Consider the following 273,100-nt stretch of genomic DNA (forward strand, 5'->3'; position numbering starts at 1 on the left):
CTGAAAAATTTATCTCTGATGTAACAACTTTTCGCTTTAAAACAAACTTTTCCTTTAAATACAATATGAGGAGTTGACCAAGGACCGTCCTTTAGTTGCAGCAAAATTAACACATTTATTAGGATCTGATTTTGTAACAAAAATTTAAAATGACCAGGGGCGGACTGACCCGGGGGGGGCGGGTGGCGGTTGCCACCTGGCCTGTAGATCATAATGGCCCGTTGGAAATTTATAAGTATGTGCTGTATTTAGTTTCTTGCACTATTAATAAATTATTAACACGTTTCTCTAATTGGAGTTGATGTTAGGTTGTTAAAAAATTCTGTTTTAATTGAAGTGTTTTACAATGAATTTATCATTTTTTGTCGTAGTATTTTGAAAGTGCTGAAATACAATGATAGGCGACGCACCTCGTGTGGATTGTATATTTTGTTACTTTTAAGTATCAGCTGCAATTTAAAAAAAAACTGTATGGTAATTGATTTTCGAGAAAGGAGTACTTTAAAATGTTTTTGTGGTGCACCTCAGAGCTACCCCCCCGGCACCTTCATTACTACACTAATACTTTAATGGCTTAATGGCCCTTAAGTACCCAGTCCGCCCCTGTGTATAACCTTCCTTTTTTACCAAAATTCGACTACACCAAAATTTCTCGGGAAAACACTTTTTCTTATTAATTTGGGTGCGTAAAATCCAAATCAATTCGTACTTTTTCGATCAGACTTCTCAATCAAAAGTTATAGACTAGAAACCAATTTCGAAAAAAAATTCAAAGGGCTGTAATTTTTGAACTAGTAGCCCAATCTTGGAACTGTTTGAAATTATGGATTCTACAGGCCACATTCTATAAGAAAATTGTTTTTCCGGGTCGATCTGAGACAATTTTTTTTTCGGGGCTCAAAAAAGGCAGTGTATAACCTTCCTTTTTTTACCAAAAATGGACTACACCAAAATTTCTCGGGAAAACACTTTTTCTTATTAATTTGGGTGCGTAGAATCCAAATCAATTCGTAGTTTTTCGATCAGACTTCTCAATCAAAAGTTATAGACTAGAAACCAATTTCGAAAGAAAATTCAAAGGGCTGTAACTTTTGAACTAGTAGCCCAATCTTGGAACTGTTTGAAATTATGGATTCTACAGGCCACATTCTATAAGAAAATTTTTTTTCCGGGTCGATCTGAGGCAATTTTTTTTCGGGACTCAAAAAAAGGCAGTATATAACCTTTCTTTTTTAGCAAAAATCGACTGCACCAAAATTTCTCGGGAAAACACTTTTTCTTTTCACACACTCGCAAAGGCAGCCTGATGTTACTCGTTCTAAATTATCGTGATAGCAAAACACCTGGATGCCTGAGATCGCGTTAGGTTTCTTGCTCCAACATTTACTTTACGTTTGATTAACTGAACATAGGCAATGGTTCCGAGTTTTCTGCCACCTACTTAGGTGGGTGCCTACTAAACAAAACCACTGCCTACAACCTACAATTGACAGCCGAACGCATAGTTTCGCGCGGCTTAATTTTCGTTAATAATAAAGGACATACTCAAATCTGTAACTCCCAACTTTAATTTATTAAGTCCGTTCCTGGCCATCGCCCCAATCGGTTGCGTTTATTCATACCAGACCACACACAGATTTATACAGGATTATAGCTACTTGCAAATCGTATATCTATCTCTAATTCAATTAATTAATTTTAATTGAAAATAATTTACCTTGTCCCATTGAATATTATTAACAAATTGCTTCTAAACTACACATTTCTACATCTTTCACCTATCAACGGGAATGCTTAACTACCTCCCGAACGCTTGATTTTCAAGTTAAATGTCCATTCCCATATTAAATTATGTGTTTAAGATCGTAAGCTAGCGACTCTGTTTTCTTAAAAAAATTACGATCACTACTACGATCACTAACTCTAAGAAATAGAAAGGGTCGATCTGAGACAATTTTTTTTTCGGGGCTCAAAAAAAAGCAGTGTATAACCTTCCTTTTTTACCAAAAATCGACTACACCAAAATTTCTCGGGAAAACACTTTTTCTTATTAATTTTGGTGCGTAGAATCCAAAACAATTCGTACTTTTTCGATCAGACTTCTCAATCAAAAGTTATAGACTAGAAACCAATTTCGAAAGAAAATTCAAAGGGCTGTAACTTTTGAACTAGTAGCCCAATCTTGGAACTGTTTGAAAATATGGATTCTACAGGCCACATTCTATAAGAAAATTTTTTTTCCGGGTCGATCTGCGGCAATTTTTTTTTCGGGACTCAAAATTATTAACACGTTTCTCTAATTGGGGTTGATGTTAGGTTGTTAAAAAATTCTGTTTTAATTGATGTGTTTTACAATGAATTTATCATTTTTTTTCGTAGCATGAAAGTGCTGAAATACAATGATAGGCGATGCACCTTGTGTGGATTGTATATTTTGTTACTTTTAATTATCAGCTGCAATTAAAAAAAAACAGTATGGTAATTGATTTTCGAGGAAGGAGTACTGTTTTTGTGGTGCACCTCAGAGCTAACCCCCCCCCCTCCCCCCGCCACCTTCATTACTACACTAATACTTTAGTGGCCCGTAACCTATGCAATTCCACCTGGCCCTTAAGTACCCAGTCCGCCCCTGAAAATGACCACCGGCTAACATGAATTTTTGACTAGAAAATTTCTCGTTTCCGAAGTTTCTGAAAACTGTCTTCAAAACCTGCCATTCTTGCTTGCTCGCAAAATTAAACACAAAGTGGCCGTAAAGTTAAGATATATTGATTAACTAGCTTAATTTGCGTTCGATTTTCTGAACTAACCTGAACCTAATAATCACACACATACAGGAACGTAGGAAAATCCAACCGGCCAGCGTAACAGATACGTAAGCGTTCAAAATTAAAACTTCTTTAATTAATTTCTCGGATGCTGGTCATCATAACAGTCGGGGAGAACTTACAAACATAGGGAAAACTTCGAGCGCATTCGCGGACACCTCTGACGCCTGATTCTGATAACAGATTTATTTAGCTACTGTTAATTGTTCTTGCTTAATTGACCGGAGTGAAATTTCTAAAGTCGGTAGTCCAGTAAGTCTCATTGTTAATTGGAATTCCTCAGGACTGAAATTCTAAACTCTTGATTTGCCCTCATCACCTAACTTACCAACGAAGTGCCCAACTTCAAACACTGCTCCTTTTATTTTTTCTATTTGATAAAATAAGGAGAGGAGGGAGGGTTCGATGTGGTTTGGTGTTTTATGAATTTTAAAGAACTTATTTTTTATAAAGTGGTGTTTTAGGTACTTGTTTGGGTTACCAAATTGGCAAATGGTGGATGGCGATTCGTTTTATAAATTTTGGCGACCCATGCACTCTCTCGGCCATCAGGCGATCTCGTGTAGACTGTAGGGGTATAAAAATACCAGATCGGTTCAAACAGAAGTTCCATAGCACAAAACATTCCTAAAAAAACTTGATAAGTGCATGCTGCGGAGTAATCTTATAATCTTTTTTGTTTATAAAACACAAAAACGAATTGAAAAAATCCGTAATGGGGGGATAAGGCGAACTGAGCTTTTTAAGAGCACAAACTTTCCTACCTGAAAAAATTGAAAGTCACTGCTTAACCTATCACCACAAAGTGTTTTTTTACCGGACCTTCATTTTGGAACAATCAGCAAAAAAACCTATTTTTTTTTCAACGACATGAAAATAAAGATTTTTCCTATCCCGTTGTTCCCCTTCAACTTTCTAATTGCAAATTGTCCCAATCGAAACTGAACAATAAAAAATGGTACCTAGCAAAACAGACTCTGTTTAATCATTCAAGTTTATTAATAATTATTACTTGTGATGCGCCAAAGGTTATCAGAAAAAGTTCACAGACCACAAGATCACCCTACGGCGTACAAAATAACTGGAAGACAAAAACTCAGTGATTAAATTCCCATTTGAAATCCATCCTCTCGAATAATTAGGACCGGGACAATTTGGTGGACGTAATAATACACTAAAATTACAAGAAAAAAATCGAATTTATTTATTTCATTATTAGTACAGTGATTAATTACATGAATTCGTCGTCAACTGGTGTAGACGGGAAGAACGTACCATCCAATTAGCACCTTGCATACGGTCGTAAATGCACACACAGTTAAAATTACAGTGCACAATGTGATGGTCTCCATCTTCATTTGTTCGTGCGCCTCGCTCATAATTATTATTGTCTCTAATTTTGTTTACCCGAATTAGGTACTGATGGGTTTTATATAGGCGACTTATCGTTACTGTTGGTCAAAATACGAAAGGTTACTTTGGGTTATTCTTTTGTGTTCTTTGTAGTGCTAATCTACATTGTGGCCATTAAAAGGAAGGTTGTTTATTTATAGCGATTGTTAACGGTCACTTCGCAGCGTATCTTTGGGTAGATAAAGTGGGATTCTGGTGTGGACACTTAATCCTGCACATTTTTAGAAAGAGACAAGGATTTCAGTTTGGGGCCTAAACGGTAGGCTTGTCGAACGAGATGCTGCTAGACTCTGCGGTTGGGTTTCTTTTTGCGCTAGGTTTCCCGAAAATTGTTGGCCACAACACGACAAACCTTCAGGTCTCAGCTTTATCTTTAAATAGGTATAAAATATAGATTTATATTCAAAGGCTTTATGGAGGACGTAGACGCTTTGGAAGCTTTTAGAAAGGATCCAAACAGGGCAAGCAGTACCTCACACGATTGTGAAAGGTGTTAGAATGCTCTTAAAGGGCTTCTCAACCATTTCCAAGTCTTCAATATGCTTTCTAAAAACACCGAAACTCTTTGCAAGGATTCTAAACTGTTTCAAAACGATCAAACGCTCTTTAGACTCTCCTCCATGCTCCTAGTGCATTTCTTCAAAATAAAGGGGGATAAATATTCTTTGGTACTCAGACTAATAGCAGTTTTGTTGGAATATTACGTGACGTAACTTCGGTTATCAATTTCAACGTTTGTGTCATGCAGATAGCGACGCGTCACATCAGGTGAGTTCATGCCGGTTTTATTGAGGTATCTATAGTCCATAAATGCTGCAATTCAAATCAGTTACAATTTAAATGTGTGTGCGCGTAGGTTTCTGTGCAAAGAATGAGGCCTTCGGGTAACTTGAAGAAAGCGGTAAGTTTCCTAATTATTCTTATTAACCCTTAGTACCTACCCACGAATCTGTTATAAATACCAATGTTAAAATGTTACGAAACTATTTCGTCTAACAACAGAAGGAAAATGTCGGGCTAAAGTAGTTACAAAGAAAGAAAAGTGCAGGTAGTTATTTCTCCTCGCTCTCCCAGAATTGTACTTCACGGCCCATTTCGAAACGTTAACAAGAAAAATCCATAAAAAAAACAAATTCCGGGAAAGAGTGTCATGAGATTTTTCAAATTAGCTCATTTTCCAACTCATGTTGGATGGCACTATTATGGCCACTTTCTTCGTCTGTCCCCCTGTCCGTCCGGCGGAGGCCTTACCTACTCATACATTATTAAAGGTATTTAGATCGTCCTTTTTGCATTCGGTAGCTTATAGCTCTGGCACCACAACAAGAGAAAATCTTGACCATTAATGTATGCCTGCGCAGACGCGCAATGAAAACTTTCTTATTTATGAAGATATTTTTTTGAAACTTTAACTCCAGATGCTTCTAGTAAGGACAAGCGTATCAAACACTATTTTTTATTACATATTCTTAAAATATGGACACCATAAAAACTTCTTTGAAAAATTGTACCTAGTGTTCCAGCCAAAATTACTGAAACAGCTGCTCCGAGTGAATGTTTAGTCAAAATCTGGGTAATGGAGAAAAGTTATTGACGTAGATTGAGTCGAGTACGAGTATACGTATATTATAACGTAGATTGGTTGAAATTAAATTCTTATTTGATCGATTACCATAACTTACTTTTTTTAAATTATTAATAAGTCTAGTTATTTTTACAAATTTACATTAAACAAATTTAAAAAAATTGTAACGCGGTCCGGGACACAAAAATAAAGGCTAGTAGCCCTAACCACGCCTGCGGATGCTCATGGAGAGATTAGGATACGTTTGTGTATAAGATAAAATTTAAGGCGCACTAACTTTTCTTTCCCTGTTAGGGGGGTACCCCAAAAATTAGAAAATAGCCCTCTGGTGGTTGAGGAAGCTAAAACTAAAAGGGAAAAAATAAGTTGGAAGTGGTAGTTTTATTCTCGCCTGGAATTGATTATTTAAAAGTTGTTAAATGAAATGAAAAGGGATGCGAGCTAGGGAGGAAATGAAGCAATATTAAAAAAATCGAAAATTAAAAGTTCAATGTGTAAATGAAACTGTTTGCGAGATCACACAATGACATTAAGGCGGTAATAGTGGTAATTGGGTTTTATTTCTCTTTTTTATAACACATGCAGGGTAGACCAACGAAAACGAAACAGACTGAATAATTCGTAAGGAAATAATTTTTGAAAAATACGCAAAAACACGTCGATTTTGGTTGGAAGGGCATTTTACATTAAAATGTGCACCTCTGCTGTTAACTCCCTTCGCCCCTAACCCTTCAATAATTTTAAATTGAACGTTGGGTCGAATGACACACCATTGGAAATGGCTCTTAATTTCCTACACGACTATGGTTTATTTTTCATATTTGAGCAAGTCGTCTGTAGAGTACACGGTGTCAAATCACAAATAATTAAAATGCAATGCAAGCTTTTACTTGAATGAATATGTATAAACATTATATAAACAATATTCGCTACACAAAACAATCCTGAAGTACATAAACCATGAAAGATCAACATAATGAAACCTCCTAATAACGCTGAAAATTTTAGACTCATAAAACTGGCTAAAGCTGTCCCTATTATGAACTGATGGATTATCTGATGTCAGATGCCAATGTTTTGGATTGGATTTGAGCTCGGTTTTTAGGTAATGAATACTGAAACGATTTTATTTCAATGAACCAGACGTACTTACGTTACATAGATTTACCTAAGCCCTACAGTCAGGTGTATCTTCCAAAATAGTCTCGAATTTGAAAAATAAATCATAGGCGCGTAGAAAATTAAGAGTCCTTTCCACTGATGTGTCACCCAACGTTCAATTTAAAATTATTGAAGAGGTAGCAACCCTGCTTAGAGTGCTTAACAGCAGGGGTGTAAATTTTGAACTAAAAGATGTCCCTCTTCCAACCAAAATCGGCGTGTTTTTGCGTTTGTTTCAAAAACTATTTCCTTACGACGTATTCAGTCTGTTTCGTTTTCGTTGGGGCACCCTGTATATGTACACGGTGGCCACTATGGGGATATTGCAGTTTAAGCCTTCAATGTATAGCAAACACAAAATACAACTTCAAATTTACAAGACTTCAAAAGGCTAAACAAAACAGAAAGTCAAATCTTGTTTCACAATCTTCCAGTGGCGCACCGATAACAAGTTCAGGGGTAGAAAATGGAACATGACTTCTGAAAAAACAACACTCTACGATCAACATATATCCAATAAACCCCTAAATCAGATCTAAAAAAGCGGCAGAACACCTCGGTGTGACCCTACGGGGTCATTGGATTTGACCCATTTTCAATAGGCTTATTACTTGTGGTATATAGGTCAACTGTGCAAAGTTCGAACCAAATCGGCCCAAGTGTTTGACAGTTATCGTGTTCACGGACAGACGGGCAGACACCATCGATTCCCCTATAAAGCTTGCATCGCTTTGCTCTGCCACTTAATAATATAAGCCATTCAGCGTAACTTATATTTCAAAGGGGATATAAAGAAAAAACTTAAAAGATCTTAAAATGTTAACACCCTGTAGATGGGTAACGAAGCGTTTAATGTAAGCCAAAGAATTAACCCCTTTCGTATTTACATCATCTTTACGAATACAGGAATAATGTTAGGCAAAAACGGCAGAACACACCGAAATGCTATTTTTACACTTATGGCAGTGGATTAAATCAAAATCAAACGGCGTGTATAATTTGGTATAACACAGATCCCAAAATATCGGTGGGTCACAAAATAATGAATTGTCGGAGATTTATTAATACTGAAAGCGAGGCTGAATCACAAATAATTTGGATGGAAAATTAGTAACACTTTTCCGCACCTCATGCCCGCACGAAATATGATAATCGAATTGCTTCCGGAAAATAAAAAGAAGAACCACATTATTGGAAAAATCAAAAAGTAACGGACACCAGGCGGGAAAATTGGTACGATAGAAACGATAGAGGGCGCTACACAAAACCCAAAATCTGACATAGAACGTAGAAAGCAGGGTGAAATTGTGTATGAAATTAGATACGGGGGATTGTAAGAGATTAAAAGAGTGAAATATAGAATGACAACGGAAAAATCCATATAAAGGAAATAAAAGAGAATTTCTACATTATTTATAAAAAAATAAAAAGAATGGTACGCCATTGGTATAAATGCAACCAAGAAAAATCCCTAATTATAAGACCAACCTAACCAAGAACAAAAGAAAGATTCATGCGGGGTTTTGAAGGACCCAAAATCAATTAACGATTTAAGAGGGAATTGGGATGTAACAAAATGTTATCGACATAAAATAAAACAGCGTAGCTTGGGTCCGGATGCAATAAACCATCCTAAAAAAATTATAATTGGTATTTTAATCATAACCATTTTTTATGATAGAAAGTACATTAGAAAAAGTTTCCAAACCCACTCGTGGATATTGCTGCGTAACACAACCATAGCAGCTCTCAATTGGCGAAAACCCGAAGTTTTTAGGTGGCCTAGGGGCCGAGACCGCAACTTCCTCGTGTTACGCTAAAAACCATTTCGTAGGTTTTTATAAGAAATATAAGGCTATTCACATTAAACCCCTTTAAAATCTTAGTTTTAAAAGGGGCTGAGCTTCAAAGCTCAACCAAGGTAGTGATCCCAAAATACACGCTTTAGACGTTTGTATCTCCCTTAATTTTTGTCGTACAGAAAATTTTCCAAAGGGTTTGCAACTGGAAAAGCTACATTTACGTACATCCCGTTATTTTGGAGTTATGTTGAAGAGAAGTACATTTTTCCAGCAATTGCAGAAATTCGTTTTTCACTTTTACCTCCAATTATTTCAAAATTAATTATTCTAAACTGGCCAAACTTCTAGAACGTATTAATAATACATACATAGAGGAAACTGAAAAAAGGGTGACGACTAATTTTAATTAGGGTGGTAACTAGGGAGTTGTTTTCGCTGATTCTCTAGGTGAAACAGTAAGAATCAATCGTATTTTCACAACTCGCTCAATTATTATGCTAAATACTTTTTTTTTGATACTTTAAATGATTCTAGGTTTTTCTCGAAAAATGCATAACTTTCCCATTATTTGACTTTGAAGCTTTTTAATTTAGCGTTTGACGAAAAAGAGCTAACCTTTAACAATCCATAGAGTCGGTCGTATTGGTCGTACAGCAATCATTAAAAAAGATACAGTTTTGTTCTCTGTAGTTTTTTTTATAAAATGCATTCTTTTCGAATTTGTCGCAAAGAACCAATTAAAACCATTGACTTTTTTTTACGAAAAACTGATAGATACCTTCGGTCGCAAATAACTAGAAAATTATTGACTTTACAAAAAAAAGGATAAAATACATTCTTTTTTTAAGAAAACGCCACAGTAGGTACAAGAGTTTAAATAAAAGTTAAAGAATTTCTGTTATTGAGGATTTTTGATGATGAAAAAGAATATTTATCTGAAAGTAGCACCTCGCTAACATATATCTAAAGTTTGTATATTTGTTGTTTGATGTGTAAATTTTTTTGTGTATACAATTGCTATTTACATATAACAATAAATATATAAATGAACATTTTATAAAAAATATCTAAATACTTTTATTGAAGGGTATGAAGGACAAAATTATAAAAGAATTTAGATTTTAAGATAATTTCTTGGCACATATAAACCGGCAGCTAAGCAACATTTTAAGCGTTTGTGAGGGCATTACCTTCCTGCTACGAACGTAGTTGAATCACTAATAAAATACTAAGAGGGGTACGTTTGTACCCCAATATTAATTGGCATTTAATATTCATCTGGGTTCAATTTGTTATCTGCAGGCTGTTACTCTACCCTTTTTAAGTGACTACCTTTTTTTCTTAATGATAACAAAGGTTTGTAACCAACCGCAGGTATTCGCTTACATGCACATGCAAAGAAATAGGTATAACACTTTTTTTTATTAGAAACGTAAATATGCGTTACAAAATGTATATGTTAACGTAATAATGTAATACACACAGTATTGACAATGGATAGTTTGTACAGCGTTCTTTTGCTTCTTGCAGATAAATTTTCTAACTTTTTACAGAAAAATAATAAAAGCAGTTGGTAAAATAATCAGAAACAACTAAAAAAATGCATAATGGAGGATAAAAGAAAATACGAAAGCGCAGAAGTCACTTAGTACAAAATTATCATCAAAAAACAAAAATTGGGGTACACTTGTACAGTTGTACCCCTCCTCGTAGCAGGAAGATTAAACAATATTTGCCGAGACAAGTTTGAAATAGGTGGTGGTCTCGGGAATACGAGTACACTGAATAAAAAGGATAAAGTGTAAATTTAGTTTGGCAAGCCGCAAACTTGACGCTATTTGCTTATTTGTTAAACAAAGGAAAAAATAATTGTGTGAATTAAAGTGACTTATTACCCTTATCTGTATTATCCGCCCTACCTGACTATAAGGGATAGAAATGTCCCTAAAGGATCGTTTGCAAAAATACGTCGTCATTCTCTAAGGGCCTTTGTCATGTATAATAAAACACTACTGTGTCAACCTACATCATCTGCAATACGGAAAAGTCACGTTAAATAATTAAGCAAAATGGTCACGAGCCCGCTGAAGATGATGTGTCTTTCAAAATATAAACCACAACGTCATGCTCTTAAGAGATTTGTAGATTCGCAATAATTTCGAAGGATTAAGTGGTTGCTGCTTGTTGTCGCGATTGTTTGTTTCAAAGGGGCATTTACTTTCAATCTTAGTGTCGATGATCGCATGAAATTGATTGTCGGGAATACAAGGTGTCCCAAGGAAAATTTTCGATACGGCAAACAAATTATCGCCGAATGCCGGAGAATAAACCCCCGAAGTCTTGAGAAATGTAAGGCCTTTGAATGAAGAAACATTGAACAGGTATACTTATTCAATGATGGAAGTTAGTGGAGGTATTCCGAGCAATACGGTCGGTAGTTTAAACCTCTTTGAGCTTTTAGTATTTTTTTAAGCTTCAAATATTCGATAACTAATCCCTCGATGTTAAAAAATTTAAATGTTTGTGTAAGTAATTAAACTCCTTATAAATAAGGGGGCATTTGACTCCTCGTCCCATTTATCATTTTGTGGAGGTTGAAACCCTTAGCACGGGGTTAAAGTTGAATATATTCGTTTGCATTTAAATAGCCCCCTTCCCTCGATATAAAAATCGACCTGTAAGGTGAATTTTTTGTTTTTTTCTCCCGAAAGGGGGTGGGGAGTACAAATCGTTGTTGGGACACCTTGTCGAATACTTGCATGTATACAAAATGTAATAGATAAAATTATTTTGCACCTAAAATCATTACTATTATTAGTTTTTCGCGAGGTTTTTCGTTATAAGGGAAGCTAATATAATCGGCAAAGAAACAAACATTTCATACTGTTAGGGTAAATCCTGAACGCTGGATTTAATTACTGGGACTCTCAAGGCCGCTATACTAAAACGGCGTACTGACCAAAACGCTCATCTCTCTTATTGACTCTTCGGATGCCAAAACGCGACTCTTAATTTCGCGCAAAAACTCATCCTCTCTTTCTATACTAAGCTGACTTAAAACGCCTATTTCATGGTGGAAAGCAATGGCGGCGTTAATTTGCATTGTTTCGCAAAATCTAAGGTGGTCTGCAAAAAACGTTGATACAGCAGACATTTAGTTATCTCTTTCTCGAAGGAACTTAACTCGCATCGTAAGATTTGAAACCTTATATGACTTTTTTTATCACGTAAAACGAGAATGGAATAAAAATGCCCTCTCGTTACAGTGTATAAAAACAGAATCATCACTGAACGAGCGGACCGTGGCGTTGCAATATATCTCAAAAATAATATACACTTCACTGATCTGCACTTACAAACACAATTACAAGCAGTCGCTGTTCGCACCAAATTTATTTATTTTTATTTTATTCATTTATTTATTTATTTACTTGGAGCAAATAGATCTACTTCCCCCGCGATTTATCCTTCTTGAACATTTCAGTTCATTGACACTGATCCTAGAGGCAGAATCGTTGAAAACTCCTCGACTTCAGTGACAACCTAATAATATTAAACAATGATGCAAATACACACTTCAATACCAACTCCTGAAGAGGCAGTGCCATCATCACTATCGCGTCGGAAGATATTGCCACCTTCCTGGACAGGGTGCCCCTGAAAGACCCACCCCACATAATAGTGACCACTATCCTATCTTCTAACTAAGAAGACTTCCAGCAACAAATGTCAACCAACCTAAATACGTTACCCAAACCGAGCACATTCAACACGCTACCGATCAACCAAATACTAACAACTTCACCAGATGAATAACGGCCGCTGCACAGTTCCAATGAGTGACAAATTACACAGCTTTTACCATCCTCCCTCCTGCCAAATACAAACGGTACCGGAATTCCCTCTTCAAGAGGCCGTTGGCACTTGATGGAGGGGTAAGTCTTATACCGAAAGTCCCTCGGCCACCCGCCAATTCCTCGTTAGATAAAACACTTATAACAGTATCACCTAACTGCTACTTTTTAGAGAAATTTTTCGAGAGAAAAAAATTCCCCTACTTATGTGATGGTTTTGTCAGTCTGTCTGTCTGTCGTCTAACTCGAAAACGAAAAGAGAGAGCGATGTTCAACTTTACGAGTTCAAGGATCAGTGCTGTTGAATATGAGCCGGATTAAAAGTCTGGTTTCCGAATAAGAGCCGAGTGGCAAAAAAATCCCCTACTGAAAATCGTATGCGATTCTTCGTATTTTGTTATAAGTAGGTATAGAAGATAACAATACACATCACGGTAGGTATCTCCATTAACGCGCAAAGCAAAAATTTGACCACGATTTTCTAATCAAGAATGCAAAGGTATAAATTGACGCTGAGGGACCCGGAACAGTTGATTGGACCGCCTCAAATTTTTTATAACACACAAATATGCCGACAAACGTTGCTTGGACCGATACATTTTCAGTCGAGTTAAATTGTTACATCAATAAAATCCTTCCAAAGGCAATGGGTGGTTACTTCATTCATATTTGCATATTGATTTCTGGCCTTTGAATGCTATTTTAGTTTGCAAGACGTGCCCACTGCTTGGTGCCACAGCTGGATGAACGATTCCGCTAAGTTAATCCATTAATAAACACCACCAAATACACACCAAAAAAAGACTGTAATTACGCAACCGTCACCGAAATTCTCAACTAACTTTCTCTTATAATCCACACATAAAACGAAATGAGACACAATACTATGAAATCTCAAATATTAAGTAAGAAAAATGCTGACTCTGGTCACAACATCTTCGTGATTTACCTATAATTTATTTAAATTTGGACTTCAAGCATTTAAATGTATGATTAATAGTCCTTCTGGCCTCAAGTTTCCCGCTGTTTTCATAATTTCATACGTGTTTGTTTATTATGATAAAGCCGACAAAGTTAGGCGAAGTTAATTGAACATCTTTGAATCCACCTGAAGCATGTTGGAGAAGTTCAGAGGGGGAGCAAAGGAAAAAATTGATTAATTTAATACTTTTCTGGGTATACCTTTTCAATTTTTTTTAATTCTTATGTAAATGGTTTGTTTGTTTCTTTTAACGATAATAAAAATCTTGCCTAATTTGTATTTTAAATTTTATATCAGTCATTGCCGGTTGGATTTGTGTGGGATTTTATGTGTAACTGTCAGATGGTAGTTAGTAGGTATGGCGTCGGTTTGAAACGGCGTGTAATTGACCCGTTGTGATCCCTTCAGATCGCATTTCACCGTGAGATTAAAATTAAAATTATAATTCGATACTTTCCATACACTTATTATTAGTATGTGTAGTGTCACCGTAGTCTTGCGGTTGATAATTGATTTGGTTAACTTTATTGTGTAATTTCAACGAGACGACAAACTTAATTTTTACATAAGCGCATTGTTTTGCATACATTTTCAATTAGCATTAATCATAAGATGAAGAAAATAAAGTACCTATACGTTCAAAATGTACCGTCAATAATCACGCACATTTTTCAAATACATACTCAATTCAGAATTGTACGGTTTCAGTGCCTAAGTACCGTTAGGTAAAAATACCAAGAGATTTCAGAAAGTTGACGATATTCCTTGATGAAATTTCTATAGTTATTTAAAACTGTACAGTATGTATCATCAAATCAAAATGTATCGAGCATATTCCGCCGTGTCAAGTGGAGTATTTGCACTGTTACCTGCAACGCACAATTCGAGATTTCAAAACGAGAAGGAATATCACATATTCAAGTCAAGTACAAAGATTCAACCATCTTGACCTGTGATTAATTAATCTAAGTTGGTTACAGTCAAAAGTTAAAAACAAGTTTATTATACCTAAGCAGGTATCAAAAGAAAGGGTGAAATATATAGGATGTAACTTATGTAACTTATTTGGTTACAATTTGGTACCACCCCTATGACCGTCTTTTCAAGGCGAAAATGTTACTTTACAAAAAACAAGTCACCTACACATATCAAACAATTCGATAATTTCCACATGTCTAAACAATGATCAAAAATATAAGTTGGAGCCAAGGCCGTGTAATCGAAACGTAAACAAAAATTTAGCACACATCACACTAAAAATGAACGCGATTTGAACAAAAGGTTAACGGTATCAAACATATAAATCAACATTGAGGTAAGATCAAGTCAACTTCAAAATCAAAGATTGAAACGCACAAAAAGTATAAAATTCTGCATACAAAACACAAATACATTGTAAAGAAATGCACAAAGATTACTACCTGCATTAAATAACCCAAAATAACAACAAACATTTACCGAGCGATGATTCGTGATTTCCATTAAGAACAAGAACCTCTCAATTTCCTTAGGTATAAATGCGCTACAAACCCTTACACTTCAATGTATACATTTGGTAGAATTGTATTTCGTCCTTAAGGCTCATCTATAGTCAATCCGCCATATTTGCACAAAACAACCAAACGTTCTTATGAAGTGCTGCTTTTGTAATTGAACTTTAACAAATTCTCAATAGTGCAATGACGAAAAGAAAGTATGTACTTAAATCAAAGTTGGATTATCTCGCTTAATTTGTAGCGCATTTTTGCAAATTTATTTGTAAAAAGTAGCTTTTAATCTCACTTTGGCTGGCTGGCTGGCAGCAAATGTGGGCGCGTAGAAGAACTCTTGTAGCAAGGCAACGGGTGTACAAGGCCGTGTAATTAGGGCGACTCTGGGCGTGATTCGTCGGTGTAACGTGTGGTTGAGTCAAAAGTGCTGCCCCAAAAATTAAGTACTATCTTGTGGAAGGTTTTTAGCGAAATCCACCAAAATGTGGGTGTAATATAAGTATGCACCGAAAAAGGAAATGTGGTAGCCTCCGACAAGATCTAACTGATGGTGGGGTAAAATCTTCAAATGCGAATTGCGGGTGAACGGGACGTCGGAAGTGGGTACCGTCAAAGGGAATGTGGTAGCCTTCGACAAGATCTTTTATTCATGGTTGAGTCAAAAGTGGCTAATAGAATACTGATCTGCCACACAAAAATGCGCTGAAGTCCCTTCGATCTCACACGAGGACTTTGATAATTTTTTTTAGTATATACATGAATAGAAAAATTCTTGTACATAAATGACAGTCGTTTTAATGAGAGTGAAAAGCGATCAGGATCAATATGGTTACTCATTAAATGTGCTGTTTAGTGCGCGAAATACTTTTTAGCGCATTCTTTTAAGAAAATGTGGTATTGTTTGCGTTTTGTCCGTCCGTCTGTCCCTCCGTCCGAACTCCGAACCCACTTCGGCGGTTTTGATCTACTTTTAGGGGAATGGTCCTAGAGTCCTGGGATTTTGAATTTTGAATGTAGCCTATACGTGTTTGATGTATTGCTCCATTATATAAGTTTGATGCGATGAAGTAACATTGTAAACGGATTTTACATCGTTCGTTCGTCTCAAAAAATGTATTCCAGCAAAGGCCTGATGATGACTTAATATTTGAGTCGAAATCGATTGCCCTAAGAAAATTGTTTAACCAAATATAAGTTTTACAATTTCGTGAAATTATTTAGGTACTTCATGTAGCCTATACCTTGAAGATGTGCCAGACGGCCATGAAATTTCGCTGTTGCAAATGGAGCCCCTCCCACCCCCACCCCATAAATTATTCCCTGAGATGCTGTTTTTGAATGTAAAACCATTGAATAAAGAATCTGAACCTTTATTCAATGGCAAAACGTAAAATTTTTACATGCAACAATCAAGGGGGGCGGGGGACGGGGGGGCACGTTTTCCCCTTCAAGGTATTTTAATCAAATGTATTACCGAACTGACTTTCCTGCGCAACTCTTTTCCGAGATCAGTGGATAGCCGAGGGGATGAGGGAGGGGGTAGAAATAAATGTTATCTTTTATTCAATTAAAGGGCTCAATAAAAGGAACTGTTTTCTACCAACTACCGCCCTACTTTTTTACTTCTTATCGAAAGAGGGGTTGGGGGGGGGGGGGGGGGGGGTATCCTTCATAGTACTGTAAAGAAAGGGCTCAACGAAAGGAATTAATTTCTACCAACCGTAACCCCCTCCTCGACTCCTTATCGTGACCGGATATAAATATATAAATATAAAAATGCCAAAACTTTACGAACGAATATTTCGAAAACGCTTTGTCGGAGGAAAGTGCCCATGAGTTGAAAAATGCGCTATAAATGGAAAAAGGTTTTTACCCTAAAGGCGAGTAACTTTAGCGCATTATCCATGCCTTGATCAGTACTTCCCAAAGAGCTATTGCTATGTGCGCTATGTTTTTCTTTACTAATAGAATTTAATAATAGAATTTCGATTAAAAATACCTTTCTAAATAAGAATTTACTATAAGTTACACAAACTAGCATACAGGGTGGCACAATGAAATTGGTGAGGTTCCAGCTGCTCCACTGGCTGCCATTTTTTAGACCGAAATAGCTTAGTCGGCTGGTATACATTAAAAATCTACGCTATATAATGCAAAAAGATTCAAGAGCTAAGAAAAATTCTTCAAAATATTGCATTTTCCTGTTGTAGGTTCTTTCCTCCAATATTTTCGAGATTTTTTCACAAGTTTTTAGATCGCCAGTAGATGTGTCTCGTCTAGAAGAATTTTCCTCCTTTTGAGAGTACCCTCCTCTAACACTCCGTTCTGCAGATCTTGGCACTGAAAGGTTTGACATCAATAGTAAGAGGGTCGGGTCCAGACGTTCCTCTTGCCCTTTACGAGTTCCCTCTTCTGACACACCGTTTTCAAGACATTCGCTTCGACTTCATCAACAGATATGTTTCATCCAGACGAGTCATTTTGCTTTTGTGAGTACCCTCCGACAAACCGTTTTCGAGATATTTGCTCTTAAAGTTTTCCCATCAGCAACGAATATATTTCTTCCCAGTGTCCCAATCGCACTTTGTGAGAACCCTCCTCCGACTCCGCTCTTGAAATATAAGGAATTATAACCGATCCCGATAAGGGGTCGAGGAGGAAGATGGTAGAATGGTCAATTTCTACTCACCGCGTCCCCCTGTCACACTGATCACGAAAATGGGTTGCGCAGGAAAATTATAGTTTATAGAAACAAATTCATGTTGTTGATACCGTTCATACCAATACCATCAATTATTTCTTTTTTTTTTTATTAGGTAACTAAATAATTACTCGTTATCAGTTAATTATGTATTATCTGTAATTAGAATATTCTGTTCTGTTGGGCAATCTCTATTATTATTAATTGCACATTTTTTTAATTTTAAAAAAATTGGTTAAAAAATTGTCGTGCGATTGTATTCAAGAGTATGCAATTCGCTGCACCTTCTCCGTTTGAGAAGAGTTTTATCTGATAAAACCAGAGTCTTATCAAGCCATGGAGGAGGTGTCATTGGCAAATTGTTAAGGAACAAAATAGTGTTTTTAGTGGTAGTGTTTTTCAAAATTTTAACGAGGTGTACATTTTTAAGTAAAAGATGTTCCCCTTCAATTAAAATTGACCTGTTTTTGCGTGTTTTTTCTATAAACTATTTCGATCTTACTCTTTGCACCAAATTTTCATTCTAAAGCTGCTCAAATATGGGCATAAAATATTAAAAAATTTGAGAGTGTAGGACAAACACATGACCACGGTACAAGAGGAAAGCACGCATATTATAATAACTCACCATTTCATACAGCTTCCGACTTATGTAATATTATTCCAAAACAAGAGTCATCAATTCAAAAGTAGCAGTAAAAAACAAACCCAAAAGAAATTTTCCACCACTAAGTAGCGACAGAGAGGCAGAGGCAATTAATTTTTGCGCTACTTATTTTTTCAATATGACCAGATATCAGATATATATATGCTTTTCAAAAAGATAAAATCAGCAAACTTTGGCGCGAAAAAAACGAAAAACTGCTAACGCATACTAATACAACTACCTCGCTGAAGTGGTGGACGTTGCCAAACGATGTGGCTTAAAAGATACCAGTATCAATACTAAAACAAAACAAATTTGATCATAGTTTATCTCTGGACCTATCTTTGAAAATGAATGAACGCCAGCGCACCCTAGAAAATGACATTTATCGGTTTTTTTTCAAAAGGAAAATTAATCACCCTCAAATTCTGCATAACTTTTCCCATTGAAGCGGCTTTGTATCTCTCATAGTTTACGAGATATACCCATAGTATAAAGTGAAAAAAAACCTCACCCTGTATATTATATAACTTAGAACCCCATATTTCCTTTAATTTGCCCCTTTCGAATGTTAAAACACTTCCGATTCGATATTATTTTCTACGGTCCACATGACCAATTAATAAATTCTCATAATGCGGCTTCCTTAAGACGTTCTTAATCACACACTCGGCCAGCCTGGTGCTTCAGAAATATTTTCGGGCAAATAAAAAACACGAAGCACTTAATGTCTCGAATGTGTCCACAATATTTAATCTTTATGATCTGTTAATTAATGCTCGCCTTGTCAAATTTGTGAAAATGTAATTTGGACGATTCTATTTCCGTCACCACGCGTTTTTCTCCTCCCGAGTAATTATAAATATTCACAGTTAAGACAGAACGCCGGATATCGTTCCTCATGCTAATGACTTTCGCTTAATCATTTACTCACTACTTCAAAAGTTGATAATTTATTTCATTCAATGTGTCCACGTAAATAAATTAACAAATTTCTCCATTTTTCACTCCTACATGATATCATTAACATTTTTACCGTATGTTATTTGATTGGTACAAGCTTGTTGGGAGGATTAATAAATTATTTTAAATTAGTCGACTTTACGATTTGGTTTTGATGAGATTTTATTGAAACTGACTGTTTTTTTTTAATTTCAGGTACCAACCCGTGCTACTTCATAGGGACGACCACTACAATAAGGTGAGTAATCCCCTAAAATACTTGCATTCGTGCTCAAAGACTGGAAGAAGTGAGCGAAATTATTTTTCAAAAACATTCACTCGTGCAAAATTTTCGAACACAAACGAATATGCAAAACCCGCTACTTTGTATTCAAAGCGGAAATGGGTGAGAATTTCGGCATTAGCAAACAACAGGCGCTTGCTTTCTCCACATCTTTTTCTTTAAGTACAAAAAAGTAAAGCCTCAACAGATACCGAAATCAGTAAAACAATAAAAGTTTCATCATAAACGGGCGTAATACTCAAAATGGTTTTATATCGGTTATAAAATTTAACTTTGTACAGATTTTTTCTGGTGTTTTAGTTTAGGGGCACTAAATTTTACGCTCCATCCTCTAATTTGTAGTGGTTCGGAAATATTACTGTGATATATAGACATATAGCGGTATAATCGGGAAGGGTAGGCAATGAACTGAATTGTGAGACAAGGCGCCCTCAGTCTGTTGATCCATTGGAATTTCCTCTTACTTTTCTTTCGTTTTAAATAAAAAGAATCGAGATCAATTTGCATGATCGTTGAGGATGTGCAGACAGACAAATCGGTGGCATTCTAGGAAACGACTTGCATAGTAAATATCTCAGAGTGAATTACGCTTTTTCGTTCTCTATTCCACCAAATTCTTTATAATAAAATCTAAACTGGTGGAAAATTTGAATGTTATCCACGCGCGTCAAGTTTCAATTTTTCTCGTCTTAACAGTCCTGGGTAGACATATATAGACAGAAAAAAAGTATTTCATGAAGTTTCCGGTCTTTAATAAGATATAAATGAATTCGTTTTACGACGAGACACCGAAAAATCCTTTTCGGTTCGTCCAATCAGATTTCTTTCCGCCATTTTCCAATATGGCGGAATTGGTTGATTCACTTGACCGAGATATTTATGAGTGGCACCAACTCTTAAAGGATGATAGACATCGGTTCATAATTGCGAAAGTTAGAGTGTTTGTTGTAAGTGATATACAGGGTGTTAATTAATTTAGTTTAGGTAATTCAGTTTCGATAATACAGGGTGTGAATCCTCGGATGATTTTAAGGAAAAAAGTTTATATCAACATATGTCCTAAACCTCTTAGTTTTTAAGCTACAGGGTGTTAAAGTTTTAAGAAAAAGGTGAGTTTTTTATTATAATTTTTTATCACTCTTAGATATTGCTATGAAACTTTGTACACACCTTTTCATCACTTTCATTCATTTTCACCAGTGACGTCCGTCCGGGGTTTGAACTGACAATTATATTTATTAAGTTTAGGACATTGTTGATTTCTCCTTAAAATCACCCTGTATTATTGGCAATCAATTAATTAACACCCTGTATATAAACCTATAAGCCTATAAATATACTGGTACCATTACAATAGGTAGATGGAAATCTACCTAAAATTTTGTGCTGGTTTTTAAAATCATTTTCTAAAAAATGATAATAATAAAATAAAATTAAACAGGAGAATATCGCAGATTTGATACATTACACTTTTCAGCAAAAAATTAACAAAATTGCAAATCTTTCTAGCCCAAAATCCTTTATTCGCAAAAAGTTTTCCAATTAAATGAGTGTATTTACACTACTGTGTAATTTTGAATCGGATTTCTCATATTTTATCAATCCATTAAAGCATGACCAAAAATTTAACAAAACCTACGTGAGTATGAGCGGAATATTGTGTAAGAGACGTAGCTCATAGCCTCACATTCTTCCTATGTCGCTATTAAGCTGATCTCATTTAACGTTGTTCTCGTGTTTCTGTCCGTCTGTCTCTAATTTCCAAAACAAAATCGCCCCAATTGGATGGCACCTAACATGCCTAAATGTTAAATGTATTTGTGTTTTGGTTTTTGCCACAATAAAAATTATACTTCTTGGCAGTTGCCTTGAATATAAGTTCGCTCAAAGTTAACTACCCTTATGCCCCAGTGTAGAATCTATTATCGGAGGGAAAAAGGGGGTTTCCATTATATTAAATACACATCGTATATACCTCACCGTTCACCGTACCTCCAAAACTGGAATCCATTGTTTTGCATAAAAGGCTTTCACTTACGTCAATTAACGTTAAGCAGCCCTGTGATGACCAGAAACGTCAAATTGAACGTGCAAGTTATCTGTCAAAAAACGATTTTTTTACGTTATTTAGTATGGGTAAAATAATGCACGTTAAGTTTAAGTTAGTGATACATTACAGGGCTGATTATTTCGAAATGCAAAAATAGTTTATTTATCTGCAAATATATTAAATAGTCAAGTTTAATAACCGCACATAACGACGATCGTAAAACTGTTAACTACGAAGAAATGGAGATTAAATAAATATTAATTGTTATTAATATTAAAAGATACAAGTTGCTAATAGAAATTGATTCAACAGATGAAAGTATAGATATTCCATAATCTAATAAAATAAACAAAATAAGACAAAAAATAACTGGGGTCATTTTTTTTCAACATTTTGAATACGTTTTGAAGATAAGACCACTAGTTTCACTAACTAGAGCGACCCCTGGAAGGTTGCAGTTTCTGGTAATTTTACAATACGCGTTTGTCACACTTGCATATTTAAATCCTTTGTAAGTGACTTAATGATGTTGATAATGTGCAGTTTATTCAGATGTCATGTCAGAAAATAATGGTTTATTGCCATTGACATATGTGGAGGTACTATCTAATTATTATAGTGTTAAATCATCTGTTTTATGACGGCCATAAATTACGTTATGCTAAAAATTATATTATACACGTAAATTGTTTTATCGATGAGAAAACTTCCTGGTCTTTGAACCGATTCAGCTTTTCCTAAGATAAACTTAGTTGCACTTCTAGCAAATCAATGAAGTTTTTCTAACAAAATTTTGAACAAACGCCTCAATATACCAAGCATGAAATTCGCCGAAACCCAAGATTTAGGAATTTCCTTTTCATGTAATTTCATGGTAGTTGAAGCAGTGATTGGCTATGATTCTCTACACACAAAATGAGTATCAAAGGATGACTGACATTGAGAAAATTGATTTGCATCTAATTACTAATAGATGCTCCTTAGCATTATCCAAAACAATTTAATTACTATTTTTCTATTTGGTCGTTAAAAAATTGACTATCATCAGCGTCAAAGGCAGGCCCGTAACCAGGAAGTTCATTTGGGAGGTTAGATTTAAATTTGTTCGTTCGGCAAGTTTACCTACAGCATTGCTTAAATACTTTATAAACAATGCCTACAGCTATCACTTCCTTTCTTACGTATGAACAAAATTTTTTGATTTATAGAGTGTAAAACGTAGACGAAGACTGCTTATAGGATTAATTAAGCTTTTCTTCTATAGCAATCTATTAACCAACAAGGCTCCATTGAATTGACATGACCCAGAAAACTTCATTTACACCACGGTTTAAAAATCCCATTACGGAAAAAATCAACCCTTCAATTTTTTACGCCCTACAGACTGCTTATGATGTGTAATGCCCAAACTACTCTCCCCTTAAAATCCCAAAAGTTCTAACTTCACAACGAAATTTTCTTAAAAATTGAAATGCAAACTTAGAGCTACCGTTACTACTTTTGATGCAATTGCGTGAGGTTGGGCCTCCATAATTTCAAAACTGATTTTTTATAACTTGCCAGAACTCTCTAAAATTTGTAAAGAGCTGTAGAACCTTAAGAGGAGCCTCCAGAGCTCTAATTACAATTGCAAAATTGTATAAATGATGTGTTAACTTCAAATGCGCAGCTTGTCTACATAAGCTATTTGAAGTAGGTGTCAACCGAACAGAACCACAAAGAAACGTATAATGTTTCCAACTTTATTGACAAGCAGACCTCCATCACCGATCGTTCTGTTGATGTGGGCGATTTCCACAAATATCAACTGATTCAAATATTCAGTTTTTTTAGGAATTGTTTTCAAAGTTTTATCATATGTTTCGGGTGAACGGCCGTAATTAACATTTTCATATCATTTTATAATTCAACAACCACGAAACTTAATATTTGAAATTGGAGTGTTAGGTAAATTTATTGTTGGTTCGTGTTACTCGCCTATCTCGAGGCTGTTATAAACCACTACTAAGTACAGTTATAAAGGATACATAATTTACGATTACAGCCGTTCAACAAACACGAAATAAATAATTAATTATTCCTGGTCGAAATGAAAGCACTGCTCCAGTTACTCGAGCCATATCCAAAAAACACGCTTAGAACAGAATGAGATGTACCATACAGCATCATAAATATGTGGGGCAACATTTTAAACGTGTCGGTCTTCAGACCACAGTTGTAAATCGTTGGGTATAAATTTAATGGGATCTGGACTGGGCTGACATTTGATCGTCGGCGAAGTTTTATGTAACGCCACAAAGTTTCGTGGAATTTTAAATATTCAGTTCAATAGATAGTTGTTGTCAAATTAATGTGCTAATGTCACACCAAGAAAAGATTTGTGTATGAGAAAGACCGGTTGTTACATTATTGCTGTATGAGTAATGTACCAATGGAAATTTATGGTGGACATCAAAAAGTTGCCCCCCTCAGCTTAACAAGGCTTGTACGTCTGAAACCAAGCAATGCTGCCGCAACCAGTTTTATGACCCTTACGAGGGCTTCTTTTTCAGTTTACAGCCACTCATTTGCGTATTTTCAGTTTAAATATCAGTACGAAACACGCAACTACATGAATGATTGTGGCGGTTAAATATTAAACTTTTGCTTTTATTACAGAAGCTAATTTAATAGGAAGAAACAAATTAGTGTTGAGATTTATGAAACCGGCTCCTTTCGATCCTCGTTCGCCCATTTAATATTCTGTAGGAACGTCAAGTATTGTTTGTAGATATTTCCATAAAGGCGAAAAAACACAGATAAGTTGGATTTATTGTGGTTGTTAGTGTGGATGAACGTGACATGTCTGCAAGTCGAAGTACCACAAATTTTATTTCAATTTCCGAATGATATGAGACGTGGTCCTATCTGGATGCAATGGCGGTTGGAAACGTGCAGGTTTTAAGTTATCGTGCCTTCGCGAGTCGACCGAATGCTCTAATTTAGAGAGAGCTAAATTGCCCATTTTGTCTTGCAGTATCTCGACATGCAGAGAACGACCGACACTTAAATGCGTGTAGTTCGCTATAAACTTTATTTTCCCCCGAACATTCTGCTAAATTATTCGAATTTTGATGCAACTGGAAGCATGCAATTATTATTTTTAAAAATCACAATCGTAACATCATTGCAACCCAAGTTGCAACCATAACTCCGTACACAGTGGACTAAATTGGTTCCGAATGTGATAAAATTTTGAAACTTTGACAGAGCTTATCTAAATTGAGAAAGACTAACGGAAAGACTAAAAGGAGGTCTAAGTAAGGGTCATTTTTATAGAGACTTACTTTTAAGGTCGTTGCACTAACCTTATGAAAGGGGTATATGTTATTGTTCTAATTCAAAAGATACCAAAAAGGAGTACGTTATCGTAATTCTTGGAGTATGTATAGGATGTTGCGCTATTTTGTTGAAAGGTCTCTCTGACAAATTTCAGAATTTATTTTAACACAAAAGTTTCTGTTTTTTCCATCATGATTACTGCTAGTAAAACTATCATTAAGGCGGAAAAATTACTCCGTTGAACCCAAACCACTACCCTATTATTTTTAGGGTTTTTTAATTGACACTATGAAAAAACGTTTCCTCTGAAAACCAGGTTTTTAGGGGAACGTTTCCCTTATGTGATGGTCTGTCTGTCCGTCCGTCGATTTCTACGAGTTCAGGGATCAGTATATAATATTGAATATGGGCCGGATTAGAAGTCGTCCCCTACTGAAAATTGTATGCGATTCTTCGTACTTATCTTGTTTTCATGTTGTTTAAGCATTCTCCCGGCTACTTCGAATTAGGTTTTCCTGCAGTTTTCCTAAACCGTAAGGTAAATACCGGAGTAGTATAGAATAACTTAAGACCTTCTGCAACGGCACCTCTAAAAGCTTTATGCGGGCCACTTTGTAATTGTGTGCAAGCCTGTTGAGGGGTCGGAAGAAGAGAGCCATAATGAATAAAAAAACAAATAAAACTAGAGACACGCATTTGTCAATATAGTTTTCATAGTCTACCCCTAAATAAAAGCTAAAAGGTAATAATGCATCCACTGAACTTTAATTACATCTTCGAATATATTACTTAAGGATTACATGATCAAGTACAAAAAAAATCCGCTGAATCTCTAGTCCCCCTGACCGGAAACTCCCGGAACATATTGTTATAAACAAAAAACGAGGAAAAAATGGGAAAATGCCGTTTTTTTCGCAACTGACATCAATTATCTCGTTAACTATTGCTCTGAGGGAAAAAATGAAGAGAAGTGAATTTGTTTAAAATTGAATTTTCTATAAGATACTACAGTTGGTATGGAACGTTCATTTTCAAATGTTATTGTTTTGTATGGAAAAATATAAGAACAGTAATCCCTAATATTGACAATTGGTTATTACTAAGTAAAATTCATCCGATCTCTTTGAAAATCCGTATTTGGCCACTTCTTTTGATAAAAAACGATATGACAAACCCGATCACCGTAGGTTGCATAGTCGTCGATTAATTAAATAAACAAATTAAAAAAACGCTGCTTTGTATATCAGAGCGTTCTCAATTTTTTTATAGATGGTGGAACTCTAATGTTGAGTTTCACCATCAAAATTAAGACTTGCTTAAAATTAAGTTGAACTTAAAATCTATGGCAACGATTATTAAGACAATCCTTGCTATGGCATTTAAGTTATAAATAACTTTAAGCGATACTTAATTTTGACGGTGCAATTGGCCATAAAACAACCTTTTCCAAAAATTGTCTCGATCATTCTTGCAAATCGAGGACTGTGAAATTTTTTTAGGTAACTAACAAATGGAATAACTCCCAAAATATAACTAGGAGGGTAACTCTATAATAGGCCCTTGGCATTCGAATTAATAAAAATCATTAATTTTGATCAAATAGAAGCATAAAAAGAGTGTAAATAATCATTCGGTGCAACTCAATTTGCATTTTTGGTTGTCTCTCAAAAGGTGATTTTTCGTAAACTATTCATCTGATTTGGACGTATTTTTTTTAAATGAACGTCTTTCCTAGAGCTTCACCCATTCGCCTATTATAGAGTTATATTTAGGAAACTATTCCATTTGTTCGGATTTTGAAAAACAATTCCACAGTCAGTCATTTGCAGAATTATCGGGACAATTTTTTCTTACTGATTTGTTATCAAAAGAAGTGACTAAATACGGATATTCAAAAGGATCGGTAGAATTTTACTTAGTAATAACAAATTGTTAATTTTCTGGATGACTTTTTTTATATTTTTCCATAAAAAACAATAACATTGGAAAATGAATGTTCCATACCAACTGTATCGTATAGAAAATTCGATTCTAAACCAATTTTTTCCCTCAGAGCATAATAGTTAAAGAGATAATTGGAGTCAAATGCGAACAAAACGACTTTTTTAGCGGATTTCCATAAAAATAAAGAAAACTGCACTATTGTGGTCACTTTGTCCGTCCGTCCGTCTGTCCATCCGTCCGTCCGCTCGCTACTACATCTTGATCTTAAGAGCAATCGTTCTACCATTTTCGCTATTTGGTTCGTTATGGTGTCGAGCCTTGCACCAAGGAAGGCATTTTTTTTTTCGTTTCTTACTAAAAAAAGTTATAGTAAAAAATCAATTTTTTCATGTACCATAATTTTACACTTTTGTATCTCGTTTTGTATAGTCCGTCTATCTGCCTGCCCGTCTGTCTGGCTGTCTGTCTGTGTGTCCGTGTGCACGATAACTTTGGGCAGAAACGTCGGATCGTTTTTCAGCTACGTTGACTAACGGGCCAAATACTTACTGCCCAAAAACTAACCAAACCTCCAAAAAATTGGGTTCTTGCATCATTTTTGTTACAAAGAACATATGAATATCAGGGTTTTCTTAAACCTCAAGCAACTATGCAGACGAATTAAAAAATTCGCGCATGCGCAACCCAGCAATTGCGCAATCCAATTTTTTTATTTGTTAATCAACAAATGAAATTTTGTATAAACGCACCTCGAATAAAAGTAAAACTAATACCAAATTAATAAAAATTTGTGTTACAAGCTACGCAGGTCTGAGGGGACAGAATCTACTCCTTAAGGAGGTGTGTTGTAAAATTAATTGATGCATGAAGATCTCGATGATCGTTGAGTATTCAGTTGTATCAGATTATTGTACTTATAACGCTAAGATCATTACAAAATCAAGTTGAAATATGTCAAAGAATATAGGTTGTGCATGCGCAGTGCTACCTTTCTTGTGGATGAATTTTTTTGTTAAATTGTTGGTAAGACCAACCAAAACCAAAGAATCTAGTGGCGTGAAATCTGTCGAACGTGGAGCTCTAGGTACTGATTAAACGATCATCGTAAAATTGATGTAGGTACTGAAGAGTATTCTGCGCCATGTTGCTGTAAATATCCTCGTATCAATTCGTCATCATAAAGTTGATTCAATAACGTATCCAGTATTTAAGTACGGTACCCTTCTGCAGTATCGGTATCGTTGAAAAACATTGGACCAATGATACGTTTCCTAGACGTACCAACCCAAATACCAATCTTCAAGGGATGCAAGCTGGGTTCTAGGAAATCATATGGGGGTTTTCGGTTGCCTACGTGCGGTAGTTTTGACTATTAACATATCCTGATAAATGGGCCTATGCTTTCTCATACTCATAAAACTTCGTAGTCCTTGAAATGATTATTAAACCACAGACAATAGTTGCGTCTACTTTCGTAATATTGTGCATGTAGTTGTTGGACAATCGAAACTTTATGGTGAAACATTTCGAGATCTTTATGCAAAATTCTGTGGCACGTACCATAATATAAACCTGTAATAAATAAAGATTCTTGATTCGATAGTTTGCGAATTGATTTCATAGGGCTCTGCTCCATACATTGTCGTACATCTTTAATCGCTTCCACACTTCGAATTGGAATATGCAATATACCTTAATTTACACATGTTGCGCTACGATAGTGCGCCATTAATATGAACGCATCCTGTTCAGGGCTAAAAGCCATGTTCGCTTCTAACTAAAAACTGGGGTTATAATCCTTATAAAGTGTATTCTTTTACTACGTAGGTACCTTTGCAAAATGTTGCACTTGCAGGAGCTCTAAAAAGAACTGGTGTAGAGACATGGAAATAAAAACACACGTAAAATATTTGCTGTGGCTAGCACAAATACCAATCGCACACCTGCGTATGCGCGATTCTGCTCTTTTATGTCTAAGAATATGTGTACCAAATTTGGTTCCAATCGGTTCAGCTGTTTAACCGGGAATGAGAGTACAGACGGACCCACAGACCGACATCATCAAAATGTTGTTTCATTCGGATTCCTGGTGCTTCAAATCGTGTATTTCCGTAAAAAAAGTGGGAGGTCATTTTTTAGTTCAGTGCAATAGGTCCCTTACTAACGTGCGGATGGGCATAAACCGACACCAATTTGAATTGTTGTTACTGTGATGTGTGTATGGGGGAAAAACCAAGACCGCCAACGCCTTAAGTAAAAAATCACTAACATTTTAGGCGCCAAATTCAAACTGTCTGCAGTCATCACTCGGTACACTTGATCATTGTCCAGATACACCTCAGTTTTTTACAAACATTAATCAGGGGTAACATAAAGTTGTTTACTTTAATTTCGATCATAGCGCCGATTCAACTTCGTTCTTTGATATTCCCAAAATGCCAAAAAATATTACAGAAGATGAATTAATTTGTAAACTATAATCACTGCTGTTTAATAAAATAAAAAGCCGTTGTAGGAAAATTGAAAAGCTCATTTTTATCAATATATTCCCGCATTGATATTCACATTCGCCCCACGGTATTACATGTAGGGACATGTCAAAGTAATAAAATACGGGACGAAACAAAGAGTTTTGTGTCAGTTTCTATCTCCTGGAAGTTAATTAAAAATATAATACTATTCATTACAACAAATAAAGCGTCATTGTCTACATTGGGAAATGTCACTTTGTTCGGAAACTGGGTATGGATCGTCCGATTTGGATCACCTACATTTATGTAAAGAAAAAATTAATTGCTTACGATGAAAACAATCTTTTAAATTAAAACACCAAACGGAATAAACATCGATAGTTAAAATGGAACTTAGTTACGAACTCCTGGTGCTTGACAGGTAGATTTAATTAAAATGTCACATACAAACCATTACTTTATTGCAATTACTTTTCAATTATCTTTCCTGAATTTTAATTATATACCGCATCCCCAGTTTCACTATTCCACCGTTGTTGTAGTTTCCCAGGCGGTGCGCGTTTCGTGACTTGTTTTTCACTGTCGAAGTGTTAAGAGGCAAGAATATAAATATACGAAAAATAATCCCAAATTCGAAAGGAAACATTTAAAAATGTGTATAAAGTGACACTTTGACAAGATTTAATGCCGTGGGTGTGAGCAAACAGAGCGGGATTAGCATTTTTTATAACCTGTCGCGGCACTCCATTTTAATGTGATAATAAAAATTTATATCGCGTTGGGCATATAACGCCAACTTGTTACGTGACAATTTACCTAGTGCGAAGCGTCGTTAAAATTTAAGCACGAATTATTGCCGATTAAATTGATCAAAATATTTTCAATCTGTGCGAATGCAAAAAAGTAATAAACGCAAGAATGCGAACGGCTATGCAGCTTCGATTAAATCAGGCTGTTGTCTAGGAGCCCAAAGGGTGATATTAATTTACAACTTCAGTTTGAGCCATTTCCACCAGTGTAAAGAAGTGAAGCGCATTGCAAAATTTGTGAGAAGAAGAACATTAACTTGGGGACCTTGAGAGCGGCTTATGAAAAAAGTGAGAAAACTGGAACATCAAGGGAATTTTAGGAGAACGTTAGAAATTTATTTACTCTTCAATTCATATTATGGAAAAACTATCACTTCTTTGTTGATGATGGTGTGGCATCCCATCCACGCAGATTCGTCTTCACGGATCGATCTAAAACAGTGGAAGGAAGAGGCACTGATATTCTCTCCAAAGAAATGAACTTCCATATCATCCAACCACTTCCTACTGTATTCCAATCAGAGTTAGTAGGACTAACGCTTAGTGCAAGGACAAAACTATCAGAATCTCTTGTGACAGCAGGCGACACTATGCTTACGTATTTAAATACGAGCATAAACCAATCCGAAAATTATTATTTTGAAATATAAAGTGTCAAATGCTGGAAAATTTTGCGTTTAGAAATGACAAAAATGATGACAGTCAAAATTTATCCTCAGGGGAATCTGTTCAGAAGAATAGCCCCTGGACGTGGCAATTTATTTGTTTATTTATTTTGTTTGACCTTTATTTTTGAGTGGGCGGGGTTTCAGCCAAGGCTGCTATACTAACCCAACCCACCATAGATTTACAAATATCCAAGCTCGAACCCGGATTTCCGTCTACAAAATATTCTGCAGCCCTGTGACGTATCAGAAACGTAAAACTTAGCGTGCAGTGAGGTTATCAAGAATCGTTATTTTGCGTTATTTATAGTATGGGCAAAATAACGTTATCTACAGATAACCTGCACGTTAAGTTTAACGTTAGTGAACACGTATTCCCACTTAACCCAACCTTATTTAATCTTAATACGCGGACGGCACAGGGATAATGGCAACAGAGGTAGAACAAAAAATGATGGGATGAATGGAGAGGTATTGGGAAAGGAAAGGAATGGAGTTAAATATAGAAAAGTCGGAGATTTGGGAAGGGGGTGGAAGGAAAATGGAAATAGAGAATGGAAATGGAGAAAGGAAAGAATAGAAGATGTTAGAGAAATTTAGATGCAACGTGGAAAGGGGTGCTCATATACGGAGCAAAGATATGGGGTTGGAAGGAATGGGATGAACTGGAAGGAATACACAGAAGGATATTAGGGCTGAACGGAAGGACACCAAATTGTAAGTAAATAAGAGGAAGATACAAAAATGGAGAAGAGAAGAATGGCATCGGGACACTGAGCGGTAAGATTCGAGAACGCAAAAGGAATGTGGTAAGAACAAAGAGGAACATATTATAAAAGAAATGGATACGAACGGGGCGAGGTCGAAAAGAACAAACCAGTAGGAGACTTGATGTAAAATGAGCTGAAACAAAGGATCTGGGTGCACAAATACAACAACATAGGGGGATAGCACACGAGGAAGTAGTAGCTGAGGCGAGTGGGTACCAAAGTATTTATGGGAGGGATTAAAAAATATTAAAATAATGGCGAGATTCAGTTGTGAAAATGAGGAGAAAGGAAAAAAGAAATGGACGCAGAAAATAAAGAATACGTGGAGAGGAAGAAGAGAATACAGAACACATGAAATTGCAAAGAAGTGTAAAGGACAGGGAAAAGCAGGAATGAGGTGCTGGAAGAGAGGGGTAGAGGGAATGAAGTGGATACTAAAGAAAGCCTGTCAGATTGCGAATTCGATTATCAGACGCATAGAAAAAAACACCAAATATCGTTGCGTAGACTTTCCTTCTCTTTGATTTTTACTGACTCACTTTCAATTAAACAATAACCAAACGAATTATTTAAACAAATTCAAAGTTATAACATGTAATAAAGTTTAATACAAAACAAACGTCCACATTAAAATCAGCTTTACAAAAAATGATCGATTTTTTACTTAATTCAAACCATGGCCACACTTTATCTAAAACAATTGAAATTGATGCTAAAACACATTCATACACATTGAACAACCCTTAATTTTTACATAAATAAAATAACAGTACCTTACATTAAAAATGTCCTTCTGCAGATAACGATGTTCATATTAAAATATGTTGAAGCACTAGGAATCCGAATCAAACAAAATCTCGATTATGTCGGTCTGTCGGTCCGCCTGTACTCTCATTTTCAGCTAAACGGCTGAACCGATTGGAACCAAATTTTGTACACATATTCTGTGCGGGTGGTATTTGTGTTAGCCACAGCAAATTTTTCAATTTTGCCCTTGAAAGAACAACAAAAGGTAAGATTCAGTATGTTTCTTTAAACGTTATCGCATCACTAAATAGGTACCTTTGCTCATACCTATTTTATAGATACTATGTGCTATGTAAACTACGTAACGCAGACGTTTTTATTTGTTTCAGTACCTCTAGTAATGATTGGTTACCCTGTATGATGTTAAGTTGCTGCAATTTTTAGGTTAAATGCGGTCCCTAATTGAGATTGAACACAATTTAGACCTTTTCATTTGAATTCGAATGTTGTTTTGTTGCAGAATTATTAGATGTTAGTTTTGTTTAAATAATCTTTATTTGCTCAGTAGATTACGCTAAGAAAAGCTTAATCCTCTGGTAATAATTGCGTTGTGTTATTTTAAAAGTTTATCTCTGAGATCTCTAAGAAGTCCATCGCTGCGTGAAAGCTAATTAAGTTGAAGTTAAACAGGGGGTTGTGTTCGCCATGAGTAAACACAGGTGTGAGTTAATCGAAGAAGCGCAGCAATTTGATAAAAAGGATAAGCGGGGGAGATAGACAGGAAGAGTTGTTAAAAAGGCGAAGCGGGAGTTTAATGGGCCTTTTTTGATGGGCGCTTTTTTGTAGATGAATTTTGGTGTTTGGTAGTTAGCCTTAATGAATGCCTTTTTTTGTAAAATACAGTCAGTGTTGGTGGTTGTAAAGTTATTATAGAAGAAGTACCTGCTAAAGTTCAGTTATCCACCACCAAAAAGGTACTATTTCAATCGTGTCGTGTGAATCAATAATCATGGACGTGAAGGTCACTTGGTATTTGTGTTTGTGCGTCAGTTAAAGAAAATCGCAGTTATAACTGGATTTTAGGGATTATTATCTTTAAGGTAATTAAAACTTTATTTAACTAATTTGTTTCAATCGATCGTATGTGCATGGTATTTGTCCTCAGGTCCTGAGTGCTTTTCTTTCTTACAGATTTATGAATTGATTCTGCAGATTAATCGTTCTTGGTCCTTAACTATAGCTATAAGCTACCGAATGCAAAAAGAACGAACTAAATATCTTGAAAACTGTAAGAGTAGCTAAGGCCTCGGACGGACGGACGGAAAAAGTGACCATAATAGCGCCTTCCAACATGAGACCCGGCCGAGGCATATAATAAATATAAATATTCCTAGTGATTTAAACGAGCACTAAAATTTTATGCTTGCGATATGAAAATCTCCTAAATAACTTCTAACTTAGGGCCCAATATTCGGAATTTGTCTACGACTCTGTGTAATTTAGAATGTACGTCCATTTTTAACTGAAAAATGGAATCTATGCCATCCTACAATTAATTGAAAATCTTTTTTATGTCTTACTAACCTATCAGAGCACATTTTATATCTGTGATACGCGGGCATAAAGTACCACTTTATGCCCTAGGGCATTAAGTATCACCATAGTAACTCATTTATACTTAATGACAAAACAAACAAATATTTGCAGGTCATTGAAAATTAGAAACGTCAATTATTAATTGTCAATACCTTACTAAATCACAAGATTGGCCTTATTTCGTATAGTTTCTGGAACTTCTTGCTCATTCACGATGAATTGAATTATTTAAAATTACATTTGACATTTGGATGGTTTCAATCACATTAACAAATTCGAACCACCATTTGATCAAACATAATGAATTATTTTGTAAACGAATATTTAGTTTGACTAAGAAAACTATTTGTAAAACATAAAATTTTGTATGTACCACGGGCATAAGCTGATGTTTATACTCTCGGGCGACTAAAAAGCTCTCGGGCCATAGGCCCTCGAGCTTTTTAACTTGTCGCCCTCGAGAATATAAACATCACTATTATGCCCTTAATACATAAATAACTATTACAGCAACAGCAAATACATTGAACTGTCCAATTTCCCTATTCATTGGAAGCACAACTTCCTTCACTTGCACGTATTTTGCATGTAAGCTACGCCAAGGAATGTAACGAAATTTGTAAGTATTGAAATTCTATTTGCGCGATAGTGCCTACCTGTGTGACAATTACAACTTGTGTAAATTCGACAGTAATACGTGAACGTATTTTAAAGTTTGAAGCGAGTTCTCGTAACATTCATAAAGTGGGCATTGGAAACTAAATAAAATTCTGCAGAGGTAGCCTGTATCATGAAGACATAACAAATCAGCATCCCTCCTTTACATACTTATACGTACAAATTGAGTGGGATAAAATATGTTCCATTTCAGTGTGGCAGTCACGAGAAGTTATAGCGTCTCGAGAAAGAATGTCGCAGAATCATGGGCTGTACTTGTAATGTGGGTTTAGCATAGCCTGATATGTTGATCTGCTACCACTTTTAATGCACTCCATAAAGCAAGGATAAATTTCCAATCCATATTAGCCGTAGACGCCAGATATCTCTAATTAATCGCAACTTGCATGCACGAAACACGCAACATTGAGCGTTTAATTAAAGTAATGGGAGTTGAAGAGTTTCCTTGACTTTGACTGAAAACCCGGTTACAATTTAATCTCAAAACGCAAAGCACGCCATCAATTTAGGCCGATTGTATTATTTTTGTTATACGCAGGTATAATATTGTAAAAGCGGTAAACTTAACACTTGTTGGGAAATTTCCCAGCTGCAACACGAAGCAGCCCACGGGAAATCTGTTTTACAAGGAAACACTGCAATTCGTTCACCTTTCCTTTTATTGTTTTCTTTTACTAGTATTTTGAGAATCTTTACTGATGAATTATAAAAAGTCGGCAAGAATTATATTTAACAAAAATTAATGATAGAGATTAGATGCGGGATTAACTTGCCCGGACCAGTTGGTTTAGTGTGTCAAACTCGTTGTTTCGGGCTAAACTTAATTTGCGTATAAAAGATTCACCACAGACTTTCTCGCGAGTAAAACAAAGAAAATTAAATTTGCGCTCGGTTGAAATTGAAATCCTTCTTGCTTAGAATACCTTTGATAACAAAGGATAATGTATTCACATTAGGTTACGGGAAAAATACGGAGTGAGGAATAAAACGTAGGTGGATCGCACTTATATTGTCGAGAGGAGTAATATTTCACCAATTTTATTGCTTTTATTCACGAAGGATGGTAGTTGAGTTGAACAATGCAAAAAAAAATGAAAGGAAAATTGTTATTTCTCCGATTTCGTAATGGGATCCTTTCTTCGTAAAATATTGTACTGGCGTGTTTGCCCGTCAATTCCATATGTCCGTTGGTCTATTAGTATGAGGACTAGCAACATTTGGCACTGTTAAATGCTTGTAGCCACAATAATTACATGCAAAAGAATGTAAGATTTCTAGAAATGCGCATGTTTAACAATATTTTAATTTTTAAAGGTGATTTTTCAAAACTTGAGTCCTCTTTTATAACCGTAGGCAGTCAATTCGCTACCCGAAGAATTCAGCCCACCCACGACACATTTGTGCCCAAGTAAATTCAAGAAAACTCGCTCCGTGAAAAATTCGCCTCTTAAAGAGGATGCAATCAATGCACAAGATTTCATTTAAATTCGCATTATGTTCTTTTTCTATAAACGTGATTTTTGTGATTTTCCAGAAGGGGAGGGAACGAGTCTTCATGGGGCCTAAAATTTCTGGGCGGAATTTTGTAGGCGAATCTTACAAACGAATGAAAATGTTGCTATGATTCTATAGGGGCGAATTCTTCGACATAGACTCTAATTTTCCAACAACAATCTTTGGTATTATAAGTAGATACGACTAAAAATCGGGTGCATTAAGCAGGTTTGCTTGCATCCGTTCACTAAAGTATTAATACGAGGAACACGGGGCATTTTCTCTAGAACACTGAATATATCTTCAAAACGACATTTTTTTAAAGAAACTTTTCATGGTATAAAGGTTCAATCTTCATACTTTAAAATTGTGGTCGGTGGCGTACGTCTGCAGAGTCATGGGTAGGCATGGGAATTTTTTTCGATATATCGATAGGTATCGATAGTTATCGATATATCGAATAACAATAGGTAGAGCTAAAAAAATCGATATATCGATAGATCGATAACTATCGATATATCGATACTTATCGATAAGTATCGATACCTATCGATATGTCGATAACTATCGATGTATCGATATGTCGATAACTATCGATATATCGATATATCGATATATCGATAACTATCGATATATCGATATATTGATATATCGATAACTATCGATATATCGATAACTATCGATATATCGATAGGTCGATAACTATCGATATATCGATAACTATTGATATATCGATATGTCGATAACTGTACGATAAAATTATGTTATTGTTGAGATTTCAACGAGCGCTACTATTTTTATTAATAAAATCCATTTTCGGGTTTACTCTCGTGTAAATTTACTATTTTTAGTTGCTCGACGTTTCGGAAACTTAACTTTGCTCCCTTTCTCAAGAGAAGCGCTACGTCACATCATCATCCATGCCAAATAAACGCAGTAATAAAATCTTTAGAAAATAGATCTTTTCGTCTTACTGACGATTGCTCAAAAAAAGGAGCACTTCAAACACTTGAACAAAATGTTGCATCAAAATGGCTACTCTTTAGATAAAATAAAGAAGACAATCAAAGGCTGTAATCATGGCCTATGTATCGATATCTGATTGATGGTTACAGAGGACCAGTCACAAAAAAACAGAAAAAGCTAAGAACACTTCAAATTTAGATATACAGTTTCATGACATTTATACGAAATCTAACAAAAAACTCTTGATAAAGGTAGCAAAGAAACGTCGAGTAACTATTAATAGTCACTTTACACGAGAATAAATCGGAAAATGGATTTTATTAATAAAACTCGATAAGATAACTATCCCTGTCGATAACTATCGATACGTCGAATATTTCTCTCAAATGAGGCGTGCAATTACCGCTTAATTACAGCGGTAATTGCATTGTAGAAAGCTAAAGAGCCCTGCGATAATTGCACAGTTAATATGGTAACTCCATTAAAGTTGCAAGAACTGCATTCGGTTATTTTCATATTTTGTTAAAAGAGCCCTCTTGTCTTGTCGGGCTCTTTCGCCAAAATATAAAAGTAAACTCATGCAGTTTTTAGACACGCTTTCAAAAAAATTATCGGTAATATTATATCGATACCTATATATTAAAAACTATCGCCATAACGAGAACTATCGATATACCGATACTTATCGATATAGCGACAGTTATCGATCTTTCGATAGTTATCGGTGTATCGATAACCATCGATATTTCGATAATTATCGGCATATCGATAAGTAAAATATATCGATAGGTAAGTACCCGATACTTATATCGATAGGTGAAAACAGTTATCGCCCATCCCTAGCGATAACTATCGACATATCGATATATCGATAGTATTCATATATCGATAACTATCGATATATCGATAACCATCGATATTTCGATAATTATCGGCATATCGATAAGTAAAATATATCGATAGGTAAGTACCCGATACTTATCGATAGGTGAAAACAGTGATCGCCCATCCCTAGTCATGGGGGCATATATATTTTTAATTGCAAACGCTGTTTTTAATTACATATTCTTAAATTATACATCTTTTTGGATATGGAAACGTAAAAATGTTATTATATTACATAAGAACATTTAATAGACTCAAATTAAGGGATATAGTTGTTTTATATAATTTTATAATTTCAAGTTTACGTTGAAAAAAATTTTATTCTTTTGTTAGTTTATAATCACCACCACTACTTTCATCCCTGGTCGGTTTAGTAATATTGGTGGAATAGTGATGGTCGTAGCGGGTCTCTTGTATCTTCACGGGTAGCAGCTAAAAAAGATTGCTTGGAGAAAGTACAGTATAGTCGGATGACAGTAGTTTATTTACAATTAAAATGGAATATATTTATAACATAAAGTTATATAATAATAATATTTATTTCATAGTTATTTACATAATTGAAAAGAAACAAAAATATAATTCAAATGTATGCAAAAGGGTTAAAAGTCATTAAAAAAACTGATCAAAGTTTCCAATCCAATATTCTTAATTAAACTAACATTGACGCAGGATAGTGCATATTTTGTGCTGTGTATTCTTTCTTCTTAGTCGTGTTGATAGGCTCACTATGTGATTCACATACATCATGGGAGGGAACACTTGCGAAATGGCCATATTGTTTTACATAATTGGAAAATTGGAAAATCTCACTAAGATTCCTTTAGTACAGTTCTAAAATAAAATAAAATATGCGTATCGAAATCATTGCTGTGTGCAACGGCAAACGGTCACTAAGCCACCCACAAAACACCTATCCAGCTAGCTCAAAACAACCTTTAAATTTAGAATTGTAATTATTTTCCTCGTATACGTCCGGCTCCTGACACAATGACAAATTAAATTAATAATTTGGGACTCAGTAGCCTTGATCAACTTCCGAAAATTCCAAGGATTTAACTACACAAACCTTATTCCGCAAACCATAAAAAAAATTAAAACAAAATTTCTGGAAGGAATAATAGCATTCAGAGCTTATTTTTACACATACCGCGCACGCAAGCGTGCGACAGACAAATACATAAACAGTTTTAGTTAGTTACGTACAGTTATTAAATAATCAAATCAATCTGGTTGTAACAAAATTGGCGATATTCAGATTCACTAAAACTGATATAAAAACACTCGCTGACAGTTTCAAGAACCTTCACTTCACTTCACTTCCCGATAACACTGAACTTGATGACAAATAACCAAATATCCAACTCCGCTGAATTGCGTACGCATTTTTGAATCGAACCGGAGTCGCCAGGGCGCAAGCCGAGTATACTAGCCACTAGACTATTGATCGTCACTGAATTTAAGTTAACATTTGGGTTTATACAATGATTATCATTAGCTCACTATCAAAAATCATTAAGACACGTCAATAGAAACAAAGGTTTATTGCGCGTTGCTAACCCACAGAACCTTCCTGAACCTAGTGAACTAATGGTAATGATTGTATAAACCCGCCATAAGAGTTTGTTTGAAAGATGCTTCCTATTCATGCACGCCATCAACCTTTCATATTCTTTAGAATAGGCTTTTGCAGGTAAGAACTTTTTCGGCTTATGTAACAAACCAGTGAACGGACGGTGTATTATCTTCTTCAACTGAAGTTATTTTATTTACAAAGACGGTGATTTTTAAGCAAACATCAAGTGACACTTCCATGGAATTACGAATCATCACTAATAATCACTACGCGTCGTGTCTTTAAACTTAGCGCAAACTGGTAAAATTACAAAATTAATAAATTAACACAACTATTTGAGTTTTTCTCTTAAATTTGAATTTTTTATGCTGCTATATCCAAAAATGTGTACACTTTAATAATATGTAATGAAAACTAGACACTAAAAAAGTGTGCCCCCTTGACCATGCAGAAGTACGCTACCAATCACAAATTTAAAGTAGGTAGATTGGGAGCAAACTTTTTATAATTGTGGATACCACAAAAAAACTTCTATGCCAAAATTGTATATTCAGTTTTCGAGGCCCCATATAAACTAGGTTTCCCGAAAATGACTTGGAAAAATTCAATTACGAATTCCGTAGATTTTCTTACAAAATGTCTCAAACAATTCCAACCCAGACCACTCCGTTTTTCAACAGTGCTTTCGTCGCATGAGATCGCCCTCTTCTTGATCGAACTGTAATAGAAATTCAACTTTTTAGCGGAATTTTTCGAAAGATAAAAAATTCTCCGTATTTGATTATTTTGTCTGCTCGTCTGTTCCTAGCCTAACTCGAGAACAAAATGAAAGAGAGATGTCAAACCTTCTCCAATCGATTTCTACGAGTTCAAGTATCAGTGCTATTGAATATGAACCGCGTTAGAAGTCGTGTTTGTGAATGCGAGCTGAATTCAAAAATTCCCCTACTGAAAATCGTATGCGATTCTTCGTATCTTTCCGACTCAGGTGTGGATATGGAGGATGATTTCCGCAGGATGTTGAAACTGTGTGACGTTAATGGAAAGAAGGATTTGTTACTTACCAATTAGTTGACTTTCTTTTTCTTCTGGAGCACACACCTTTTGCTTGTTTTTGTATTCGTAACGTCAGATGCTAGGGTCGCACTATTTCCCCGAATCACCGATTCATAGTGACAACCATGGAAAAGGTGGCAAGGAGGGGAAACAAGGAACTTCTCCCACTTGAATTAATCCTGTATATAAGTTTGAACTGAATTCAACTGAATTTGAATACAGGAAAAGATCCAGCTTTAGGAGGACTGTTTAACACAAGAAGGCTGCTAAAGTTTTTCCGACTACATGAACTACAGAAAATGCAAAAACTCCACAACGGAAGGAACAAATTCAAAAATCACATGAAGTCCAGAAGCTGCAAGAAATGTAAACTAAAACAAGTATAGGAACTGAAAAGGCTACAGAGGATACAGAAAATGCATAAATTTACAAAGCTACAGAAACTGAAAACGGTATCCTTTAAATTCACATAAACTTATATATCTTCCCCATTTCAACAACTCCAATTTTTTTTATAGAAAACTCGATTTTGCCTATGAAATTGTCTACTTTGAGGGCTGTAATTTTTGTAGTACTTTAAATATTTTTGTTTCCTTGTTTGACTATAGGGCCCGCAACCCCCTTTACATACAAGTACATCTTTTCCCCGTTTCAAGAACTAAAAATTTTTTCAGAAAACCTCGCTTTTGCATATAACAATCCGTCCCTTGTGGGGGTTGTAATTTTTGTGGTACTTCATATATTTTTGCTTTCTTGTTTAATTTTATTTAAAAAGTTTGCAGATCATCCTTTAAAGTTCAAAGACAAATAAAAGTATATCCCTCTCCCTTTTCAATACTACAATTCGTTCTTTTTAAAAGGCACCTTTCTATAACAATCTGTCTATTTTGAGAGCTGTAATTTTTGTGATATTGCTATTGCGCTATTGTGGTCACTCGATCCACCCTTCCATCCTTCCGTCCCTACATCTGTATTCTGTATCACTGTTCGTTTATTCTGCTTATAAATCCGATATAATAATAATAATAGTTTATTTCCAACAGCGTATAGCTTTTTACAGGAAATATTATACTGAACTAAAACTAAAACGTAAGTAATCTAAATTACAACAAAATTACAATAATTTAGTGCTAGAGAGAGTATTAACGAAAAAATAAAAATAAAACCTACAAATAAAAAAAAATACATTATATTTAACTATAGGTGTATTAATTGTTAATATTCAAACGTGGCATGGAAATTTAGAGCTCACAAAACACTCTCACTTGCACGACGTTTTGAAGAATGTTTTTGCATTTTGATCCTTGACCAGCAAAAAAACCCAAATATGAACTTGGTTAGTTTTAGCGATCATTTTGTACGAGAGAAACCCAAAATCTCTCATTTTGTTGAGGAAACCGTTCAATGCTTTGATAGAGAAAAAGGAAATTGACTTTGTGGATTACGCATGCGCAGACCCAATTTTTCCGAAGCTTTACAAGGAGGTGATTCCTAAAAAATGAATTAAACGCACATAAAAAACTAGACTGCATCCGCAAGAAACTTATTACGCATGCACATACGTACATTTCTTATTTGCGATCCAATTCTTCTTAAATTTCAGAAGAAGGTGCTTCCTATTCAGGATAATTAAAATCACCTTTCTAAAAAATTGCTTTAGCATGTGCAGACTTAACTTTCTTAGTTGTCTGAAATTGATATTGAAGCTGCTGTTTACAAAAATTTAAATTAAAATCACACGTCAAAAAAACCGATTGTGTATGTGTGAAGTAAATTTTCCTAGTTGCGGACGGATTTTTTCGAATTTTTAAAGGATGCTTTTCCAACAGGGGTTTGTCGTAATTTTGTTAAATGGCCAAAACTGTTTTTTTTTCTGTCGTAACTAAAAGAAAGTGAGCTTTTTGTAATTCGTTTACGATTAGCTTTGTTACTTGTTTCTTTGTTTGACTCTTTGCCTGCTCTATAAACACTTCTCATTATGATATATTTATAATACTTGTAATATTGCTTCACGTTTTATACGAAGAAAGTGATAATAATTATTTTTAAAACGACTTCGAAAGGCTGCGAAAATTCCCTGATGAACAATGTAAGAAGTTCAGCTGTAGGTACCACTATTTTTTAAGAAAATTACTATTCGTCCTCCCAATTGCAAAGATGTGCTGTAAAAAACTGTTATGCTCATCAAATAAAGTCGTTTTAAAATTTTGGAAATTGTGTGCTTTTAAATTTTAAATAAAAAAAGTTAAACATTTTGATTGCGTGAATTGAGATATATGGGTAACTGTCTTTATATCCATATGAGTTTTGATCTGGTGAAAGACGAAAGAACCCACTAAGACCATCAGCATTATATTCTAAATGTGACGACCTTTTTTAATAACTCATTACTTTTGAGTCAGATTGCGGGGTTGCCACACATGATCTCTGCTACTTCTACTGCTACTTATGCAGCTGTGTCTCATTCTATTCTATTCTATCAGGGGAGCCTTTACAGGCAGCACTTAGGCTCATCAAAGGCCCATTGTGCTAACCCCCTCTCTAAACAACCAAAGCTTAGAGCCCGTTCCCTTCAATGAAGGATAAGACCCTGTTTAGCCTTAGTTTCCTCACCTCCCTCGGTTCCAAGTAACTGTCACCGAGGAGTTTATGTCTGTCCCTGATCAGAGCGTCACAGTAACAGACTACATGCTCGGTAGTTTCCTCTACCTCACCACAAAACCTGCACGCAGGGGCTTCCACAAGCCCAATATTGTGCAGGTGATAGTTGACCATCCAGTGTCCCGTGAAGACACCGACGATCTTCCTAATCTGACTTCTGTTTAGGTTTAGAAGCTTAGAAGACTCAGATTTGCCAAGAGGCCCTGTTAAAAAGGTCTTGGACTGTCTGAGTCCAGCTGCCTGTTGCCATTGAGCCTGGAATTGACTGGTCGCCCAGTTCTTAATCCTGACCCTGACAACTGAGGGAGCAATTCCAAGGGTGGGCTCAGGCCCGACAAGGACCCCACTACTGCCTTCGCGAGCCAACTCGTCCGCCCTTTCGTTGCCCCCTATTCCAGAGTGCCCCGGCACCCATATCAAGCTTACCCTATTAGACTCACCTAATCTATCTAGGGTTCGCCTACAGTCAAGCATCGTATTCGAGCGGACCCTGTCAGCTGACAGAGCCTTTAACGCCGCCTGACTATCACTACATATGTATATATGCTGGTTACGATAACCTCTACGGAGGTTTTCTTGCGCACAGGTCGTGATGGCTAGCACCTCTGCCTGAAACACAGTACTGTGCTGGCCAAGGGAGAGGCTGATGCCTACTCTCGGCCGGTCACCGTGTATACCCATGCCCGTTCCCTTTTCCGTTAGGGACCCATCGGTAAACCACACGAGCCCCTCAGGTTTGAGGAACGGACGATCTGGGTTCAGCCACTGCTCCCTGTTCGGGAGAATGACTTTATACCTCTTCGGTTCAAGTAGGGTAGCTCGAATCACGTCCCTTCTTGCGAGGAAGGGGTCGGACCTAAGAGTTTCCTCCCAGATCCGCCCGTGTCCGAGACTGCCTCTATCCTTCCACTCACCCCAATCATTTAGTCTTATGGAAGCCCTCCGGGCCTCGGCCTCTACCGATAAGTGTAGAGGTTCAAGTCCCAGAAGAGCCTCCACAGCCAACGTTGGCGTGGTTTTCATGGCTCCAGTGATTCCCAAACAAGCGAGTCGCTGTACCTTACTCAGCTGCTTCTTGTATGTTACCCTGCGCGTTGCAGGCCACCATACAAGTGCGCCGTACAATATTATCGGCCTTATCACCGAAGTGTAAAGCCAATATACTAGTCGAGGATTTAATCCCCATGTGCAGCCGAAAGCTCTCCTGCATGCCCATAGACATGCAGTGGCCTTCTTGCTAATTCGCTCAATGTGCCCTTTCCAGGACAGACGGGAGTCTATAGTGACCCCCAAATATTTAACTGACCTGGTCAGACACAATTGGCGTCCTCGAAGGATGAGACCGTCAAGGTCCACATTCCGTCTCCTCGTAAATGGAACAATTTCGGTCTTTTCCGGGTTGACAGAGAGACCGTGGCTACTGCACCATCTATCCACCTGTCCAAGAGCCCTCTGCATGAGCTCTTTTACGGTGCTCGGAAACTTCCCCACAATGACAATTGCGAGGTCGTCTGCGTATCCCTGTGTATACGCTCCATCCTCGTTTAGTGTACGAAGGAGCCCGTCTATCACCAGGCACCACAGTAGTGGAGACAGTACTCCACCCTGCGGACATCCTCTAGTGACCGATGAGCTCATCTCCGTAGTTCCGATCGAGGTTATGATGACCCTGCCTCCAAGCATGGCCCGGATCCATCTTACGATTGACCCGTCAATGCCAAAGCTTTCAGCAGCCTCACTAATGGAATCGAACGTGGTGTTGTTAAACGCACCCTCGATGTCCAAAAAGGCTCCCAGAGCTACCCCTCCAGCAGACATTCCCCTCTCCAGTCTACACACGAGACTGTGAAGAGCCGTCTCCGTGGACATGCCAGCTCTGTAAGCGTGTTGAAACGGGTGTAGTGGTCTAAGGACCAGCGCCCCGTTTCTTATGTATGCATCCACCAGTTTTTCTACCGCTTTTAAAAGAAACGATGATAGACTGATGGGCCTATAATCCTTTGCTGTGTCGTACTTAGTACGACCCGGCTTAGGTAAATACACAACTCTGACCCTTCTCCAGCTTATGGGGATGTACCCCAAAGCCACAGAGGCCCTAAAGAGGTGCAACAAGTGCAGAAGTAATGGTTCCAGGCCCTTTTGCAAAAGAGCCGGAAATATCCCATCAGGTCCTGCGCTCTTAAATGGGCTAAACGTATTGATAGCCCATCTCAGGGATCCCTCGGTAACAACCCCGGCAGCTACTCTCCAGTCGATCGGCCTTGCACCGACCCGGGTAGCACCTTCTGGCGGTTCCGAAGTTACATAGTCTCCAGAGCCTGGAAAGTGTGTTTCCAGGAGACATGTGAGGGCCTCACCCGCGTTAGATGTAAATCTGCCGCATGGAAGCCTCAGCGTCCCCACTTTTTGCCCTGGATCTTTCAAAAGGATCTTACGAAGTTTTTGAACTTCGGGAAGCCCTTCCATGTTGCCACAGAAAGTCCTCCACGATCCCCGTTTAGACCGTCGAATGTGGTCTTTATACCTGCGCTGTGCGAGTTTGTGATCCTCCCAGTCCGCAGGTAACTTAGTACGCATGGCCCTGTTAAAGAGCCTTCGAACCTCTTTACGAACTTTTTCAAGGTCCGAGTTCCACCAAGGTGTTCTCTTCATTCCCCGAACAGTTCGCAGCTTGCAGCTGTCTTCAAACGACGCCGTTATAGCGTCGCTTATCATTGCCGCCGCCTCTTCCACCTGCCCTGCTTTCCGGCAGAGCAAAGGTGGTTTATCCAACCGTTCTGTCAGTTTTTCAACATAGCAGTCCCAGTTGGTGGTTCGGGGATTCCGAAACCTACAGGGCCCACCATTGAATGACAGGTTTAGTTGGAAAAGAATGTGCCTGTGATCCGAAAGAGACGGTTCATCAGACACTCTCCAGTTTGAGATCATGTGAGCTATAGAGAAAGAGCCCAACGTTAGATCAATGACCTCCTGCCTCCGCGACGTAACGAAGGTGGGGGTTTCTCCCTGATTTAAAACATTCAAATCAGTTGTCTGCAAGTACTCCAGAATGTGTTCGCCCCTCGAGTTCGTGTCCGTGCTGCCCCACACAACGTGATGTGCATTTGCATCACAGCCAACCACAAGAGGGAGCCTTTCACTCCGACAGTGCTCTATCAACTCAGCTAGCTCCCTGGGAGGTGGAGCTTCTTCCGAGTCATATGGTAGATACGCTGAGCAGACTACTAATTGCCTGCTCCGTCCCTTTCCATCTTTCAGCTGAAGTCTTAGAGCCACAAGATCCCTAAAACAGAAATCAGCCATTAAATAAGACTCGATGCGTCTGTCGACATATATGCAAGTCCTGGTACTCAGTTGACTGTCCCTCTTATAATAAAGTGAGCCCTCAACCTGACTTAAGCCTCTTACTCGTCCCTTGTAAACCCAAGGTTCTTGTATGAGGCAAACGCCTGTCTGCCTTACAGAAAGTTGGCGGCCTATTAAGCAGGTCGCCCCCTTACTGTGTTGCAAATTGCTCTGTAAGAAGGTTACCTTGTCCATCACCGATGTACTTAGGCTCCCCCCTCCTCTAAAGATGCCGACGGCTCTGACCCCATCTCGGAGCCAAGGACCGCCACACGAGCCAACAGCTCGTCGACATCTTGTTCGACCTGCGAGGGCGCCAGTTCTAATTCCAACGCCTCGAGGTCTCCACCTAAGGGTTGGACCCCCTCCATTGCAGCGGAACTGGGTCCCGCTGCTCCGGCGGAGCCCTCTCCCTTTGCTTGCGCAGCCGGAGCACTCGCCTTCGTCACGAAAGTGACGTGGGAGACCCCCGCGTGCGCCTTAAGGTTCTGCCTCATCCACACCAAATGCGAGCACCCTACCAGGCTCCTCCCTGCGAAAGAACGTCCTCCATAAGTTCGTCCTGAGCCCAGGATTTTGCCTATGGAGGCGCTTTAAAATGATGGCCGTGTCATCCGGGAGCCCGTGCAACACTGCCATCACCTTTACCACCTTTGGGACGTGCCTCTGTACTTTCAGAGACGCACCTTCCCAAGGCTTGATTAGAGAGACGGTCCTCTCCAGCCAGTCCAGAGTCCACTGGTCCTCGCACTCAGCCACAACGACCCCATGCGAGTTCCAGCGGAACCCGGCCAGCCTCGGAAAAGGCCCGACCTCCAAGTCGTCTACAGCCACATTTAGTGCAGCCATAATGCACCTCGACTGAGCCTCAGTGAGGTCCACCTCCGGGTACGACACCGGTAGGATAGCCACCTTGAGGCCCGCCGCAGCGACTTGCCCATAGGTCCGCGGTGCACCCGTGGGTGCCCCAGGACCTTTGGACTTCTTTTGAGGTTGCACCGAGCCAGACCCTGGAGTGCTACCCTCCGATCTGAGACGCTTGGTCCCAGACGTCGGTTCGCCTTCCTGAGCCACCGACCCAGTCGCAACCTTCGATTTTAGCACCTGACCCGGGGTTTTACCCTCGAGCCGCCGCTTCCTGGCCAACGCCTTTTGCGCCCCCGTCCTGTTCTTCTTACGGGACGGAGCTGGTCCAGGTCCTTGGGTGGAGCCCTGCTTTGGGGCTGTCCCCTCTTTCGAGGAGCCTGCCCCTACACAGGACCCCTGTTGTGGCCCTGGTTCATTGGTCCCCCCTGACGAGGAGCCCTGTAAAGGAAAATTATGTTTTGTATCCATATTGTTCCCACGAGTAATGCGGAAGAGCGGTATCACCTGCGCAGAGCCGCTTGCGCACGGCTTGGCTACAATACCACTCGGAGGTCGCCCGGTATCCGAGGGGCACCGTTATCGACACTGCACCCCAGTGTCACGCAGTCCTCAGCACGGTAGCTAACACCTTGACTTGGGAGGTTGGTCCGCGGTAGCGACCTTCGTTGCTGCCAGTCTGGGTTTCAGCCCCGACGAGCAACTTATAATCGCTACTACCCACACAGAGACACTTGTCACCTTACGATCATTCAGGGCTTGCGTGGGCGTTCCCCTATCCGCCACCTGGGGACGCGCCCGATGGGTGCCTAACCGCACGGGAGCTGTGTCTCATAATCATTGTAACTCTGCGTGATCCGATCATCCAACTGACACACGACATACTTTAGTAGTAGTCTGATCTGTGAAAAAAATGGGTCGGTGAATCAAATCGTAGTCCCTGACCCACGACCAAATTCTACCTCTAATTTGCTTAGCAATTTTGAATAGGTAGTTAGTGTGGACGAAGTTTCAGTTTTTACTTCACCTCTTCGACTCATGAACCACCCTTTCAGTTTCCCTTCCCGTATGAATACCTTCTGCAAGAATTCACATCTAACAGAATTATTTATGATAATCTAAATTGCCATAAATTCTCTACATGATCACAACAATATTACAACACCAAACATGAAATTCGAGTAAAGTTAAGTAATCACACATTAATAAATGACAATTTTAGTATAAGAGTAGCTACCAATCCTCACTAAATACAATAACTTTCCTAAGCTTGCCTACTCTTATTCTTATAAATAGTGCTTGAGCATCTGGTGAGTGGATGTAGCACGATTTAACTCAGTAGACGAAACAGAAAATCAAATTGGACCTCGTGGTCGTATTCAGATTTTCTTCATTTGAATGTAACGGACCGATCCCCAACAGCGTACAAAGAAGTGGAATCAATTTGTATAAATTACAATTAATGTTAGAGGTGAGCCACCAAATACTAAGTGACTTTCAAGTACCACTTTTTAAATCGCGCATTGTATCCGCCTGTATTCACTGGAAGCGACTAAATCACATTTAAATTTTAAGAAGGCATAATTTTACATGTGAAATTGTACAAAATAAATAACGCGAAGGTTTCTCGAGTGTGGGGTTGGGTTACCTTATGCACACACGTACGGTATAACACCTCCCATGTAGAAGGAAAACGTCTGCAGCACAACGGCCTAAGTGTATGGTAATGTTACTGCTTGAAATGCCACCTAACAAGTTATTGTTCTAACGAGTTCTACTCTTTGCTTGACAGTTATAACAAGGTAGAGAAGATAATATAAACAATATTCAATTATACGGCGCCGCCGCGCCGCCGTTACTACCACTTCATATACTAATGTCATTTTGCCGTTTCAGTAATCTTAATTTATTATTCGTTTTTTAACACATTAAAGTTTCACTTTTGACGCGACATACCTGGGCTTTATTCCCTCGTGAGATGTATTACACAATTAGACGTTTATTCGGTAAGGTAATCGATTTCATTAGAAACTTTCGGGGCACTAATCTTATTAGGCGTTTTTTTACTGCAGTTTAATGTTCTAGAGATTTCCACGCCAGGCACTTCCAAACTGTAATCCGATAAAAGCTTCTTCTCTCCTCGAATTTCCGATAATGAGATATGAAAATCAATGAGCGCCATACTTCACTGTTGGACGTGTGAATGTCGCCACCGGATCCAGTTGCCATTCTGCTTTTAACGACGCTTCTCCAATTTCTCGATAATGAGATTCCTAATACTTGCAAATTAGGCAATTTACTGTATCTACGCGAAGAACGCTGCAGGTATTACAAACTAAAATGCAATTACTATTTTAGTTACGTTTCGTTAATACACCATAATGTTCATGGCTAAGTCAAGACGGGACTGTGATATGCCATTCCACATTTCCAATCCCAAGATGTTCACAGCATTTCCATAATTTCACACACATACATTATCTGCGAAATTTTCAAAACCACTCCACACATTTTCCAGATTTTGTGCACATTGCCAAAGATAAGAAAATATCGCGTAGAGACTACCAAATATCTCTGTAATTCTTCTAATAAAATTTATTCCTCAATAACATTCCTAACATGCACAATATCTCAAATTGATTTCTATTTTTTTATCTTTCTTTACAAATATGTATTCCCTAAAACATTATACGCAAATTTATCAAAGATCCTGCTGATGTAATAAGATATTGTTTAGGGAAATATTGATACAATATTTTGAACTTGCTGTAATAAACTTTATTTATTTATAAATGGAGATTAGTAATTTTCAATGTTAAAAATGTTGAATACTAACTTGGCAAATTGCATTATACTAATATTAATAACATAATAATATATTATACTAACAATAAATAATAAAATAATATATGAGACCTTGAGAAATGAAAAAAATGCAATCTCAAATGGTGAAACTTAGGAATTATAATTTTCAGTTTATAAATTTGGCAGTAAATTTCACATCGGAGATCGATACTTTGGGTCCAAACTTGATTCCAAATACATTAAGGACTTCGTCTTCCAGATTTGGGGCCTTGTCATGTTTGTTTGATCCAAATTCTTTAAAACTTTCATCCTCGAAAAGTGTCGCGAGTGCCGAACTATAGAAACGGTTGGAATGTCTTAGGCAGCTCTCACACTGAGGCGATAAGCAATGGCAAGCGACGTCGCTTTTTGATCCTTCGATGTCGCGGCTCTTCTAATCTTTGTTAGGGAAACGAGATAATGAATAATTAAGCAAATGACGTCCACTTACGCACTACTAAATCTAATTAAAGCCTCCAAACAGAGAAAATGTAGAAATCGATCAAACATATATAAGTTAAAATCGACAATTAAACCGACATCAATAAATAACACTCCGCTTAAGTTGCTTACCAAAATGCTCGTAGAGAAGAAAGTATCAAACGGAATAAGTAAGGTAACGCGCACCCCATCTCGTCTTAAGAACAAATCATAGTTCGCCCAGACCTACATCATACGCTAAAATTTAGAAAATACAGTGAACCTCAAACATATTACATTACAAAGATACTCAACCAAAAATAATGTATATGTAAATTGAATCAACTGTTCCATGTTGGTGACTAATGAGTCTGTAGAATTTTTTTGAGGTAAGTATGGAGTTATATTTGTAATTTACATCTTATAGTTAACAGTTATAAAATTAAATTCATTGTAGCTACGTTATAAAATTAAATTCATTGTAGCTACGGCCTGATGATGGATTTATGTCCGAAATCGATCACCCAATATAGAAGATAATAAAAAAAAATTCAGTCTGTTGTTACAGAGCACAAATATAACTCCATACTTACCTCAAAAAAATGTAATTGAAAAAATAAATCTGTTACACCGTAAGAGAATGAAATAGACAGCTTTAGTTAAGTTTTTGGGCATTTCCTTTCTGATTATTTAAAAATGTTTCCAAAATTCCTGTCTCTGGATGGTGCATCCCTAAACGGGACTTTCAAATTTTCAAATCATTTCGGTTCGGTTTTGCCATCTTCAAATTGAATTGTAAAAAAACTCTAAACTTCCCCCATATTCGTTTATTATTCACAAAGGGCGTGTATGAAAATAGATTAAAAAAGCTTTTTAAAAAACACTTTTCGTGTCATCATAACACAGATTCTGAACTAAAAAGCGAAAAATAAAATTTTCTTTTTTAACGGAAATGCTATTTTTCTGAAACTACTTTAGAAAAAAAAGGGCGAAGAAACTGTGATTTTCCTCTCTAGTGTGGAAAGTAAAAAAACAATTGCTGCGTTAATCTTAATAATGACATTTAAAATTGAAACATACCTACATAGCATCGAGATTGCTATGTGTCAAACTTCATTATTGCATTATGCATACGATAAATTTTTCAATTTGGATTGTAGTTTGAGAAAAAATTATGTGTAAAACTTGAGAAGAAACTGTTTTTCAATTCTCGTTGGATTTTGAACTCGAGTTGAAAAACTTCACTTTCTTCTCTAGTTGTACAAATACCTATTTTCGAACAATAAGGCTTGGGCGTGTTTTATTTATTTTATTTATTGTTAATACGAGCGCAGATCGATAATCTTCAAAAATAGGTGAATCAGATTTTTTTATTTTTGGTTTTCTTAAATTAAAAATAATTTTTTGTGTGTAAAAAATAATGCGTAGATTTATCCATTTTTGCATGAGTAAACCAATCCGATACAAGTTGTTAAATTTGACTAAAACGATTTTCACGTTCTTAATTTTTAGCTTCCTGGCATGAGCTAGGTGTTTTGTTTTCAGGTCATTCGGTCACTGATAATTTTAAAAATTGAGGACCAGTCCACTAATCTGTTTTTTGAACAAATTTTTAGGCTTATTTATTTACTGCTTACAGTCAGAAACCTCTCTTGTGTTTTCCATTTATTGTAGAGATGAATTTAGACAGTAGACCGTAGCAGAATCCGTAAACAAATAAATATTGTGAAATTTTATTCTATTTTCGTAGGCAATTTGTACAAAATTAATTAACTTTTCGAATAAACAAGCGGAAGATAATTCGATGCGTGGGATAGTTAATCCTTTTACGATGACAAGCTTTGATTTTGCGGTTAATAAATAACTTTCAATTTTATCGTTAAAAATTACGCTTCAATATGCTCATGCGACTATGGGTTTTAAGGTACCATTCCAGAACACCCATTTGGTGTTTTTTTGTATTTAAATATCACGGACTGCGCGTGGTAATTGAACTTTACATTGTTGCCATACTCATTTTACGGAACTGGATCTTTATTCCACTCAATTTTTAATTTACAAATAGTAATTTGACACTGACGGGTGTGAGAGGTATCAGAGGAAACATAATTTTAATTGTTTTTTCGTAATAACAACGCCCAGCGACAGAAGTCGAGAAGCGACAGCAATCTAGACTTACCCCATATTCACGAGCAGAGTCACAGTTACTTTCATGTCAAAGTTACTACTTATAATATGTACCCAAATATTAATTTAGTGTAATATAGTAATATAATAATCTTTGCACTGTTGACATAAACGCATATCTACATTCAACCATTCAACGTGATTTTACTTACTGTGGTGGATCACTGTAGACGGATTTTACTTACTGTTTCGAATCGCTGCTTGTGTGAAACTATCAACATTGCTAACGGGACTCTTCATTACCTTGATCTTTAACACTTTCTAGAGGTTTGTCCGATTTACAAATTTATGAAATAGTCACTGTTTGCAGGCTAATTATTTAATGGATCCGCAACTCTTTATGAAATGAAACTTGTTACGTATATGAATCCTTATATTACTAAAGTAACCACTCGCCTCTCTTACTGCTGCTACTGGTAAAAGTAGAACACCGTTATATCTTACTCGTTTAAAACAACGAATGAGATTAGAAATAGGTTACTTACTTTTTCTCGGTAAACCCGATGGCATTTTTGGGTTATACAACTTTTGGCGCAGAATATCGCAGTGAGACCTACGGAAGTCATACTTCCATAATTGTTCGTTATGAAACTAACGGATTTTTTATCGGCTAATGTAGCAAAACGCGATAAGATAGTGGTAAACCAACAGTCGTCAAATTTGGCGAGTCGCGATGTAAACGCAAACTACCGGACAGGTGCCCCGTTGGCCGGCAGTCTAATCTCCACTGCTAATAGTAACCTAACCTGAGGTTTTACCATCAAGCTTCTGCCAAAAGTCATGATCCATGGATCTGTTAGATGCTATTATTTATGCGAGTACAGAATATTTAAATCATGTTGTACTGAGTGATGAAGTAATCAAAATCGAGACAATCTTTACAGCAAAAATTAAAGCTTCGTTATTTAGCAAAGTTACTTTCTATGCGTCAAATCAACTTCTATAGATCAATTCGGTGGTTGTAATAATAATTCTGGCTTCATCCCTCAAAGTCCCCTTCATTTTCTCATCTACCCGAATACCCAATAGTTATTATTTTCCATCAATCATCGCTAAGTAGCAAACTCAATTTACTAAAATAATTAACATCGTACGTAAAACTTTAATTAATCTTGGAAACAATCGCCCTAGCTCACAACGACGTTTATAAACATATAGATATAATGAACAAAATGAAGTTGCGAAATCTTTTGATCCATTCAATCCTTGAAAGATTTCTGTTTTGCGTTTTAATTTAAATTTAAATCGGCAAATAGCTTGTTCTAATAACCGAGATTTACATTTTGACGAAGCACTAGCTTCCGCTTATTTATTCTAGTAATTCGGTGTGCTGGGAAAGAACTTCTCTAGGGAGTAATCGCTTGATATGGAGTTATACCCCGTGGACCAAGTTCTCCGTGGAATAACCTCGCGATAGACATGGCAGACAGGGTAAAATGTACAACTTTAAAAAGTGCCTTTGTTGCTCTCTTTTAATTTTTTATTATAGCGAGCGGTCTGCAAATTCTTTGCTTTTGCATAAATACGAACAGGGATTGTAAATTTGGTTTTAATTACAGGCCTCGAGCAGACATAATTAAGTTCATTGTTTCATAATTTACACTTCTTCCAAAGATATAAATGCAAGTTTAATTGTGCAAACAGCGGTATTTTATGGTGTAAACCTGCTAAATGAGGGAAATAAGGCCGCTGCTTTATGCCAACGAGATACAATTTTAATTCGGTTTTCATGTGCAAATCAATCGAGAAAGTCAAGTATGATTTTTTCTTCTGTTTCGTTTGACGTTTTGCTCTCCAGCATAGGAAACATAAAATTGCAACCCAAGACCAACAGGCTGCGTTCTTTAACGCCCTTTCGTTTAAGACATCTTCTGGGTTTGATCTTGGTCCCGCTGTCCGAAAGTGCGAAATTCCTTAGCGTCAAATTGTCTGGTGTCGCCCACAAAATTATGCATGACTCAATTATGCAAAGTTTTCGCGTGATGCAGATGGTCAAAACAAACACACATATTAATGGACCATTTCGAAAAAGTCATTCCCCACCCGTGGCGTTTGTAAAAATTTATGTATACACATTCGAGATGTCAAAAGGATAAAGGCGAAAAATTTGCAGATGTAAAGTATACTTTTCGTGTATCGTAAATTGCATGAATAATAAGCATTTGTATTCAAATTGTAGGTTGTTTAATTTTAAATGCCTTATTTATTAACGGCCGTTCGAACAAACAAAAAATTACAAACAGGCGTTACAATGAAGTCATTTAGATGCTTATTTCAGTAAAGTTGTCATATAAAGATAGCCAAATTGTTACCAATACGAAACAAATTGTTATCGTATAAAATTTGTTTAACATCGTTGCCTGTTGGGCAGAAAGTGAAGTAAATTAAAGGCGCGTTGGTGGTTTAAAGTGTTTGTTTACTAACTTTTAGATTATCAGGAAAGGTACGTAATAATTTGTGCGTTTTATCTGGAAATGCTAGAATATTAAATTGACGTTTTCCAAGTGGGATTAACGCGAATGATATAGCAACGTTTTACGATACTACATAACGAACCCATGGAGAGTATTTTATAAAAGTACCTACTTTATGGCCATCCAACACTTTATAATTTAATAATAGAGCTAGCGTGGGTGTTGGTGTTTAGGATATTTCCAAGTCTTTATGCGTAGCAAATCTGGTAGCAATAACAATATTCGACCGTTAAATTTATTTTAAATGAAGAAAGTAAAGCGTACGGAAATCATTGCAGGGAAGTGGCAGATTTTGAAAAATGAGTATTTCTAATTCTCAATGCATTTAACTGAATTGAACAGTTGCTTTATTTGTTCCAATTTCAACATTATTGTTAAGTTAAGTGATTTTCGCATGGGAAGCACTTTAAGAATTCATAGCTTCAAAATGGGGAACCTACAGACACATTTTCTAAAGTTACTATCTACAATGGATACTATAACATGACTTCTCAAAATAATGTTAAAAGTATGACCTAAATGGAAAAATGTTACCTGTTCTTCAATCCTAGGATTGGTTCTTTCCTATCCTGCGCTAATCTTTTCATTTGTACATAACTGCCCTTGTCTACGTTCCTAACTATTTGGTCTATGTACCTAAGCGTTTGGTGTCCTACACCTCTCTTTCCCTCTGACCTACCTTCTAATTTCTATAACTAAGTATACTAATGGGTTAGATGGAAGAGCAGGGGTAGCCTTTCTACTCCTGAATCTCGCCCTAGGCAATGTATTTTTCGTGGCTATCAAAAACAAAATTAATAAAGACCGTTATTATTATTATTAATCCTTCGCCTCTGCGCACGTGCACTATCATTCTATCGCGGTACGGTTTTGAGTTTTCGACATTACCCTACCTTCCTGTACTAGCTCTAAGACTGCTTGGTTTGTTACCTTATCCATCGAATGCTCCTATCCTACTTTTAACTTCCCTGCCTATCGTCCAGGTTTCGCATCCGTATAGGGCTACACTACATATGTAGGTTTTGAGCAGCCGTTTCCTAATTCCTATATTTATCCCCCTTTTCCTCAAATGCTTTTTTAGCCTGCGCTATCCTAGATTTTATATCTTCCTTACTACGATTACCTTGTGTAACATTACTACCTTAATAACATGCTTTATAATTCTCGTTCCCTATTCGGATTTTTATCTTCTTACTATTATCTCTTTTAGCGCATTTCATTACTTGTGTTTTTCCCTTGTTGATTTTCATACTGTAAATAAACTGAAATAGTGTTTGTTTTGACATCACCAATTGATATACTTCTTGCAGACGTCTCAATCGCCCTTTGTGAGTACCCTCTTCCGACAATCTGTTCTTGAGGTATAAGGGAATATCGATCACGATATGTGGTCGAGGAGGAGAGCTATGGTTGGTAGAAATTAATTCCTTTTGTTGAGACCTTTGATTAGAGTACCATGAAGGATAAATTGGGTGATAGAGGGGATCAAGACAAGCACTTTTTCCATATAAACCGAGGGTCCAACGTGTTTCGTTTGGGAGCCACCCCCAAATAAGTGATCAAATTATGGATTCTACAGGCCTCATTCTATAAGAAATTTTTTTTTCCGAGGCGATGTGAGACAATTTTTTTCTCGGGGCTCAAAAAAAAGGCAGTGTATTACCTTCCTTTTTTACCAAAAATCGACTGTACCAAAATTTCTCGGGAAACACTTTTTCTTATTAATTTTGGTGCGTAGAATCCAAAACAATTCGTACTTTTTCGATCAGACTTCTCAATCAAAAGTTATAGACTAGAAACCAATTTCGAAAATAAATTCAAAGGGCTGTAACTTTTGAACTAGTAGCCCAATCTTGGAACTGTTTGAAATTATGGATTCTACAGGCCTCATTCTATAAGAAAATTTTTTTCCGGGCGATCTGAGACAATTTTTTTTTCGGGGCTCAAAAAAAGGCAGTTATTACCTTCCTTTTTTACCAAAAATCGACTGCACCAAAATTTCTCGGGAAAACACTTTTTCTTATTAATTTTGGTGCGTAGAATCCAAAACAATTCGTACTTTTTCGATCAGACTTCTCAATCAAAAGTTATAGACTAGAAACCAATTTCGAAAGAAAATTCAAAGGGCTGTAACTTTTGAACTAGTAGCCCAATCTTGGAACTGTTTGAAATTATGGATTCTACAGGCCACATTCTATAAGAAAATTTTTTTCCGGGTCGATCTGAGACAATTTTTTTTTCGGGGCTCAAAAAAAGGCAGTGTATAACCTTCCTTTTTTACCAAAAATCGACTACACCAAAATGTCTCGGGAAAACACTTTTTCTTATTAATTTTGGTGCGTAGAATCCAAAACAATTCGTACTTTTTCGATCAGACTTCTCAATCAAAAGTTATAGACTAGAAACCAATTTCGAAAAAAAATTCAAAGGGCCGTAACTTTTGAACTAGTAGCCCAATCTTGGAACTGTTTGAAATTATGGATTCTACAGGCCTCATTCTATAAGAAAATTTTTTTCCGGGGCGATCTGAGACAATTTTTTTCTCGGGGCTCAAAAAAAGGCAGTTATTACCTTCCTTTTTTTACCAAAAATCGACTGATTAGAGTACCATGAAGGATAAATTGGGGGATAGAGGGGATCAAGACAAGCACTTTTTCCATATAAACCGAGGGTCCAACGTGTTTCGTTTGGGAGCCACCCCCAAATAAGTGATCAAATTGGCCACCTACTGAAGATCGAAAATCCGTAAAAAGTGTCTCATAGATTTCTAGGGTTATTTGGAAAAAGTTTTATAAGGGTTCTATTTTTTTTAAAGGTTTGCAAGCAAGGAGGTCTCTATTAAAAATAAAATATTGCGCCTTTATTTTGTAGTGAGTGGAGTTCCACCCGATCTAGTAGATACTTACTCACTCACTGACAAAAATCCAAACATTTCTGAGTGGAGTGGGGAAATTCTGTGCAAGACATTTTTTAGAAAGATTTTTGCGTAACGTGATTTTGGAGGCAAGTACTTCAGAGGTAAATTTACCGTATGCAGTGGCATGTGAGTTAGTCTAACATCTCCTTCCTCAACAAAACAATACCAATATTTCATTAAGAATTCCGAGTACAAAAATTTGAGGAACGCGAAAATCCCTAGGAAGGTTAACACTTGAAAGATTTGTGTAAAGACCATCATCAACGTAAAGTCAGGAAGAGAATTCGTATAGTACCGGTAACTAAGAAGCGTAAGAGATTTATTTTCTGTGAAGCCAAAGCAACAATATTGAAATTAATAATTCATATGACAGCCAGACCTTTATTTATTTTACGAAGTTATTTTGGTTACATAAAATTAGGTGCCCTTCAGAAGAGATTTTGTCATTTAAAAGTAGAAATAGGGGAAAACAATACACGTAAATCCCTATGTCTACTTCTTAATAAATAGCATTGTATGCCGTTTTGTAGTGGATTTAGAAATACTAGCAGGTAGCAATTTGGATGTTAACGCATCTGATTGGCTAACGCTAACCCATTGTATTCCTAATGTTTTTGACCTCATTTTTTTACTAAGGGAACTACTGGGTTGTTGCCTTTTTTTGTTTGAGAGTTTATTAACAATATATGGGACATTTGAAATCCACTTACCACTATAAAAGTGTCTAGATTTAAGTATCTATGAAATTTCTTTACCCGCTCAAGAGCACTAATATCGTTCGAATCCGTGAGCATCCACGTAAAAGTCTTTAAGAATGGTATTAGAAGCTGAGCGATATTGAAGATATGTAAAGTAGGTAACAGTATTTAGTTGTAATATGGAAATGTCTTTATTCGCTGTGTGTGCTGTTTGAAAGGAATTCCCTAAAAGTTCTGTTGTATATGGGTAACTTTACAATGAATTGCTGATTTGGGCTCTCATGGTGTATTTTAAGAACAATTCCTCGCATTTAAGATCATGATAAGAATTTTGTTGCTGGAATTTCATCATCTTCAGAAGCCTTATTTTCCACATGAAGTACAGAAGAATTATAATTGGGGTTCGCAAAATGGAGCAGTACAGATACTGTCCACCCTAATTGTGTATTTTGAATGAGGGGTACGTTTTTTTTTCCATTTTCATTTTATCTGGCAACAGCAATGACCAAAATTCACTAGCACCAATAAGAACTTTATATGTTATAACTTTAAAGTGTTGACAGCTGCAATTGCGGGGGAAATGCTAAGACTGCGGTAAACCTTTCGTTAAACTTCCCTCTAGTTAGTTATCTAAAGCAATTTTTGATCTTTTAAAAAAATTGCAAATCACAATCAGCGGTTCGTATTCAAACGGTAGCTGTTTAAAGTATAAGTATATTGTAGCGAATATGCCACAAAATCCATCGAGACACATCCATCGGCGATAAAGAACAAAGTCCTATGTCCTATGACGTGTTTTGTTAAAGAGCATTCTAGAACACTCGGGAGCATTCGGAACGTTCGAGAACTTTCGAGAAAGAGGGGAGTTTGCTATATAAGCAAATCGAATCGCGTTTCAGAAAGTTCCAATATGAACGCCGAAGTGACTAACAGTTCGCGCTGTTATAAAGTGTATAAGTGTATATGTGAGTGATAAATAATAACTGTTATAGACTGTTATAGTCTAGAACTCTAGACTATTATAAATTTATTGTTAATTAATCGTAAATAAATAATTAAATTTAGGTTACAATATCTTAATTTTTTACCATTTCTTATATAATAGTGAAGTAGTGAGGTGAGGTGGTTTTTTATGTTGGGGGTGAGGTTGATCATACGGGTATAGCAGTCTCCAACTTGGCCTCCATCTAAGAGACTTCCTGTTGAATATAATTAATACACAATTAATCCACCACCCGTCATCTCAATGTACAGCTAACAACCCTTCAAAGTGAGAATCAATTTCATTATCTTCTCCGAAACTATTACTATATACCACTCTTTAAAAAAAGAATCAGCAATAAGACTGTTATTATTTACAAGCATCGTCACATAAGGCAATAATCTCCAAAGAACCACGCGTATACACTCTAAACTAAATGAACTCGTGTATGGTACAGCGACAAAGAACAAACGAACTAGTCAACCCTTTATCAAAGAAGACGCCGCTTTAAATAGAATTACGGTACGTTTCAGGAAACAAGTGATCATAACCTTCGTACCCTCTTTTCTTAAGCAAAGCACGTCACACGAAGACAAAAACTACATTAGGAAGTTCTTATAATTTTGGAAACTTACACCTTATGAATTCAAAATCACACGGTTTGTACTTGGAGCCCGATAAATAAAAAGTGATTGTTTGACGTATATCAATTAGCGGTAAAAAATAGTGGTGCTTGCAGGTGTCCACCTTGCCGTGCGGTTAAACCTCCCAATTAAATAAGTGATTTATTCTGTATGATTTATAACCTAATGCCTTCACGTAGTCTTAACGCCTCACGTTGCCAGAAAATATTTGACGGAGATGGAAGAATATAAATTTTGTCCGAGACATGCAAAACGCCACGCAGAAGCAGAAATTCTTGCCAATTTTACAACTGCAATTAAATTTTATTGAAATATCGGTGCATGTCGCGAAATTTAAATGCAATTCAACTTTAAACATGATTAATATAAACGAGTTTTACTGCATTCCACCAGTTTTTAATATCAACAGTTGTAACAACGCTCGAACACGAAGATGTATCGTTTGATCGAAAGTAAGGGGTTGACATAAATCTGTACGGTGACAGATATATAAAAATCTGATAACATTAAAAAAATGAAATATTTCACAAAGGGGAAATTAATGAAATGTCATCTATAAAGCCATTGCGTTGGAGATAAGAAAAAATCATGATTTTATCTATACCACCCCGGGGATCCAACTAAAAGGAAAATATATCAAATTTAAGAAATTTAAATTTGTTTCATATTATCACACGTAACAATCATACGAACGTTTCTGATCCTTGTTAGGGGAAAATTAAGTTTATGAAAATGAGTATGATAACATTCGCATTCCGTCAAAATTTCGGCGACTATTTTTCGCGTTTTATAGGTCATATTAGCGCCTCTTGCAAAACGGATTGCATTTTTAGGAGTAAGTAAAATTTAGTTCAATTTTATGCTAGATTTAATTTTGGAGAGAAGCCGTCGCAGTTTTATTGAATTTTTTTTCAAAGTTGTTAATCAACATTGCTATTAAGTGCCTTCGTACTAAAACTGAAATTTCTAAATTGGATTTTTTCAATGGGAGATTGGGTGTTCCTGTTCCTGTAGGTCTTCCTTAATTTTCTTCCAAATCATTATCTTAGTTGGGAAGGACAATTTTCCATTTGCTGAAAGGAAAGGAAAAAGAATCTACCACTTCTCCAATATATCGTTAACCAGTGCTTGTGATGCCTACCAAAATGGTGCTAATTCATTAAGCAGTGCCGTAACACTTGCATCAGTTCCGTAGAAAAGGCTTTCAACAAAGAATTGAGAATTCGATATTTTCACTTTCTTTCCAGATACGACATTCCACCATTTGTAGTCATCAGGTTCATGCGTGACGCCTTTTCCACCCCAATGATACGTTGACAGTCTCATGGTACCCTATGAGATCTCCTGAAGCCGCTGGTGCTGAGGCTATGAACACTGGTTTAGTTTTACGTTTCGATAGTACTCACTACTGCATGATAAGATTCTTACTAAAGCATTGCACGACTCCGAAGAAATGAATTACAAGAGTCTGTAGCATTTAAAGGGATGAAAAAAACTTAAATAAACTGAAAAAGTATTCAAAATGTCCGAAGAAATTTAATAATCTGGAGAATCTCACGTGCCTAAAGAAATTTGAAGAATTTAGGGAATCGAAAGGATCGGACTAATTCGAATAATTCCAAGAAATAGCAAATCCAAAGAATCCGAAAAATTGAATAGATCTGCAGAATTTAAAGAACGTGATAAAGAATTTGAAGAATCCGAAGCATTCGAAGAGGATTAAACAAAAAAATTGGGAAGATTCTAAAGAAACCGAACAATCACGAGCATATGGAGGTTCGAAGATACAGAAGACCTTCTACTTTGTTATAGAGGTTGACCTGCTTGCGATTCTGGGAGAATGTTGTTAGTTCACTTTTTAAGCAAGCCTTTAGATAAGCGCCCGGTACGCTCAGGTAAAGTAAAGATGAATAATGGGGTTCTCTTACACCAGCCAAAACGAATCAAAAGGAAATATACTCGTTGTAAACCGGGTAGGCGCCACTTAGCCTTTAGTAAATTTCAAAAGAGAATATTTACCAAAAGGGATAACAGGGTCTTGCAAAGAGTCTTGTTGTCTTGCACAAGACAAGACAAGAAGCAAGAATTATTGCTTTGTAACGGTAGAGGAAAGTTTGGATTTAAAATGTTGTAAATGTGATAGATTTCGAGTTTAAGGGTAGATCCGTTTAAGTTTTGAATATTATGGGAAGTTGTAGGGTGTCTAGGGTGTATAGCGCAAGGGTATCACAAATTCAGTCGTTTTTAATAGCTATATAAAGTTACAGTTTTTAGCTCATCATAGGCATGAAACTTGAAGCGCTGGTTATATGTGTTTTAAATTGCGGGGGTTTTGAAAAACAACAGAGATTGGTTGAAAAAAGATCCGTTACCAATGAGAAATAATTAATGACCGTCTTAATGTGGCGCCTTCAAAGTTTTGCGAATTAACTAAGAATGAATTATCTTTCAAGAGCTTCCAGGGATTCGCGGATTGAGATTCGAGGCAACTTGAGGAAGCTTGACGATGTTGGTGGCGTTTCCAAAGTAATTATTGGGAAAATGACTGGAACTAACCCCCTACCATCTGTTCCACCACTTACCTCTCTTACACTGTCTGATAGATCAGTCAATGGCAAAAAATAAAATTTCAAAGCGAAAATAAAGAGTAAAATATTAAATGTAGCGTCATTAGTGATGATTAGTAACCACTATCATGGTTGACCATGCAATAAGAATTTCTGGAAATGTTTTCAAGTGGAAGATTTGAAATAATAATCGTCTGCATGCTAAAAAACCTTGCTGAATTCAAATTTACCCATTACCAATCTGGATTTTGCCTCTTTATGGTAAGAAATCAAGATGGGGACTCAAATTGGGTATACAATTTTATTGCCATAAGGTAGGTGAACTTTGGAGTGTTATTCATGGTTTTTGAGACGGGCGAGCTCGGATGTACGCATCAGAAACAGCCGTAACCCTGGAAACCGCCAAATCAAGCGTTTAAATCATGCTATAAGTGGCAAAAAGGATGGAGGGTAGATAAACACAACAAATACTCACAAAGTTTTCGTCATCGCAAATATGAGAGCGGCACCCTCAAGATTCCAAAACCAATTAAGCCCCCATCTTTCATTTTTATGCGAAGGAGGCAAAATCTGGATTATCGAGATCGTTTATACTTTTGAATTTCTGTTTGTCTGTCCGTGTGCACGACGTCTGATCGTTTTCAAAATTGGTACACAGAATGGTCGTTATTTCAACTACCTATACTGTCGGGTCAAAAAGTTACAGCCGAAAGAAATTTAGTTGTATCGAATTTTTTAATGTACGCTCAATATTAAAACACTTTTATCCATAAGCAAAATTTTAATATGAAATCAATCTTCGACTCGAAATAATCCTGAAATTTAAATTTTCTTATTTATTTGTTAGATAGACTGTAACTTTCAAACATCTTTTGCAATAACCATAATCATTTTTATTTTAAAGCGTTAATGCAACAGTCACCATAAAATTATTTATTTATGCGCATTCTAACGTTTGTAAATAAATTTCGGAGAATTACAGACTTGATCAAAATTGCAATTTAAGCATTCCTTGGCGAGTAGAGTTCCCGATGGACACGCCCCATATTTATTTCAAATTCAGCATCAATGATTGATGGAACGGAATTATTTAAATCTATGCTAAAGAATGCAATTTCTGTAGCTATTATTGTCAATGAAGAAAAACAAAATGCTAATCAGCTTTTTGTGTTCGCTTATTTATGAATACACCACGAAAATAAGTCATAACTCCAAAAAAGGCTGGAAGTGCCATTCATTACCGTAAAATGACTGCGCGTATCCGGGAAAACGTATTTCTGTCATTGCATTTGGCCGTGGGAGTCCTCCATCTTGTACATATTAAATGCACCAGGACGAGCTTTTTGTTCGCACCTAATTATAGAATATTCTTCCTTCCTTCTTGTAATTCTTGCATTTTTGTTTCAGGTTTCCCATCAAGCAGTCCAGGATCACAAACAATGTAAGTTTACCATATGTGAATACATTGAGCGTGGGTTGATGCATGCATATATCTAAGTTATTGGGGCATTTACGTTATCCCTTTTTATTCCAACTGAATCCGATCGACCTAAAAAATACATCAGGATACATTATGAAAAATCGCTTCCGCCATTTTTAATTTAATTCTCCATCAATCATAGATCATCTATCACTCGGCTCGTACGATAAAAGAGGGTCCAATAAAACAATTTTGTATAAGAATTCTACAATGTATTATAGAGATGTCAAGTGGGACAATTGATGTACATAAATCAAGCCCGATCTCATCGTAAATAACTTATTTCCAAGTGGAAAGCTATATTATATCGCAGTATTTAACCAAAAAAAATGGGAAGGTTATTTACCTTACTAAATGGAGATCTATTTCAGTCAAAACAGTGCAGAATTTCTAAACGATCTCTAGCTTTTGTTGGTGACATTTTTTGAGAGAAATGGGCTTCGAGCGTGAATAATATCCGTGCAAAAGATTGTCAGTATCCCACTGTGAGGTATATGGAAATATTCGTCCTTAAGAAAGCGGAGGTGGGCCTTTTCGAATCGACTTTGTCGACATAGAATTTGTGTAGATACAAACCGCTAGCGTATATAATATAATTATTATCACCGCAAGTTAAGTACGGTAGAGGTCTATTTACCTAAAGTAAATTAGATCAGGGTGCGGTAAAGGCTGTCCCTTAAGAGATTTTAGATGACCTATCAGCTATCAAAGGGGTCTTTGAAGTCGGGTAATATGACGAAATCTCTTGAGAATCCATCTCAATTATTTCGTATTTTGCTAATTGAGTATAAAAGCTTTGTGTAGGTATCAACAATCACTTTATTTATAGATTAGTACTATTATGATTATTACGTTTGGCATTGGCATGCTCAGTCTGAGTATGTGAGTATTTTTGTATCGCACTTGCATGGGACAATGTTATAATGTGCTTTATGATTTCAAAATGCCAAGAGTCTTGAATGTGCGAAGCAAGAATGCAGTTCGTCGTTTTATAAATTGGTACACTACAATTTATTGAAGAGCATTATGCGAATAGGGGTATGGTTGATTTACAATTCATCTATGCATTTGACTATCATTTCTAATTTAAGTTCACAACCCTCTTGCATATTTTGACCTACCCGCACAAGATTTCTCCTAACAGATCACAATTTCACGTTGATAGTTATTATAAAAGTGAAGTTAGCAAAAACTAAAAGGGAGTTTGTAAAGCAATATAAGAATGGTGGTGAGAAATTCTTGACAATTACCTAAATAGGTACTCTTTTAATAAAATATTTAGATTTTCTATATTCTTAAGTGACTTTTAGGGATTCTCACAAGATTATACCAACACCCTTCAGATATTCTTCAAGAAATTTGCAAATGATTTCTGCAGAGCTCGCAAAATACTCTCCCGAGGTTCTTCAGACACCCTATTCCCCAGAAAAAAGGGCAATTTAAAATTCCTTCACAGGATCAGGAATCGTATAAAACTTCACGGAAGTTCTTCAAAAATCCATTACTGCTTTTTCCGATATTGTTCACTAATATAATAATACTAATATAGAGGGCTCTAAGAAATCTCTAGGGACCTCAAGAATTTATGAGATTGAGATGTGTTACAATCCTTCTTTAGTGCTAGAATTTTTCTTTTATTTTAGATTTAGGAGTTTTAGTTGCCATCAGCCCATTGGCGTGCTATTCTTCCGAATTCTTTTTATTTTGTAAATTGTTTCAAAATTATAAATCTTTTGGTTTTCTTTTACCTATTTAGCTTAACTAATTCTGCAAAACATAACAATATCGCGTATTATTTTCGAGAATTTGGAGCCGGTTTGTTGGAGTACGTACATTTTTGCTTGGTGTTCAATCCGAAATTAACGTAACCAGGGTGGAACAAGAACACTGTTTTGCATTTTTTTCATTTTAAAAATTAGTGGCCGGTTATTTTTAGGAATCTGCATATTGATTTTGTTGAGAGTCACTTGGGTATTCCTGAAGAAATTGACCTATAAGAATTAAATAGTTCTGTATGGTATTTCATTCTTGATAAGAATTAGATCCAAGCAAATAATTTTAGTTATTTGGTTGGGGAATTTTAGTTGCATTTAATTTCAGTGTTACCGTTTTTTTGTTGAATTGAAATTCTCTTTGGCATTGAGAAGGAGTTGTATATTTCCACAGGAGGATGTTCGAAAGAAGTTCCTCCAATTAATCAAGGGAGTTGATATGTTTGTCGGAACTATTCAAGTACAAAATCAAACAAGAACCACAAAAAAAGGAAAAAATCAAGAGAAGACAGAGAGAAGACATAGCCCTAAAAAATATACAAGTTAAAATAATACTGCGTTATAATCTTGTACATACATACCTCTCGGTGTAAATTACTTGTAAATATAAATCCGCTAAAGCGTATTCGATGGAGTAAAGCCAACCACTACACCAGAAAGAGAGAAAATCTCCAAAAGAACATATTATAATACTCAATACAAATCCTTTTTTCAGTTAGACATGTCAAGCAAAGTAAAAGCTTATTAAAATTTTACAAGCAAACACTACGAACGCAAAATCTTCTAAAGGAAAAAGAAACGCGCTCGTGGAAAATTAAGAAAAGATCAAGAGAGAGGGGAAAATACCGAAAGGTACATCGGGTGACTTCTAGGGGGAGAACAAGAAAAACCTTACCCAACACAGCTAACTACAACAAAATGGAATATTTAGAACTGAAAGAAACGCTACAATCTGCCTTATTATTTATTATAAACAGTGTAAACATTCTGGTCACGTTTCTAAAAACTTTTTCTAGTGATTTCCTATAGTCAAGTCACTGAAGAATTACTCATGAGTCATGACTCAATAACAATTTTATGACAAATGTTTTTGCAGAGAATTTAAAAAGCACTTGAAAACCTCGTCATGAAAAACCATGACGGAAGCAAATAAATAACACAAAATAATTACAAAATTAGGGTAGGAAAACAACATCCAGTAGAGGCGTGAAGCTTAAAAAGTAGGTAGGCGAAAATTTTCAATTTTATGGAAGGGGCTTTTACGCATACAATTAAGAGTCCCGTTTTGAAAAGTCAAGTAACAAAACCCACACTTTTTGAAAATTGGAGTAACTCGAAAACCAGATTCCAAGGGATTCGTGTATTTAGCTAAGAAGTTTTTTTTACAGGGTTTCTGACCCACTGTCACCAACCCTAATCCTTGAAGGATCCGGTGCTCCTCTACTCTAGTCGAAAAACTCCAATTTTAAGGCCTTTTTAAAATGTTGATTTGAAAACTTAATTTTGTGAACCTTCTCTCTAATAGTATACTAAAATTACTTTGAATGGCACATTCAGTGATAGCAACAATGAAAAGTTGCCCTTATATTTTGTGTTATATGTATAGCATATAGCAAAGGTACCTACCATTTTATTAATACTGGGCGAAACCATGACTTCGAAATTTGTTAATTCATCGGCGAAATTGCCATTATATTGAATCATTACTGGAAAGATAATTGGTTGAACCAGCCACTTTCATTAACAATCAATTCGACTTAATAAAATTAAGGTCTATTAAGCCCCAGTTGCACCAACAAAATTAAACCTTGCTTAAAGTTAAGTCGAACTTAAAATCTATGGCAACGATTATTAAGACAATCGTTGCTATGGTATTTAAGCTATGTTTAACTTTAAGGGATACTTAATTTTGACGGTACAATTGGCCATAACTGGTTTATTTAAATTTAAATTTCTTTTCCAGCTACTATGGGCGTCTAAAGTGTACTGGAACTTAATAAAACGAGTAATAAAATAACAATTAGGTTGATTTTAATGGGTTTGGTATGAAATTAAAGCCTTTTAAATTAGGCGTCTATTGGATTTTTGAGTAAACTTTTAGGGCCAATTGCACCTTCAAAATTAAGTATCCCTTAAAGTAAAGCATAACTTAAATACCATAGCAACGATTGTCTTAATAATCGTTGTCATAGATTTTAAGTTCGACTTAACTTTACGCAAAGCTTAATTTCGTTGGTGCAACTGGGGCTTTTAATCATCTCACTGCATGAGAGGCAGCCACGTCAAACCTTCGGCAAATCGATTTCTACGGGATCAGTGCTATTGAATATGCGCCGGATCAAAAGTCTGGTTTCCGAATGTGGGCGGAGTCGCAAAAAATTCCCCTACTGAAAATCGTATGCGATTCTTCGTATCTTGTTTGTGGTTTTCAGAGTCTAATTCAAACAAAACCACTCCATAAAATCTTCTGAAATTAGTATTTTATGAATTGAATCATTTACCACAAGTATTCAAAAATGTATAAACGCTAAAGTCTTATTTGTAAAAATTGGTTTTTTTCCGAAACGAAAGAGGTGACTCGTACTATTTATCATCGTTCTCGGTGTAGTGGTAGGGAAATACTGGCACCTCGACTGGGGGCAACAAAAACGACTCTAGAGTTTGCAAAAAATTAAATTAAAATAAAATAATTATAAAATAATTGAGGCAATTAGTCTCTAATGTTGACCGTAGAGCGGAAAACCACCAAAAGGCCACTTGAACAACAAAAGTTATGTATATTCTCTGTCGTAATGTTATAAAAAAGAATCAAATACAGTGAACGGGTGCAAATATTTACTGCTGTACGCTTCCTATTTGAAGCAAACAAATCATCATTATCGCTTCATTTTAAAAGGTGCCGACTTCTTAATTGCCCAAGATAAGAAAATTTGCCCAAGATCAAAGGGTGTTCATGCAATAGCCGCAGACTTAACTTTACTGGCGTAGTTGTTTTCGAAATTAAAAAATTGCACCTCCGTCACAATCGATCACCTTCATATGGCTTCCATCCACCCTCCTGAGGATTAAGTCATTTAAACGGGATGAAGGGTATGATACAAGGCTGTTAAAATCTCTAATGCATTCGCATAATTATTCAAAACATAACCCGACTCCAGTTTCAGAGACGCCATAACCATAACCACCCGAAAATAGATGAAGGAACCCTAAATATAATATCCTCCCTCTTTATCTATATGCTGTAGAAACGCATACTAATTTACGTTTTATAAATTAGGTATTCAAGTTACATAAACTACTTCCTAGTTTTACCGGGAGAGGATTGACAGATGGACGTCGCGATAGTTCGTATAACAAAAATTCTTATGCACCTTCCATTTTCTACGTGAGATATCATATCCGTCAAAAGTTTTTCGCTTCCCCGTCTTATTCAACTTTGAGGGAACTTTTCATAATAAACATTCCTCCCGCTTCTAATAACAATTATGGTACAACGTACATTTACAACGAATTAAAATAATTCACACAGGTGGGCCTGTGACTTGTAAAAATATTTTTTTAAAACGAGTTCTTGCCTTTAAAGCAAGTTTTGACCAATTAATTGAAGGGGAAACAAAGAGAATAAAGGAACGCTTCAGATTTCTTTCGATCAGATAAGAGGGAAGTGTTAACTTATGAAATATGTGACTGAGGGTTTAGACGTGGGCCCATTTTGATTGTCACTATGAGAGATTGACGTGTTAACCACCTAATGCTATCTTTAATTCCCATCTCACGCCGCTATGAAAATATCTTTGGATGGATACCTACGACATTTCCTATTCCTTGCAGGACAACACCGGCGGTTTTTACTCACAAATCTGGTTCGTGCCCTCGCAAAATCAATCTGAATGTGGTATTGGGACGCAAATCGAAATAGAACGAACGCGTACGTGCCTGGGTATTTGTTAAAAAATACAAGCGGTCGGAACTTTGTTCTAGCATTCTCTTCGGGAGTTAGTTCACTCCTGGCCCAAGAAAAACAACTCACGAATTCTAACACGAACCAAGCGAGTCTGTTTAACATTCAAGGCATGCCTGCCACCATGCTTAGGTAATTTTATATTGTAATTAATTTTACACCGTGTTTGTATATGTTATGGTGTAAATCACCGCTTTAGTATCAAGTTACTTGCACGTTTTCGGAAAAGATCTACTCCGTATTTCGTTTATGATCCGGAATGCGACTATAAATTTTTGCTCTCTTACAAATATTTGTCGGACGTAACGAAAATAACCATTCGGCTTTCTATTTAATTTTATTTTTTTTATACGAAATGGGAATCGGATCTTTTTATGTTTGCAATAACAATAATAGTAAATTTTGTTGCAGACAACCGCACACCCAAAGGTGCGACCATCATATTGTTAACCTATAAAATGTTGTCTCAGTTAACCGTCATATTTATAATGACTAACAATATAATGAGCCTTGATCTGAGTGAAAATTCATTAGCGCGCTACCAGTGCTCCAAAACAAGGGCCGGCAGGGCTAAACATCTTAGGATCCCCTGGTTTTATTCACTAATTTCACTTCTTTAAAAAGTAAAGGGTAACTTTTGAGCACCGGGTATTAAATTTCGAAGTACAGGTACAGATTCTGGATTTAACTTCAAATTTCATTTTGTACGAGTACGTTTCAAGCTGCAAACTTAAACATTCAAATTCAATACCGAAATTTGAAATGCCGCCAATTATTATAAAATTCTAAGTAACAATAATTACTGCAATCGGAATTCTTTTTTTACAAACTTTAGCAAAAACCTGCATTTGCACAGGGCCTATTTTTATTGAGGGTGCAAAAAATTTCAATGTTTAAAATATAGACTAATTGAAGTTACAACTTCTAACTATAGTCGGAAAAACATTATCTGCAACGACATATTTTACCGGGAGGACCTGGATTGAGGTGAATTTTTCATCTGTTGCAGAGATGGGAATTACCTTAGACCAGTTTCGAGCATTTTACCGGCTACTCCGAATTAGGTTTTCCTGCAGTTTTCCTAAATTCGTGCGGAATTTACTGTTTTAGGGTACCTATGTATATCACAGATAAAAACACACACTTTCAATGCGGAAATTTTCTGTTGAGATGTACAGGGTGTAAATGGAAAAGTGGAATATAGGCGTTTAACATGGGAAATTACTTTTTCTTTGCGCAAACGTTTCCTAGTTATTTTACGCAAAAATACTTCAAATAAAAGCTATAGAGATATAAATTCTGCATCTAAATCCTGTGAAACGATTATTCTACCTCTTCTTGTACGGAAAAAAATTTATATAAAGATTCTGTTTTCACGAGTTTTTAGTCTAAGTAGCCATGGACTATGTTTTTCTTTTATCATAGGCCATGGCTACTTAGACTAAAAACTCGTGAAAACAGAATCTTTATAATTAATTTTTTCGCGTACAAGAAGAGGTAGAATAATCGTTTCACATGATTTAGATGCAGAATTTATATCTCTATAACTTTTATTTGAAGTATTTTTGCGTAAAATAATTAGGAAACGTTTGCGCAAAGAAAAAGTAATTTCCCATGTTAAACGCCTATGTTCCACTTTTCGATTTACACCCTGTACTTAGTGGTCATGTCTAGTTACTCTGTAAATTTATTAATTAACCGAAAACTGGAATTCCATCTTTTTGAAATGTAAATGGGTAAATTTGGTTGCTGATAACCTTTTAATATCGTCCAGCTTGAATGTAGTGTTATGTGAAACAACCCACTGTTTAATATAAGTCCAAAAATTCTTTCAATTCGGAACTCAGAATCCACAGTATACTTTTTTGCATCAGACTGAGATCTTGTGTCTTTTTATTACTTCATACAATACCAGTTTGGTCATCTTTTTCGTATAGGGAACATTTTTGTCATCCATGCATTTCTTCGGTAGATTTTGGAAGAAGATTTGGAATCAATTTTCTTCCAACCATTTCATAAAATTATTTCCATTTAAGTCATCGTGGCAGTCCCCAGTTTTGGTTCCGGATTTAAAAATTAGTAACGCATTTGGTACAAATCCACCCTCATGTAGTGCGTGTAAAATCATTAAACGCGGTCTTTTCCCTATTGGATTGGATGTAATCTTGTAGAAGTTTCGTCTGTCCAAGAAAAAGTTTGATGTAGGTTTCATCTAAATATACGATAGGCCGTTTTCCAAAATAAATCTGTTAAATGCAATTAATTTCCACAAAACGGTTCCTTTAAAAGGATATTATGATCACGTTAAATCAAGATCCGCTGCAAATTCTTAAAGATAACCAACCTTATACAATTCAAAAGAAAAGTAAAGTGACTTGCAGATATCCCTAGAATCGGTGTTATTCTTTAGGTTACCCTCCCTTGAAAAGGCTCCCTCCAAGAAAACTTGAAACTTGATTTCTTCAGGGGTTATACATTTAACCCTTTGAGTCTCTCGTAGTCGTAGTATGGAAATTTCTGGATAAAAACTTTTACTTATCTCGATCGCATTCAAACCAGGGTTCACCTGAATGTACCCAACCCGAAAAAACCCACTGAGTTTTTTCGGGTTGGACCCACTTGAAAAAAGCCCACTGGGTTTTTCATTAGTGGGTTTTTTCATTTTGAAATAATTAACAAGTAGTTTTTGGACTTGGGCTGGTTTGAAATAAATTTATATGGCAAAAGTATATTTCAAATTATACACGCATCACTTTTAATTTTTAAAATAAAAAATTTAATATTAGTTAACAATTGAAAACAGTTTAAAACTTGTATTCTTATTCTTACTCATAGTAAAATGTAAAAGTGAACCACCACAACACAACCACAATATTGCGGCGCCTTTTTTTTCTTATTGTCGAACTGTTTAATTCCGATCGACAAAGTACTATTACCCATTTTTACCTGAAAAAGCCCGAAAAAACTCACAACGGTGGGTTGGGGTTTTTGGAAAAACCGGTTTTTTCAAACCCTGATTCAAACCCAGCTTTGCTGACACAATTGTATTAATATCCTTAAAAAATAGGCCAAACTCACGCAATATTACGGTGGGCTCATTAATTATTTCGCTACGTCTGTGATTATCTCTGATCGGGTAATCGGAATTTCAATACAAGAACTGCGTTACGTATTTTACATCCCACTGTTCGCACAATTTCATACACTAGTTTAACCAGACCCACAGACGCTTTATAAGCCGCCCAGGAAAGAACCGAAACGGAACGCTTTATAGAGTTTCTTATATGTACTTTTCCCTATTTTCTCCGTGAAAATTAACCGAAATATTCACATTTCAATTAGAAAAAAATATCTTCAGCCATGGAAATGAGTTGTAAGAATATTCTGCTGATGATTTAAGATGCAAGTTTTATTCTACATATCTTATTAAGTCAGTCCATTCAGTTTCAGTAAGATTTCGTAAGGGAGTCGTGCTCCAGTTGCTGCTGTATTTAATACCTATAATCCTTTAATATTTGAGGAGCGTAAGGAATCTAATCCTCCTGCTGATCCTATTGGAAAGCTTTGGACTAGGTACTCATGGTGTACGAAGACGAACGATCTCTCTTAATGCGTTTCTTTATAACTTGTTATGTGGATTCCTTTTAACGGAACATATACATTATAAATCAATTTACAAGCTGTCATTATCCTAGCGACACGTCTGGTTTCATCAAAATTAACATCGTTAGCTTTACAACTCGTACGAACGCTAAGTAGGAGACATCAGAGTGCCTTACATTGACCTTTGCAAATCTCTTCGAATGACATTGTAACTTAGACGATATTGATCCTCTCGATGTTTTCTAAGGGAAGGGAAATTATTTTAAGAACATACTCTCATCTTCAATTACGAATGTATTTATGTCTCTACAAATACGATATACGATTTCAAAGTCAGTTTAGATCTTTTGATGGGCTTCACGTGATTAAGTAGGGCCACCCATGACACTAGACAGGCGAAAGAATGACATTGTTAAAGCCTCTGGGAAATGAAAAGACCACAAAGAGTTTTAAATACATCAGTATTATCCTTTGTTTATTTTAGAGGCTTTTTGGAATTGTCAAAGAATTGACTTGACACCCCGCCGGGTGCACACAAAATTCCCATTTTCACCGTTATACCACTCAGTCATAAATTTTTACGCATACACGTTCCAGGTACGTATACGTTCCATTGCGAGAAGATCAATCAATCAATCTTATATGGGTTAAGGGAGGATGGACGCGTTTACTGATTGATTACCGATCCCGAACATTCTCGCTCGAACAAATAAAACAATTAAAGCCCGATGTGGTAGCGTTGGTCAATCGTTAATAATAAAACAAACATTAAATTAGACCCACTTTAATTTTCAAACGAATTAATGAGGGTATACGTTTGGGATTGAATTTTCTACGGTCGTTGAGTTTTGTAGGCACGCGATGAACTGGATTTTATTATTCCATATAGATCTCGCATCCTTATTCCACTTGCGCCATGAATTAGTAGCGGGTTTTTTGTGTACTGGGAAATTACATAAAATTAGCGCGGGCCTTCGGGATATGGGAGGTACGATTCGGTAGCTCTTCAAAAAGGTAACCTCTGATGACCACCTTGTTGTTAACTCAATCGCTGTGAATTGTGATACAATTTCATGCGCCTTTCGATATTTACATTTCGCAACGTGAGTCGAATTCGTGAGGCGCTAGGCCTCTCATTAAAGAAATTGACCGCCTCTCTAAATGCTATTTTACATGCGAAAGTGTACTTAAATAATTATAAGGATTAGTCGTTTTAAACGTAATTGAAATCGTCTTCATAAATAGACGTCAATCGAAACGATATCCACTTTGGGTTTAATTAAACGGCACAATTTTATGCACAATTTAGAAATAAAGGTGCCACTTAACTAAGTCAGTGGTTGGGCACTACGAAATGGTACGTAACGTTGACAATATTTTTTGATCTACTGCGCATTGATTTATAACCAATAGTAACTTAAGGGTTGATTTTATGTAACAAATTTGAGAATATTCGTAGTACTAACGGTAGAGATTTATACAAAACGGAAAATAGAATTGTTTCTTTTTTTATGGGTGTAATGTGTCAGGTGCAACACATTCAATTAGCGTTAGCCTTAAGGCTATACGTTTACGTTTTATTTCATTGTAGACACGGTTTTTTTGGAAACGCTTAACGCCGAAATATATTCTACATCTACATTTTTCTTCGTGGTTACCGTTACCTAATTTGATATCTGCCACTTCACCCCTTTGTAGCATATAATTGACATACGTTAACACTGTGCCGTGTGTCCTATTTTCGTTGAGACTGCTGTTTTTAAAGATAGAGACTTCCGGTTTTTATCACCCTGTGTCATTTTTTTGGGAAATTTTTAATACCACAAACAAAATCAATCCAGCTACGTTTGTTTCTGAGATACGGGGTGACAACGAAAAGTTGAACTTTTTGGGATGTTATCAGATCTTACTACCCATTACAGCAGGAATTATTGCAAATAGGGTTAGGAATTTCTATATTTTTAATATGAATTAGAAATTTCAACGAAAAACTGTATCACAAAAAAGGTAGTCAGATGGTGACGGCTGCCTTTGTTCCTTTTTACATACAAAAGAAATTGAAAAAGATATTTTTTGGCAGTTTTGTGTTTACAATTTGAAAACTATTAACTTTTCGAAAATAACCCTCCTATTCAAAAGATTTTATAACTGTTCCGTCTGGTATAAAACTCTCCCACTCCTTCACAGACCTTCTAAACGACATCGGCTCACAATCTTGGATAGTGTATTTAAAAGACCTAAACATTGATAGAACAAACATTCTATAAAACTCAAAGCGTACGTGATTTTTCAGAACACCGGGGCAAGAGGGATAATGCCGTTGAATAGGAAATTAATATACCCCTTTTACCATTTTTATTGAATCATGCTACGGTAGGGTCTTGTAATTTATTTATCTGGTTCGGAAGAGAGTGGGAATAGTTTTAGATAGCACAGTATAAGTATTATATACTTATTATAAATAATATAATAATATGATATACCGTTTTTCGTTAGAAATTAACTTAACGGTTCATCAAGGAAAAAACTAAATAATATGAAATCTGTACGAAATTTTATGTACTTTCATTTTGAATAAGAAGGTTATTTGCGAACAGTTGATAGTTTTCAAGTTGTAAGCACAAAACTGCCAAAAAATATCTTTTTCAACTTCTTTGGTATTTTTTTCAATGTTGCGTCATGAAATTTTGTTGGCAAAACTCAGATTCGGATTCAGCACCCCAAAAAACATATAGAATCAAAAAAATCAAAACTACCCCACAACTTTCCTGGTAAAAATATAATTTAACTGGATTACCTGTACGATTACCAATTTAGTTAATTCGTACGGTTTGACACACAATTATTCCTAAAACAATGACTACTTTGGTGAACCAAACCGTCATCGTCAGCCCTGTGTTTTATCACTAACGTTAAACTTAATTTGCAGGTTATGTTATTTTGCTCATAGTAAATTACGCAAAATAACGTTTTTTGGAAGATAACCTGCACGTTAAGTTTGACGTTTTTGATTAGCGCTCACTAATTAAAATTCTTTTTTATTACAAAACTTCTACGCCCGAGCAAAAGAATAACAGAAGGACAAATCTTCCGCATTTTACAACTCGATGGCGAAAACTTTTAGACTCTCACCGCGTTCACAGAAAGCGAATTTTCTATGGACCGTTCTTTTACCAGCTTCACTGCCAGATATCGAATGAATTAATTTAGTGCAAAATAATCCCTTCTATGAATTACTCAGTAATTATTAATCGCTCGCCAAATGGCGGAATGGTTTTTTAACATGGCCAATGCTTTAGTTTGTATTGGTTATTCATTTTCTTTCCACCATTACTAAACGGCTTTTGAGGATGTGGCTGAATCTTAATTTTGCAGAACTAGCTCAATTCTCAATATACTGAGTTGCAAAAGTAACCAATGAAGGCTAATTTACAGAGTATAATTTACGGCGTGACTACCCCTCAAAGACTCGCGCATTGCAGAAAGTGGTTAATTTCACCCGTAGGAAAAGAAAACAAAATTCCGCCACGTGCATTTACAAGATCTTTCGGACAATACCAGTTTGAAAAAAATAAAAACTGTGGAAGAAGATAGGAAAAAACTGAAAAATCACCGCTCGGGGATGGCGCCCAGATGTCACCGCCCCTGCATCATGTAGTCCCACGTATACTTCTCGTCTTTCGACAAGCGTTCTTCTACGGGCCTTTATCTGCTTCCAGCCAGCTACCTTTTTACCAATAACTTTGCAGAAATGCGCTTAAAAAGGAAAAACTGCCTATTTTAGATATTTTACGTAGAATTTAGTGGATTAGTAAAAAAAAATATTGGACCACCGTTTTTTGACACACAGTCGGTATTTTTTAAATGCAACACACTGTATATCTTAACGTCAATTTTTTGCATTCTTTCTCCTGATTACACTGATGTATTAGAACTTATGTATTTATATATCATATTACATTATATTTTTCAAATTTTTGAAATGGCACGTTTCGTCCGCATTTTTATTGATTGGCATCGGTTACCTTAGTTACCATAGATACAATAAACAAAACAAAATCTCCATGAATCCATGGCCTACTATTTAAAAACAGTAGAAAATAAGGTTTTTTCATTCTGGTTCATGGCTAAAATTTAAAAAAATATAGGTTGTGATACATCAGTGTAATCAGAAAAACGGATGCAAAAAAATTGACGTTAAGATATACAGGGTGCTGCATTTAAAAAATAACAAAATTGTGTAAAATTTCAAAAGGGCTGGTCCAAAAAAATTTTTGAAAACTCCACTAGATTCTACGCAAAAATATCTAAAATAGGCAGTTATTACTTTTTTGCTATCTTACATGGGTTTGGGTTTTAAGATATAGGTTTATACCTTCTCTTAATTAAATGTTTGAGTAATCTAGCCATTTTCTCGTCGTTAAATGTTTCCAATAATAATTATATATTTTATCTGGGCCTCGGGCTCTCTAATTTGGAAATTTCACAGGGCATACCCACTAAAACCCCTCCATAGGCGTCAATTACTGACCTTTTGGTAAAATATCATATCGGAAATTAAAGAACCTACTCCGCCCCGTACTTCAATATTTCCTCACCGTAATGTGTCATTTTCCTGACTTTTGTGTAAATAACTGTTCCAGAGGTTTTTTGACAAGTTAGTACTTCATCGTCCCCTTTTCTAGAAAGTTATAGGCACCCTAGAGAATTCTCTACCCTTACAGAATCTCTATCTTCTGGAAATATCTTCTGGAAAGCTGAAAACTTTAAACTACTTTCCCTGGAGTAGGTACATTTAAAGTGACCCTGAAATGCACGTTATATCCTTTCTCAGACCTCATTTTGCAATCAAGTGCAAAATATACCTGCTGGTTGCATTTTCTGAAAAGGTCTTTTCGTTGTTTTTCCTTTTTCCTTTTTGTTAGATTTCAATGTTTCAAAACAGAAAGACGTGAGGTTCTTTTCGGAAACGTTTTTTGGTATAACTATATGCATGGTTACCTCTTCTTGGGCAAGTTTAACAGGCACTAAAGCTATCAGTTAATTTATCATTGAATAAAAAACTACAACCATCATCTAAACGCGAGTATACAGAAGGAAAATGTACATTATCATTGCACATTTAATTTGCATATACGTTATTTAAATTTATACCATCAGATTTAAAGAGATTGATATAATAGTTATTCAGTAGCGTATAAATGTAACCACAAATGTGCAAAGTGATTACATTTCCGTCTGATAAGTGGATATAAATCAAGAAGCAGTCGCGAATGCTAATGTTTTTAGTTAAGTAATAAACACAGTCTTCACTCCAATGATCCTAGCACTGAGTGTTTTTGCACTTTAAAATTATTCACAAGAATAATTAATTGCGAACAAAAGATACCATCAACCAGACACCAGACGAGGTTCTCTTGTTCGCATTGAGAGGTTACAAAAGTATTGATAAATTTCGTCCTTTTAACAGGCGCTCTTTCTAATTTGAGTTTTTCAATGTTGAAGCTACTAAATGGTGAAGTGTTGTTGCTTTAAGTGACGGGTGGGAAGAAGTAATTATGTTTACAATACTGGAATTAAGGACGTGATTAGTGTCTTGTTAATTTAATGACAGTTTCGTACATACCAGAACGTATTATTAACTTGCCGTAAAACGCCTCCGGCGCGGTATAAGTGTATTTTTCCTGGCCGATTTCATCTAATGCTCATAAATCAATAACCCCTAGTGCATATTTTAATAAATAATAAGCACTCCGCATTGCCGTATTGAAATTTGAAAAGATTGCGCGATTTAATTCATCCATAACTTATATAGCGATGGCAGTCGAGTTACTTGGTCCATTTACGTAATCAGGAAGTGTTATCGGTATTGCTCAAGTTAAGTGCTTTGATTCAATTTGGTTTATTTTTGCCATTGCTAAAAGTTAGTATTTGCTGTTTAGCTCTGGACGAAAGTCGATTGAACTCTTTAACTGTTCGTTCGCATAAGCTGTCTCTCTCGTCAACATTTAACCAATCCGCTTGTTCTTCTTCGACTTTTTAGAATCTTTCACATTTCCGGAGTTGTCTCATTCTTGAGTTTACGTATATTCAGATTAGTCATCAGTCATTTATTAAAATTATCTATCCTAAAAATTGTGCAATTTTCAGAAAATTTCTTTGGTTGTAGGAATATCTTTAGAAATCCTCGAAAAAAGTGTTCTTGAAAAACTTTAAAATTGATTTTGATTGAATTTTTTACAAGATTTTTTGAAATCCTAGGAGGTTCTCATGTGAACCTTCTTTGAAGTTTTTCTTGAAACCTTGCTACTTTGCATATCACTGCCTTCTTGATTTCTTAGAAAGATACTTCTTCAAACTCGGGCACCATTGCAGGGCATAGCCACTTGGACGGCATCGCATAAGGGGTGGTTGCAGATTGCATTTAGCGACTATCCAAGGATACTACTTCAAATAGACTATAATCCGCTAGTAGTTTCCATAAAGTTTGGAAACGAGCCAATAAGAAACTTATGAACAATTAACTATTCATTTAATGCTGCCTTGATTTTCGGATAACAAAATTAAGTGGTAATTTCAATTTTAGATTGAGTTAGTATTCCCCTTAAAAGAATAAATTAATTCCTCTAGACAGGCCAGGGCCAAATCCTTCGAAATGGTACACGTGCAGCGATTATGTTTCGCATTTTCCCGAAATTGCTACACTAAATACCGGCATAAATAATCTAAATTAAGGAGAATTTTACCGAAAATGTTAAGTTTTCTCTCCCTTAAGTGTATTTTATGATCAATTAATGATCGTACGGGGGGGAGTGTTTTTTGTTATTAATTAAATTAATGTAAACGCGAACGAAAATTACGTTACTCGACGATTCGAGTTTGATAATCCTTTGATCTATGGTCTTTCACGGCGGTGGTGGTGGGTCGTTACGTCCCGGCGCGGTTATTAGCTTACGTCTCCTTCGGCGGAGTTTTATCGACGAAAAGGACACTTACTCTAATTAAAGAAGGAAGAACAGGAGATTACTTCCGACTTTTGACCTTTTACATTATTCATTCGTACAGAAAAAGGCATTATTTAAAAGGTCTCATTTAATGCCTTGTTGTTTTCTGAGTTATTGCGTTTTTCTCATTTCTCACAAAAAAATCTAAGAGAACTGTGTTAAATTGGCTATTTTGCAGAACGAGGAAGTTTTTTCCATTAATTTACATGCGGAATTGCCTTATTTGCAATGTTTATTAGGTCTGTGCCTTATTTCCCCCTTTACACACAATAATGCCTTCCAAACAGCATTAGTTTGAATGTGTTGTAGATGGAGACGAGCACACGTTCTAATCCATTTTGAGGTAGTTTCACAATGGCATCTTGAATGGTTATTCAAATCACAAATACTGTTTATACAACAGCAAGATGCAACAAGCACACTGTGGCTTTTAAATATTTATGAACACAGCAAATTCTGACCATTTTTGTTGTCCGGGCAATTGCAATTGGAGTTTTTTTTTAAGTTACAACCCCAAATTTTGTATTCACCATTTTCGCATTGAAATGCCCCAAATATTAATTTTTATTGAGATCAGGGATGCGCATCTTAGTAAGAATTTTGGGGAAAAATTTTCCACAATCGGAAAAGAGAGGAATTAGTTCCATTTTTCCGAATGCATTTTGTAACAAGTTCATGAGATATGTAGGTAAAAAACAGTATATGATCTCATTACGAAAATCCTGAGTTGTCTACGCTAATTCTGGCCACTCCCGAATTCTACGTTATGAGGTTATCCGCAGGCCAACGAACTGAAGACGTGGCTTTCTCCAAGAATATACAGTAATGTCTTTGTTTTTCCTCAATTCAGGCTGAATTGGATACTCGTCATTACCCCTGCATAAATGATGTTGGTGATCCATTCTATTTATGCCTTTGGGTCATGTTTAGTTAACTCTTTGGCACCGATTTTCGTACATCGGCTCCTAGACTATAATAGGTGCACCTATTGAAGAGTATCGGATCACGAAATATTCCATAACGAATGGTGTAATACCTACATTTCACACAAGTGTTAAAGGCCATTTTTAGGAGTTATCTACACGATTTTGTTACCAGTACCTAGTGCTGAAAGGGATACTTTCTTGTGAATACAGAAATAAATACTTCATAACAATATAAAGGCATAATCCCCTGTACAACAAACAAACGGTACTCAAATCAAAAGCATGGAGTAAGCCTTTAGTACGGTCAAATTATATCCAAAATCGTCAAATATCCAAGAAAATTGCGAAATCTTTGTAACTTTGTATACTTATACATAAATATATTCTGTTTAAGAATTCGATGAGTCCCTAGCGTTATATAGTGTGCTCAGCCCAAAATGAAGGTTTAAAAACCATCGCGCCGCTCGCCCACCTGTGTAACGGCTCGTTCACACAATAATGTTTTCCCGGATCGGATTTTTACCGTATACGCAGAACCAATAGAATGATGATCTTGCGGAATTCTTCAAGTATGAACTTGCTCCGTATCCACTTTCAGTGTAAAGGCACCAGCGAAATAAGGAAGACCAAAAATTCTGCTGTTTATGACGTGTTCTGCTCAAAACATATCAAAGTTGTTATTCTTGCACCGGGATCGTTGGGAAAAAGACCAAGGACAATGGCCAAGACATAAATCTATCCATCCAATTTTTCAAAATAGTTATTTATGCACCAAGATCGTTTGGAAAAACACTAACAGCATTATCTCAATGCCCAAGACATGAATTGATGCATTTTTGTTGACTATATGTATCTTCCAAGACAAAAATAAATGGTGGTTAAAAAAGTGATGGTAATCCTGAGTATCCTTCGATATTTTGTTGTATCGGTTTGTTTTTAATGAAAGTATGACGCAATAGAAATGTTTAACAATAGAGGAACATGCGTGTAGTCGGTGAGGATTTTGATCCTCTTTTTCTCTTGCTTTTAACACCAAAAAATATAAAGATAAAGTCAGACAAAGGCAAAACTAAAAAGAAAATTTTTGCAGTAGTGATACCACATATTGTATGTTTCAGAAGCAAAAATGTTAATTCATATAGGTTTTACCAATTTAAAAAATTGCTGCAAAAGCAAAAATCAGGGCCGAATTATTACCACTAGCTTGAGTGGCCGCCGTTCAGCATTACTCACGAGTATTCTACCAAATTCAGATATGGCTTCGTAGTACCAAAAATACCGAACAGTGGGGATGGAAGAAAATCAACGGTTCATTGTAGCCTATTACTCTTGACGCGAGGACCACAATCCGTACAAGTGTACTACAACTTATTTCGTGCAACAGTACAGTTGCATATAGCAAATTTTCAAACATCTTTACGACCCCCTCACCCACTGATCTCGAAAAAGAGTCGCGCGGGAAAGTAATAGTTTGTACACACCAATTTTTTCGATGAGACCTTTCATTAGAATACCATGAAAGGTAGAACGTGTGGTCCCCCCCCCATCCAAAATCTCAAACCAATTGGTTTTCGTATGTAAAAGTTATGCACGTTGTACTATCAAAAACAGCATCTCAGGAAATAATGAATGGAGGGGGGGGGGGATTCAAACAGCGAAATATGATGGCCGCGTAGCACACCTTCAAGATATAGGCTACCTATTCCAGGACTCTAGTACCATTTCCCTAAACGTAGTTCAAAACGGTAAAAGTGGGTCCGGACGGACGGACAAAACGCAAACAATAGCACATTTTTTGTTAATTCTTCAAAAATGCGCTACAAATGTCACAAAGTATTTTATTTCATACTGTCCGCTATACAGTACATTACATCATTCATTTGAGTCCGGAAAGTGATCTATTACATCACAAGGCCGGAAAGTGTTGCGTAGAAGAAACGTCAAATTTATTTAAGACGATAGCTATTTACATTATCATCCGAAAGCTTAGGACTATTAATTATACAATTAGAATTCTCAATAATTTTAATAGAGGACACACCCCCATCGCTGGGGACTGTGGTGGTGGAAACCTCTTGCCACCTTCTCAACCATATTCTTGGGGCGAAAATTGCACTAATTTCTGTACAAGTTCAAAAAATTCACTCCATCGCACTTATTAATGACTGGAAATACGTCTACCGTGAGTTTTTGTGTCCTAATGAATCCGAAATTAAAAAGTTGTACAATTAGGTGTCATCTAACCTTTACTAAAAGGTAATCTTTTGTAGGCGCTATCAACTTGACATATTTGCAAATGTTCGCGTTTTCATTTATAATGGTTTTGCACATTGAATATTTGGACCACAATGTAGAACTAGAGAACTTTTTGGCCTAGAAGGTATTCTATTAGTTTAAAGAAGGTTTATTAGCCCTAATTATTTTCTTACCGCATCCAAAACGTTATAAAGCATAATGTTTTCGTTCACATTATTATCCTCATTGTACCTTTTTTCGCCAAGCACAAACTATATAACTGATACTGATTTCTGGGGATGAGGTTTTCTACAGCTTCTTCACTTTTTGAACAAACCACCCTTGCAAATTCACCACCAGAAGAACATGCCGCGTCAATTTTTTTTTACAAATAATCATAGAACAACAAACTTAGAATGGAAACTGTAATGTAATGTCATAGATATATAAATACATAGATACAGCCATACCCCAACATAGTTCAAAAGGACGTACCATCTATTACCATCACTTTCAGCACATTAATTACGTATAGCGCTATCCTTTATAGAGGTACCCTGAGCATGGAAGACAAGATTCGCATTATTTATTATAACTGTCAATCAAATTGTTAACACAAATCACACAGAAAATTATCAGATTTGAGACTTTACAACATAAATAAACCGCCTTTTTATTTATTTAAATCGCATAGCAGCAAGAAATGTTACATTTAAAATGGAAGATGTTACTTAGAAAGCTGGCAAAAGAAGAATTTGAAAAAATTACAGCTGACAACTGGAAGAAAGTGTGTGAACATGTGGAAAGTGATTAATTATTGGTTGACGTTGATGAACTTTATAATAAGTGTTAATATAATGACAGTGATGATTCGGATTTTGAACTTTTACAAACGTAATGAATGTTCACTAAATGAGTATTATCACCAATTGGATATCATTGTTAAGATGTTGTACCTATTTATTTTAAATAAATGTACACGTGTAGCTTACTTACTATAATTAGCACTATAATTTCAAAAAGAAACCCCACCGATTGGACATATGCCGAAAGGTAGGCAAGACGAGTAGCGACCAAAATTTGATATTGCACGCACACACAGTCTATAAATTTCCTAAGAATATTGCACGGATCCTTCTTTGTGATCATGATACAAACGCACTGCATCAACATCATATAGGCCAAAATGATAATTGGAAACGAATTCACTTCCTATCGCAACTTAATCTCCGTTACCATTACACCTAAAACCATGCAATTAAAATTAAAATGTTGAACATAAACTTTACTTACCTACTTACGGTTTTTTTGATATTCTGCAAGCCAGCAATGAATTCACTGCAGCACATCATGCCAAACAAGGTAAACATATAGTCCTAAATTTGAATGGCGTAGCTCTATATAATAAAACTATTTCAGGAATAACAATTGTGGACGCGTCTATCATTATGGCAAGCACTGTTATTCGTATTCAATTGATAACGCAATAATTACATAATATTTAGTGAAAAAACCGCCCATCATGTTTAGGGCGAATATTTTTAGTTAGATTTGATTTCGCGCGATCGTGAAATGTGTCAACTGTCACATGACTTATGAGACGCGCTAAGTTTGTTTTAAGCGTCCGACTCGCGTACGACATAGTGGTTAATGCAATAAAAAGAGATAGAACATGTTTCTTCTTGGTTAGAAAGTAATGGAGAGATGTACAAATTTCTTTGATATGTTTTTTAAAAACCGAGGTACGTTTGTTAAGGATGGCTGTATCTAGGTATTTATATATCTATGTGTAATGTAAAAATGACACGCCATCTCGTGTATGTTCTCAGCAGCTTTTGCGTGAATGGCGCCAAATTTAAATATTAAAATGTAAGTTACGTCCGCATTATACCAATTTCTCCGGATCTGTAACAATAACATTGGATTTGACTAGCTGAAACCTAAAAAGTAAATGAATCCAGCCAGTGAAGTCCAATTTTGTTTGTTAGGGATCCAAATAAATTCAGTTTAATGCGGATGCACCTCACCAGTCAGGGCCTTCAAAGAGTACAGGGTACTTGTTTTATAAGTAACAACTCCAATTAATCCAATCAAGGAGTTATATTTAATTTAATATGATTATACAAGATACAAGATCAACTTCATGGAACTCTACTGTACGATGCTCTCGAGATCGCTCTAAAAACAAAATATGTAGCAATTTATTACAATTCAATTAGTGTTACCTGCTAAATATAATGTGCGAACTGCCACACGCTTTAAATCTCTTCGTGTTCCAGGTTCTAAGGCGCAGTCAGAAAAATGACGTTCACAAACCAAAAAATGTTGTGTAAATTTCTTCCACATTATATTCTAAACCAATTCTTAAAAACTTCGGGCTCCATTTTTGGGAAACGTCTTCACAATTTGTCACACAACATTTACGTTCTCGACTTGTATATGCATAATTCATTGTAATAATGAATAGTAATTATACTTAAAGCACAATAAGCCGTCAATCAAAATTCAAAATTCAACTGTCATAATGGCGCACACGCACTAAAGTCACTAGATTTAGTAACTTTAACATGCGCCATCTATTGAATGTTCTCCAAACTAATTATATTTGTACTCAGTTGTTCCCGTTTACGTTTCCCTTCTAAGTTTTTTGTTCTGGGACAAATAATGAACAAGGCAAAACAATTCGTGCGTAACTATGCAACGGTACCGGATTCAAAGGTGATGCGACTAAAGATGGCATGTGTTATGTAGGTAAAACAATCAAAAGAAATCTCAAAACTGAGACAGTATGAAACAAAATTTTGTACGACACACGGCCGTGAAGTGAGTATATTAAAGCACTCGTTTAGAAATTCCGAACTCGGCTCCTTCGTCGCCTCGTCCGTAAACATCTAAACTCGTACTTTAATAAGCCACTTCCCGGCCTTATAACATAACGTAAATAACTATTTTTTAATAGGATTTAACTGCCACTTTCTGTTAAAAAAGTGAAAATCCAGTTCACCCTACGTTCTTTGAGCATGACCACTCCAGCACACCTCTTGTGGTTAGGGACTCTTCGGTTCCTTGAAATATATGTATTTTCAAACGTCTATACCAAGTTTCAACTACTTCGCAATTTTCTTGTCTATTTTGGACAATTTTCCTGTACTACTTGTTCAGTAACAAACATTTTATGTAAAATATAAATAATAACAAATTGTGGCATGAAATTCAATTATTTATAGTTAGTAAATGCAAGAAAGAATAAAATGGTTACTACCTAAAATAGACCTTCTAAATACAATACAACAAACTAAATAATCAATGAGAAAAACCCGATGCCCCCCAAATCGACACCATCCCCTTTTTTTCCATTAACCTCCGCTAACCGTTTCCTCTAGCTTTTCGTTATGAACATCCCCTAGTCTTCGGCATCTGATGCGCGAAAGGTCGAAATCGAAAACGTAGCCCAATTGATGTATGTATACAGAGCGTATCGTATTTTTGTTTCAGATGTAAAAATGTGTTGCTTAACCATAGGGGTAGATTATCACAGAATAGATGGAGAAATATGAATATTGAAAAGATCTCAACGATTTTTCGATAAAAATAAGTTTTTTTTTAAACACTACAGATAGTAGTTAGTAGACAGTTATGTTTGTTAGCTTGAGTCAAGGTCCGCGACAGGGCAGTTTGCAAAGTTATTTTCTTCAGTTACCAACTCGATTAGCACTTGTCCGGCTTGCAACTTACGTTTAATTAATTTTAATTCAACATGTACAGTTCACTAATTTAAATTGTTCTTTAATATTAAACAAGTCAATTTTCATACGCCAATAACTTAAAATTTTTCCTGTAAGAAAGAAGATTATCTGCGTAAGATATTATGGCTCACTTTTTGCAGCATGCTTCCTATTTGTTAACTTCACTATTTAAATAATATGTAAAATAGTTTGTTGTATAGGTACTGTACGTTTTAAAAGATGACTTTCATTACTGAAACCTAGTGACTGCTCAAAGTAACGAATAAAACCCTCGTTCCATTGAGTTATAAAATCACACCATACATCTTCGTTTCACTAAACAGGAAATGAAGTACCTAATTAACTTTTAATTTGCAATTTGGATTAGATTAAATCCCTTTACACTCTCTTTTCTTTTGGCAATTACTTAATTTTTATCTTTTCGCCGAACGAATTTTTGCATTCCGTTGGGGGTTGGGGCTAGCTGTATAAGTGAGGGTTGATATACTAGTTTGCACTACTTTTGTTATTATAGTCATAGTTTGACAGTCTATTCTTTAGTACTCGTACTAACATACCTAAAGTGGGTGAAACAGAAATCATTTCAACTACAACAAGTTAAAAAGTAATCGTAAACGATTTACATAAAGCGCATTTCCACTTGCATTCATTTCCCATTTGTAAGATGCAACTTCTGTTAAAATCGTAAAATCCGCCCACAAATATGAAAGATAGCGTTGCACATGGGCAATCCATTGTTGACGTGCTACTTCAATTTCAGTTTATGAGAAGAATTTCATTTCAATACTTTTCTAAATAAGAAAGTTGGAACTGCGCATGCGCAAATCTCAATTTTAAAACTAATGTTAGATTTTCCTTTGTTCCAAGCGCCTAAGTATCAAATTTCACTTAAATAGTTCCATAGATAAAAAAGTTGGCACGGCGCATGCGCAAAACCTAATTTTGAAATTGGCGTTTGATTTTCTTTTATCCCAAGTGCCTATGTATCAAATTTCGTTTAAATTCTTCCATAAATAAAAAAGTTGGCACTGCGCATGCGCAAAACAAAATTTTGAAATTGGCGTTTGATTTTCCTTTATCCCAAGTGCCTATGTATCAAATTTCGTTTAAATTCTTCCATAAATAAAAAAGTTGGCACTGCGCATGCGCAAAACCAAATTTTTGAAATTGGCGTTTGATTTTCCTTTATTCGAAGTGCTTATGTATCAAATTTCGTTTAAATTCTTCCATAAATAAAAAAGTTGGCACTGCGCATGCGCAAAACCAAATTTTGAAATTTGCGTTTGATTTTCCTTTATTCCAAGTGCCTATGTATCAAATTTCATTCAAATACTTTTATAAGTAAAAAGTTTGCAATTCGGTTTATAAATGGTCGAGATGCGAAAAGGGCACTGTGAATTTTGAATCGATTCGATTCAACTTTTGGCATTGCGTATTATATGGTTAAAGCTATGCCCATATTGAATTTCATGCAATTCAGTTCATAACTAACGGAGAGATGTAAAAGCGATCGAACATTTCTAAACAAAGTTATCGTTCACACGGACAGATAGATGGACAGACAGACAAAGGAACAGACGGACAGACCAACAGGCAGGCGACAGATAGCAATGCAAAATTATAAACGATCTCTAGGATCGTTAATAAACGGCAAAAGTGTAAAATTATGGAACATGTAAAAAAACGGTTTTTTGTTTTTTTTACAATAACTTTTTTTGTAAGCGGTACAGAAAAAATTCCTTCCTTGGTACAAGACTCTACACCATAACGAACCAAATAGCGAAAAAAGTAGAACAATAGCTCTTAAGATAAAAAACTAGTAGCGTCGCAAAGTTAGCGGACGAACGGACGGACGGACGGACGGACGGACGGACGGACGGACAAAGTGGCCACAATAGCGCATTTTTTTTTTTATTTTTGTGGAAATGCGCTAAAAAGGAAAAACCATGAAGAGAGTGCATAACGTGGTTGTAGGTTAACGAAAAGACGGTAAATAGTACAGTCAAATTGTATCCAAATTCATCAAATATCCTTATACATAAATATATTCTCTTTAAGAATTCGACGAGTCCCTAGCGTTATATAGTGTGCTCGGCCCAAAATGAAGGTTTAAAAACCCTCGCGCCGCTGGCCCACCTGTCGTAACGGCTCGTTCACACAGTAAAGTTTTCCCGGATCGGATTTTTACCGTATACGCAGAACCAATAGGATGATCTCGCGGAATTCTTCAAGTAAGAACTTGCTCCGTATCCACTTTCAGTGTTTAAAGGCACCAGTGAAATAAGGAAGACAACATTCTGCTGTTTATGACGTGTTCTGCTCAAAACATATCAAACTTGTTATTCTTGCACGGAAATCGTTGGGAAAAAGACCAAGAACAGTATCTCAATGGCCAAGACATGAATTTAATGCCTTTTTTGGTGGCCATATGTATCGTATTTCCATCAAAGATTTCAAAATCATTATTTATTCACCAAGATCGTTTGGAAAAACACTAACAGCATTATCTCAATGCCCAAGACATGAATTGATGCATTTTTGTTGATTATATGTATCTTCCAAGATGAAAATAAATGGACGTTAAAAAGTGATGGTAATCCTGAGGATCCTTCGATATTTCGTTGTATCGGTTTGTTTTTAATGAAAGTATGAGACAATTGAAATGTTTAAAAATGGACGAACATGCGTGTAGTCGGCGAGGATGTTGATCTCCTTGTTCTCTTGCCTTTAACACCAAAAAATATAAAGATAAATTCAGACAAAGGTAAAACTAAAAAGAACATTTTTGCAGTAGTGATACCACATATTGTATGTTTCAGAAGCAAGAATTACAATTTTTCAAACTCTTGCAAAACAAAATGCAATTGGCTATAATGAGAACCTTCAATGACCAAAATTTCAACCCCATCAGAAGTAAGAGAAGCTGGTGAACTCATTTTTCCCTGACTTTTTCTGATGGTATACAGTGCGAAGAAAATTTGGAATCTTCCGTTAATTCATATAGGTTTTACCAATTTAAAAAATCGCTGCAAAAGCAAAAATCAGGGCCGAATTATTACCACTAACTTGAGTGGCCGCTGCTCAGCATTACTCACGAATATTCTACCAAATTCAGATATGGATTGGTAGTAACAAAATACCGAAGTGGGGATGGAAGAAAATCAACGGCTCATTATTAGAACACTCTTTACGCGAGGACTATCCGTACAAGTGTACTACAACTTATTTCGTGTACGGTTGCATACATGGAGCAAATTTGCAAACATCTTTACGACCCCGTCACACACTGATCCCGAAAAAGAGTCGCGCGGGAAAGTAATACTTTGTACACACCAATTTATTTCGATGAGACCTTTCATTATAACACCATGAAAGGTAGAACGAGTGTTTACCTCCCCTCCCCCCCCCCCCTTTTTCATTTATAAAAGTTTTACTTGGCACCACTAAAGGCATGCGTGTACAAAATCTCAAACCAATTGGTTTTCGTATATAAAAATTATGCACGTTTTACTATCAAAAACAGCAACTCAGGAAATAATTCATGGTGGGAGGCCTTAAAACAGCGAAATTTGATGGCCGCCTGGCACACCTTCAAGATATAGGCTACCTATTGCAAAAAATTCCAGGACTCTAGTACCATTTCCCTAGACGTAGTTCAAAACGGTAAAAGTGGGTCCGGACAGACGCACTGACGGACGGACAAAACGCAAACAACAGCACATTTTTTTAATTCTTAAAAAATGCGCTAAAAATGTCACAAAGTATTTTTTAATAGGATTTGACTGCCACTTTCTGTTAAAAAAGTGAAAATCCAGTTCACCCTACGTTCTTTGAGCATAACCACTCCAGCACACTACTTGTGGTTAGGGACTCTTCGGTTCCTTGAAATATACGTATTTTCAAAGGTCTATACCAAGTTTCAACTACTTCGCAATTTTCTTGTCTATTTTGGACAATTTGCCTGTACTAAAAGTGTTTCATTAACGTCAGTTATTTACAATTCGTTTTATTTTTTTTTTCCTACTATAAACGTTTTGTGGTTAATTATTACAGTGATCACCAAAGCTCCAGATGCAGATCAAACGTATAGTCGCTACAGAAGTTAAAATATGTGAAAGGGAAAAAACGTGTAACAGAAAAGGCGAAGATTTGCCACAATAAAAAAACCTGAATTCGTCACAGATTCACAGAGATGCTTTCATTGATGAGTTCGATGAAAAGAACACTCAACCAAATCAAAAGTTCTGTCCAAGGAGTCATACGCGATTCTTCGACATCAAAAGAGATGTCAATTCCTGAAAATCTAACCAGATTCAACGATGGTACTAAATTTCTAATTCTGGATGAGAGCTGTAAAACTCGTATTGAGAATTCTCCACAAAAAGTGGAAGTTGGCATACAAATCAGCACAAAGTATTGTGTTAAGGGTTAATTCGGTTTTGTAAATGTGGGGAACAACTGAAATGCACGTCTTTGTAAAGAATATTGTAATTTTCCCCAGTTAACTATCTTGATCTTGCTTAAAAATTATACCCACATTATTGCCAATAAAATACTAAGCATTTGGAAGTAGGTGCACAAACTTTCGAAAGTTGGACCTTAATGCAACTAAGCTTCAATAGGGGTAAAAAACAGTACATGTACCAGCTGTGCGCCATTGACAAAAAAATTCAAATTATATGAAAAATGAGTAAAAGGGATGTTTTTTTCTGCTTCGCCACGGTAATAAAGGTGGGTAATTTATCTTGAATTAGTTTCAAGCGCGCGCTCTCATGGAGACGTTGCGAATACCTCACAAAATAATACACCCTCATCCAGCGTGGCAAAATTGAATTTTGTCAAACCTTCCCCCTTGATGTGGGACAAACTTGCATAAGGGCTTTTAAGGGATAAAATTTCTTATAAAATTGCACCTTATAAATATACGCCGTGAACATTCGCCGTGTATCGTGCTCGTTCGCCTTTATGAATTCAAGGCGAGGAAGGAAAGCGAGAAAATTGACTCTAGTTTGAATTTGAGGTTGCTCGGGTGAGGCTGTGCCGTTTTTGGTGTCGTAATCACGTGTGGATCTATGTACACTTTAAAAACGAGGGTGACTAAAAAAATCATGCTCTAATTGGATTTAGTTTGTGAAAATTACTCATAAAATGCTACCGAGTGAAAATTGTGATGAATGTTGGAACGCCAGGGATTTAATTGGATTTTTAATTGAAAACTGCGGCGTTAACGAGGTAAGCAGCACCTTGTTAGTAAATATATATGTATATACCAGAAGTTGTCTGTGTTTGTGTGGGTGTTTGTTTGAAACTTCCTGTGCGGCGGGATCGCGAGATGAGAAAAATGCACATCTCGCGTTTTTTTGGCTTTCGTTCGCACTTTGCTATATTTAACTTTGCGCCTTTCAAGGTAATCTTCCATTCAGTCTGATTAAGTATACGGAAAACAAATGCAGTTTACGTGAATTAAAGTGTGAAAGTGTGTGGCTGGGGGCGCTGTTGAAACTCTCCGGTATTGAGTATTTTCGTGGCGCGGAGGGTTTTCCCCTCGGTAAGAGAGTAACAGATTGAATTTTCCCGCATCGAGGCGGACAACTCCGTTTACCTCGCCGAAAAAAATCCGAGATTTAGAAGGAATTAAAAATTTAAATTAGCCTCTTGAATTTTTGTTTGTTAGTTTTTTTGTTGGTCGACAGGGTAACTTAATATTGGGGGTGTCTTTTCAAAGAAACTTGGAAAGAAGAGATCCATAAAATTTTATTTAGTTTGCGACGCCTCGCCTCATAAATTTGACGTTAAAGTTGTGTCATTTTCGCCTTTTAATTTTTTATTACGTTCTCCATCAATGGTTACAGAGATTATCGGAATTCACTCTATTAAAAATAATCTTCTGATAAGTAATTAGCAGAATTTTGTTGGGCATTTTTGGAATAATTTGTCAATTTCATTGGACGGGAGCTTTGCAGTTGTATAGGTTATTTTGGAATAGACTAGGGACAGAGGCCAAAACCTTTTATTTTTCATAACCACCAATTTCGCTGGAAAAATGGACGTTCTCAATTACCTACAAGTGACTAAATATCGCAGCTTTTTCCAATTTCCCTCGCAAATTTCCTTATATTCTTGAGGCACTAATTTTGTGTCTTAAAAATAGCCGAATTAAGGGTGCGTGCGAGGGATTTCGCTAGAATTTCACAGAATTTTGCTAAATTTTCAATTTTCAAAAACTCTCAAAAGCAGGCAAAAATTAGAAAAAAATCGTAAAACAGACAGTGTTAGGTATGTTTGTGATTTTTCAAAAACAATGCCAATTTTTCAATAAAATTAACCATTTGTGACAAGCCAAGAATGGCATGACATTTCTAAAAAAATCTCCGAGTAAATCTCGTTCCCCTCTCGTGCCCCATTGCTTTCGTCTTCAGTTGATCCATTTGTCAAATGAGTCAATGAGATTCAGAACTTCGAGATACGATGGGTTGCAGAAGGAACCGTCACACAAAATTTGAAGCTAATGGTACCTTGAAAAGAGTAACCCTTTTTTTTTCAATTAGAGCACAAAATGGACAAAACCGTTCGATAGGATCGAAGGCGAGATCGAGGGGGAACCAAAATCGCCATGTATAACTAGAGTGCAATCTTCAACCCCGTGCCCCCGTCTGCCTCATGCCTAAATTTTGAATTGTAACGTATCACTTGTCATAATTATAAAAAAGTTCGTAAAATATGCTCTTCAGAAATACCATACACTGGCACTGGACTGTCAATTAATACCGAGATTAATACCTACATTTGACTCGACTTTTGATTCACGATCATATTGTAATCAGTCTCATAATTGTTGAAGAATATGGAAGATGTTACAACACTTATTTTTCCAGGAGGGAGGAAAGCAGATTCTCGAGGTTAGTAATATTCGATTCGAGGTTAGTAATAATCATTACCTACATGTTTATTTAACAAAAATATAAATTTAAAACTCAGTCTGCGCGCATAGTAGCGAGTAGGTGCACAAATAAATGACTTCCGAAATAATTTATATTTAATAAAATCTTTAAGATGTTCGCGCTAACCAATATCACATACAGTTTTCCACACTTGAAAACACTTCCCTGGAAACTGGACGGCACTTCCTGACTATTCTGTTTCGAAGATTATTTATTAAAGCAATTATGATTCTGTTTTGTATACGAGGTTTTGTATATAAAGAAGGAAATCTAGTGGTCTGAAGTGATCTGGAAGTCGTGGTGCCATACTGTGTCTTTTTTTGAAAAATAGAGGACCGCCGTTATAACTTGCCCAGATGTTAATTTGTGTAAGTCGTTCATGGTGTACGCCGTCGAGTACACCCTTTTTCACGTTCACATTGCCATTTAAACAAAGTAAAAATGCACGACATATACTTAAATTACTCATTTTTGCTTAAATTCATTATGAATGGCCAGTCCAAATGTGTTAGGGTTGGTATTTCGAAAGAGCATTTTTCAAGAGTTTTCCAATGATGTGCCACAAACGGTACGTAGCAATTCAAAATGTAGAAATGGTGATAGCGAGTGGAACGGGGTTGAGTTTTGTTTCCCCCTCGGTTTACCAAAAACGGTTTTGGCCGAGGTTTTGGCGATCAAGTGATATCTGTAAAAGAAAAGGTATCGCCCATTGAAAGTTTTAAAAGTGTCACCCTGTAAGTATATACCGAGATATATACTATTCCTTGCATACGCATTTCTAAGCAGGATTCGTTTGAATACCGGGATTTTTTAGAAACTCCTTAATATTTCAGTGGCATCTCGGGTGGCATTGTAACATAGGGGAGCCATCGTGACGCGCAAAGGCGGGAGTGAAATATTTTTGGTATTTTCCATATACCTAAATCCGAGCCTAAATCACACTGTGCGGTCCTAATTATATCTATATCATTCAAGAGTTTATTTACTAAAATATCTTTGAAAATATCCAAGAGCTGTTTTCCAGAATACTCGAGAATTCTTTAAAGTTGCCAAGATCTCCTAGAGCTCTCATACAATTCCCAAATTCGCCACTTCGAATTGCTGACCTTCTTGAGACTTGCGTATGGGATTAGAAAGTAAATATGTTGACGACATCGACTTACCCCAAAATTCCCTATGGGACTTCTGATTCTTAAAACTTTAAACCTCCAAACGACTCTTCTAAAAAATGTGCCTGAAAATATGCAGACCTTCTGAACATTTTCCGACATTCACACGCACAAGAATTTCTTAGACATTCCTGAAAATTTCTTTTTCTTTTCTTTTAGTATCTACCTACTAATATAAACCCAGAAGGGGTAACCGCTTCAGCTGAAATGTATACATGGATTGCGGATATCCTAAGATTTCGGAGGGATTGCAGAAAATTTGGTGGGATTGTCGGTCTTAAAATTTGATTCACTATACCACGGGGACGTATAATGTCAAATATTTAACATAATGGAAACCCAAATTTAATAAAATGGTAGGTAAAATGTCTGATGACGTATATGGTCGCACGGTCGCACTTAGGTCACACACGATGTTCAATAATGTAGGTACCTAATTAAGATGCACTGTATAATAACTACAGGCGGCCCGCGTTAAGTTGAAGCACTAGACTAATGCGCTAGAGAACTTAGTGCACTATCCTGTGCACTATACAGGCTGTTTCACGCATACCGTTACCTAAAAGTATTCAGGCTTTCATTGACAAATTAAATCTGAAAATTTGCGTAGGTACATAGTTTTCTATCGAAAGAAAATATTATCATGATCCTTTCACTTCCGGTTCTAACGGATGTCAATAGCAACTTTTTTATTTTAAATAGAACACCCTGTATTTTATGGCATTTTTGAAATTTACATGAAAATTTACGTCGTTTCATACCACAACCCAGCGAAATACCCAGTATCAAAATTTTTCAAATTTTTTTGACGTTTGACTACTATTCTTTTGAGCCCTCTACCCGCCTCTATCTCGGCCTCTACCTATGACTCCGTAGTCTGTTGACTTGAATTTCAAAACGTATTCCAAAATCGACAGTACTGGTTTGATGATACATGAAAATGATTTTGTTCACCCTTCTACAGGGGTTTAAAACTAATGGTCATAACTTCAAACCTTAAAAAGTTTATTTTTTCAAATGAAACATGCTATATTTTTTTGAGATTTTTTTTAACTTTCAAAAAAAAATTCTACATTGATTAATTCCCTATAAGAACCCATCTGTTATATGCTTTCGGTTTTATTTTAGACTTTCTAAGATTGTGGCCGTTATGAATAATTTTCTTAGGGGGCAATGAGAGTAGATGCTCGAGTAGATGTTATTGTATCGTTATTTGAGACATTACATGAAGAAAACAACTGGTTTCAACATAACGGAGCACCGGATCATTCTATCCATGATGCTTATATGTCTTTGACGAACATTTTTGAAGACAGGTGAATTGGGGTCCGTGGCGTTGGTCTTCTAGATCTTCAGATATAACGCCACTGGGCTTTTATGTGTGGGGTCACATAAAGACAACGTTTACTTCACACCAGTTGCTTCTCGTGAAGAACTAGAAGTTGGGGTGGGAAGAGAGTTTGATGAAATGAATGCAGTAAGACATTCGAGAGGCGACAACCAACGGAATTCATCGGTGGATCCTATTATGTATTGAAAAAAATGGTGGCAACGTAGAACAAAACCTCAATTGATATTTGTTTTTTATTTTGTCGTTTGTTATTAACTTATGAATACTTTATTACCTGTTTCTGTTTATTATGTCATCTTTATTTAACTTTACTTCACTACTTTATTCATTAAATAGGAAGGTTTTCATTTTAATTTAGTGATATAACTATCAACGAATGATAACAACCTCGATAACAACTATAACAGTCTATAAAAAGGGATGACAAATCTACTAACGCATTTACTTCCAGACCTCCTAAGAAAATTATGCATAACGGTCATAATTTTAGAAAATCTAAAATAAAACGGAAAGCATAACAGATAGGCTCGCAGATAGGTATAGGGAATGTAATACTCTCGGTAATAAGTATTTTTTTGACATTTGAAAGTACAAAAAATAAAGCATGTTTCCTCGCATGTTTCATTTGAAAAAAAGCCGAGAAAAAAGCGCCTTTAAGTTCGTAAAGTTTGTTTTAAAACACCCTGTAGAGGAGCGACCAAAATTTAAATAATTGTCACGCAGCATCAAGTCAGTACTGTCGATTTTGGAATACTTTTTGAAATTCAAGTCAACGGAGTCATATGTAGGTACGGGACGACAGACGTCAAAAATTTTGAAAAATCTTGAATAACTTGAAAACCTTTGATATAGGGAAATGTGGTATCAAACGACGTAGATTTTCATGTGGATTTCGAAAATGTGAAAACCGGAATTATGTTAATATTTTCTTTCGATAGATCATAAAAACTACGTTGGTATGTAAATTTTCCTGCCTGTACAGTATGTACATCTTGCTTTTGAACACTTGCTACTTATATTTTTATCACATCACGTGCAAAAGATGTGGAGAATTTCGCCGAGAATTGGGAACAGAACGTACACTGAATTCGGCAGGATTGCGGGGATTTCGGCGAGATTTCTGGGAATTCGGATTTCCTTAAACTCAGCAGGATAGCGGCAGGATTTCGAACCAAACGTACCTACAGTGATTTCGGGATAAACCGTTCTGTAAATAATTTGAAAGAAGAATGGATCCATGTCCAATTTCTGTGCCTTCCGTTAATTATGGTTCTTTTTCGATGTGTGTAAAACGTTCTAGACCTATAGCGTCATTATATACTCTATTCTAGCCATTAAACAAAGCATAAAAGGACAAGGAGGAGAACGTTTTCACCGAATCTCCTCCTGTCAATCACTTTCTGTACCATAATGCCACAGCATTTCTTCCTGTTCTAGGTACGGTTTATCGCTTCCCTAACAGAATTGAAAAAGAGTTAGAGGTGTGGACGTTATGACTAAATTCTCGACTAAATTTAAAAGTCGGTATTGCGCCCCAAACTTCACCGTTAAGACTACCAGTGTTGCAGTGTAAAAATAATGATGCTCCGAGTGATGCTCATTGACAATCAAGGCTTGTATACCGGCAGTTGACAAGGTAACTACCCCTGATACTTAATTGTGTAATTTAATCAGATTTTTGTTCTACGATATATTTCAGATGTTGCCCCTTGGATGCGTCGTGCGGTCCAAAGTATTAACGTCATCTTCAACCAGACGAAATGTACGTGGTGTCCATAAATTCTGTTAGAGTGACTATTTCCTTGATTAACTGATGTACAGGTAACATCTTTGGACTCGTCTTTGGATATCTCGATTTAAAAGTCACACTAAAACTTTAAAATCGTACAGGGAGCAGATGCTCAATTATTATCAAAAGCAGGGGATATCCATCCCCAAAATAAAGTTTGCCACCCTATTTTTAATATCTGACCGTCTCTCTTTAATATCAACCCACAAACTATAGGAAATCATAATGTATTTCCTTGGTTCAATCTTCGAGATCACGCTGAGCAAAAAAGTGAAACAAGTTGAAATTACGTCTCTAACTTCCGATTTTCGTTTAAGTCTGGGTTTAAGTATTGGACAACAATTTCTATTTAGATTTTGGGAAAGCAGCCCCTCGAATAGCAAGAGAGCATTGTGCAACATACTAAAAGTATTTTTCGTACCTACTTGTAAAAACGAATTTGAAATGCACACTATGTTTCCTATCATTTAGGTATCTTCCCATATGGTGTGGGGAATCGTAACCGCATTGCTCACCTTGTGGTTAGTATTACATTCTAGTTCTAATAAAATTGTCGTTCAACATTATTTCTTAGGATCTTAGGCCAAACTGCATTTTTGGGGTATAGGAAAAGTAACTACTGCATGTGTCACTAGACAAAAATTTACTATGTCCAGAAAGCATTTTTTAATCCTCGATTATGTTTGAAAGGGATATTTTTAAGTTCTAATCTTGTTTAAAAAAAGAGGCATACAACCACATATTAATGCTTTCATTTATGCCCGTAACTTCATTGATTTTTTTGCTTTGTACATCAGTTTTGATTTTTTTCCAGAAAAATTGGTGCATAAATAACTGCTCTTAATAGAACTTCTAAGCGGCAATTTTCATTTTCACATATGTTTAAATGACCCTCCGTATTTTTAAAGTAATTATGGGAATAGTAGCACTTAATACGTTAGTGTCTATAATTAATTACTAATTTTAGACTGTTGAAATTTGCAAATTTTTATCTGTATCATGCAAACTTCCTTTTTTATTTTTCTTCCTGCACATTTTCAGTGGAATCATCGCCTACACTGATAATCAAGCGCAACGTAGTAATAGCTCACATTATTTTTCAGTTAATAAGTAAATCTAATCACTAAAAACTACATATATATTGTGACCTCGTAACTGCACCGATAACGGCTATCGGAGTTCCATAATTCTCGGAAGATCTGATCTTTTAATCTGTATGGACAGTTTATATTGCTCGGCTTAATTATATTTGTTTAAAAATCACTCGGCGCCATTAAAATAGTAATTGTTTGTTAACTCAATCAAGAAGAAACTCGAGCGCCAAGTTATTAAATTTAACCGCATGTACATACGAAAAGAATTTCGGATGCTTGCGTACAGCGTAATTTATTCAAGGAATCTTAAACAATTTTATTGCTTCTAGGCGTATGGTAAGATAAAAATGATCGATGGTGATCTTTGGTAATTGGGTATTTGTTGATGCTGTTTATTTAATCGATTCTTTTAAATTACTTTTTTTTATAATTCCGAGTAATGACCCGTGCATACGAGAGCAGTTCAATAAATATTTTCGATTGCAATTTCGTGATAAATCTCTTTAATTGCGTCGAGTTAATTTTAAATGTTGATAACACAATCGACCTTTTTAAGGGTCTCCGAAAATTTGATCTTTAATGGAAAACGTACCCTTATTAAGTATATCCTTGCCACCACAAATTCCCAGTCCAATTAATCATTACCAAGATAAGGTACGATCCTGCGCTCGCCACTAATTTAGTTCGTTTTCCAACATTCGGTTGGCAAATTTCTAATTCCGTCGCTAAGAGAAAAGCAATAAATATTATCTTGTACATTACGTATACATATATTATCAATGCCCACATCTTATTAGTATGCAAATTGAATGAAAGTCAAACCCACCACAAAGCTGTCTTGTACAGTAAATAAATTAACAGATTTAACAATGTCTACATTTTATAAACAATCGTGCTCATTTCAAGAATTTGGAAATCGCGTTAATTCGCGACGTCTAATCCCAATCTTAATTGCGCCGTCGAATTGCTTCGTTAAGGGAAGAATGCGAAGAATCTCTGTAAACGTTAATTGATTAATTGGATTGTCCAATTAAACGATTATTTACGCTTGTATCGCTTTATGACGCTATAAATTTCGGGTAAATTGAATTGATTTAATCTATATCGAAATCTCCTTATCACCGCACAGATTAATTGATACGCCGTTTAACGACGCGTTTTTAATTCGCTCGCCATTACGCTCTAATTATTGTCACTTTAAGTAAAGAAATGTGGCAATGTGGACGCGTTGTAAAAGTTAATTCGCGTTTATGATTGGTATTAAGTTGTGGGGATAATGATGGGAGGTATTTTTGTTTTTCTCGGCTATGTAAATCTGCGGCGAATGAAAATGAATATGCAAACAGACGCCGGAAAATTTCAATTGCAAATTTCGCGTAATTGGATTCGAATCGAATTACGTCGCTTTTTCCACATTCTTCCTGAACATTAATTCGATTGAATAACACAACGATTTTATAATCGTTTTATGGTGGAAATTTGGCTTGCGAGATCACCTGTGTAAAAGTTACCAAATTTTCTGTAAATCAAAGGGGAAAAGCGAATTACACACGCAACCAAGTATAACATTAACATAAAGTACAAAAATACAATAATGTACAAATAGTTAGTCTTTCAATCGACAGGGGGTTTGTGGACAGCTGCTACACACCATTAGAAAAGGAACTGTGTGCTAGCGTAATGGGGTCAAACACATTTAGGCGTTTTTCGTTTACTACGTTTATATTTTCACGTTGTAAAGTATTACTAAATAAATGTCGCACTGACCTGAGACCTGACAATATCTCCAAAAAGTTTTTTCGAATTTTCGAATACTTTATGAGAGCCAAAGGTGTTCTTTGAGGAGGGGTGTTATTTATAAACCTTTATTACCTCAATTCATTTGCAAGTTTAAAGATTCCTTTTCTAAAAAATTCCCAAAAAAAGGGTAAATTTTTAAGAGAATTTTCATGAAATGTTTAAGGTTTTGACAAAGGTGTATCTAAGAAATGGCTTGGGATTTGGTAATACATATTTTCAAAATGTTTTCTATAAAAAGGAAATTTCTAATGCTTCAGAAAGCCCAAAAAGGAGATTTTTGTATAACAAATCCTTCAGCAAAGTTGCTGGAATATTTCTAGTCAATTCGTAGGAAGTGGTCCAAAAAGATTTTTAAGGGAAATATTAACAGAGAAAATGCCGAGGATTACAAAGAGGAGTGCTAAAAAGCTTTTCAAGAAATTTTTTTTTGGGAATATTTTTAAGAAAATTACTTCAATTCTCTGGAAAACTTGTGCGGTATAGGTTCGCATAAACAATAAGAAAGTTCTATCTTAGAGATCATTTATTGTAACAAAATGTTGATTACTTTTTTTCGATTTGATACCTACTGCTCGAGCGGCCATTATACTTTTTTTCATAGCGTTTGTCTGTTACCCTATTTATTCGATTCGATATACTCGTACAAAGACGCATTTCCATCCACTACTAATTGCTGCATGTGAGCTACGCATGTTTTGAAAATATTAATTCTAACCAAAGAATTTTTGTAGCACATCTGCTAGTTTCGCCATTGCAAACGCCACTCGAATACCAGATTGGATTTATCCTAATGACATTATAAAAATAGTAGTAATTGTGCAATTGTCCCACTTATAATCAAATGTAGATTGGGTAATCGAACTATACATTAACAAATATACGAAATGAAGTGTGAGTGACACATCAGACGCGACATTTTCTAAATCATAATCTTAAGGTCACTTTTTCAATTATCAATTACGTTAATTAACTCTCATACGCTAACGTTTTTCTCGGTTCTCAGAACAAAACTTTGAGATTCGTGAAAAAATCTATACTGAACTAGTAAAAAATATCCCCAAATGAAGTTGGAAAATGTGACCACTGCCAATTATAAATTTCAAATAAACGGTTGTTTTCTATCACGGGAGAATTACGATAAAAATTAGTTGAACCTGCTATTGTTGGTATGGTACAGGGTGCACCATCCCTGTCCCAAAAGTGGTGGGCAGGGTGGTGTGTGAGAGAAAAGTGGGCATTAAAATATACGAAAGTAACACTGCTGTAATAAGATGTTTCTCACATTTGGCAAGGTTTCGGTTGTAAATTCAGATGAACTTTGAATGACCTTTCCTTCTAATATGGAAGGTTTTTAAAAATCCGTTTGAAGTACTTATGCTTGAGAAATCTGGTTTTTGAAATGCTAAACAAATTAACGAACCAAAATTTACGGATTTCACATGTACCTAAATTGAATTCTGACAACCAAGGTGCGCGTCAAATTAAACATTTTTCAAAACGGATGTACTGGTCATAATGTAATACTGAATAAATCTGCCATATCTCCTCTGAATTACCTATTAAAAATGTGAATACCAATATGAGGTAATTCTGCAACCATCCTAAACAAAATTTAGTGCCTTGCGAAATTTTCAGTCGACCAAATCGACAAACAAAAACCATAAAAAAATGCCATTTACATTAAAATTCAACTTGAAATTACTCAAAATATAATCTGCAAAGCAAAAAGTTAATTATAAGATGCAAATGTAAGTTTTGTTAAATTTTTGTTTTCCATGGCTGATATTTCGCCACTGCTTCAGGTACTTTTATATCGCGTTTCATTGACCCATTTATGATGGACTTACTCGAATTGTTTTACAAAACCTCTCACTTTTTACCAATTATCCCGCTATAATTTACAATACGTTTGCGGCGTTTACAATTAGAGACTTTAAACTAAACCATTCAGCCAACATTGAAGCCTTTCAATTCTTATTTTTCATCTCGCAAAGCGGCGATGCGTGAAATAATGGACGTAAATATCTCTCTTTGACTCTTTCAAAACGCCAAATCACGATCTGTACTTAATGTCCAACACGCGTCAGTTCCGTACAAATTTGATGCGAATTATTAAAGAAAGACTGTATACAACCCGCTTAATATTCCGTCGAGTTAGGTTTTTGTTTGATATTGGATGTAAAAGACCGAGAACGGCCGTTATATCAACGTAATATTTTGTAATGTCGCAAGAACACATTTGGAAAGTCTTGGAAATCCAACTAGAATTTTAGATTAAGATAAATCTACACAAAAATCGTCTTTACGGATCTAGAGAATTCTTTAAAAGTACAAAGAAAGGGAGTGCCGTTGTAAGCGGAGGATTTCTGTCAGAATACACAATTGTAGTTTTCTTACCTACAAAAGCCGGGTCGGGTCTCTTTTAACTTTCGAAAAAGTTAATAATTAAGCTCGTTTCTGTACCTATACCTACCTGGTATGGATTTTGTGTTTTTATATCGCGTAACCAGCAGCGACTCATTGATTATTAAATTACCGTGGGTTGTAAATGGGAAAAGTTATTTACTTGTGCTTCTATTTATCTACTTGTCCGACTAGTTTTATTGATTGGATTTGTATTTCATGCAGTATTTATAGTACGGATCGATATTTCATTTCCATTCCTGAACACTAAACCGTTATTTACTAAGGTATATTCGTCCTTTTCGGCTGATTATTGGGGTTATTTGTATGGATTATCATCAAAATTACATGTTAGGGAACTGCCATTGCATATTTTATGCGCGTAATAGATTTCCAATAAATTTTAGGAACGGATTTTCGGGCAGGGAAAATCGCTATGTAGTTCTATTCAACAATATCGCTACTGATTCAATTACCAACACAAATACATAGTGAAACAAGCACCTAATAAGATTTTTTCTTTACTTACTTTACGCTTTTCCATACTCGAACTTCTAACAAATACCGTAGAAGTAGGGAAGTTAGGTTTATTGCTAAGATAGTCTGGGGATTTCTGAACTCTGGGAGATTTCTAGAAATTAATGGGCATTCTGGAAGAATTATTGCGTATTATAAAGAAACGCATGGACATTCTTAACAAACTATAATTTACTTTTAGAGAATTCCGGTATACAGGCTGTTTCAAATTTGTGGCTCACGATTGAGACCTCAATAACGGGAATAGATACAGTGTAGTGTAGTGTAGGTTAAATGGGGGCAAAGTTGCTCCTTTTGTGTTTTGCTGTTGAAATCGAAGTTGAAAAACTGAAAATTTTGTTTATATTTGCTCTAGGTAAAACGGTCGGAAACTGACCGTTCCCGTTTGCACCCTCTATGGGCAGTTTTTTTCGGAGAATCGGAATCTGTTATCAGAATTTCCATAACACGGTAGATATAGAATTTCTAGAAATTCCGAGGGTATTCTGGTGAAGAAGAGATAGTCGTAAGTTTTCGGAACAGCTGCGTTTTCAGCTTTCCCATATGACTTTGATGTCTTATAGACGGAAAAATCAATTTGGTTTTTTGAATTGATAAGCTCTTGAGATCCAAAGTCCATAAGGCGTTTAGCTCCCGCCTTGATCGATTCAATTCAAAATTTCCCTCTCATAATCACATGAGAATAGCTCTTAACAAGGGAGGATAAAAGAGCTATTCAAAACCTTCAAGGATATGTACCTACTCACTGTTACCAACTTGCGTTTTATAATTCCTTTATAATAGTTTTCCGCCCATACGACATCAGGGAATTTTTATCTCGTGACTACTAGGACATGACCTGTTTCACCATACCAACAATATAGTAGTACGTTTGTGGGTTGAAACTCAAGCCCGCCTTTTGCCTGCTTATAATAATAATACTTACATACAAAGTAGGGTTTCCAGACTCATCACATAACAGTATTCAAACAACATAAAAAAAATTCAGGAGTCATGAAAGAGTGTCGCATTTGACATTTATTCACAATGAGATAGTGGAAAAATACCATGATGATGATGATGATTTCCATAGCCAGGTGCAAATTATTTAAATTAAAATAGAATACATCGCGTTCTACCAAATAATTCTTATTCACATGCCCAGTCTGTTCTGAAATCGCTTTACCGGCAAACATACCCAGTAGGCTCGAAAACCAATCTACAAAGGCATCATCTATTAATAATTAATAAAAGAATTATGGCAACAAATTCAAAAATTAAAAAATTTTATAGTTTTGAAGTTTGGCCAAAATGTTCCCTGGATCTTCCACTCGAACATATCTAAACACCCCATATGTGGGGGGGTGCGCAACATGTCGCCATTTTGAATTGTAGGTAGGTTCCTTTTTTAGCGCATTTTTGCAAATTTGTAAAGCGCTTTTTCCTATCTTCTGCTACAGTTTTGGTCCGATTGTTTTCAAATTTTTGTTTTGAAAAAGCGATCAACAACTGCTTGACGTAATTTTGTTTTTTCCCCATGGGCGAAATTAACCACCTTATTATTATTATTATTATTATTATTAAAAGTAGTGTTTTCATTTCTGCAGTAGATAGGGATGTCGATGCGGTGGATATTATTGTTAACGTGAAAAATGTGGAATACCGACAGCCTAATTATAAAAAAAATCTGCAAAGTTTATGTTAATGTCAAACCGCGTCCTCTACCACTCATTGCATTTACTAAAAACAATCCGATTACACGAGGCGAGGAGAGCTCTCCAATAAGACCCTTTAGGTGAAAATCGGGTAACCTAAACCAAAGTTACATTCAACTCCTTAAAGAGATGTTCCCCTTCCAACACCACTCATATTTTATGAGCTAGGCTAGAGCAATATGCGCTGCATCAAAATGGTGCAGAATATTCTGGACAAAAATCATTTTTCTACTTAAACATGAATCGCACGCCATCTCGCGGTAAACGTAGAAACTTGAAAGTCATTTCCAGCAATCTCTCTTGACCTCTTTTCTCCAAAGCTGTGCAATTAACGGTTTCATAGATATGGCCTGTGACCTTTATTAATAGGACACCCTATACATCCACTGTTTTGTATGTTTTAAGAAATCCTCCCAGGCTTGCAATTGTGGACCTGTGGGAATTTGCCCCCCCCCCCCCCAATTTTGAAATTGGGATTGCGCATTGCATGTGCTCGTTTGCACACGATTGCGTTTTGTTTGCGCGCAGCCGGCCTTAAAATTAAGATAAAGTCAAATTGGGGGAGGGGCGGGGTGAATTTATAACTGCCCCCCAATTTTCCAAAAAAAAGTATTTTTAACAAAGATAATTGCGCATGTTTGCTCCCCCTCGTTTTTCAATTCCAAATACAAAATTCCATACTGCCCCCAGTTTGTAAATTTGGCGTTTTTTGTCTATTGATCGTTTATAAACAATATTTTTATACAGAAGAAAATCAATATAAATCTCAGCCAACTCGACGCTACCCAAGTAGCGTTTTGCAGGTTTGCCATCTCATTTTTATTTCAAAAATCCATAGATGTCAAAAGTTGTGAAATAATTGTGTGAACCTTTATGTTTGATTTTTCTTTTAATTATCCATACCTCATTCAAGAAGTCCGAATTCTAGTAGAATACGAAATGATCTGTCGAATTTTTCCTCTGCGGAAGTAATGAATTAATGATAGGGACCTCACTAATATTTGTTCAGTTGATCAGATCATTCTCAAGTACAAAGATAATAACGTTCATTGAAAATATTATCTCCACCTACTTCACACATAGGTATATAATATATTATACACAGATATACTTGTTTGAGTGTACCTGTGCCATACCTGCTCTATTTTTGGGGATCGAATCATTCTTTTTTTAGTAGGATTAGGACCTCTAACATAAGGCAGGTCTAAATAATGGAAAAGAAAATGAAACCGATATTTACACAATCGGTTGACGACTGTAATAAATGCTCAAGAGAACCTCTTAATATGTGTCAATTGTTTGTCTGACTCGTCCTTCAAATGGACGAAAGTAATTTTATCTTCCTTGAAATTAAATTCGATCAGGGGAACTTTATTAACTGGGGAACGTCAAATTTGAAAACGGGGGGGTATGGAATTTTGCATTGACAATAACAAAGGCGGGGTCGCATGTTCGGGGGTAAGCCAAGCACAAGCGATCACTAAAAAAACGTCAAATTTGAACACTGAGAGGACACTATGGAATTTTATATTTGGAATAACTGAAAAACCGCGGGGGCGCAAACGAAGGTATTCGGGTAGCAATCCAAGCGCAATCGGTCGCTCTATAACAAAATATTTTTTTGGAAAATTGGAGGGCAATTATGAATTTGCCCCTCCTCCCTCCTCCATTTCACTATCGTAATTTTGAAATCGACACAATTACAGTCGTGTGTAAACGGGCGCATGCAATCCACTTCAAAAACGCTTGCTTCTTAAAATTGGGGGGCCAAATTCACACGTTTTGTACCAATTTTGTATCCCTTCTACATTTATATTTTGAAAATTTTGGAGTTTAAGTTCAAAGTTACGAGATGTTTGAAGCTTTTCAAAAAATGTAATTCCATATCTCGCCCTGAGGCCTGAACCACGGTAATATCACCCTGTCGTGGACTAAAAACGTTTTTGTAGACGTTACCGTTTGCAAATAAGAATGCCAATGGTCTTGGCGAAATTGTGCACATACCTTTACGTCTTTCAACTAAAACATTAAAATCTAAAAATAGCCTCACACCGTGTTTTACTATAATTTCGTCTAAGCACGGAGTCCGCGACCTCAAGTTACCTTCGCGGTAATAATTACAATTGTTAAAACCACTGTTTAGCATCACCTCTCATCTCGTAAAGCTAACGATTGTCAACACCTTTGTCGGTGTTACGCACCATCTTCCATTTTCGATTTCTATTTATTTTCCTGCACTTTGCACGATGTAGTCGTAGGTACATAAATGGAACACTCCTAGAGCCCGTTTAAACAAGTCGACTTTCACATGTTAAAAGACACGAGCGGAATACTAAAAACGCGGCTATAATAAATAATGTTCAATCAGAAATCAATCAGGAATTGTTACGGCGGCGGCAAAGCTCAAGTCCGGTACGTTTCGTCCAACGCCATTTCCTCTCCTAAACCACTGATTGCGAACGTCTTTTTCTATAACCACCACACTAAATTACAAGCTCGATTTCACTCCCATTCATGTGGAAATTAGATTAGGAATGTAATTTATTTTGATTCAGTGTATGTTATTGCTTGCCCATATTTTCCTGTCAGCTTGAGCACGAATCAGTAAATTCGATTGTTAATTACGCCGTGCTCGACAATTTTTATTCTTGTAAATTAATTCGATCCTATTGCCGTATATGCAAATATTGGTAATATACATAATGTTTTGCACGTATTTAAATGTGCGTAATATGCATATGAATGGGTTAGAAAATTCCATTGCAAGCGTTTGTAATCATAAAATTATGCGAAAAACGGGTTTTCTGCACTTAATTTTAACGACATTGACGTAAAGTCCGTATATGATTTCGATTATAAATCGATTTAAAAGTGACATTAAGTTGACTGAATTTCTTTTTTTTTGTCGCCGGCACAGATTTCAAAAAATCGGAGACGAATATGAAACTAACTTTGTTGCATGTAAATGCTAGGATCTTCCAGAAACAACGATGCTAATTAAATGCGTGTAACATTACCATAATGGACGAATAGCCCATCTCGGAACTTCTTAGTATTCATTCAAAAATTAGCATTTTCATAACCGAAGGTAATAATTTATATCACTAATCCACTAGTAAATAACGGAGCTAACGGAAACAGTGACAGGATTCAAAATTTTGAATGATTGTTTATGATAGTTTCGATGGGGTTTTTTACCTCGTAACAGTGAATGAAGTTGCTCAATCCTTGTTAGAGAAGAAGAAATGAAAGTACCAATAATGTTGGTTCTGCATTAATGGTTTGGTACATATCATTGATTTGAAATCAAGTAAAAGAACTTTATATGGAGACAGAGAGAATCGCAATGGTTCGATATCTATACCCTGCGCCACACCACCAAACACTGCTATGCAAATAGCAAATCGTTATTCCTTGAAAATCTTCCTTCCATCACTAGCTATAAGCACGGGGCAAATGCTGCACCATAGGTTCTTCGAGAAAAAGACACATTGCAACTTCGTATCTTCTTCGATGTCCTACGGAAGTTGTTAATTCTTGGGATTATTTTATGACTAAAAGTCACGTTACCGATCTACAGGGTGCTATAATTTCACGATTGTTATATCTCCTGCAGTTTTTGAAATATTTAGCTCAAATTTGGAAAACAATCATTGTCAACAGTAGTCAGGATCCACAGGGTGATGTTTTTTTCAGCGGTCATGTTCCATTTTCTAGTCCTACATTGTTGTTCGGTGTGCCGTTGGTAAATTGTAAAATATTGTTTTGTTTATACTCCTTTTGGTCATTTTTATAAAAGCTTGCATTTAGAGTCGTTGCAAAAGTTTTAAAGTTCTTAATTTAAAAATTAGTAAAAACCACGTATTAATCAGAATCCGAAACAGCAATTCTTAACTTGTTTTCTTAAAGTCACTGAGGCGGAAAAATGCGAATAACCTACACCTCCTTCGGTTGAGAGGTGTTTTACCTGTTAAAACAACAGTGTTGTCAAGTCATGGGGGAAGTGTCACTGACAAAATGTTACGCGATCTAAGATCTACAACAAAAACTTATGTGGATTCTGGATTACGATAGGAGGGTGGTACTTAGGCGTCACATTTGGGCCCTTTGTACGGTCATCCCACACGTGAGATGAACCTAAGGATGCTGGAAGAGGAAGCGGCTCTGGGGTGGGTCATAAAACATCTGTTTCTGTTTTGAGCTGCGTTTTAAAGCCAGTCTGTCTAATTCATCGGATTTCTCAATGCCTTTAATGCCCTTTAACCCATACGAGCTCAAGCGTATTGCTGTTTGCTATCTGCTTTAGTACATGGTGGCATTCGGACACCAACCTCGAGCTAATCTTTCACTGTAGATCAGCTCTACTGTCACTGGGGATTCTGATAGTTTTGTTCTTTATATTCTGCAAAGGAATTTTTCTTGCGTTAAGCGTTAGTCTTACCGAATACAGTAGAGAGTTTGCATAGTGGTTCGGTAATGTGGAAGTTCAGTTCTTTGAGTGAGTGCGATCGCCCTTCTAGGATAGGCAATCGCCTAGAGTACGGGAGTGGCCCATCTCAGTACCTCTGCTATTCAACAACCCCTTAGTTTAAAGACGCAAGGATGCCAGTATGGCCGACTCTCTCGCGTAGAGATCTAATGGAGGCAAACTCAGAAGGGCTTCCATGAAGGCTGTGGGAGTTGTTCGCATTTTAACCGTCAAAGCAATGTACGCTGGTCTCGAGAGTCTGGTTGTAGGTCGCAAGACAATTGCTACATAACAATACATGGGTCGAATCAATGCAGTGTAGTCACAGGACAACCTTCGGGGATGGTCTCCACAGTCTGCCAATTGTACGGCGATATTACCAGAAAGCCCTATTAGCTTCTTTCGCTTTGAGGTGAATACGTTGCTCAAATTCAAGTGTGAGCATTGAACTCGAAGACCTCCTACCTCTCTTATTCTTGTGAAGAGAACTAGCTCCGTTTTTGTCGGGTTGATGGACAAGGAGTGACCCCGACACCATTCTTTGGTTAGTCTGAAAGCTTGATAGCATCAGCCTGCATAAAGTAGTCTCAACTTTCCCGCTTATTAGCATGATACTTCATCCGCATACCCCGCTATTTACAGTTAAGTTTCACAGAAGTGGTGATAGCACTCCACCATGGGGGCATCCTCTCACTACTGTGCGAAAAAAAAACAATTTTGTTTCTCAACGGTGCGTTATCCCTGGGGCACACGGTACATCTGAAAGCAATACAGCCAGTATGTATTCTCACTGGGTAGATAACAATAACGTCCAGTCCGCATCAGAGTTGGACTGGGTCACCTGGGTCACTAAATTAAACTGGGTCGCTGGGTCACGTCATACTATTTTCAGTTAGACCCAGTTTGACCCAGTGACCCAACTTGACCCAGTGACCCAGTTTGACCCAGCGACCCAATTTCACCCGGGGACCCAATTCGATCCAGTCACCTAGTTTGATCGAATAACGCAGTTAAGTCAGTGCCCTCGGTTCAAGTGTACAGATTATGAAATAAATGAAATGCTGGTTTGTTGAAAATAATACTCGATTGCTTGACAACTGCCATTTCTGTGATGTTTGCTTTAATACTGCCGTAAAAAACTTTCCATGTCCCGAATTGTATTAGAATACTGTTATTTCTTTGCTTCAGGGCTTACCAGTTTGCTTACAGGTGTTCATTCACATTTAATTTTTTTCTACTAGTTAGCTTAATCCAAATAAATCTTTTCTCTAAATACTTTCATTGACTACTTGACTACAAACTATAAACAAATGCATTTGATTTTTTTTAGGTATTAGTTCTCTTGAATGAAATTGGGCTACGTGCTTGTTGCCGAATATTATTGAGGAAGTTTTTTTAAAATTAAAAGTTACTTGAACTTGTTTTGGATGATACCTAACAATAATTTAATTACTGGGTCACCGGGTCAAGACGGGTCACTGAGTAAAGCTGGGTCAAGATGGGTCACCAGGTCAAGCTGGGTCACCGGGTCAAGCTGGGTCACCGGGTCAAGCTGGGCCACCGGGTCAAGCTGGGTCACTGGGTCACCGTGTCACTGGGTCACTCTATGCTTGACCCAGTCCAACTCTGGTCCGCATTGCAGGGGAACTGGTATTATTCCGTCCAATCTTGGTGATTTGTATTCTGAGAATGATCTCACCACCCAGGTTTCCCTCGTCATATCCACCATGTGACTGGCAATCGCTCAGTTATTCTCCTTGAGAGTTGGGGTTGCCTCTGGCCAGTTGGGATATGGCGTAATGGTGACTCCGTGAAAGTGAACGTCTCTCAGTACCTCAGCTGTCTCCGAGAGGTTGTCCGTATAGAAACCAAGTTGGTATGAAAGTGTGGGAAATGTATAAAGTGGGTGGCGTTTTCAGTGGTTATATTTTGCAACATTTCCACGGGGGAGAACCCCCGGACCCTGTGGAACGTGCTTCAATTGAATCAGCTGGACAATCTTCATTACCAATATTGTAAATGCTAGTTTGATATTCGTTTTACACCCGGAGGGAAATTATTAAAACAGATTCTTTCACGTCAATCTTGCACTCGCATGTTGTGTAGTTTGTCAATTCTAATTATTAATAATTTGGGAGAGTCGGTAGCCTCGATCAACTTCCGAAAATTCCAAAGAATTAACTACACCAATTTTCATTAACACCTGGCAATTCTTGGGCAGGAAGAGAAAAATCGGACATGAAAACTCTATCCGGTTCGCACAATGGATTCGAATAAACACAATTGATTGATTGACAATGATAAAAATTTATTCCGAAACAAAATTAAAATAAAATCCCTTCAAGAGGGAAGTCTTACAAAACTTGTTTCGACACATTTCCCCGCACACAGGCGGTGGACAAACAAATAAATAATTACTCTTAAATTACAATTTTTACAAGGTTTGCGATACCAGGCGCACTAAACTTCCAAACGCTGGCAGCTTCTGAAATTCACTAGCTAACAAAATTGACTTTTTTGCCTTTTCAAACACACCTTCACGTTCTAAATTGGACGAATTTCTCCTTCTGGAGAGAAATGTTGAACGTTTTGCGAACAAACCATAGCAATCAAAAGCTGAAATGTAGTGCGAATTCGTGTTATCAATAACAGTGGTACTATAATAATAATTAAAACATTAATTAACATTAAAACCGATTACTTTACATTTAGGGGAATTTTTCGAAAGAAAAAAATTCCCTTTATGTGATGGCTTCGCCTGTTCCTCGTCTAACGAGAGAACGAAAAGAAACAGCGACGGCAAACCTTCTCCCTCGCCTTCTACGATCGATTTCGACGAGTTTAAAGATCAGTGCTATTGAATATGAGCCGGATTAAAAGTCTGGATTCCGAATATGAACCGAGTGGCAAAAAATTCCTCTACTTAAAATCGTATGTGATTCTTTGGAACTTGTTTGAAATGTGATGCCTGCTTCTGCATCCAGCAACTTTTAAATCTTTTAATCCTTACACCCGCAGATTTTTTTTTACAATAAATTTGCTCGCTTATTCAATTCGTGGCTTATTATTCTATACTAGGTATTTGCGTTTAATATTTGTCATTTTCTTGAACTAATGACAATTTTTCCAACGTTGTGAAGAATTTCTCTTACTATGGCAATATTTTCATAACTTTTGCCAGTTTTCGTTCTTAAGGGAGGTTTTTAAATATTCTCTGTAAAATGTGTGTTTTTAACCCACTATACATGAAAGGACTTGTATTCAGCTGAGAGTTAAATTGGAATACGGAAATTGCGAGCTACTGATCGCCTGATGATCGTGAATATTGCCCTTATAGAAATGAAAATAACCATAAACACTCTCTGGTTAATTAAACACATTCGAAGACGTCATTTTATTCGTACATCTGCTTCCGAATTCCTTTCCAGGATAAATGAGGGTTGCACACACTCGGTCTACTTTATCCCTTTTTAATTTGGGATTTACCACGACGATTATAAATTATAAAATGCGGTCTTTAAATATAAAGTGTGTAAATTAACGAAGGCAAGCATTCGTGTAAGGCCTCATTATTTCAAAATTGCACATTTACCGATTCTTCTCCAATTACACCGGAAGGTTTGGTTTAAAGTAATTCTATGGATATTTGTTGTGAGTTCAGTGCAAGAGATTATCCGACCTTTAGTTGGTATAGCGTGCAGTGGCAGTGACCATTTCGAAAGCAGCTAACGAGGGTCGTATACCCGAATGCCCGTGGCCTTCAGGTTAACCGTATAGAAACTTTGTGCCAGGTAGTTTAAACTGCACATAAATATATTGCCTCGGTTTATCTCTCCGATTGATTTATTAATTTAGAAAATGCTTAATTGAAGCATGCGCGTTGTACGTGCGCTAATTACGCGCCGGAGGAATATTGGATCGTTTATTTTTAATTAATTAATGTATGGACGTTTTGGCGAGGAAATGAGCAGGGATAAGGAAGCGCGAAGATTTTCCTCGGTTTAGGATAACCGTAATGTCGATAAATCTTGATCACGGAAATAGAAAACACAGGGAACTCACGTTAATCTTTTGACCCTTTTTGTAAAAAAAAGTGGACATTTGCTAATTTCAGTCTTAAAAGCTTAGGAAGCACCGAAGGCCTAGAAAGTTGTATGTTTTGTAATATTTTAAAATGGAACGGACCTGACACTTTGAGTGATGGGTTTCCATTGTGACTCTTTCGTCTGCATTTGGCCTTTTATTTAAAATCACCGCGCGTAAAAAGTCAGAGGGGAAGAAAAGACACCTACTTTCTAGACGTTAACAGAAATAGTACCTACACATCATTTAATGAACGCGGTAGTAATACACGAGTAATTCGATCCATTTATTAACACCCACGTGAATCAACAATCCAAACTGACTTTGATTGACATTTTGTAATATGAAAATATTGTCTCTAAAGCCGATAGCGTTTTATGGTTTCGTTAAATAAATAAATCATTGTCTACTTGACATAGAATGCTTTAATGGCGTGCCTACTAAATATAGTTTTCTCTTACTTAGTTTAATGAACTGGACGATTTTTAAGTTGGGATAATTGAACTGATTGCATTGATTAAGTTATTGCATTTGAAAGTAATAATTCGATTAAGATGCAATATTATTTATGATTTATGATTATTATCCGTATACAATAACTTATTTCACACCCTTGCAATTTCGATATTCTACAGTGATTAACTATTCAATTTTTTTCGGAAAAGTTGTTAAAACCGGTGTTAAATTACGCAATAACGCAATGTTATCTGGTGTGGCGAATTAAAACTTCACTGACAATTCGATAAACTACGATAAAAGTGACGCAATTTGTTATTTAATAGGAAATGTTATTATCTATTTCATTTTTTGTCGGTAAAAATGTAGTTAGTTAAGTCTAGTGTTATATTGATCCATGTAAGTATTGTAAGTACTAAAACTATTGTAGTGATTTATGACCTTTTTTGGTTTTCTCCTCCCATTTTCTTTGGTTGAAGTTCCATTATCTCAAGTAGTAGTGTTGTGTTAATACATGAAATTCTACACTTTGACAATCCATTTCACGGTATTTGTTTAGTGATTTCAGTTGATATTACTTCTCAACGAGCTTATCTATCAACAATGACCGATATATGAAAGATTTACTATATGTTCGTTTTATTTATGTAATTATTTATTGTTCCTTGAGTCTTTAACAGGCTTGATCCGCATACCGAATGCTTTTTTTAGAGGTGCCCTTGCAGAAAAGTTGTTATACTACTACTATTACTACTACTACTACTACTACTACTACTACTACTACTACTACTACTACTACTACTATGTTATACTACTTGGTATACTACTCCGGTATGTACCTTACGAATTAGGAAAACTGCAGGAAAACCTAATTCGGAGTAGCCGGGAGAATGATCGAAACTGATATAAGGAAATTCCCATCTCTGCCACAGATGAAAAATTCTTACCTCAACCCAGGTTCGAACACTCGACCTTCCGGTTATCTAGCCCAACGCTCTGCCACTGAGACACATAGTCGTTTTAATTTATGCTTAAAAGTCAGAAGGATGCAAGCTTAAAATATGCACAGCAAATTGTAGCAGCGGTCTTACGCAAGATATCATCCGAAATTGGCTGAGCCCGGCAGAGGTGGTCTTCCTTCCCACTTTTTCCCTTCCAGCAACACCCTCTCATAAATGCTGAAATCCTCTGGTAAATGGATCTTTCCGAGGTCTTCGTATCAATTGAATGAACGCTCTGGCAATGTGTCCCAATGATTTTTTGAAATTTTATAAGGTTAATTTCTTTTAGAAATCTTTCTCGAAGTCCTCCCCTGTATTTGAAAACTTAGAAAGGCCCTTAGATATCTTAGAAACGTTTAAAATCTTTCTACTGTCCATATTTTCATGAAACATGAAAAAGTTGAAAGTGTTTTCCGAGGTGTTTTCATACTCCAGTATACTACCAACCTTCCTATATTAAATAAAATTAAAATTGTCCTTAAATGAAAATTAATTGTAGACGACTTTTTTTGTAAAACGGGTTGACTAATTTATTGTACAGGGTGGGTCAAATTCGTGGCTCATTTTTGGGATCCCCGTAACGGTGTCAAATACAGTGTAGGTTAAATTTTTGTGACTAAATACACACGTTTGATATTTTTGAAAAATGTTGGGAAATAACGGAGATGTCACCGAAAAAAATGTCAAATTTCGTTTTCATTTTCTCTAGCTTAAAGGTACGGTTCCCGTGCACATACTGTGGGCACTTTTTTCGAATTTGTTATTAGAATTTCCATTAACACGTTAGATGTGGAAGCTATTAGGTACTTTCTTTCCTACACTGTATCGAGCACCGTTGCGGAGATCCCAATGGTGAACCATAATTTTGAACTACCCTGTACATACGCGATTTTCAAACATAATAAACATTATAATAAGTCTCCAGCTTAATACAACCAACGCAGTTTTCCGGAAAATTTAAATTAAGTAATTTTCTTACAAGAAAAGCTTTTTGTAATATTTTTTAAAATCCTTGGAATATCCACATAAATCCTAGGAAATTGACAGAAGTTCATGGTAGTACCTAAATTTATGTTTTAGGAACATTTTTGGAGTCACATAAATTTCGTTCGTGTTTAGGTAGAATAATCTTGGAAACCTTTTTAGTAATTTTAGGAAATGCTCTTCAATATTTCCACGAAACTTCTTAGAAAGTATATATTTCGAAACTTTAGATATCCTAGGCTAGCGTAGTGGAATTGAAGCTAGACTGCATCCGGGCACGGATATTTGTGAACCAGTTCTTATTTTTAAACAAGTTATCCGCGTTAAAAATATTCCGGACAAACACACCTGTTTGGCTTTATATACAGTGTGTCCACGCTAATCGGGTAATCGGAAACCATAAGAAATACACTGTCGGAAAAATTGACTAGAAGTGGAGTCGTTCGCTGCACAGGAGCTGCAACGGGTAGAATACATACAGCATTCAGAGCAGCTGCAAGAGGAACAGGTCCGTCGTTGCTTGGCTTTTACAACCAGTTTCTTTGCGGGCGCCTTATTTTTAGGTGTTTTTCTTTTCGGTTTTTCTTCCCGCTTGGCCGGCATTTTGTAGCTGATGTCAATTGACATTTTCATAGGTTTGAATGAGAGGCATCTCATTAGCAGCAAGGAGTGAATCAAATGATCTAATGACATCTGTTGTTCTTATTAAAAATGGGACGCGCGGCACGAAATAGAATGAAGTTCAGAACAGAAAACAATACTGTTTCATGGAAGCGATGGAATATCTATAAACAGTACACTTTTTGACATCCAGAATTTTCACAATATGGCTTTCTCCTGTTTAATAAAGTTTTGTTTAAACACGACGATAAAGGAAAACTAGCCATCTCGTGAAAGTGAAGTCCTCCCTTTATCATCTTGTATAATAAATTACTATCAAGTTACCAATGCAATCGAAATTTCAAAAACATCCTTTCTCAAAACTTAAGGTATTTATTAACGAGCGACAAAACGTTCATGATTTTTGATTTTCTGTCCGTCCGTCTGCGAACGGTTCCGAATTTTCCATTTCTGTTGTAATAGGTAGAAAATGGTCAAGGAACTAACTGATTAAATTTTGGTCATATACTCGTCAACCGGAAGTGACCACTTTAGTAATCTTGAAACTGCCAATATGGAGGAAATTGTCACCATTTTACTCATGGGGATCAACAAGATTATTTTTGTTGCGATAGTTTTCAAGATGATTAATTATCAATTATCCTGTCACGGACGGATTTCAGATGGATTACTACTTTTAAACAAAATAACAAACTATTAATAAATTGAGACGTGATCTAAACAAGAGCTTGCTTTATTTACGCAAAACAAGATACAGAGAATCACAGATAACCTTTGAGCTTTTAACATTGCATGCACTCATATTGATACGACAAGAACCTTGATCTGGACAAAAGGATTTATTCTTGGGGTCCTTGGAAGAGGAAACAACGAAGGGTAAATTGTTACCTACAAGTCGTTTGAAGTGAAAGTGAAATCATATCAGTTTCAAAACCGACTAAATTATTGAGGTCAGGTATGTCCAATTTGTAATTTAGTCAAGAATGCCACGACTTAGATAAAGTAAGCCCTTGGTCTCTTAGGTTTTGAAAGAGACAATTATATATTATATTATTGGAAGTAATAACGATAATAAAAAAGGGATGTTTACAGATTCATTCGTGTAACATCTCTTGTAAAAATGTGCATTTTGGGTTTAGCATAATCTCAAAATACTCGAAGACGCAATGAAATGAACTGGGAAAATCCAGTGAATGTAAAAGCGTTTTATGGATAAACGCAGACCTTAGAGCTCATCTAGACGAAGTTAATAAATAAAATACCAAAAATAGCAATAGAAAGGAGAAAAGGCGTGGAAATGCCCAGAATGGCAGTTTTCAGTTCCACCCTCGTAAAAATACTTTTCAATTTGATTTATAGCCTCTTTACGATTTCCAAGTTTTCCTCTAGCATTTCCGTGTTGGGAATCTAAATAATTTATGGTCGCATGTGATTTAAACCTGTACTTGCCTGGCTCTAGAAAATGAAAATATTTAAATAAACGTTATTTTGTAATAAATTAACGACGGCGAACGTTGCGGCTCTTTTTATTCCGTACAATTTGTCTATAAGGAATTCGTAATTGCCAGTTGCACTTATGTACTTAAAAAGATATTTAAAGTTACTTTAGGCCATTTTGCATGCCATAATTTGATTAAGGAAGAATATAAATTTAAACATCATTAAAACGCCGACCGAAAAAAATGTACCCCCAATGTTTACTTATTGACGTGAAGAAACTGTAAAATATATTTTTAAAACCCTAAAAGACAGCTGCCACGGAGGCTGTAAAAAATTTGACCACAAAATGAGTTTTCTTTAAACGCTAATAAATGCGTAAAATTTATTTTGAGCGCTTACAGCTTCATGCTTTTATTGATGGAGTCAGATTTCCGATTTAAATGAATACAGATGGCGTTCGGTATATACGTTCGATAGAAATCTACAATTTGAATATTATAATCATTAACCCGTCTCGAGATTTGAGAGTTACTAAATTACTCCCGATTAAATTACCATTTTTAAATACGTCGAAATGGTCGATCTCCTTCGGATAGTACACTTTCTTATCCAACTTAGTCAATCGACGATGTTAAGAATATTAATTTCAAGTCAAAATTGCTCTATTTGTTTTTGTATGGAGCTTTTTTTAATTGGAATATTGATTGATCATCGACTTTAATTTATCCGAAACTCTGAATAATAATGTTTAATGCCACACCCAAGAGTTGCAGATTCTATAGAAAAAAGCTTCCCTAATGGAAATCGCATTTTAATGCAGAGCAAGAAGCTTTCTAATAGCTCTTACTGTACCTGCAAAGAGAAATTTATTTAAAAACGGCGTTTATAATAATTAGCAAGTGGTGTTCTTGCGCAAATTTTCCTTTATGAATATCCCCCCCCCCCACCCCCACGCAATTAATGTTATTTGATGCATACACAGTGGTGGGTACGGTTATAGCTTGGATTATTTCACTGCCTAAATCGCTTTTTAGTATATTTTACCACATGACGAATTTAGTGGCGCCTTTTCAAATATCGCTCCAAGCGAGCTTTTGAAATTCACAAATCTCTAGTAATATTAACGTCGAGTAAGCGAGATGCTTATGCTTTCTCTCAATCGTCCGATCACTCGCTCGCTCGATGACTTCATGTCCATCGATATAAAAAAGTATACGGATGGTGCGATTACAATGAAATTTTGCAAGCGGATTCTTTATCAAATTTGTAGATGAGAGTTCGTGAATAGGCAAAAAATAAAGAAGGCATGTTGACATCTCCGTTACAAACCGAATTGCATGAAATTCAAAATGAACATAGTCCAATAATAGTTTTGTGCAGGGAGTGTCAATATTGGTAGCTTAAATCCTGATAGATTAGTGACCAACACCAAAGGTAATAGTATTTACAAGCTTCCATAATTATAGTATTCGATACTACTAATTATTTACGGTACGTGGTCTCCATATTACTTTTAGAATCTCATTAAACGAGTCAAAATACTGGTAATGGTGTTTAGAAAATTGCTTCCTTCATTCCCGAGTAATTTGCGACCATGCAGAAACTATTAAACTATTCTCCATATAGCACACATAAACTAAATTCACGCACCCACACCGTAATCTCTAATTAAAAAGTGCACCCACGAAAATTCGGAATTATCGCGATAATATTGTATTTATTATATAATTACCAATTGCCCTCTCCCCAATTTGGTATTATAATTTTTCCTGGAAATTGTTTAATTATAAGAATAAAAATTAATTATGCTTGACATAATGAGGATACTTATCACGCGTCGTCTTGGTTTACTTTACTTAAAGCTAATCAAAGAAATAAAGAGGCATCGACATCGCCTTCAGATGCAGCATCTAAAAATAGCTGTTATCATCAGAAATAAATGACCCCCGTCGTCGGTCCAGAAATTCGCGCGTCAATCGAGTAAGGAGAATTTTGTTTTTCGCTGCGCGCAATTACGCTGTGACCAATTTGATTTAATGGCAGGCGGTTGGAAAAAGTGTGACAAATGGCAGGAGATGTGTACACAACATTACGTATCCTACACAAGCGGGCATTATTCATCGGAGTCATTTCCATACGTCGAGGTGATCAATCAATCAAAGCCATCGGTTATCTGTCTCCGGTGACGTGTCCGTTGTATCCTGCGCTGCCGACACGGTCACGTTATCCAAACTTCATTTCGGATATGAATAGCAATTGCTTTTTGATACGCGATCGAAGTATACACTTGCTAATGAGGAAATTTTTAGAAAATCAGCGTTTCCGCTTCTTTTTAATTGACGTTTGACGTCGTCAGAAGCGCCCAAATATTTAATTATCCACCTTTACGCTGTCCGTTTTGTTTATTCATCCTTTACGCTCGTGAATACGCGTACAAAAGTGAACGATTACGCAATTATTCTTGCTGGAACTGCCAAAGCTCGCTCACCTCGACTTCGAGATGCCATGCATCTTTATTACTTTTTGCCTACAGTAATTCGTTCTATTTTTACTTTGTTTGCCTTCAAGCCGATCACCTCGAAAACGGAAGCGATAACAAGGCATTCCTTGACAGTAGGTGTTTCTTAAAGAGAATCGATCAGCTTCGGTATTAAGTATCTGGCAATAATTAATGAACTGTTTATCCGGATCATACTTTGAGTAATGATGGAATGGTTTTTTTTAAATCTCTTAAACTAGTGCTCCAAATTCTTATGTGTAAGTAGATGCGACCAAAATCCAAATTGTTCCAATGAGAACAACGCTACAAATTTGTTAATTATTAATTTAATTATTTAGTGTTCCAGTAACACAGTGCTACAGTGCTATTTATTAAGAAGTAGACAGGGATTTATGTTTAGTATTTTTCCCTATGTCTACTTTTAAATGACAAAATCTCTTCTGAATGGTCCCTAATTTTATGCAATAACTTCTTAAAACAAATAAAGATCTGGCTGTCACATTAATTAATTTAAATATTGTTGCTTTGGCTTCTGTATTTTTATATTCGTTCGTGTGCAATGTATTCAACTGAAGAAAACGTTGATATTGTCAATTGGTATAGTGCCGGTAACAGTTTAAGGAGCGTAAGAGATTTATTTTCTGTGATGTCAAAGCAGCAATATTCAAATTAATCAGAGCTGGATTAATGCCCTGAAAGGCCCGAAGCAATGAGAATTTTTGGGACCTCATTTTTTATGATGCATCCACTAATTATAACATAAATTCAATAAAAATGAAATGGAGGGTTGTTCGTAAATATGCTCGGGCCCGTCGATTTTGCTTTTGGATTGTGCATGTTTTGTAGGTATACAGGGTGCCCTAAAAAGGCGTACAGAAAAAATATTTTTCCTTAAATAGAAATAATCGTATATTATTGCCGGACCGTGATCGCAACGATAGTGTGAATTGGCCTTAAAGTTTAGTGCGGAGCGCGCCATGCCCAATGGTCTCGACATCCTCTCCTTTTTGGTTTCTATGCCTCCTGACGATTTAATTGCTTCAGTGTTCCCGAGACTGTTTATAAAAACTTTAATTTTGGGAAAAGTCGTAAGTGCGAGGCCCGTATTTCGGAAAAGTCATGTTACCGGTTGCATTTAAGCATACTCTACAGTCGCTGGACGATCAGGCCCAATAATGCAATTTCATTGGTTTCATTGGTCAAATAGAGGGACAACGCGCGCCGAATATAGGCAGTTATTAAATCCATTTCCTAAATTTGAAAATGTTCAAGAACTACCTAATATTCGGGGCACATGTGCTTATAATTAATAAATTATTGCATTAATGGTTAAGAGCGCGCGTTATTTAGGGAGGGCATGGTACCGTGGAATTTCCACTGCATTTTTTAATTTCCCTTTAATATTTATGCAGGTGAATTATTTTTTTATTTAGACAAAACGATAATACAATTTAACATCATTTACACCAGGGAACGGAAAGGTTGTCCTAACCTTGTTTTAACCACCCTTCAGGTTTTTTCACTTGGCTTCGGCCAGTTAATAATTAAAAAACAACATGTTCGTCTTATTCGTCTTCAACGTTTGTAACTTACCGTTTTCCTGTTAAATTTCACAGTAAGTACTAGCTCTTAATGTTTTCAAATTTGCTATATTGTGATACACTTCTAGTCGCCTGATGATGGCAGTACGCCGAAACTATAGTCGCTTTTATTTAAAAAAAAAAATTTATATTTTAGTTTTCTTTGAGGTTTGCGTAAGTTCCTCACAGAACAATTCAATCGTTTTATCACAGGAATCTGTCTTCTCTGCATTCGATTCACAAATATCTTCAACTTCATTTGTACAACTTTCCGTCTGGAATATGGACGATGACGTAGATGGCATGGTAAGCATTGCTGTAGATTGTTTCTGTTTTGTGCCTATACTAAATACGGTACCTGTTTGTAAACTAGTAGGTTTGTGACTCGGTTTACTAAAAAAATTTTCAATTGTGTGGTTTTTTAACGAAGTACCGGTACCAATTTTATCTCGAGTTTTGTGCCTTTTATTTTTAGGCTCCTCTGGGTTCGATATAACATGTCTCTTAAAGTGTGCATGAAAATTAGACAAAATCCATTTATTTAATTTTTGTGACGAATAAACTTTAACAATATTGCCACACATGAAACATGTAATGGCAGCCGAAGCAATACAATTAACTTCTCCTGAAGTTGGAGAAGAAGTAAACTTATTTTCTTTGTCTGTATTGTTTCTAAAAACCTTAATAATGATCTCTTTTTCGGTCATTTTTTCTATTATTCCCTCGATTATTCCCTTATCTCTCACCGCGTCTATATCTTTGCACATACTTTTCTAACATAACTGTGTATTACTTTAGTAACATGCGCCTTACATTCAGTTTCGTCGAAAAGAATTTTGTGCAATTGAGAAGCTTCCGGCGAAGTTTCATTAACCTTGGTGTTATCAGTAGTGCTATGTTTCCCGGGTTTCAGGGTTTGTTTGATTTATCTCCTTTAACAAATCGATGTGTGTGGATTCATTTCTTCTCAAATACCACGGTTTCGACCAATACTTTTTTCTCTTTCTTCTTACTTCCCTTTCGTCGTCCACCAGCAACAAAAAACCAATTGCTGTCCTCTTCTTCAAACTCATTCTTTAACAGCACTGTTGCACTACCAGACTGAGGAACAGAATAAAACTGAAATAAATTAAAAATCAAGCGCGAACGTGTAGATGCAACGCATCTCACACATCGGGAGCGCGCGCCCGGAATTCAATCCGGGAGCGAAGATAAGAACTGCACGTGAAGGGGGGCCTTAACGTCAAACGTTTTCAAACTAAAATTAACAAAGTAAACGAGCAAGTAAACGTGGTTTTCCGTTAATACGCGAACGAGAACCCGAGATTAAACGATTGCAATTTCCACTTATTTCCAACAATTTCCAATATTTCTGTCTATTTCCGTTTATTTCCAGCCTATTTCCATATTTCCTTACATTTCCAATCTATTTCCAACAAATTTGTACACTATTTCCGGCAGTGGAAGACCCCTCGCCGAAATCGTATTTTATTATCAAATTTCAATTTTCATATAGAACTTTTGATTAATGTCACAATCTGCCAGTCATGACAGGAGTCATTATAGACGTTTAGCAATGTCACAGAATGCGGCCGGTAAAGTGACGGTGCGGCCAGTAAAGTGACAAGCGGCAGGAAACGTAGTCTGCTCTGCCTCTGTCATGGAAATTAAAATTTCCTGACAGAAAGTGAAGGTTTCAGGACGATTTTGGGTAAACTTGTTTAAATCAACAGTGATATTTCGTTAATAAATTATTTATTTAAGATTTTGTAAAAAAAATTAAAATTAATTCAGATTCTTTTTTCTCTTTTTCTCAATTTCTCATTATTTTTTGGCTGGTGCCCTAAGCACGTGCTTAGTCTGATTATGCATTAATCCGGCCCTGAAATTAATTAATTAATTAATATATAACATCCAGAAGTTATTTTGGATGCATAAAATTAGGCGTCCTTCAGAAGAGATTTTGTGTTTAAAAAGTAGACATAGGGAAATCAATACACATAAATCCCTATATCTACTTTTTAATAAATAATAAATATCACTGTACATGGCCTAGTATTATTAGAAGAATAATAAATGAATAAATTTCAAATTTGTAAATAGTTACTGTATTATAATCAAAATCAAGTGGAAGAATTCGGTCGAATAGAACAGCTTCTATTTTAAGTGTGTCAGAAATCACCAGTAATTTATTTTCAAAATGCAAGTTCGTTACCATTTCGTTCCTGAAAGGGTGTAACAAAAAGGTATAGGAAACCAAATCTACTAGTCCATTAGTATGCTATTTAGTTCGTGGATAACCCGTTAATAAACAAGATATGAAAAATCGCATACGATTTGCAGTAAGTAAATGTTTTTGTTTTATAGGAGATGTTGAATTGACATTTTGAAAAGGTCACATTCTGATTCAGAATTGTCTCAGAAATCCAAAAATGTAAAAATATACAGGATGTTCCATTTAAAAATTCAAAGCCTGGACCATTTCTGGTGAAACCAGAAGTGAATGGACAGAGAAAAATATGTGAAAACTCTCTTCTTAACGTATCATTTACCGGTACCAAATCTCATTTTGATACACCTAATACTCTAGAAATTATGGCTTGTCTAATAGATTCGTTGGCACACCCTCTATGTATATTTTTCCAAAGAAGTTGACCATTTCTCAGTTTTCCAAGGAATCCTTTAATTTCATCCTTAGCTGTTAGAATGATTTCATGGTAAGATCGTGTTGCTGTATGTACGTGCGGATAGCAACTTACGATTTTTGGAATTTGAACATTGGAAGTACAAACTAATGTAGGATATATAAAATTCCCGAAATTTTGATCACCTCATTAAGCACGTCATTTAAATCAGAAGGTAAAACTGTGCTCCCCGGTTAAAATGAACTATAGGTACCTACGTAATTTTCGATCCATATAGGTGACAAAGTCATGAAAATTATATCTATAGGTACGTATCCTTGTAATTGCCATAATTTTATTCAGGTGCCAGGAGGTTGCCAGAATTTTTCACCTTGCAAAGGGGTCGCATATTCAAAAAGGTTGAAAAACACTGCCCTAGAAGATGCTGTCCAGGATTGTAAACAGTATATTGTATGATATTTTTAATGCTTTAATCTTCGACGGTATCATTATTACACATTTAGCATAACCAATTGGATGGCATTATGGCTTTCATAATATTATATAATACATATTTCATAAAAACACTGAAATTTCAAATTGAAGACATACGTTCTCAAGATATTCGCATTTGCACTTCTGACCCTACCAGCGAAATGTCATAAGAATTACTCCGTAATTAAGATAATCATCACGCAGTATGAACCTGATTAGAGGTTTCACCTCGCTGTATCTTTTCCGAGATCTTCTCCTTCTTGAGTGCGACGAGGAGCAGACGGACAGACGGGCAAAACGATTTTTAGGGGAATTTTTCGAAAGAAAAAAAATCCCCTAAACACTAATAATAGTCTGACTTTATTTAGTTGCATTCGGAAGATGGGTGTAATTTGAACGACGTAGACGTTCCTGGTTTTTAGTAAACCCGATATGGAAATAAGACGTTTTTTTATCATTCAAGATTACCTTTCCTTGTATTGTATTGTTATACTATTACAGCCTGAGCGCATATAAAGTTTAATTATTCATTAAATTCAACTACATAGTTTAGATAAGGCAGTGTTTCATTCACATATTAACATTTTACATATTCATCGACCAAACCAAGCACACACATTGTATGTTTTGGAGACTGCTCGCTGTAATTTTGAGTTTTCCAATTGAAAGCACGGAAATAATTAACATGACCGCTAGAGCCACATTTTTTCTGTCATACCATAACATTTAGAATTAATGTAGAGAAGCATTTGTTTACAAAATATTCTCTCGTGTTTATTATTACGATTATAAATGCTCGCTTCCGATTTCCGCATTCCTTTTTAATCGTCAACTTTTATTGTAAAATGTTCAGAAATTCGACCGTCCTATAACATGTGCTAAACGCATATACGAGAAAGCAATGCCAATTTTTAATGTTAAATATAGCGCTTTAATTTTCACCATTCACGCCTGGTTTACGCCGTTAAACGATCCGCGTCGTTTTGATTTTTTAATCCGACATGATGCGAATTATTTAGGCACCTCATGGGAAATGGCGGTGTAGTCCCAAGGCAACGAAAAATTTCATCTTATAATAACACGCTTTCAAAAACCAATCCAAGTGATCGGCCAGAAGGGGTTTAAGGCTGTGGAACGTGCACTTAACTCACGATTAACCCATTAGGGGATTAATGTTTATCTTTCACAGGCCGTAAGTTTTTAAAGTAATCAGCGCCTCGCTGATTTACAAAGCGTGCGCCACTTACGAAAAAATTAATTGTTGGAGTACGAGTCAGCCGAGGCTGTTTTTCTGAAAAGTCAGCCAGCGCCTTGTAAAATGAATGTCACTTTAAAGGCCGCGAATAATCTGATCTAATAAACGAGTTAATTTATATTCCATTCTGTTATTATTTATGTGGGTGAGCCTAGTTTCACTTTAAGAAATCCGAGGCTATGGGGAATCGTTACGTAGTGCCGAAAACTTGCACTCGACAATAGCGCACAGTCTACTCACTTAATCAAAAATGAATTTAACATACTTAAGATGAGTTATGGCCACTTGCTGGAAGCGTTTTAATTTATCGTTACTTAAATCTAAATTGAAGCTTATCCCATAGTTGGATGCTAAAAAATCTTGTACACGACATTAATTAATTTATGCGTTTTCACAAATTGTAATCCGAATTTTTTTTCAAAATCAGCTTTCAACGCCACACCGCCTCGTTACCAAATACGAGAAATTAATAAAATTAATTTGCACTAATAAAGATAAATTAAGTGCTATGGGTTTCTGGTAGCACTACGCCTAATTAACCTCAATGATTATTCATTAGTTTTTTCGCAACCAAATTAAAAATTATTATAACCATATTTTTACTGATATTGCCTACCTATTTGGCATCGAAGTTGTTTTCTACTTTTCTACTATCGTTTCCGTGTGCGGCGGGCAATAAAAGAATTCTGTCATTTTTTAAAGTGATAAATGAGACTCTTGAGCTACTTTCGACGTACGCATTTAGGGAACAGATGAATTTAAATTAGAAGGCATATGCGCAACCCGTAAAAATTCTTGAATTTACGAATGATCATCGTGAATTTAAGGGATTCCAAAAATTTTCACATCCGCTTCCACTCCTTAAAATTACCTCTACCCCATCATTTGTAAAATTTTTTGTTCTCAATAACTGAAATGAAGCATTTCATAATTTCCGCCATTTCCTGATTAAGGGCAGCTCAAATCCCCGAGGCAAAATCCAAACATTTAGAAAATCCAATCTGCGAAAACCGACTTTAATAAGTACTCCAATACATTACTGCAATACTTAATCAAGAATACGACGCAGGCAGCTAAATAGAGAATTTTTGTTTTGCAATAAAGTAAAATATTATTCATAATAATGTAATGGTTTCAATATTAACGAGAAATTTTGGGAACCAATACCAATCGTCAGATTTTATGAATTATCATTTTCTTAAGGTGACTGCCCTGGTGACTGCTTTTCTTGAGGTAAAATTCCTGTACTAAAATCTGTGCTGTACATCTTAAGAAGAAGGAATTCTGGAGAAATAAAGAAGAAATTTTGGTGAACAAAATGGATACTTTAAGGAAGGTGGAAGAAGATCAGGAAAGTAATGAATTAAGCCTATTGTTACTTTTTCCGTTAAAAATTGGGCAAATTTAAGCTTTGAGGAAATTTTGGGGGAGATTTTGGGGAATAAAAAAAAAATGTGTGACGAAAAATGGTTGCGAAATGGTCAAAACGAAACTGAGAAAGTAAGAGCCTCGAATACTACCTATTACTGTCGTATATTTATTTATTTGTATAAAATTTATTAATATTAAATCAGATTACGAAGTCATGGCCATGTATAAGGAGTGACATTGGTCATTCGATAGAAAAGTATTGTTCGAACGCGACGTACATTTTTCAATAAATTTCATTTTGGTTAGTTACAATACAGAATTTGTTTCGAATCGTGTTTTGTGCAATAACCACATTAAACTTCCCCTTGGTCTCGACAATAATCAATCAACAACAATTCCTTACTTTTTCCTAATTGTTATATCCCTTCTTACACCACCTTCACAGAAGAAAGTCCGACGGTCCAACACATTTGGGGTAAGTGGATTGATTATTTTTTATACTTCAAGTTTAGAAATTAGAAAGATACTTAACGTCAAAGATTATAGTCCATTCAAAAGTCGAACAATTACGTGTGTAGAAATGGAGCAATTTATGTTAATGCAATTCTGAAAATGAACGGAAAATCTGTAGGACATTTTGGGGATGCAGAATTTCGCAGAAAACGATGAGGAAATAAGAGGAGATTCTGATTAGCCTTCAGAAAAATTCCTGAGGAAGCTATGGAAAATGGAAATGAATTGTGTTAATAGTGTGGATAAATATGTTCGTGAAATTGAAGGGAATAAAAGGAAACCCCCGAAAACGTTTTGGATAGCTTAATCAGGGTACAGTTTCATCACGTATATAAATGCGAATAAACCTTAGGAAAAACCACGGCACTCGCACGACCGGCTACAGCGTATTTCTTCCTATTTCGAATAAAATCGAATAAAAATGTCAAGTCAGTTTGCATGCGTATGTCCGAATCCACTCTGTGCTCGCTGTCTCATGGTCATTTTTAACGCATTTTCTGCACATGTATTTGTAAAAAGGTATAGCTTTTCATCTCACTTTGATCGGCTGGCTGACTGGCAGAAAATGAGGGCCCGTAGAAGGACGAGGAGTGTACGTGTATCGGGGCCATGTGATTAACAACTTTACTGACGAGGGTACATTATGTGGAGTCAGCGACATCTGGGCGCCATCCCCGAGCGTGGTTTACGAACGTGGTGATTTTTTTAGCTTTTCCCGAGGTTTTTCCCTACATTCTTCTACAGTTTTGGTCCGATTGTTTTCCAAGTATTAGTCGTCAATAAATTGGTCCGAATTTGGAATTCGTGCGCCTCTAATTTAGCACTAATAATCACAAAATTAGAGTATATCCGCCCCGGTATTCGCGTAATTTTGACAGTGAAGTTACTAGGTTGAAACTATTCTAAATGAACTGTTTCAAACCAATATAGACAACGATCAACAAACACAGGCGCACGAACAGAAAGTCCAAATGATCAAAATTAATTCAGTTAGTCCCTTGACCATTGTCTATATATTACTGAAAACAGTATTGGATAATTCAAAACCGTTCGCGTTACCACGCACACGGACGGACGGACAGAAAGTCCACAGTCCTTTTGGCACATTTGGAACATTAAGGGCGAATTAAAGACTAAGTTGTACTCAAGTTAGTTTCTTGATTGTTTAAACAATTGTTTAATCATGTAAACACAATATTAATAAACAGAATTGAAAAATTCGCAACCGTTAGTGAGTTGTGTGCACAGACGGACATACAGAAAGTCTAAAATCATAAACTCGCTCGTGAATTAATAATACGTTTTGTATTTAATTTGAAAATTGATGGATAATTTTACTCATGCGCAATTTTTTATAAAGAATTTATGTTGTTTTACTGTAGATATATCAGTGGTAGGTAATGCAGCGAGATTTTTGAGACGTTCCCTGAAAAATGCCAAAAATCAAGCAATTTGTGTTTCAAATTTAGGACTGTTGTACCCACAAACATTTTTTCTGTCGAACTTTCAATTTAAATTGCAACTTTTCGAGATCTCTAATGGAAAACTCAAAACAAATGACACCTTCGTGAAACTCGAGCAGCTTGTATTTTCGAATTGAGGTTCATTTGGAACCACAAATATTGACTCATAAAACCATTTTAAGAAACATTTTTCATTAATTTCGCCACGTGTCTGAGCAGTCTATTTTGAATTTCCATTAAAAAACGCCAATTCAAATGGAATCTCCGCTGTTTTGGACCAATTTGTACATAAATTTTTTTTTCTGAAATTCGAATTTTATACAGGGGTTATGTTCATATACGGATGGGGCTAATTCTTTTGCTTATTTTATGACTAAAAGTTCATATCAACATAGGCCCGGAAACGGTTCGTTATCGATCTACAGGGCGTTATAATTTAATAATTTTTTTAAATTTATATCTGAGATACTTAGTTCAAATTTGGAATGTATGTTACACTGAAGGGCTTACATCATTGGTCATGTGAATGATAGTGAGAATCTAGAGGGTGTTTTTTTTCAGGGGCCATATTCCATTTTCTACCCCTGAACTTTTCGGTGCGCCGCTCGCTGGTAGATTGTAAAATAAGATATTTGAATTCTGTTTTGTTTAGTTTTTTGTAGTTTGCTAATGCATGCCCTCTGGCTTTACGTAAGATTATTAGTTTTGACAGTTCGCATTTGAAATTGCATCTTCTGTTTACAAAAGATATAGAAAGAAAATTTAAAAAATCGTGAAAATATAACACCCTGCTTTCTACTCGTCCATCCGTCTATCCTTTCGCATCCACTATACCACAGGTCCCAGATCTACGCTGTAAACTTGAGACAACAATCAAGATTGTTTCCACATTTAATTATAAAAAATCTCTCAACATCTTGACTAATCAACATCGCGCCTCTGTAAATAAAGTGTAACGAACAGTTGTACCAGATTAAAATCTCGACGCCAATAACACAAATAAAAATTTCTGTTTTAATTTTGCACACCTTTCTGTTGTGTCTTTCTTGTATGTTTAGTCAGCCAAATAGGAAACAAAACATACACGACCAACGCTAACACTGAACAGCTGGCCAAATAAATCACAAAATTATTGTGTTAAATAAATAAAGATTACATTTTTAGTGGAAGTGTATATTTTTACAGCTATAAACAATGCCTATTTTTCAGATCGAAACAATTTTTAGCACACTTTTACTGTTTCGCAAAAGATAATTTCACACCCTCCATTTTGTGTCAGAACTGTTTCCAATTTAAATTAAAACTCATTTTTGTTGCAGATTGAACCACTTCAGTTTCACCAGAAGCAATGTTTAACCATGGTAAGTCTCTTAATTAATGCAAAGAAATGCATTTTTTTTACATTACGACCATAGTTGGCAAATATCTGTTAAACAATAGAAAGGATCTTAACGCCGGGCATTTGCTAATGGACTCTGATTAAAAAATTAATTACCGTGACGTACTCATGTTAAGTTATTTAAATGTGCACATAAATTGGCTAATTAATTAAGCGCATCTTTCAACGCGCTTGGTAAGTAATGCACATTTCGTTTAGTGACGGCAACAAAAGACTTACGTGTAACTGTTTTGTTGTTAAAAAAAATCGATCGTTAGAAACTGATAAACTGTTCTGCATGATAGTTAATAAATGTTGACGGAGGTAAAAAAATAATGAGATCGAGATGAAAGGACGCCGCCGATACATGTATAAATTCCAAATTGAAATTGGGTTACGGACATTGATCTACACGTAACAAACTGTGTGTGTGTGTTTATATAATACAATTGAAATGAATTTTTTTTCTACCGTTAATTACTAACGTCTAATTAACATTTTTGCTATGGTAATATTGTGAATTGTTTTAATTTGCCCCAGGGCTATAGCGACGTAATTTAGATTGGATCTTTACTTTTTTAAGTTCCCGAAAGACCGTTTTATGGTGCGTTGGTTTCGCCAATTATTTTCTGCGGTACTGGTAGCACTGAAGGGGAATTCTGAATTGTATATGGGAGGTTAAAATAGTAAAGCTATTATGGAAAAATTAATAATATTAAAAAAAATTCCACCTGTTTTTCACTGAACGTTTGCACGACTATCGTAATGTCCCCTAAAATCATTTTTGAAAAGCAATCAGGAACATTTTTGTAAATCGTTAAAATGGTACCGATCCTTTATTAAGTATGTGCTACCTAAAAAATTATAGCTTTGCAGGGAAAAATCACTCAATCCAACATATGTTATGGGTGGGCGAGTCTTGGATTCACGGATTCCCTCACGGATTGGACCGCAACCATATTTAGACATATCCGGCAATTTTGTTGGCCATATAAGAATAACAGTTACAACTTTTCTAGAATTTTTAGAATCTGTGTCCAGTAGTTTCTAATACAATATTTCTTTAAGTTCAAAATATTTTGCTCTCCTGGTTAGGGGTGTGCTACCGCTTGTGGCAGAAATTTGCCAACAAAATCGAAAACACCTGAAATACAAATTGTGGGAAATTTAAGGTCGTAGTTCCCAAACGTAAAATTTTTGTACATACTCACCTGTTATATCCTCTACAGGAATATTTCGAGTCTTATCTGTTTGTGTATAGATTTATAATAATAACCAACCAATCAAATCTTCGTTTTTTTTTGTAATAGATCTTGTAACAGTTAGTTACATTACTATGATTAATCCTCGTTCCTACTAAAGAAAATTGATCCTCTACGGCACTGGTAAAAAATTGTAAAACAATTAATTTTACCCACGGCCAACTTCTTACAGAATTTAAATACCCCTTACCTTCCGGAAGCCTTTTATCTCCTTTTTAAATCTGAAAATCAAAACTGCAAGCTTTGGTTTCACTGCAGACAAATAAATACGAATTCCAAAATAAATAATTGAATATATTGACACACTAAATTCGATCGAAATCCATTCTCCGTTATATTTTTTTTATTTAAAACATTGATATGTTTCCTATAAATAAAGAAAATCCAATCTCAATCTCGTGGACACGTTTCTAATTTTCCTGATCTAATGAAAAAATAACCAAATTCCTTTGTAGGGATCCACTTATCATAATTACATGCAATACAAATCTGTCCCATTTAAGGATATTATGATTGCATCAAATAAGCAGCCGCTGCAAATTCTTAAAGATAACTGACTTATAGATATCGCTGGAATTGGTGTTTTTCTTTATGTTACAAATGGTACGGTCATCCCTTTTGAGAAGGTTTCCTCCAAGAAAAATTGAAAACTGCATCGTTTTTGATGAGACCTACTTTGATAAAAAAAATTGCTCGCCGAAGTACTGTAGTATTCGTACGGTGAGTGTTACATATTTCTATATCGCAACTGAGCATAAATCAGCAAACCATTTTTGTGTATTTAAATATTTATGGCATCATTTGACTCAATATATTGGTCAATTTCAGAAAAACATCGACGATTTCAATACGATATTTCCTTTCAAATGCGCTTTAAAAAAAGGTCACCATTCTGCATAGCGTCTCGTCACGGATTAAATAGATACCTGAATCGGCTCTTGACGCAGCGTCTTGTGACGGATGAGTGCAAAACATACAGTCATACCGAGCGATAAGAAATTGTCACTTTATAGTATATTAAGTATGGAGAACGGTAAGGGATTTTTACCGTTCGAAGACAATTGTTTGGAGGAGGAGCGAAGCGACGACTCCAATTATTGTCTGAGAACGGTAACCCTTAACGTTCGACGTGCTTATAACATTTTTTGCGCGATCGAAATTAAATTTATGCAACCAATATAAATATGCACTAAGAAATTAACGAGCAGAATAAATCGAAATGATCGAAGTGGTATGGTGTATATCACTAGGTAACCAGTTTATTTGTCAAAATTGAAGTTAATAATTTCATAAAAATGTGCATGTGTCTGATGTAGTTTACTAGCTTTGAACTTCCTTTATGACTTTATGAGCGTCTTGCTGTAGGAAACAACAGCACAAATTGTACGTTTAATGTACCTAACAATAATTAAAGATTAAATGTAATGTAAGACTGTTGATTTTTAAAAAGGCGTCGGTAAGTATTTTTGCTGTTCTGTTTTTAGATCGGTAAGTAATTTTGACGTCGTCGTAATCATAGCAACTGGTAAATTCTACCTACTGTCATGGAAACACCCATGGTAAATAGTCAGAAATGACCGATCGCGCAAAAAAAACGTTTAATGAATTTCAGGCAATTATATAAAAATCAATATAAAGTACGCCACAATCTGAACTATAGCTTGTAAAAGACTTCAAATGAATTCCAAAATAATTTCATGAATTCTACAAGAATTCCATGAGCCTTCCAAGAATTTCAAAATAATTCCATCAGAGGTTGTATACCAGAATTCCACAGTTGCCCCTCGAGAAATGCCAATTTTAATTTAAAGCTTTGACATCTTCAAGGAAAAGTGGTTTTATTATATGTAGGTTGAAATGGATTATACTTATAGTCTTATTAGTGTCTACATTCTGTTTCAGTGTCAAAAACAAAATTTTAATATAAGCGCAAGCAAAGCAAAAATTAACACCTTCAAGATAAAGTTGTTCCATTAGAGGTTGGGGTGAATGACTTTTGCGGTCATTATAGGATACTAAGGTAGGGCAGATTAAAGAATTAATTTTTTGACAAATTCTGTCTCAATATCAGAAATCGATTTCTTTGTAACGGCAAACAACCCAAAGATACCTTAAGGCCAAGTTATGCCTTTAGGGGTTAGGACGGATTACATTTATCTTTTTAATTTGAATTGACCATTTTACGTTCCAACTTTCCATACTCAAATTGTTGCTGCCCTATAACGCAAGGGGCGCCGAATAATTAATTAAAAATGTAGAAAAACTGACATCCAAAGGTCTAATTTTCAATTAGATCAGTGGTGTAATGGGGGACAATTGGCACTTGCCCTTTCATGTGCAAGGTTTATACTTGCATGTTTCCTATGCAACTTGATTCTCATCCCCTACGTTTTTTTACAAATATGGAAACTACATATTGGATTATGCATTTTTGAAAGTGGTATTACGATACTCGGTAGATTCTGCACTCAAATCTCTTTTAATGGAGAAAAGAGTATTAAATTTCTTAGCTTGTCATGAGATAAACTTGTAGAACCGTGGAACTTGCTGAACGAACTAGTTTTGAATTGAGTGGAATCTTTAACAGCCGTTCGGGATTGGTAGTACAAAAGACACTAACTACTGAACAATTTAGACATCGCTATTTTGGGTGATAATCGGGCATTGAGGGCTTTCAAAATTAATTAGAAGAGAGGAATCGGTTTGAAAAACTTGTAGGGATTCGCGTTTTGGTATTCAAGGTGACAATACAATCCTTAAGATTCGCGTTTTGAAATTCGAAGCGATCATTACGATCCTCCACGTTTTTACCTGGTGGGAGAAACGGGTGATTCAGATATCCTTACCGTAAAGGGTGTTTTTTAGAGGTCTTGTTGGGTTTTCAAAGCATAATATAATAATGACATTTATTTTGCCCATAGAATTCTAATCTGCCAGGGTCGAGTAGATAACTGCACTCGCATTTAGTCCGTCGCGCGAATAAGTCGTTTTCCGCTTACTCATACAATTTTAAATTGTTGATACGTGTAAAAAGCAACTAAAACTCGCTCAGTGGAATTAGTAAAAAAAAAGCGAGTAACGAACTGGTAGTTTCATGATAATTCAATCTTGCATTTACCCTAACGCCATTCTGTGATCTTGTCCCTTTTCCTTATCCCTTTGTGCGGAGAAACTACATCCAAAGGGTAAGTGCAAAAAATTTAGAATTACAGTCCATTTCATTATAAAACAGGTGTAGAACTTTAAAATGAACTAAAACACATAAAAATAATAGTAGTGGCCCTGGTATCGGCTTTATTAGAATGATAATTTTATACCATTAGTGTTTAAGTAAAATATCTGGTGTACCTATCGATGCACACCAAATCCGGCAATTTTAATAGTTGACGTACTCATTCAACCAAAAAGTAGCCTCATCACTAACACAATTTTGTGGTGAAATTGAAAGAAAGAAAGAAAGTTTATTTTCCAAAGCACAAAAAACCGAAAGAAAGAAATAATACATTCAAATTGACAAGATTTTTTTTGTTACAATACATTAAAATAAATATAGACTTAAAGTGCGCTATGGGTACCTCCTTAACATTGTTGTATGGAGGTTACCCTCAGAAATTATATGGAATGTAGTGATGGTGGGCAGGACCCCATATTAGAAGGTATACTTTATGCAATAGCAATAAAAAAAAACTTGAGGATCAAGAGCAATCTTGTTTTGTGCCCATTCACAGAATTTTGCAAGCGTGTTTCTGGCGTGCTGTGCCTCCCTCCCCAACGTTCCGTTATCTTTAAAATTTTACCGGGAGTTTACAATAATTTCAAAAAAAGTTTAAGACAGCAAACGGTTAATGACCCTCAATCCAGAAGACATCTTGTGATCGGGGGCTGAGTGTCAAATTGTCCCCTGCGTTTCAATTGAAGGAAAACTGATTTTCCACATCAGCGAAAATTAAAATGGGATCAGCACAATTTAGCACAACACTAACACTATTTAAAATTGGTCACTACATATTTTAACTTGATGGATGTTCGGGGTAGCGTATAAATGCACTAATTGCGCAGATAATAGTAGATGAGTAATCTATTGAAAAATATTCTACTTTCTCAATTATTGAGCTGTACAATCAGTATTAAACGTTTCCCGTATTAAAAACGACTGCAGCATCTCAAGAATTTCGAGCCATTCGAATAATCCCAAGACCGTTGGTGTTATAAGTCCATTCATTGAGTGTAAAGTTTTATGAAAAACCACCTTGCTTTAAATGCAGCGTGTTTTGCGTGACGGGGTAGTTGAATGGGATATTGCATTTCGCGATACACGATACTTTTACAGCTCCGCACTCACGCTTTCATCCATCCTTTTTTTTACACTCATCAAGGTGAACATTTTTCAAAATCGATTGCTCTTTTTGCCAGCGTCCTGCTGGCGTGTATCTTTAGTAAGGATCTAAAATTAATTAAATGTTGGCTACATGAATTTGTTTAATGTAAACATTTTTACTTCTTTGTTTACACGATGTTGAGTAGCGTTTTAGTGCTCGCGATCTAAATTTTAATCAAAAGAAATGGCCTAATTAATGGGGGTTTTGTAATAACAAAGTATTGTTATCGCGTTGGAGTCGGTAATGTCTCCTAGGTCGAGTCACGTTGCGCCCCCGTTGCTAAGTTCACTATCTCGTCTACCATCGAAGGGCATAAACATTATTCTCGACAAGACGCCCAACTGTATTTGTGTAATTTTAGAACTCGTTTGGTTGGCGTTTGTATCTCTTGGCGCATTAATTCGCCAGGAGAAGAATATTCGTACCTTCTTTCAGCTCGGCGTGATACTGATTAAACAAGAACAAGAACCAGAAACGTATTTGAATAAATAGTAATATGAAGGGGGGTCAACAAAAATGTCGTTCCAGTCGTGGGCGCAGCTTCTTTGTCTCCGCTCGCCACAAAGAAACATGGCTGGAGATGACAGATAGAAAGATACACGAAACCTTTCCGTAGGTGTGCTGTTTATTTTGTGATGGATCGTTTTTAGCAGATGGGCTATCATCCATAAATTATATCTAAGTCTACGGAGGAATATTAAATATACCTACATGCAATGACGATAATTGAGAATTTCTGAGCGCTGCACCTGCTCACCTTCTCCTGGTCCAGCTCGTTTGCGACGTCTTTATTATAACGAAAACTCCTTTCGAATCCATCTCTTGTTAAAAAATGTGTAGTCATTCGTGTTTGTGTTTCGGACATTTCTGCAGAATCACCCACTTTATCATTGACGTGCCTTTGAATAAGATCGAGGCGCCGAAATTAACAATGCGCCTCGGTTACTTTTTCACACAGTAATTTATGAATATTTGGGAAATTTTTATCTTCGCCATCTTAATTCAGAAGTTGAAAGCCTTTTTGTATTTATGCAAATTCCGTGTATTTGCTTAGCGACCATGAAATTTTAAGCTTCTGGTTTGCTGTTATGACATCGCAAGGTTTTGTACAAAAGCCAAGCGGAGATTAAATAAAACCGTTTTAATGAAATACGGTAAATTAAGTAATTTAATTAAGCATTGTTTTCCAATCTATGAACTTCGTGAATTAATCAAAGATAAATTAAATAGGCATCGCTTTGTATGATTGATGGATGAGTATAAATTACATATGATATAATGCTCGTTTAAAACAATATCCCATTGTTTGAATATCCATTTATGTATAAAGCTGGGTATAAAAGATATCACAAATCGAGTTCGTCCCGTTCCCCCTAAGCCTTTACATTACCCTCAATAGGTTCGCACATATTCCTTTCCATGCCCCACCTTTACCCTTTATATTTCCCTCAAGCTTCTCTCAATTTCCTCATAAACCTCAAGGTTTAAAAGCTATCCTCAACTGGTTATTTTAAGCTGATCTCGTGCTCATTTTACATTCTTCTCAGGTTCTTTACAATTTCTTCTCCAATCTCTTATTCCCACTTCAAATTCTCCCATCGAAAGTCCTTTTCACGGAAAACTTGAGGTTATGTTATAAAAGTGTATATGCAAAAGTTGTTCATTTTTCCCCTGCAACTTTTACTTCAAAAATTTTCGTTTAAAATTAATAGTTTTACCACAAATTGGAAAATGACACTTTCCACTCCTTTCAACAAAAAAAGACTACAATGGAAAGCCCTAAGATGTTACAAGGTCATAAAATTGTTTCTAAAAAGTCTTGTAGGAGTTGTAGGAATAATTTCTGACAACCTGAGGTTTCTGGAAACCACAATCAGTCCAAAAATGAACCAATTTTTTACTCTCTACTGTGCTTTAATTGTACTTTATTGTGCATTTATGCTCACGGTTGGTACCTTTTTGGATTTCGAAATATTTTTAAAAGTCAAACGAGTGCTAACTGAACTCTTAGCCCCCCCCCCCCCAAATGAAACTTTGTCGTACTGAAATGACAGTATCGTATAGTAGGTACTTCGATTGTGCTTTTATGGTTAAATTGACTTGATTTTTTTTAGCATATTTGGGTTAGGAAAGAGGCATTTAAGATGCTGTTTGGCCTCCCCTGGCCCACCCTTCAAATAATGATCAGCGCTCCCATGTGCAGATTGTGAATTGCTCCGTAAAGGCGATCCGCGGATCGTTTCACTTATTTTCCCATTTCCCCAAATATTCAACTACATTAACTTTGTTCTAGTAATATATGTATACAGGCTGTTTCACGTAAATTGTTACCCACAGGTTTTCACGCCCTCATTAATAATTTAAATCTGAAAATTTGCATATCGACATATGATCATGATCTATCGAATGAAAGCGGAATCATAATCGTTTCACGTTCACTTTTACCGGACGTGGATAGAAAATTTCTTATTTTAAATAGAACACCCTGTATTTTATTGATTTCCGACATCTACCTGCAAGTCTACGTCGTTTGGTACCGCATCTCTGATTTCCCTATACCTAGCATAAAACGTTTTCATTATCCAAGATTTTTCAAAATTTTTGATTCTTTTCTGTTGAGCCCGGTACCTATGACTCCATTGACTTGAATTTCAAACAGTCTTCCAAAATCAACAATACAGCCTTCTTGCTACAGGAGAATGATTTAAATTTTGATCGGCCTTCTACCATTTTTGGAAACATTTCCTGGGGAAAGGTTACTGATTACAACTTGACGGGACGCCCAAGATGCTTATATGTCTCTGACGAACTCTTTTGAAGACAGGTGGATTGGGCTCAGAGGTCCGTGACGTTGGCGTCCTACATCTCCAGGTATAACACCACTGGACTTTTAAGTGTTGGGGCATGTAAACACACCATATGTTCACCACAATTCGCATTTGGTGGATTTCGCTAAAAACCCTCCACAAAATATACTCAACTTTTCGGGCATAACTCGAGCTGCTAGAAGAAGAATGGAAAAACTGAAAAATCACCACGTTAGTGTAACGCGCTCGGAGATGGCGCCCAAATGTCGCCGACATTATGTAGCCCCATCCCTAAAGTGGTTAATTACACGGCCCCGGTAGGTACATGTACATTTCTTGTCTTTTTACAAGCGTTCTTCTACGGGCCCGCATTTGCCGCCAGCCAGCCAGCCAAAAGTGAGATTAAAGCTACATTTTTACAAATAAATTTGCAAAAATGCGCTAAAACATTGACCTTTAGTTTTAAAACACCCTGTAGAAGGGCGATCAAAATTGAAATCATTCTCATGTAGCATCAAATCCGTATAGGAAAATGTGGTATCAAACGAGGTAGCTTTTCATGTAGATTTCCAAGATGCAATAAAACACAGGGTGTTCTATTTAAAATAAGAGAATTGGTATCTGTAAAACCGGAAGTGAAACGATATGATAAATTGATAATATTTTCTTTCGATAGATCATGAAAAACTATGTCGAAATGCAAACTTTCAGGTTTAAATTATTAATGGGAATCTGAATACTTTTAGGTAACGGTTTGCTTCAAACAGCCTGTATATTCACAGTTAATGAATATGTTGGTATAGAGTAAGTACGCACCCGTTATCACTTACCTACTATATAATATTATGTTTAAATATTAATTAGTAACAAATAGCGTATTTATATGCATAGGGGTGCTAATATCATAGCTCAAACTTTGCACAGTTGATCTACATTATATACAACATGCAAGAAGCCTATTGAAAATTGATCAAATCCAATTACCCCCTAGGATTACACCGCTCTGCCCCTTTCCAAGTTCCGCTTTACACGCGTTTTTTTTTTGCAATAAAGAAGGCAAGAAAATTCAAAATTCAGAAAATAACCCTCATAGTGTTCTGACAAACATTGTCGTGGCTAGCTTACAAATTGAGGGGGTGCTAAAGCTCCAAGACAATTTGAATGCATAGTGCAAGTCTAGCGAATTATGGCTCAACCTAAAACACTGAAAATTTCTATGCAATACTTACCGTTGTGTAAATATAAAAATGAGTTTAATTTTTTGGGGGTGCCACGTCTTCATTGGCTCTTTTTTGAATTTGAAAAATATTTTAAAACCACAAAGACACAATTCGTGAGCATAATTGAGGCACAGTAGGTGCAAAAAATGGTTCATGCATTTTTGGACTAGCGGAAGGGGTTTTCTAAAAAGATTCCTGCTCAATCGATTCTAGACTGGGATTTTAGGTTATAACAAAAGCTTGAAAATGTGATTGTCAATTCATTTTCGGTTACGCTGCTTGAGAAGAGTTCGAAGGCACATTCTTCCTACTAGTGAGATTTAAAAAAAAATCTCAAGAGATTTTTCAACAGGATTTCTTCGAAAACGGTTGTGGGAGAGGTTTTAGAATATTTCTGAATCTCCCAAGGAGGCTTAATAGCATTAATTTCGGATAACGTTTCAAGAACGATATTGGGAGCGTTTTGAAGGCCTTTTCTCAGACGATCATTAGAAAATTCTTACAGAAAAATTCCTCTGTAGTAAAGGACAGTTCCGAGTTTGAAGTAGATTCTTAATATATCGAGGTTCCTAGTTTTTTCAAGAATAATCTTTATATTGTTCAGGGTGCCTAGTATGTATGGAATATAGTATATGTTTCCGCAAATATCGACTGTATATAAAAGTTATTATTTCCCGTAATATGTTTTACCGTAAAATAATTGATTGATTGGATAGATTTTCTTCTCTCTTCAATGACGTAACATGTTAGCGCACCCTTATACAAAAAATTAATTTTTTTGTGATAGGTTAGGCCAGTGTTTCTCAACCTTTTTTTACTGGTGGCCTACTTGTGAATGTTATTTATCTCTGTGGCCCCCCTCCGCGTTAGATCCGGGGGTATGGAAACCTCCCTGGAGAGGGAGGATTATACCCCGAGAAATTTTGGAAATTTTAGTAGCTTTATACGTGTTTTTAGACTAATTTATGTCTTTCTCTGACTGCACAAAAATGTATAGAATGTAGGCCATTAATTCAATATTTTAACATTTGAGATTAGATCAAAATTAATTTGAGTTATTTTTTAGTTATCAAGAAACCATTTTCATTTTGTTTTGACGTTGAATTGTTTTTAAAAAATGCGTCTTTGAAAGTTGTAGAAAAACTAATCGTGGTAGGCGGTACAGGGGTGTTAGACGTGTTAGAAAAAAATAGCAAACTATCCGGTATCGTTTCTATCAATTGCATTCTGCATTTGCCATTTATAAACAATTAAAGTTGTGATTACAATTTATTGCTTTCTAGGCAAGGTACACTGAAATAACACAAACAAGGATAATGGGTTATTGTGGTATAATTTTTGTATTGACCATTTTTGGTAAATTTATTTAATTTTAATATCTCAGTAAGATATTGCAGAAGTGAATTTTCGTGACCCCCTGAAAAGTTTCCGTGGCCTACCAATATTCTGTCTTTCGTTTGTGGCCCCCAAGAAATACGTCATGGTCCCCTACCTGTTGGGAAACACTGGGTTAGGCCACTGCTTTGCAGTGAATGGTATTTTGAACATTTATTGTGATGAATATCATTTTAGTGCTAATTTCGTGTTATCTTCAGGGTTTATTTAAAAAAACGTATACGTTCATTTACATTTGTTTTATTTTGATGTAGGATATCTAGATTAATGTTATTGATGTAATTACTTCATGTGTATAAAGAGTTTTTAATTTTTTTTTGAAACATTTTCTTGCATAAGGGTGCAAACATGCTACATGATCAAAAAGAGATTAAAAAAATCTCTTATTTACGCCATCTTACAAAGGTACATTGCTATTTAAAAAAATTCAGTTGTTTTTCGTTAGTCATTTGTTTTCTGAAATAAAACTGAAAGCTGCTTTATTATGCAAAGTAAAATAATAAACAACCTTTATATAGAAAAATGTTGTACACAGTCGTTATTTACCGAGATGTATACTATATTCTATACATACTATATATAGCCTGTATATAAAATTTTATTGCTCGTGGGATTTTGAGGAAATTTTTGTTATGTACCTCCCCCGATGTTTTAGATTCACAATTGGATCCGATCGGATTATAGTTTTTTTTTTTTAAACTTCTTTCTTGGTTGATGTCGCACTCTGCTATTTCGCGTAGCAATCGATACATGCTTGAAGTGACTTTTTTACATTCTTTACGCTGGGTTTCAGTTATCATACATTCCGTCAATATCGAGCGTACGAAATCGCAAGGAAAATCTAGCCTCTGGTAAAATTCGCAGGAAAACCTTACATAATTTATATAGGAAGATTAAGGTAACCGTATTCAACATAAAATGCTTGCACCATTTCTAAGATACCTACTGGTCTACAAAGGTTTCATCTACTTACGATAACCGCCATTTTTTCTCACGCGTATTAGTTGCTTTTTCAAGGATTACGATACAGGTATAATAAAAGTATTTTTTTTCTTATGAAAAGGGATCATGAAATTCGCGCGGGGGAAGAAAAAACTTATCATGGGTCACTTGTTAATCCTCTTACGTCTTTATTCTATAAGCAAGGTTAACACCGAGGGTGAAATCGCTTCAAATGGCCTTCGACTATTTTGGAAGATTTTCAGTAATCTATTACGATCGATTGTGCATAAACCGTTACTAGAAATAACAAAATTTTAGAACTTAAGGATGTAATTAGAATTGCGAAATTCTGTAAAGTAGTGGATAAACCCTTGTGTTTCGACGTTTATTGGCAAATTTGTGTATCTCAAGCTGGTTAGATGCTGCTTTCGAAATGGCTGACCTCACACTCAAAAATTGAATGGAGTACTGTACTTAAAAGTCGACCCCATCCTACCATGCACATTATAAATCATATAAGATGGACGTGATTACATACATTATATTGTTTGCTCTCCTCGACCTCTCGTAATAATACTTAAATTGGTAGGTACTTTAAACGCGCTATTACCAAATTATTAAGACCCATCAATTTAAGTGCTACTTTACACCTCTACTTAATTAACTTCAATCACTTAAAAACGTGATAAATTATTGTCGATTATTATAACAGGCCTTTCGAAACGTGGCAAAAGGAAAGTCGGAATGTAACGTAACGTGCCCTAAAAATAAGTTCGACTGTCGTAAATTCCCTTTAATTTACGACATTGGGACTACCTCGCTCGGAATATTTATGATGTCCAAAAATGTCTTCTTCTTCTTCTCGAAGTTAAGGTCGCAGGACAGTTATAAAACTCGAGGAAGCTTTTCTTGTACTCTTCATTGTTGTTCATATTGTAAATAAAAACGAATTTATTGCACTCGACTCGGTTTGAAATTTTTAATGAGGCGCGCGAGGTACGTTAAATTTTGTATGATCATTTCTCTCACTTTGTAAAACTTCTTGTGAGTTTTTCATCTATTTAATTGCGTCCCCTTTTATGCGTTGCGTTGAAAAAGCGCAGCCTCGTACGCGGTTAAGAAAGGTGGCATCGTTTATCATTGTCGCTTTAATAAATAAACGTAATGTTCTAACCCGCATCCCGCAGGGCCCGAGGATTTTGTCTCTGTTGGATTTCTCCGCGACCAGATACTAAAATTTAAATCATTCCGCACGAAAGCCTGCATCCACCACCGTTTACTCTTAAGATGTTCAAATATCGCAATTCCTTAGCAAATTTACATAGTTCCTTGTCTCCACGCAGGCATGGAATGAATTATTTATTGCGAGATTGAATACCGCCACTTTCCTCCTAATCCGGATTGCTCAAAACTTAAAAGCCGTCAAATGAACGCCTCCGATCTGTATCTCGTCCCTTGACAGTTGTCCCGTTGCTTTAACCATTTCTTTGTGTTATTGCAGGTGCACCAAAAATTCTCCTCCGCACAATGCGGCAGACCGCACCGAACGGGGAAAAAGGTGTTTTAGGAGCCGGAAACGTTAGCGAATATTTATAAATAAAACAGTTCAAAAATAGACAACATGTGAGAGGAGAAATGCCAAACTATACGATTTATCAATCTTAATATTTTAGTATTACATTTCATGTAAATATTTCGACGCGTCCAGAGCAAATCAACTTTTTCCGTCCTTTTTGGCGTTTTGTTTGATAAATTGTTTGTGTTTTTCTTGAACAGATGTAAGTTTTTTGTCGCTCATTATTTCTGTATTAATCCGGACCGTTTATTTACTCTCATATCCTGTGTAAACGTCGAAATATTGAAAAATTTGGAAGTTATATTTCACTCGGTGGGACAGTCAATTTCCAATTTTATACCTCGAGCTTGACATTTCGAGGACATCGACTCGGTCTGAAGCCCATTGTGTTCCGTATATACTTAGGTATTTTCGCGAAAATATAAATTTATCGTAAACCCATCTATTGTGTAACGCAAAAGAAGTATACGGTATCTGTGTTTATGATACCCTTTTTAAAATCTGCTATGCTGAAGGGCCGAGTACCGAGCAATATTGAAAGAGAAAGTATAATGCAATGTTGCTATTTTAAATCGGTACCGTTCACCCTAAATGCGCGATTACTTCGTAAAGCAATGATCTCATACCAAAATATCATCGAGCGTCGTATTTAATTTTAAGGAACTTTGATCCAACGTGTAACTTTGGACGATGCTGATGCAATTGGCGCATTAACGCAATTTTTTAGAATCCTAGGGCTCGAAATGATTGCAGATGCTTGGCGTTCTCGTGGAAGTGATGGCCCTTTTGATTGGGTCTGTTCACTTAGCCCCCATTAGCCCAAAATGAATCAATTTTTGTATATTGTGATCAATATGCAATTGATGCTAAATGTTTGTGTCTTTTTGGTTTTAAAAATATTTCGAAAATGGGGCTAAGTGAACATAATTAAGCACAATCAATACATTAGGACCGTCGGCGTCGTTGAAATACACAAAAGTTTATTTTTTTGATTTTTCTAAATATCTAGGGCAGCTCTTCTTACCTTAAAAAAACATTTTCAATTGTGCTTACTTCCATGCCATTTTAATTACATGTCTTTTTATTTTTTTTGTGCAATGAGGTGAAATAAACTTTAATGCGCTGCTTCGATAGCGGAGTTCCGAATATCTTTGAAGAAAACCGAAAAAACTTAAATTCGCTTATACCTTTTATATTTTTTTATGAGTATTTTTGAAGAGATTCTTTAAAGCAAATGACTTCCTGATTGTAACTTATCTTCCCCTACAAGCTGGTATGATTAGGTTTTAATACCGTCGCGTCGTTTCGATTTTTTGGGCCCATCATCAGCTTAATTTTTTAAAATACGGATCTGCATGTTTTATTTTATATTTTGAAAGAGTTTTATTGCATATTTGAACCCGAGTTTGAAACGTACTTGAAGAGTAGGTACTTATTTTTTATATAATGTATATTATTATACCCTTAAATTTAACGATTTCGGTGTTATATAGCCTTTCTTCCTCAAATTCTAACCGCTTTTCGGATTTTTTTAGAGAAACTAAATCGCGCCGCCGGCCGACGGTTTTGAATTGAGGCACCAGCTAAGATTTCTTCCAGTTGCACATAATTTTTTTAGGCACTTTATCGAAAAAAAAAGGTTGTTTATTGACCTCCGCCATAAATGTCATATTTGTTTCAAATTTAAATGGCGCCCCCATAAATAAATTGTAGCTCCGGATAGCCGAAACTAGAACATTTCCACTGATACCAAAAAACACCAGCGAGTCCAAGTTCCGGTTATGCCACCAAAAAAAAATATTTATTCTCTGAAATTTTCTTATGCAATATGTGGTCTTTTGGTATCAGTGGATTGGGCTATCCAAAGCTATAATTTGTTTAGACGGTGCCATTTACAATTTTAAAAAAATATGAAACTTGAAATACCGGAAGTTTTTGGTTTTTGTAATAAAAACATACCCTTTCTGTTTTTTTCTAAATGCGCTATTTTATTTTGAATTCAAGCAATTAAGTCCTATTTGTCATCTTATCAATTTTTCTCTAAAAATTTGAAGAAGCAAAACTACCTTCAAAAATTCATATTTCTTAACCGTTAAAGATTTGTTATAATCGAATCCTTAAAGTCTTCAGAAATTTTTTGAGTAAAGTTGAAAGTCTTGAAAAAGTTTCCAATCGAAAAATGTCAAAATGTGTTTCAAATTGCAACTACTATTTCTGATGCCAAAAATGAATGTAGATTTAAATTTGGGAGCCACTTCTATTAACATCCTCAATGCGTATATCTGGTAGTTTTTGATTTTTTGGCATTTTTTGAAAAAAATATTCTTATTTTTCATTAGGTGTAGTAGGCTTTGGAGGCAATTGTTTTATTTGCAATATCCTTCGAATCAAATGTCAAACAGTGTTACCTTAGTGTTCAAATTAATTCGTTCAATTGTCACTATGGATCATTATCCACATTGTGTTTTGTTTTGTTTGCTATTTACGCCAATAACTCAAAATTTAATTCGTAATGGTCCATTATTGCTGTTTCTATTTTAACTGCAAGTTTATAAAGTACCAAACGAACGGGCTACGTATACGTATAGGTACCTATATAATGGAAAAAATGACGATCATTTGATGTTATTCGAATAGTCACAAAAAAATAAAAAAGCATCGCCTAATTTCGATTTTTCCGAAGCTATTCGGAATTCCATCTCTTTTTAAGCTAAGTTCGGCCCTAGAATGTGGAACTTTGCCTCCATTTAACGAAAGTCTCATTCGGTTTCCGAGATCGTAATGGTCACCCTCGAATTTGGGACACTGTATACTGGCAGTTTATCATATTTTCTTCGATTACCGTCATTCTTACAACAATTTTGTAAAAGAACCTGTCGAAGGGACAGAAAATAGGTTTCATAAATCTTTTTTTTACCTAGTAAAACATTTCAAATACAAACTTGCAGGATTGCCTTTTCGTGTCTACTGTGTACCTACTCGTGTTTTATTCAAAAACGGTCGTTCCAACACAGATTTTTAAGAATACTTTTCTGAAAGAGCATGAAATTTTCCACTGGATCTTTTATCCAGTAAAAAAAAGGTTTGATTTTAATAGTTTCAAAGCCTGTAAATCTAAAGTACACGTTGTAGGGTTGCATTATCACTATAGATATCGAAGACAGAAGTAGGGTAGAGTAAGAAATTACATTTGGTTTTTACCCAAATTGCGTTTCTCGATATCAGAAATCGATTTTTATGAGAATCCGCGAAATTCCAAAATTCAAACATTCAAGGCAAGGTTGCAATTAGAGATTGCCCTTTTGTGAGCGTTATCGACTAAGTTAGGCTGGATTACAGAGTCGTATGTAATTTCTTCTCAAATTTTGTCTCAATATCAAAAACTATTTTTTTCACTACTAGCGTCTGATGACATGATTATTAACCTTTTTTCCACTTGTAAAGTAGGCTTTCTCGGCATTTGTTCAAAGTGGTTAATAATTTTTTATTATTAACTAGTAGTCAAAAATGAGAACTGTCACGCTGTCACTTTTAGAAAACACAACCCGAAATTTCGCTCAATAAACGTTTAGACAAGTTCTCTAAAATGAATAATTGCCACCATCCGCCATTTCCAGAGAAATTACATACTTAAAATTATCACATTTTGAAAAAATTCGAACAAAATTACTCTTTGAAAATATCTCAATGACAGAACAAAATCCGGCCTGTTTGACTTGAACTTATACACACTTGATTGACATGTTAAATTAATAAACAAAAAATTCTGTCCAACCGTTCACTTTCTTATCAATATAATATGTTAATTTAGAGGATTTCAAGTGCTAGTAGTGAAAAAAATAGTATATATACCACGGTAGAGAAGTCTATTATTGCCTTCGCACCTTCCACCCCTCGGCGCAAGCGCCTCGAGATGTAATCTTGGTGCTCAGGCAATAATAGTGGACTTCTCTACCTTGATATATAATGTACTATTTTTTAGAAAGAGACAATGTCGCACTTATTCTCTAAATTGGTCCAAACCAAGAAATTCCATAACGTGTCTATGAAGTTAGCATCTCATCATTGCAAATTGGGAAATTTTTGTAGTTCTGTTTACACTCTTCTAGATGGATTTAAGTAAATAATCTGTTTATTACTGAAATAATCACATTTCATTAAATGGGCTTCTCACGACACGTCATTATTTATAAATTCAATTTTTTTGTTGCTAGTTCCATTCGCACAATAGCTTCAGAAACAGTTGCGCAAGTTTATCCTCAAGGACCACGATTATAAAAAACGCCTCGAAATTTAAATTTTTAATTGTGGTTCTCGTACACGCCCCCTTTAGTTCTATCATTTATTTATTATATATTATATTTATTTATTATTATCGTATAGTGGTAAAGTAAAATTTTAAAGCAATCAGTTTCCCAGTCTCGTTTTCCATAAATCGAAAATTTTCTCATTGGTTAGTCTAAGAAATGAGGTTCTCAGTTTCCATAGCTAGTTCTAATTACAACGACAGAAGCGTAGGTGCAGTTTTATGTAGCTTTTGCAAATTTACCATTATTTCAGGGAGAAAATCATTTGATAGGTCTAAGTTTCAGGATATTGCAAGATATTTAAACAAATCTTTCAGTTTGGGAAAAACTAATTTCTATTACATCCTATCATTTTTTTAAATTTTTGATTACTTTTTGTGGCTAGATTGCGCGAAGCTTTTTTGAACTTTCTGAAATTTAACACCTTACATGTAAGAAAACGAAAAAAATAAGCTTTCTAATGACGATATCACATGACCTGAATGTTGCCTTTAAAAAAGTTCAAGATGGCGGTGGACTCAAAAACCATGTGTCAAAAATTTTTTTTGGAAATTATTTGAAAACAAAAACAGGATGTTTTATTTAGGGATGGGTATTGAGACACTATAAAGCAAATAATATTAAAGAAAGGTAATGCGATATCTGTTCTAGCAACACTTCTATACCAAAAATGTTTTAACCAAGTTTTTTATATTTTACATTTTATTTTATTTTGTTAATCTTGCATTTAATTGTTATAATCTAGTTAAAATCTAGTTGAAAAATACTTGCAACAAATGCACAAAGGAGTAAATTGCTTAGCTTTTAAGAGAAGTAAATTTGGCCGCAATTTTCATAAGGTCATTAGAAATTTTAAAAAGCAACAGATCGTGAATTTTCCATCATCTTTATTTATATATTCCTGAACTAAGACAATCATAAACCTAAACGTGCTTGGAATTATGCAGTGCCAGGAAAGATGAATAAATTTAACTGACTTTTTTTACTTTACAACGTACAGAGCGACCATAATTTTAAGGTGATTAATATGCTTTGGACATTTATACTACGAATCTTCGGAAACGTCCATGCGTTGCGCATGAGGGGGATAAACAAGAATTTATTATACTACTCAAATTAACTATATAGCCCCTTTTTTTGTCTATACAAGATTGTAAAAACGTGTAACTGAATTATTTTACGATATAGTAGTCAAATACAATTTTTCCCTAATTTACAACGGTGCAAGGTAATGAACTACAGCGGATTAGGACAAAGTGGCAGGCTATTAGCGCTAATGGAAAAATGACAAATTAGTTCATAACACAAGAATTCGAAAAATGAACAGTTAAAATTTCGTAATTGGACTAATCTTAATGGTACATAAAATTTGCATAAAACGGTCAACCGATCAGGATCATTCTTTCCCGCAAAAAAAATCGCCACCCACGTAATCGAGGTAATCCCCGTCCATTAATCTTTCATTATTTTCCCCACATTTCAAATTTAAATTAATGGCAGCCTTCAGAATTTTTTCACGTTAAGCTCCGTCAAGTTCTAAACGGGTAATTTAGCGACGAGTTGAGTAATAGCGGCAGTCTACTTGTGCAATCTGACTACTTTTATTTTTCCATTAAATGGGAAGGCAGTTAGTTGTTTAAAGGAAATGTGTCACCTAAGCTGCTTAAACTTGGGCGAAGCCTCGCTTTCAGAATTTTAATGAGACTGGCTGAGGTTGCCCGGGTGAGAAATAAATAAAAAAGGGGACCGATTCTCGCAGTTGTTAAATTAAATATTTTATCTAAATTGCTAACATATCCTAATTTTTTACGTGTCTTCTTAAAGCTGATTGATACGTTTTAAACTCGTACGCGTTTGCACCTACTTACCTACAAATTTTTTAATCTGGATTTCATCCAAGAACACGCTAGTTATTTAAATTAACTGGCTTGTATCCTTGGATAGAAGGAGATTATGGTATGGGTGAAACCTACAATCCACAGGAGTTTTGTTGTCACAACTAGTTGGCGTTGAATTCAGAGAAGCTGACTGGTTCTGTACATTTTTTCTTCTTCCTCCAACTACATGTTTATACAACACCTTTGTTCAATTAAGATATTGAATTAGATAGTGTGATCTAACCGGTATGATAATATTTTTAGAGTCACTGGACTTTATATTACGAGACTCGTCAGATGTCATTAGTAAAGAACGTTTGCCGCCACACTTTTAACTTAAAAATGTTTGTTTTGCCTTTGCTGGCAAATATTTACCTTTCACTTACGTTTTCTTCCCAAAAATACTCGACGAACTTATTTATATTAGACCTGATTTTGATTACGGGATGCAGCAGCTGGTCTCGTTCACATTCTTTTTCCGGAAATAAGTTTCAATATTTAACTAATGACGACGTGTTATACGCTACCAACAGTTCTTATCGGTAGTACGTGTTTTACATGAATTGTCAACATGTTTTGGGGGAACCCACAATTTATGGTGACTTTTACGATCACGCTTCCGAATTCTTGGCCAGATAGACGGAATCCAAGTAGGCAGATCTGAATTTCCACGGACTCAAAACTATTCTTCCTCGCACCTTCTGTTAATCTGACTACGTCATGCAATCTGTGTTTGCATTTCATGCTTCCTGGATCGTGAGAAAACATTCTTCAAATAGATTTTGTTTTCATCAAATAGAAATTGCCTAAATGGGCAAGTGCCAAAGTTACATCCCACATATGTGTTTTCATCATATTTTTGTAAAAAGGAACCGAAAATCTTGTTCACAATTTGTTATAAATAAAACACCGTTATGGTATAAGACACAATTTGATAATTTTTATAATTGCATCTGTAACATATGTAACAAATATCGATATCGATAATAATCAATTAATTATTTAAATCTTCTGTTTAGTAATCGTATCAAGACATTAGTATTGAATATTGGAAAACTTCTTAATAGCTCCGTTCTACAGGAACAGGGGGATTTGTCAGGGCGAATTTTCTGAAAATTTTAGGCATCTTTTTTTCACAAAGCTCACAACCGAGCTCACAACACACGGGATCGTACTTAGTTTTTCAATGTGAATATATTCCGGAACGGGTATTGTAAAGTGAATTGACCTGGGGCGTTTCTTTGGGTGAATTTGCCGGTACGTATTGCTTGAAATACTTGCACATCACCAATAATTTACGAGATGAATGACGAATGAATATAGTGCAAATTTTGATTGAAGGGAATCTTTGGGCGCAAAATCTCCTACAGCGGAATCTCTATGGTTCCGAATATCCCGTAGATCTATGGGTTGAATTGACTTTTAAGAATGTTCACAAGTATTTCACTGCCTCTAAAAACGTATTCGCCCTTTAAGAGGTATCAAGAATGTTCAACAGACTTTCAGAGATTTAAAACTAAGTGTGTTTAACAAATTTGAAGAAAGCATTTAAGAGTCTTCTTGAGTCACCAAATGTTTTCTCTCACAGTGTCGTCATTGGTTTCTTGCGCCCTTTAGAGACTGATGAGAAACAGTATACCGTGTGTAAACCATAGCGTAGCTCAACCATCCCTGTAATTTTGCCATAATTGTCTGTATGAATGTTGGTGAGTTATGAGTAAAAGCTAATTGTTTGCTGGAAATATAGTACGTAATGTAGTACTTTTACATCACTTTCAGTTTGGCCAAAGGTGACCCTAGACTGCGAAATTGCCTCGGAAATTGCATATTTTATCATTTATGACTTTAAATGACTGCAGAAAAGGAATTTAAATTGTACACTCTGTATATTTCTATATTTGTGGTCACTTTCGGTTAAGAAAGCTACAATTTGTAGTATTTTCTTTACATACATCGTGTCCACGGCTTGAGTGCATATACTAAGGTGTATATAACAATTTTTTTAGAGTTGGATATTCATGTGCTTTGGATCGCCCCTAATTTGTCTCAAACTATATATTGAAAAAATTAGCAAAATCAGTTAATATACAGGGTGTTTTTTTAATTCTAAAAATTAGTCAAGAGTAAAACTACTGCCATTATTTTAGCAGTTACAAGCATGTATTGTTTAGGATTAAAACTTAAAAGTTATGGAAGACTTTCATGAAGCATAAAACTCAGCCTACTTTGATTTTTTTCATCAGCATCACTTTTGAACTCGTGTTTATATCAAACATCAAAGCATCAGGCTGCCGTGTTAAACTACTTTTAGGGGAATGATCAAGAGTCCTGGCATTGCAATAAGTAGCCTATACCTTGAAGGTGTGCCAGACGGCCATCAAATTTCGCTGTCTTTAGGGGGGGAGCCCGCATGAATTATTTCCTGAGATGCTGCTTTTGAAAGTAAAACGTACAAACTTTTACATGGGACAACCATTTGGTCTTAGAATTTTGTCTACCAACCATAGTCCTCGTCCACCCCTTATCGTGATCGAATAATATTCCTTATACTTCAAAAACAGATTGTCAAAACTTTAAGAGTTAATACTTATCTCGAAAACGGTGGTGATGTCAAAACTTTTAGTACAAGTATCTGCTGAATGGAGTGTCGGAGGAGGGTACCATCAAACGGCAGTAACATCGCCTAGACGAGACCCATCTATAGGCGATGTAAAGGATTAATTGTGAATATCTCGAAAATGTTGGAGGAAGGAGAATTTCTCTAAGAGTTGCATCATGTAGCGTAGATTTTGAATGTATGCCAGCCTCTAAATGTTTATGTGTAAAGAGCCTCCTCCCAATTAATAATCTACCAAGAAAGTAAAATATAGCATGCTACTAGCTTATAACCCAACTATTTCGGTTTAAAAAAATGCGTTTTACAATGCAAAATTTATACTTGTTTAACACATTTTTAGAATTCGTCAAAAAACGCCCTGTATATTAATTGATTTTTTCAATATCTTAGATTGAGAGTAAGCAGGAGCAATCCTAAGAACATGAAGATTCAACTGTAAAAAAATTTGTCATACACCTTATATGTACTCAATCACACACTGGATGATATCCGTCAGAATTCTATACTCCTAACCTAACGCCAATCCAACCAAAGGTACAAGGATGAGCCTAGTTTGGTCTGTACAATACCCGAATCTTGAAGTGCCTTTAAGACTCTTTACGTACTACGGACAGTTACCTAGGTACTTTCCAAAAATGTATAACATATTTGTAAACCTTGATCGAGCTTTTAAAAGTCCTACTTGAAAAGTATTTAAGAGAGATTCTTTAAGAGCTTTTGAGTTCTTGAAAATCTTTAAAAGCTTCCCCGAGTCTTTAAAGGTAGAGTAGTCAAGAACCTTCGAGTCCTTAAAATTCCCTCCTGTATATTGCCAAGGCCTTTTCAGAGCTATCATAGAATCTTTAAGGAATTATCTTTAAGCATTTGACGAGCCACCAGCAATTTCTAAGAGCTTTTAAACAAATTTAAGAAACCGAAGGTTTTTCAAGACTTTTCAGGTTCCATTTCCGAAGTAAGCCCTTGTTTTCAGAAGCGCTGTCGCAAACCAGTAAGGATTCACTACTCTCGGCAATTGAGAATTAATAAAAGAATAACCCGTCGACAATTTTATACGGAATTCTGAACCACAATGATTTAAAGTGTCCTTTTTTGAGTTGACTGCTTCGTCTCTCGCTGTAATTCGTCACAAAATGAACAAAATACGAAGAATCGCATACGAATTTCATTAGGGGAATTTTTTGACACATTCAGAAGGAAGACTTTTAATCCGGCTCATATTCCATTAGCACTGATGAACTCGTAGTCGTAGCAATCGATTGGCGAAAGTTTGACGTCGCTCTCTTTTCGTTCTCGAGTTACACAGACGGACGGACAAAACTATCACATAAGGGGAATTTCTTTCGAAAAATTTCAAACACAAACTTTAGCATTTTGTTAATAGTCCGAGGACTAGATACTGAACATGGGTCATTTCCTGCAAAACGAGGAGTAATACCAATTTTTTTGGGTATGATGGAGGGTCATCTGGTGGTTAAGATTGCAAGTTTTCGGCCTTCCATCTCTTATTTCCCATACCACCCCTAAAACCCATGAAATTTTGCTTGGTTTTTAACACCCGCATGTTATTAAGGGAAGTAAACGTGAACCCCGGGCCAACGTCCGAAATTGCGCGAGTTTACATGTGCAAAACATCGATACCGAATATCATCCACTACTAACGGCTAAAAATCGCGATCGCCCTACCTGCAACCCTCACTTTTGTGCAAGTTTGGCGCGCCATGTGACTGTCTGGTTCAGGTGGCCCTATACTACTCCTATGAGAAAATATCTCGAATCTAAAGTTATAACTGTTATTATTAATTTCCGCACCCTGAACTTTTATCAAAAGGGATGAATAGCAATTGAACCACTTAGATGTAGTAGGTGTGATTATATGGCGCTTTCGAATACAGTTATCAATTAAGGAAACTGGTCTTATTTCAGTTTAACTTTAGTCACTTACATCCCTTACAAAAATGGATGGTTATTTCAACCCCATATCGTGGTAATGAAATGTGGGATTACAATTATATATATTTAATAAGCTCATCAATCGCCACTAGAAGGTTAAACTAGAGTGAGCTAGATATTATTTTTATAGATATCAAACGTACTGTGTGTTCATTTCAAAAGTGCCCACCCTTAATAACTCTTGACCTAATGCGATTATTGCTTTGAGTGGAAACCCGTCGATTTAGAAATTGAGGTTCAATTACAATTGAGTTCAAAACGGTACCTAGAAAAATTTAGATTTCATCCCTTCGCGCCCCCCCCCCCCCCCCCTCGTTTTCAAAATTTATAATTGATACCTTCTGTGTGGTCTATCTTAAGAACCAATTCATCGATTTTATTGTTTTTTATCGCGGTTGAGTAGAGAATTTTATACCCTTTCAAATGGCGTATCACAAGGTAGGGGGTACCATTTGAAATTTCGTGATCGGGTGGTTGGGGGCGAATGAGTGAAACCTAAAATTCTCTAGGTACCATTTTTGAACTTCCCCTCGATATCAAAATCGACTCAAAGCAATAATCGCATCAGGTCAAGTTATTAAGGGTGACTACTTTTGAAACGCAGCGTATATTACAAAGCATTACTATCCCACAGTGATTCAAATATCACCACTAGGCGGTTGAAAGTTGAATGATTATGCATCCCCTTTGGTAGGGGTGGAGGGTGGGCAGATTGATGCCGAAGATATTTTCTCATACGATTCTTCATTATAGAGATAAAGTATAAAATTTCCTTAAAATACATAGAAATTCAGAATTCTTAAAAATTTAAATAAGCAACTTTGCAGCTTTTATTTGAAAAAAGGTAGCTTTTAATCTCATTTTGGCCGGCTGAGTGGATAGCAACAGATGAGGGCCTCCGGAAGATCGCTTGTAGAAAGAGGAGGAGTGTAACTGTACCTACCGGGCTGTATGGCTAACAACTTTAGGGAGGGAGCTACGCAATGTTGGGTCGGCGACATCTGGGCGCCATCCTCGAACGTGGTGATTTTTTAGTTTTTTGCTATCCTTCTACAGTTTCGGTCCGATTGTTTTCCTGCAACTGGTGTCGTCGGAAAGAACTTGCAAACGCGCACAATTTAGTTTTTTTTTCACTGGGGATGAAATTGCACGGCGCGCCTTTTCGAGGGGTAGTCAACTTCGGGCACCCATAAATTACTTTCCGTTGCGAATTTTGTCACGCGGTTTTAAGTTTCTTCAAACCCGAATCGCGGTCTCTCTTTCTAGTGTCGCCAATAGAAACTCGAGCTAGAAGTGCCCCAAAAATTGAGTACTATTTATAGTAAAGGATTTTTAGCGACATCCACTAAATTGGCGCTTTTATATGACTGTAATAAATATCTTTTAATCCGATTATTTATATAGTTTCGTCGCGTAGGACTATATAAATAATCGGATTAAAAGATATTTATATAGTCCTACGCGACGAAACAACTGTGATGGCGTCAGAATTTACTATGCAATTTTGAATCGTAAAGGTTTCTAATTCTAACTCAAAATTAACAGTGGGAATTTCAACTTGATAACTTGAAATTCATTTTGAATCGATGTACCAAAGCATCTTTCTTTGTGCCATTATTTGTCATGATTCAATAAGCGAATAATTTGCACTTTACCTCGTCTAACAATTAATAGAATAATCAAATATAAAATTTATAGATATATGCAAACAAGACAGCTACTGTACATGTGCCCAAAATGATTTAACCATCTGTCTATTTAAATCTAAGCAGCTCAAGACGCATCGTCGGTTCATATATGATTGCTTTATTAACCCCCTTGCTTATCATAAGGGGTGAATATTTAAACAACATAAATTATGAGTGTGGCAAGTAGTTCCCTGTGTATTTATTAAATGTGGTGCTGTATTTGTATTTCCAGGTCTTTAACCAAATACAACAAACGCGTAATTTAAATATTAAAGTCTGGTGTACACCCCACCAATTATAGAAAAATAATATAATAATTAGAAGAGGTTTTTCAAAATTCAACCGCTACCGTCATGCAGCTTACTTATCAACCCTCCCCCTTCTTTCTCCTTCAAAAAGATTATAGGAACAGCATGTCCTTAGAATATGCGCATGGTATAAACGTGAAACTTGACACCATTTTTTAAAGAAATTTCGCATACTTAGTTAAATGACACCAAAATGACATTCGAGATTGACTTGATCAGTTTAGTTTATTAAATAACAATATGGCCGTTTGCTTCCTTTTGCCAGGACACCCCCCGTCATAAATTACACGTTACATTGCTCTTTTCTTCTATATAACCAACCTAATTCTGAAAATAAACTGAAAATCTGAACCTTAACCCCTCCCTTCATACCTCCACTCAGTGGGGCCGTTTAGTAGGTATGTCTTTTTTTATTTATTTCTATATTTATACAACCCTGACATTCACAACCATTTCATTTAAGTTGTTTAAAGCCGAGCGTCAATCGCACGGTGATGGAAATAGTTCTTTGAAAGAAAATGGTACAAACATGTTATGTAAATCTTGCTTCAATATTAAGTCATTTTCGTTACTTCTTTATTACGCTCGCAGAAGCCCAAAAAATAAATCGCGGAGTTCGTACAATTTGACACTCAAAAAAATGCGCGGAACGCCATAAAATTAGTGACAGCATTCTTATACGAAGGTACCTTACGCCAGAACTAGTTTTTTTCGTTTTAGGTACGTGTCGGTCAATTTGATTGAAACGAATTTGGAATGACACACTCAAATGGGCTTGAAAGCCGCTCTGGAAGCGGTTTGCCCGCAAGCAGTCGACTACTGGGTTGATTACTTCATTTGCCCTAATTAGATTTGATCCGAAATTGAATGTGTTTTCTACATTTGAAGTGCCGCTTCATTGCAAACGTTCAATGCCGTTTTTTTTTGTTTCGTAAATCTTTTATCACCGCCGAACGCTTTGAAAGGGAGTGAACGAAAATCGGCCCGTTTGATCTTATTCAATACGTGTGACGGGGGTGGCCCCGGTTACGCTCCTAGATCTCAAAATGCGAAAATGCAGATACCGGCGTTTATTAGCATTTTATCCTTTGGCGACGACGACGGGGAAAATTTAAATTCATTAATGCGCCTCGAAAATCGCTATCAGATTCGCCTTAATTGGCGAGAAGTAACAATAAAAGTAATGTCCAAGGCAGTATTTAAATTAAATTAACTGGGGCCCCTCGTTAAGAGAGCGAGCTCGATTTGCATACCTAATGAATTTTCGATATTCGTCAGGTAAAATGGCTTAATTTTCATGGTGGGAGTGTGAGTCAATTGAAAAATTTAGAAAGGAAGTGCCTGATTGTTATTCGTTTTGATTTCTCGTGTAGCTTAATTTATGGTGTCATAAATAATACGTTAAAGACTGTTTGACTTTGCTTCCACTCACGTTGACAATCATTTAAATTTTCAGCCCGTTACGACATTAATAAACCTCAATTTATGCTAACGCGGCGCTAACCACAAAGAACTAATAATTGGGGTTCATGAATTTGCCAGTCACGATTCGTTTTTTTAATTTACCGGTAACGTTCCTTGTAAAAAAAATGTAGTTCCTTCTATGAATAGTAGAAATTATTCAAATATTTACGGCCCTCATGTTTCGGCGACTGTATTGTTACTTTTTAAAATGGGCGAATGGGCGAGGTTTGTGGGGAGCCAATTTCCTTATCCTATCCCTAATATTGGAGAGGTGATCTTTACAGGTGAGAAATATCTGAGTGCGTATATATTCTGTATCAAATAATTCACAAATCAGGAGTTTTCATTAGGGGTTAACATTACGATAGTGATTTTCCATGCGCGAATATTACGGGGTGATTTTGTATGGCGCGAATATTTTAGATTTGAACTTTATTTAAATCTTTCGGTTTAAAGTTCCAAATTTTAGGGACAACAAATCTTGGGGGTAATTTACTTTTCCGAATTTTCACATGCCACCATAATAATTCGAATATAAGAATATGCACGTCTTAAAAATCCTCCCCCTTCATCTTAAGGTTCTTTAATTAACCTCGCGTTTGAAAATTCGCCCGGGGAATATTTATCCATAAAAAACGCCACTCCTGATCATTCGCTTCCTGTGAAGGGAATAATCTGAGATTCGGAACGCGAGAAATTCCGATGAAGAAATATGCTGGCGGGGACAAATTTTCTTTGGGAACGGGCGCATAGTCCGAGAGAAAGCAACCCTGAAGGTGATATTGAGTACTTATTTTTGAGCTCGAGTAAGAATTTCGGGGGGTGGGTACACCTGTGAGCAGTTTAGCATCGATTAGTATATGGGGTGATACTTTTAATGGGCGATTTTTTCGATTTTAGGTATCACAAAATGGTCAAAACTGTTTCCATAGGATCGAGGGGAACCAAAATATCCATATAAGTAAATTTTGAATTGTGACGTATCACTTTTAATATTTCATTGCAAAGCTCTTGAAAAAATGCTCTTCACAAATATCATGCACTGGCACATTTGGACGGACTGACTATTCTAATTTAATTTACAAAAATTCTCAGTGATACCATTATTGTGCGCGTTTATAGTAGATGCACAAATTTTTAATAAAACATCCAATATGTTCACCGTTTTGCGCTAAAGAATACTACACGTAATTTTCAAATTCATCCCTAACGTTTATAAACGTCATCCCGGACTATCCTGTAGCGAAGATCATTTATTAGGGCAGGTTCTGCTTTTTGAACACAACCGGCTTCAAATGACTAGTAGTGTAATATTTGGAGGACGCGGTGCCCATTTCTTTGTTCAATTCGGTCGAGTTTGTGCACTTTTAGAGCTCGTCGTACAGTTTTCCGGGAAAATTGACGTCCAGGCCCCCCAGTGCATCAAATTATTTTTTAAACCATTTCAAAATGAACTATAGCACCAAATAAGCATTTAATTATAAGCAGATTAATTACTTTTGTAAGGTTTTCTATTGGGGGGGGGGGGGGTGTAGCTTAATGCTAACTTAGCCCCACCCAAACAAAAATAATTTTTTTGTGCACAACGGCCAACACACTAACTTTTTTTATTGGCGACTACTTAATTAGCAATTCATTCTGAAGTAGTTTACAAAAAATTGGATGTAGGAGGGGTGGGGGGGGGGGGGGAGGCTAACTTAATGGACATCCCGAATTGTTAATCAGAAAAGTAATATATGCGTCATATGCTCCTTTTGGGTCAAACTTAAAAATCAAAAATTAAACATTCGCTCGTCGAAATCGATAGTCCAAAGAAAAAAGAAAAAATATAAGTCTTAGCAACAATCGTCTTTCGATATTACTTCAATTACTTCAACTTATACATGGAGCAACACATAAAACATATATTCGCTCGCTTAGTAGGTACGGGGTATATCAGCAAAGTGTTAATTTCAGAATGACCTTATACTTTCTTAGTGAAAAATGTTTAATACAAAAGCTTGTTGAATAATCTGCTCTTTTAAAATAAGTATACGGGGTCAGATGCAAAAAGTTTATGAATTTTTTTGAAAGGATTGCAATTTTTTTAGTGTTCTATTTTTGAAAGAGAATTGAATATGCTATCTTTTTGGATTAAAATATACAGGGTGTTCCATTAAAAAAACGAGGTTAGGCCCGATAACTTCTTTACCTGAGCCCGTATATTTATTATTATTACAAAGAAATGTTGTAATAAACAGCTCTTTTAAGTAAAAAAGTATAGGGTTTTTTTTAAATCGACAGTACATATTTTGATTCTCTCCCGTATTTCTTAAGTGGACCAAGATTATCAAACTAATTTCACTATTTTAAGTTGGATCAAAAAAGAAATGACGCCTAAATTATTTTTTTGATAACAGCTATAAAAGTGTCGAAAATGGGACACCCTGTACACCATTATCAAATGTTTAAGTGAATTTAACTCGGAATTTAAATCCAAGAAATGTAAAATTGTCGTCTCAAGAAATACTACAAACGAGACTAACCTTTAATCACAAATAACACAGTTTGATATTCTGGATTACGATGGGAGGGTGGACAGGGTGAACCTATGCCTCTAATTCGGGCCCTTTGTACTACTTCCCTGACTAGAGTCGTCCGACCACTCAACGTTACTTAAGCCATCTCACACGTGAAATTAACCTAAGGATGCGAGAAGAGGAGGCGGCTCTAATCGTAGCCAGGATTTCCCCAACATGAATCGACTCAGTTGGACTAGAGCGAGTGTGCCGTCTCATTGTCTGTGTAACATCTTCTACACAAGATGGTGATTCTACCAAACCCCCACGCGGTGCATGTGTTTGTTGGCCGCGAGTAACCTCAGGTTCTTTCTTGATAACCCAGTGCAAAAACGTGCAAGGTTGCGAGATGGTTCTTTGAAGGCTCAGTAGGTAGATGACAACAACATGTCCCCATTGCAGGAGGGCTGGTACTATGCTGTCCAATCCTGGTGATTTGTATGCTGAGAAGGATTTCATCGCCCAGGTCACCTTCGCCACATCGACCCAGTCATTCTCCGTGGGATTTGAGGGGGTTACCTCTGGCCAGTTAGGGTATGGCGCTGGGAAAATGGGCGTCTCTCAGTAACTAGGCTGTCTTTGAAAGGTTGTCCGTGTAGGAACCATCCTCTCGTCTGAGGGAAGAGAGGTTATAATATGAACCTTTCGTTTGAATTCTATTTAGGCGGGATGCAGAGGAGAGGGAGTCTATAGAGCTGCAAACCTCTATTTTCCCAACTGAGTTTTCTGCTTTTCAAGCGCCCTGCACCATTAGGGATGGTAAAAGGGTGCCTTGGCAGTCCTCAGAGGACATGCCTGTTCAAATGACCACAATGGAGTTGGTAAAAAAATCTACTTTGTCCTGTAAGTCGGCAGAGCCCGACAGGTATCCCCCAAGAGGGTGCTATCTACGTTTTTCTCAAAGGAGATGTTTGTAATGGGGAATATTCGTTACCTTGGGGTTGTGATAACTCTTTTGGACGGCTCCCTTACAGTTAATTTCAAATTTAATTTTAAAATTTTAAATTTTTAATTTACATGTTCGAGGTTTTTCTTGTCGTGTATCAAAGAAAACCAGAAACCCTCGATTTTCACTACCCAGGGTTCTAGAATGAGGGCAATGTCCTGCTTTACAGTGAGGCGCCTTCCTAAGGTAACAGAAGCCGTCTGCCCTTCTACCTCTGGGTCAAGGTTGGATCACTGGAGGTGGATGGTTCTTTTGTTTAGCGCCATCCTGGGACGCCCCCTTTGGTTTATTGGTTTTGATTGTGTTATCCATGTTAGACGCATGAAATTTTGTCCCCTCGGTTCCCCACCCACCACAGAGCCCACCAAGTGTACGTCTATCCAGGCGCCAGTAGAGCTAGCTTCTAGAGGGGAGCAGAAATCAGGCCTGGTTTCGGTTCGAGGTAGGCCATTCGAGAACGGCATACCTTCCGCTAGTCAGTCTGCACTCTGCTGTCACTAGCTCGCCAAATGCTCACCCAGTCGGCGCTCTAGTCCAACGACATAGCCCATTGATCATGGGGGTTAGCCATGGCCTCCCGTCTTAAACGAAATTCCGGCCAAAGCAGGGTGTTGTCGCCACATCAGGTAACTCAAGTACCAAGATCCGTTTGTCCGCTATTACAGGTCGCCTCGTACGGTACAAACGCGAGGATTTTGTTTGTAGATGGTTTTCTCACTCCAAAGCATCACTAGATCTAAGAATTTTTTTAGATTTCAATTACGAAAAAATTCAATACATACTCAAATTACTAATTTTTGCTAAACAAATTATGAATGGTTAGTCCAAGTGCGCCACACTGTATGGCGTTTCTCAAGAGATTTTACAAGAGCACTAGTGACACGCCACAATTCAAAATTTAGAAATGTAGAGCGGAGGAGTGGAGCCCATTGAAAATTTTAGCTGTATTAAAAGGGCCTACATTGCCTATAACATTGTGTACTTGTTTTACATCAGGAACAAGACATCTTCTAGATTTTGCCGTTAGAATTCAAAAAATTTGTAACTGACAAGATCTGACCATTAGGATGGGAGATCATAAAATAGACTTTTATATTAATAAAGAAAAGGCATTTATAAAATTCAGCAATAAAAAGTTGTCACGGACCTGAAAGAGACATTTTGTAACATGTTTTGGCGTGTAGAATCCAAAAAATTGATAACCGACAAGAAAAATTTACATTTTGGTTTTCACTGACTGGAGATGACAGCCAAAGCCGAAAAGTGAATAGAAAGAAGCAATACTCAGCCAAGTATCAATTGCGCAGTGTAACGGATGCCAAAATGATCGAATGCGCAGACATAGTTTGAAGCACTAGAAATATTTTTAATTTAAAGTTGGTCACTTGCTATGATGATAAAGTAGCCTGAAAGCGTATTATGTGCTGAAATTCAACAATAAAATAAACTTTAGGTAGTTCATAGGACCCGCGTGTGGCGTATATTGGCGCACAAGAAAAGTTTTGTCATAAATTTTCAATTTAGAATTTGTGGAATTTCTTGTTCGTTCGTTTAGACCTTCCGCAATCAGATTGGTCTGCAAAACGTTTTATGAGCAGAGCATATATTGAAAAAATTTATGACACACGACCTATTGTGCCCCCCACAAAGAGTGGTAACGAACTGCGATTTAAATGAGTGCTATCATCAAACTTAACGATTGTTGTTTTGAGGTTCTGACAAAGACCATATGGAAACGTATATTCCCCGAAAATGTAAGGCGATCCCGTGAACCAGATGCATAATTGACATGAAGGACACTTTCATAACTGAAGGGGTACATAAATTAGCGACATTCATGTTCAACAAAAATAATCCCAGAAGTTATGTAATGTGAGTACGGCTAATAGCCATTACCTTCTTTACATTTGCACATGATCGTATTGTAAAATTACAATGTCGTGGTGGACGGTGGGTGGTTTTTATTATGCGAGTGATGATAAATGCGCCGTGCAAGTCAGAGAGTACATCGACTCTCGTACATTAAAAATTTAAAACATGGTTCAAGTACGAGCTTATTTGCTTTTCAGGCGTCTGCTGGTGCATTTGCAAAATGTAAAACCAATAAATTGAAGTAAGAATAAACGTCTGATTTCGCTAACGAGAGACCGTGTTGAGAGTTGATGGATGAATGAATTTCGAATTAAACGCTTTCGACACGCACATGCACTCTTCAAATGCAAATTTCGCTTGCATAAATAAATCGATTTTTGTTTTTCCTGAATAAAATTTGCGTGTATAAACGAAACGGACTTTTCGCAATATTTTTACCATTAACTTAATAGAGTTATAAATCAGGAAATTAAAGGGTAGCGGTTCGTGTATACTTAAACATATGCTATTTTCTTCACGCCCCTTTAACGCAACCCCAACACGAGGAATTAAAAGCTGAGAAACCGTGTGCTAATTGCAGTATTGAGCACGTGACGTCATTCTTTGATCTATTAGGCACCACCCCAAAGGACCGGATGTCAATTACGTCCAAATTTATTTGGGAGATATTGGCGAAAATCTCCCGCAGCATTACTCACTGCTACGGGTGCGAGTTCCCAGCCATAGAAATGCAGTTATGGGATGTCTAGGCATGTTTGACTTGGGGGCTAAAGGGAGTTTTAATACTGTAATGGTGTGAGGGTGAAATGTCGTGCGTGATTTGACAGATACTAAGGGGCGTTTTTTTTATTAAGTGCATTTTTCGTTAGGAATTTACTTAATGACTCACGCGGACGCGAAATATTATACTAATGATCAATTTTTGTTTCAGATTGCGCCGCTTCAACATTCCCAAACTCGTCCCAATCGATGCAGACGAAAGTGATCAACTGTTAGCGACTCGAATAAACTTATGTGTAGTGGAAAATCGGACACGATGAAGTGCTTTTTATTAATCTTAGTGACGGTAGCGTCGTCTCTCGCCGAAAACTCGATCATATCCTCCAGCCATTCGGAGATGTCCGAAGGCGAAGGGCGCTGCGAGGAAATTACGATACCGATGTGCCGCGGAATCGGTTACAACCAAACTCGAATGCCGAACGAATTGAATCACGACAACCAAGAGGAAGCGGGACTGGAAGTGCACCAATTCTGGCCGCTGGTCGAAATCAAATGCTCGCCCGACTTAAGGTTCTTCCTTTGCTCAATGTACGCACCTATCTGCCTAAAAGACTACCTAAAACCTCTTCCTCCGTGCCAAAACCTATGCAAGCGCGCCCGAGACGGGTGCGAACCCCTCATGCAGCAATACGGATTTAAGTGGCCCGAGCGCATGGAGTGCGAGCAGTTTCCGATTTACGGCGCCTCGCAAGAAGTGCTCTGCATGGATCAGAACAAAAACGAGCCGACGCACAAACCATCATCATCATTTAAAACACCGACGACCCGGCCAAAACACAACAAAGTCTGTAAGAATTCAAAAAACTGCGCAGATCCTCCAGGAGAAAAAATAAAACCACCACCCCGAGGACGGGATTGCAACTGCACGTGTCAAATGCCACTAGTTCCCCTGGAGAACACGCCGTACTTCAACAAAAGCATAAGCGTGGTGGGCGTCGAAAATTGTGCGTTTCCGTGCAAGGAGACGTTCTTCAAACCGGACGAAAAAGAATTCGCCATCGTATGGATAACGTTGTGGTCGAGCCTGTGCGCCGCGTCCACCCTAATGACACTAACCACGTTCCTCATCGAGACTGAGCGTTTCAAATACCCCGAACGACCAATTGTATTTCTATCCGCCTGCTACTTCTTGGTATCCATGGGATACTTAGTTCGAGTTGTACTCGGGCACAAAGAGGTCGCGTGCGATGACCAAATTATACGATATTCTTCCACGGGGACCAACGCGTGCACCTTAGTCTTTCTTCTGGTCTACTACTTTGGTATGGCCTCGTCAATTTGGTGGGTTATCCTTTCGTTCACGTGGTTCTTAGCCGCGGGATTAAAGTGGGGTAACGAAGCCATCGCCAATTACTCTCAGTACTTCCACTTATGCGCTTGGATGATTCCGACAATGCAGACGGTGAGCGTACTGTTATCAGGGGCTGTCGACGGTGATCCGATCTCTGGAGTTTGCTACGTTGGAAATATGAACATGGATAATTTACGAGTGTTTGTGTTGGCGCCGCTACTGTGCTATCTAGTTTTGGGAACCACGTTCTTATTTGCCGGTTTCGTGTCGCTCTTTCGAATACGCAACGTGATCAAAAAGCAAGGAGATGGCGGCTCAAAGGCCGATAAACTAGAAAAGCTGATGATCAGAATTGGAATATTCAGCGTCCTTTATACTGTTCCTGCGACGATTGTGATAGGCTGTTATCTGTACGAGTGCGCATTTCACGATGAGTGGCTGAAGCATCTGGCGTGCCCCTGTATGAACAGCGTTTTGTCGGGCGGGCGTCCTAAAGAAGGACCGTTGTATTCCGTAGTCATGTTGAAATACTTTATGGCTTTGGCTGTCGGAATCACGTCAGGAGTGTGGATTTGGTCTGGAAAAACTGTGGATTCGTGGCGAAGACTGTGGAGGAGACTCGTCGGACATCCAGATCGTACGGGGGCCGCCGCCGTGCTAATAAAAACGCGTCCGGGCAAACCGCCGCCGCAGTATCTTGTCGCCGGGCCCGGAAGCGCATCACTTCTCGCGCCGACCGGTAGCGTGGCCTCTGCCAGTCAGCACCACCTCCATCATCACGTACTCAAGCAGCCACCGTTGAGCCACGTATGACAGCCAGGCGATGGGGCCACACCTGTAGTCGTAACTCACCAAGCTCCTGGCTCTGGACCTTCGTTGAGTAACTACGGGCCTATTTGAGTGACCGCCTGGGCCCCTCGCCACTCGGTCACAGCTCTCTAGTCTAAAGGTGCCATCTAATTAGTTGTTTTATATTTGGTGGACACATTGTTTACTACTCAGTTTGTGTATAACAGGACTTGTTTAAATGGAAATAATTGAATATTTTTGACTATGATTTTAATGAAGTTATTTGAAAGTTCTGATTAAATTATATAGGAAGTTTCATGTTCCCTAACTTACATAGATCTTATGTACATATGTTTCTTGTTGTGTCTATTTACCTCATCTTACCTCAAAAATTGGAGGATTACGCGCACTTGCATATATGAGAAAATTCTATGATAAAAAAATGTGAGAAAAAATATACGTAAATATTTTAATGGGAAAAATAGGCAAATAATAAATCGATGTGATTTGCATGTCTTTAGGTAGAGTGATTGTGGGTTAAATGCTATGATGTAAATGCAAATAGTCGAAAAATGCCCTGAAGACTTAACAATCCACGTGCCATAGTCGTTTTATATTTATTCGTAGTGCAGATGGGGAACATTTTTGCGATTTACACTTTAGCATTTAATTGAAAGAGCGTTTTATGATTCCTAATATACTTCTTGTATAAATCCTAATATATTCTTGTAGAGGTAAAATAGATGTAAGTTTTTTATATGGAATATTTATTAATCCACCCAGATATCTTTTGTACTTTATTTGTGTATAACCAACTTTTTGTACATACATTTTTTTATATATAAATATTATGGAAACTGCAAAGCGTGATGTCATAAGCATAAGTAAAAAATAGTTTTAAAGAAAAGATCCGTGATAATATTGTATCCAAAGTAAGTATGCTTTATAAAGAAATTTTTGTACTATAGGAACATATCAAATTATTGAGGCACAAAATTGATTAAGTAAGCATAATTTCTCATTTTTTTCTAAAAGAAAACATGCCTGAATCGCATTGCGTTATTGTTAAATTTTTTATTTGGAAGAAGCACAATTCTTATGTTATTTTTAATATTCGTGTACAGAATGTATTTGTAACTGAGTGTATAGTAAATATAGTTCAGTAATTGTATGCTTCAAGTATGTATACGATTTTGATTAAATTTTATTGTTTAAACATCATCTCCTCAAATTCAATAACTTATAGACTCCCATAACATCGTCCAGATTACATCTGCCATTATACAGATATCATTAGGAATAACGTGGCAAATTCTGATCATTGTTTGTTTTAGGTAATTTCCACCCTGATTTTGACATTCCAAGGAAATGTTGGCCAAGACGGAAAGATTTGTTATTTTTGGAGAATTGCGCCATGGTACAAATGCTTAGTATAAGAATCAGTTCCCACCTACTGCTCTCAAAGAAGTGTGAACAAAGTTTTACACTACTTTTGCTCAAAGTTTGTCCAAGATGGGTAGATCATGTCGATTTCCTAGTAAAATTGATGAGGTTTGTTAAACTTGGGAACTTCTGTGGTGTCTATGGGTGTTAATGTTATCCATCCTGTGATAAGAACTACACTAACATTTCAACTAAATCGCCACGTCCATGCCGATTAAAATTACGTCATTTACTGTGCTAGTAACCAAATGCGAACTCAAATTATTACCTGAGCCTCGCATGGGATAAATATTCAAAAGCATTAAATTAGAAAGACATAGTCTACAAAATTTGCATGAAACCATGGAAGATGTTTTGGAGATCTGTCGTAATAAGATTAAGCTTTCAGTGCGTATATAATTTACTAGCGCTTGCGTGCGACTTCGTACGCGGTTCAACTTTATCCTCTGTTTTAATTCAATTTTTCGCCGTTCTTGTGGGAATTTCGGGAAGTGCTTTCGGAGAACAACTTCAAAGAAACCTACGTTCCAAAAAATTTCTTTCTTTCGCAGTTTAGAGTGTAAAAAGTACTCCAGTTTTTTCCCGTTCCCGTGGGAATTTCTGGAAGTACTTTCTGAGCACATACACCTTAACTCCTCCAAATAAACTTATGTTCTAAATGTCAAGTCTCTATCTTCAGTAGTTTCGTCCCGTAGGAATTTCGGAAAATCCTCTCTTAGTGCTCCCCTATATCGCCGAAGAACCTACATGGCAAATTATAGTTTTCTACGCTTAGTAGTTTTGGCATTGATTACTAGCAGACCCCACGAGCTTTGTACCGCCTTTGGGAAATTTCGTTTTCTAGGTCGGGAGATGTACGCTGCGCCGCCTCACTTCCCCTCAATATCCCGCTCCCGGATGGGACCAAACTCGGTATCGGCGGCTGGGCCATCTTTTCTCATCCAAATGTATAATCGCTCCCCGATGAGACATAAACTCCGTTTCGACCCAATATTTATTATAAGCGTTACGACCTGATGGGACACAAGCTCGATTTCGGCGGCTGTGCTGCTTCACCTCGCCCAATACAGCTGTTGCCGGTATGAAATCTACTTTTCGTTGAGACCTCTAATTAGATTACCATGAAACATACCGGTTGACAAATCAGCGGGTCTCATGTACCATCACGTTTTACTTTCAGAAACAGCGGGAAATAATTAATGGGGGTGGCCCCCTTAAGACAACAATATTTGAAGATCGTCTAGCACACTTTCAATGTATAAGCTACCTAATGCAATTCCATGCCTCTAGGACAATTCCTCTAAAAGTAATTCAAAACCGCAGAAGTGAGTCCGAACAGGCGGACAGACAAAATGCAAACAATATCGCTTTTTTTTCACCCTTAAAAAATGCGCTAAGAATGGCTATTGGCTTTTAAAAAAGTCATTGATTTTTGAGTTTAAAAACTCGAAGATTTCTTCAGTATCAATTGAATTACATCACTCAACATGTTCTCTCCATTTTTGGCCACACAAGCCATACAATATCATTTTTCCTAACTAAGTGAAAATGAAATTCCTGAAAATTATGGAAATTAAGAATTTGTCACTGTGAAACAATTTGTAGGTTGCTGAGCTTTCGGTTTCGAGTCTAAAACAGTAGAGATATCGCACAGAATAATTTTTAGGTATGTAGGGAAAGGGACGAGTTTCATTTTGATTCACATGGTCTGACGAGTGAAGACGTCGACGGATATTGCGGCACTCTCAAAAATATTTATTCCCCACCCCCCAAATGATTTGTTTTTGACATAAAAAACGGAAACGCTACATTAATTTCATTCGTAATTTGATGTGTAAGTATTATGAGGGTTTTCTCCGAGGTTTTCTCTTTATTTTCCTTTAAAAAATCCATCTATAAATGCCACATTTGTATATAATGCGGCTACGTAAATGAAACGAACGCACAAATTCTGGAAAATTTGTAGTCTCACTTCACAAAATTCAGAAAGACAGGAACAGTACAGTGCGTTATTACTTCGGCATGAATAGCGGAGTTGTTCGTTGTACTTCAGTACGTGCACCAAATAATAGTAGGTACCTATTTTGCTTACGTGTGGAATGTTTTTCGGTGTAGGTAGCGTATGCCAGTATTTAAATCGTTATTCCGATTTACCAACATTGGATTTAGAAAATGCGTAATATAATTGCGTACCAACAGCATATCGTAGGTAACCGCTATGTTTCAATTTAAGGACGTTCATACTGTTTTTCTAAAACTACTTTAGAAACAAATACTTTCGTCTCTAAAAAGGGTGAAGAAAATGCAATTTTCCTCTCTAGTGCGGAAACTAAAAACAATTGCTGCGTTAATCTTAATAATGACATTTAAATTTGAAACATACCTCTATCTAGATTGCTATATGTCACTCTTCATTATTGCAAAAATGCAAACGATAATTATTCAATTTTGATTGTAGTTTCAGAAAAAAATTATGGGTAAAACTTGAGAAGCCTCGTTCAATTGACACATGAGCGTAGAGCTCGAGTTGAAAAACTGTCTTCTCTAGTTGTATAAATAACTATTTCCGCACTTTTTAGCTTCCTAGCATGTGCTAGGTAGCTATTGCGATAGCCGTTTTTTGAACATTTCAAAATTTCATCAAATGTCGGCGTTTTAGACCATTTTAAGCAACTTTTAAAGAATAAAATTTTTTTCCGTCTGTACGTACGTACGTACGTTTGTTGGCAATTTTCTGAGAAAACGGCTCGACGGATTTTGTTGAAATTTTGTATATATGTTTTAGGCATACCGAACAGAAAAATAACGGGCAATTTAAACGAAATTTCTATGGTAAGTCCCTTTAATAAAAGCAAACAAAATTCATGCGCAAAAATCGTGTTGCGCATGCGCAGAAATGCAATTTTCTTATTTATGGAACAATTAAAACGAAATTTGGATGGTAGGTCCTCCTAATAAAAGAAAACAAAATGCATGCGCAAAAAATCGAGTTGCGCATGTGCAACATCCAACTTTCTTATTTATGGAGCAATTTTAACGAAATTTGGATGGTAGGTCCCTCTAATAAAAGCAAACAAAATGCATGCGTAAAAAATGCACCTTTCTTATTTTTTCCGTCTGTAAGTGCGTACATATGTTGGCAATTTTTGGTTTCAGCTAGGAAGCTATTCTGTCAAGAATTTGACACCTGGTTTTATTTTTCAAATCCGTCTGTAGGTAGTTCCAGAGAAAACTCAATTTAAATGTTTATCAAGTAGGTGTTGATGTCAAAAAATGGCATCTGACACAAGCGCAATAAGTGCATAGGCAAGGAAGCAAGTTTGTTAGTGGGTTAAATGTAACTTGTTTAATTTTGTGGTAGGTAACTCAAAAACAATAATGATTTACACTATATAGCGGAAGGGGTGAAAATTGTTTTGATTAAAAAAATTGTAGTTCACAACGGCAGCTCTGTTCAATGAAGAACGCGCAGATAAGCATGTTCATTACTCATATGTCAAAGATTTAGTAAAAAAAATGGCCGGTAGCAAGCAGTGTAGGTTGGCAGTTATACGGCATTGCGATGGAGCCTACATTACAGCATTTTACGGAAAAACAAATTTCGTTCGTATAAAATAAGATTGGTACACGACCTCAATGAAGATGACGATTACGGTCGTTTGCAGTTTTGTAAGAAATTAACTGAGCGGATAAATAATAATGCTATTTAACGTTTGCTTCTCGGACGAATGTACTTTCTTCGTAAATGGTACAGTTAATCGAATAATTGTGGGTATTGGTCAGATCTAAGGATTTTCCAAAAAGTACATGGCCAACTTCTTGCAAAATTAAACGTTTGGGCTGGTATCTGTGGAAATTATCTTGTTGGACCTTTTTTTCTTCTCGGTAATCTGACTGGAGACATGTATCAGTCATTGTGAGAAGATCTTATTGATCCATTGATAACCAACATTATGGAACGTGATGAGCTTTACATAGAAGACGAGGTGACAGTCCAAAAAGACGGTGCTCCTCCTGATTTTGCACAGAATATTATACAGTTTTTGGACCTTAGGTTCCCTGGTAGATGGGCTCCATATAGAGGTCCTGTGAATGACCAGCGCAGGTCGCCAGATATGTCGTTAGATTTTTTCTTGTGGGGCCATTTGAAATTGCAAATTTATGCAACGCAACCTGATGATTCTGCGAACTTATACCACATTTAAAGGGGTATGCCCACTATAATGTATCATACCATAACCGTAATAGAAACGTGTCAGGAAAAGAAATATAGTTGGTATTGAAAAGTATGAGACTATGCCGTTTTAGGCTCTTTTGCCACCGACGTTCTGATGGGCATAGTACGATACGGTGTAGTGGACATCAGATACCTTGAATCGCTTTCGCAAGGTGGATTCCATATTTTTTGCAATTTGTCGCTTGCTGATGCCGCTTTCCAGTCTGCGCTGAGCTTCCTCCAAATTAGCATGCGTGAATTTTCACTGTCTTTGGTAACTGAAGTTGTTCATTAAGATTTAATTAAATGTGTGTCAATCCCAAGAGGGCGCAATAGTGCGCATTGCGCCCTCTTGGGCAAATGGGCAGCTTGTGGTTGTGTTTTCTTGAACATTTAATCCGAACTGGATAATTACAATCTTTTTGGCCGTATGCATGCATATTTCGCCGAATGTCCGAATAATTTAAGTTTGTAAAATTAGTATTTCTAGACTTATTTGATTGAATCCCCTTAGGAATGTTCGTATCAAACATATCTGGCGCAGCGTCCTCCCCTAAGCTAAAAATAAGTAAAAATGCCTATACAGAGAGTACACTCGACACATTTATAAACAATTATTTTTATTTACTGAATTCATAAGGATATAGATGCTAAAACTGAAATATTTACCCTAAATTCTACCAATTGTCATATTCGAGAAATTTAGAGGAGTTGTTTTTAAAAAACTTATTTCTTTTTAGCTTCTACAGTACGGTAGAATTTGAATTTGACAGTGTAATTTAAAAGTTAAATTCGGAATTATGTCACGACAATAATGACGCACTAATAAGTATGTAATGCGCGGGGAATGAGCCATTAACAGCATTCGCTCTCTGAAAGCGGTCACGTACGTTAATATCGTGCAATTATTGCGATTGTTCATATGAAAACAGCTCGCGTTGTTTTTACATGACAGCTTTAAATTTGTCTTTTTTGAGAATTTCTACCAGGAAGATATCCAGCAAAATCAAGGGAAAGGGCAGTATAAACATCCCGTGGTCCAAACCCACTACGTGAAGTGTTCCAGAGAGCAGACCGCTGGAAATTCAGATCGAAGCGATAACCGCTTCATCAAGCTGAGGGCAGCGCGTTTGCAACAATTAAAAAAGGTACTGCATGTGAACGGTTGTTTAGCCATAGGGGTATTTTTTAGTGTGTTTATAATAAATTACTTAATTTCAATGTTTAAATAAATAAATAAATGTTTTCGTTTGACAATCTTTTCGAATTTGTCTACCAGTTATGAGTTTTTTTACTGAAGGAGTAAAAAGGGTGTCAAAGAGAGGCCTACTCGAAATTACATAAACTTTCTGAAGCATATTTTTCCAAATTTAGTTTACAAATTAATGGCAGTAAATGAGATAGGTATCTGGATTCTGGATTCTGGATTACGATAGGAGGGTGAACAGTGTCCACGCGTACTTAGGCCTCAAATTCGGGCCCTTTGTACTACCTCCCTGACTAGGGTCGCCCGACCCCTCAGCATCACTCAAGCCATCCCACACGTGAGATGAACCTTAGGACGCTGGAAGGGGAGGCGGCTCTAATCGTAGCCATGTCCGGCCAGGATTCCCCCAACATGGATCGTCTCAGTTGGACTAGAGCGGGACATTCACAGAGTAAGTGGTATGCCGTCTCGTCGTCTGTGTAACATCCTCTACAAGATGGTGATTCCACCAAACCCATGCAGTGCATGTGCTTGTTTAGTTTACAGTGCCCAGAAAGTATGCCCACGAGTAACCTCAGGTTCTTCCTTGATAGCCCTGTACAAAAACGCGCCAAGCTACGAGATGGTCCTCTGAAGGCTTCTCTCGCATGGCGACAATCTAACATCAAGTTCCACCTAGCCCTGTGCTGGGTTTGGGTGTCTTGAGTTATTAGGTTGTTTACAGTTTTAACTGTAAGTGGAAGAGCCGGCTCTGGACCATAAAACGCCTGTTTTGAGGCCAGTCGGGCTAATTTATCGGCTTTCTCATTACCTTCCGTTCCAGCATGCCCTTTGACCCATACGAGCTCAAGGGTGTTGCTGCTTGCTACTTGCTCTAGTACGTGGTGACATTCGGAAACCATCCTAGAGGTAATTTTACAGTGACCAAGTGACTGCAAGGCAGCCCTGCTGTCACTTGAGATTCTGATAGTTTTGTTCTTTATGTTATGCATAAGAACTGTTCTTGCACTAAGCGTTAATCCTACCAACTCTGACTGGAATACAGTAGGAAGTTTACCTAGTGGTTGGGTGATATGGAAGTTCAGTTCTTTGGAGTAAATACCAGTGCCTGTACCTTCCATTGTCTTAGATCCATCCGTGAAGATGAATATATCTGGTTGGGATGCCATATTCTCATCAAAGAAGATGTGATAGTTTTTCCCTAATATGAATTGAGGAGTGAGTGAGTCCGATCTCCCCTCTAGGATAGGCAGACGCTTGATCGCCTCGCCCAGAATTCGGGAGTGGCCCCCCTCAATGCCTCTGCTATTCAACAACCCCTTATTTTTCAGACGCAGGAATGCCAGAATGGCCTGCTCTCTCACGTGGAGATCTAGTGGAGGCAGATCCAAGAGGGCCTCCATGACGGCTGTGGGGGTCGTTCGCATCGCGCCTGTGCAGGCAAGGCACGCTAGTCTTTGCACATGATTAAGGAGTGCTACAGTTGTGGAGAGTCTGGTTCTAGGCCACCAGACAATTGCTCCATAACAGAACATAGGTCTAATCACGGCAGTGTACAGCCACAGGACAGCCTTCGGGGATGGTCCCCAAAGTTTGCCAATAGCGCGGCGACTTTGCCAGAAAGCCCTATTTGCTTTTTCGGCTTTAAGCTGGATATGTTTGCTCCAATTCAGTTTTTTGTCGAGTGTGATTCCTAGATATTTCACTGACTCTGAAAATTGGAGGTGTTTTTGGAATAGCAGGGGAGCTCGAATACCCTCTACCTTTCTTTTTCTTGTGAAGAGAACTAGCTCCGTTTTTGTCGGGTTGATGGACAAGGAGTGTTCCCTACACCATTCTTCGGTTACTGTAAGAGCTGATTGCATCAGTCTGCATAAAGTAGCCTCAAATTTGCCGGTTATAAGTATGGATATATCATCCGCATACCCCAGCGTATAGTACCCACTGTCATTAAGGCGACAGAGGAGCCTGTTTACAGTCAAGTTCCACAGAAGTGGTGATAACACCCCACCTTGGGGGCATCCTCTCACTACTGTGCACCTTAGTGTTTCGTCGCCAACGCTGATGTGCACTGCTCTGAGATTCAGCAGCTGCGCAATCCAGCCTCGTACGACGTTCGGTGCGCCATGGTGACGTAGAGCCATTTCTATTGAATCGAAGGTTGTTTTGTCGAAAGCCCCTTCTATATCTATGAATACTCCCAGTGCGGACTCTTTATAGTGCAGCGATCTCTCAATCTGCCCTACAACGCAGTGCAGGGCTGATTCCGTAGATCTTCCTGGGCAGTATGCGTGTTGGTTAGGATGCAGCGGAAACCGTGTTAGCGCCGTATCCCTTATGTATCTATCGCACAGTCTTTCAAGTGTCTTAAGAAGAAAAGACATCAAGCTGATTGGACGATATGCTTTAGGTGTGGAGTAATCACCTTTTCCAGGTTTGGGGATAAAAACAATTTTTATCTCCCTCCATTGTTTAGGTATGTATCTGAAAGCGATACAGCCTGTATATATTCCCACTAGGTAGGTAGCAATATCATCCAGTCCCCATTGCAGGAGAGCCAGTATTATGCCGTCCAAACCGGGTGACTTGTATGCTGAGAACGATTTCATCGCCCAGGTCACCCTCGCCACGTCCACCACCTGACAGGCAACCGCCCAGTCATTCTCCGTGGAAGTGAAAGGGATTGTCTCAGGCCAGTTGGGGTAAGGCGTGGTGGTGGCTCCAGGAAAGTGAGCGTCTCTTAGTACCTCAGCTGTCTCTGTGAGGTTGTCCGTATAGGAACCATCCTCTCTTCTGAGGCTAGCTGGGTTGTGGTATGAATCTTTGGTAAGGATTTTAATTAGGCGAGATACCGAGGAGGTGGATTCTATAGAGCTACAGAAATCCCTCCATGCCTCTCTCTGACGCCTTCTAATGTCCTTCTTGTATAGCCTTAGGTTTGCCTTGTAGGCTCTCCAGTCGGCTGCAGCTTTGCTCTTCCTTGCCTTATTAAACAGTTTGCCCAATCGAGTTTTCTGCTTTTCGAGCGCCCTGCACCACCAAGGATGGTTATAGGGAGTCTTGGCAGTTCTCAGAGGACACGCCTGTTCAAATGACTCCATAATAGAGTTGGTAAGGAGATCTACTACGTCCTGTATGTCGACAGGATCAGAGAGACGTCCCCCGAAGGGGTGCTCTCTAAGTTTTTCTCCAAGGAGATGTTTGTAAAGGGGAATATCCGTTACCTTGGGGTTGCGATAGCCCTTTTGAACGGTTCCTTTACAGTCAATTTCAAATGAAATTAGTCTGTGATCTGACATAGTCGCTTCAGAAGTGACTTGCCAGTTCTTTATATGATCCGAGATACTCGATGATGCCAGACTGAGATCGATTACAGTCTGGCTTCGGGAAGTTACGAACGTAGGTTCACTGCCCTGATTGAGAATCTCTAGATTAGTGCTTGTCAAATATTCGAGTAATGATTTACCCCTAGGGTTGACGTTAGCGCTCCCCCATATAGTATGGTGAGCGTTTGAGTCGCGCCCTATAATGAGGTGTTTTTCTCACAGTGTTCTATCAGTTCTACCATCTCGTTACTGGGAGGTAGGTTGACAGAATCTCCCGGGAGATAAACTGACGCTATTACTACTTGAGGTTTTCCTTGCATATGTCACAGCTTAACTGTATGGTCGTGATATCACGTCCACACAGGTGTGGCAGCAGAAGAGCTTTAAAGTGGCTAGGGACATAAATACATGTTCTAGGTTTTTCTTGCCGTGTGTCAAAGAAAACGGTTCCTTTTGTACTCCCAAGGCCAGAAACCCTTGATTTAACAACCCAGGGTTCTTGAATGAGGGCAATGTCCTGCTTTACAGTGAGGCGTCTGCCTAGGCCGCTCTACAGTGTTGCAGGTTTATTTGTATAAAATTCTCTTTCATACTTATGTACCTATGTAATCAATGTGTTTATTACTTATCCGGCGTTACTGGAATCGGACTCCAGCAGCGCCTCAATATTCGCGAACTCCTCCCAGTTCGAAATCGGCCCGGGCGAGTTGCTGACACTGGAGCACGCATCGACCACAGGTTGCCTTGGCAGCCTGGGCGGTGATTTTTCCGTAGGTTTTTGCAGTTGCTCATGAGGCGCCTGTTGGTGATGTTTTGGTGGTTGTACTAACGTACTCCCCACCACTGGTTCGGCAGGGTTACTAACCCTCACTTTCAGAGAGGAAAACCCATAACTGAGTCTTCCCCCCCTTGGCGATTAGGTTAGTCTGGTCCTCTTCCTCAATGCCGAAAACTACCAGCCTCCCTTGAGGTTGATCTTTCACGGCTGTGTGGAAGAGACACCAGCTGCCTACCTTTGCCCAGGAATTCTGCACTTCCAAGCGCCGCTTAACCGTCGCCAGGTCGTCAGGTTCCCCTGGTACCCAGATGGCAGCCTTGCGGAGCCTAGGAAGGCAGTCTTCCTGCACTACCTTTAGGTGTGCAGCCTCCCACAATTGTGGGAGGTTGCCAACCACCTCCTTCAACCACTCCAGGGAATGGTTGTTCTCGCATGAAATTCTTAAAATTTCCCCCGAGTACCTCCCCCCCCTGAACGTGGGTGCTAGTGTAGGGCCTTCTAGGGTGAACAAATGCTGGTCAAGGGCCTTGGCCAGGTGATTTTGAACCATATCCGCCTGGTTAGCCGTTAGCCTACCCAGGTGGTTATTGGTATCAATAATTGCTACTTTAAGTTGTCTCTCGGCAGCTTGCTTGTAGCTACAAATGCGGGGTGCTTCAGCCTTTGATTGGGGCTGTGGTCTGCCGATGAGATAGGTATCAGAAATGAACTAAATTATTTCCTCTTTTAAACTATATTTACCTGAGCTAGCTGGAAGTGAAAGTACGAAAAGGTAAGTTCCAAAAGTACTTCCACATAACAAGACGAAGAAATTCCAAAAAGAATTTACACCACGAATCTGAGAAAAGCTTCAACCCTTTCCAAAATACCAATGCAAATTGACACTCTTCCTTGGGTCAGAATGACCGAACCACCCTTTAATTTGTACCTTTCATGCATAATGCAATTGCAAGATCCGTTTTTTACTAAGTCACACAATGTTCTTTAAAGTGAAAGCCTTTCTACGCTAACAGCCCAGAAATTTGGTACTTGGAAGTATATTAATTTGTTCATTATCACATGAAGATTTTAAAGATCAGTGCACATATGTACCTACTTATGCAGTTTAGGCATTATTCACTTTTAGTTTATTACATTGACACCATTTATTAATTAGACGCATGCTGTAATTCGCGATCTTGAAGGCCATTTCGATGTCTATATCTAAGATAAGAAGCGTTGGATCATCTGCATAAAGGATGCACATAACATTCTGTGGTAAACGTGAAGGCCAATCGTTGATGTACGCTAGAAACAAAAGAGGCCCCAAGATTGAACCTTGCGGAACACCACTTTTATAGCAATCTTCTCGAGTTTAGATTATTTAAAGAAACGCACTGCGCCCTGTTAGTTATGTACGATGCTAATATTAAACATCTGCAGTGAGTACAGGAGTTATTTTGTTGGTAACATGTCGATGTGGGTGACCACATTGCATTGAGGGCGCTACTAGCGTTTTATATGTGACATTACGATTTATCCGATCGCATATTCTAACTTTCGGCACCACTTCCGGTCTAACCGGAAATCAATGCAACTTTTGTTTTTCAAATGCAATAATTTTTACGTTGTTTGAAAAGAGCAATCAATTTACTGTACGGCAACATAAAATATGCATATGCATATAAAAAATAGGGAAATTCGTCATTGGGAAATTTATGAAATCTAGGGTGCAGTGTGCTGTAAGGATGCACGGTGCCTGTTGCATTACATAGGGAGATCCGCGCAAAAGTAAATCTTCAAAACGAAATATTGAACAAGTTATTCGAAGTATTTTCTGTATGATATCGAACACGACATGCTAGATTTCATAGTTTTCTACATATTGATTCATGAGTTTCTCAATTTTTGTTGTATATCAATCATATGCATATTTTATGTTGTACAGATTGATTGCGCTCTTCAAATACTTTAAAAAACAAATGAATTGAATTTAACAAATATTGCATCGTAATGTAATATAAAACTATATTTGACAAATTTTTCGTATCTCACCAAATAAAGGAGATATTAGACGGACCCTCTTATCTCGAACGCACTGTATTTCCCTATTGGCCATCTCAGTTGAGCTATGATCGAGTTTGACGCGAATGTTGTTGGAGACCACCACTTCTATCTAAAAGGGTTGGTCAATTAAGTACCGTACCTGGTATAGAAGCAGATTACGAGTAGAGCGAGGGTCTTCCGTCATTAATCATCTAATATACGTATAGGTACCGAGCCCTGTGGCTTGGGAGGTTTTTTTTTAATTTTTTTCAGGTGGATGCAAGAACTGAGCTCACTTCTTGGCCTCAACATCTAACTTTATTCAAGGTAAGACTTGCCATATATGTTTCCCTATACGTGCGAAAATTTACCCGGTCAATTTAATTGTGGAAACTTGATTCAGTAATTAGTTTAGTTGCTAATCAATCATTCAGTTTGGAGTAATGTTTCAATTGTGGAGACAGTTTTTATTTTTGATTTTATATTTGAGAATAAACCAGTATTTCTAGTGGTCACTGTTATTACTACCCCCGTTTATCAATATTCATACGGGGAGAGTTAAGAGAATTTGAGTGGCGCTCAACCCCATTGGTAAGTGGTAAGAAAGGACGAAGATCATATGCCCAGAACGAACTACCTCTGTAATAGATCTCAAGCTTTTATTTTGTTTTCCAACCCTGAGCTAGTTGGCCGCTTATGCGCCGGGTTTGGGATAAAGCAGCACCAACTCTGCGTACCGCGTTATATATAAATCTACAATTTAGCTGCACGCTGCAAATTTCAAAGTGGAGCTCGACAGTATTATCTTTGACGTGCAGTAGAGGCTTAAAGCTTAAGGGCTTAGATTATTGGTTCTTGTCGAGTGTTTACGGTTTTAGTATTCGAGCACCCCGAGTGTCAAACGTTAGATATTGCTATAGCAATATATTATTTTTTCTTGTTTGTGTTTTTATCTGTTACAGATAAGGCAGAAAAACATCGTTCTGAGCTCGGAAAGGCTCTTACGACAAGAGGTCAAAGGTAATATTAACGTAACAGATTTCTAGGAAATATTTCAAAGAGAGTTTTAATGATTTTTAATAAAAGTCTGAGATTTCGAAGAGAAAAGTTTGTAAAAAAATTTTTATTTATTTATTTTTGAAAAAGATCTTTTCTAACAATATAGCCCCGCGTTTCTTGAGCTTTTCAAGGCGACGTTCTAAGGAAATTCCCTAAATAGGTTTTCATAGAAACTTCAAGAAAACACCTAGGAAGGTTTTGAAACAAATTTTTAGCAACCCCAAGCAGGTTTTAACATTTCCAAGATGAATTGCTGGGATGGCTTTGGCGGTTTCTGAGAATTTCATAAATTTTTGTTAAGGATAGGCGATAGTATATGCAAACTTAATCAAATCCGAGCACCCTCAACCCACATTCAGGTGGCGTGGTGCCCAGAATAACGAATCCTCATTGAAATAGTTCAAGAAAGGTAATGTAATTCGAATACGATTAAATCACTACATGGGGATGCATCGTGCTACATTTTAAACGGGATGAAGGTCCCCTGAGCGGTTAATCTTCTAGGCTAAGTACAAAGAGAAACATAGCAGATGAACTAATTAAGAATCGAAAGACAAAAAGTTCCTCAACATTAATTCCAAATATCAAGATATGTACTCGTATACTCAGAAATTAAAAATATTGACTTGTAGGTATGGAAGCAAAACTCCAAAATCGTTCACGTCACTCAGATTTCATAAACGTGAATTTTCAGGAGTATCTGCAAAATGAACCACTTTCCAAAATTACGGTCACGTTTTAGTAGCATTATTAATGGCCTGGTTTGAGTGACGTAATTGCATGGCAGTGACGAGCACTCCGACAGGTTGTAATTAGAATCGTATGATTGATCGTTCCGACTTTCCAGTTTTATCATTTTCCACTTGGCGCATTAGCATAAAGTACACCAAAAGTTGCGGCACGCGATCGATCGCAATCGTTTTTCTGCCTTTATACAATAGAAGCTCGACTTGGAATAATTTCTTAGTAACAGCCACAACCTCTCTTGAGATGAGAAATTTTAGACCTTCCTTCGTTTTATTGCCACACATAAAAATAAAACTTTGCAGATTAATATTATTTTCATGGAACGCTCGTAAAATATTTATGAAGTACATTGCATATGTGTACATATGAATTGAAGTAATGCGGTTTCCGATTGCTTTTCTTACATTAACAAAGGGTGAGGTAATGTTTCACACTATATTTTACGTGACTAAACCAAGAAGTCTGTTTACTACCCGTTCGTTTTAGTTTCGTGTTTTACGATTGCATGAAAGCTATACAAATACTTTTTATTTCTGTTTTTTGCAATTTTAATTTTAAAGCAAGGGAAATACAACACTTATAATGAAATAAACGTGCGTAACAAAATACCGAACCAAAGAGGCGAGTCAGGAAAAATTAATGAGGCAAAATGTATGCAGGTATTAAATACAGGTAAATTATGTTCGTCGTATATAGATTTCCGTTCCTTACCAGCAATTCTATTATCACGTTTATGCCCATATATTTAACTGCTGACCAAGAAGAAGTCGTTTTCTGTATTTTTTTTTCAAGAATTACTTACCTACTTCGTGGAAGTTATTAAACGTTATTTAAAAATTATCTTTTTTACAAGATAAGTATAGATAAAAACAAGCCATAAGCGTCAAGTACGGATCACCCCAAACAGGATAGAGCGATCAAATAGATTTGTAAAAAACAGCAATAACTACTTTTTTCGGCTTCTCAATCAAATGTTATATTATTTTTTTTCCAAAATCCAAAACAATTCGTACTTTTTCGATTAGACTTCTCAATTAAAAGTTATAGACTTAGAAACCAATTTCGAAAGAAAATTCAAAGGGCTGTAACTTTTGAACTAGTAGCCCAATCTTGGAACTGTTTGAAATTATGGATTCTACAGCCACATTCTATAAGAAAATTTTTTTTCCGGGTCGATCTGAGACAATTTTTTTTACGCGCCTCAAAAATAGGCAGTGTATTATAACCTTCCTTTTTTACCAAAAATCGACTACACCAAAATTTCTCGGGAAAACACTTTTTCTTATTAATTTTGGTGCGTAGAAATCAAAACAATTCGTACTTTTTCGTTCAGAACTCTCAATCAAAAGTTATAGAATAGAAACCACTTTCGAAAGAAAATTCAAAGGACTGTAACTTTTGAACTAGTAGCCCAATCTTAGAACTGTTTCAAATTATGGATTCTACAGGCCACATTCCATAAGAAAATTTCTTTTCCGGGTCGATCTGAGACAATTTCTTTTTCGCGGCTCAAAAAAAGGCAGTGTATAACCTTCCTTTTTTACCAAAAATCGATAGCTCCAAAATTTCTCGGAAAAACACTTTTTCTTATTAATTTTGGTGCGTAGAATCCAAAACAATTCGTACATTTTCGATCAGACTTCTCAATCAAAAGTTATAGACAAGAAACCACTTTCGAAAGAAAATTCAAAGGACTGTAACTTTTGAACTAGTAGCCCAATCTTGGAACTGTTTGAAATTATGGATTCTACAGGCCACGTCTCGTATTATTGTCGCTCGTTGTCTATATTGGTGCAGTTTATTTAGACCCCAAATTAAACTGGGCGTCTCGTGTTGATTACGTTTCCTCTAAAAGTAGCCGTAACGTAGGGGGATGCTGTATGGACAAGTAGGCTTTGGCTTACTATGGTCTAATACACATTAATTATGAAATATTTTGTTAGGAACACTCTCATCGTTAAAAATGATTACTTGGTTTTCAACGCCGAGCTCTTCGTGCTATTGGAGGAACGCCTTTTAGCGCAGATATTAGGAGTAAATTCAGTTCCTTGAATATATGTATACTTACGTTACCATGATTTAATGGACCATATTAAAATTGACGAAGAATATCCAATTTCTAAAGGTACTTGATTAAACTCATTGACCTCCTTGGTCTCACGCAAAAATAAATTTAATTTTATTTAAAATAAAGTGCCCCCTCCTCCCAGACCCTTCAAAACTATGGTTTACGTGAGTATTTTGATTTATTTAAAAGGAAAGAGGTGAAAAGTACTAGATATGCGCCACTGAATATACGTAAAAGGTAATCAAAGCTCACTCTCTCACGTGGAATGTAAACGGGTTTCAGAGGAGCGAAGCACACATACAACCGTACATGCGGCGATTCATTCGTAAATGACTTGGGCTTACAAATAAGTAAGATTATAAAGATATAGATAAACAAAACCGATAACAGGTAACCTGTCCACATGCATATACATACATACATACAGTGGTATTTATTAACAAGTAGACTTCCGTGTATCGTTTTCCCCTATGTCTACTTTTGAAAGACAAAATCTCTTCTGAATGGCTCCTAATTTTATGCATTTAAAATAACTTCTTAAAACAAATAAAGATCTGGAGGTCGAGGTCGTATTAATTAATTTGAATATTGTTGGTTTGGCTTCACAGAAAATAAATCTTTTATGCTCCTTAAACTCTTACCGGCACTATATTAATTCACAATATTAACTTTTTCTTCAGTTTAATACATTGCACACGAAGAGAATAAAAATAGTGAAGCAGAAGGAACAATATTCAAATTAATTAACATGATAGCCAGATATTTATTTTGGTTGCATAATTAGGCGCTCTTCAGAAGAGATTTAAGTAGACATACGGAAAAACGTCTACTTCTTAATAAAAATCACTTGGGAACGAAATGTGATATCGCCATGAGGTTTTGACCAAACATATCACCACCGAGACACATTGGACCGTTGATTTTCATTTGTTTTTCGCTCCACTTTATCTCCACCGTACATTGTGGGAGACATCTTATCTTTGAATTCCGTGTAAAGTTCTGGTTTCTTTGGAGTGGCCGAAAAACGAATAGTCTGAGATCAATCGCAAAAAGGATCTTTCTTGATCTGGAACGACTTGTCTGAAAGCGGCCGGTAAACAACATTTCAGATTTTATTCTGTAGAATCCAAAACGATCAGAATTTTCAAGATAGGACGACTACAGCAAACGTTATGGGCAAAAAAAACAATTTCTAAAGCTAAAGGACAGAGGTTTCTATTGATATAATGAAAATTCTGGGCATTTTGAATTCTACAGGCTATAGGTTTTTTCGGTGAAATAGCAAAGAGTCGAAGAACGACACTAATCTGAAATCGGCAGGGGTAGAGACTTTGCTCCACACTTAGAAATCTGACTGCAAAAAAATTTAGATGCAAATTTAGAGCTACCGTTACAACCTAACTGTGATACTTTGATGATTTTAATCTACTGAAGGGTCTGTTTGTAAAAATCAAATATGTCAAAGCATAATATAATGATTTCGATTATATAATGTTACAAGTTTTCTTTGTGTCTGTAATTTACATTATAGTACGAAGGGTTAAAGTGTAAAATCCCAACAATGCCAAAGTACGAAACGTAATTAGGTTATTATCGTTTAGGATCGTGCGTTGGTTAAACAACGATAATGAACCAAACATCAGGCTCAACTTTCGGAATTTCACATCCCTAATTTTCACCCTTAAAATCCATATTTCAATCCCATTGTCACGTTCACCCTATAAATCAGACGGCAAATATTTATCCACGTATTACTTTACACTATCGTACAGAATTTGCAAAAATGCGAGCGCTGTAGAGGATAATTTCAAACGTAGTTTTACACATTATAATCCCTTAGAATGGGCAAACAGGACTCTTCCAGAAAATAGAGAAACAAGGATACATCGGTCGACTTATTCCCAGTTCAGAGCGTTTAAACCCGTTTCCATTATGTTAGTCCTCTCTGTACAAATCTCACCCCGCAAACGCGTGACAGCTTTTCTCTGCATTGGGGCATTCTTGTAGGGAGAGTTCATCAAAAGCAGGACTCTATAGAGGTACAGCTGACGTTACAATTAACACGCGCCGCGGCTCTTGTTTTACACATAAGCCGCTCAACTATTCTTCCCGCGGTGAGCTTTAATAACCTTAATAGGTTTGCTCTACTTTTCTCTTTCTCTTGTTCAAGATTATTAATGCACGCATGACTACCTCCTACCCATTCGCACTTTCTAAACGTTATAAATGAATTTAACGTGGGGCGTCGCGAAGAAAGCATTGTATCCATTCATACTTTGCATAACTGTGCCCCTTTACCAAGTTCAATCCATTTAACTCTTGTCAAACTTTGCGCGAGAGTTTCGAGGAACGTTTCTCATTTAGGAAGTCCTCGACAGGTTTGCGATCGAATTCAAATTAATTCCAAATATTTTCAATGTACCTAATGAGAAGGAATTCCGCAGCAATCTTAACCCCTTACGCTGTTAATGAGCGTTGCACAAATGCAATTGCCGTGAACGCCATTAATTTCGAGCTTTTATTTTCAATTTTATTACGTAAGCGTAATGGAAACGTGCTACCGGTGTCAATAAACCACGGGACATTTAAGCTGCGATCGCCATCTCGAAAAAATAGAGGAACTAAACATGTTAGGCCGGTAGTTTATTGAAAAACAATTAAACGCTTGGCTCATTGTACGAGGCGTTTGTTGAATACCACGAAATCCAAATCTAGTTTGAGGTAGAAAAAAACTTTCGAAATCCATAAATTCGTCTTTGGTGAAGTTGTAGATGGGGCTTTAACGTAGTTTTACAGGATTTTGCTAAAAAAATGTATGAGCATAGCAAATGACTCGAGATTGAAAAGGATTCAGATTTGTTACTGAAGTTAAAGGTGCATCCATCTACGTATAATGCTTGTATTTATAATACAATGGTATAATCCTAAATAAATTTCAGAACTATTGGTTTTTGATTTAAAAATAGGTTAGGCGGCATAACTTTTACTCGACCCTGTATACTTATTTTTAAAACGGCACATTTTTTTAAATTATAGTATTAGACTACGTCTATTTGCCACAGAACTATTATTGAATAGCGCGCATTGATGTTAAATTTCTATTTTGGATCAAACTAAAATTGTATTAAAATACCGTAAACTTCTTTATATGAATAAGACAAAAGAGTAGGGACACTAATGGAGAGAGGAATATTAATATCAATTAGCTCTTGATATAGAAGAGAGGTGGGATCTGCATTTAACTTGCAATTTAAGATTATATGGTTTAGATCTCCAATACTTTCATTATCACAAGTACAAAGGAGGGAATCAATTATACCAATCCTATGAAGATGAGCTCGAAAACGGCCATGATTGAGTTTTAAACGTGTAAAAATGGGATGAGTTTTCTTATAACTGAAGGTAAAGTGTAGAATGGTTTTTGGTAGGGACGAGTGAATACTGAAACACTGACTTTTTGAGTTATTTGCAATTTCTTTGTAAAGAGATTTCCAAGAGTTTCTTGTATTACTTTTGAAAACATTAATTAAATCGCTTAAATCGCAGACCTGTGTTATCTGTTCCAGATTGCAAGAATTTTTAGCAGCTCTATCCACTACTTCATTTCCTGTAACTCCGCAATGCGCCTTGGTCCAGATCAGGGCAATTGTTTTACTATCTTTTTTTAAAGGAATAATAAGTTTTTTAATATGTAATAATAACGTATTTTTGGGATGATTTGTGGATAGCTTGTAATACCGATCTCGAATCTGAAATGATTGCTATATTGTAACACGAATTAGTAATACACCAGTTCAGAGCTTTATTAATGACAAAAGCTTCAGCAGTAAAGATAGAGCAAAATTCCGATATTCTGTAACTTTCAATATAATTTATGTTTATAAAAAAAAACGGAGCCAGTGCCTCCGTCATTCTTTGACCCATCTGTGTATATTGTGGTCAGCTTTTCTCCAAGATTACTAAGTACAGATATAAGCATGATATTAGTTAGAATAGGGTTATCAGAATAATTATAGGGAATATGGTTTTTGGTGTGTCTATAACGACTTCCAAATTGAATTCATATAAAGGGAGTTTAGCGTGCTGTAATATTGGGTTTTGGTACGGGTTTGTATCAATAAGAGAGTTTGCTAATGGTGGAGAATTTTCAATTCTCCAGTAAGGGTTTGTCAAATTTTCGTTACAAACTAGGTATATTTTATTGACCATAAATGCATTAAAAGTCCTGTATTTAATTAAATATTTGTTAGCTAAGTACTGTCTACGTAAGATATAGAAGCGTTTCCTGTGCTTCTGCTAATACTGCTTGATTTGGTGAAGACATCATGGCGCCTAGACATATTTTTATGGCTTTGTATTGTATCCGATCCACAGTTAATAACTTAGAATTTGAGGCTGAACCGTATAAGAACACCCATAATCCAGTATGGAGCGAATATACGTATAAAACATCAAGAAAATATGCTGATCTGCGCCCCAAGATTTTTTTGACGCAAAAGGAAGAATATTAAATCCTTTGTCGCATCTTTGTTTAATGTTTTTTATGTGACTGCTCCATAGGAGTTTCTTATCGATAATTATACCTAGGTATTTATATTCGTCGACTATAGGGAAAGTATAACCCAGGGTATATCCACTTATGGAAACTTTTCCAGCAGTTAGCAGCCTATGTCTTGTCAGACACATTATAGCTGTTTTTCTTGTGAAATACTAAATCCCATTTCGTTGATCCAGTCTTTCAAGCAATTAAACATACGTTTCAAGTCTATTAAACAGCTGTCATACGAATCGTGGGTGGTATAAACATACATCATCAGCGTACTGAACAATTTTGGTATTGTCGTCCACCAAACCATGCAGATCTGCAGTATAAATATTAAAGAGGAGTGGGCTCAATATTGAGCCTTGTGGGAGACCGTTATAGAGAATTCTAGGACCGTGCATTATTATAAGTGTTATAGCCTACATTTTATCATTCTTTCGAAGGTTTTCGTAACGCATGACATTAATATTTGGGTTGTTATGTGCACTTAATATATGGGAACCAATAGACTTGGTGCACTTGCTACGTAGGTGGACCTGAATGGAAAACGCCCGGGAGGCAGCGAGAGACACGCTGCTGCGAGAGACACGCTGCTGTGAGGGAGGGGGAGGGGATAAGCTTTTCTTACGCCGCGCGTGCTGTTGGTCGTCACAACTGCTAAATTGTAACTACTAGGGCAAGTGTGGTATCATTTTCGCATAAATAAAAGATGGCCAATCATTTTCTGAAACAAAAAAAGCATCTTTACGGACAAAAAATCGAATTACGGTCAAAAATCTAGAATTTTATTTACAAAAAAATTCTTCAAATGCCCATAAACTTTGAACTAGCGCCGATATCGCCTACAAAAAAATATAATTAAAAATCCAAATTCATACGTATTTTAAAAATATAAGCTTCCTTGGAACAGTATAATAAAAGATGCGTTTAAAAAAATATTAAACACAGCGCGGCAGAGCCGTAAAAAGTCTTAGAAGAATAAGAACAACGAAAAGGACTTCTATATGTTGATAGGGTCCTGTAACTAGTAAGAATAGTTTTCTTTATATAGAATAGAGCACATTGTTAATGTTTTTACAATAAAAGATATTGTATGTACCTTATTGTTTATGTATTTATTATATAGTCATGTTTCAATGTAGTCTATTGTCTATTATGAGCATTTTCCCTCGCAGTCGCATAATTACGTGCACGCTGAAATCATCTGCACCTCTGGGCACCGCACATCTTTTTGCATTTACACCGGATCATTTCTATGCATGCATTGGCAGCTACTGGCAAGTCTGTCCATTTAGGTTGCCAGCCAGTCCGTGACATCTGACCCCATACATGGACAGCTTGGAACACTGCCCGAAGAAAATGCTGATGTAGAGCAGCTTTCCTCGGAGGTATGTTCTCCAATTGGCGCTCTTTTTTTGTGAATAGATGCTGTCGGGCATCGTTTACTCAAGTAAGTAAACTGGATATGAAACAAAAAGGAAAAATATTCACTACTATATTGTTTTATTTACTAGTTTCATGAGGGGCATATCACCTGTCATATAAAATGACGACAAACTTTTCAATTACAGCCAAAGCCTCGCCGATCCTTCCCTCATATGCTGCCAGAACAATATAAAACATATTTTTTATAGGGCTACAAAAAGCGAAAGTCCTACCCCTATTCCACGCATTCACGGGATGTGACACTGTCTCCAGTTTTAACGGGAAAGGAAAGCCATGGAGGCATGGAACGCATTTCTCCATGCCACAGAAGGGTTTCTGGCAGCATATATGAGGGAAGGATCGGCGAAGCTTTGGCTGTAATTGAAAAGTTTGTCGTAATTTTATATGACAGGTGATATGCACCTCATGAAACTAGTAAATAAAACAATTAAATGCCGCACTTACAAAGAAGTAGCCAAAAAAAAACTAACGATATTCTCCTTCCTATTGGAGCCAAAAATTACATATGGGCGGCGGCAATTAAAATCCCATGCGTTTTCATTAACGCCTTATTAACGTGCACTCGATCACAGCTTGAAAACAAAAGAGAAAAATAAATGTTGATCATCGATAACGACTTTGTAATGAAGAAAATAGTTCGTTACTTGAACGATTTGAATGCTTAACATTTATCATATTTTTAAAAAGAACATAAAAGTATTTCTTTAAATTACTAAAAATTTTACCCGTTAAACTGGACCTCTTTTTAACACATTTAATCCCGAAATAAACGCATTTAAATTTAAAGAACAAGTGACCCTTGGAAAAGAAAACAATTGAATTAAACATTAATAACGGCCGCCTAGATGTTCAAAATGCGGCCCATCATTTTCAATGCACTTCGCAAGTCTGCCCAGTAGATAAAAGGGAAATTTCAATTTCGGCCCTCGAAATATTTTCAATAGCTGTTCTTAATTCTTTCCTCTATGTTTTTTCCCTGGTTGTAGGTCCGGTTGCAAAAACGACATTTTTGATTCTTCCCCACAGAAAGCTCAGCTATCATATCAGATACCACTTTTTATTAGATAAAAGCCGGAGAAAATTAAAATTGTGTCGGTTGCGTCCCTTAGTGGGTATGTTACATACTCGAACATAATTTCCAGCAATTTCTACTTCTGTTACTTAATTTTTTACAAGAAAGACTCATATTTGGCTACCCGATACAAGCAGGAATCCTGAAACAGAGTCAGCAGAACACCAAACTTGAAGATGAACCACAATTTATGCTTTCTCTTTCTCTTCTCTAAGCGTCGCTATAGCTACGTTTGCGTCCTAACTATTTACTGGCGAAAGTTCGAAACATTTACCACCTCTTAGAAATCATATTTAATGCACTTCAGTGGGATACGTCTGAACAGTTTACTATTGAGGACGGTGTCACGAAGCTATTGATGAAAACGGGTCTTTTGTTAAGGTTCACAATCGTGCTTCTACCTATCGTTGTTTGTATGCTATTTATGATATAAGTACTAATGTAATTAATGGCCTTTATGTAGATTGCTAGTAAAAAAATACGCTATAAAAGCTTTATTTGTTGTTATTCTTTAAAGGCATCAGCAAGACGTAATTTGTCGAATTCGCCCAATGCTAAGGGTTGGATAAAAATGCGTTCAATAATGAAAGGGTTTAGTTGTGTGTAACATTTAAGCTGAACTAATCATTTACAACAAAAAGGTCCTTTTGTTGTCACCCCATATTGTCAACTATTGAATATTCATTTTGCAATTATAATCCTCCTGCAGCTGATAGGACAATACCAGGCTCGAACGGAGTTTAGCGTTACTTAGAGAGCGGGGTGGTGGAGGGTAGGTGCAGTGTACAAGACAATTTAATAGGATAATCCCCAATATTCCTTCCTTAATAATCTCCATAACGTGCCTCGGAATATTACCATATATGAAAATGTATGTGTTTGGGGAGATCAATCAAGTCACACGTTGAATTAAATCAATGGCGTATTCAAATTTGGACATTGATATAAATTTTTCAATTTGGTGTATTTATACGCAGACAAATTCCACCATATTATACCTACAATTCAACCATAACTTTAGTTGCCCATCTTTCATAGTGTAACAAAAATGGATTTGTGGCCTTAAACAACATACGTACGTAGAAAACTACAGGAAAAGAAAGAGATTTGGCGAAAGTGGTTACGTAGGCATATTCCCAGTTTTTAGTAAAAGTAATAGATCGCCTTAAAACATTTAAGAGATTCCGTATCATGAGTATAAAAATACACTTACAATAAATCTCTAAAGCGGCAGAGGCAGAGCAGATGATCTCGGTGTGTCATTGGATTTGACCCATTTTCAATAAGCTTGTTACATATGGAATATAGGTCAACTGTGCAAAGTTTGAACTAAATCGGCCCAAACTGTTGGCAGTTATCGTGTTCACGGACAGACGGACACTATGGACTCCCCTATAAATCTTGCATCGCTCGCTGCTCCTTAATACTGGGCTGTCATGTCATTTTTTGAGCCATTGAACAGCGATTATTTTTAGTCCGTTAAGTTTGAATTATTTAGTAATTCAAAATTATTTTAGGTTCTACGACACCCCTCACTTTTTGTTGCTAGGCGAGGAGCGATAACACAGCCCCAAAAGAAGAAATTCGAATTCCGAACTGAAGAAAAGAAAGAAAGCTTGGGCATTTCAACCACAACAAATGACCGAGGTAACCACATCGAGTGGCGGTACCTCCGGCAAGAGGAAGGCCCCAAAGGTAACATGAGGCAGGGAAGTATGCACGCCAAAATTGAACAGAAGAGGCTGAACCAGACAATTCCAGCTGCAAAATAGAAGGAACGCACAAACCCCAAGCAGCGCGGTTGTATTCCACAAACGACTAAACTAATCATTGAAAGATGCTCGTATACAAGATTAGATTTACATTATTTTGTTCCAGGGTCCTCTTAAATTGAGTTTGCAAGATCCCTAACAATCATACTGTAACCTAAATTTAATTACGTGTATTGTTTATTACAACAATTAATTATTAATACCCGTCTTAAAATGAATTGATTTATAACAGTTAAAATAAAATTATTGCTCACGAATACACAATTTATAACAGCGCAAACTATTTATTACTTCGGCTGTCAGGACAGTTTCAATCCGCTCAAATAGCAAAGTCGAGTTCTCCCGAATGTTGTCGAACATTCTAGAAACAAAATACGTCATATTTTCCGGAAGGAACGTTACATCCGACTTCGTTCCCTATCGCCGATGACTAATCTTCATGGCGCCTCGATGTCTACGGGATTTCTGGAAAATTCGCTACATTACGAATCTTCTGAGAACCCCTGCAAAGTTCCCTTTCTAGTCTCAAGATGTTTAAGGGTTCTTCCTACCTACACCTACACAGTTTTCAACTCTCTTCTCCCAAAATGGAACATCTCCGCACTTCCCAGGTGCAAATCCTACATTTCAATTTTCACTTCATTTGACTTTCAAAACGTCAATTACGTAATTGAATGAAAAATTTACGCTATACTTGGTCAAATTCACTCCTCTTTACAAAAAGAACAAAATGTTGTATTACGAAGAGCGTATCCAAAATCAATAAAGTTTACATACCTACCTTAGTCTCTATGGAAGATTCCACTCTTCATCCAAAAAGACGAAATGACTTCCTACGGAACGAGATGATACGAATACTCAGCAATGACAAATCCTCTGGGGGACAGTATCACATGAAGCTGGTTTGTTCTTTCCATGTCCCTAAACGTGTTCTTTTCACAATATGAATTGAACTTATTTTTACCACCCGCACGTTAATAAGGGAGATATTACATTCGGGTAAAAATGGCCCCCACTTTTTTGACAGAAATACACGGTTTCACGCACCAATTAAACAAAATGATGTCGGTCGGTCTGTCGGTACTCTCATGTCCGGCTAAACGGCTGAACCGATTTCAACCAAATTTGGTACACATATATTCATATCTGCGGTAGCCACAGCAAATTTTTTTATTGTGAATTTTCTTAATTATTGCAGTACTTAAATTAGAAAAATTGCAAATAAAAGTAAGCTCGATTATCTCCATTGATAGAAAGTACGGCTGATGCTGAACTTTCACCTAAATATATTGTCAGTTTTTCTATTTCCAAATATAATTTTCATGCCCACACATCGCTTTAAATTTTAATATTAATTATCTTGCTAGTATAACAGAAGTGGACAGTATTGTAAATTTTATAAGAAGGAAAACTTAAAATGAACTTCAGAGGAACTTAGAAGTACTTTTGTTATTGAAAGGTGAGAAAAGGAACTTGCAGGAAACTGGAGAGAATTTTGAGGACCTTAAGGGTTCCTATCCTCAGAGCTCAGAGAAGCTTGAGAAAAATATAGATTTTTGAAGAGAACCTGTAAAGGGTTTGAGAAAAATTTGACGGAAATTTGATAGGAATTCGGAGAGATGTTAATGAACCTTAAAAAAATTTAAGGAGGAACTTGAGAGGAACAATGGATTTCAGGGATACATTGTTTCGAGAAAATCTGTAAGTAATAATTTTGTATGCTGGACACGACAATTACGTCGCTCGAAAATAGATTTAGAAACCGTATGAAATTTTTCCAGAGTATATCTGTTCCTCCCCAATGAATTTTCAAAAATTTCAAAAACCATTTAATCGAATTTTTTTCTTCATGAATGTAGAATATTGCACACAGACCACTACGAAACAATTTTGAAGACGTAGGTATGCTAGCAAGTAGGAAGCACAGCAAAATTCAATAAATAGATGTAATGCTAATTCTGATTTCGGATTCTGAGGTCTCTACAATTAAAACCAAACTGTAATTTTTATAAACATTGCATAGTTGGCCTGTAGAGTACAAAGTGTGCAAAGAGTTTCAATGAAGTCTCCAAAGAAATATTTGTTTCCAAATAAATCAACGGTTCAAAGAGTTTCGTGTAGGAGTTACGTCCTAAAGTTACCAAAATTTGCGTTTCGTCTTAAATTTGTTTCATAGCAAACATAATGTGTAAGAAGAATGAATTAACAACTTTTTCTCAGGGTTTGGATATGTTTTTTTCTGAATTTGCAAAAAATTCCTCCTTAACGATGGTATACCCTTAAACAAGAATTGAAACAAATTCTGATCTCAAGCAAATTTGGTATGGGAGCTTTATACTACATTAAAAAAAAATTCATTCCCTTTCAGTAGAGCCTCGGAAGTATTTGCATTATATTTTGCGTTTTTTGAGTATGCTTTTTCATTGATTGATGGACAAGAGGTGTTGAAAAAAATGGACAACGTGGGGATCAGTAGTAGTGTCCTAAATGGCTATATACTTAGTGTCGTCAAATTTTAAGGAGTGATTTTCGGAATTTTAATTGCGTCTGACACATTTTTCGGTGCTTAACCACAATTTACAATTGCGACCCCTAAGGAACTATACGGTGAAATCATCATCGCGGCATCAAAGCAGGACAAAACCCCGCGTTAGCTCAAACGACAGTATAACGTAATGCCGTTCGCCTCGCCCACCTTTTTGGGCAGACAAGCCTAAGGTTTTGCCCAAGTTGAAGTTCAGTTGCCTATGAGCAATATACCTGGTAGCTATCATCACCTACAGGCAATTGAAAGCAGCATTGATGGGCCGCACAGGATCAACCCAACTACAATCTTTTCCAGTGGTTCTTCTTGGAATGCGGAGTGCATTCAAGGATTGTCCCCAAACATCCTTCTCGGAACTGGTGTGTTGGAGAAACCTTCTCGGAGAAATGATCAGCTCTCTCCTAGTCACCAGGAGGTACCTGGTCAGATAACAGTCTTTACCGATAACCTTCGACAAATTATGTCACGCATTTGTCCAACGCCGCCTCTCACCACACTAAATCGTCCGTTTTTCTGTTTGGAGACCTGGCGACTTGCTCGCATGTTTTCCTGAAAGACGATACAGTTCGCGCGGCGCTTCGGAACGTCCATACACTGGTCGATCGTCTTCTGCCATATTAGAAATTAACTAATATAGGTAATTCAGAATAAGTATGTTCAGTAGGAGGAGTTGTTTGGATTCATTCAATAGATCTTGCTGCTTGATAAGAAAATAAAGTCTTCTTTTTTGCCTGCACCTACGGTAGTTCCTCCGGCCCCCGAATATTAACACACGTTCCGGCCTACAGTTACGCTTTCAAAGGAATATAAAGTTTACTCACTCCCCAGAGGGGTGATGTGGCGAGATGAAAATTTAAATAGAGAGCGCTGAAAAGGAGGCCATGGCAACGGAAAAAAGAAAAGTTTTCGGACCCAGGTTTTGGGAGAATAATTTTTTTATGGATAAACATGTTTTATATTGCAAATAATATCTTGCTCGGCTAATGTTTTTAATACTTTTACCCATACAGGCATACACCCGCCTTAGGTAACAATACAAACCGAAAACCGAGATTTGCGAACACCACGCAATGAGTAGAAGCACAGGTCTTCCGAAACTGAAAACTTATAGATTTACTCATACTCCTCGCAGATTAAAAAAATTATCAAAGTCCTCGTGTGAGATAGAAGGGACTTCAGCGCATTTTTGTGTGGCAGATTAGGGTTTTGATAACCAGTGTTGACTCCACCATCAATAAAAGATCTTGTCGAAGGCTACCACATTCCCTTTGACGGTACCCACTTACCGACGTCCCGTTCACTCCAAATTCGCGTTTGAAGTTTTCACTCCACCATCACTTAGATCTTGTCGGAAGCTACCACATTCACACATTTTGGTGGATTTCGCTAAAAACCTTCCACAAGATAGTACTTAATTTTTCGGACACTTCTCATTGCTCGAGCTTCTATTGGCGACACGAGAAAGAGAGACAGCGATTCGAGATTTACGAAACGTTAAACCGCGTGACAAATTTGCAACGGAAAGTAAAAGGCGCCCGAAGTTGACTACCTCTCGAAGAAAATAAAAAAAACCTGAAAAACCTTCACGTTAGTTAACTACGCTCGAGGATGACGCCCAGATGTCGCCACATCATGTAGCCCTGTCCTTATAAGGTTGACAAATTACACGGCCTTGTAGATACACGTACAGTCGTACACCCGTTGCCATTCTACAAGAGTTCTTCTACGTGCCCACATTTGCTGCCAGCCAGCCAGCCAAAGTGAGATTAAAAGCTACTTTTTACAAATAAATTTGCAAAAATGCGCCGTACTATAATAATGCGATGAATATGGGATCAGGGGATCCTCCTCAAAACTAAGTACAAACGTCTCTACCAGGGGCGGACTGGCCCGGGAGAGCGGGTGGCGATTGCCACCTGGCCTGTACGTCATAATGGCCCGTTGGAAATTTATAAGTATGTGCTGTATTTAGTTTCTTGCACTATTAATAAATTATTAACACGTTTCTCTAAATCGGGTTGATGTTAGGTTGTTAAAAAATTAAAAAATTCTGTTTTAATTGAAGTGTTTTACAATGAATTTATCATTTTTTGTCGTAGCATGAAAGTGCTGAAATACAATGATAGGCGACGCGCCTCGTTTGGATTGTATATTTTGTTACTTTTACTTATCAGCTGCAATTTAAAAAACATGTATTGTAATTGATTTCCGAAAAAGGAGTACTTTAAAATGAAGCAAAAAATGTTTTTGTGGTGCACCGCAGAGCTACCCTAAAATTTTTTACCGGGTCGATCTGAGACAATTTTTTTTTCGGGCTCAAAAAAAGGCACTGTATAACCTTCCTTTTTTATCAAAAATCGACTGCACCAAAATTTCTCGGGAAAACACTTTTTCTTATTAATTTTGGTGCGTAGAATCTAAAACAATTCGTACTTTTTCGATCGGACTTCTCAATCAAAAGTTATGGACTAGAAACCAATTTCGAAAGAAAATTTAAAGGGCTGTAACTTTTGAACTAGTAGCCCAATCTTGGAACTGTTTGAAATTATGGATTCTACAGGCCACATTCTATAAGAAAATTTTTTTCCGGGTCGATCTGAGACAATTTTTTTTCGGGGCTCAAAAAAAGGCAGTGTATAACCTTCCTTTTTTACCAAAAATCGACTGCACCAAAATTTCTCGGGAAAACACTTTTTTTATTAATTTTGGTGCGTAGAATCCAAAACAATTCGTACTTTTTCGATCAGACTTCTCAATCAAAAGTTATGGACGAGAAAGAGGGGCGGACTGGCCCGGGGAGGCGGGTGGCGATTGCCACCTGGCCTGCACGTCATAATGGCCCGTTGGAAATGTATAAGTATCTGCTGTATACTTTAATGGCCCGTAACCTATGCAATTCCACCTGGCCCGTAAGTACCCAGTCCGCCCCTGGTGTCTACTACACATAGGCGGTTCTGTAACAGAAGAGAAGAAGTGAGTGTCATATATGGGGCGCGAAGGATGTACCTACACTGTCTGTCACTATTGACCATTACGCAACAATATTTTAGACAGAGGTTTTGCAATTATGCCCATAGATTCTATTAACTAGAGAGAAACCTGGATAACAGAAGAATCCCATAGCAACCGACCCCCCACCGTAGTAAGTGCTGAGGGCGCAGGCAGATGAATTCTAAATTGGTACTGAAGTGCATTTGAAACCTCAACCAGCTGATGGCGGAAAAAAATTGGGGCAGGGCAGAAGCGCTGAAGTCTAACAAAATAGCCAAAGGGGCCAATTAAGTCTCTACTAGCCAAAGGCTTAAGGTAAACCTCTGTGTAGGAAGTGTGGATAGGAACTGCATATACCTACTGTGCAATTGTAGCGCGTATAATAAGTCAAAACACAGAGATATCTGGGGAAAAGAAAGCTTCAAACCATTCCTCTCATTTTGAAATCTTTCAAAATCAAGTTTAATGATAGACAGACAGGGCGTGCTGCGGGGTACCGAAACTAGACTATAGCCCCCCCCCCCTTCCGCGCCGATACGTCAGTGAACCAAACCATAGAGTTTGTTTATCTCATGACCAAACCAAGGAAAGTAATTGTCTATATTTGAGTGTATGAGAAAACTGAATTTAATTAAATCTTTAGGATCTTTTCCAATAAAAAAAATGCTCAATAGCTATATGATCAGTGTCAAACATATCAAACTCTGACTTTGTTCCTATAACTTACAGAGTGCACCAAGAAACAGCTCTGAACCCCAAACACAGGAGCAGCATGTATTTCACTTGATCCTAAGGAGCTTTTTCAAAGACGATAATAGCAAACATAAAATATTAATTTTATCTGTGATAATAACGAGCAGAAGGATTACATGCCACCCCTAATTACCTACCAAACCTACACAGAACGTCTAATTTCTAAGCATAAAATTTACATTACATATACAAAAGGCTGTCCTGTTTATTCTTATTCATGTGCAACATAAATTCCTATCAATTGAAAAATATTACATCCTAATTAATATTACAAAATTAAAATTGTATTCCTCCACGCCGTACACACGAACTTATTTCTTAGCAAACGTTATTTTCATAGCGTGCGTAGGTGTAATTTTGAAGCCCTGCAACGCGTCCTTTGACGAACCCGACTGCATCTCATTTTCGAATTCCACAAAAGCAATATCGTGCCGGTTGGGAACGAGACGAACCTCCTTAAACCCGGGAAATCTAAAATTTCGAGTTAATTACATCGAGTAATATTAAAGTGGGAGCTTACTGGTTGAAAAGCATCGACAGCATCATTTCGCTGGTTTCGTCAGGTAGATTGGTTAAGAATAGAATTTGATTCGGCGGCTGCTCAGCATTACTTCCACCAGGTATTCGGTTAGGGTCCTTGTTCTTCTTTTTCTTTTTGGGCGCCTCGTCCTCGCCCTTAACTGGAGGTGGACGAATCTTTTTCGGTCGTTCCGTATAAGTGCCTTTCATTCGTGCTATTAGATCGGAATCGGATTTGGAGTACTGTATTCGCTGCAATAAGACGTGATAGATTAAAAAACACCTGACCATTTTTACCATTGGCTTATCGTAAAAAGGGAATCCTTGCATTGAACGTAAAGCATTTGTTGCACTTTGAATCTCCTTAAAGATAACGAAAGCTTGTCCCTTCATTTTCAGAGTTTTCAAAGCAACAATGTCTAGGATTTGACCGAATTGGGAAAATATGGCATATAGAGACTTCTTCAGTTCATCTTTTTTAACTTTTTCGTTTAAATTGTTGATATAAATGGTATTATTTGGTCGAATATCCATCTTGTAAACGACTAAAAAGTGAGGTTAGAAAAACAATATGCGATTTGATCTTTCCAAACCTGTTATCTACTTCTACCGTATATTACGCCTGTTGGTAAAGAACTTTCAAAATTACGGTGCAAAAGCCGAAAATTAACCGAATACAAAAAAAAGCACCGGTAAACAATAGTTGGGTTAAAATTACGCTACAGTTCTACCAACAGTACCAACGTACCCAAAACAAAATCCCCTACTTGGTATTCACTAACCATACAGAGTGTTTCGTCAATTAACGTTATGAATCTGGAGAGAAAACGGAGCCTCGGAAGAGACAATTAATTTTACTTTTAAAATACAATTTTACACAATTTGGCAGATTCTTACTCAGCAGGACCTTTTAGATTTAGATCAACAAACACAACTTTGCAAAATGTACCAAGAAATATGTACTGGTATGAGCCAAAAGGACCTCTTAAAGGTCCATTGTGTTAGCAAACTAATGGAGGGAATATAATGGTAGAGGGGGTAAGAATTTTTGTAGACGGAAGTTGCCACAGATAGAGGCCACTCGCGTGGATAGGTTTCCGTGAAGGTACATTTTTGCAGACATTATTTGACATATGAAAACGCGGGTCCTGTCACTGTCAGTTTTCCACCAAATTCAAATTTTATTAAATTTGCCATTTTAAAGTACCTAATAATTTCGGATCGGTTTGTGCTCTGGTTTATAACTAACTGCCGCCATAGAGTAAATAATGCTGCCGCATAGTGTTTTTATCACACGCAATTTTGTGAATTGAGAATGATTAGCTGCGTATCATGCAAAATTTCTCATAAAGGGAAGAAACAGGGCACTTCCTTTCATCGGTAAGACATGTCATTTATCATGTTGTAGGCGAGGTTGTAGGTACCTAGTTTATGTTTCTTAGTTTTCCAAACGAACCGGTACTTCGAGCAAAATGGTTACCTAACATTTGTAAATATATCTCAAGAACAGCTCTCGAAATTTACTTTTGTGCTCACAACGCTTCATTGACTGTGATTTCGATCAAAGGTTGCACCGGAAAATATCTCGTCAAATATGCAGTAGGTAGGTACTATCAAAACTTGTAATGAACCTGAGACCAACCAATCAATTGTAGCTATTGATCAACACAGTGAATTTAATGGGAGTTGTCAAGTTGTAGTGGCTATAGTAAACTGGCCTTAATTATACTAATGGAACACATCGATGTATATTTAGATTTGTAATCAATGATTATATTAAATCTGCATACTTTCCCATCCTTGTCTATTTTGTTTACTTTACCACGAGCACGAGCATGTATTTTACTCCTTCTATACGTTTTTTTTTGTTATTATTCCTATTAGTGGAAAGAAAATTATATCTCTACGCCACTGAAGTGAGACGCTAATGATAACGGAAGTGGTGTGGTCTCGGGTGTGGTACTTTAATCACAGTTAGAGGCCACGTTTGGTTCCCGTGGTCTACGTCTGGCCAAGCATTTGATTCCCTCCATTACTTTTCTAACTCAATGGAAAGGTCGTTAGTTATAGTAATTTTTAAGAAAAGCAAATTTTCGACTTTTCTGCTTACTACTCAATTTTTTCCAAACATCCTTAATTGTCGCACCTTGTATATCTCAGATAGTGAGCAATTCGAACTAATAGTTCCTTTGTCCTGTCAGAAATGTCAAACAAATTTGTATCAATAAATATTTTTTAGGTTAATTTAATTTGAAAACAATCATCCTAAATTATTGTAATTTTAAATCTAAATTAATCCAATCAAATTCAATAATATTTAGTTATGGACTTACATTCGACACCCAGACATTTTTCTGGGCAGTTATACAAATACACGAACGTTATGAAGGGCTGGCAGTACCGATATTTTATGGTCGACGCTCACGCGGGTCTGCTCCATTACTACCTGTGCGAAGGCGAAAAGCCCGACGGGAATGTGCCAAGAGGATCAGTGCATTTGGCAGGTGCTGTCATTTGTCCGAGCGACGAGGACTCGAAGACGTTCACTGTGAATTGTGCCTCTGGTGACATGTTGAAACTACGGGCGCAGGATGCACGAGCTCGTCAGGAGTGGGTTAACGGCCTGAGAGCGGTTGCGGAGTCTCACACAAAAGTAATTGTCAATTGAGTGTTAAGAGTTACCTTATCGTCCTCGTTTTAGGCGATCAGCGTTCACAGTCCGCCACTACCACCTCGTGAGCATTTGGCAGTACTTGACGCGATGGGTAGCGTCCGAACACAACTGCAACAAACTGAACAGGCGGATGCCGCTTTGTGTCGTGTCATCGAAGCATCGGGCGGTAAATGTTTTACGGATCCCAACCTACTGTTACTTAAAGCAACTTCTGCGGCATCTTTACATTGTCTATTTCAATGTCTGAATATTCTTCAAAGGAACCAACACCAACAGGCGAGAACAGGGTTCGTTACAGACGATGATTAATACATTCCTAGTAATAGTTGCGTAAATGTGTTTTGGAAACTCTTCCAGGTCAATTGTAAGTGTTTGAATGGTAGTAATTAGGCTATGCAGTTATTAAACGATGTAGCTTGAGACGATCTAGTAGTATTTGTAATGGCTTGTATTAAGTTTACTAATTTATAATGATATTTAAATAGGAAAAAGTATTCGGAATCTGTTGTTAGGACCAGCAAGTCGACTTCACTTATCAGAGAACTAAGGTGTTGTTGAGTGATTTTAAGTGGCATTTTTTATTTATTTGTATAGAAACTGTACATAGATTAGTCGTAAATCAATTACTTATTATCATGACTGACATTTTTAAGGCATTTAATGTAGCTACTTATTTATTTTGTGGTAACTTAATTAATGTAAGTTGACTGTATAGTTGTAAATATAAATCTGATTGCCCCTAATTCCTTTCGTTTTTCCATTCATTTCGCAGAAGAAAAACCTTGTCAGGGTTTTGTGAGATAAAAGGTTGAATAATCAAGGGGATAGTTCATCAGATCTTTGTTGTTGAGCCCACCTGAAGGAACTATAGATATGACACTTAAGTCATATCAACCATTTGACAAAGTTGTTGGAATGACCCTCAACTGGGTTAAGTTCTGGAAGTACCAGAAGGAAGGAAGTGGTCCATCACTGTCTTGGTCAAACAGACTGCTTGAGATGGATCAAGTTAGGGAGTTGGTACACGTTAGAAGGGATGCACGCTGTGCAGACAATGGCAGATAGAGTAACTGAAACTTGAGAGTGTTTTACATATGGAGTACCTAACTTGTCCCCATAACGTGGCCAAAAATCTAAGAGAATAAGAATAGGATCGTGTTTAAGCAGGAATTACGGTAATAGTTTAAAAATTAAATTATTATAAATTAAAAAAAAAAATAAAAATAATTGATAACAAACTCAATATAAATTACTTCACTACTACGGCGGGGGCAAAAAAATAAAGGCGAGGAACTTAAAAATCTTCTAAAGGCATCGGTATAGAATATAATAGAATAACGTTTATTACTGCCATTGTGACGAAAAGAAACACATTAACAAAAGTCAAAATTAAGAAAGAATTAATTACGATACGATTTGACTCTGGCTTCTACTTGGGCGCAAATATTAACACTTAAGACGCAAACACACAAGGACGTTAACATCGGGAACCAGATCCAGGATGGCCGTCTAAGGGGAATCAGGGTAAGGGGAGATATACTCACCAACAAAAAGAGCTCGGACATCATCACATTCTCGACAAGCGAGAATACGGTGAGCAATGGTGTGGGAGACCCCATAGGTCGGACAATGATCGTCATAGGAAACGCTTTCGATGACATCTAAATCCTTCGTGCGAGAACAGGACTGCCGCGCGTCCGCGGGGACATGACTTTGGTCTAACTATTTCTGGATGTTAGGGAATAATGCTTAGGTATTGCGTCCTTTAAGGGACGCACCACTACCTAGACCTGCCATTCGCCCAGGACCAAAGTGCTTATGTGACACTTGGTAGCCGAAAAAACGGAAGTCGTTGGTAGAAATGTGGTCGTAAAACACGGTGCAGGTACTCGCCCTGTGTAGGATAGTGCTCCTGCAGAAGGAGGTGATGAGGAGGATGCTTAGCAATAACGCATAGGGTTCGTTGAGTAGCGTTCTGTTATTCTGTAAGCTGAGTGTAAGCCTCCGCTCCGGGAACTTATATAGGTTTTAAGGAATAAGGACTAAAGCGAAACCAGTTTCCTAACCACGATGGGAATGTCTGAGTCTATCAAACCAAATGTTCAAGGGGAAGAACTGGACAGTTTGAAAATCAACTCTAATGACTTCATTGGAAGATTCCATTTTAGGCGCGTGTATTTATAAAAAGGATTTTACCTTTTTCGACTATTCGAATTGCTGTCAGCCATGCTTGACAAAAGTGGTCGTATGGTCTAACAACAGTCCCAGGTACTAGAATTCTAAAACTCTGCAGAGGACTGATCGGTTGCATATGGATTTTTCTTTGTAGTTTGGAGCGAAAAACCATGTACCTACTTCGTTTTGTCTATTGAGACGGACAGTTTATTGCTGTCCGCTCAGTTCGTCAGTCATTGGAAGCTTAGGCTTGTTTGTTAAAATGTATAAAGGACCAAAAAAGTCTATCCCCGTTATGTCAAAAGGACGCGATAACGTTACACGATCTTTCGGTAAAGGTGCAAGAGGTTGATCACCAGACTTTTCCTTCAAACACTTGCACTTTAAACACTTATTAATAAAGGTTTAAACGGTTGTGTGGCTTTTACTATTCAAAATCTCTTCCGTATTGCTGATAACGTTGCGATAATTCCACTATATGTAAGACGAAGGTAATATCATTGGATGTTTCTCTTCTTCAGAAAGATACGCTTCATGAAGTCTTCCCCTTAAGCGTATAAGCTTCTTAGTAGGGAAGCTAACTCTTTGACCTGTCAGAGTATGCTCAGGTTAGCCCGGCGGTACTTCTTGCGGTACCAATTCTAAATTGTTGTTTTTTTGAGAAAATACCTACACCAAATGAAAACGTTGATGAGAGCTCTTAAAAAAATATTTTAAAAAATCGCGAATATTTCATAACTCCGTACAAAAACAATTCTTGGTCGGTTTTTTCACGATCTTTCTACGGATGTACCTACCTAGGTTACGGTTGGATTATTGAAGCTGATTTTTGTTCCGACCAATGATAGGTACCTATACTGCCCAAGATTTATTATTTACTAACCTTGCCTACTGCCAATGACTAGAATTTTTAAATAATAATAAGAAAATCTTATAATTAGAGAAAAGTATCTTTGCCATATAATATTTAAACTGCAGCATAGACAACAAAATTGTTGTACATAAGTATCGACATTGAATAAGTAATCATAATTACTTACCTATTCAATGGTATTATCGATAATCTTTTCGGTGCATGCATATTCGGATTTCAATAATTCTAAACTATTTACCATTGTCGTATGTACTTTTACCCGATATAGTAATCATAGCTTTACCCGTTAAAAAAGACTTGAAATAGGCAAATTTAGCGATTTTGTCCAACGAGTTATTTTCATGAATAGCGACGTTAAACTGTTTCCAAAATTTCGGCCAGAAAGAGACGTCACCTCTAAATTTTGCAGCGATTCTATTCCCGGTATAGTCCTAGGTATAGTCTTACCCGTGCTCTGGTAGTTGCTTTTTTGATTATTACCCACATTACTGGATCTCTTAGGATGGGTTGAATCATTCCCTGCGGCATCGTCCAACTCCTGGTGCAACTCTTCACGCAAATGCACGTCTGACTTCATTCGACGTTTCAGTGCAATACCCTTGGTTGCAGCATCTTCCTATTTTTTAATTAGGTAGTTAGATTTAGATACTTAAAAAAACGAATTTTGTGCACGATTTTCTAAGATTTTAAATATTATAATCCTAATAGACGAAGAGTTTATTTTATTGTAAATCAAACACAATATTCCACCTTTCGTAAATACAAAATCGTGCTACATTTTCGTATTTATATAATTCATGTGTGCTATTTTACAAACATTAAAAAACCTTTTCTAAATAACTGTATCTTATTATTTCGCGTTTAAAAAATCAAGATTGTCATTGTGTAATTAGATATAGATCGCAAGACCAAGATGAAATACCGAGGAATCAAACTGAATAAATTTTTTCTGCGAACGAACCAAACGTTTCCTTGGTAAAAATACATTATTTCTATTAGACTGTGATACAATAACAAAGTGAAGAACTACGTATTTTGAAAGGGATAATGTTAAAAAAAGTTTAATTACCTCTACGAGATTGGAATATGTTACCAAACCAACCTATTAATTACCTACTTCCGAGGGTTAATAAATGTTATGGGGCGAATCTTCTAAGGGCGAATTTGTCGGCGCGAATTTTTCGGATGAGAATTTGTTGGGGGCGAATATTCTCCGGGGGCGAATTTGTTGCTGGCGAATACTCCGGGGGAGAATTTACTTGGGGGCGAATTTACCGGGGCGAGTCTTCCGGGGCGAATTTACCGCACACCAATTCAGCAGATAGAGTTCCAGCGGCGCATCAGGTAATCGTGGGTCACGAGCCGGGTTTTTTTGCAACGGGAACGGAGGCAATAGTTTTTCAAAAATCCTTCCAAACCTTGACAAAAGAGCGATGGGTCGATAGTTCTCTACGAGGTTCTGGTCGCCCTTTTTGTGAAGGCAAACCACCTTTGACTATTTTAAATTGGTGTATGTATGTCGGGGAAATGATTGTTAGAAATACCTATATTCATTTATTAAATAAACTAAACGAAAAGGTTTTGCAACCTATACGCTCAGATGTCAAACTTTGAACCCGAGTTGAACAAATTCACTTTCTTCTCTAGTTGTAGGTACAAATAACTAATAAGATGATGATGATGATTCAAACAGGTCAACCAAGCACCTAATTACAGGAATCATACAATGCGATTTTCACACACATATGGCACATAGACACAAATTAATTGATTGCACCTAAAATAAAACAAAATTTAATTATTAGATATGTATTAAGATGTATTAAGTCGGTGCTATTAATAACGTAAAAATTACTTAATCAAATTTATAGTGATCTGTAACTAGTCTAGAAAAAAATTTATATGGAAGACTTAGATCGGCACCTAGTATAGACATATGTACTTCATTCAGCAGTCTTAGCAGTAGGTACCAGAATAGGCATATTAAATGTATATGCAGATCGAGCGTAAAACACTGCCGCACTCCTGGTACATATGCCTGGTATTCGGAATATAATAAGTAACTATTGTAAAGTAAGTAAACTATTAAACACCTTAAAACCAAAATTCCTAAGTAGCATTTTCCTACGGCTCTGAATTTCAAATTCCTGACGTAGACTAACTGATCTAATAAGACCGTAATTTGGATTAAAATGATATTTTTTTAAATATAAATATCTGAGTAAATTTGACACCGGACTTCTTCTGATGGGCGTCGTAGTATCAAAGAATGAATTTCTAAACCCATCGTCAAATGTTTGGTCTTGAACGTAGGTAATTGTTATTTTTCTCTTATTTTTATTTTTATTTTTATGATTTTTGAGGTTTTGTTTTGTTTTGTTTGGAGTAAATTTTTTATAATTTCAATTGTTTATAATTTTTAGCGGCCTACTGAGAGGCTTTGAAAATCGAAAAACACTGTGAATTATTAGAAATTGTTGAATTACAAAAAATATGTAAAAGATAAATATCGACATGCGTATATCATTAAAAAGTTAACAAAACCCTACATTTGTAATAAAAAAAACTTGTTGGTTGTTTGATTTAAAAAAAATCAAGTTACCTTTGATTGAAATTTTGAAAATTAATGGAGTGATTTTTTAACACAAACTTTAGCCGTTTGGCGTAGGTATGTTAGTACATCTCATAATTAGTAATACTGCTGTACTACCTACTGTTTCATGATAACTGCAATATACAATTTTTACTGGATATCTACTTTTTGAAAACACTATACCAATTGCGGCTAAACGACTCATTTTAGATACCATGTGTGCAACATAAAATCCAGAAAATAACGGTATTTGGAAATTGTATTTGTATATGCGCTGTTACGTAAAACATTACAAATCGTATTACTAGTATGTGTAATCAATTTTTTCTTCTAGTAAAGAATTTTAATAGCTCATATGGAAAAGTGTTTCAAGTTCGACTTAAACAGAAATTTCATTTCCTCACTCATTACTGTACAATGATGAACAAAATTGGACCCTTGTTGCAAACCGCCACACAGGGATTTGAATCTAAGCATAGACAGCTAAAATTGTCTCATCCCGGATTAATATCACTAAAACTTTAGCTATTGGACTCAAGATTTGTTAATAATGTAACTTTCAACATTTTCATTTTCTCGTCTTTCAGGTTCCGTTGAATCCATCTCTAATTTTCAATTCATTAAAAATAAGCTACAATCCTTTCAATTTAACAGTAGAATCGAAGAAACATGGAGAATATCAATTAATGGAAAAATGTTCAGATCAAATGTTATAATTCTATTAGATCAAGTCACTCCTAAATTTGGTAACATTTTTAAAATACTAGTAAATAACTCAAAAGCAGCTGTGTTTTATTAGTAAAAAGTTAAAAGTAGTTCCCCCAGAACAGTAAACAAGTTATTTTTTAATGAGTGAAATTATCCATTCCATCAATAACGAGAAACGTGTGACAGTTATAGTTATAACAGAATAATAATAATACGTTTTTTTTACATGGGGCAATTCATTTAGAGCGAGGTAAGTATAGGTGGTTAATTTACAATTAGTATAGCATTGGTCGCTTGAAGCTCATCAGAGAACAATAAAGCTTCTTAACCACTAGTACCTACACATACAATATATAGTATAGCCATGAAAGCTTAAAAGTTTATGCTAATCACAACTTTTGTTCGACTATAAGAGCTATTAAAGAACATTAGTAGTAGATAAATAATGATAGCTATCAATCTTCACATTAATATCTCTACAGAGCAATAAATCATGTCGTGGATATTTCTTTACAATAAAATTTAGGGTGAGTTCTAAATTATTTAAAAATTCGGAGACACAGCCATCGTCACAATTTTGCTGCTGCAGCACTCGAATACTGTATCTCTGGCAATTTTGTGCAGTTTGAATTTGGCACCGCGTTTTTAAAACTTTATTTTATTTACCCCTGGCCAAAATACAAACAATAGGCAATTGTGAAATTTATCGTTTGCACGCAGAACCTCAGTTGAAAGTTAGAATTTTTATAATTTCCTTCACATTTCCTATGATTCTGATTTTTTAGAGTAAACTTGCGAAAAGTTTAAAAACCCATCTATAACTAAGCACCTACCTATAGAACTATTAAGATTTAAGGGTCCAATTGGAAATAGTACTTAGCTAATAAAAATTGAGTCCAGAACTGTACAACCAAATAGTTTTAACTACTGTATTTAAAGTATTATATAGGAAATGCCATTTTTTACTTTAAATTTATGAACTAACTAGGTATACCCATAGTGTAAGTTACACTAAGGTATACCTACCTAAGAAAATTATACGCCAAATCTAAAGTAGACCTTTAAAAACTTGAAAGGTTTTATGAATTTGTAATTACACTTTATGTCCAATAATTGTTTGCATTTTGGACATGACAGTCAGCTATCCACAATTATACCCGTTTGGGTTTTCAAAATCCAGAGGCAATTGGAGTGGATTTTCCGAAGAAATAATAAACATAAAAGTATAAGATAATTAGATAAACATGAAATGGTTTTATCTTTAAAATCAACGCCATTGAGGCTTCTGTTCCACATTGCTTGCAACAAAAACTTGAAGAAGAAGAACAATAATTCATTTCAATATGGAACATTATATTCTTTATCTCAATGTAATCCAATTTTCTCAATCTCATAACAAGGGTTGTTCAAAACGACAAAAACAATAAACATAAAAACATTGATTATAGTATAATATTCAATGATAAAAGCATAAGATAAACATGAAATTGTTTTATCTTCAAAATCAATGCTACTACCGCTCTCTGTTGCAGATTAGATGCAACAAAAACTTGAATGGTGAGTCATTTAAACGGAAGCCTGGCGCTAACTGTAAAGTGAAATCCGACCACTGCTGCCCCCTACAACAGCAAATAATAGTCTTTGAATATACCGTAGTCGGAAAATCGGAGTGAAGACCGAAGTGTTTTCGATCTGGCAGATCAGTCTGCATGTAGTAGCAAAGATGCGGGTGTTTAGTAGATATCGGTTTTAGTTACGAAATCGACACTTTTTTTTCAAATTTGCTAGAATTACGTACTCGTCGATTTTTAGTGTAGTGCAAAAATCGATTACTTCACTGGATTAAAATTTTGCGGCCGGAGAGGTAAATCCGATTTTTTTCACTTCCAAGGTGTTTATTGCAATTTGTAACACCATTGTCTGTGACAATTAATTTATCCGCGTTGTTTGCAAAAAAGATTAATTACCTACGTCCTTGTGGCTGACCTCTTTTCTAGAGGAAACATAATCCGCAGCAGGCGCCCGATGTACCACATCTCCGTAACCCATCTGCATGGAGTACATTAATAAATTAGCGCACTCGATAATCCCGAACATGCGTAATTTTTGAGGTCTTTTGTTAATTTGCCAGAAGGCCGATGTAGTTTAACTCGCCCCGTAAAAGTGCAGGGGTTGCTTTTGTGATTCTTTCAGCAGCCGTGAGAAAATCTCTCCCTTGTAAATTTATAATGTTCCCCTCTCTCACTTGATTTTCTTCCCTTAAACTACTAAATCACCAAAATACATGGGAGAAGACCGACAATTTGATAAATATGGGGTGCATTTAAAGAGGAAATATCAATTAAGACCTGGGCTTTATCAGCACGTCAGTGACATGTGGTCTTGAAACTTCTTCTATTAATATACACATACTGATTGTGTTTAATATTTATGATTAACCGAGGCGAGGATCATTTCAAATTCTACGAAAGTCTTTCCAGTCCAAAAACAGATTTTAATGGTCTAAGAAATTTATTAGGGAATAAACATAAATTCTTTAGTTTACTGCTGCCGTTTCAAGTGAGCAGTAAGCGCAATTTGTAATTTCCAGGTCCTATCCAGGACAAAACCAATTTATCTGTATTACAAATGCTTGGTCTCCATTAATGCCGGATGCGAGGTAATTTCCTATTGAAATAAGGACAATAGAGCATCATAATAGATTGACGATACGCTGATAGTTCCGCCTTTCGTATTATTATTTTGAATTCAATGCCCCTATTTGCCTTTCGTATTGACATTACATTCGCTCGATAAGATTATAGATTTATGTCCTAACATTGCTCATATTTATCTTCCCACCCTTATTCTTCGGAAGGTTTTTCGAAAAATTGCGACAAAAACGTGAATCCATTATAAGAGAAAAAAGATTAAGTCTGAAAACCACGCGGAAATGAATTTTAAATTGACAATTATAATTTGTTGTTACCTCGCCCAAGGTTTTGTCGTGGTGTAATTATACCACTGTTGTATTATTTAATGGATAGTAGGTATGTTGAACTCTGTTGATTATGAGAGCTTGTAGCATTAATGCGATTTCGTGCAACAATTTTGGGAGTCCTTCGTAAAGTACTAAAATAAACATGAAAGTACAAGAACAGTGAATGCAAATCCACGGTATCAGGAGTAGACCAAACATAAACTTTATTACGATATGGTGTAATTAAGATAGAATACTGATTGCGTTTGGATAAGGAGTTTGTTTAAACACACATAAACACGACGTAGCATTTAAATTAAACCAAAATGATCCATGCACGACGTGCACCCCAAACCCAAGAACTGATGAATTAACATATTAATTTGTGCTCCACTTTGCATATTTTGTGTTTCACGTAGTCAAGGGTGGACCTAGGTGGGCACATGATCACTCCCAATTATTTGGGCTCTCTCTGGTGCCCCCCTGCGTACGAAAATGTTATTAAGGATCGTCGGAGACCTCCGAACCTTTATAGTTTTTATGGATGTCCGATGTCCGTCCTTTTGTCCGCTCACTCGTCTGTGTTCGCTACAACTCTTACTTAAGATCCCCAGATAAGTACTTTTTAAAGCTTTTTTGCACGATCGGTTATAGTCGGCTACTTACTAATTCATTTTCAAGGCGGTAAGGTGCACTTACCAACCTAGGGCGGTAAGTGTATCATAGCAACGTGCTTAGCAACCAAGTGACAGTTACAGTAACATGCGACAAGTAGGATATGTGTCAAAAATCAAAGTATTGTTTATTAATGTGGAAGTTAAATGTACAATTTGCAAGTTACAAAAATTAGTTCGGGAATTAGACAGGCAATTGGAAAACACGGTGTTTACAGATTCTTCACACTCAGCAGTCGATAGCGGATTTGAATTAGTACGGTATGAAATAGCAGGTTCTGTTGATGGCAACGAAGATGATGAAGGGTTCCCTGGAGTTCCACATAAAATCTTCTGAGCGGTTTCAAACTTGTTAGTTAATGACTCACCAAGTACGTGTCATCGGGTGCTTCCGTAAGAAATTTATGGAAATCTGCTTTAGAAAAAACGCTAGATTTTTTTGGCTGATACCCAACGTTCTTTCTTTTCAAAAATGCTATCAGCGTACTGTATTTAGAAATATCAACACACCTTCTTAGAAAAATCATATTTTCAACATGGAATAATCACACCATAAGCTTGATGGCGATTTCAATCCTTCACTACGTTGAACAAAATATGCTAACACAATTTTTTCACTTATGTCAGTTTGACATTTACTTTCACACCATTTAAGGAAAGAATCATATGCGGCTTCGTAACTACTTTTAAATTTTTCGGGAATGATCGATGCGCAGCCAATACTCCATGCATCTTCTATTTCGAAATCTTCTGAATCATTTAGGTATGTTCACTTAGTCTCAACCAAACCACGTTTCGCGCACGTGTTGTTTTGTTTTCAAAAACAGAAACGTAACTGTAGCAACCCACAAAAAATTACTGAACCCATGGTGATGCTACCACATTGATACATTCGAATTTAGTTTATATCAATTATAAATTGATCGTGCAAAAAATAGCGTAAGCACCACGGTCAGTAGGTGCTTAACCGATTTCGGATAATATTGCAAACCTCGAGCTGCGCTCTCGGTTTGCAATTATTATCCTCAACCAGTAAAGTACACCTACTGACCTTAATACTTAATATACTATTAATTTTTGTCCGTCCGTCCGTCTGTCCTTCCATGTGCGGGCGTAACTCTTTTTAAAAGTGGCCGATCGTACGCGTTAGGGTACGGGTGGATATTAAAGGTAGGACCTCGGGTAGGACTACGCTATTGATTTTCAGGAAGTTGGCTCAACAGGAACAAAAGGTATACGACATTGACTGAATCGGGAACAGGAAAAACAGCGTGTTCAATATAATAGAAATCAACATATTTCATTGCCTAGGTCACAGATATCTGTGATATCAGTACATCTGTGTCCTCGTCTGTGTCTAGTTGATAGGTCATTGTATAGTTTCGCTCTTTTATTTATTGTGACTCTAACTCGGACTCTTAGATGTGTAAAAATTCAATATATCTCTTCTCTGTGGTCTAGGACTCTAGGTCAAACGTTTTAGAGCAAAATGTACCCAAAATTATTCTTTCCACATAAATTTGGAGTTGTAAAAGCGTTCAAATGCATTAAACGCGTTATCTTAATGCCGAAAGTATACATCACATGCACATTTGTGTGTTTGAGGTTCTGAGGTCACATGTATTTTGAACAAAGCATGCCAAAATCGTTATTCTTGCACCAAGATCGTTGTGAAAAAGACTAAGAGCATTATCTCAACACCCAAGATTTGATTTTGATGTATTTTTGTTGACCATATGTATTTTGATGGAACCAAATTTGGTACACAATTACACATAAGTATTCTCAGACATACAAGGAAGAGCTAAAAAGTTTTTGGGCAGTATTACGCACGCGCAGGGGTGTAGATGTTATCTGCGCTATTTTTAATACGCTAAAATACGAATCTGATGTCAACATTGTTTTCATAGTTTACTATATGTACATCCATCAAGTGTACAGACTGTTTCAATTACAAAAGAATAAGTATTACCATTATTTCTACTTGATAACACATGTAAAAGATATTCAGTTAATCAGCTAATTTTTGTAAAAACAAAGAGTACGTCAAATTCGGCTCGTAAAACTGCAACTCTTTCTTTGTAGAGGAACACTTGTGAAGCTTGAAAGAGTCATCAAGAGCCTTGTGGGGGCTTCTACTTCTTGAACTCGTTCTTGAAGGTCGTAAAATCAAGAGGAGTCATTGGGAATCTTTCAGAGCACCATAAAGCTTGAGTTTTTTAAAACGTTTTCTTTAATTTTACCAGAATCTAAGAACTTTAAGGAGGTTTATTGGTCGTTAAGGACGAGGTTAAGGATAATTAAGCCAGCGGTGTTTCTCATGAAGTCATGATCTCTTAAGTCCAAGGCCCGCTGACACGCTCTTAAAAGCGTTTGAGAGTCTTTAAGAGGGTGAGTTTTTAGCGAGGTTTTTAGCGGAATTTTTCGAAAGAAATTCTGCTTATGTGATGGTTTTGTCCGTCTCTCCGTTCCTCGTCTTGCTCGAGGACGAAAAGAGACGACAATGTCAAACCTTCGCCCATCGATTTGTACGAGTTCAAGGATCAGTGCTATTCAATATGAGTAAAGGAAACAAGGGGATATCTCGAAAACGGTTTTAAGTATTTTTAAAAAATTTTGGGTAATTAATAAGGACATGGGAGGGGTACAAATTTCTTTTTCAAATTGGGTGGGGTGACGTTGACATTTTAAATTGAGTGACGCAGTTTTGTTTTAAAAAATGCACATTAAGTTAGTCCCCCTCCCCCTACTACATTCAATTTTTTCTAAACCATTTCATATAAGTATAGGTGCTGTCGAGGGTGCTGTAATAGGTACCATTAACAAAAATTTCGTCCTTTGACCGTTGGGAACAAGTTTTTTTTATGTTGATGAGGATCACTTAACATCAAGCCCCCCCCCCCCCTTACAAAAAAGTATCGTCAGTCAACTTTTAAAAATACACGACCGTAGCGACGAAAATTTAGACATTGTACGAGATAAAAAAAAAGTTTTATATAAAAGTTACTATCTTTGATACGCTTAATTTTGAATTGATGTCAAAAAAATTCAAGGTGGCAACTTTCGAGGGACATTTACCCACGAGTTTACCCCCTTCCTGAAGTTAAATAGGCGTCATAAGTATTGGATTTTTAGATTCCTCAATAGAATTTTTAATTCTCTTTTCAACAAGCTATCATAGCATAAGATTGAAAATAAGATACCAGTTATATCGACGGTTTTTATATTTTAATCAAGTAGCCTGTGATGAATTAAAGAAAAAACAAAACAACATCTATTCGAGGCGACAAAACAATGAAAATAATTACATCAGATGTTTAAAATACTGGCCATTATTAGTGAAACACACAAAGAGACAAAGAGAAAAATTGATAAAAAATTAACAAATCAAAAATCAATTCTAATTAGGTATTTGATTTGCGTTTGGAGGGTTTCCCAGCAATCCTGTAGGTAGTCTTTGTAATTTGCATTCGCATATTAGAAGATGGTTGCTATGTAAAAGCGAATTCTCTTGAAACGGCGAGGGTTTACATTTTTATGTACCGTTTTAGGGTTGTTTGTGGACTGTTTAAACTACATCAGTAACAAACAAACATATCTGATTTGCATTTTCTATTATTTATGGGGGAAGTTTTTTAAAAGTTACGAAAATGGTGTACCCTGTACCAACCCCTCACATTCATTATTGTTATTTCCCGAGTTATTTTCAGACTTGTTGTGGGGATATGTCCCTGGTAGGGACTAATAGGGGTGCATTCCCACAACTTTTGTTGCCATTGCGCTGGGCCGCGACATATGTCAAACTGTGCGGTGAATTTTGTGGATTGCGAGGTGGATTGCTACTTAAATTTTGCTACGTTAACCCCTCAAGCCTTTACAAAATGGTTATGGAAGACCCATGTTTCGTCGAATTACTGCAAAAAGTCTTCCTGTCATAGTACATTATTTTACTGTTTTAGGTGGCATTTTTTTTTACAATCCGAGAGTCCGAAACCCAGACTTGACCGAATTAATGAAAAAATGAAAAAAGAATTTTAGCGAATTTTCCGATCAGTACTCGGATCAGTATTTCCCAAAAGGTCATGCGACGGACTATTTATGTGTACAAAGGAAAATAAGTTGTGGCATAAATATTCCTATCAATAAGAAACTTAGCATTGCGCAGTTTGAGCATGCGCACATCTGATTTTTACGATATGCGATATGCTTGTCCTGGTGCTTGTCTTTACTGGAAGCTCGACTAGAAGCATCTGTGGTTAAAATTCCAAAAAAAACTATCTCTCACTGCGCAGTCTGCCCATGCGCACATTAATCGTCAAGATTTTTCTTGGTTAAGATGCCAGTTATATAAGCTACCGAATGCAAAAAGTGGCCATAATAGCGCCTTCAAACATGAGTTGGGAAAATGCGCTAAAAACACGGACATTTCGAAAAAGTTCCGTACCAAAGGTAGTTTGTAGAAGGTTAATGTTTGGAATGTCAACTAATGGCAGTCAAAATTCAAAAGCACAATTTCTCTATGTTGAAATTAAAATATCTTATATTTTATTGTTCATGTTGTAATACGACTTAAATTGCTTAGAAAAGACGTAGTTAACCACCCTACTAACCTTAACGAGCCCATCAAACATAAACAAGAAGACAGATGCAGGCAATTAAGTTAAAATTACATCCATTAAGAAATTATCAATTAACGAAAATGAACTAAAGTCGTTGCAACAGACCATAACCGTAATTAATGTAAATGAATATGAACATTAAAACTTATTGAAATCTTTTTTCTAACTGGAAAAAAATTGTTACGATATACCTATTGTTCGTAAAACCCACTATGTTCATTGAAAGTGATTAACACGTACGGTTCTAAATATATACTTTTAACGTTCATTTCGAAACAATTTTCTAGGATTACGGTGCCATTTTTTTTCTAATTTTTCAATTGCATTTGTTTGGATGACATTTGCCAGGTTTTTATATTACAATGAAACGTTAGTCTGGTGGTCTTAAACTTTTAATTTTAAGGGTAGAAATGCATTTAAAAAATTGATCAAGAGGGATCTTACGCGACTGTATTTTAGCTCCGTCGTAGAATTCCTGGTACTTTTCAACTTTTGTTGGTTTTTGGTATTGGGGTAATGCGAGGGGTAAAATGAAATGTGAATCTATAGGGTTGTGCGTATAAACACTTTTTTTTATGGATTTGAAAGAAAATTATAAACTGAAGTAGATTTTGTTGATTTTTCTGTGCTAAATACGAGGCTAAATACCTCGCTACATACTATACAGTAATATATGATTATTATATAAACTCAAGTATAAACTGCTGAATGTGTTGAAATGTGGACAGACTGTAAAAGTAATTGAATCGATATTATTTAATCGTAAATTCAGAGATTTATTGGAAACGAGAGTAGTAAATTTATAGTTTTAAACAATGGATTACCTCAAGGATTAGTTGTGTCACCGGTACCTATTAATCTTTATATTAACGACGTAAGTACTTGAAACCCAATCAAACAAGTATAAATTGTGCAAAGCGCATTTTTTTAAACCGAAATAGCTTAGTAAATAATATATCTATCATGCAAAAAGAATGGAATCCACATCACCAGTGCATATGTCTCGTCTTGACGTTCTACTTGCCCTTTGTGAGTTCCCTCTTCCCATACTTCGCTTTCAAGATATTCGTCCAGACGATTCATTTTGCCTTTGACTACTCTTTTCTATCAAACCGTTTTCGAGATATTCGGTATTAAAGTTTTGACATTACCAATGGATATATTTCGCCATTTGTGAGTAGCCTTCTCCGACAATCTGTTCTTGAGATATAAGGAATTATATCCGATCACGATACGTTTTCCAGCTCCAGAATTAAATTTCGTTCAAGAATTATTGGACAGTTCGACTTTACCTACAACAAAAATGAAGTGAAATTTCGAGAGCGAAGATACTGTCCAATTCAGATTGTACGTACAATTCCTCTCCATGAGGATCGTCTACGTCCTTTTTATCTTCTGCTAGGATTGGCGGAGAGTTAAAACATGCCAATGATTCTTGAAGGAATTTAATTCACTACAACCATCACCTTCACATTTCAAAGTGTTGAGGACAGCTAGAGGAAAAGTTCGAGCCCGTAGCTGGAAAACAATGCGTTTTTTGTAAAAAAAAAATGTATAAAAACAAGTTGTAGAAAACTTTACGAGCTTTAGATTTTGAATTTATTTCCTACGGACCCCCCGTTTCTGTGGTAAATTTTATAATGCAAAAATGAAGAGTGTTTTTACGACCCGCACTTTTGTAAGAGAGGGAAAAAATACCCCCCACTTTTTTCACCCGAATACACGTTTCGAAGCACCAGGAATCCGAATCAAACAAAATCTCGATGGTGTCGGTCGGTCTGTCTGCCTGTACTCTCATTTCTGGCTAAACGTCTGAACCGATTACAACAAAATTTGGTGCTCATATTCTTAGCCATAAATATTTGCTACCATTCCTTCGTAAAATGTTTCAGTTCAGACTAGAGTTTCGGATAGCCCCTGAAGTGTTCTGAAAGTTTCATCCAAAACGATGGCATCGCCTAAGAAAAAGCTATGGAGAGTTTTTGCATTTGGTTTTGAGAAATACAAATTTCTGGGAAGAGTTCTGGGCAGACCTTCATAATTTCCATTTGTTAAACTTTTTCGTGCTAAAGGAATGTTCTTGACCATTTTTAGTTGAACTTTTAGTTTCGATTAAGGTTCCCAATAGCTCCTCAAGAGATCTGGAAGTTTCTTTAATAAGGCGACTTATAAAAAGAGGGGGATTTTTACTTTGCCCAGTCAGAAATGCAAAATATATTTCCTTGTGCAATGTATTTATAGACATGCAGTGTAAGTCATACCCACTCCATGTTTCCCATTAGAAATTCTGTCTCGAAACAGTTTATTGTAGTATATACAGAGTGTCAATTTTAAATCGGATTTTGAATCCAATTTATTGAAAATGTATATAGCAGTTTTCACTAAAGCACCCACTTGGAAACAAAAGGAATGGTGTAAAATAAAATATTGCGAAGTCTTCTTGATCTTGTATCTAAGTTCATAGTGCTCCACCCATCTATTCCTGGGGGTTGAATTTATACATATCTGAGAAGATCTAACTGCACCTCGAACTGCACATATTTTTTAATATTATTTATGTGACGCAAAGACTGAAGCGAAACAAACAGTAATGCCGAGAGTAATGCCATATCGCGTACAGGCAAAGAGTAACTATTAGTATAATAATATGTTAAATATGTCCAAGAAGCATTCATACTCCAAGCACTTCATAGGAAAATTGGATTGGCAAGGTGCCAAGACCACCTCGCTAATAAATGACTGCGGTTTGCGCTGTAGATTTATAAACAAATTTTTGGCCGAAATCCTCAAGGTAACATACCAAGAATTGCCACGAAAACGCTCTCAAAGCGGAATAAATTTGTCTCATTTGATTAATGAGATCTTTAGGTGAATTTACAAACATGCCCGTTTTGTAATAATATAGTTACGAGCGGTTGCAGTTGAATCATCAACCGAATAATTGTGGGAATTCGAAGTGTGGTGTGCCATTCATTTACATAACGAGCGTGCATTTCAAAATAGTGAGAGCGATTCCCATGGAAATGTGCTATATTGGTACAAGACGTACAATGACAAAACTGGGTTTACATGTCGGCAAATACGCGAAATTAGGATAGTTGAAGTAGGATAAATATATAACGGTTGCTTGTAATCGATTCTCGACTTGTGCATTAAAATATGCAAATTTCGCTAGTTTATTAGTGGAATTCTAGGATTCCTCAGAAATTATGCGACAAACGTTAGTTTTAAAATTGGGGCTGTAAAAGAAAACCGCCAAGTAAAAAGCTTTCGAAGCCTCTTTATTGCGGCCATTATTGTCGTAAAGCTCTAACAATGACAGTGGAAATGAGAGTTGGGGTTCAAGACGACACAGGTTTTCAAGGAAAAATAATTTATGGGCGGAAAAATGACGGGGGCTCCGGTAGTTAAGACAAGGAGAGGAAGGACAATTTAACTTTAAAATTGGGAATCCATCGATTTTACAGTCGAGGAAGGAATTAGAAGAGAGGGGTCGTAAAACAAACGCCTGCAATCGCTATTGATTTATTCAAATTGTAATTTGATGAACTTGGAAGTTCTGCCTAGTTAGAAAATGTCGTCGACTTCGCGTTCTGTTTTTGGGTAAAGATTACATAAATAATAGGTTGTATTTGAGATGGTATATATAGATTTTGGTGTTGCAAAACAGTCAACTTCATCCGTATTTTATACAGGATGTTTTTTTGGGAGCTTTAGTTAAACGTTTCTGGGAAAGTAAAATATAGGTAAGTTTTTGAAAATTTGTACTTAGGAGTTACTCTGAAGGCCGAATCGATGTAAAATATTTTCAAAATGACCGCACTTGCGGAAACACCGGAAGTAGATAGTAACGTCGTTATTTTAAATGGCAACCCCTATTTTTTATTGCATTTTTGGATTCTACGTGAAATTTCAGTTCTTTTGATACACAGATGCCGATATCTGCCATTTATGGTTTTTAAGTTATTTTGATTTTAAGAAAAAAAAATGGCGGATGCAGATGGTACCTTGATAACGGTCATGGCAACCCATTTTTATCAGTGCATAGAGAATGAATAGGGCTTTCTTTTAGTGTACTTAAAAAAAATTTAAGTTGTGTACAACCGCACCTATGGAGATCCAAATTTAAGAAACTTCAAAGTCTAAAAACTCAGTTTTTTTAAATGGAGTGACCATGTTCTTACTATAGCATGAGATAGAGAATCGAAATTGCCATATTTTGATAACGGGCGATCAAAAATGAGTTGTTGCTGTCGAGTCGCCTTTGGAAATTCAAGTTAAGTGCGTTTTCCTATGTATACAAAAATTCCAAAGGTAACTCGACAGCAACTCATTTTTGATCGCATTGTATTACAATATGTTCCTATAGCTATCTTTAACAGTTTCTGATTTATTCCCATTTCATTGAATTGATGCTATTTTTTTTCGCATTTTCTTTTTAGTAGTTGGCCATGATTTTATAACAATCGAATTTTAAACAAATCAAAGAAAGGATTCTTTAATATCATCGATTGTAGTCTAAATAATTCATTAATAAATAAGTCATTTATAAAGGATACAGAACGGAAAATTTTTGAGAAATCTAGACAAGAGTCGTTAAACTGAATTTCTTAAACAACGTATAAAGCTGGATTCACATGAATACGAAATCCGACGATACGGTCATCCGAAATGCCTATGATTGTACACTACCATCTGCATGCGCCATTTTCCATAAAGTCAAAATAACTTAAAAACCATAAATGGCAGATATCGACATAGGGATATCAAAAGAACTAGGGGTTGCTATTTAAAATAACGAAGTTACTATCTACTTTCTGTGTTTCCGGAAGTGCGGCCATTTTGAAAATATTTTACATCGATTCGACCTTCAGAGTAACTCCTAAGTACAAATTTTCAAAAACCTACCTATTTTACTTTCCCAGGTATGGTTAACTAAAGTTCCCAAAAAAACACCCTGTATAGTGAAAGCCTCGATATTTCGGCGATGTGACTGCTACGTTTAAATTTCTCAGAATCAATAGTTATTCACTGATGTATTTAAATGTTTTACATTGCCGTTCTTCACAAATTCTGTCAATTATTATTATTTTCGAGATTATTTTATTAGTTGTTAATTGCTACAAAGCGATACAATTTATAACAAATACTACGCAATTACAAATATGTAATTCTAAAAGGAAAAATAACACTGAGATAGAAATTCATGTAAAATAAACCTACTTTGTGTTTCTATCGTAAATAATCCCCGGATTTACTTAATAAATTGAAATAATCTTATATACAGAGTGCGCCGTCATTATTCTTGGTGTTTAGACCGAAATAAGGTGTACATGAAGTTGTTTACACAACATTATCGTAATGCCGCTTCCGTAACACCCGACAGATATGTATTTATTTTTTCTAAATTTTTTACCATGCATTTACTCAACACTTGTTTTTGTATTTTAGACTGCGCAAAACATGGATCTACTAAGTTTCAATTTTTTGCACACATTCATTTTCTCGTTCATTTTCCATCTAAATCACGATCTGAATCTTTCCGTAATGTTTTCCTTTTTTTATTTTTGTTCACAATTTTGTTCACTTAATTTAATAACCCTTTTCTTTCGCGTATATCCTTACTTTTGCCATGATAGAGATATGGACGACGTTAACTTCCATAGCGCGTTTGCACCTCCAGATGCTTATTGACGTGCATATGCTTGATAAACTTTATTAACAAACGTGACAATGGCAGCACAAAGAGATTATGTTGTGTTACATTAGGGCGACATAACCTGTCTCACCATAACAACAATAGAGGGGTGTGTTCAGGGTTCAGAACGCAGGCGCCCGCCTTTGGCTAGGACATCACCTGATGAGACCCATTTCATAACAGTATTTCAATATAACATTTCAATTCACATGTTCATGAAAATGTTAGTACATGTGCAAAATATGATGGTAGCAAAATACCACTGCAAACAAATTCAATAAATACATTTCTCCCCCACATAAACAAAAACCTCCGATCCATCGTACCTATATTTCAAACATTTCGTAATTGACTTTTGAAAGTCGTACTTGAATCACCATCACAAAATCTCTCTCAAATACCCTAAACTATCTAACCACCCCGTATATGAATTTCAAATGAAAGCCACTCACATCTATGGAAAATTCCCCTTTAACTAGCAATACAAAACAACCACCTGGCATTTTATGCTAATTACAGTAATTACAAAGAAGAAAATAAAGGATACATTTACCTAGATTTGCGAATCAAACACATATTCTGCATACCACAATTATTCTGCCTGCCGCCTCGACAAATAACATCGCTAACTCTGAAAAACACGACGAGCGCGCCTGCTCCAAACATCGTCCTTGCACCATTTGATTAGTTAAGAGCGCGGGAACGTTTACAGTGGCGTAACTTGCGTTTTTTTGCCAGATACCGTGACATCACACAACGTTTCGCAATAGGGAAATATCAATTTTGTCCTTATAGACTCGGGGGTCTAACAGTAAGCAATTCACTAATTAATCGTCTTTAAACTTTTTACCGCTGGCAGTTTAATCCAAAATATATTATTGTCACACCGTATAAACAAGAGTTGGTTAGTAAACTTGTTTTTATTGTAACTAAGCACTCCAAGTATAAATGCAATCAACGCTTTGTACCCCAATACTTTCGTGGTAAAATTCATTTAAGCACACAGCTGATCGAATGATGTTACCAAAACGAAAATGTTTGCTCGCGTATTAAGAAGGTAACGCTTCCGCATAACTTGATAATATGAATTTTTCTTGATTCAGTTGAAAATAAAAGTTACGCCATCTAAAATACGAGTATATCTCCCAACTTCATAGATTTGCTTTGAAGGTTCAGCGAAGAATCTAATATTACAGGATCTAAAATACCCTTCACGACTTGCATAGGTTCGTCTTGAAAGATCGGCGAAGAATCCCATTCTCCCACCCATTTTTTCCTAATACAATTGCCAATTCAAAAACCCGAAACGGACCCAACGAACACCAAGCTTCGGCTACCTCTTTATACATGCAAATATATATCAGAAAAGCCGCCCTTCATGCTCCGTAAAAACGGTCTTTCGAAAATATTATTTAATTTAACGGCGAGAAAGCTCCAATAATAAGAATATAATTGAAAGATACAGTCAAATTATTGCATTAACTCACAAGGTGAAATTCAGTTCCGTTCAGAGATATTCAGTGTGTCCACTCTGAGAGTGGGTATTTTTGAAATGGGAATTGTCAAGAAATAAATACCGAAAAATGGCATATACGCATTCAAAAATGTTTCAATAGTAAAAACCCCCAAGTGTGAATGTTAGAATGCAAAAGTTTAAAAATTACTGGGTGTGCCATTTAAATTTCTGGCGGATTTTTTTGGGTCAGATGAAAAGGCAGAAAAAAGAAACAGTTTTCAATTTAACAAAATAAGTTAGTAAAATATCCCCACAACAGATGGCTTCCCTACTACGATAAGTGACCTCTAATAGTTAAAAATGGCATGCATCTCAGTGAACTGTATTGTAAACGTAAAGCTTTATCCATATCACTGGAAGAGAGAAAGAAGATAATTTTGGAAAATCGTTGTTGCTTCGTGTGTTTAAAAATTGAGCATGTAAAGCTACCGTAAAATGTACCGTTTCTGGACGTTGTCATTGGGTTCTGGTATGTCCAGAGCATCCGTCTCAACATCTTCTCCCCTTTACCCCCGAATCATTTTCTTCGGAGTGGTGGAACATTTATTTTACCGGAATTGTGTTAGTCAGTTAAAAAGTGATCTAAAAATCGGGTATTAAGAAAATGTATAAATTTGTTAACACGTTCTCTAATTTGAACAATAAAACGTTGAGCCAAAGTTACAGGGGTCCGCTGAGAAAACGAAGACCCTACAGTTCTTTAGTCTGAGGGGGGTCTCACAAAAGTAATGTTGTGGTGACTAAAACCCGGGCTAAAAACAGTATTCTTGAAAAGTTTATGGTAGTTGAACCGGTAGACTTTTTTCTTTCATGTCTTACTTGCGTAATTGCGGTTTCATTCCAATGACCGTCAAGTTTTCTTCGACCGGAACTTTTCTAAATTTTTCATGGTTTTCGTAGTGCGTAGTATACTAATTTGATTATTCGTTTTTACGTTACGCCAAAGATTTATAGATTTAATTTCCAATCCCGCCCTCACTGTGGGCTTCATAGCGGAAATCGCGGTCTATTTGCGAGACGTAACTTACAATTTATCGACACGTTCACGTTTCCCGGAATATTTTTGGAATTGACACACATTCGTTTAATTCAAGGAGCACCTACGTTTCCCGTGGGAAACGTCACCTTTCCGAGCGATTGCGTAATATCGTCTATTTTAAAGTGCTTAAAAATAGAGTAAACTCCACTAGCAAATTTAATCAATGGGACAATTACTTAAGAGAATTACGCCCCTCTTTCTGAATAATTAACTGGCATTGAATTAACATAATCCTCAAGGAATGTCGCTTCAGCCTTCGATGCTCGATGGAGATTACTAATAGTGTAGTTAATAATTAATTTAGTGTCTATTACGCAAAAATCTTACTTGTAAATGAAAGAAACTGAAATTTGCACTACTTTTTATGCGCTTACATAATGAAGAATAAATTAAACAATCACAAACCGTAGCAACGAAGGTATGTAATTCCTCATTTCCTTCTTCCCATACCTTCCGTACCGCTAACTATTAAGGTTAACAGTATGCAAGTGTGTCGACCCACTGATAAAATGTGATCGAAATATTTGAAGATCCCAAAAAATCCAACCGGTTAGAATGTGGTTCTTTAATTACCGAAGGAAAATGGTTAGCCCCTCGGGCAGTACAATTTGTAGGAAATCCTTGATACGTCGAGATCCTATGATTAATCTACGTACTGCGTTGTATACACCTGAGCATCTTTCAATGCTTAAAGTGGAACGTACGGTACACGCACTAGTGATTACGCAAAAATTTAATTTACCTTTTATAAACAATCTAGGCGAAAGTGGCGACTGAAGAATTTCGTGTTAAAACAAGTTTGTTTGATACAAACGGCCTAATTCCCCAATTTTGGTATTGATCGAGCGGGGCGGCGACACACATTTTTCGTTTTTCATACGAAGCGGGTTGTCAAATCGATAAGCTCGACATCGTTTCCATCACAACATTTTGGAGATTATCGAAACGTTTTTCACCCAGGGAAACTTGCCAATTTTACAGTTCGATTGAATTCTAATTTTATTGCTCTTTGTGGATAACGCCGCTTGCATGTTTTATATGATCGAAAATTAATTACAAGCCCCCGACCACATAAATGTTAATTAAAATAAATCAAGTGGAAGTTCGTATTAATTTGTAAAGGTATTGGAACGCGCTTACGTGTATTTTTTTAAAGTTTTTAATAACAAACTCGCCTTTTCTCGTAAAAGTTTTAAAAGTTTGCGGTTGGGATATTAACAATGAGTTCTCTAAAAACAAACTTTTCATTCACATAAAGTTTTATGAAATATCGCCGAAGGGGTGAGTTTAAATCTCGGTTTAAATCAAAAGTGGAATTGCTGGTAAAGCAGCGATGTTATATTGCCATTAACGTGCTTGTGCATAATTTTAACATTTTTCGCTAACGTCGCGATTTTAAATAAAATTTGAGTTTGGAATATTTTAACATTTTACTAATTTGTATGAATATGGCCATAATCACAAAAATTCGAGCGAAAACTTCTTTAACAGATTTCGCAGATTTCTAGTAGTTACGAAAATGGTTCTTTCTATAAATATTTGTAGGAATATTTCAAAGAAAACTCCGAGGAAAACTCTTCAATTGAACAATTTCAAAGGAGGTTTCTAAGAAAATTCGTAGGAGATTCCTATAAAGAGGTTTTCAAGAGATACGAGGAAGAAATTTCCTTAGGATATTTATTACCTGCTAAGAAATTTGTAACGGCTTAGTTTTAATAGCCCGTATGGACATTTCAGGCCTTAACGAGAATAAAAACATGAAATAATTTTTAATTTCTGATCGGCTGACACCAATATCAAGTCTGTAAGTGGTGTAGTTCCGTTTGTGACTCAGACAGACAGACAGACATGAAAGGAGCGCAATAGTGGCTCTTTTTACTTTTTGAAAGTGAATGGGCACTAAAAAGTAATTCATGGTTGAGAATTGTTGTGTGTAAATTAGGTCTATAATTAATTTATGAAATGAAAAAAGGGCATTCCATTTAACAAATTAGTTATCCCGGTTTTTTTTTTTGAAAAACGGAAACAACTATTTATGTAATTTGTGACGATTCTGTAGATTATTATGAAAAATGATTATAATTATTCGAAAACAGCATTTTTGGTACTTAGGTACAAATATCCCCAAAAACATTGAAAGATGACCATAGTTACTGTTTGATAAACTGCTCTTAATTTTGAAAACGAAATCTAAAGGTGTAATAATAAACACTGTGGCTGGCACAGATACCACCTGGGCATGCGCGTTCTACGTTCTTTTAGGTTTAGCAATATGTATACCAAATTTCGTTATCTAGGTTCAGCTGCTTAGCCGGAAATGAGAGTTTGACGCACTTGCGTATGCGCGGTTCTCCTCGAAAGCTTTTCAGCTCTTCCTTTTATGTCTAGGAATATGTGTACTAAATTTGGTTCCAATCGGTTCACATTCGAGTCTAGTCGGAAATGAGAGTACAGACCTAAGAGTAAAAAATAAAAGGAGAGAACCTTGCATTAAAAGGGGACTTGACGGAAATGGACAAAAAGGAAGTGATAAAAGTGCGAGAAGAATGGGGAGAAACGCGTCATTATTGGCAGTGGTGTAATAAAACAAAACTGACATCATCTCTTCTGTTTTATGATAAGTCAAGTCGACATAACTGACCAGCGCAAAGGAAGTGATATTTTGACGACTTCCGTCGCGTGTTATGCTATTTCCCACCATCGTTATATTCTCTCCTGTTATTTTTTACTCGTAGGTACAGACGAACCGACGAACCGACATCATTGACATTTTGTTTGATTCGGATTCCTGGCGCTTCAAAACGTGTATTTCCGTAAAAAAAAGTGGGGGGTTATTTTTTACGCCAATGCTATAACTTACCTCCCCTACTAACGCTCGGGTGGTAAAAATGTGGGTTGTCATTTAAAATATAGCGGAAGTATTTGGAAATTGTCACTATTTTAACCAAGCAAAAAGGTTTTCGCCCTAAAGCGAGTAACTTTAGCGCATTTTCCCTGAATTAATCAGTACTTACCGAAAGGTCATGTAACGGACTATTTAACGGATATGTTTGCCTTCACTACAAGAATCTGTGGTTAAAATGTCAAAAATATATCTATAAATAAGAAGGTTGACATTGCGCATACGCACGTCTGATTTTTACAATATACGATATGCTTGTATTTCTTGGTTGAGGTGCCAGAGCTATTAACTACCGAATCCAAAAAGAACGCACTCAATATCTTGAAAACTGTAGGACTAGTTAAGGCCTCGGACGGACGGAGAAAGTAGTATAGGAGCGCCTTTCAACATGAGTTGGAAAATTCGCTAAAAAGAAATGAGAAACTTGAAATTAAGGTGTCAGTTTGTTAGTGTCACATTTTATTACTCTGGCACCCAAATTTGAACTTTTGTATCAATACCGTGCACTTTAGGCGATGTTTTGTGCGACAATATGCGTTCCCTGAAGTCAGAGCATCACATTGTCTTAAAGATTCTGACAAAAGAAGCACATCGGCCAAAAACGATTTGCGGAATGGTTGCCGTGTATGGTTATGGTCCTCCATCGTATAATGTGGTGAAATTGCGGGCTAAACTGTTTCGGTGGGGAGGGAAATGCATTCAAGGTGAGTGTTGACGCAGAATGCAAATTTCGCAATGTCATTTGGCAGCTTTGGAAAAGGATGCTTACTTTTTGGCTCAAATTGTGACTGGTGATGAGACAGTGGATCCACCAAGGTTCTCCTCCTCCAAAAAACGGCACGCACCTGCTGGAAAGCTGTTTTTTTGGGAAATGAAGGGAATACTATAAATGCAGAGATCTATGGCAACAAAATCTTCGCAAAGCCATTAACAATAAACGGCCCTCTCAGGTCAATCGGAAAATGTTTTTGTTATGCGACAATGCACCTGTGGCTGCCACAAAAGCAGGCCATTTCTGCTAGGATGCGCCTTCATAGAGATCGACCATTCTGTTGATTTGGCGCCTTCCGATTTTTATCTGTTTCGGTTGTTAAAGAAACATTTCGGGACCGCCATTTTAACTTTTCTGCAGACAAGGAAGAACTGTTTTTGCAACGGACCAAGGGTATTAGTTCGTTAAAAGACAAATGGACGAAGTGCGTCAATGTTAGGGGAGATTTTGTTTCATGCAGAAGCAGATTTCTTGTCTAGTGTCCCTCGTAATTTTAATTTTTGGGCGATGTGAAAAATTATTTCCAAAAAATCTTGTGTCTCTACAGTTACTAAATGGCGATTAATGATTATCATCTCGGAAAACATATTGTCCCTTTAAATTGAGCTTCAAATGATAATAATTGTTAAATTCATTTTTAAAAGACTTTTAATTGTTGAAGATCAGTGAACTCCTCGGGAAACTCTGACTCCAAGAAAAACTATTTTTGAAATGTTTAAAACGCAACTTTGGATTGTTTTTTTTGCCATTCAAAGGCCATCAAATACAGAAATTGATAGGTCCAAAGTTCTTGCAGATTTTGAAAACCTTTCGAAAAGAGTATTTTCTAAAAGGTTTGCAAAAGCGTCACAAAAACCTGTTACCTGTTTACCAGTTCAAGATTTATTTGTAATGGGGCTTTGTTTAAAGACATAGAGGATGGCTGACTCAGTAGCTCTTACTTTTGCCCACCCCTTGCGTAAAATATGCAGAGTGTAGTTTGGTGCTCAGTTTATGTTGATTTAACGATTTTTAACGTGTATCGGCCTCAGGAAAGAATCCTCTGTTCCCGACGAAGCGTACAGGCGACCCCCACCAATTCAAGAACAGAAATTCACCCTTTTCCGCTAAGGAAGTCAAACATTTCTTGGGATAAGCCATCTTACAGTCTTCATTATGGATAATCGCTCCTAAATTGCTTACTTTTTAACGCATTTTTATGCTTTACACGCCAAAGTGTCTAAAATTCATCGTTCTACAATATACAAATGTTTGACTTATAAGAAGTCGTATTTTAAACATTAACACTGAGGGATGTTCAAAGTGTTTCCCAGACAAAAGACGACAGTATACCTTATACATTTACTATCTAGCATGTAATTGATATCGCCTGAATCCAAAATTTTTCATATTTCTGGTGTCTATTATTGCATTATGAAGTGTAAGCAAATTAGTAGGATCTCACGTACGATTTGTACGGACCCGCATCTCGTTTTTCTCAAATTCGAAGAAGAAGACTATTAATTTTTTGTACCACCTTACAGTTGTGCAATTAAAATGGCAGTCCATGAATGGATCTTATCTGTTATTTCATTTTACAACAGCTCAGTACGATAAATCTTACATGTAATGCCAACGCTTCTTCAAATTAAATCTCGAATTAAATTTATTTGTCCGTGTATGTTTGACTGTCAGTTAACTTGAAGTGCTCACCTGCCGAGCATAAAAATATTCAATTTGGCCAAATGTGAAAAAAAATCTAAATTTCTTTTAAATAAGTAACATGAATTTGCTTTGCACCAAAGATTAATGTTCTGCATTTACAGAAAGCGACCTAAGAGGATTTTTTATTTCATCCAGATGACAGTTTCAAAAGTCATACTTGAAGTATCGTTACTTAACAACTTTAAAGCACGTGTGTTTTAAAGGCCCTTTTTCGCACGCATTTGAGTGTTTAAAACGGAGATTGTGATTCAGGTATAATAAAAAAGAATTTACTACGTTTTGCGCTTTTGCTCTAGGAACACTTTAGCGTATTTGAACTTGCGAACAGTCAAAAGCCAGTCCCATATCAGGCCTCTATTTGAAACTATTTTACAAAAATGAAAGGTGCCGTAAATAGAAAATCATTTTAATTGGCATTACCACCATCCGAAGCCCTTGTCATGTAAAGGATTTCCATATTTTTGCTTCTCTAAACGCTCCAGAGCGCTATCATTCATTATTGTATAGCGATCTTTATTGACAAAATGGCCCAACATAATTAAATTCGGTTACATAACCGATATAATTCAAATTTCAGTTATAATTGAGTTTCCATTTAAAAGGCCCGGAACATTTAGAATACATTCTCCAACAGATTTATTTATAAGGTCAACCGACATTATAATAAGCCTACATTTTCTAAATTGCGTTTCTTACATTAAATTCATTCTCATAATCAAGATGCGCACACCTTTCATTATGTCAGAGTTCCTCATTCATGATTATACACGTCGCTTGTAAACGTTAATTCAACATTTTTTTTTTAATTGCGCAATTTACCATTACAGGTAAAACGATTTTTCTTTCCAGATTTCTCTTGTAGACATCCTAGTGGGAGGGAGTTGTTTTATTATACAGACTTTTGCTTGTGACAAACTGACAACCTGCTTTCCTTTGCCTTCAGCTTAGAAAAATGATTTTCAATCACGATTCACGCCTTAAAATTTGAGCAATCGCTAACAAATTGTTGCATTGAATATAAAATCGCATTTTAAGTCTCGGAGAGTTTTCATAAAAGTTTCACAGTTTTCGCATTTACGATGATCGATTTCAGTTGTAAGAACACGATTCGGGCAACGCACAGTATCTAAAAAGCAGCATTTCAATATAAGCGAAACAAGCACGTAAATAATACATTGAAATTACTACTATCGGAATCTGAAATTCACTCGGAAATTCAGTAGCAATCGTATTGAAAAAGGAAATTGGGGAACTCGAATATATGAAACTTAATGATTGTTAACGAGCTTCTAGCGTCTGTCCGTTAGCACGATATCTCGAAAACGAATGAACCGATTACGATGAAATTTTGAAGGTGGAGCCCAAAAAAATAAGGAAGGTTTTTTTGAAATAATAAATAATAATAATAATAATAATAGTACTTATTCCACAGACAAACAGGTTTGTGTGGAAGTTATCAACAAGTATCTGAATATTTTAAATTACATTGAATAGTATAGATAAAAAACAAATTACACATTACATAGCGACAAACAAGTTACATTAACCAGTAAAATATTCATTAATATCAATGACATTTGTCAACTAGAAACAGAAATAATTTTTCTTTCAAGGTAGATAGTTGACTACAGTAACGTATTACGTAAGGTAAATGGTTATAGATCTCAATTCCCAGATTGGAGGGTGAATTGGTTCCAATTTTTGTCTTATTGAAATGTGGTCGAAGATTATCATTACCTCTGATATTATATTGATGTATATCCTTACTTTTAACCATCTTATAGATTGACAGATTTCAAATATATACAATCCCGCTAGAGTGAGAATTTTATGTTTTCTGAAGAACCCTCGACAAGAAAAATTTGCGAATATTTGCAATTGTAGGGATAATTCTCTTTTGAGATAGAAAGACGCAACGCGAATCTCCGAGTCGAACCGAATTGCATGAAATGGGCACAGCTTTAGTCATGCCCAAAAGTTAGGTATACTTGGAATAAAAGCAAATCTAACGCCAGTTTCAAACTTTGGTGTTGCGCATGCTCAATGGCAAATTTTTTTTAGGAATTTTTGTAGATTTCATTCTGGTTCGTTTTTCGCGGTCGATATAATTCGTGTACAAAATAGAAAAAAGGGAATCCAAAAATTGCGGCTGAAGTTGTAGTAGTAGTGCCCGTAGTGTTAGGGGATTTACTAATCGTCTATAGCGAAATCCTTTCATGGTTTTAGCAATGATCTACTGATTGCAGCAATTGTCTGGAAATTGTAGCAATTATCTGGCAATTGTAGTAATCTTGCGGTTGTAGCAGTTTTGACAACTTGGTATGTATACGGTTTGCAGGTATCCGCTAAAAACGTACGGCGTGTACTCGTTGTGACCTTTTGTTTTTGTATCAATTGTGGTATCCTTCCTTAGTCCAGTCAAATTAGATTTAAAAGTATTATAAACTGGATGTTGTAATTTTACTCAACGAAACCAAGCGTATCCTGTGTAAAAAAATCCGCTGAATCCGAAAATCATAGTCCCCCTCGTCGGAAACGCCCGGAACAGATTGTTATTAACAAAAAACGAAGAAAAATGAGAAAATCTCGTGTTTTTTCGCATTTGACTTCGAATATCTCGTTATCTATTGCTCTGAGGAAAAGAATGAATAGAAATGAACTTGTTTAGAATAACATTTTCTGTAAGATACAGTTGGTCCGGAACGCTCATTCTCAATTGTTAGTGCTTGTTTACAATGGACGTATACGTAAGAAATACATAAAACTTAAAAATTTCACAAAGTTGAACTGTACAGAAACATACGAAGGTATAATGAACGTAATTTTTACGTACGACAGCGAAGTAAATTTAAGGAAACGATACGATTATGTACGAGTTACGTTTATGAAATATTTACGTATACGTTCATTGTAAACAAACACTTATTGTTTTTTATGGAAAAATGTGAAAAATTAATCTCTAAAATTAACAGTTTGCTATTACCAAGTAAAATTCATCCGATCTTTTTGAAAATCCGTATTTAGTAACTTCTTTTGATAACAAAACAGTATGATAAACCCGATCACTGTAGGTTTCATAGTAATTCATTAATTATTAAATAAACAAGTAAAAAAAGGGATGCTTTATGTCTTCCAACTGGGTGACTACAAGAGCGTTCCCAATTTTTTTATATATAGTTTAACCCTCGGTTTAACCCTAAAACAATCTTTTCCAATAATTGTCCCGATGATTCTTGCAAATTGACGGACCGTAGAATTTTTTTCAGAATTCGAAGAATTTGCTTAATTAACAAATGGTATAACTCCCGCAATATAACAAAAAATATAACTCTATAATAGGCGAATGGAAAGCTCTCGGAAAGACGTACATTAAAAAAAATACGCCCAAATCCGATTAATACGAGGCTAGATTGATATAAAACTAGCATTTGATAGATGGCGTTACTTGATAGCGAATTGTTAAAGTCACTAGATATAGAAAGTACCGCAATCATCCGCCATTTTTGGGCAAATTTGCTGCCAACTTAAAAAAATTGACAAATAAAATCTGAGTAGCTGTCATTTTTTATAACCTAACTTCATAGTACTGTCATGTTTTATAAAAATATATACAGATATCTCCAAACAGGTGGAACAATTCCTAACATAAAGTCGAGCATAAAGTTACTACAATCTGGTAACTTCCGCCATTTTTGGGCAAAAATCATGCGTTCTCTCTCTAACACACGAGCCCAATGGATTGGGGTACTTTCTATATTTAGTGACTTTAGCGAATTGCTCTCGGTTTTGACATTTGCCATTCATGACACGACCTCTGTCAAAATTTTAAGCCAAAAAAACGATTAGTTTAGTTTTTACAGCCGCCGGAAGAAAAATGGAAATAATCGAGTATCGTTCGGTGATTAAGTTCCTCCACAAAAAGGGGAAAACGAATGTGCAAATCAAAGCCGACCTGGACGAAGTATATGGTGAGGCTGCACCTTCGTTAGCAACAGTAAAATTTTGGAAAGCTGAATTTGATCGTGGTCGTACGATGTTTTTGATGATGAGCGTCCCGGGAGGCCAAATGAAGTCACCACGCCGGAAATGATCAACAAAGTCCATGACATGATTATGGCAGATCGTCGAATCAAGCTCCGCGAGTTAGTAGAGGCCATAAACATTTCCAACGAACGCGTACACAACATCATTCACCACCATTTGGACATGAAAAAGTTATCCGCGCGATGGGTGCCGCGTTTGCTGACAAACGACCAAATGCGAAAACGTGTGACCACTTCGGAGACGCTTTTGGCGATGATACGGCGCGATCCGAAGGATTTTTTTCGCCGATTTATCTTGCCAGCAATTTTTTCCTGTTTCCAAACCTAAAAAAATGTCTCGGAGGACGCCGTTTCGCAACAAACGATGAAGTCGTCGCTGAAACTTCGGCCTATTTTGAAGAGCTCGAGCAAAAGTACTATTCGGATGGGATAAAAAAATTAGAACATCGTTTTACTAAGTGTATAGAGCTAAAAGGGGACTATGTTGAGAAATAAATCGATTTAACCCCAAAAAACTTGTTTTTTCTATCAAAGGCTAGCTTTATATCAATCCACCCTCGTAGTTCACGAGAAATCAGCTTTTGACTTTGAAACCAGTTTTCGAAACAACCCAAAGTGATTTTGCAAACCCGGTCGCACCGATCCATTCTTTAAAGCGTGAACTTTTTTATGTTTTATTTCACCAAAATGAATGATTTTTATTAATTCTAGTGCCAAGGGCCAATTATAGAGTTAACTTTCTTGTTATATATCGGAAGCTATTCCATTTGTTCCACAGTCCGTTGATTTGCAAAAGTTATCGGGACATTTATTGGAAAAGACTGTTTTAGGGTTAAACTGTGTATAAAAAAATTGAAAACACTCTTGTAGTTCCCCAGTTTGAAAGACAAAGCATCTCTTTTTTTAATTGTTTATTTAATTAATCAATTAGGTACTATGAAACCTACGGTAATCGGGGTTGTCATATTGTTTTGTTATCAAAAGAAGTTACTAAATACGGATTTTCAAAAAGATCGGATGTATTTTACTTGGTAATAACAAACTGTTAATTTTAGAGATTAATTTTTCACATTTTTCCATAAAAGCAATAACAATTAAAAATGAGCGTTCCTGACCAACTAGATCTTATAGAAAATTTTATTCAAAACAAGTTCATTTCTATCCCTACGACTGTGTCGCATTTAGATCTTTATCTTAAGAGCAACTTTAGTTGCTATGTTTGGGTCGTTATGATGCCTAGCCCTTGCACCAAGGAAGAATTTTTCCTGTTTCTCTTAATTTTTCGTTCTAATAATTTTACACGTTTGCCGTTTATTGTGCTTATAAATTTTATATGTCGTTTATTCCATTTTGGTTTTTGATTAGCCAAAACTTAAACATAAAGCCTAAAATTTGATTAAGAAAATGATTAAGTAAATGCATTAATAGAGAAAAATAAAATTCGCTCTGTTGGACACCGCGGTTAACCTTTTGTCATTATTTATTATGTGCACTTTTTGAAAAAATAGACTGCGCAGACGCCGACTAAAAGGCGCAATAAAATTATTACGCCCCCTCAGAGTTACATTGTTTATTTGGAGACTTAAAATTTTTTCACTAAAAGCTTTCTGCTATAGTGTAGATGTGCAGGTTATAGTCTATTTTGAGTTAAATTACTCGTGATCTCCATAATAACTTGCTAATAAAATACTGATCTGTATCGCCAAAAATGCGCTTTAATCATGCATATGCTGATTTACAACTTGTTTAAGATAATCTTGTGAAACTTCTTTTAAAACCTACTGCAGACGTATTTTGAGTGCCAATAGAACTAATAAATAAACATTGAGTACCTACTTAAATAAATGCTGCCGTAAAAGCATGGGTGTTGCTGTGATTATTTCAAATAACTAAGAACGTTTAAACCGTTTTGGGAAGTACACCTCTCTAATTTAAACTGACATGTTGACTAGAAAAAAGTCCCCAAGCCTTCTTTAATTGAAATTGTATCGAAAAAGTGTCACTACGTTGGCGCTTTGAGAACGAATTATTGAGAGTGAGAACCGAATTTTCCGATTTAGGCATCTGATTTTGATGAAACGGAAATTATGACCACTTTCTCGTGATACATCGACGATCTTCCCACTGTTAGAGAAATGAAATTCAGGTCACATCACTATTACCACACACTGTGCTTTTAGTACAAAGCGAAATCGTAAATAATCAACGTTAAAAGAACGCAGTAAAGATATAAACGACGAATTTCCTCCAATAAATTATTTCTCGTCTGCGAAGCGAATCTACTGAACTTATTCCTCACATTTAACAGAATCCTCATCTCATCCTTAACGCGGTCTTTTGAACTCTCTGCGTACTGAAAGAAGTTCCTGAAAATCGTCTTTCTTGGAAGCTTTAATTTGTTTCGTCTTTGATTGCTCTCCTTTTCTTGGAGCTTCGCTCCACGAACGTATTTTATTTCCTCGTTTTTATCATCGCACATCTGTCGTAAACGAGATGGTGTTGCTTCGATAACTTTTTCTTAGAGTGATTTTATGAAATTATAAGATCTAAGCACTCGATGTAGTGGATCAGTGAAGTAAAACTTGAAAGTTCGCAATGAGTGAATCGTTCACAAGCAAAAAATATATTGATTTGCCGCAGCTAATAAAGTAATATCCCAAATTCGAGGACAGCAGATGTCATTGTCATTTGGAAACCCACGTCCTTAATGACCACGGTGGCAATAAATCAAAATTAAACATGCTCTCAAACAAGTCAATAAAAAGGAAAGTTGTACCAACCACTATTAATAATAGTTACAATTTCAAATCGGTGATCTTCAAAAGATGCCAAGTCAATAACTTGGTCACGCCGTAAAAACTTTCTAAATGAATAAATACACCTGCTAAAGAGGAGAGATAAATAAATATAGGTAATTGCCTACCGCATACAGATTGAAGCATCGTGAGAAAGACGTGGGCTCGTGTTAAAAATAAAATTGCGAAAAAGTGGAGCGAGCTGCAGTAATAATATCGGGAAATAGAAAGTAGCGTGATTATACTAATAAAAGTAAGTGAAACTAGTTAGATTACTGATAAAACGTTGTGTAGCAGGTGAAAATGAAATGGATTTCCGCAAAACGCCTTTGAATCGTATATGGACAGAGTGACCGTTATGGAGCCACAAAAAGACGTAGGTACAGTTTGCGCGCATTACCAAATACATCGTTTTGCAAACCTAAAAAGAATATTAATCACGTGTCGCTAATGAAACTGGAATTGAAAGAGAAAAATTAAACATTCATCGTTAGCGTCAATTTATTATATGTCAAAAATTGCTTGTACTAGTCACTTAAAAAATGGAACGAAGAATGAGATCGTTCAGATGATTGACTGCTTGTTAGGTACAAATTATTGGTCCGCAACGTTTTGGCAGATTGGACGTCAATAAGATAGTTTTGCTTCAGTAGATTTCGCTAATCATATTCTGAAAAACGCCAATACTCTCGAACTGTATCGTAATTCTTCTTCATTGTCGAAGTCAAAAATACCACGATCTAGTTAATTCGAACCGTGTCTTAATTTATAGCAAAGTAGTTCTAGATGAATCTCATTTTTTGAAAAATCAATTTTTCTTGCTAGTTTTAATATCTTAACACCTTATCTCTTATCAGCACAAGATGTGCATTTCCTTGAAATTAATTAACTTTTCCCTGATAAATATCCATGCCAATACTACATTATTTTGTGCAGTTTCTTAACAAAAAATTATTCTGCCCGGATCAACGAAATGCTAGACATAAAAGGAAAAAATATTTCATCTTACAGTATTATGTGAAAATTTAACGAAAAGTCAAAACGGAACAAGATCTTCCGAAATGATGCTGTTACCTTATATAAAATTCAAATGTGGAAAAAACATCAGTTTTCCAGTCGGCCGCCCTACTGTGGTAATAAAGTTCAAAAATTAAAACTTCTTCCTGTCATTTTAAGTGTGGTACTAGTCTTAAAATTCATGCTAATTAAGCACGTTTCATTTGACACCAAACAACTTAATCAGACGAGGTTTTCTGCAACACATTCAAGGTTGTTATTTACGGAACATATCCATTCTATTTGTGCTTCAGCTTCAACAACGCTAGGATTTGTAATAAGGAACTCCAAATCGTTTAGTAACAATCAAGTACTTTTCCGACTATTCTACGCCCTAGTAAGGCCCAAACTAGAATACTGCGCCCTAGTTTGGTACCCCCATTATAATAATCAGATCAATTGCATTCAAACAATACACCGAAGGTTTTTAAAATATATATCTTAGAGATTAGATGGGTTTTACCCCCAAAGAGGTTTTCCAACTGCTAGTATCCTTAATTGATTGTCCGCACTTATTAACTGGCCTAAACTTCACCGTTCCGGTGCGCATTAATAGAAATGCTAGTACATTTACAAACTCCACTCCTAAATCTAATTTGTTGCGCAAAAATCCTTTATTTATAATCTCTTATAATTTTAATTTAATTTCACAAAATTGTGATCTTCATTACAGTTCTTTACCGGAAATGTTACGCTCGTTTATTAACATTAACACTAATTAATTTTAATATTTTCATAGAACATTAGTTTTCCTATAATCAATTATGATTAATTAAACTTTTAGTATTACCTATTACTCGCACTTAGTAATTATTCAAGAGGGCCGATAGATAATTTTTTCTTTTTCTCTTTGTTTGTTTGACTGTTTTTTTGATATTGGTTTCGGTAGTTTAAGTACTATTATCAATATTACTAGACATATTTTTTATTTTTGATTTATTTTTAACTCTATTGTACTCTGGCAAGTTGTAAAATGTTTTTTTGCTCTGAAATTGGAAAGGTTATGTCTTTCTGTTGAGCAAATAAAGGATTATTATTATTATTATTATAACACATCTAATTAGGGGCGGTTAATTACTACTACTTGGATGGCAGAGTTAATGTGCCAAATTCGGTAGCCTATGAAACCCATTGGATTTCGGGTCAATATTATTACGTCTATAACAATTTACGTCAAAACCACCGGGCAAATTATCCCCGACAAAAACCCAGTGTGACAGTAATTCCCGAACTTGAACAATAACCCCCAAATAATTTGACACCTATGCTTTCCAGAAAAATATAGGAAACGTAAACCTTCAAATAACTTAGTGGCCAACACTGCTGGGGTTATTGCGTCCCGGGGGGTTAATGGAGAGATGTTTTTGTCTCGTCGGATTTTGGTCGGGGGTTATGGTCCTGTACCGATAGCTCTTTACATTAGTCTATTGTTTTTAGTAGGTATGTAATAAAATTTTGAAAAATGTTTATATTGTTAAAAAATGGCATAACCGTGTGACTGCTGAAGGCTATATTGGGACTCACGGAACCCAAAGGGGGGGGGGGGGGTTGATTCAGCTAACCAACATTAGTGGGTAAGTTAAGGGTGACTAAGTGTTTAAAAAGTGCTTAGTAAACTTTTGTTTAAATTTAATATTCTATTAAAAAAGTGTTGAGGACTCTCTTTATAAAGGTAGTAAACCTCTTTCATTTTTAAAAAGTTCATTTCAGGTCATTATCACAAAAGTGTAAAATTTCGAAATCGTCTTTACCGAAGGAATGATCGGAACCAAGGGTGTGGCGAGCAAAGGACGATTTTTGGTTGGGAGTGCTAAATTGAGGTTGGTTTCTACTGCGTTAATGTGTTGGGTTTTAAAAGACCTGCCAGTTTGCCAAATATAAACAGCTGGACAATATCTACACGGCAATTTATAAACACCCGGCCTAGATAACGTAAGGGGGGTGGCTAAAAGGAATTTTAAGATGTTTTGGCTTGTGAAATAGTACCAATATGGTAAGGATCCATACTGGGTGGGAAGATCACTGGTCTTGGAAAGAGAAATTTAGATAGTACTATACTAACCAATTGTGAATAAAAAAATATTTAAAGGATGCCATTTTATGGGACAGGGGGTGGTAAGATTCGTAAGGGATTATCTCGGGGATTACCTACCTGATTGGTGGTGGTGGGTTTTCTGTAATTTACGGATGTCAATTGTTGAGATTCCTCTAATAAGTGACAGGTCTCAGAAATTTAAGGATTTGTTGGTCCTAATTTCCAATGTGAAATTCAAATTTTAGTGAAGGTTATTCATAATGTTTAAACAAGCATTTTAACTTGGACCTATTATCTCTAAAGATCGCGAAGATGGTGTCAACTTCAACATATCTCTTGTAGAAAAGGAAATGGGTTTAAATCTAGTGAATGAATAAGACATTTTAAATCAATCTGAAATTCTCGAGGAAATTCTCTTCCTGTTCTTGCTGAAATTAATTGGGTTGAATTTTAGATTGTTTAGAATGAGTTCGGAGCCTTTCTTAAATTGAGTGTTTGATAAATTTAAGACCCTTTGATCCCCTTTGTAAAGAGCTGCAGAACTGCAAGCCTATCATCAACAAATACTTTAGCACTTCCTTCAAGGCTGTAGAATGAAGCGCTTTTGTTAAGCTCTGCCAAACGATACTGAAATTTCTATAATTACCGAACAATTTCTGCAATAATCAGATAATCACAGACAATTTTTACAAATCTTCGGAACGTTTTAGCTATCAAGGGCGAGGTTTATTTTGAAAAGATTATTTATTTTGCTTCTCATACCATTAAATTTATATACATTTGACCTGTATATTTTTGTTTGGTTTTTTAATTTGTGTTTATAAATTGATTTAACGCTTAATTTTCTGTGGTTAGATTGCGCGAAACTTGACTGGATTTACAACTTTTGTACGCTTACTAATCATATTGTACAGCTCTCAAACGTCCAAACTGTTTAGTGGAAAATGATCGTTAAATTCCTCTGCTTTACCGAAATCAGTTACAGCGTTTGTGAAGAATATCGCCAACAAAATTAAGAAATTTCTAATAGTTCTACAGCTGTGGAAATCCAAATAATGAGGTGCCCAACTTACTACCCTAACCTCATTGTTTGAAAACTCAATTTTGGGACATATAGGTTTCTGAACTTCTCTGAAATTTTATAGTTATTCATTTTTTCTGAGCCTAATTTCGTATTCGTTTCTTCCTCGCTGCGCACACACCCTTATTTTTACCCTGATGATTTAAGAATTTAGTCTGACTTTTAGTTCCTATGAGATAATTTTTACAAAAGCTAAGGCAAAATAATACTATTTTTGTAGTTAACAACACAACTTCCCCACTTATTAAGATCTTGATCACTTTAAATAAGTTATCCTCAGTTAATGATATCCACTTTTTTCACGATCCCCTAAATTCAATAATAAATAAAATTAGATCTAAGTCCTAATATTTGTTCAGAGCCCCAGGGGGTCAATTTTTGAGCGCTCGCAAATGGGAAACGTGTACGGAACAATACGAATAGTAGTTTGTTTCAAATTTTGACAGCACGTTTCTTTGCGCGCTCTTAAAATATCCTTCGCTTTTTTGCGAGCGGTAGATAGCTGGCGTAATTTGATATTCGAATGCGTTTTGCTTTGAATATAAAGTATAGTGACCAGTTGATCGTCAATTTTAAAAATTTTATCGAAAATAGAAGAATTGATAAACATTTTGGCCATTCAAGATTTTAGATTTTTTACGTAATTTGGTTTTCCGGGAACTATAGGGTGCATAGACTGCACGCATGTGCCCATTTTTCCTCCGAAAATTGAGGATCCGGAGCATCCTGAATATTTATATATAAACCGAAATGGTTACCACTCTATTAATGTGCAGTCGGTAAGTTTAAAGAATGGAACATGAGTGGATAACGTTACAAAAATGTTGTTAGATATGTGACAGCAGCCTCAACATTCTAAATGTGAAAGCAAGGTATCCGGTAAGTAGGTACTAACGATGCATATAGATATACCTATATCAGAAAAAACTCGTTGTTGATCCATTCTCTAAATGGGGTGATGAACCATATAGGAAATAGACGACTCAATTCCTCAAAGGGGAAGGTTTTGAGGAATTGAGTTTTCCTATTTATGGAATCAATCAAATGTCCATGGTCTTATGCAGCAATTACATCGATTAGTATTGGGTGTGTGACACATTTATTAATAAATGTAGTTCCTTACACTAATACTTATTCTTTACAGGAGATTCGGGATATCCCCTTCGCTCTTGGTTGTTAACACATTTTAATAATGTGGAACCAAACACTCCAGAAAGCCGTTACAATAATCTCCACAAAACAACAAAGGCAACAATAGAGATGTAATGGTTTGTTAAAGAAGCAATTTCGTTTTTTTATTAAAGCATCGATTTCTTCATTATACCTATACTCCAGTCGACGCGCCGCTTCGCTCTAGTGAGCGGTACCCTTTATTTTTCACATATTCCACCAGCATAGTTTTTTGCTTTTCGGAATCATTTGCACCTCTCTTTTTTAAACTGTCCATTATAATAACGAGGTACAATTATATACACCTCTTTAACCATAGAACAGATGGAATGAGAATAAATACGAAATTAGATTTAATTTTGCGAAATGTCAATTTTAATTCAGGTGTTGTCAAATCTATCAATCGCATCTTTACGATGATCGTAAGTAAAGTTGCGAATAATAGAAACTGTCACTCAAAAATTGATTGTTTTCTTGACATTCGTAACTACGTACACGTAACTTTGCGTATTCGCAAAAAAACGATCGCATCTCAAAAATTGACCCCCAGTGCCATGTAATTGGAATTTTTTATTCTGTATGGTTTCTGGTTAAATAAATAAATAAATAAAAATTGGGAAGGGCATTTCCAAAATCTCAAGTGTTAGTTAAAGATTTTGCCCGTGTGAAGTTAGCAATATTCGGTCAGCAATGGATTTTATGCAGCAATGTCGATACGGAAATAAATATAAGCAAAAATATGCATATCACAATTTAGAAATGTAATAAACCCCTAAGGAGCATCTAAAAAAGCGGCACAGGACCTCGGTGTAACCCTACGGGGTCATTGGATTTGACCCATTTTCAATTGGGTTGTTGTGGTACTCGATGTGGTATATACAGAGTGGCCCAACGAGAAGTATACAGAGGGTTTTTAGGGTATTAACTTTAGAAGTCAATTTTGTATTCAAGGGGGACAACTTTTGCAATGCAAATCACGAACCCAAGTCTTCACCCCTCTACGTAAGGAGCTTAACCCATAAAATTTTAAATGGAATCCTATGGCAAATGGCACATTGTCTAATCGTGATTACTAATCTGCTTTGCTTTTTAAATTCTATTGATTCGTTTCGGAGATTTGAAAGAAAGAATTGAAATGGTTTTTTCTAAAAAAAACTAAAACAAATGCGATCTAAGTGACCTTTATTAAAAGTTTATTTTGACGCTTCAATTTGTTTGTTAAACTTAAGTGAACCTGTCCGTTCTCCGAAAGCTACCGAAGAGGGAACTTTATATTTCGGGGGCCAAATTTAATTGTTTTTGAGTTCGAACTGGTATTTATATAAATGACAGTTCAAATAAGTAAAGAAAGTATTTGTTAAGTTTGAAGTTTTGACTCCGCCATCAATAACATCCTCTCGGAGGCTACCACATTCCCTTTGGCGTTACCCACTTCCGACGCCCTGTTCATCTGCAATTCGCATTTTAGTGGATTTTGCTAAAAACCCTCCACAAAATAGTACTCAATTTTTGGAGCACTTCCCATATCTCGAGCTTCTATTGACGACACGAGAAAGAGAAACCGCGATTCGACAAACTTTTGGGCGCCCAAAGTGGACTACCCCTCGAAGACGCGCGTCTGGCAAAGGGTGGTTAGGCCTAGAATAAAAACAAAACTCCGTCACGCAGGAGGTGTGCGCGTTTACAAGATCTTTCCGACGACACCCAATTGGAAAACAATCCGACCATAACTGTAGAAAAAGATAGGAAACAATTGATACGTTTGTAGCACGCGCCCGGGGATGGCGTCAACTCTCCTACTGCTCCTACAGTTTTCAATATATTGAGTTCGTTCTGTTTGCATTCGATAGCCCACAGCTCTGGCAAGAAAAATACGGACGATTCATGTGCACATGAGCAGGTTGCGCAATATCAACTTTCTTCTTTATGGAGAAATTTTTTTGAAATTTTAACTACAGATGCTTCTAGTAAAACAAGCATATCGCATATTGTAAAATCAGATATGCGCATGCGTTGAACGCGCAATGCTAAGTTTCGTATTTATAACAATATTTATGCCTTAACTTATTTATGCACATTAACAGTCCGTTATAATATGACCTTTCAGAAAATACTGATTAATTCAGGGAAAATATACCTTGAGGCGAAAACCTTTTTTTCATATTTTATATTGGGCTATGGGTAAAACAATAATTGATTATTTTGTTGCGAGTGTGTTTATAAATTTTAAGATTTTGATTCTTGTAGTCGACACGTAGCAATTTTTTTTCCGAGTGCACCGTAACCAAGTTTCCCACGCGCTATCAAAACACGGTTTTCGGGTAGTGTATTCTCAAATTATCCATTGCATTGGCCTTATTTTTGAAAAAGGTGAAATAGTTAAAAACTATAAAGCCTAGATATGGAAATTTCTCACACAATTCAAAAATACAACCCTTAGACAAGGAAATTATTTTGTTCAATCCTGTCATTGAAAACAAGTGTTTCTTACTTAGATACCAAATGTGAAAGTGTTTGTTTTACCCATTCAAACTATTTCCATAGCAACGGGTGAGCGAAAAGAGTGAGTGAAAAATTTTTACCCACTCATAATACACATACGCTGAACTTTTATTGATTCATAATTCATCACTTAGATACAAAACAACAAAATTACTTATAAATATGAAAATTAACATTACAATTGTTAAAAATTGGTTGGTTGATACCAGGGACTTGAACTTTTGCAGCATCTTCTGCTCCAATTTGCAAACAAACGTTATTGGTGCTGGTGCTACTGCCACTATCACCCGTAATAATTTTTTTCGCTATCTCGATTTTATTGGTCACCGACTCTTCTACATAACTCTCAGCAATAGATGAGGATCGCCAACCTCCGTGTCTTTTAAGGGTAAGGATATCAGCAGAAGCATTTGCTAATAGTGTTGCCGACGTCCGCCTAAAGCAATGTCCTGTATAAAGGTCGGCATCTTTCAATTTCAAGTAACTTGCCACCAATCTAGGTATTTTGGATACAGTATTTATGCCAACTGGTTGAACTGTGCATTTGCCTGATCGATAATTCAAGAAAAATCTTCCATCGCCGAGAGCTTTTGGACGCAGTGCTGCATATTTTCGATATATTGTTAAACACTTAAAATTATTTCCTTCAACATCAGTCACAACAAAGGAACGCGGTTTACAATTTTTCGTTTTGGTGATACTAACGACTAATATAGTCCCTTTATCTTGAATCTCAGTGGTTTTAAGATTTACTAACTCATCACACCTACAGGCGCCCATAACTCCCATCACAACAACCATCTTCATTAGCAAGTAAATCTCGTCAGGAGCTTCATTTAAAAACTTTTCCACTTCTCTTTGATCAAATGTCTTCGCTTTTTTAGGTTGATAACCCTTAGAATTACTTTTTAGAATGGCGAACAAGGTTTTAAACCTAAAACATTTCATATATTACAACCAGTAAATTAATAATGAACTAAAACTTACTTGCTTATGTCCACTTTCTCAAAAACAAATAAGGTGCATTTAAGCATCGAAAATACAGACCATAAAGAAGGGGCAGCGTATTTTTGTATCAATCCATTGAAATAAGCAACCACTACTTCTTCAATTACAACATTTACGTTTCTGTTCTCCATCCACGACCGAAATTTTTCCAACTCCTTGATGTATATGTCTTTGGATTTTTTCGGTAATAAATTAAATGTCGCTGCATTCGCTTCTTCCAAAATGTTATCTGGCACAAATACACTATTTTCATCTTCCATTTTCTCGGAAATCTAAACGCGCACACTTTTGCTACAATTGTAATTTGTTGACAGATTGTGTCAATTGTTTTACGCAGATCTCATGGAAACCATAACAACGAAAACTACCTACTATGTTTTTGTCAGATGCTTAAAAAATAACTATTACACTGTTTTTTTTTAAATTTTTATTAGTAACAGGATTGAACAAAACGCTATACAGCACTCGTGGAAAACTAAATCACTCACTTGTGTGTCGTTCCACACTCGGCTACGCCTCGTGTGTAATCTCGACACACGCGTGAGTGAAACTTTTAGTTTCTCCACTTGTACTGTAATATACTATTGTAACTTGGTGACATTTTATACAGATTTTAAGGAAAACTCTCGGCAAAGTTCAAAATGAGAGATGACTTTAGATGCAATTCCAGAATTTTTAATTCGGGATGTTACTTGTGTACAGGGTAAAGTAGGTACTTGTAAGCCGCAAAAAGATGGGAAAATATTCCATTTTTAGTTTTAGATTAGTTTTAGTCCAGTTTATCTGTTTATAACATGTCTTTTTTGTCTCAAAGAAAAAAGTCATATTTGGTAGTATTTAATTTAAAAAAACATGTTTTTCTCCAACCCTGCTCACACATACATCTATTGAGATTGCAAATTTATACTTTTCTCTGACCTATCTTAACATATCCAAAGACCCGGAGTCCGGAGTCATCTACATTTTTATTAAGTACGTGCATTGTTTGCCACAATTTCATTTCCAGAAGATACAGAGATTTGGAATATACACAGAAAAACAAGACAGGATAAGAAAGAAGCAAACAAAATTTATTCGACAACTCCCATTTCGCGTATTCTCCTAAAACAGTTTCCAATTTATATTCTCGAAACGGCGCGTCGAAACTCAATTTGGAACGAAGCAATCAATTTTCCCCCCGCTTGATTACCGCAAAGTTCATCCAAGAATTAAAAGCGATGTTTACAAAACAACAGGTAAACTTTTCGGTGGCCGATGTTCGTTTCAGTCAATATTTACGGAGCAGCGAACCGGCCTGGCACACGAAATAAAATGAGGCCTTTGTTTATGGCCGAGATGTATCTGTAACACCAGGTGCTAATCGAAAACGCCCAACCAGTTTTTTTTTGTAGAAATTCCAACCATCTAATCTTTAGTCAGGCGATTCCATTCGGCTGTTGTCACAATTTACCCCCAAGGAAATTATAGGCCGTCTAATCCATTTGGAAGCTGTGAAAATGCGCGTTTGGCAAAGAGAAATGCGACTTTTTCTGGGAAACTCGTATTATTGTTTATCGATGTCAAGTCAGTTGCCAAATTTCAGATTTATTAGCCTTTTTTTATCGTCGAGTTCATCAAGTCGTGTATATTTATCCTTTAGAACTCGCACGAAAGTTTGTAATAAATAATTTTAGTTCTAATTTTAAAAACAACAACGTTCGGGGAATTTTTATTTGAGGTAATTACAGTCACAGTCTTGTTTCTTTTCTAAAACGACTAGTAATTATCCGTTACGCGTGCTTACTATACGCTTGCCGCTTAGGTAAATTTAGGAATGTGAAACAAGATTAGATAACAGTACTGTATGGAAGGTTACAGAGATCACAATGTTTGTAGTGTGGCTTAGTGTAAATCCGGCGAGAACGTATTTTATTCGAGCTACTTCAATTTGGCTTCCTTTTTATATGGAAATGCGGAAATAAGGTAAGAGAACAGTTTGTAAGAGAAGAGGCGTGTGACAGCCAACTGGTCCCAATATTGACAATTGAAAACGTGTAAGATAAGAAAATTCTTTTCCGAGTAAAGTTTTCTGACACGGATGATTTTTGTCAATTCTTATTCAAAAGGGCCCAAAAAAGCTTAATTTCGCAATCGTAACTTGTCCTATGATTTGCCCCATAAATGCAGTAAACTGCCATTTGATTTGATGGCTTGGCTGTGTCATCCCTTATCTACTAGTTACTATCAATTAAAGTGGTTACCCAAGTACCTAGCTAGATAGAGGATTACACCTCACTTATACATTCCGAATAGTAATCGCAGTAAAGAATGTTGACATGAATTTAGGCCCTGCATTTACACAATTTTACAATTTTAATTGGGGGTGTAGTCTGTAGTCCACTGAAATGCCCTACGCTCAAACTTCATGTGAAATCGTGAAGGAAAAATGTTAGTGAAGTGCAGTGTTTGGTTTGTAATTTAAAATAGACCTGTTGCAATTTTCGGGCCTGTATACAGGTTTTGCTCGAGACTGTCGTTCCGTCTTTCGCGACTGGATTTAAGTGTTGGTTTCTTGCACGGTTATGCATTAGGGCGGACTGCAAATTTTTTTTGGAACACTTAATTGTATTAGTGAAAAAGTTGTACGAAGGGTTTTTTCCAAATTATAAAAAAATGTGTTAATCTCGCCCCCGGGGCTCTAAAAAATGTTTTTTCAAAGGCACATTTTGGATCTGTCATAGTAGAAAACGGATAGGAATCAGTTCACTAGTGAAAAAAAATTTGGTTTTAACTTTTAGCCGAGGGCGCTAAGGAATTTTCACATTTACATGTGCTTAACTCATTAACATTGTTTTTTGCTGAGAAATCAAAAACATAACTTTGGAAAAAAAATTTTAGAGCCCCGTTGGGGGTTGGGAGGGCGCGGCTACAATTTTTTTGTTACATTAAAAAAAAGGTCATTTATTTACCCTTCTCGCAACTTTTTTTTTACTATGGCAACTGAGATTTAAAAATTTTGCTTTTTTTGGCGCGCCCTTTTATTCATAAAATATTTTTGGTATCAGCGGAATTTGGCATTTTTATATCCCTGAACATGAAAATAACGATTTCCCGAAATCGTCACGAAACCTTAATTTTCATACGAGTTTTCATGCTTATTTTATGCCACGAAATTTTCGTTTGACTGTAGCAGTAACATTTTTCCTGACTACTTTCCCTGCCTCCTGTTCTCGCTCCTGTTACTTTACCAGGCTGAAGGCTCGTGTGAAAACTAACACGTTACGATTGATAAAAAGTGTGATATGAATCTTGAAATTTTGTATTAAAAAGGATGATTTCGGGAGAAATATAATACAAAACCACCATGGCACCACTTGACTCGGAAATTAAAATACTCGGTACCAAAAGGACTTAGAACTTTAATATTTCCTTGTTTGCGACATTTGTTTGGGGCTACACGAAGTATACCTATCCATCATACATTTGGAAAAAAATTATTATTATAACACCCATAACTTCTAGGAATGGCGAAGGCTCTTTAACATTATTTTATGTTTTACCAGCTAAGTTTACACTACCTTTTTCTTTTTTTAACTTTACCGGTTACCACTACCACTCCAGAAAGGACTTTACAAGCAAGAATTACTCTCGGAATTACTTGAGAAACACAATGTGCCATGGGCGGCTTTCTGTTCTTTCTCTTTTATCAATCGAAAGAAAGGAAGCGTGTAATATTAACATTGAGGAATTAGTTAACAATTTTGCTATGGCAAAAGTCCGCCGAAAAATGCAGATTTAAATAAGTAGACATTTAATATATCCAGTTTTTTAGTTAAAATAAACAGGTGCTCTTTGTGGTGTGTACCTTTCTATAAAATAAATACTTTTTTGTTATACACCATTAAAATGTTCTTATTTTTGTCATATTCTGGATGGGGGCATAATACATATAGTGCAGACGGGCCCAAAAGTATCTTTCTACGCCGCTGGGTGAGTGGTATAATAAGGGAGAAGTTAAAGATTGGTTTTATCTTTCATGGTACCTATTCTAATTAAAGGTTTCGCAGTCCTACTCCTGGACCTCTTATTAAAATCGGGAGGTTGAGGAGGGGAGTTGGTTTTGTCCTGCATGGTACTCTAATGAAATGTTTCAACGAAAGGAACAGACTTCTATCAGCCACAGTTCACACCTATTCACACGATTCATACCTACTGCCAATGTAGAAACTTGAATGTGACTATCTCGAAAATGGAAAGTCGGATTAATTCTTTTTGCGTTTTTTTGAATTTATACCAGACGGGCTTTAAATCGTTATGTGTAAAAAGCTCGCTCCCGATTCAATATTTACCAAAAATGTAAACATCGATAAATATAGCATGCTACTGCTACTACCTTATGACCCAATAATTTATTATGCTATTTTAGTTTTAAAAAAAGCGCTATATCTGCGCAAGAGTTGTGCACAATTTATACTTGTTTGGTATTTGTATCAGTTTCATGCGAACGCATTCACCGATCTCGGACAACTCATAGTTCTTTCTCCTATTTTCGCTTGTTGCAATAATTTCTGAGATGGCAGGAATAGTTTTCATAAAATGGTCAGGAAGGGCGGAACATCGAATTTGAAATTCAAAAAAAAGTGCTCAATCACTTAGCAGAATCTTTGAAAAAACAGTGATTTTCAGCAAGTTTCTCTAGTTCTCGACAAGTTTTCTTAAAGTTCTCTCATTTTTTTTTCTCAAATATGTCTTTTAAATTATCAATAACCATCAAATTCTTTTCAAATTATTTTGAAAATGTCCCCATGATCAATTTCATGTTCGTCTTCGTTCAGGTTCTCAAATTCCCATCAAATTCAATCATTGTTCCTCCTCACCTCATGTTTCCTTCACATTTCAAGTCTCTTCACTGAAATTACGATCATTAAAATTTCGTTGAATTTCCTCATTTGTGGCCTTTAATTTCCCATTAAAGTTCTCTTTTAATTATATAATTGTCAAGTTTCCAGTTAATATTCACAATTTCCCTATAAGTGGTTCTCAAGGGCTTCAAATTGTTCTCAAGTTAGCCTCATACGTCCTTTTAAGCTTCTGTCCATTCTCATTAGTTTTTTTAGCGCATTTTACAACTCATGTTGGAAGGTGCTATTATGAACACTCTCTCCGCCCGTCCTTTTACTAGTCCTACACTTTTGTTCTTTCTTTTTCTTCTTCTTTTCTTGACGATTAATGTCTGCATATCTTAAACATCAGCTGGCAGTGTGCGCAATGGTAATTATAAGAATATTTATGCCTTCACTCATTTTCCTTTTTACACATAGTCATCGAGGGGTTGGTCACGACTTGATTTTAGGGGACAAGGATTTCCTTTATTACCTAAAAATTTCCACCATTTCCCCTAATTTCTCCAACATTTCTAGCATTGCTTTAGATTCCCTCAAATTTACCCAAAATTTCTCCGAATTAACGTAAAATTAGCCACGTTACTTCCCTAAGAAACCTTGTATTTCCTTTACATTTATTTATTGTCTCTCTCTTGTTATGGGCCCTCAAACAGGCTTTCGCCCAATTACAGAGTGACCCGCATAATGCTTTTTAGAGGTGCCCCTGCAGAAGGTCTTAAGTTGTTCTATACTACTCCTGTATTGCAGGAAAACCTAATTCAGAGTAGCCGGCAGAATGCTCGAAACTAGGAACTAAGGAAATTCCCATCTCTGGCACAGATGAAAAATTCACTCCAACTCAGGTTCGAAGACCCGACCTCCCGGCTGTGTAGCCTAACTTTCTACCACTGAGCCACACAGACGGTGTAGGTAGAATTTCCTCTTATTTCCTCAAGATTGCCTAATATTTTCCCAGAATTTCCTCTTAATTTCGTCCATTTCCTACATATTTCCCAGCTATTTTGTAAACGAAATTGAATACTTCAAAATATTAAATTTTTTTAAAATGGTGGAGACGCCGATATTGTATCGTCATCGGTCGATCCTTATAAATGACTAACTATTTCTACATAGTATCTATGATACTTGCTACACAAAAAAGTAATGAAATACCCAAATTTTGGGACTTTTGGGACCGTAACGTAGGAAATACCTTGGACCCTTGAAAAAGTTGTTGGTTTTGGTCTTCTCTGCCAGCCAAGTTTCTGACATTTTTATTACAACAGATGTTTTATCCTGGTGAAACAAAACCAAAACCATGTGGTAGGTAATCGAATTACAATTTGTATTAGCAGATTATGTACTTCGAGCTGCCGATACTACCTACCCTTAGAATTACTTGAAAATTACCAGAACGACTAAATTATTCAAAATCGACGTAAAAATTTTCAAAAGTTCTCTCCGAAGTAGGGGTTCAAATTTTCAAAAAAAAACTTCCTCTCGAGGAGAAAAGTTGACGTCTCGGCCTCAAGAACGAAACTTACTTGTGTTCCAAGATAAACAATACTTGTAATGTTCTGAAACTGTCAAAACAATACAGTTAAAAACGGTTGATCGATTTGTGGGAAAGTTATGTTGGTATTTTTCGTAACCTTAACAAATGGTACCTTCAACTTAATTTCTTGAAGTAATTCGGAAGAGTTTAACAAATTATGTAAAATTTTGAAGACAAAAATGGTGGATGCAATGAATCGTCGGGTTTCTAACCTCGTTATCTTTAAGCCGAAAGTACTATTTAAGTTATGGTGGTGGTCCACGATTTTTGAAATTAGGGTGTTTGGTGTCAAGGATCACCGACTTTGAACATTAATGGTTGAAACGAAATCATTCTAAGGAAGTTTCACATAATTGCAGTTATATCCTACACAAATCGATATAAACGGTCCATGTTAAGCATATTGAAGCAAATAATAATTATTGTCACGGTTCATTACCATCGACATGCAGCCATAAATATAAATAACTGTTACCACGGAATATTAATTTAATTTCGACTGTCCTGTCCTCAGATCTCTGTTTTAAACCGTAATAGAAGTGCAACGTTTTAATATAGTGTAATAACCTCTCTTTTTTTACGACATTTACACTAAGGCTACCTTTTTCGCGCTCGTCGAAGATTCTGAAGAGCTCTATATCGTTTTGACCCACTTAAAGCTAGTAAGTAGCAGATTAAAACGGTTATTACCCGATAGATTAACAGCTGCAGCATTTATTGCGTTAATAAAATTGGAAGTGAACTCGCAACTGTTGTAGCCTATCGTTTTTTTTTGTGTAAAATCGCGTATTTCAGAATTATACTGAATGCCGCATTAATTAACACCTGACCATTTAATAAATTTGAATCGGTTCAATGGATGCAAATCGATCAAGTTCAATCAACCATTGCAAGCGAGATTGCAAGATATTAAAGAACTCAGTTTGACGAAGACCGATTCCTTTAACCGTGTTATGATCTACATTAACGCTCTAATGGTTTCGAAAACAGTTCGCTAAAAAGTAATAAAAATTGGAATTATTTCATTGATGAACATATGGAATATGCATATTTGTAACACTAGACTTAATTTCTTTCAAGTTCTCCTCAAGTATTTTCAAGTTTCCCTGAAATATGTCTCAAGGTGCTCTCAAATGCTCCCGAAGTCATGTTTCTCACAAGTTGCTCCAAAATTCTCAGAGGTCCCCCACGTGTATCCATCAATTTCCCAATAAGTTTCTCTCTAATTGTCAAGTTTTCTAATTCTTAGCCTCAAGATCCGTCATCGTTCTTCTCGTGTTCAATTAAAATTAATCTTGTTTCCCTAAAATTTTTCTAAAGAGAATGTATAATGAAATCAAAATAAACATTAGCATAGCTGATTGGTGAGTATGAAAATGATGTTCGGCGAATGGAAAACTGTACAATATATAAAAAAATTCTCTCTTTTTCTTAAGTCAGCAATCACTAGAATTGGTATGTGGCATTTCTCCATCCTTCGCGATCTTCAAGAAACCTTTTCAGTGCCAAGTAGGAGGTACAGCCCATCTCGACCATTATTTGGTCAATAACCTGGGCCTGCCCCTATCATTTCTACCTTCCACAGCACCTTCTTGTAATCCTTGGTGTTTTAGAATGTGTCTAATCCTTTTTCAGAGTAGTCCACAGACAAGGCCTCCTCAACACCTGCTCAATTTTCACTTTGTCCACCCAGGAAGTCTTTAACATTCTTCGGTAACACCACATTGGTGGACACAAACAATTCAAATTCAAATTAATTCACGTTAATTTAAGTTAATTCACGTAAATAAAAATTATTCACTCGAATTCAAATTACTTCACTTTCAATCAAATTGATTCACGTTAATTCAAACTAATCGATTCAATTTCCGAGGAAGAATTAGCACATTGAGACGCCATGAGCTACGATGGAGTCACAAATTTCATTCAATTGGGATCGGGGACTGACATCCTCTGTGCGCATGTCTCGAATTTCCGGAACTAAACTAAATAAAGTTTAGTCATAATCGATTGAAATTAGGAAAAGTCTTTTACCATACAGGGTGCCCATTATGTATGGAATATAGTATATATCTCGGTAAATATCGACTGTATACAACATTTTTCTATATAAAAGTTGTTCAGCATTTTATTTCCCAATTCTTATTTCAGAAAACAAATGAACAACGAAAAACAATTGAATTTTTTAAATAGCAATGTACCATTTCATTGCGCTCATTTGATAGAGAGATGATACCAGAAAATTTTTCAAAAACAATTATCATAATTACATCAATAACACTAATCTAGATATCCTACAATAAAATAAAACAAATGAACGTGTACGTTTCTTGAAGACAACACGAAGCTAGCAATAATTGCGGCAGCAATTCCTCCCAGAATACTCTCACATTAATTTCAAGCTTTCCGTGATAGGTTAGCAACTAACTGACTGTTAGTTCACTGCCTTGCAGTTAATAATTTCGTGCACTGCCATTTAAAAAAATTCAATTGTTTTTCGTTAGTCACTTGTTTTCTGAAATAAAAACAACTGAATGTTGCCTTAATATGGAAAATAAAATGTTAATAACTTTTATATAGAAACTTTTTTTATACAGTCGTTATTTACCGAGATATACAGCATGGCAAGTTGACGATGGAACATAGGGAAATAACATGGGAAAATACATTTTCGGCAATTCCTGCTAATTACACTATGAAAAATTGGCCTGTCATCAAACTTAACTGAAAATAAATCACGAACTTTGGCGTGTACTATTCCCAGTGTAAACCGGTTTTACAATAAAGACCTTTTTTCTGTAGTGTAACTAATAATTATTATTTATGTTCGCGTGTTTATTAGAGATGACAGTTAAGTTAAATCAAAGAATTATAAGTAACAAATGCGGTAGGTGAAATCATGGCCAACCACGCTGACACCTAATGCCGATTTTAATTATCTATCCGAGATTGTTTTTATTTTTTCTTTAGGTTCAAATGGGGAGCAGGAATTGGCGAAAATGTATTTTCCCTTGTTATTTCCCTATGTCGTCGTCAACTTGCCACACTGTATACTATATTCCATACATAATGGGCACCCTGTATAAAAGTGGCTGCCATTTTGATCCAAAATGGTCTAAATTCACACACTTGACCGAGATAGTTACACCAACCCATAAAGTTTGGTCAAAATCGGCTCATAATTACAAAAGTTAGTGTTTCTTGGAAGTGATATATAAATGCAAACAAATTCAAATTAATTCACGTCAATTCAGAATAATTCACGTAAATTCAAATTATTTCACGTTAATTCTAATTAATTCACGTTAATTGAAATTAATCCAGAGCAGTGTACCGTGTACGCCAAAAATTCCAGCTGTTTCCCCTTAGGTCTTGTTTCAACTTCCTTTTCTTTCCTATTTTCTCAATAATTTTCTCTTCTAATCTGTTATATGTTTTCTGTCGATCTAGTTCTGTTTCTGCGCATACTAGTTTTCAAGTTTACCAGTTTTTCAAATATATTGTCCTTTGATCACAGATGTAATAATGTAATTTTGCTATAGGCCATACTTACGTCCTGAATCCTCTAAATTCCATTGATATCTAGTTTTCTTTTAGTCTTTTGAATTTGAGGTCACCTAGCACTAAATTGTGTTGCATAGCACTAATATTGGTGCTGCGTGCAAAATTTCTAAACAAACCTCAAGAGAAATAAGCCAAATTGCCTTTTGTGACTTATATCTAACTAATAAAATTCGTTTACCCAATGTTTAAATCTAATACGCAGTATTGCCCCTAACCCTTTGGGCCCCCTAGGCTATATTTTATTTTTCCAGTTTATATACATGTTATTTATTCGTTCAACTATCGAATTACACTCTTTATAATCAACATAATTAATTATCTGTCTATCATGCACGTAATAGAGGATTTGAGTAACCTCTAAATTTAAATTGTTGATAATTTTGTCACTGATATGAGATAACCGCGTTAGTAATCCAATATCATCTGGTTTAGTACGTTGTTTATTTGCAGTCTCAGTGTTCACCTAAACTGTATTTGTTTTATTAATTACGCAATAAGTGGCGTGTAGGTGTGTAATCAAATCAAAGCGTAAGTAGGTATACGATCTATGTTGAAATCACTAATGAGATTTGATTGATTCAGAATGACTGTGCTCCTATCACCCACAACGGCATTTTCTAACAATCATTCTGAATCACCTGTGCGGTTTTTATATGTTGCCTTGTTTCCATGTGTATTGCTGAGTGTAGATTAGGTTCTCCGTTAGAAAGTAAGTGTTGATTACCAGGTAGCAGAGTTTTTTTTGTTTTTTTTAAATAATAGGCAAACATGAGTTATTGGACGAAACGTGACTGAAGGGAAATTCTAGTGACCTAACTAAAATTGCCTAAAGATTAACCGTAATTATCTCTTTTCTTCCTTATCGTGTTAATACTTGTTGGAGATATTAAGGTCGTCAATCAGTCGAATAGATAGTTCGGTTTGAAGTCACTTCAAAGAATAGTTGGTGAAAGGTTAAAAGCAGTTATCCAAACTTCCAAAGTTCAACTTCATCTTAAATAATCAAGAGCAACTGATTTTGGCAAAATGTGGAGCTTGACCTAGGCATATCAACAAAAATAATGCATTCAAACTTATTTATAAATAAAACTATAGCAGAATGGAAGTACGCTTGATTTTTCATACGCCCATCACGAATAGAGGATGATGGAAATAAACTTTTACAGGTAGCAATAAAAGAGCAATAATAAATTTCAAGATTGCACTTTATGATTGACGTACTAATTGGTATTAGAAGTAAGAGGGCAACTGGCCCGTAAAGAGTTTGATTTTATTCTAGAAAAAAGTAATTACTGCGCAAAAAAATTATGCCCCAGGTACAGGTGCGCTCATAAAATAAATGGACAAGATGAATAAGGAACTAAACACGGTGGAAGTTAAACAATTTAAGAAAAGAACACTTCAGAAAAAGTTAACGAATCTGCACATAAAGGTACAGATAAAAGCATTAGAAAGGTAAGAGCTACAGAAAAACTGCTGAGGAGGAAAGCTATTGAAATACCGTTTCGGATATCCCATTTCGTATGTTATACTCAATACTGGGTGAATGTTATAATTTGAGTGAGCTGTAATTACATTAAAGCAAGTTTGTGTACCTAAGTTGATTTTCAGAAGCATCTTCAATTTTGTTTTGTATGTCATTTAAAGAGTATCGCAGTTGACCGGATATTAAGGATTACTTTAAGATTAGATTTTGTAACGTCCCTTAGTTTCGTTGAATGTTGTACCCTTAGTTGAGTAACTGCCTGAAAGATGTTGATATCTGAAGTGGAAAATTCCAGAGTCATCAAGTTAAAATTGTCTAAATTAATTATCTAAGCGTATTTACATATATAGGGCATTCGCAATCCGAAACCCATTTATTAATGGGGTACGTAAGTTGGATTTTAGTGATGAAATAAAGTCAGTCCAGCTGCTCAAAAACCTAGATAGCTCGAAACGAGAAACTTTACATGCTTTTACCATATACGACTATGAACGGAATATGTGTACAAATGGAAGTTACAAAAATAGTCTTCAAGGATTCAAAGGAATAACAATGTTTTAAGCTACCTCCTTCAACTTTCCCATCTTCTACCTGAAGTTACGTTGTTCGTCACTTGTCATGCCACCCTTCATTTTATTTTAGGCTTCTTTCGCCAAGAAATAATCTCCAAATCGATACTTTTGTTATCCTACACACTGCGGAATTGTGTCTCCCTCGTAATAATTGACGCTTTCCACCCAAATAAAGTGCGTAGGTATATTGAAATCGAACGCACCTCCGTTTAATCAATATACAAAACCCTACGCCTAACAACGACGCGATATTTTCATTCACGTTCTCCCATTAACGTCGGTGTAATTGAAATAAACTGTTGAAATGAAGACGTAATGATATCCGTTAGTTTCCCATACGCGCGCCGGTAAATGTGAGTTTCTCTGTTTTAAATGTTCATGCAACACCTGTTATAATAATCTTCGGATTAAGTATTTTACGCAATTGCCGTCATGGTCTTGCTTTTACAGTTATACAATGCGGGACTTGCCTTTAATTGGTAATGTGCATTATTTCTCGGTTACATCGATGATACTGCCCCGTGCCGGACTAAGTTAATCTGGTGCACTGTGTCATCGTGTGTAATTAGCTGCAGTGATTTTATCGTTTAGAGATTTGATTCGACCGCAAGCGGATGAATCGAGGTTTTGGCCATCAGTCTTCTGTATTTATAACGGTTGTGCAATAGGAATAATACGTTTTGTGTTCAAACAGCAAGGGGAAATGAAGTAAAGCGTATGCAATTTTGGTTTCTCGATAAAGGTGAAATGGAAATGGTAGCAATTCAACAGTGGCCATATCGTATCCCGAAGCCCTTCTCTTCCGCACGTTGAATTGCAAATGCAAAATTTGCGTTTAGGATAGCTATCTTGCATATACTTGGTTTAACACACAATGCCGTACATTGTGTCGTAATATTTTAACAGTGATAAGGTTATTTAAATACCGATAACATGCAATATTCATATGAGTACCAGTGTATTTCCTCGCGACCTTCTACATCTTCGTACCTAATAACGATTTAGCACTTTTTGCATTCATGGAACGTACTGTACCCTGTACCTAACAAAATATTCAAAATGTCTTTGGCATTTACCCTTTGAGCGTATCTACATAATCCTAGTGTTCAGTTCTCATTACAACATACTTACTACCACTTTAGCCTCCTCTAAACCCCAAATTCCTCCCAATTTCTACTGGTAGGCGAGAGTAGGATATTAGCCACTTCAAATCTAACTATAGTAACGAGAATTATCTTGCTGGAAAAGTGAATTTTGCAAGGTTCATACAGTTCGCAACTAACATTTCCAGCAACGTGATTTCTTCACCGGTAATTATGCCAACCATTGGTTTTCAATGTTCACAAAGAGCAACGAGCGATGATTATATTGGATCAAGTTTGCTTCGATATCAATCAATAAATAAGAAAGTATTCAATTTTTTTCTTAACACGGGCATTTTCATAGGGAAATCACGACGATAAAAGGAAACTAACCATCTCGTGATTTAACATCTTTCACTCAATTGTTAAAATATCCCTTTATCGTCTTGTATAATAAATAACTATTACAACATTGATCTGTATTGGAGTTATAAAATTGAGAATGGTGCCGTTGAAAAGCTAAAAAAACACATAAATATCGCCCGATTTACAATTTTTAAGCTCCTACTTGTTAAATTGACATGAAGTTAGCAGGTCATCTATAAATTTAATTTGCAAAATGACCACGAGAGCTCAAAAATTAAAAATGGTGCCGTTGAACAGCTCAAACGCTCATAAATATTGATCGTTTAATAATTTTTGAGCTATTTGTGAACCAACTATTAGAACTCAAAAATTGCAAACGATACCCGTTGAAAAGCTCAAAATTGAACAATTTTTGGGCTCATACCTGTCCTTCCCACTTCAGGGACGTGATTAAAAGTCGTGTTTCCGAATACGAGCTGTGTCGAAAAATTACCCTACTGAAAATCGTAAGGGATCTTCGTATTGTATTTACTTTACTGATTGATATGGATGCAAATACGATAGTATAACAGACGAAATGGTCTATAAGAATCGGTACTTTTTTAAGTACTCGTATAACATATGAAATCGGCTGTTCAACAAGGGATTTTAGTGACTTGTGTCGACACTAGTTTTTGCGAAGTGGAAAGTGGTCCTTACAAGCGTTTAAGGCCTTTTAAGTTTACCTCTGCAGGCTCTTAGAAGCTGGTCCTACGTGAAGGATCTCCTCACTATTCGGAAATTTAATACCCTTACAGACACTTAAGGGCTCCGAAAAACACTTGCAAGCCCCATAGGGCTCTATAACACATTAAATAGCTGGAGATTCTTAGAGGAGATCCTTTTGGCGACTCGTGCAAGCTTTTAAATACTCTTTTAACAGCAATAAACAGCTTTAGCTTAAAAATTTTAAACGGTTTGAAAGAGATTATTAAATGCTTAAGTACTCCCAAACGTTCCTACAGATCTCTGGAGAGGCCTGCTTAAAACGCACTAAAGTCTTTAAGGTTGTTAAAGATTCATAAAGGCTTTGAGATTTATTAAAGGCGTTTGTTGGTTCAAGTCAAGGCCCCCCTTCGTGCCTATATTTAAAACTTTTGCAGTGTTGAGTGAGGACCATTGGAGAACTCTTAGGTAAATGCTCTTTATAAGGACTGATAAAGGTTTATAACACATTCTTCTGCGTCTTTTTCTAGTGTTCCTCTTTGTTAGCGCATACTCTTCTTCTTCTTATTCGTTCAGCCTTCTTTTTTAACTATCTACATTTTTTCTGTCTTTCTTTTCGTCTTTGTGACGTTAAATTGTTTGCTCTTCTTATTTCTCTCTTGCAAATGTCCTCCACCAGCTGGTGATTCGATTTCGTCCTTGTTTCTACCATTGCTTTTCCATTTACTATGATGCAATCAATCTATTACCGACCTAGGGTAAAATACTCCCATGTTTCCGTGCATTCTTAATGTCGGTTTCTTGCAGTTTCTCCCTCTTTACCGCATTGTTAATCTCTTGATGTTTTCTCTTGTAATCGATATCATTCTCCGTTATTCCTTATTCTAGCGATTAGGTCACCTCCCCTACTTCTCTCTTTCTCTTCTAACCTATTTTCTATGATCTACTGTGTCATTGTTTTTCCCTACACATTCACTCTAATTCTTGCAAAGCCCTCCACCTCGTTTATTTCTTCCTCTTCCCCCATTACGTATCGGTTTTTGCGTGCCTGTTGAAGTACAATTGTGCTTTTCGCTTTTAATCTCTCGCGTTTCCTCCTCCTCTTGGACTTCCTGGTTATCATTTTGTTCCGGTTTTTGTTTAATAAAAATTAGAATCCCAAACCGGCTCAAACAAATGTTTTTGAAGGTTATAATTGTTCTAAGATTCTCTAAAGGTTCTAAAAAGGAAATGTTCTAAGAAAACTCCGGATTTTCCGGAGTAGATTCAAATAAAATTGCAGGAATAATAAAGAGTTATTAAAAAGTAAATATTTTAAAGATGTGTAGGATAATATCGATAAATCTAGATTTCTTAGCGTATTCATCATGGAAAATACAAATGGGCGAATTCCACCAGCTCATCTGAGGGTTTGAGATCTCAGCACGGAGATTACGCAAAAAGTATTTTTAATTCAATACTTTTCCGAAATGGGAGAGATTCTCGGTTTTAGGTAGATGGAAATTAAATAAATCATGTCAAGATCGTAGTAGAAGTAAAGGGGTTGGGGATAATAGCTAAGGGCGCTTATGAAATTCTCCAAGGTTAATCCTCCGAAAGCGGTGCAAGGCACATTCTAGAAATATGTGAGAGGAAGAGATTTTTACTGAATAAAACAGGATTCGCAAATGTCTTTTGCATAAGTGAAACAAACATAAAACGAGAAATGAATTGATACCTATATACGGGTTAATGGAAAGTGCTAAATTGACTGCGAAAGGAAAACAGTAAATCGATAGTAATTTCCGGAGTAGGTACAGTTTACTACTACCGAAAATGAGCAACGATTACTTTAATCTGTTCAATTCAAATTCACTGAAAGAAGCGTGCAAGTCAAGTCCTATAGGATGCAAATGAGAATGTTTCGATTTTAACTGAAATTAATCACTGAAAGAGAATTTGTTAAATAATTTGACATGGAGAGAGAAGTGAATTCGAATTCAATCTCATTAGCAATTTTATAATAGAATGGGGGGGGGGAGTACTCAGTTCCGCACGTTTGATACAAAGTGACAAGTGTCAGTGAGGTTAAACGATTTCATTTCCAAAAATTCACTTAGTGACTTCAAAGTAAAGAGTTTGTATGTTTTCCCAACAAAATCATCTGAAAAACCTGATGTCAAAGTTTCAAAAATGGATGGAGTGATTACATTTTTGCACTCTGTGTATTTTATTATGAGGGACGAAAGGTGACAGTACAAATTTTCTGCCTATATTCCTTTTTCATCCCCCTGAAAGGTTAGTATGGATAGTATAAGGTCGTAAAGGGGAGGTTGATCGATTAACATTATCACTTGAAGAACATTCCTTACAGTAAAGACACATGGACGAACGATAGCACATTTTTTTTTCAATTCAATGAAAATGTAGAGCGCATAATTTGACCAATTTCATTCAAACTTGATTCCAAAGCGAGCGCAAAATGTTCTACTCTCTGCAAACCCAACTCGAGAAACCTGATGTATTCCCAAGAACAAAACACTTAATTAATAAACATGAGCTGTTAGGTCTCTACCCTTGCCCTTGTTAAATAGCCTTGTGAGCACAGGAAATTAACCTGCATTGAACTTTCTTGGACGTGAATATTTCCGGATCGCTTTCATGTTTCTTTGATCATTTTTTTTGATAACAAATTTGAGATTTTTTTAATTTTTTAGTTTCATTACAAAACACATTCGAAAAGTTCTTGATGTAAGATAATCTATACAGTTAGGAAATAAATAAGAACTTTTGACTTTTGTTTTGTAATGTTTCCACCTGAAACTTCACAATAAAAGCTTGATTTACTCTATAATTGTTTGGTTTAAATTAGAAATGATACGCGTCATCAATACTTGAATTTTAAAACGATATGTTACGGGCAACTGTTTAACATCAACTTTATCTTGAAAGTGTCGACTTTGCACGGCCGCGTAATATCGCCCAAACTTTCAATGTCCCAATGTACCCTCTTTCAGTGCATATGATACCGTGTGATACATGAATTTTTGCCATTTTGGGGCAAATTTGGGCTTGACAATTGCCATTCTTTTACGTACACATTTTGCGGAATTGCAGATTATATCTTGCCGAAAATGCCCTTAGGACTTTTCTTTTTCTTGAGCCGCAATGCAGAATCTATGCAGTTCATCGGTTATTCCACTTTTCAAGTACGAACGCATATATTTTAGTAAGCGCACCGGCAAATTTAAGCGGAGCTTAGCTTAAGCGTAGCTTAAAATCCATGGCAACGATTATTGAGACAGTGGTTGTCTTGGATTTTAAGCTAAGCACCGCTTAAATTTGTCGGTGCAAACGGCCATTTGTCGTCTAAATTTCACGGTGGAATCAACAAGGCTTTTATTTGAGGAATAAAATACCCATATCAGCTTTATTTCGTGCGCTCATAGAATATTCGAGTAATAGCCGGAGCTTTGCTCCCCAAAAACCCCATTTGAAATGTATTGCGATTAAGTTTAAAATGTCACTACGTTTGACGTTTACCTAAGTCTGCCCCGCTGACGAAGTTCTTTTTGTTTCAGAACGATGACAGCCGCTCCGTATTCGCTGCTAAGTGTAAAGAGAAGTTAATCAAAATGTAACTAAGAAGCGGGGGCCAATGGGTGCCAATATGGGAAAGAACTCCTCCTTGCTAGACGCGCTCCCATCAGGTCAAGGTACTCTTCACATAGTGATGCTGGGATTGGATTCGGCGGGGAAGACGACGGCACTTTACAGACTGAAGTTTGACCAGTACCTCAATACTGTGCCGACGATCGGGTTTAATTGTGAAAAGGTGAAGGGGATGATCGGGAAAGCTAAGGGTGTCAATTTTCTCGTTTGGGACGTCGGGGGACAGGAGAAGCTGAGGCCGCTATGGAAGTCCTACACGAGGTGTACCGATGGTATCGTCTTCGTGCTGGATAGCGTCGACGTCGAACGAATGGAGGAGGCGAAGATGGAGCTGATTCGGACAGTGAAATCGCCCGAAAATACCGGCGTGCCCATCTTGGTGTTGGCGAACAAGCAGGACCTGCCCGGTGCGCGGGAACCGCGTGATCTCGAGAAATTGTTGGGACTTTGCGAGCTGGGGGGTGGTGCGCCCGGTGGACACTTGTGGCACGTGCAGCCCGCATGCGCGATTACGGGCGACGGTCTGCAGGAGGGTCTCGAAGTGTTGTACGAAATGATACTTAAGCGAAGGAAACTGGCCAAATTGTGCAAAAAGAAAAGTAGGTAAAGATAATAGTGAGTGCAGGATAGTCAATAGCGCGAGTTAGTGTCTGCTAAAACTTCCTAGGATCAAAGGTAAACGAAACGAGTGCAAAATCTGTTCTTTTTAAAAAAAATTTAAGCTTTTATGACGTTGGTGGTACCCGCTTTTGATAGTCATTGTTAAATGTTTAAATTTTAACAACTCTTGTGAGTACTGCAGGGTCGGTGGTGAATTTCTATAAATTATGAATGACACTTCCATTCTAGCCCAATTTCTGTGATTTTCGGACAATACTTCCACTTACGTTCAATATCAGGTTCTAATCTGAATATCTTTAGACTAACTAAAGATCATTTATGATTGTAAATCAAGCATATCATAGCGCCACCACGCAGTACACACACGAAGAATTTACCAATTTTGTTTGTAATTGTGTGAATATTTGATTGAAGATTGAAAGTGAACGTTTTTTACTTGTATTATGACGATGTGAAACTAGAAAATGTTCCCAGGAGCTTTGTTTGTGTTAGATGATGTGCAATTATAACTAGTAAACTATATTCATGAAAAAAGACATGTGTTAACCCGACTGTGATGATTGTCAAAATATTTTTCTAATTTTTAACGTTACCCACTTATGAAAAGGACCGATATTCTAACAGTTTTTTTGATATATTCATGAATATAGTCGGTATTATAAACAAAACCAAAGGTGCTCATTTATTTTTAAGATTTTAGTTGTATACTTTTAACCGTTTAGCGCAAACCTTGTGATAGTGTAAATTCGGATGTAAATTAGTCTCTTTCATTGCTTTTCAAAATTCGTCCAAATGCACAACGCAAACTCCCCACAGTGCCTTCGAATTTTTCAATTTTAGTCGTACGTTTTCTCACCGCATTTTTATTTAGGCGAAGTCGATCGTTCTCATGCACGACGCACATTTTCCATGAAAAATCTATTTAAATCCGCATTTACACCTTCAAAATATTTTTTATCTTAGTGTGAGATATTATGGCCTTTTTAAGACGATATTTTTTGTTGTATAAATATAATTGTTTATAAACTTTGTATATCCTCTCGTGTTAATATTGTATACATTGTTTTTATGATGATATGTAAAAGTGTAGAGAAACACGTCTAGGTTTAAAGCATATTTAAAGCAAAATATCCTGTTGCCTGCCATGTATCGTTTGTAAATATGTACCTAAATATGTAATGCAATTAAATTATGTTTGTAAATTTAGTATCGATTTGGATCCCCAAATTCCTCCTCTTACACAAAAAAAACTTTGGAGCATTGGTATAGTAAGTTGCAAAATATGTTAATACCAATACGGAATACTGGATAAAAATATTCACAATCGCAGTGAAGGCATCGAAACAATTCGAATACTTCACATTCGGGTTCTTTTGATTTTTCATATTTTTTGGATTATTCACTTTTTCCGATTGTTTCGTTTCTTCGGATGAATGAGATCCTTCGCACAGTTTTAATAATTCGTCAAGTTGCTCAAACCCTTGATAATTTTTATCTTTTCCTTAGCTTCACTTCGGATGATTTGGGTTATTGAGTTTTTCTGATTCTTAAAGTTCTTCGGATACTTTGCATTGTTTTGATTACTTCATGGTTCAAATGTTCATAGGCTTTCTCATATCCTTCAGGTTTCTTTGAAATCGTTCAATTTTTAAACTTGTCTTGATTTTTAACATTCCTTAAAATTTTCTGTGCCTTAGAATTTTTTCGAATCAGATTCTCTAGATTTTTTCGTTTGGTCCAATTCTGCCAATTTTTCTGATTCTACAAATTGGATTTTTGGATCTTCACGATGTTTGGATTCTCCAAAATGCTACCATTTCTTGCATTCTTTTATTTTATTGATATTTTTCCGGTACCTCGAATTAATCGCATTTTTATCGTTTTTCGATTATGAAAATCGAATTTCAAAATTCATCAGTTTTTTTGGAATCTTTCTTTACTTCAAATTATTTCACTTCCTTTGACTTACTTGGATTCTGTAGGTCTATCCGCTGTGCAGTTTTTTTTAATAACAAACAAGAATGTAAGACACATCGGCACGGTACGACGCAAGTGATTTTGACCACGTAACGATCTGCGAAATAGCAGAGTGCGACATCAACGAAAAAATGTTTGAAGAAATCCTATAATCCGATTGGGCTCACTTGTGAATCTAAACCTATCGGGGACACGCAAGAGACAGAAACGCATAAAAAATCGATCAAGATCCGATTCTTTAGTAGGAGTTCAATCACCAACACACGTACAGAAGAATTTTATATATAAAGAAGATTATTACCAATACGTTTTTCAAAGATGCGTTTACTTTATAACAAACCGATAGAGGGGAATTTGGAGGGACCCGACAGATATAAACGTTGACGTTGTCCTCTAACACGACTGACCTGTCACCCCCAATTCAATAGGGTTTTTACTTGAACCAACAGGATCCTAATAATTGAAATAGATAACAAAGTAATCATGTGAATAACAAAGATGAGATCGTTCAACCGAGTGAGTGACTAATTAATTCTTTAAATAATCACTTAATGCAATTAACATTATTATAACAGGACTTATTAATAATTAAAAATTGGCTAAACCAATAATGATAAAAAAGAGTTAACTTTTCCGCACGGTAGCGTCTGTTGAGACCCAGCAGTTTATTTTTATTGTATTTACTTCTCATGCATCGCTTCGCCTTTTATTGAGCGAAGTAATTTTTTTAATGGATGTTTAATTTGATTTCATAAGAAGTACCTATATACCGTTTAATATCATCGATCGGTTTGGCTTTATTAAAAAGTGCTGCTGTTAAAATTTCAGCAAAATCGGCACAAAAATAAGAAATTTTCCTCTGCGCTTGCAAAAATGTATTCAATGTTGAGTTATCGTGCTAACAACGACAACGGATTTTTTTTGTGACGAAAGCAATACTTTACCTACCCATATAATATGCCAAAAAGTAAAAATAATCGATATAACCATTGAATAAAATTTATTCAATGATATAACGAATTACAATTTCCGCACGCGCATAGGTACGTATAAAACTGTTTTTGTGATTATTTGACTATTATTGTATTAGAGAACAATTAATAATTTCACAAAGGTACTTGAAGCACGAATCCGTTAATAATTAGTGAGGTCGTCAATTTATCAATAACTTACCGAAATAACCGATATTTTTTAATTATTTGATAATCGATGAAAATAGTCGAATTTTGACTAATCAAGTCACACGTCATAATAAAAAACAAGTTGGTTATTTAAATAGAAGATTAATCAAATATTATATTAATAGGGTAATAAATAAAAACGTAACTAATCAATTAATTAATCTCTTTATTATATTTAGACTTTTATTATACTATTGCATTAATTTGTAATTAATCGATTAGCCCTAGGGTCAATTATTAAAATAGTACTTAATTGAAAATAATGGAATAATAAATAAACTTGTAAGGAATATATCAAACGATCTCCGGGCCCTCTGAAAGTTTTTCTTTGGATCATGATAAACATACTTAATACTGAAAAGATAATTGGAAAATTCGAAACTGTTTATTATGTACGGATCGACAGAAAGTCCGAACTCGCTTTAGGGGCTCGATAATAATCGATTATTATATAAAATGTATGTCATAATAACAAAAGTCTTTCGGTTTCTGCTGGAATATGAGCTTTGCGCGAAATGCCAGTCTAATGCGATTTATTAAATTAATTTCTTACCCCACACAGAAAGAAGTAAATTGTAAACATTTTGATTACTCACACAAAGTACGTAGCATTTAGACAAATAATCTAATTTCGTTGTAGACGAAAACAAACCCCCGTTAATAAAATTTGTCATTTGTCGATGTTACCGAGAATGCTAACCCATCGAACACGATGAGTACGAAATTTTAAAAAGGTTGTCAACAAAACACATTGGTTAACGAGTGAAGCAGTGCGGTCAACAGAGCCTATATCAGTGGGGGCCTAATCAACATGAGGATTTAAGAAAAACCTCAAACTTTACATTCTTTTCGCCGTGTAAAAATAGACAGACGATTTTGCCAAACTCTCCCTAATGTTCCAGCGCAGCGTCGATCACTCGCGGTTGCGGCCCACCTGCAGTTGTTTAGTCGCCTCTTACGACACGCAGTGTCCTCTGCGGTAGGGGTATTCTTTCCCGACCCTGCACGGGCAGTGTCCAGATTCGGAGAATAACAGTACGAAATTAGTGTACCCGTGCTTAAAGAAGCAAAAATTTCACAATCCTTCTCCCGTGTATTTGACAAGACAAGGAATCCTGGATGGGCAAGTGTGTTTCGCCCTTCAAAACATATTTGGAATGCTATAAATGGATTCATGCTTTGGAACCGTGTAAAAAACCGTTGGACTATGGTGACAGTTGATCCAAAGGACCTTACCGATTTTCCTAAGCCATGTACTCGTAATTGTCCGACGTTGCTACAGGGGAACGATATGTCCCTGTAGAAGATTGGAAATTGTTGTGACTTTTGTAAATGTAAAGTAGTGTTTTGCACTAATGCAACAACCCTTATACATAAGTAATTTAAAGAAGTAGTAATACATTTTCATGTTGTTTGCCTTCAAAATATCAGTAAAACTTTAAAAAATTAAATCGACTCATTGTGTGGGAAGATATACTTGAACATAAAATCTATATAGCAACGTGACGGCCCTTTTTAAATATTAGCGACCAAATATCCATGATCTGGATCACATGATCAATGTTTTTTAGCTTTTGTAGGCGTCTATAGGAGTATAGCTATAACTCTCGCCAGGAAAAATTGCCGGTCACAGAACACTTGATCTCGATCTAAAATCTATGTTTTTCTAAAGATCTGAGCGACTTCCGGGATAGTATCGTGTTAATGTTGAACAAAAAGACTTTTCGTTCAACATTGGCACGATCCTATCCCGGAAGTCGCTCGCATCTTAAGGAAAAGATAGATTGTAGATCGACACAAGGTGTGCTGTGACCGGCAATCTTTCCTGGTGAGAGTTTTAAACATTTTGAACTATTTGATAGTTTGGAAAAAAATGTTTGTGTGGGTCCCGTCCATCACCTATCGTTTGGTGGTAGGACAAACGGCACTTCCTGTCAAAATCACTTCGTATTCTTCAAATTTCTGTAGTACACCAGACCCCTTGGATTCTTAAGATCTCCCTTTAAATTTCAAAATTCTTCACCATTCTAACGGTTGGGAATTATACCAATTCTTCAAATTTGTCCATTTTGATTTTCCCTGGGTTGTTCGGAATCTTCAATTATAGTGCGGGTTTATCTGCTTCTTAAAAGTTTTTAAGTTTTTCGAAGTTTTCAAGCTTTTCAAAATATTTCAATTCTTCGCCTTAAATGCTTTTTGTTTCATAAATTTAATTACTTTCCCAATGAAGTAGAGCACAGACGTCCATCCCTAAGAATACGCAGTAATAGACCTCTACCGCTTGGCTTCTTTCTGGGGTGAAGGGCATCATACGTTTTTTTTCGAAATAAATCAATGTTCTTTAGGGAACTACGCCCACAACGGTTCCAAAATGTGCGTATATTTGTAGTTTTTAGCTTCCTAGCGTTAGCTAGGTGGCTATTGCGATCACCGTTTTTTGGACATCATAAAATTTCATCAAATGTCGGCTTTTAGATCATTTTAAGCAACTTTTAAAGAATAATTTTTTTTTCCATCTGTATGTATGTGCGTACGTTCGTATGTGCGTACGCTGGCAATTTTCCGAGGTAACGGCTCGACGGATTCGGTTCAAATTTTGGATGTTATGGATGGACAAGTTGTAAAATGTCATTCTTATTGTTACGTGCCGATTGAATTGAATAAGGAGCTTTAGTCCAGTCAAATTAGCGCAATTTTGGACAAATAAAAACATTCATCGGTAAAGATCGGGATTTTGGTATACACATTCATTGGGACTTTCTATTGCACATACTAAAAGTCCCTGTCAAAATCTGTTGCGCTCGAAACGCCATCTTGGAAAAACGGTACACTTTTCCAGTTTTTGCCCATGTCTCGGCAACAATTACTGATACGAAGAAATAGTTTACATGAAAAATATAGTTTACTAAATTCCCTATAAAAAAGAGTATTTACATTTTTTGTATCTCCAATACTTTAGCTGTAATCTCACGTTGAATGCGTCAGAACTCAGAACGCGTTTAGGCCCCGTATCGTAGTTATAGGAAGGAGACCGTCTTTTTTATTACTACACCGAAGCATTCTAGCAATGACATAATGTTTTATGATACGATCTGAGACAATTTTTTTTCGGGGTTCAAAAAAAGGCAGTGTATAACCTTCCTTTTTTTTTACCAAAAATCGACTACACCAAAATTTCTCGGGAAAACACTTTTTCTTATTAATTTTGGTGCGTAGAATCCAAAACAATTCGTACTTTTTCGGTTAGACTTCTCAATCAAAGGTTAT

At 36.3% G+C, this 273,100-nt stretch overlaps 5 protein-coding genes across 13 annotated transcripts; 4 read left to right on the forward strand and 1 right to left on the reverse strand.

Moving 5' to 3' along the window:
* Nucleotides 1-5,077: 5,077 nt before the first annotated feature.
* On the forward strand, nucleotides 5,078-170,050 carry LOC116174298 (frizzled-2). 5 transcript variants are annotated; one of them, XM_031492192.1, is made up of 5 exons: nucleotides 5,078-5,142; nucleotides 19,621-19,663; nucleotides 64,747-64,780; nucleotides 133,018-133,059; nucleotides 167,176-170,050. In XM_031492192.1, the coding sequence occupies exon 5, from the start codon at nucleotides 167,257-167,259 to the stop codon at nucleotides 169,126-169,128; it is 1,872 nt and encodes a 623-aa protein (XP_031348052.1). In that variant the 5' UTR covers nucleotides 5,078-5,142; nucleotides 19,621-19,663; nucleotides 64,747-64,780; nucleotides 133,018-133,059; nucleotides 167,176-167,256; the 3' UTR covers nucleotides 169,129-170,050. The 5 variants fall into 5 exon arrangements, with proteins under 5 accessions (XP_031348052.1, XP_031348054.1, XP_031348051.1 ...); XM_031492194.1 differs by lacking the exons at nucleotides 5,078-5,142; nucleotides 19,621-19,663; nucleotides 64,747-64,780 and adding exons at nucleotides 93,086-93,298; nucleotides 98,965-99,163; nucleotides 99,227-99,289; XM_031492191.1 differs by lacking the exons at nucleotides 5,078-5,142; nucleotides 19,621-19,663; nucleotides 64,747-64,780 and adding an exon at nucleotides 93,086-93,298.
* Nucleotides 170,051-186,128: 16,078 nt separating this feature from the next.
* On the forward strand, nucleotides 186,129-194,979 carry LOC116174512. The gene is made up of 3 exons (XM_031492447.1): nucleotides 186,129-186,137; nucleotides 191,812-191,904; nucleotides 194,552-194,979. Exons 1-3 carry the CDS (start codon nucleotides 186,129-186,131, stop codon nucleotides 194,804-194,806), a joined length of 357 nt encoding a protein of 118 aa, XP_031348307.1. The 3' UTR covers nucleotides 194,807-194,979.
* A 6,299-nt stretch (nucleotides 194,980-201,278) lies between these two features.
* Nucleotides 201,279-202,365, reverse strand: LOC116173814 (U1 small nuclear ribonucleoprotein A-like). The gene is made up of 4 exons (XM_031491525.1): nucleotides 202,208-202,365; nucleotides 201,912-202,159; nucleotides 201,616-201,866; nucleotides 201,279-201,566 (listed from the first exon to the last, which is right to left on the reverse strand). The coding sequence occupies exons 2-4, from the start codon at nucleotides 202,146-202,148 to the stop codon at nucleotides 201,407-201,409; spliced, it is 648 nt and encodes a 215-aa protein (XP_031347385.1). The 5' UTR covers nucleotides 202,149-202,159; nucleotides 202,208-202,365; the 3' UTR covers nucleotides 201,279-201,406.
* A 1,453-nt stretch (nucleotides 202,366-203,818) lies between these two features.
* LOC116175043 (oxysterol-binding protein-related protein 11-like) lies at nucleotides 203,819-205,025 on the forward strand. The gene is made up of 3 exons (XM_031493095.1): nucleotides 203,819-204,267; nucleotides 204,316-204,575; nucleotides 204,774-205,025. Exons 1-3 carry the CDS (start codon nucleotides 203,938-203,940, stop codon nucleotides 204,844-204,846), a joined length of 663 nt encoding a protein of 220 aa, XP_031348955.1. The 5' UTR covers nucleotides 203,819-203,937; the 3' UTR covers nucleotides 204,847-205,025.
* Nucleotides 205,026-212,312: 7,287 nt separating this feature from the next.
* LOC116173306 (ADP-ribosylation factor-like protein 4A) lies at nucleotides 212,313-267,004 on the forward strand. Of its 5 annotated transcripts, none has more exons than XM_031490677.1 (2): nucleotides 212,313-212,502; nucleotides 265,964-267,004. In XM_031490677.1, the coding sequence occupies exon 2, from the start codon at nucleotides 266,041-266,043 to the stop codon at nucleotides 266,659-266,661; it is 621 nt and encodes a 206-aa protein (XP_031346537.1). In that variant the 5' UTR covers nucleotides 212,313-212,502; nucleotides 265,964-266,040; the 3' UTR covers nucleotides 266,662-267,004. The 5 variants fall into 5 exon arrangements, with proteins under 5 accessions (XP_031346537.1, XP_031346540.1, XP_031346536.1 ...); XM_031490680.1 differs by lacking the exon at nucleotides 212,313-212,502 and adding an exon at nucleotides 250,003-250,173; XM_031490676.1 differs by lacking the exon at nucleotides 212,313-212,502 and adding an exon at nucleotides 258,595-258,720.
* The last annotated feature ends 6,096 nt before the right edge of the window (nucleotides 267,005-273,100 follow it).

Source organism: Photinus pyralis, unplaced genomic scaffold (assembly GCF_008802855.1).
Source record: "Photinus pyralis isolate 1611_PpyrPB1 unplaced genomic scaffold, Ppyr1.3 Ppyr1.4_LG6, whole genome shotgun sequence".
Taxonomy (NCBI): domain Eukaryota; kingdom Metazoa; phylum Arthropoda; class Insecta; order Coleoptera; family Lampyridae; genus Photinus; species Photinus pyralis.

Bases quoted from the DNA above. Each gene is read 5' to 3' on its own strand.
- LOC116174512 (XM_031492447.1), top strand. The intron at 191,905-194,551 runs GTATGTTCTCCA...AAATTATTTTAG, and splicing joins TAGAGCAGCTTTCCTCGGAG to GTTCTACGACACCCCTCACT.
- LOC116175043 (XM_031493095.1), top strand. From the start codon at position 203,938: ATGGACTTACATTCGACACCCAGACATTTTTCTGGGCAGTTATACAAA. The intron at 204,268-204,315 runs GTAATTGTCAAT...TCCTCGTTTTAG, and splicing joins TTGCGGAGTCTCACACAAAA to GCGATCAGCGTTCACAGTCC. The intron at 204,576-204,773 runs GTTCGTTACAGA...ATATTTAAATAG, and splicing joins CACCAACAGGCGAGAACAGG to GAAAAAGTATTCGGAATCTG.
- LOC116173306 (XM_031490677.1), top strand. From the start codon at position 266,041: ATGGGTGCCAATATGGGAAAGAACTCCTCCTTGCTAGACGCGCTCCCA.
- LOC116174298 (XM_031492192.1), top strand. From the start codon at position 167,257: ATGTGTAGTGGAAAATCGGACACGATGAAGTGCTTTTTATTAATCTTA.
- LOC116173814 (XM_031491525.1), bottom strand. From the start codon at position 202,148: ATGGATATTCGACCAAATAATACCATTTATATCAACAATTTAAACGAA. The intron at 201,867-201,911 runs GTAAAAATGGTC...GTCTTATTGCAG, and splicing joins CTTTTTACGATAAGCCAATG to CGAATACAGTACTCCAAATC. The intron at 201,567-201,615 runs GTAAGCTCCCAC...TCGAAATTTTAG, and splicing joins CTGTCGATGCTTTTCAACCA to ATTTCCCGGGTTTAAGGAGG.